The sequence below is a fragment of the Phyllostomus hastatus genome, unplaced genomic scaffold (assembly GCF_019186645.2).
Source record: "Phyllostomus hastatus isolate PE091 unplaced genomic scaffold, TTU_PhHast_1.1 phas_contig_148, whole genome shotgun sequence".
Taxonomy (NCBI): domain Eukaryota; kingdom Metazoa; phylum Chordata; class Mammalia; order Chiroptera; family Phyllostomidae; genus Phyllostomus; species Phyllostomus hastatus.
In genome coordinates this window covers 16,487,011-16,775,368 of record NW_025333607.1, presented here as the reverse complement: position 1 = coordinate 16,775,368, position 288,358 = coordinate 16,487,011, and the positions used below count along the sequence as shown (strand labels likewise).

The 288,358-nt window shown below is 44.3% G+C and overlaps 2 protein-coding genes across 5 annotated transcripts; one reads left to right on the top strand and one right to left on the bottom strand.

Moving 5' to 3' along the window:
- Positions 1-68,075: 68,075 nt before the first annotated feature.
- GPATCH2 (G-patch domain containing 2) lies at positions 68,076-188,427 on the bottom strand. 4 transcript variants are annotated; one of them, XM_045860511.1, is made up of 10 exons: positions 188,267-188,427; positions 179,293-180,009; positions 173,793-173,854; positions 169,846-170,028; positions 169,340-169,419; positions 109,581-109,645; positions 104,262-104,301; positions 97,913-97,977; positions 79,093-79,181; positions 68,076-69,106 (listed from the first exon to the last, which is right to left on the bottom strand). In XM_045860511.1, the coding sequence occupies exons 1-10, from the start codon at positions 188,320-188,322 to the stop codon at positions 68,877-68,879; spliced, it is 1,587 nt and encodes a 528-aa protein (XP_045716467.1). In that variant the 5' UTR covers positions 188,323-188,427; the 3' UTR covers positions 68,076-68,876. The 4 variants fall into 4 exon arrangements, with proteins under 4 accessions (XP_045716467.1, XP_045716475.1, XP_045716483.1 ...); XM_045860519.1 differs by lacking the exon at positions 79,093-79,181; XM_045860527.1 differs by lacking the exons at positions 68,076-69,106; positions 79,093-79,181 and adding an exon at positions 92,049-92,753.
- Positions 188,428-188,725: 298 nt separating this feature from the next.
- SPATA17 (spermatogenesis associated 17) lies at positions 188,726-273,904 on the top strand. Its single transcript, XM_045817746.1, has 11 exons — positions 188,726-188,793; positions 194,592-194,681; positions 195,800-195,881; positions 202,352-202,402; positions 210,672-210,775; positions 219,661-219,784; positions 240,392-240,595; positions 244,262-244,410; positions 249,881-250,016; positions 270,209-270,291; positions 273,786-273,904. Exons 1-10 carry the CDS (start codon positions 188,726-188,728, stop codon positions 270,287-270,289), a joined length of 1,089 nt encoding a protein of 362 aa, XP_045673702.1. The 3' UTR covers positions 270,290-270,291; positions 273,786-273,904.
- The last annotated feature ends 14,454 nt before the right edge of the window (positions 273,905-288,358 follow it).

Here is a 288,358-nt window from a genome sequence, read left to right as displayed (position 1 = left end):
TGCCACTCTTGGGCTTAATCTCTGGGCTCGTACAAAAAGGGAAATTGAAGATAATAATCAGTGCAGTTCTTTTGTCTGTTTTAACTCTTTAATAATCAATAAAACAAGGATTTCTGAAGAGTTCAGTGTTTTTCACCGCCTATCGTCCTGGTGAGTAGGTACATCCAGGAGTCTGGGCTCTGGGGTTCAATGAGGAGAAAATATGCATGGTTTCTGCTCTCGTGGGTTACACCAGTGTGTGGGAAGCATTTTTAAGTGAACGAAATGTGTAACTATGTACTATCCATTAATTGCTTTGGAGGAAGTTTTTCCAAAGCATTCCACTTTCTTAAGTAGCTTAAACTCGTCTCTGGCTCTTTGGGTCCTTGAAGTATGTGGCGAACAAAACTGCACCTTGTAGACTGAGCACAGCCTGGGTGACATTTAGGTGTCACTGACAACCACACGTAGGGACAGACGCCCAAGACCATGGAGACATGGCTGAGTCCCTGGGCGCTGTTTGTCATAGTGCCACTTAGACACTCTTCACAGCCTTCCGAGAACACAAGACAGGGTGGCTCAGCAGGAGGGGGCAGCAAAGAACAATGGAGCCGAGCCTGGAGAGGAACCCCAATTCTGCGGCAGCCAGACCGGATTTGGCCTGGGACAGCTAGAGATAACTGGGACCCGACTAGTGTGTGCTGCTCGGGCTACGAGCAGAGGACGGCGGGAGGACCCAGTCTCCTCTGAGCAGGAGACGTGGTCCCCTGGGTACTTCCTCCTGGCCAATGGGCTTTGGCAACTGAATGGCTCACCAGGGAGAGCTGGGTTTCACTGCGAGCAATTGTTTAAATCCAGGCTCAGAGAAGCTGAGCGCTTTGTCCTCTGCCAGACGGCACTTGGAGGAGACCGCTACAGGGGGGCGGAGAGGAGAGGGAGAGCCCACTGGACACTTCGGCTCTGTGAGCGTTTGTGGTTGCACCCCCCCACACACACACACAATATGCAGGTGACTGACCAGGTTCAGAACGGTGACTGCTGCCGGCCAGGCTTTATACTCTGCATTTCCCTCAAACGCTCTCTAGAAAGATTGTTATGTTTTCCTCACCACAACCCTAACATTATCCACATAGCTCATCTGTTTAAACACACACACACTCTTAAAAGACACAGCCTATCCAAGTAACTCATTCAAGGTCATCTAGCAAGTGAGTACCAGTGCCAGGGAGAGAACCAGAGAGTCCAACTCATTTTTTAAAAGATTTTGTTTGTTTTATTTTTAGACAGAGGGGAAGGGAGGGAGAAAGGCAGGGAGAGAAACATCAGCGTGTGGTTGCCTTTCACTCACACCCTGCCAGGGATCCAGCCCGCAGCCCAGGCATGTGCCCTGACTGGGAATCGAACCCATGGCTCTGTGGTTTGCAGGCTGGCTCTCAGTCCGCTGAGCCACCTCAGCTGGAGCTCCAACTTTCTTATTCTTTGTAATGGACCAAGCAAATTTCTTCTTTTATTCTTGCATTCTCAGGACTTACAAATTAACTTACAGCACATTTCTATCTTGGGGGAAAATATTCTTGGTCAATTCACAAACTGGAGAAATCACAGCAGGAAAAAAATTAGAAAGTCCGTGTGGAGAACAGGAGAAAAAGCCCTTGAATTTAATCCCCAGTCCACATTCTTGTCACAGGTAAGCTGTGGCACTTGCCCTTTCACGCCTGTCTCCGTGCCAAGCGCCAGAAGTGCAGGGTGTCTCTCTGGGCTGGCTTCAAGACAAAGAACTTGGAATTGAAACCGGGCGAGGGGACTTTGTGCTTGGGAGGAGGAGGAGGGAGTCCAGGCAGGACTTTGCATTGCAAGTAGCTCCCTGTTGCCAGCAAACCCCCCATCCCTCCCAAACCTGGCATAGCTGTGCTTCTCCAAAGTGGCTAACGTAAGAGCAGCGGGCCAAAGGCCCTTGACACGCAGTTCTGCTGGGCAGTGAGATTGACCAGTGGAAGTCGGAGGGAAGGAACAGCCAACTTACCTTGGTGCCGTGGTGCAAGAGTATTCTGTGAAGCATGCTTGCTCCAGTTTAGAGTTATATTTAGGGCTTGGGGGTTTGGTTCTGCCCTTGACCTCTCACTTGGACGTTTCCCCAGTGACAGTGCCCAGTGACCTCCTTGCCCAGGAATGTGAGTTCTCCTTGCACAGGGTGAGTCACTTTCTAAGCTTGGTCCTTCTGGTGTCTTTGCGGGCATTGTAGAGTGGAGTGTGTTACGGGATGTATATCATGTGAAGTTGAGTGCAACCAATATTGTGAATCACCTACTGTGTGCCAGATACTGCCTTATGTGTTAAACACTTAAAGACAGTCCTTACTATAGGAGTGCATTGTCTAATTTGGTAATCAGAGAGAAGAGGCATCTGTCCATCCCACCAGGAGAGGGTGGGGCCTGAGTTGAGTCTTGAGGGGAGAGTCCCCTGAGGCACGAGGAGGTGAGGGTGTTGGCAGCAGCCTGAACAAGGCGGGGAGGTGGATGATCGCGTCAGGGGTGCAGGTGAAGATTGCAGGACCATCGAACAGTGGGCTGAGATTTAGACAGCTCGCTGCATTAGCCTCAGTTTCTTCTTCTGCAAAATGAGGAGGCGGGCTCCAGGCCTGGCTTTTCCTGAGCCCATTTCCCACGCAGGGGACGAATTGGGAGGGAGATTTACGTGCGAGGCTCATCCAGGTCTTTGAGAGTCCAATGCCATTGTTTGTTTGCCTAAAGAGTGACACCATAGCTTCATGTGAAGATGCCGCCATCACTGTACACCAGAATGTATATCTCTGAATGCATCCAAATCTATGAGGAAAGATTTTTTCATTATTTTAAAATATTTTATTTATTTATTTATTTATTTACTTTTAGAGAGGGGAGGGAGGGAGGAAGAGACAGAGAGAGAAACATCAATGTGCGGTTGCTGGGGGTCATGGCCTGCAACCCAGGCATGTACCCTGACTGGGAATGGAACCTGCGACACTTTGGTTCGCAGCCCGCGCTCAATCCACTGAGCTACGCCAGCCAGGGCTAGATTTTTTTAAATTGTGGTAAAATATACATTTAAAAAAATGAACACTTGAACCATTTTTAAATGTGTAGTTAGTGGCATTAATTAAAGCACTTGCCTGTACAACCATCTCCACCGTCCACTACCAGAAATCTGCATCATCCCACACTGAAACTCTGAACCATTGAACAGTCACTTCCCCAGTCCCTCCCCGCCCCCCCCCCCACACCCTGCCCTCTGTAATCACTGGACCGTTTCACCTTTCACATAAGGAGTCCTAGGCTGCTTTGCCACAGCACACGATGAACTGAACCATCCAAGAGCACAGACAGCTCCTGACAGAGACCCAGCCATCAGCATTTTGGGGTTTGCCACAATGATCATTAACATGCCTTTTGAAGCAACATCAGGACGCTTTCCCATCAGCAGGGAGCATGGGACCCAGCAGGGAAGCTTGAGCTCCCCCTAGAGGCTAGAGCTCCTGTTGGACAAAAATACCAGGCAAAACGCCCGAACCTCCCAACCTCCGGTGGGTATTGGAAAAGAAGGCAGGGACAGGATTTGAGAGCCACTGGGGAGTTTCCAAGTACAACCTGTCTGTGCTTCTAAAATAGCACTCCCTCCCTGCCCCTCTCCCTCCCCCACACCGGACCGCGCTTCATAATCCTGCCAGCACTTAAATCCCTCTTGCTTCCCAGACTGTCCAGAGTAATTGATAATGCCGAGGCTTCAGTAAGCAAAGCGGTTCTTCAAGTCAGCTCGGAACTAATGTTTCAGCAAGGGGCCACTCTGTTCCCAGGGACGGCAGAAATCCAGTGAAACCCGGCAGGCAGCCCCTGACCACCTCCGGTCCCAGAGGCTTGCTCAGACCTTCTAGAAGGATGAACACCTCCCTTGTTTCCGCATTAATCCTTGTTTGCTGGCTGCGCGCCAGCCCAGGTAATCACATTCTCCCTTACCCCAAATCCCCCTGGCAGACTTAGTCCTTTTGTACCTCCTTGTGATTTTTTTTTTTTTAGTCTTTGTGGCGTTTTGCTTTTGACACATCATTTTTCTGGAGAGATTTTGCCTTGCAGTGAGAAGGCAGAGATAGGTAGCCCACTGGCACTGTGGAGTACCCACGGAAGAATCGTGGGACCAAGGAAAGGTGTCAGAGCAGGGCCCGAGAGCATGAGAGACCCCAGGAGACCCTCTGAGCCAGTCCCCCTGCCCCCCGCCACAGGCAGGGGCATAGTTAACCATTGGACTCAGGCAGCCAGAGCCCGCTTTCTCACTCCTTGGCAAGTGACTCTAACTTATCTTCATGGGAAACCCTCTTGCTTGGGTGGTGCTAACGTAACAATATGTGTCTCGTGTTTGATTGGCAAATGGTTTATTGTTTGGTTCCCCGGCGTTAGCATCTAGATGTTTTGTTGTTTTTTTTTCTTTTGGGAACGTCTTGGTTCTAGACATTTTTGGTTACTCGGATTTTTAAAAAACATCTCTAAAACATGCCAGCAATTTCATAGTAATTAAATTTTAAATATCCCCTACTCTTTAAGATGGGATCAGTTATGTGGCGCACTTCAACCCACAAAGCATTTATTGGATACCTGTGAAGTATTTATTGAATACAAGGTCTACCCAGCTGACCTTGAGGACGTCCGCTAACAAATTTTGTGCTTCGGTTTTCTCATTTGTAAGTTCAGCGTTATAAGAATAACTACTTCATCAGATTGTTGATTGCTGTGATGATTAAAATAAGTGTGCATGAAAAGTCATTATTATTCTAAAACATTAAATTAAGCTAACATACTTTGGAGTGAATCTAAAAGATAATGAAATACCCCCAAAATCTTTTAAAAGAAGACGAGATTATCAGGATAACTAAGCCACCGTGCCTGCCCGCCATGGGCTCCGGCCTAACGCAGGTGCCACATACCCTTCTTCACTGCTGCCGTCGTCACACAGACGCCCTCACCTGGCGTTTATAGCGGGAGGCTGACAAATACGGACCGATGCAATGAATGGGTCAAGGACATGAACCTGCAGAAGGGGCACTACCAGTGGGGGAAACTCAGGGCAGCTTCGCAAAGAGGTTTGCAGTTGATCTGGCTCGTGAAGGATACATATGGTCCTGACAGACGGGGGAGGAAGTGAAAGGCACCGAAGCCATTTACTGGGACGGGGTGTCCCCGTCTTTTTCCGATCAGAGCACACAAAGAAAATGATACTATTTATGAAAGACAGGAGCCAGAGGCTCTGCACCAGAACGTCAGCCCCGAGAGAACAGAGACCTTGCCCACCTGGATCAGCTCTGTATGGTCAACACCCGAAACAGTGCTTAGGCCCTTTTGGCTGAATGGGAGCAGAGGGGTAAACATGGACAAACACAGGTTGGTCGTCGAAGGCATGACCGAGGCCTGCAGAATGCAGGATTTGAAAGAAAATGTGGAAAGAGCCTGAAAGGAGAGGTCCATGGTAGATCTAGGAGACTGTTGAATGCTGTGCCACCTGGCCCGCATGCATTCGAGCGTGGACTCCGTCAGTGACTTTGAGTGGGGAGTTCTGGATGAGGAAGACAGTTCTGGGTGGGGCTGTGGAAAGGACAGAGTGAAAACCCACCAGGAGAAGAGAATCCAGAAGGTGGCCTTCTGCATTGTCCGAATGCCAGCCAATGGTGACTGAAGGAGGCCGGGGAATGCGAAAGGAGATGAGTTTGACACTTGACTTCAGAAATGTCAGCAGGGCATCACTGGATTGAAGGGGAAAAGGCAAGGGCCATTTTATCCCTAATTGGCTCTCTTACCTGAGACCGTGCACGTAACCCCTCTCTGCCTGTTTCCTCATCTGTGGAATGAAAGACGTGAACTAGTCCTTCAGTGGCATTCCTTTCTAATACTTTAGAATTCTCTAATCTTACCCAATTCCTAATGAATTAGCAAGGTCTCCCCTCCTCACCACCCCTTCCCCCCACCCCTGCCACCTTCCACCTCAGTTTGTGCTGGAATTTCCGCTTCTTGCTTTGGACTCCCTTAGTCTTTGGGGGGGGGGGACAACAACATGTGAACATTTCATTACATTATCGCATGTAAGTCCCAGGGCACCAGGTAGAGGAGCCTCGTCTTAACTGCGTAATATTCAACTGTTAATTTCCCCTCTGCATGTATCTCTTAATTGTTTGGTCTTCTAGGGAGATGGCTGACATAGATCCTTTTTTTTTGAGTGAGAATTGTTTATTCCTCTTGGTCAATACAGGCCTAGCCTATAGTAACTGATGAAACTATGAGAGATGAATGAATGAATGAATGAATGAGTGAGTGAGGTGATGATGAGGAGACATCTGTCCCTCAGATTACCTCTCATTGGCCACGGGGAAGTTACACTCTAATGCATTATGACAGGGGGCTGGTAACATCATGCTTCGTTTTTTCTTTCCTTGAGAACTCTTAAGAATCTAAATGAGTTTCTGATCCATTGTTCTCCTGCAGCTTTGAGACTCAGCCTTGCCCATCACAAGTAGTTACCTGCCTAAGCTCATCTGAATCAATTGTGCCATTTTTTTTGTCTTAGGATAAAAACACCTTACAGTTATGGTCACAGAAATTCCATCGGTGGTATCAACACGGATTTTCTAGGATAGAGACCTAGAGTAAATGAACAAGCTCCAACACATTTGCTAAGCTGAAAAGAATACACTGTTATTGTGTGGCAATTGGTAAAGAACTTATTAATTAAGGGTATAAGATAGAGAGAAGGCTCCCAGGAGGCAAGAAACCATTACAGAGACATTGTGGAACCAATCTAGCAGTTAATGGAATACTCAGCTATTCTTAAAAAAGAAGAAGAAAAAGAAGGAATCGCTTTTCAGAAGAATAGGTATCACCAAATTAGTGCTATTGCAGATGAGTGGGAAAGCTTGCCAAAAGGTAAAATCTGAAAACAAAACAAAACAAAACCTCAGAAACATTTGTTTTAATAAAATCCAGTCTTTCCACTATGCCGTCCCTAGACCCTAAACACATACCCATGCCGCCACCAAGTAAATTGAGATGGAAATCGAAATTAAACTAGTGTTGCAGATGAGAATTAATAGTACATTTGCTTTTGTTCTGAGATGGGACCATCAGAGGAAAATAAATAACTCATTTCCTATGCCTGTGAGCTGTTTGTTTAAGAAATAACTATCAAATTAACAAGAAATGTCAGCCTCTTCTCCATTTCCCTTCTTAAATGGTAAATGTTCCCCCTACAGACTTAGTCCTTGTATGAGAACGGTGTTATGTTTTAGAGAGGGATTTGCTGAGATGAGCCCAACTTTCAGGATTACCCGGGGATTTTTTTTCCCGTGGAGAGAGAGTGGAGCCCTTACATTCCTGTTCGATTAAGATGTGTATCTCCAGGACATCTCGATAGCTCCAGCCCTGTGAGCAGGTGGACCGGCCGAGCCAGTCCTCCGGCCACGCTGTCCTAACGCACACGGCCACAAGACCCTGAAAACTCAGTGTATCGGCCCCACGAGGTCTTTCATCATTGAGGCAAAACCAAACCTGAGAAATATTTTCTCAGAGGAACAGTATCTGTGTTGAGAGCATCAAATGAGAAATATCAGGGGTGCCAGCTTATGTTGGAATTCATACGTAACTTAGACAAATCTTCTCTGCATAAATGGCACATTATAAGTTAAAACTTGTGAATTATTTATTCCACAATATTGGGGGGGAGAGGAAACAATCATCTCAGGTTAAATTAATGAACCTGAGATGGTTACGTATAAGGAGCACTGGACACAAAATGCATAGGTTCGGGTTTGAGTATGTATATATACAAATTTAAACTCAAACGTATTACAAACAGGGGCTCAAAAAGTGCTTGTGATACGAAGGTTTGCCTTGTCTTGCTGCAGTTGGAATCCTGAGACCCCAACACGAAGAAGCACAAGCTGGCCTTCTGGAGGGGCCACGCAAAGGAAAACCTAGATACTTGGGCGGTTAGACCTGTAGGTGGGGCCATCCCTCAGCCCCTCTGCCTGCTGACTGCAGACATGAGTAAGCCCAAGAGGAAAGTCAGAACAATTCCCCAAATGGACCCATGGAACTGTGAGCTACCCAATGGTACTTGGGACAGTTTGTTACACAGCAAAAACTAACTGATGCACACATGATGCTTCCTACATTGCTTCCTTGTCATCTTTCCTTGCAGCTTCTCAGGTGCACTTCACTAGTGGATGGTCCATTCATCCCCATTTTGCAGAGAGGAAAAATCAATGCCAAGAGGCTTTTCTAGTATTAATGCTCTGACATACTTAATTCTTTAAATCCCATACATTAGAGATAAACCGTCCTTAGAGGCTTTTCAAGAGGGCAGCCACTAAGAATGTTTAGAGAGGAGTTAGGAAGTTAAGGACATGTAGACAGATCCTGAAAGCTAGACTCCAAACCAATAGGCATGTGCTTAAGTGGGATTTACAAAATTAATCACGCCACAATCCAGTCTTGTTTGTTGACCTCTTATTTCCTCGCCAGTAGCCATCATCTGAGCACAAAACATCTAGGCTGCCAAGGCTCAAGAGTACCCACCCAGCAACTATCACAATAATGATGGATAATGTTCATCCAGCTAAGCGTTAGGTACTCATCACATCCATGATCTCTGATGCCAAATAATCCTACTAGTAGGTATGATCTTCCTCATACACAAGAGGACTATGAGACCCAGAGAAGTTAAGAAACTAGCTCCAAACCACATAGCTAGTGAGCGGAGAACTGAAATCCAAACCAGGGCTGGCCTCTCTCTTGCCTACTGCGTGTCTCCTCTAGATGGTCTGTGGTACAGTTCCCGTTTCTTTTTGTGTATTAAGGATGCCGGTCATGAGGCCAAGTCCAAGGGTACCTGCAGGGACTGTTCCGCAGCAGAAAAGCAGAGTCTCTATCATGTATCAACACGTAAGTGATTTCACGTTCAAACAGCTCAAGTCTGTTACGCTTGGCATCCCCCTGGGAAACCTCCTGTTTGTCTGCAGCCTTTACTTCTCGTCCCAAGTTTTGAGGAGGCGAGTGGGAATCCATGAAGTCAGGAGCTAGACACATTTCTTCCTAACTTGGAGCCAGACCTCCCCCAACTTCTGAATTAAATTCCCGAAACCTCCCCAAGGAGACCATAGTATTTTAAAACATAAGAAGGGTCGGCCTTGAAACAACAAGCAGCCCGTGTAAATATGGGTATGTCCCCCATAAGAAAACAACGCACAGCACACTCAGTCTTGTTTGCGACATTTTCCGCATCTGAAAGTGGTGAACACGGGCACTTTGCTTTTAACATAATTGATAATCTATTACCTGCAGGTAACACCTGAGTGTCTCCCTTCCCCTCCGTAACAGGCTTGTAAAATTGTATGACCTTGTCCTCTCCGTTAGATGTTATTGGTCTGCTCCATACCCAGATGCCCTTACAATTCTGTGGCTTCAGAGTCTCACCTCGAGGACCCTGCCTCTCAGGCCCCTGAGTTTACACTTCTGTTCAGATGCGTTTGCATTCTCTCCTTGACACGGGTCCCCCGGCCTTCGCCCTCACGGCAGCCCCGAGCCTAGGACAGTGCCCGGTGCTCACGGGGCTTCAGAAGTGTTCGTGACATTGAACCACGCATTTCGGTCTCCCCACTCTACAAAATGCCCTTCTTTTCCCATAGAAGGAATTCTCTAAATATCTGTGAGTCACTCAGTTAACGGAGAAACCACGGGAATGACCAGACTCGGGAAGGTTGATCATGACTGTAGGCAGATGGATCCCCAACTCTGTGTTTGTTTATCTGTAGGGGGGCAGGGTCCCTCTTACCCACCAACTCCTCCCCACCGGTGCTCCAGGCCAGGCGTGCGACCCTGTTAAAATGAGCAGTTTCTCTTCCCTACAAAGGCAATTGCATAAGTATAATTCTGGTAACTTATATGCCAGCTGTGCTAAGAATTACAGTAACCGGTCTCCTCAGACTTTGCGAGAATTAATTAAGTGACCAAAGACCCCGAAAAAGCACACTTTTGCCTTTCTCCCGGCCCCCTGAGGACAGCAGCATTCCGTAGAAGCCAAACGGCAGAATCCCACTCAGGGTGTTCCCCCGTCCTGAATCCCCACAAAAAAAGGGGGGGGCAGCAGCTGGAACCGTCTCTTGGAAGATTGTCCCTACTGAGCTACATTCATGCATCTGGAAAACAATGCAGTATTTTTAAACACCCATTTCCCTTGAATTAGGACCAGTTCTGGCTTGGTCGCTCGGGCCTCTGCTTCGGCCCCTCTCTCTCGGAATCGAAATTATCTGAGTGTCTGTGCCCAGTGAGACGCGGCAGCACCAGGAGGAGAGAAGAGCAAGAGGAAGGGGATATGTCACATCTTGACTGCAGGGAGACGGTGCAAAACATCTCATCACAGCAGTGCCAGCGAACTTGAACCTGTCCAGAAAGATCCCACACTCTCCATGTTTAATTGCCCTTGATGGCTGCTGGCCGGTCATGCATGACGATGCATGCGCAGCTGGCTGCTTGCTGCCTGTGCTCATTGCTGTCAGCTTTCACTCCAGGTGATGAACACGGTCCTGGGTCCGGGGGAGGGCGTCTGAGCCAGAGCCAGGGGGCGGGGTGGGCGAAGGAATGCCCTCATGGACACACAGTGGTTTGTGCTCGAAGCAGCATAGTTAGACGGAGGCCTTTGGAATGAGAAACATGACCAGAATGAATCCCGTGCTTCCTCTTTCCAAACACGCAGCGTGTTTCCTTGAGAGGCGAAGGAAAGCAGGACACACCGTGCGAGTGGGTGGGACACCTGTGAGCCGAGGCCGGTTTGCTGGCAGCAGGAGAGTCTCCTGTTTGGTGGGTCGTATTTGCGTGCATGCGTGAGGCTGGGCGGAGAAATTTAAACTGCACTTGAATAGCAAAGGGCATTATGGTTTTTGGTGACTCGATGCATTTAAACCTCTTATTTCATTTGCACAAGAAGCAAAACTATGTTTCTATTGATTACAAAGACACAAAAAAACTCCCCTAAGCTCCTGGGGTAAAGATGGTTTATTAAGTCTAGTCTGGTGTTGATAATTTTAAAGAGTTCATCAATTTTTCTTGCAGACCGTTCATGTTTAGTTTGAGATGAGTCTAAAGTTCTCTGGAGGTGCAGACCCCCACATAGGCTGCTTGAAGGCTAGTGGAAACCAAAAGAGGGCGGGGTTAACTATGGTTGTATCAGACAAAATAGACTTGAAGCGAAAAGCTGTAACAAGAGACCCCAAAAAGGTCATTATGTAATGATAAAGGGATCCATTCATCGAAAGGATTAAGAATCGTAAATATATATGCACCTAACTTCAGAACACCTAAATATATTAAACAAATATTAACAGATCTAAACAGATAAATATGCACCAGGACAGTGATAGCTAGACTTCAGTCCTCTACTTTCGACGATGGACAGACCATCCAGACAGAAAGTCTGTGAGGAAGCATTGGACAGGAACTACTACGCTGCAGACCCAATAAGCCTGGCAGACGTGAGCACGACGCTGCAGCCCCCAGCAGCCAGCAGAACGTGCATTCTTCTCAGAGGCTCATGGAGCACTCTCCAGCACAGACCGTAAGTCACAAAACAGGTCTTAGCAAATGTAAGAAGCCCGAAACCATACCAAGTATCTTTTCTGACCACAGCAGTATGACACTAGAAATTGTTTGCAAAAAAAAGCTGAAAAATTCACAAATGGGTCAAAGAACAACTCAAAGGGGAAATTAAAAAAAAAACCCTTGAAACAAATAAAAATAGAAATACAACATGCCAAAAACTTATGGGATGTAACAAGAGGGAAATTTATAGTGATAAATACTTACAATAAGGAGAAAGAAAGATGTTAAATTAACAACATAACTTTGCACATCAATGAATTAGAAAAAGAAGAACAAACTAAGCCCAATATTAGCAAAAAAAAAAAAAGGAAATGAAGATCAGAGAAGAAAATGGAATAGAGATCAGGAAAAACATTAGGAAAAAAATCAGTAAATCCAAGATGTGTTTTTTGAAAAGATTAACAAAATTGGCAAAACTTTAGTTGCCCTAAGAAAATGAGGAGACTCAAATAAATAAAATTAAAAAATGAAGGAGGAAACATTACAGTTGATACCACACAAATGCCAAAGTATCATGAGAGACAACTATGAATAGTTTTAAATTAACATACATGAATTGATAAATGTGGTACCCTCACAACAGAATAAAAAATTAAAATCCTGTGATCAACTCAGTAGATGCAGATAAAACACTTGACAACATACAACATCTTTAGTCACAAAAACTCTCAAATTACGTATAGAAGGAATGTATTTCAACATAATAGAGGCTGTATATGATAAACTCATAGTTAATATATCCACATGTGAACAGCTGAAAGTTTTTCCACTAAGATCAGAAGCAAGACAAGAGTGCTCATTCTCATCGCTTCTATTCAACACAGTACTGGTAGTCCTAGCCAGAGCAATTAGGCAAAAATAAATAAATAAATAACACTCATATTGATGAAAAATTGAAGATACATAAAATGGAAAAAATATCCTTTGTTCACAGATTGGAAGAATTAATATTGTTAAAATGTCTATACTACCCAAAGCCATATATAGATTTAATATGATCCCTATCACAATTCCAACGGCATTTTTACAGATATATGAAATAAAATTTGTGTGGAACCACTAAAGACCCTGAATAGTTAAAGCAATCCTGAGAAAGAAGAACAAACCTGGAAGTATCACAATTCCTTATTTAAACTATAGTACAAAGCTATGGTCATTAAAACAGTATGGCATTGCCATAAAAGCAGGCAGACCAATGGAACGCTAGAAAGACCAGGTGTAAACCCTTCAATATATAGTCAGCTAATATTTGAAAAGGGAAAAGTCTTGTGCCAGTGCTCTCCACCCTGCAAGCTCTGCCCGCTTGTGAACGCCAGGAGTTGCCAATTCAAGAGCAATGTGCTGAGTGAAATAAGATAAAGGCAAATACTGTATGATGTCATTTATATGTGGAATCTAAAAAACAGACAAATAAAAATCCCACTAAACTCATAGAAAAAGAGACCAGATTCGTGGTTACACAGGCAGAGGGTGGAGAGTGGGGAACTGGAGGAAGGTGGTTAAAAGGCACGGACCTCTGGTGGTAAGATAAATAAGTACTGGATATGGAACACACAGCATGATGACCATAGTTAATGCTGCTGTATGATATCTGGGAAAGGGGTTAAGAGAGTAAATCCTGAGAATTCTCATCACAAGGAGCATTTTTTCTTTTTATTGTTTCTATATGAGTGATGGATGTTAACTAAACATATTTTGGTAATCATTTCACAACATATGTAAACCAAACCATCATGCCATATACCTTTAAATTATAGAGGGATATATGTCCATTTTTGCTCACATCTGAGTGGGGGTGGGAAATGGTGTGGGCACTTCGGGGTAAAAAAAAAGAATGTTTGGTTTGAAGATGGCTAGGAGGGTAAACACGTCGAGGACACTATCTGTTCCCAGAATTACTCACGTACAGTTTTTCCTAAATGAGATTTGTCCTGCTATTATTTACCCCATAGCTTTTAGTAACAAAAATCATTACCAGTAACGTTTTCATGAACATTTTAAAAGTTGCCAGCCCCGACCTGAGCCTGGATCTACTGGGAATCTGCATTCCTCCAGCTCTTTATTACTTACCCTTGTGGAGCTTTTATTTTTTATTAATAATGATAAATTAATTATAATAAATGTCAACTCATCTTGTTTACAGCACATATTAGCCTTGTAAATTATTCATCACTAGTATAATTAAAGGACTACTGTTTTCTTGTTCTTTCATCAAGTTGGCCTCTGCACGGCTCAGAGGGTGTTTCTCTAGCACACTTACTAATCTAGCAGCTTTGTCTGCTGTAAAAACACAGACTTAGATTGTTGCATGTGATTTGTTAAGGTGTTACACATGCACACAGTCTGGTCTCCGGCCTCTCTTTACCCCCTCCACGGCCCCCTCCAGCAAATGATGTTTAATTACTTACTTTAAAACACAACAACAGCCTTTGTCAGGAGTCTGATGAACTACACATGAAGAGTAACCCTCTCTTTTGGCCGCTGCTGGTCCAGAGCCACTTACTTGAACTATTTCTGCAAGTTATTTAGAGCACTGCCCTCCAGCCTAGAAGGAGAAGTACCAGTCTGTGTGCTCATCTGGTTTGGGGACAGAAATCTGACAGCTCTGTCAAAGGTGTAAATACATTGCTAGCGAGTAACAGACCCTGACAAGCTGGACTTCATCATGTCCTGCTGCCTTGGGTGAGCACGGGGCTGTGGTGGGAGTGGAGACGAGTCAGAACTGGACACGGACCTTTCTGCAAGGCAGAGGCGCCTGGGCATGGCCGCATCCTGAATAAGCACAAAGCGCTCCAAGGCTGTGTGTAATTCAGAAAGTCGGAGTTTTCATTCTCTGTGTGTGTAAATCATCAAAGGGATTCCAATGTCAGACGCTGTGCCAGCCTGACCAGATCGATGCACTCAGCCCTGCTTGAAATCAGGAGGCGTGTGCTTTCTGGGGAAACACGCTGTGTACAATGGAGGCTAAAACAAGGGAAAATGCTAAGCAGTGTAAAAGATCCTCTTTTCTAAGAGTCTGACACTGTGAGGATGCATTTCAAGACAGAAGCTGGTTAAGCCACAAATGGTGAGGTATTTTAGGAAAGATTAGCAAATTCCGGAGTTTTCCAGAAAAATTCCACGAGGAACATGTAGATGGAGTTGAACCTTTTTTTTAAAAAAAAAGTGTGGGATTTATACGTGCAGAAAGAAGGAAGAATTTTTAACAAATTGGAGAAGGAAAAATGGTGAAATCCTTTTGGTTCTGAGTCGACAGAAAAAGTGACTTAGGAGTATGATCATTTCTCCTGGTTAGCATCCAAGAGTCTAAAGGTTAAACAAATGTAAAGGCCACTATGGTCCTTTTCTGGAGTGAACAAATATGGGGAATCCTGGTGACCCAGAAGAGCAGACAAGTAAAGAAACTGAGGCTGGAGGCTGGCTTAGAGCAGGTGCCTGGGGGTGGGGATGCTGGGGGTCCTGGGTCAGGACCATGACCTACGTGTGCACTGCAACAACAGGAAGCCAGCTGTCTGTGTTCCTTTGTGTCTTGTTTTCTGCCTTGAAAAATCACTATCATGTCATATGTTTCCATTTATACTGCGTGTTAGCTGATGTGGCCATTCTGTGACATGGAGTTTGTATGTTCCAGCTTTCTGGTGTGCCAGCGTGGGAGAAAAGGGGAGAAGGTGCCGAGGACCAGAAAGGAGGTTTGGGTACGAGGTAGCGTGAGTCTGGAAAGGAGTCTGAGAAACCAGATTCAGCCCCTGGGTCCCTGTTACCTGCTGGCTGAAGGTCCTTGCAGTGCTGCATTCAGTGCAACTGGATGACCATCTGCCCCTGTAGAGCTGACAGGTCCTTGAAGTGCCGGTGCATCTGCCCTTCCACATTCAGGCCCCGCTTGGATGCTTCTGGTAACAAGGGGCTTACTTCCCCCACAGGGCAGACTAATCTCAGTATATGCTTTGGAATAGTAGAAATTGCTAGAAAATCCATTCTTAGATTAAAGGGAAATTTGCCTCCTTAGAGTTGTTCTCAACCCAAACTGAGCACCATTCTCCATAAAACACTTCAAACCTATGGATTACCAGGTACCATGTCCAGCCCCTGAGTCAGAACCAGTAGAGATGAAACCTAGGAATCCTCACCTTAAAAGCTCTACAGATGGGGGCAGCCAGGGCTAAGAACGGCTGTCATACAGCTTATTGTCGTTTCTAGTTCTGTCCTCTCTAGTTAACGGGAAGCAGAAGCTAATCCATCTTTTCATCAATAGTCCTTCAAATGTTTAGACACTCCCCTCCACTAACTTCTCCAAACCTCTCCCATTCTTACCGTCACCTTGACCACAGGCTGGGGACACCCCTTGCTTCATCGGGTCCTCATACGGTGCGACTTTCTGCACTCTTCACCGCTGTCATCACCCTTTGCTAAATGGATTCCATTTTCTCAACATTTTTGTGCCAATATGCATATAAAACGCAGATGCGGTTTGGCCAAAGGGACACTTATTTCCCTTGATCTGGACATTGCTTCCGTCCACGGGGCTTGTGTCTTGGCAGCATCTGGCTGCTCTTCAATGCTATTATCCGCCGGAGAGCTCGGGCCAACAAATCACCGCCAGGTTCTCACGCCAAGACCCCACCCATTTGCTACATTCGTGCCGTTGATCTTTGAATCATGTATACCTGTCAATTTTAATTCCGCTTAGGAATACTTTCCATCCCCATCTATCATCAACAAACTGCTTCCTTCGTATCAATGTTCGGGTCCAATATGAAAATAGAGCAGTCACCCTCGTCCACGGGGGCCACATTCCAAGGCCCCCGTGGGAGCCTGAGACTCTGGGTCACACCAATAGTTTTTATGCTTTCCAGTCCAAACCGATTCCTGAATCTGGTGACCATCCCTGAGTTGTGGGAGATGTCCCTTGTTTCAGGGGACCCCTTGCTGACGTCTTCATATAGACTCAGTGCATTCTGGGCAACACGCTGCCATCTGTTAGAACACATGTTCTGGTTATGGCTTCCACCCGCCAGTGTGATGCCTTTCTCATTGAAGTAAGCATCAACCACATGCTGTGGCTGTAACTTTCTCAGGTAGAGGTGCAACAGCGACACTTGCACAGTTTTCCCCACAATTTCACAGATGGAAGACTGGTTCTGACCCTGGGTCTTAGTAAGTTCACCATACAATTTTATTACTTTCATTGTTGAGTGGAGAACTTGGGCCTTTTTGCTTAAAGGAAGCCCTTCATGGCTTTTCTTGGGCGCGTCCAGATTGCCAGCACCACTACTCTTGCTCGATGGGACTGTTAGCAAGTCAAGTGAGGGTGACTTGGGCACAAGCACTGAGATACTGTGACAGTCAATTGGATAACAGATGTCCACCGAGTGACTAACGGGCGTGTGCAGCGTGGAGATGCTGGACGAGGGGTTGGTTCACGTCCCGGGTGGGACAGAGCAAGACAAGGTGAGATTTCATCATGCCACTTAGAACAGCGCACAATTTAAAACTTATGAAATGTTTCTATCTGGAATTTTCCTTTTAGTGTTTCCAGACTTTGGCTGACTGTAGGGGACTGAAACCCATGGGTGAGGGGGACTGCTGTTCTCTAGGAAAGATTGGAATTGTGGATGGTTATCAGTTGCTGTTAACATAGATATACCTAGTGCAAGCCGAGAGGGAGAGACAGAGAGACAGACAGACAGAGAGAGAGAGATGGAGAGAGAGGGGGGAGGGGGAGGAGGAGGGAGAGGGAGAGGGAAGGAGGAGGAGGAGGAAGTAGGAAGGCAGGGGTGGTCCTCGAACATTTGAGAAGCAGGCACAGTCCCACCTGCAAGACTGACATGAAACACGTGACTGCCACATCTCTGTTTCTCATCAGGCCATCCACGCATGTGCACTCACAGGTAGGAGACGCAAGAGAGCCAGTCCAGTGAGAATTCCACGGGCAGGCAGTTGTATGAATGACAAAAAAAGTCTTCAGGTGTCTACACACTGATTAGAGGGGTGCACCCTTTACAATAAGGACAGGGATATTTGGGAAGGTTTAGGGCCCCTGTAACCCGAGGCTGTGTTGGAACATGGATCCCGGAGGTGAGAAGGCAGTTCTTGGTTCTCAGAACCCCCTCGATCCCTAGGCATTCACAGCTCAACAGCACTGAAGGATCTTAGTGTCTCTGTAAAAGGAACCCCCCTTCCGAAATCATATGGCTTGTTAGGAAGGGGGGGTAGTCTAGTAAAGATAAGAGGAGACAGGAAAATAATTTGAATTTGATGTGGGGAAAAATGGGGTTGGAACTTGAATGGGAAATAAATATATTTACTTAAATGTTGCAATGAACAGGGAGAATCTAGGTGCCTACAAACAATTCACAGTGTTTTTGGTCACATTGAAGTTGGATTAAGGCCCATGAGCAAAATGGTTAAGCAGTTAATGTATTTTTAAAAGTATAATTTGCCTGCTTTATAAAGAATTCAGAAATCACCGATTTGTATTCTGGTGAATTCCAGATTTATGTCTCTACACTCGATTTGTTTCATGTGCCCCAGGCTTTTTTTTTAAGTGGTGCTCATTTATTGTGACAATTCCAAATGTACCAAAAAAAGTGGAAAAATACCCCCCATTGGTTTTTAAACTCTCCACCAGGCAGTCCCAGGTGGCTGTCAAAAGGAAAATCAGACTTACTATGTCGTACACAGAACCTTGGACTCTGTTCCAACTCCAGCATCATCCTACTCACCAGTGTTCTTTTTTTAACCTTCATCAACGATACGATCCAGTTTTTCAGGCATAAAATCTCGGGGTCCTTCTTGACCCCTCATTGTCCCTCTCGCTCGATGTCCAGTCTGAAAAATCCCATGTCCTCTCTCCGTCCTCACTGCTCACTCCGCAGCCTGAGCCAGGGGCCCTCTTACCTAACTGGTCCCCAGCCTTCTGCATCTGTTCCTGATGCTTCGTGGTTCATACGTGGGCGGAGTGGTCTTTTAAAAGGATAAGTAAGATCAGACCACTCCCCTGCTCCATGTAGCCCAAGGGCTGTTCTATCCACCCAGAATAAAATCCAGACCCCTCCCCGAGATCTCACCCCCCACCAGCCGCTACTCGCTCAACTGCGCACAGCCTCCCCGAGCTCCTGCCGTTCCTCAGAGTCAGCGCTCACCCTGGCGTGCCAGGGCCTTCGCGGGGGCGGTCTCGTCTGCCAGGAACACTCTTCCAGACACCGGCGAGGCTCACTCCCTCACTGCTGGCAAGGTTCTGCTCAGAGGTCGTTCCCACAGAAGTGACACCCTCTTTAAAATAACACATTCTCTCCAGCAACTCCTATTCTTGTTCCTGTTTTGAGCATTCGTCATAGTGTTATCATTGTCTGGCATTATGTGATTGGATAGATAGATAGATAGATAGATAGATAGATAGATAGATAGATAGATAGTAAAAAGAAAGAAAGAAAGAAAGAAAAAGAAAAGAGAAAGAATACATGCAGCTAGATGATAAAGATGGATAGAGGGGTGGATGGGTGGATGGATGGATGGACGGACAGATAGAGATTCAGAATAGATGCAGAACAGCTGCAGGAGAGAGGGCACGTGCGCCTGGGCGCGAGGGTTGCACCACACCCCCCAGGTGGCTCCGTCGTGCAGCCAAGCCTGAGAACCACAGGACTGGAGGGTGGGAGCCAAGGACACGAAGCAGGCCTTCCGCCGCTGGGGCAAAAGCGGGGTGTTGGCTCCACCGCGGGTCAGCTGGGTTTTGGAGATACTGAAGGGATCTCTCAGACTCCCTTTACCTCCAGCACAGTTTGGATAAATGTCCAAAAGCAGAGGAGGCTAAGTTCAGAAGCTGTTTCTCTCCCTCACGAAGCCTCTTTTCTGGAGGAAGAAGTGTGTGGTTGTGAGAGCCAGACACCTTAGCTTTGAGTCCCAGCCCCGCCACCTGGCAGGTGACGCTTCTCTGTGAGTCAGTGTTCTCATCTGTAAAAGCAGAAGCCCAACAACAGTCTTCCTTGTGGAATCGCTGAGGGATCGAGTGGATTCTGTGTAAAGGGGCTGAGCAGTGCCTGCTACAAGTCAAGGGTTCTGGAAGCGTTGGCGGCTATCTTGGCCGGAATGACTCCCAAGCAGAAAATGCACATGGAAAATTCCTTTGGCCCATGGGTTTTGAAAGTAGCTAGAGGGACCAAGACAGACCATTTTCTCGGGTATGCTGACTCCGCTCAAGAACAGAGTTGGTTAATGATTAGGCCCTATAAAATTTTCCATGTCATGTGCCTTTCCCCACCAGGCAAGGGAAAGTAATTAAGAATTATGGGAAGCAGATTCAGTGAGAGGAAAGGCATGCCTTCCCAGGGACCAGCTCCAAACCCTAACGAGGTTATTGGCACAGGTGTCTCCTGCAAATAAATTAATGGGGAGGCAGATCCAATCATTAATCTGTCATCCAAACTTGGTGTTTAGAGTCATTTGGGGAGATGGGGCTCCCTTTGCCCAACCTTGGCGGTGTCTGGAGCAAAGATGAGGAAGCAGGGTGATTTCATTAGGATAACAAGGCTGTTAAAGACCAATCTGGCTCTTTGGATGGTATTTATAAGGCATTTCAAAGAAATTGTGTTCTGACAGCTGCTGTCAGTCTCTTGCACGGGACCCGCGGTGATTTATTGATACAGCGGGGCAGCTGTGATTGTCCCTATATCTTTCTCTGAAAGTTTCCCACAAACTGGGAGTTTCTCTCGACTAGCTGCAAACTTTCCAAAGACAAACGCACCTTACTGCATGTGTGAGTTGTCCTGGCTGGAGGTTTCAATTGAAGAGAATACGATAAATTCTCAATTACACGGTGTCACATGCACTTCTATGAACGGCCTCCAGTCCTTGTGGGTAAAAGGTGGTGCGCAGACAGAATTCCATCCTCGATTGTCTGCATGCAGGCCCCCTCCCATCATTTCTCGGCCCGCTCCCTCCCGCTGGAGCTCTATCCAGGATGGAATGTGAATCCCCGGAATATAACGTTTTTTTTTTTTCAACAGAAGAATATATAATTATGACAAAGCCAGGGTTCCACAAAGTGTGCAACAGTGTCAAAACTGAAGATAAGTGGTTTTTAATCAATGCATTGGTTTTACCCATGCCATCATCTTCCTCGGTTTGGCTGATTGAGAATTGACTGTATGTGAGGGAAACAAGGGGGTGATTTCTCTTCCCTCTTGGGTGGCACAGAGGACGCAGTAGTACCTTGAGGGCTGCAGGGTGGCTGTGCAACGGGACCGCTGTTGGACAGAGCAGAGGGTGGGGGACGTGTTTGTGTCTCTGAGGAGCAGGCCTGTGGATTCACTTCCACGCGGTGAGAAGAACGGGGTTTCCGGAAACCGTTTCACGGGGTTTGATGGCGGTAACGTCTCAGGAGCCCCAACTTTCCCCGGGCTGGAATTGGGGCCACCCTCATTCATTTCACTATTTAGCTACAGCGACCCCTCACCTATCGCAGGACTTACGTTCCAGAGACCCCCGGTATAGGTGAACATCCACGAAGTAGCGGCGTTATATTTATTTTGTTATTTATATATAGTTTAAGGCTTTGTACACCCTTCCCACACTCCTATAAACCTTTCCCACTCTCTTATTAACCTTTCCCACACTCTTACAATCACTTCATGTGCTCTTAAACACTTTCTTCACTCTTAAACCTGTGTAAGTTTAACAACTTATAAAATTCTATACGGGTGCTCACCAGTGAAGTATACAGTCGTCCCTCACTGTCGCGGTTCACTTATTGCAGCCTCACTGTGTCACGGGTGAAAACCCACGACACAGTGACACAGTGAGGCTGCAATAAGTGAACCGCGATGTAGCGAGGGACGACTGTCACGGAGGCGCTGGGAGATACAGTGTCGCATGGTTACTGCTGAGTCAAGACAAGAAAAGTTAGTCCGTGTTAAGGCTTAAAGGTTTACATTCGATTGGTTACACTGTTGCCACGAGCTCTCTGGTGGTCCAGCTACGGTCAGCGCGGGGACGTGCGTGCCGTCGGGGGCAGGAAGGAGACCCTGATGAGGAAACGGAGAGGGTCGGTGTGGGGGTGTGGGGGCGTCTTTTGAAGTAATCATAGAGCCATCCTACCTTTCTTTTGGAAAAGGAGTGCCAGGATCAGTCAGGAATGGGTGGAGAGTTGGGGTGGGGGCGGGCAGAGGAACTGCATGAACTTCGCTGCACAGACCAGAGAGAACCTGGCAGACCTTGTGCGTCACAGCTTAGGACACAGGGTGGTCGGAAGGAGGGGGCGCTTGAAACTGGAGAGAAGTCAGTTTTGGCAGCTACATCACGCGCCAGTGTACACGGTGGGTAATCAGCTTTCACTGCACAAAAACACAGGCTGGAACCTAGCTTCAGTGAGCACACGTGTGCCCAGACCATACAGGTTAGTGCCGAAATCTAAGACGTTTGGGGGTAGACTGCATGTTTTTATCGGGGAAATGAGCCCTCTCCTTCACGAGCACCTCCTACTGCTTCAGTCCATTGCGTCACAGGATTGGCCGGACCCTGCTGTCCCTATCCTGGGCCAAGTTTTGTGCCCACACTTGCCAACGGCGAACGTCATTAGACCTGGAGAGTTCACATTCCCGTTTTGATTATCCAGAAGTTGTCTCCGAGACTTCTGATCACCTGAGTTTTGGTCCCTTGACGGGGCGTTATTATTTTCGTGTACCCCTCAAAGTTAAAAGGAGCCGAATGTCTGAGGCAGAGATTCCTCATCGTCACCAGCGATCTATGCTCAGCCTCACTCTCAAATGAATGGAACCTTTATTTTTGGTCAGACGTGTTGGTGCCTTCGGTAAAACCGCATTTCCCAGCCTCCCCTGGGATGAACGCCGCTCACCGTGACTCACCGTGACAGGAGGGGCAGCGCCCTGGGAGTCTCCGGGGAAGGGCCTCTCACTGCCCACGTGATTTGTAGGACCTCCTGCTTCAGCTGCACCTCTGTACCCCGTCCGGCCTTTCTTCCTGTGGGCATCCCGTCCACATTTCAGGTTATCGTTCTCGCCCTTGCAAAGGGCAGTCTTAGGGACAGAACAATGTCTTCATTTGTTTTTTTAAAAAATCCCTTGACTTAGTAAACATTTATATTTTACAAAAAAATAATAATTTTCTTATTAAAAAAGAAGGATAAAGCTCTATTTTATTAAAAATAAAGTTCGTCCCACTGCTTGCAGTGCGTCTGAGACGGGGGTTGTCCACAGGCCCCTGGGACGGGCTCGGAGGCCACACGTGGGGACGCTACGGTCGGTGCGGCTCCTGGAAGGAGGCTGAGGCCAGGTGACCGGGGCTGCCCTCTGGTCCCGGGCGGGCCGTCCCCGCATCGGTTTCCTAAGGCGGAGACGTGAACCACTTCATGCATCATTTTCGGAGTCTCCCTTAGCGTGGGTGAACCTAATTCTAACGGATACAAGGTTTAACTTGGCTGCTTCTTAAGTGGAACTCAGGAAAGATTAAAGAGAGATTTTTTTTTCTTTTACAAAAGGCCTGAAACTACAGGCAAAAATTAAGAACGAGGATTTACTCCAGACCTCGGTGCCGCACCCCATTCCTGCACCCCGTAATCTTCGTCAGTCAAGAGTGGCCTATGTTTTCTGTCTCCCCAGTGCGAGTGCTCAGTCCTGGGGGACCCCTCATCCTTGAATGCTAATCTTGTGGTTCTAATGCAGGCGGTTTGGGTAAGAAAACTGGCAGTGTATTTGAGATGTAAAGTGGAAGTTCCCATGGCTCTCCTGAAGAACAGTAAGACCCTTGAACACGCTTCCTTGGAATAGGAATGAACCAATAGGTGCCCGAAGTATATTTATCCTGTGTAACTAATGGCCCATTTATTTAAGAATGTGACCACACTTTCTGTTCATGTTTGACAAAGAACCAAAAGAGCTTTCTACTTGGCGTCAGAAGCTATAGGTGCTAATGTTGGCTCTCCGAATCACTATCTATAAAACCTCGGGACATCATTTATTCCCCTTAAGTTTATCCCCTGAGTTGAACAAATGATCACGAATCATAGTAATGCATAGTGCCGGTGTATTAAATAATAGAGATAGGAGTATTTACCCAAGTTCTGTCACACAGTAGTTGCTTTTTGAAGTTCAGTCAATCCAATTCCACTGGCGGTGCATTCGTGAGAGGCTGAAGACACGACTCGGGGCTCCGGTCCCATTTCCACACGCAGGAGGTGTCTTTGGCCTGTAAGTCTGTGGGGGCAATGGGGCCAACCGCCATTCCTCTTGAAAAACCAGCTTAAGGAGGAAAATCAATGATCATAAGCTGACCAAGGATACATAGCAGCTAATCTCTTAACACTTCAGGGTGTGAAACTGTCTGCCACCAAGAACGCTCCCATTTCCAGATAAGCTGCGGAACGAAATACGTTTTTATCAGAAGTTTGGCTGAGATTTTCCTGTAGCAAAATATCTCCAAGAAATGTCTGTGCTTACAAAAAACTTTATACGGGGAGGAAATAGAAACTGCCACCCGCGTCCCTTCACTTCCGACCCTGTCGTGTTTTGTGAGTGGCTTGGGGGTGATGTGTGACATTGGGGACGGCGAGGTGGCGCCACCAAGAACTGGGTTTTATGGACTCAGGAAGGATCCGAAGAACTGAAATCAGGGTAACGGGAGTCTGGGGTAGACACGGGGCAAGTGTGGTGGGGTAGGACACTACAGGAGTGTTCAATCCCTGCTACTCAATTCAGGGATATGCACAGAGGAGAGGGAGATAAAAAAAACAGTTTAGCATTAAAATTAATTTCCTATCCAAAGCACCTTTGGCTTCCTCAGACACCAGTGCTCCTGCATGACCCAGCTGATGCCACCACCGTGTCCCACTGTCTCCTCGGCGGGTGCCCTGGTCTGTCTCTGACCATGAGTGAAGGTTTGAGGTAATGAGGTTTAAAATGTTCACCGGTGAAGGGAGGAATATCTTTAAGGATTTGACAGTGAGCACAGGCAGTGATAGCCGTCTAAGCGGTCTTTGTCGCTCAAGGAAAGCTCCTTTGCTTAAAGGAAGTACTGGCGTTTCTATCTGCTGTATGTCCACCGCTGGGCAGAAAGGAAACCAACTGAGCACTAATTATATAATTTTATATATTATATACATTACTACTTATATAATACATGATCTCTCTCCATATATATATATATAGAGAGAGAGAGAGAGAGAATAGGTTAGGTATATTTATACTTATCTCCTTCGATCTTTAAGAATTCCATGAAACAGGTAATTTTATCCCAGTCTGATGAATTTTGTCAATGAAGATCAATGACATTAAAAATTATGAATAAAAATCACAGACCCAGTGAGCAACAGAGCCAGTAAGTAGTTGAGCGAAACCAGCTATGTCAGAGCCTCAAGGTTTTATTTGAACACTTCAGCGCCTTAGTCCTGGGAGGAAGACTCAGCAGCCAGAATGTGTGTGTTATACCTTTTCCCGAGACAGTACAGCTTGCCTTCTGGCATACCCGAGGGTGAGTCCTGTGTCCCCAACCTGGCGAGGCGGGGCTGTGCATTGGTGAAAGGCAGGGAGAGCAGCCGAATGACGTGGTTCTGGAGTACTAGCCGCGTGTTCTCACACAAGTAACTCTAACTCCCAGTTGCCTCGTCTCCGAAACACGCAAGGAATGTGGTCTGTGCCTCATCCGTCTGTCCTGGTGTCCTCGGCAGCCTTTGAGGCGGCCCGAGTGATCTCTGCCTCGAGGCCTTGGCCTTGGGGGGTGCCCCCTCCCCTTGAGTGTGGGCCGGACCTAGCGATTTCTCTCTGGCGCAGTTCTGAGACATCCCTTCTGAGATGAGGGCTTGGAGGCTGCTGCTCCGCGCTGAAGCCCTCTCGCTCCTTCTCCGACCAGTTGGCTGTCCCCAGGGAGCCGAGTGGCGTGCCGTGTGGGAGCTGCCCTGTGCAGGGCACCGTGCAGAGAGGAGCCGAGGTCCCCAGCCAACAGCCAGACAGCCTGCCGACGACCACGTGAGTTATCCCCAGAGCGGACATGCCCCACGTGGTCTCCTTGGGTGTCGCCTTGGGAGAGACCCCGGGCTAACATCTGGATTGCAGCCTCTTGAGAAATCCTGGGCAGGGCCATGCCACCCAGGAAGTGGTGTCAGGAGTCCTGCCCCCAAATGCTGGTCGACGAGCAGTGCTCGTTGTTGAAGGCCGTTCCATCGGGGATCATTTGTTACACAGCGATAGGTAACAAATACACCTGGAACTAAAAAAAAAGTATACAAAGCATCTGGCGTAATGTCACCACCCCCCCCCCCAAACTAACAGGTTTGATCGTTTGGAAAATCATGTCATGAAGGAGCTAGTGGAGGGGAAAGCAGATATGGGAGCTGTAGGGCGAACTTTTCCTGCATCGAGACTTGCCCATGGCTTCCCGCGACGTCAGGCAGCCGTGCCTTTCCTCTTGACAGCTCACTCCCCTGTGCCCCCGTCACTGGGGAGAGGAAGATCGACTCCACCGTAATTATAATAATAAATGGCAAAATTCACTTCAGCTTTGGCCGATCCTTCAGATGTCACGCCTGTCACTGGGCTTCTAGGTATTGATGTGACCGGAGTCTGCGATCAATGGGCAGATGATGAGACTATGAATGATCATAACCCCAGATGTCACCTTCCTCCCTTTAAATGCGCTCGGCGTCCTGTAGATAACCTGAAAGGTCACGTCGATCGGCGCCACGGGCTCTGTCTCGCGCTCCAAATGCTGTCAGGCAACCTGGCATCTCCGGAGCAGGAGGGACGTCGGCTGCAGCGGCAGCCTGACACTTCCTAACGGGTCGGGCACAGCGCTGCCCTGGCGAGTGTAAGGGCGGGCGGCGAGAGACAGACCAGCGCCGTCTGCCCGCCTCTCTGGGTCCCAAGGGCTGCAGTGCTCCTCCCCTCAGGTGAGGCCCGAGCTGACCGAGGGCATCCTCGGCAGGTACAGATCTGAGCTGACCCAGCAGTCCCTGGAGTCAAAGAGAGGGCAGTGCCCGCCATTAGTGCTTCCCGGCCTCGCAGCCACCCCACAACCGCCAAAAGCAAACGTCCGAGCTCAGGATCTCACGCGGTGTAACGGGGAAAAGTCTGAACCAGTGGAAAGTGTAAATTTGTAGCACGCTTTAGAAGGAATGCAGCTTGGGGTGCCTCAATACATACAGTAACTTCGCCTAATGGCCGAAGTCAAGTTCGCTCCCCCTGGCTCTAATGAGTGGATTAGCAGCACAAGCATTAGCATCATCATTTGCATAAAATTAATTTGTTAAAACGCTTTTTAAAAAGTGTTCAAAGTAGCTTAAAGATGCTCACTGACTATTTACACTGTTAGTTTGCTAAGTAAACCTTTCTTTTTTAAGTAGGCCAAACGTGAGTCATCAGTCCTGCAGAGGCCGAACTGTCACAAAACCCTAGGAGAGGGAAGTCTAGATTAACGTGTTTTCCTCATCCAAGGCTGGTGAACACTCGTCCGTGAGGTCGGCTCCCAGTAAACTGAACTCAGGGAGCTGGTTAAGCACTGGGGCAACAGGGGAAAGTGTATCAATTCCAAAACCGATTTAGCCTTCCCTTAGTTAAAAATGCCTGTTTTCCTAGGCTTGTTTCTAATTGAAAATTAAGCTTCATAATAATTGATTCCTCTTGAGGATATTATGAGTGAGAAGCCTGTAGAAGCCTGAAAATTTGACTGAAAAAAATACAAATATAAACCTAATCATATATATTCTTCAACTAATACAGAAGTTCTTTACCCATACTCTTAAAAATTATGATTGCATAAAATAATTTGCTGTTTAAGTGCTGATAGTGTTCTCCAAATTATTCCTTATATTAAATACATTATATTCCTTACATTACCTAAATGAATATATTAATAGGGTTTATAAAATGATACTTGCTAAGCTAACTCTATAATTCATGTGAAAGACAGAAAATATAAAAGAAAAAAACAAGATTTTTTTAAGTAGAATATTTTGGGAGTAAGGACAGCCGCTTCCGCTACCATATATTAGAACATTTTTTAAAAGCTTAGTGATTAAAATACCATGGCATTGGTTCAGAAAAAACGTACCAGTGGATCAATGAAACAGCGGAGAGAATTCAGAAACAGCAGTCCTAGAAATTTCTTACGTATGAACTGTGGAAATTTAGATCAATGTAGAAACACTGTATCAACAAATTGTATTGGGAGATTACGGTAACTATCCATTTTAAAAATAAAAGGTTACATGACTGCCTGACACAAAAATAAATTACAGATACATTAGAGAGCTAACCGTTAAAAATAAAAGTGATAGGAGTAAATAAAGAAGGGGAATCTACAGGCCGCATTCTTCAGCAACACGTGAAATGTATAAGCTGCAAAGGGAAAAATGGATAAATTTGACTAAATCAAAATTTATAACCTCTGTGTCAAAAGATATTATAGCCAAAGCTCGAAGCTGGGGAAACATTATTTACAATGTGTACAGACCAAAGAGCGATATTCAAAATATGTAACAAATTTCTATGAAGCCATAAAAACAAAAAACCGTCAGTAACACTTGCTCTAAGGATGGGAATGGGCAACTTAGAGAAAATTAAATTTTAAATATTCTCAGAGGAGGCTAAAGTGTATGTCGCTCGATCGTAGGAGTGAGTGAACTGAGAGATTTGAACCGAGTCTCAGCATGTCCACTGTTAACGCTGCCTAATCGGTGGCTGCGTCCAGCCCATCCTTCTGTCCCTGGCATTCCACGCTGGGGGTAGACCTTCTATGAGCACCCACTTCGGGGGACACATTAATCTGCCCCCCACACTTCCCCGTACACAGGCTGATGGCCGCCCGCTGCACAGGAGCTCCTGAGAGGCACTGGGCTACTGGGTCCCTGACCACGCAGCTGCCCCGCCGCCGGAGGCTTGTCAAGGGTCTGCTCCCCAGCCTGTGTTGTGCAAGTTGTACTGGGTGTTCTAAATGTGCATACATTAAGGCAGTATGAAAGCTAACATTTGTGACAAACAGAGGTCTTTCTAAGAAGTCAGTTGATTCTTTGGAAAACTTAGTGAAGACAAGTCACTAAAAATGTTGTAAAGTAACAGGGAGGAAGGATAACGTAAAGAGAATGGGTAATAGTACAAAAATTCAAGGTTTTCTGCACTCAGACTGCTGCACTGGTGTGTGTAAGTTTTTGTAGCATTTTAATGACGCAAACATAAACCTTGGGGAGTACATTTTGGGTGTGAGTTATGCAGGAAAAATAATGCCAAACAGTGGATTAATATACAAAGAAAGGTTTCAACATGGTAAAGTTCATTTGTTAGTACCCAATTATAAACGTTCACCATGTTCGAGATAGAAAGTTAGAAAAATAAGAGTTAATGTACATTGAATATCTTACCATCCAAAGGTTAAACCATAGTTGGCATTTTAGAGCATTTGTCATTATAGTTATGAATATTTATACCTTATACACAATATTATACAATATTATTTACATATCATTAAAATATATTGTTCATATTGTTAAAAGTTCACAAGATTGCAATTCTAATGGCTTCCTCAGTATTTTATTATGTACCTGTATTCTACTTTTCTTAACCTATTGAGGTCAGACATTTAGAAAATTTCTATTTTTTCATGTTAGCAATCATCATGAATAATAATTTAAAAAAATATCTCAGAGTATATCTTTAAGATTCTCTGAAGTGAAATTGAAACATCAATGGAAAAGAACTAAAATAAGATTTTTTTCTGATTATAAAAATATTTCAGATCCTTTTAGGAAATGTGGAAAAAGGTAGAAAAATATGAGAAAAGAGAACCCAGGCATAATATTTTAATTGGTGTATTTTCTAATGTTTATTGATTTATTTCAAATATCCAATAGAATATGATTAACTCTAGTCACCATGCTATCTACTACACCTCCAGGGCTTATTTATATCTTAACTGGAATTTTATATCTTTTGATTTAATAGTTTTAAAAATCATTTTAAACCAGAATTCTAATCAGATTATATACATCAATCTAGTCTTGGAGCCTGTTTTAAAATCTACATTGTAAGCATTTTTGCCTATCATTACATTTACTTAACAATATCTCTTTATGCATGTTAACATTTTAATGAGCATTTTGGGTTGGCTCCGTAGGGATAAAATAACCAACCAGAGATGATTGGTATTTTTATACATGCGGTTACATTATATTTCCAAAAGGGGGGACTATGCAGGGTAGGAAAAAGTAGGCTGACATTTGTTTGTATGGAAAAATTATACAGTCATTAATAAATAAGTAAATTAGGATTAACCGTGTTTTGTGTACCCACAGTTGTAACTGTCCTTTTGCTATACCCTGTCTACACTCCCCAGCAGCCAGTGCCTGACTGCACACCCATGAAGTGCAAACAGTCACCAGGCTACTGACCATGGCGAGAACTAGTCACGCTTGAAACTCTTTATTCCAGTGAGTGGAGTCTTTGGGGAACGGATCTTCCTGGGGTACGGCTGTACGACCGGAACCTCCTAGGAAACCGTTCTTCCGTATTTAAAGTCAGTTCATGTTGCCATTGTGTACAGGCTGGTTGGGAGAAAAATGCAAACAATCCCAGCCTCCTCCACAGAGGTATCTATCACTCCAGGCCATCTGTCACTGCAGGCCATCTCGGCTAAATCTCTGCCTGAGGTTTAAAGGCGCCAGTGGCTCATTGTCATACACCTGTAGGAGTCGGTGACGGCGTGCATATTGATTTATCCATTTTGGAATTCCTTCTCATTGATTTATTAGGCCTATACATCTTCCGCTGGCCAGCTTCTGTCTATAAAAGGTGACCGAAATAAGCATTTCTCTTGCATGTATTTTATAGCTCACTGACATTCATTTACTGACTCCCCTATTTGTCCAGTGTTAGTATCAATGCTAATGGGGGCTGCGGGCTGGCCTCTGCCTTTGTGCATTTGGGGACTTTCTAAGTGTAACCTAGGAAATAAAATAAAACAGTGTTATCAGACTTGTACCAGAATACAGAGCATGGTGAGCGAAACAGTTTCCATATCCCTTAAGAGAAAGGAGAAGGACAGGGGTACAAATGGGTTCACACAAGAAACAGAATACATTGCTCGACAGCATTTACCACAAAAACATTCCGAGTTGTTTCCACTGAAATAATGGGAATTCGGGGGTTGGGGATGGGGGCCGATGGGAAGTAAAGAGAGAGTAAGCCATTAGTAGTCATGGCAGAGACTCGCGGGAAAATCTAACCAGCGGCAGGACCCCGACCCTGCTTCGCTCAGGCACAGAAACCTGAGCAGCTGCCTCGAGGGGAGGGGAGGGAGGCTAAGGGGCCTCGGCTGCTATTTACTGGTCTTCAGTCTGTGCAGCCCGGGACGTGAATGCGAGAGGGACCCTTCGTCGGTTACCAGTGCGAGGCAGCCGAGCCCTTGAAAACCAAATTTAAATTTAGAATTTAGAAACTGTGTGACTTCGCGCAACTGATTCATTCTCCCTGCTCCCCAGTTTCCAAATTTCTTAAACGAGAAAAAGAATAACTGCTTCGGAACATGGAATGAAAACACCCAGACTGCTTCCACCCAAAAGCCCGACTACGTTTATTGGCTGGCCTGGAGGCGAACGCTCGGTCACTGGAACGCAGTGCACAGTGGCTGCAGAGAGGGGGCGCTGTGTCCCCGCTGCCCTGCCTCCATGATACCGCAGAGATTTTGTTGTTGTTGCCGGTTAGTGTGTGTTTTCCTCCTGGCTTTACCTAGGCTCGTGTCTGGAGAAATGGGTGGGAATACAACTTTGGTGTAATGCAAGCTGACATCCATGATGGGGACCCCTTCATGAGTTGGGCTGGAGAGAACCAAAAGGCCTTTTTGACCCTCTTGGGCTGTGACACCACCCAGTGGAGAACAGAGGAGCCAGAGCCTTTAGGGACAGTCCTGTGGCCACCGCCCACGTGGCCTCCAGGCCACCAGCTGGCAAAAATGTGTCTGTGTTCACTCCGAAGCCAGGTAGCCCCGTGTAACACAGCCCTTCAGCGCGATTCCCGGGGCTCGGCAGACTCTGCTCACCCTTCTCTCGGCTCCGGAGGCAAGAGTCGCTTAATGCTGAAGCGCGGGTGCTGCAGAAACGTACATAGGCTGGGGGGCATCTGAGGAAGCTCCCAGGTTCTCACGGAGGCTGGGTGCTCCGCAGCCACATCGGTCACAGCTGTAGTGTCAGAGTTCCTTCACAAGGGTGGGGTCCTGTGGAGCCTTTCCCAGCAGCCTGAGGCTGGAGTCTTTTTCAGAACGCCCTGGGCTCTCTCGGCTGCGTCCACATCTAAATAAGGGACAGAGAGCGGGGGCGGTGGGGGAGGGGGGCTTTCTCAGAGACACACCGGTGGGAGCCGGGGCCAGCCCCGTGTCCTTCGACGGTTCTCTCCCTGCAGGAAGAAAACAACAACGGGTTTCGCTCAGGATCACACTGCAGTGCTTTAAAAACGTTTAACGTGATTTTAAAAATCCAGATTCTCTCTTATTTCTACTGCATCCAATCAAACACTTAGCACTAGGACACATTGCACCAGGTAGGAGGGTTTGGGTAAAAGGCTCCTGCTCTGGCCACACCCCACCCTGGGGGAGGAGCCTCTGACGTCACCCAGAGATTATGGCCCTCCCTCTGGGCTGTTTCAGACACTGGAGAACCCAGCATTGGGCCCCCAAATGGTCTTGAGTCAACTTTTAGGACCTGCCTAGATCTGCCTGGGCTTCCTCTTAGGGTCTAGCCTCCCGAGGGTGATCTGTAACTCTGACGTAGTCACCCCTGGGCGCAAGGGGTGCTGTTTGTGCTGTCCCCACACAGGTTCCTGGGGCCCCTCCAGTGAGACTCTGAGCTGGGATGGGAAAAGGGCGACTGGCCACAGTCGGGGGCCCAGGGGCTGGGGTCAGCGCTCTCCCTGTTTCCGTGTTCTGGCTGAACTGCACGAAGCCCGAGAAAGCTACATCTGAAATTGCTCTCCCAAGTTGTTACAAAGGGACGCCCGTAAAAGTAAGAGAACACAATGCATTGTTTTAAACCCGTTTGAGACTGATTTATACGTTTTTTACTGATCGGTTCCTCAGTGTGGTGCGTGAGCACCCATGCGTGTCCTCACAGCTGGATCAGCAGACGTGAGGGGAGGGGTGTCAGGACAGGTCACGTGAGAAGTTAAAGATGGTACTGCACAGGAGAGCCACCCAGGGTGCCTGTGAACAGTCTGATTCCAGGCCAACCCCCTCCAGGTGTTCAGGTTCAGTCGGCCTGCGTTCGGGCTCAAGAAAGTGCATTTTTACCGAATGTGCAAGGGCTTTGATCGAGGTGGTTCAACGGTCACCACTTGGGGGGTCACAGAGCTGCGTGGTGGCAGCAGGGATTTCACTGACAACACACCCAAGAGAAACAGCTCAAGAGCAATTTTAAGTCATCATTTGAGCAGAGTAAAAACCTGACTTTGATACAAAAGCAAAAGCGAATTCTCTAACGGGGGGTTGTCCCAAACAAAGCAGCTCCCTCGGAGGTGAGACAGTTACCTTAAGCAGGCAGCTGTCGCCCATGACACTGATACTTTAAAAGTGCTTTTGGAGGTGGATTATGAGCCACATCAGAAAGCCAATCTTATTATTTCACGTCGCAGTTTGCATTTGACAAAAAAAACAGCATTACCCAGAAGGATGATGCATGTGGCTTAGCAGGTCTAGTCCCTGTGTTTTCCAAGTCAAATATGTAATAAAGGAAGATCTATTACATAAACACACCTGTTTATGTCAGCCTCCTTCTGAAACTGTACGACCGTGACAACGAAGGAAGGAAGCGGCGTAAACCTGCCAAGACAAAGAAAGTGAGAGAAGTTTCAGGAGAAAACAGGAGTCAGTGTTTTGAAAACTGGAGAACGGATGGAGCAGTGGCCATGGACTTGGCAGACCCATCCAAGGTGGAACTCGAGTCTGTCTTGAGGAGAGCTCAGAGGGGGGCTGGTTTTACCGAGAACCCCTCCTCGGGAACGAGGGGCACCCAGCGACTCAAAGAGCCCAGGGTGCTGGCTGGGGGAGACAGACAGGGGATTTGTCCAAAGTGTCTTTATGGAGCAACCGGACCCCCAGACGCTCCACCGGCCAGGCAGCAGCCCGGCCCCAACCCCAGAAGAAGGCATGAGGGTCGTTCTCTGAAGTCCTCGTCCGGAGAGACCCTGCGTTCTGGAACACGAGTCAAGGCAAGGGTGAAAGTCCTTCCTAAATGGGCCAACACATGAAAGGAGGCTGGACACTGAGACCCCAGCTCCCGTTTGCTTGATGGCAAAATGCAGATCTAAGGTCTGCCAGGTGGAAGACTGAGGAATATGAGCCATTCAAGGGAAAAGGCCGAAAAGGTCTGTAAGGGAGGACCCCCAGTGAAAGGGGCTGGTCCCCACGGCCGACAAGGCCACAAGGCTTCCAGTGAGCTTCCTAGGGATGCGTTCTGACCTAGGAACAGGTGGCTAAGGGCACCTGACGTATGAAGAAAATTTGCCAGGAAAGACAGAAACGAATAACAGGGGAAGTGGGGAGAAGAGAGACAGTGCAGAGGATAGATAAAAAGTGATAAAACATATGAAAACATTCTTCAAATTCTGTAGCTAATATCCTCAGAAAGGTCGGAGAGGATATTAAAACCACACACACACACACACACACACACACACACACACACAGACTGGAGCAGGATGCTATTAAAAGGAAAGAAAAACAACTCTCGGAAACATAGTTGGTCAATACCCTTTCCTCATCCGGCTCCAGAGACACTCGTCCCTTCTCCCTCATGGGTCACATGTTTGCGATCTCCTTTACTAGTTCTTTTTTTAGCTTCTCCGACCTGTCTCGTGTGTTACATCTCAGCCCTTGGCCCTCTTCCCCGTTCTGGCTTCGCTCACTCTCTCGGTGATGATCCCACGCTTCCCCAGAGGCCCGGGCCAGGCTGCCGGCCGCACATGGCTGGGCCAGGGAAGACTCGGGCAGGCCCTGGACCGGCACGGGGCGAACGCGATGAGACTAGAATAGAGGATCTGGTGACAGAAGGCAGCAATGAAGAGTGGAGCCACGGGGCCTGGCCGGGTAGCTCAGTGGGTTTGAGCATCCCCCCCCCCCGATGCGCCAAGGCCGCGAGTTCGATCCTCAGTCAGGGCACATACAAGAAGCAACCAATGAGTGCACTGATGAGTAGAACAACAGATCAGTGTTTCTCTCTCTCAAATCAATAAAAAGAAAAAAAGAGTGGAGCCATGGACTCAACATCATCTACCCTGTGGTGGGAGGCTATCATTTCACGTTAAAACTCAGCAATTCAGCTTTGTGTTTCATGTGGAGGTAATTTTAGGATGTACTGTGAATTTTCACAGAATTTTGAAAGATCCATTATTACACAATTCCAGTTTCAGCAATGTCTAAGCCACTGTGTTCCGGCTGCTGCTTAACTCACTTGAATTCTCTTTTTCGTTTCCTTTTTCTGCAATCCTTGCCTCCTGAAGCTGCTCAAGCATCGCACGTAGCACAGAGGCTAAGGCCCTGTGGACCCCCACTTTGCCCACCCATTCCCACCCAAGCCGGTGATTTGTAGGCACTAGCATGGCGTTGACAATGGACACGGGGCCTGAAGCAGTTAAAGCACGTCAGTGGTCAAGGCGGTGGAAATCGGTCCAAGCTCAGCTGGAGCATTTAGCTGTTTACCTGCTGGTTCCTCTTAGGCCTCTGTCAGCGTATAAATATTCATTTAAATACTACCAACAAGGACGGTAAACGGATTTAGGCATAAAACCTACTGTCCGCGGTGATTTATATCCCATGGGAGGAGAGCAGGACGGAGAGAGCCTGCTTGGCTGGGTGTACGGGACACAGCGAAACGGCTCCATCAGAACAGAGAGGTTCCAGCCCCCCGGCGGCTGCGCCGGCGTCTCCCTTCCCACTACGCAGCCGGCTGGCGTGGTTCCGTTTGCCTTCACCAGGGCCTTGCTCTGTGGAGGAAGGGTTCTGCCCATTGCACTGCTCATTGAACTTGTGCAGATTTATAGGCTCAAGGCCTGTGCTCCAGAGAGACTATTAGGACTTAAAAGATAATAGCGCCAGCGAGAAAATTAAAACGGCTTTCACCACTTATATTTCAGTAGTGCATAACTTCCACCCTTTCCACACCCCGGGATACACTGAGGATTTGTTTGAAAGGAGATCTGTCTTAAGAGTCTGCACAGGAGTGATTAAACACCAGGGGCCTCCAAGGCCACCTGACCGTGCGTGCAGCCCAGGACAGCGGTGGGCCCTCCCCTGTGAGCCCGAAAGGGACTTCTCCCTAAAACTGCTTTCTAGGGGAAAGGTGAACCACTTGACGCTTCCAGGTCACTGCTGTTGGGAGACATTTCTCCATGGGCCTCTCACCCCTCTGTACCTCCTGCAAGGCCCTCTCTGACTCAGCTCCAGTCGTCCCGTGTTGTCCGTGTAACCCACAGCCTTGGAAGGGAGAGAGAGGAGCAGAGGGCAGGTTCGAAGCTCGGAATGCTTCCCCCATAATGTAACCCACTGTGTGTACAGGTGCCGCCTGGCCATGTTCATCTTGCCTGGTGGGACCTGGGGTTCGGGGAACTGGTTGAATGCTGGTCCCCTGCCTGCCGCTTTTGCCGTAAGTCATGGAGTCCTTTGTCTCTGACTCCAGAGTCTCGTATCCTCTTCTAGTATCCGTGAGCAGGCTAACTTCTTAACATGCGAATGGGTAACATCTCAGACCGGCCGCAATTTGTAAGAGTCACCAGTAGTGTGGACTTAGAAAAACAATTTGTGTCATTTTTCAAAAGAAAAGATGAGAGCACCTACCTTAAGCCGTCGTGTGTCACTCTTCCCCCAGATTCCCATGCCCAGGAGAGCACGCCTTTCCACTGGCCACACCCGGCGTGGAGTTAGGACCATGATGGTTGTTGGGGACGGTTATTGAGGAAAAGCTTCTCTTCTTGAGTCTCTGGGGGTAAGAAACATCCTCGGCCTTCTGACAAAAAAAAAAAAAAAAGATAAACTAAATGATGAGGTGACCAATGAATGCCCCTTCCAGCTCTTCAGTTCACAAGTTTACTTCAATATTCAGAAATGCTGATGGTAAATAGAAACACCAGCAGGCTAGTATACATACAGGAATTTAGAAATATACGTACATGTACACAGTAGCGTATAACTCAAGAATACTTGTAGCCCAGTTTCCTGAAATGTATGTGCTTTCTAGCTAGCTAGGGCTGAGGTCTTTGACATCATCTTCTTTCTTTCTCTTTCTTTTTCTTTTTATTTATTTATTTATTTATTTATTTTGCTTACTTTTCAAGGCACGGTTAAAGTGCTGGAAGGTGGAGGAGCACGAAATAAAACGATCTGGGCTCCCCATCTAGCCGACTGTCCAGTGCCATGAAAGATGCCCACACCCCCGAGGCAAAGCAGCGAAGGAGGGAAAGGGTAGAAGGGCCAGGTGAGAGCTCAGCGTGTCCGTGGGTGGCCTCGGGACCTGAGGTGAGCGTGTCTGTAAGGAACATACTACTTGACAAATGTACTCCAGTGTCTGGTTAGCGTGGTAGGGTGAGGTCCCAGAGAGAGAAGTTCCTTCTTTGCACCCAGACGGCTAGAAAAGCAAATGGGTTTGTACCTGGTTAATTTTACATCTGTTGAAAGTCACCAAAAACCATGCATTTAACTCTTTTAGTTTCCAGCATGGATGCAATCTAAGTTTTTTAAAGCAGTCGCTGTCTTGGCTGTGTTATGAAAGTAAAACTTCACCCTTGCCTGTCACAGCCTAACTTTGTAGGCTTTGTCCTACGATCCGGTGGGGTCATTCAGATCCAATCTGTTCAGCCCATTGTCTAGTGGCTGGTTCCCTGGCCCCATTTAAAGAGCTGGAGGTCACCCCAAGGGGGCGATGAACCATTATGCCCATTCTCCCCTTGTCCCCGCATGAATAGGGTAAGCCTTCCCGTAACAAAAGAGAATGCCCCAATTTTCTCCCACCACCTCTTCAGAGATCATGATATTGTTCCTTCTGATCATTAAGGGGAGAGATAAGCTGAACGTGATTTCCTTTAAATAGACAAGGATGGGATTTCTGTTAAGGCTTGGTAGACTCTCAGAGCCCAGGATTTAAAGAAAAATGATGAGGTGACCTGAAGTTCTGCGTGGAGATCACGCCAAGGCTTTAAAATGATGGGGACTCACGTGGTGGCAGAAACCCCCGGACGAGGATATACACTCCTGAAGAGAACAGTGTGGCTGAACAAAGCTTTCATGATGGAATTAACATGAAACAAAGGCCCTCTGAGAAAGATCAGCCTGCAAAGAAATGAAGAATACATAAAACTTTGTTTAATTTATGGGATTTATATGCTGCTGACCAGTAAGTATAAAGTTCCATTCCCTGGGTCCTCACTATCACTCATGTATTACTTGTCAGTGAGTGCGATGCTCTCGGAACATAACAGCTCCGGTAATATTTCTGTTCCCACTGCAGCTTTACTGCACCCATGGAACTCCGTAATCTTTCAATTCCCTCACTGTTAACAGCTGCTGAAACATTATTGGTCCCAGCATAGCCAAGCTGCTCTGAAATTACATTTAGCAGAGTAGTTAATGCTAACAGTATCGTTCTTGACGCAACCGTGTTTGAAAAGAGCTTTACAACCCGCGTGACGGTCGTGCTGCCGGTCGGTTTGATTCCTTCCATACCTGCTTTGTGCCGCAGGCCCGCGGCCTGGAGCGTGCCGTTTGAGAAGGAGCATATTTTATATTTATTGTTCCGTAAACACCGTATTATATCCTGATTTTTTTTATTCCATAGCCTAAAATCACTTTTTCTAGTGTCTTTTTAATGAAATGAAATTCCACTGCAAGATATGATTATAAGCATTTAGAGATTTGAGGTAGGAAATTAATCACATCTTCTGTAAAATGAAGATATTTTATCACCGTGTTAAGATGCTTTGAGTGTTTTAAATCCAAATGATCCTATACATAAGCAAGATAAATAGGTTGCTTATGGCTTTTGTTAATGAGAATGTATTCATTCTGTGATGATGAAGTGGTTAACATTAAAAAAAAAAGCTTTTCCCTCAAAAAGTCTCTTTGTTATAACTCAAAGAATATAAAATTGCACCGACATTACTTTAAAATAAATACATCAATATATTTATTATCAATGTGTTTTATATTAATGTAATTATTTATATTAGTATTATAGGACATGCTGTTTAAACACGTATAAATGGGGGCATTTATCTGGTTGATTCAATGCTATGTAGTAAATAGCGTGGTAAATATGAAGGATTTTTCTTCCCCAAAGAATGTTCTCTCCAAAATTAAAATACTAAATTTTTATTGAATTTCACAGTTAAATACAACTGCATATGAATAATTGAATATTAGGCAAAATCAGATGAATTTATAAAGTTCCAAGCTTTTTGAGGACAGGAGACACATCTTACTGGCACGGTGTAAGGAGAGATCTTTAAACAAGTTAGCCAAATGTCTGAATGAGTGAAGAAAGACCGCTCAGAAATGCTCGCCCAGTTAACTTTAACAAACTCTCATATAATGTTCCTCCGAAGAACAACACGTTTGCCAAAGTGACACCATAAAACATAGCGCAAAGATAATAATTGTATAAAATTTATCACTGTATATATGTTGGCTCTCGAGTATGTCAGTATTTGTGTCACGTGTAACCGACAGTCTGTCTGTGTCAGAGGGAAGATTATATTCCTCACTGTTTCTGTGGGGTCTGTGCCAGGATGGAAGCGAGATGAAGTCTTTCCTGATAAAAAGGTGTTGGACTTCTCTGTTCCCTCCCCCCCCCCCCCCCCGCCAGAAACAATTACCAGAATCTTTCCTCGCTCCCCAAGCCAAAAGCAGTTACAACCAGGACTCAAAGTCCCGGGCCAGAAAATCTTGGCTTTGCACTACTGCCCTCTACTTGCTCGCTAGACGCTTTGCTCGGGTCCCCTGATCGCTCTTTAGTCAGTATGTCTTTGGCTGCATTTCTGGGTGTCCCCGTAGCCCTGGCCCGTGGTTTGCGTGTGGCCTGAGAAGGTGTCCCATCGTCAAGCAGCAGTGCCTTCCGAGCACCTGTGTGCACGGGGTGGCCCCGCGGCATCCTGACCAGCCCACTGCGCTCAGCCCGGATTCTCAGGTCTGGTTCTCCTTTGATCGTTGGCATCCCTCCCTGAAGCTGAAACACCCCCTTGCCAGCTTTTACCCTCACTGTTTCTTACATGCAGCTCCCCAAACTCAAACCTCTGTCCCTGCGTTGACTCCCCAAGGTTGCTGGGATGAAAATAATATTTCTTTTATGGTATCCAATAGCCTTTCGTGGCATATACACAAATTTACAATAAAAGATCTACATAGAAACCAAACCAAACCAAAAGTCTTAGGTTTTAAAAACACATTTATAAAGAAATTTACCAGGCAACATGGAATTTTATGTTATCATTGAGTGTTTACCTTAATTGTACTTATCCCCTAACCTTGTACAAGAATATGCATGGTGGGAATCTTCCATTCGAGCTCTAAGCAGTGCCTGATTAGTGAGCAGTGGTGAGTTATAAGTCGCCAGCTGGTTTTCCAACATTCAGCTGTGACGCTGACCTGACTTCGTATCTCCTTTGCCTCCTTCCCCTTCCTCATCATCGCGGTAACACGAGAAGCGTGCGGAATGATATTTATCAAGGCAAGGTGAAGTCTGTGGAAAATAGAAAAAGGAGACAGAAGGTTGTTTAAAACCACAATGTTGTGGGCGGGTGTGTGTGCGGGTGCGAGAGAGAGATTTCCCTCTGCTTCTTCTTCCTCCTCTTCATGATTTGTCATTCACGGTGCGTCACGGGTGACTTAAAGAGACATGGTAGAAACCATGAGAATTGCCTTCAGCTAGTATCTCCTTCTTTGAAATGCCTTCCCAGCTTGTAGACCCTATGAGGGGCTTAGGCTGCTCTCTCTACCCCAAGTGATTCCTCCCTCCAGCTTCAGCTGATGGGGGCAGAACGTAGATACTGACCCAAAGAGAACGAACATCTAGCTTAGGCTGTGCCAGTAGGACTTCACTGTTTGTTTCCTTTTTCACTCCCCTTTTTGCCCTCTGTCCAACTAAGACACACAGACACTGGAACTAACATGCCTTGTAGAGCTGAGGTCACCATTTGAGCCCCGACAAACCAGAAGACGGTGGGCTAAGGATGCAAAACCAGCACTTTGTGTGAGACATCAGTAAGGGAAATAAAGGCTGTGGGTTCAGATAGAAGGGTCGTCTAGCCTTCTAGGTGGGGAATCAGGATGAACAAAAGTTGGAAACCACTTGTCAAAACCGTCCTTCAGGCTGGGAAATGTTATTGCTGTTTTACCCAGGAGGAAATTCGGGCAGGCTATCAGAGATGAAGAGATTCCCCTTGGCTGACATCTCGTGTTGGTCGAGACAGAGTATAAACAAAACCGGGGGAACGCCCAGGAGGTCCCCGGCTAGCACCTGCAGGGACTGGGCTTCGTGCCCAGAGCTCTCGCGGGAAGGCCTCCTCCTGAGACCCACTCCGCGGGCTCTGAGCACAGCTCTGTGTCCTGGCTGTTTTCCCGCACGGACTCTCTGGCTCCCAGATCGCTCCAAACTCTGATATGAAATTAAAGGAATGGAAGAAATTATCCTCAATGCAATGGAGTCACTACACAAGGTATTTGTGCGCATATCAGACTGTGCAGAAATTTTGAGATACGGAGGGATGTCCATCGCGACAAAACCAATAACTAGATCTTGAACATGACAAATCTCTTCCTTTTTTAAAAGATTTTTTTAATATATTTATTTTTAGAGAGGGAAGGGAGGGAGAGAGAGAGAAACATCAATGTGTGGTTGCTGGGGTTCATGGCCTGCAACCCAGGCATGTACCCTGACTGGGAATCGAACCTGCGACACTTGGGTTCGCAGCCCGCGCACAATCCACTGAGCTACGCCAGCCAGGGCACAAATCTCTTCTATGAACAGCCTCTTAGTTATATCACTAGCAATGCTTGGCCTTCGCTCGAATTTTCTCACGCTCTTCACCCCTCCTCGGACCTTCGCCCTTTTTTGATCACTCTTTTTGCTCCTTCCTGTGCAAAGTGACTTGGCTGTTTTCAGCTCCTCCCCCCAACACTTGGAAAATGTTCCAGCACTAATGCCTTTCATCCTTCTTTCTCTGTTGCTTCCTCTTTAGCATGTTCCTTCAGTCCTTCCCTTAGAGAAGGAACTGGGTCATGGGGGGAAAAACAACAGGGAGATGAAGGAGTTTTTCCAGCCTAATCACACTGATCAAGTGTGGCAAGGCAGTTATTTTAATCTGATAATAATTCGAGAGTCACTTGTGGATTTGAGTTATTCACGTTATCTCAAAGTGAGAATTATCTTTACTCATTTGAAGTTTACTACATTTGCTCAGGTCTATTTGACTGTTTAAAATTAATCATTTAGTGAAATTGCCTTGGGACAAAATACAGAATCCAAACATTCATTAATGAACTAATACAAATACAGTTTAGACAAAAATAGCATAGGGATAAAATACTGTGTGAAATAAGTTCTGGCAGTGAAGGTGATATTGAATAAAGAGGGAGAATTCCTGATGTTCAGAGTCACGGTAACATTGGTCAGAAGTAGTGTCTCCGTGTGTACCCCTTACGTCTTTCTGCAGACACTTGGTGTGGGTTTTTCAGTGTATTTTCCAAATCAAGATCTTCAATGCAATGAACAAAAAGGTCCAATTTTAAGAATACTGATCACTGATTTAAATAAAAGTTCCCCAGGAGAAGGAAAGTTGGCAATTATCACTCCTACTTCTATTCCATTATTCCATTATTTTTTTAAAGATTTTATTTATTTATTTTTAGAGAGGGGAGGGAGAGAGAGAGAGAGAGACACCAACGTGCAGTTGCTGGGGGTTCTGGCCTGCAACCCAGGAATGTACCCTGACTGGGAATCGAACCTGGGACACTTTGGTTCCCAGCCCGTGCTCAATCCACTGAGCTATGCCAGCCAGGGCTAATTATTCCATTATTATGTCATTCCCATTACTGATCGAATACTCAATTGCATGCTTTTTTATTCAAAAGATATTTGAGTACCTATTCAAAGAAGAAAGGAAGGAAGGAAAGAGGGAGAGGAGGAAGGAAGGAAGACAAAGTTGAAGAGAATATCTTCCTTGCCTTTAAGATTCCCTGTCTGGTTGGCAAATGATCTAGTCTTCCTTCAGTAGCTAAATCTGCTTGACTCCTTGTCCCTGTGTTGCTGTCACCTTTGCAGTGAAGGAAACCAGCAGCTCTTCTTAAGGACGTTGGAATAGCTCTGCCTTTAGCCAGAGGAGATTTAGAAGGGCCTGCCAGCGGCTCAAGGGCAACACATCCAGTGGTGGCTGTGACTTGCCGCTCTGCGGTGTTGGAGCCCCGCCCAGCCCCGGCCCTGATGGCAGGATCGCCTGCTCTGGCCGCCAGCCCCCCCACAGGCTGTTTGCATCTGTCGATCGCCTGTTCTTGCGTTTTCCTGGTTCTGGCTTCGGCGTGGCTGGGCTGCCTTCCTCACACACCTCCCTTTCCCTGTCTGTCTCTGGAATTTTCCAGATCAGCACCCTGACCGGAGTCTCTCTGGCCTGTGGGTACGTAAGGCCAGGCCTTCCTTTAGTTAGGAAGATTGCAGACAGTCCTGCAAATCACCCGGGCTGGTCACTGGTGCAGCTGCGTGGACATCACGTGTTACTGAGAGGTGACCGATTCCCTACGAGGGCAGGAATGTGAGGGACCCAGTGCCGGTCTGTGTATCCCAGGGCGCGCTCTGCCTGCCCCGAATCCCGGTCCGCACCCGGGCGTCCCACCGCTCCCGTACGAGCGGAGGAGGGCGGCAGAGAGAAAAATGGATGGCACTTGGAAAAGAACCATCTGACAAAGCCGAGGACCACTTGCTTCTCCAGAGCAGCTTGCATCTCCCTGCCTGGGCTGCCAAGGGAAGGGTGTGATTAATGAAGAGATGTCAGAGAGATAATTCTTCCTAGCCAGGAAGAGTGGCAAACAGGTTTTTTTCTTTTTTACAATTATTAGAGGTTGAGTGGAAGGAAAACAAGAAAAAGGGGCTTGTCGTGGTTTTGAAGGTGCCAGGAAAAGACAGCGGTGCCACCGCCAACTAAAGCCTGGATCCCACCCCACCTGTGCCCTCCAGGACCGACGCCTTCGCGCTCGCCGCGCTGCTTGCTGCGAGCTACCTCCCTTGTTATAAATAGCAGCACAGATGTTGACAGAAAAATGCTCCCTTAATTACCATACAAACTGCTTTACTTGAGTGAACCATTTAAAGCAGCCTCCAAAGGAAGTTCACTCAAGCAATTCCGCAGATTACAGCTAATGAACAATATCTCCTCGCACCTATTTAGTGCTCATTAAAATGTAAGAGCCTTTCATTTTAAACAGACGCACAATAAATAATTCCTTTCTCCCTCTCTGTCTCTGGGTAAGAGCAGGGAGGAGAGGGAGCAGAGGGACCCCGGCGGGTCCAGGGTGGGGGCAGGAAGGGATTCAAGGAGCAGAGAACGGGGGTGGGCAAAGGGAGACCCACTGGAGAGCCGAGGGCTCATCAGTGTCCCAGGAAGCCACGGCTTGTCGGGCGGGAGGATGTCTGTGTTTGGAGCTCAACATCGAGAGCCCAGGACCCACTCATGCAGGAGAGCCAGCCAGCCATGAGCCAGGACAGCGGGCACTAAACCTACCTCGGGCAGCCGGCACGGGGAAGCACAGAGGGGCCAAGTCAGGAGAGACTGGGGCTGGGTAGCGCTCCCCCCCCCCCCAGACTCATAAAGTGCTGGTCCTGTGTGTCTTTAGACTGTTCCGTGTTTACTTTTGTCTTCATTTATTTTCAGGGCTGAGGTTAGAAGATGAATATCGGAGAAATCTTGAGAGGCTACTTGTTGCAAGGGGGAAACAGAGAGAATATAGGATGTTTTCTTGTTCCTGTAGGGTCCTAGTACTTGGATCAAGTAACACAGCACAAAAGATGGAGGCATTCTTTTTGTTGTTGTTGTTGTTGTTATAATTTAAAAAAAATATGTGTATTGACTTTAGAGAGGTGGGGAAAGAGAAATATCAATGTGGGAGAGAAACATTAATTGTTTGCCTCCCATACGTACCCCAACTGAGGATCAAACCTGCAACCTAGGTATGTGCCCTGACCGGGTATCGAACCTCCAACCTTTTGGTGTAGGGGATGACACTCTAACCACCTGAGCCACGCTGGCCGGGCTGGAAGCATTCTTTGTGTGGATGAGGGGGCTGGAAGGGGAGGATGGTGGCAAATAGGTGGATTTCGAGAGGACCATATTCGTTCCTTTGAAAACAGAGAGCAAAGGAAAGGGGACCAGGGAGTTGGCGAAACATAAGCTTTGAACGGATTTAAGAAACCTCTGCTGTACACTCAAAGTACTTTCCCTTTTAACAGAGCTGTTCATTCCAGAGACTGGTGGGATTTCCAAGGGATGAAACACATCAGTGGGGGTGCATATATAGGTAGGGAGAAGCCCAAGAGGAGACTGTCACCAAATCGACAGACACACATGACATCTACAGGACTACTGTCAGCTTGCTGGATCACGTGTATAACGTAATGTTGGCCTAATGGCCAGCAGTGATCAAGACATTTCTTTCTTTCCTCTTTCTCTTTTACTTTTTCTTTCCTTTTTCTCCCTTCCCTCCCTTCCTTCCTCCCTCTCTTCCTTCCTCCCTCTCTTCCTTCCTTCCTTTTCAAATCATGGACAAGGGATCTTGATTCTCTTAAGGAACCCTGTCTTTCCAGCCAGAGTTGACAGGATACCTTTCTCCTTGCAAAGGATGACAGAAACCCACCATCTTTGGTTCAACACGGCCCTCATGTATCACACAGGTCTCAAACGGCAGATGCCACGCCATGTGCGGAGCACACAGAAATGAATAAAAGGTGTCCCTGCACGGAACCCACAGACGTGTGCAGAAAGTTGCATAATGGTGACGTGATCCACAGAGCCATTATGCCGCTGTCGTACGGATGGAGACTGCCGGCGGTGCTGAGACAGGTGGAAGGTGGAGGAGAGGGTACGTGACAACTTGGCGTCCTGTGGTGCCGCTGGCAACACGGCTGTGGTCCCGTTCCAGAGCTCCACGAGGGCTTGTCGGTCCTGGGCACCGTTTTACTCACGAGAGCTACGTGTCCATTGGGCAGGGGCCGACAGGCACATGGGCGTGTGTGCGTGGGGGGCCAGGCCCCTGACGGAAGACCACACCGGGAAAGAGGAGGGGCGTCTGTACCTGTCCTTCATGAAGGTTATCCGAAAACGGTCTTCGGCACCCATTTCCTTTGCCTTTCTATGCCTGCCCATTTAGTGCTGTATTCAGAGAGATTAATTAGTGTGTAGCGAAAATGTATTAGGTAATCTGTCCGTCAGTCAAACATCACCAGTCTCGGGACAGAAGGACGAGCACCCAGAAATCTTTTACAGTGGGGGAGGGGGGGAGTCTACGTCATTCGTGTACACAAACCTAGGCACCGCCTCGAAACCTGAGAGTGTATAGAGGAGTTAATGTGGATTTTATTAAAGTTGACAAGAGTTATTTAGCCCTCCTGAATATTTATGGTTTATTTTCTATTAGGACACATTCACTTCCAAAGGATGAATCAATTTTTCATGTTTTTCTGCACTACTGAGTTACACAGAGAACATTTTCACTTTCCTTCTCATTCAGAGCCATAAAAATGTGGGAAACATATCGTAATAAAGTACAATACTTGCTTAAAGCTATGTTACAGCTTAAAACAAAGTAAAACGAGGGGATAATAATATTTCTGGGAACCCAAGATATTTCCTCAGTTAGGAGTACATTCACATTATGCTACTCTTAAAAAAAAAAACAGAAATGGAATTTCCTACATGCCAGACCATTCTATATATTTTTTCTTCACATGGATATATAATTAATTTAATTAACTAGAAGTTTTATCACGATAGTACTTCCTTGATAAATCCTTTAAAGAATTTTAGGAAAACACCCTGTATTTTGCCATGTGTAATATGTACTTTTTGCGCACAATTTGGAGGGAAATACAGGGATGCACGTTATATGTGGGTATAGTGATTACGTACCCATTATACCCATGGGTATAATGATGTGTATAATGATCCCGTGTACAATGTGCACAAAGAAGTGGGGGCACAGTAAGCGCGGGAGCACATTGTGCATGCCCAATACAGTGAGTACTGCACATTTCTGTCTGTAAATGAGAATCAGAATGTCAATGTAGTCTGTGTTGTCGATAGAGAACAGAAGATTAGAACTGCTTGGGGGCTTTTTCGTTGACATTGTTAGCTGTTTTCCTCTACCTCTTACTCTACCAATTCTATTATTAATAGATTTCATTTTCCTAACAAACACCAATGCAGCAAAAAGGTGTAATCATTAGTGAGAACCCAGTAGATACTAAATATTATTATTGACTTAACTTTTTTACTGACAACACATCTTTAATGTAAGATAATTTTTTAAAATGTAATTTATGAACTGCAGTGATGTGTTGCTGACGACCCTGCTTTGGGACTATGGATGCTTTTAATGCTAACATGTCATAGGGCGTTTCAGCATCTCTGTCTCTAACTTCAGACGTCATTTTGCCTCTTTGAGATAGTGCGCACATGTGTGCGTCCTATCTCAACAGATTGTCTGAAATAGTGCCCAGAATATTTCCGCAGAAGAAGGAGCTCCTAGACTGATCGTGGGGACAGAAAAACAGTGGATCTGTGATAATCAAAAAGACAAAACAGTCCACGGAACATTCTACACTGAAGTCCTCATCCAGATTGGCTCCGTCTCTCTTTCTCCAGAGCAGTAAAGTGAACTATGGGTAGAAAAGGAAAAGACAACAGGAGATTGTGCATGTGTGTGTGTGTTTATATTAATATATTTACATTGATTGATGCAAATCAGTAATCTATAGCCAGAATTTTAAGTTTTCCAAGTAAGGACCAACTCATGGTAAATAGCATCATATCACAAACTCTGGGATATAGCCTCAGTCACTTGTAAATTCCTCCAAGTGCCTACGTTTACAGAGCAAATGTATTTCGTCGATTTACAAAGGCCACAGGAATGTGGACGGGGTTGGGCCGGGGGGCCGTAGACGGAGTCTCCGACAGCCTTCACCTTCAGCCTGAAGTGGATCTGCAGGGAGAGGCAGCCTCTGTTTGTCACAAACTCAGTGGCTCTGGGGACATTTGTTAGAGGTCACCTGAAAGTCAGCCTTGCCTGAAAAGTACTCCCCATGTCTCAAAAACAAAACCAACAAAACAAAAACCCTCATCCCATATCTTGCTCAAACGGTTCTTTTTCCCTTCAAACACCACCCCTCTAGTTTCCTGTTTCTCATCTCTGCCCTCCCCTCTGCCTGGCGGATTTTCTGAGGAGCGGTTTGCAGCCACTTCGAGTTACAGTTGCAGGCCTGTGACACGCAGTGACAGTACTCCAGGCCGTCTGTGGCATGCCGAAGGAAGCCCGAGAAGCAAAAATGGAGCGGCCCTCTGACCGTCTCCTCCGCCCAGCCCGTCCTGCAAGAGCGCGCGAGGCGTCTCGCCGAGCCCCGAATGCAGGGTCCACGGGCGCGCGGGGCCTCGCCCGGCCAGCGCTAGATGGATGACCCCGGCGGCCAGCGAGCGCGCGCATCCTGCCTGAATATGAACAACAGATTTGTCAGCGGGTGACAGGCTGCCGGCCGGCTCCCAGCTGCCTGTCCGCTGCTGTCACATCAGCGCCTTGTCCGAGGAGTCAGCAAAGAGGCCATCGGCTTCCTCCAGTCGCGGCAGGCAGGCTGCCAGTTAAAAACAAGTATTGGCTTCAGGCTGCGGTGCCAGAATGCATTGAAAAGATGCAATTTCAAGCCCCGTGTGCTCCTCTGGCAACAGATCGCAGGCCTTGGAAGTTCAGCCCCCACCCCATTAGGCTTGTAAAACAAAGACGGTCACTCGAAAGGAGATCTCTGCTGGCAAAACCCTGTAAAGTAGCCACCATAAACCTCTCAGCGGGACTTGGTTGTGAAAGGAGAAACGTGCTTCACTTGCGCACCGTCAGGGAGAGACTCCGAAAGTGGGCTCCACGCTCTTCCCATTGCGGTGGCTGCAAAGGCAGTTAAAAATGTGGCAGTGAAATGCACCATAGCTCACCACGCCTTCACGGTCAGTGATGAGGACTGAGAGTTGTCCCGTTGACGAGCTGGACCCTGTTGGTATGGCTGAAAATCAATCATGAAATATTGAGCAATGTAGAAATTGTACGAATATATTTTTCAGACTTTGTTGTAGTCACTGTAAAGACTATTCAGAATCCATTTTTTTTCCTGTAGTTCTAAAAAATATAGAAATAGGTTAGAAAACGTAGAGATAAAGCTACCAAGAGACCGTACGCCCTCTTGTTACATGTCTAAGGGAATGAATGAAGGGCACCACGTTACGGAGAGGTAGGCGGGAGGAGCGGCGAACTTCAGACGAACATTACCTGTAGGCTCGGACGCTGTGGATGTGTGGTTCCGAAGTCAGAGCATCACACAGCGCTTTGAACTGTTCACTTCGGTCCTCCTGTGGCCGTGTCTGATGAGCGGGGTCTAAAACATGAGACCCCCCGAAAGATTTACACCGGGGTCCTCAGTGGCTCTTCTGGAGCTGGCAGGTCTGTCAAATCATGGAGCAGCAGTATGTGAGGGTCCCCAAGAACAGTTCTGTGCAGCGCTTAGGGAGCGCTGTTAGAATTTGTTGGACCAATAATTATCATCGTTTCATTCACGTCCACTGCAACATAAAGTACTGGCTACCAGGCCTTCTAGCATTCTTGCCCAGGTCTCAATGTGTCGATTCCACTGGCCTTGCATTCTAGCGTTGCTGGGGACCCAGCCCCCGCCTCCACACCATCTATTTGCATCTGTTCAGCCACTGGACAGCCAGGAGATGCCAACACCCTTACCAAACACAGTCTTGGATTGGCTGAGAAAATTTATGTTTACCCCCCAAAACCCTGAAAAGGTAGTAACAGCACTATGTTAGGAAGCAGTCATAAAAATTGGAGTAGAAGTGCTGTACATATTTTTTTGCTGCTGGAGCTTAACAGCCTAAATATCTAGTCAGAAATGGCTAGTTACATAAGTTCTACATCTAATCAGAGGCAGGCTCAGTGGCTGCCAACAAAGGTACTGTAGGAGACACAAGGAAATGTTCCTAGTGTTCTCAAGTGAAAAAAAAGCAGTTTACAAAACTGCATGTGGATTTTTGGTGATTTAAAAATATATATACAGTTAGATGATAGATAGAGGTATAAATATAGATCTGGGTGGAGGCCTGGAAGGATATATAAACTATACTGTAAAAAAAAGGATGTAAAAAGTAGGATAAAGGAAATCTTTGTGGTCTTCTCTGTACTTTTCTGTATTTCTGAGATTTTTCTCCACGATAATGGGGTGTCTTTTCTGATAGAGGAAACATGCTTTGAAAATAAAAAACCGTCAGCAGTAAAGATGTGCATTTAAATGAAAGAATGTTGGCACTTGGTTAATTGTTACTTTGACAACTTCTCTGTTAGATGTCTGTGAAAGGCGTAGTGCACTGCCATGCAACACAACAACGTGACACCTCGCCGACTGCGCACCACCAGGTGCATGTTGTTAAGACGGGTTCTTTGGTGCCATTTCAATCCTCCATTTTTTTTTCTTGAAGCCATCGAACTAATTTGAATTTTCCAAAACTGGAATGAATTTTCTTTTCAGAGCTGTGTTTTGGGTTACAAAAGTTAATGTCTTTTGTGTCACGCTCAGTCTAGTTGTGCCCACCCATGATACCAGAGGCCACCCGTTTTTTCCCCCGGTACCCCCGATCATTCAGACATACACACAGATAGAAGGGCCGTCTTTATAAAACCGAGATGAGCTTCTAGTATGAATAGCATCCTGCACAAGAGTGTCATTTGCTCCACACACCATGCACAGCTTTCTGACCTCCTAAGGTAGACCCTGTCATTATTCCCATTTTGCAGAATTCATGCACTGGACCAGGGCACTATAGTTAAAGCATTCACTCGAGTCTGGCTTTCCCTTCACGCTGCTTTCTGTCCTCACCCTCAGCGGCCCTTGGTTGCTTATTCCTAGGTGAAGTGCTGTGTCGGCGCGTCCAGGGGGCAGGTGTGGGTCTGCTTGGAGCCGTGCATGACATTCGCCTTGAGAGCTCTGTGTCCGTGGGCAGGGCTTTGAGAGAGGCCGACCTCCGCCTCTGCGGAGTGGGCAGGTGGGTGGGAGCTTCTGTCTCAGGCGGAGGGCTGCGGTATCTCAGGCTCCGCTCCGGGAACCCGGCATAGGAAAGTGGGTCGCTTCCTCTAGGTCAGACGCAGGCACGCTGCTGTTCAGGCGGTAGGGGCAATAGGTCAGTTGTTCAAAACGCAGTTTTTATTCGACTTATCCTGCCTGTTGGCGGCAGCTCACCCCTGCTCCTGATGTTCCTCGACTCAGGCCTCGGCGCTTGCCCTCTGCACCCCAGGAAGATCATACTTTTCCCGACAATTTGCGGTTTCTTCTGCAGATCTGTCTCTCGGATCCTGTTCTCATTCAGCACAGCGGGCGGCTCTCCAAGGTGCGGGTCCAGTGAGGGCCTCCTTTCTTGTTCTTTCTGCACTGTTAGAATTTTCATTATTCTTTTGTTAATATGTTTTTGTGTTCATTTTAATGGGGTCGGGGGCACGTGTGTGTGCTGGTCTACCGTCTCGAGCTGAAGGCCAGGAACCGAGCCTGTCCTGACCAGCCCCGGGTCCCCAGTGCATGGCCCTGCCTTTGACCTTCCCAAACACTGAACAAGCGTGTGCTGAGTTATTAATGTGCTGCTAATTTGTGCGTTATAATCCCGGGACTCCTTTTATTGGCCAGGGAGGGGATAAAATGGCACACAAATATTTTTAAATAGTTGCTTAACAATATTTTAAAAGGCTCTCTGAACCTGTATTCCCATTAATATCTCCCAAAGGCACCTTCATTTCTGAAGGTCTTTGTCTTTTTTCTAAGCCGATCTTGCCTTCCACGGGCATCATTATGCAACCAGTGGACCGATTTAGAAAATCCAGTCTTCTTGGATTTCTACCTCACTGTCCTTGCTCATTTTTCCTATGTCACCAAGGCCTGCCCAGTCATGCCCCTGAATACCTCTTAATATGCTCCCCATCCTTGCTCCGACATTATCTCTGACTTCGTTTAGGCACACACTGTTTTCAGATTGTGCAATAATAACAGCTCTGTGGAAAGTAGGAGACTCTGGTGTCCGCTGCTGCTTTCTCCAGTATCTGACTTAGAGACTGGCGGACTGGAGGCCTGTATATGTTTATTGAATGAATGCATAGTCTCCCACACATGCTCACTCCGTCTCCCACTCAGTCCATCCTCCAGCCCATTGCCAGGTGTATTCTAAAACAAGAGTGTGGTGGTGTGTAATGGCCTAGTGGTTACGAGTGTAGGTACTGGCCTGCTGAGCTTAAATCGCAGGCCTACCCCTTATTCTAAGGTTCTGTGCCTCCACTTTCCCATCTGTAAAATAGACACCATGCGGCACTAATCTTACGGAGTTGTTATGAGGCATTGTCATGCAGACGGATCACATTATAATCCACGCTTTGTAAACATTAGTCATCCCCATCGTCATGCTCATCAGCGTCATCAGCCTGTGGTCTCTCTGCTGGGAAACCTTCATCGCTCCCTCTCCCTGCCATCTCCAACTAGAGTGTGAGACCTTGTCTTCTTAGGACGGAAGACATGCTCTTCTCTGTCGGGCCCCACTTTGCCCCCTGTCATTCCTGCCCACACCACCTCATTCCCCTCCTACCCCAAATCTTACCTTCTTAAAGATAGGCCGTGCTCTCTCCGCTCCGTGCTGGCTTTTCCTTGGGTTATCCTCTTCTCTGTTGCTATGGCCCCACTCATTCTTTACGACCCAGCCTGCGAATCTCCCCTGAAGAACAGGGGGCCGTCCCGCCTGTGTGCTCAGGGAATGCTCTGGACAAGCCTGTCTTACGCTTGGGGTCAGATTCCATCACGATGATTTGTTTGTGTACCTGGTTCTCCTATTATCATTTGAGATGGTCTAAGGCAAGGAATGCCGTTTATTTAGTTTTGTGGTTTTGCTTCTCCTACAGCTCCTGGCATTACGGCCGGCCCGTGGTGGTGGGCAAGAAATGTTTCTTGAATGTCAGCATCAAAATAACAGATGCTATCACAGAGGTGATAAAAACCAATGACAGTAACATTTTGAATTGTTTGCTATCCACAATAATGTCTCTTCTGAAGAAAAAATAATTGTTTTTTGTTTATACCACATCTTCTTTTGCGATGTCATCTTAATTTAGGGTTATCCTATTTGCTATAACCTCATTGGTATTAAGTTCCGGCTGATTGGTAGGAATGAACCCTGCAACACACATTAAAAATAAAAAGTTGAAATTGTCATGTATATTTCTAATGTATTTACATTCAGAGTAGGGTTTAACAAACTTAAAAAGCTTATTTTAAAATAGCAACCTCACTCTTTCATGCTTGTATTTTCATGATTCAGTCGTTAAGATGAAATAAATACTTTATGAAATTCAGAGCAGTGGATAGAGTATAAAGCTCTTTATAGATACAACATAAAATAATATGAAAGGAAAGAGAAATGTGTTAATTATACAATATTAGCTAGGATTTCAGGGGCAGATTATATGCTACTTCAGTGTTACCTTGGTACCTTTGTGCGTATTCTACTTGGATCAAGAAAAACAAGCATCAGAAACTTTGCTGTTTTTAACACCCTAGCTTTTATGAAGGTATTGTGTAAGCTGATATGAAGCCTATTTAAGTATATTTAAGATCTCTCATTTGGAGTTAAGTGGAGGAAGAAAAGGCAGAATTGTCTTCGCAGATGTTGGGAAGGAATTCATTGCCTGCAATCACCATTTGATACCCGGCGCTGACTGTTTGAACAAGTGCTTTCTCTCAGCAATAGATCAAAGACTTGGCACTAACAATCATCTCTTAGGATGCGAATGAGAAAAGCTAGGATATTAAAACAATGGAAACATTAACATAAAAAATCAGCCATTATACCAAAGAACAGCAAAGGGAATTGAGAAACTGTTTGAATTTTTTTATGGTGGATGTTAGCACAGTCTACAGTGGGGAGTATTGTGTAAAAAAAAAAGCTAGAATACAGCTTGAGCTGTAAATATTTACCCATTTTGATGTGACATGTGGTATTGTTGGTGTTGCCGTGACTACCATTGGAAATGAAAGAATGGGAAATTTTGCCGTTTAAAATCTCGACACTCAAAACAACAATTTTCTTAATACCAGGTGTCCCATATTCTCAACAAACGAGGTGAGTTTTTAGATTTTGAACAAACCGTATATACACGTTTGCCTTTATTTAGACTCTGTTCCCTCCACGTACATCAACCTCCATCTCCAGGTCTGGAAGCCTTACTTTTCTTTAAGAATCAGCAGAAAAATCTAACCCATTTTAATTACCTCTGTAAGCAGGCATCTTTAATTTTTGAACATCTATATCTTCACATGAATTATTTGGGAACTTGGCGTGAACTCTTCTGTACAGTTCCACAGGATTTCAATTTTTAAAATGCTTTTATGGGATGCTCTTTCTTTGATCTTTATTATTACCCACTGGGAAATTGGGGACCAGAAGAAAAGAGAAAACCGAGGCTTTCTCAGCCTCGCTGTGCCCGAAACAAGCCAGCACGTGCCGAGGCCGGGATCTGACCACGCACCGCCGCATCTCAGATCTGACTCCCTCACCTTTTCTTCGGAGGCCGAACACCCCGTGAGAGCAGGAAGGAAACCAAGTAAACAGACGGCTCTCAGAATTTTCAAGTACTGTCCGGTTTTACTCTGGTACCGAGCCCCCAAAACACTCCCCACCCCACAATTTTATGAACGTACTGAATGTTATCAGTCATTGTTTCCATGACACCTGTATTCAAATCCTGCCATGATTAATCAATATTCTATAAAAGTGACCACCGTAGCCTCGGGAAATAGGTTGCCAAATCATCAAGGCACCTGGGAATCGAGTGAACAGCAAAGCACGCTGGTTGACAAAATGCAGCGAGGGCTAGTTGCCAAGTGAGGTCAGCGTGGATACAAAGAGCACCGTTCCCCCCATGCTTTGGTTATGTGGGAATTCTTCCACTGCAAGGGAAATCTGAAACAATTCTGTACCTATTCTGGCAGAGGATGTGAACCCAGTGGGCTATTCCCTGGGGGGCGTCAGCATGGTCTCTGGTTTTGAAATTTCCTCCTTTCTCGAAACGCCCTTCCTCGGCTACGGGCAAGCATGACACAGACGTGGTTTGATCCCTCTCTTTACATTAATTCTTTTTTTTTAACAGAGATAAGCCTTTCCGTTCCCAGCTTTGGTACCCTATTATTAAAGTGGTCTTTTGGTGACCAGCAGCTTCTTTTCAGCATTTATGAGGATTTGGCTATTATTTCTATTTATTTACTTTATTTCAGTGGTGGGGAGTCCAGACTTCAGCTGCAGCTCGGGGTGCATCCGACCATATTTTGCAGGATGATTATGCATGAGGCCAACCCACACCTTGGCTCTGATACCAGCTTGACGGGCCTCCTCATGTCTCCAAGCCTGTGGAAAGCCGCATCCCTGGTACCTCCCAGAGCGGGGGTATGTAGCAGGAGAGACTAAGGCTTCGGGCTAAATTGCCAAATCCTATATTTGTACACCAGCAGGCAATAAGTGAAGAAGCTTAAGCATCGCATTCCTACGGCCCGAAGCCTGCGGACCCTGCAATCAAACACCAGAGACCGTATTCCGGAACAATTGGATCTGATGACAGCTTATGGGAAGCGTCAGTTTCTCGGAGGAGGCTTGCCAATAGCACAAAGTGGAAAAAACAGGATCTCGTCGTAATTTCTGCTCGATGAGCCACAATTTTGCAGATGATAGCTGAGCTCTTATTCAGATTTCAGAAACCCCTTTGTGGAGTCAGGGACCATTCATTCCCACTGGGCCCGGGACGGGGGCAGTCTCGGAGGGCAGCCGGCAGCCTCCAGCAGAGAGCGGGTGGCCCCAGGTCGACTCAGCCCACGCCGGAGCCTGCCCAGCAAGCAGCCTCCCCCAGCCACCCCGACAACTGGAAGATTGAGTTAAGCATGAGGTCCACGCGGCGGCCGGGGCTAATGGCTCACCTCCTATTTGGGTGTTAAAGTCGGGATTTATCATCCTGCCGGAAGATTGTAGAGACACCTCGGAGTCAATCCTTTATTTCTAAATCAGGACGGCGCCGTTGCCAGCAGGCCTGACACCAGGTAAACGTTCGTAAAATGCCAGCTGGCCTCGCGACGGAATTATACTCAGTGGAGGGAAAGCGATTTCATGTTCTCTCGTCACCTCTGGCAGACAATTTGTTTACGGATTTCTGTGAACTTTCCCTCTTAGTTAAGAAAATCAGCCGGAGGCAGCCCTGTGTGAAATATTGACACTCATTTCTACCCGTATTCCAGTAATTTCCTTTATATACAATTGTCAGACAGCTATTTTGATGTTAGCGTTCTCCAAAATTTGAGGCAATTTCAAACATTCCTGACTTTTGTGTAGAGCCTTTGGGCCCAGAAATTTTCTTCTCTTGTTCATGCATTTATTCAGTCGCTGAGTTGAATTTCAATGATGGGCCCGCTATGGTTGCATAGGGTATAACCAAAAGTGGGCACGTACCTTTTGTACTGATTAAATACTATTTTTACTCTGTATTCACAAAGGTATAAAAGAAGTTTAAAAATATATAAGGCTCAGATTGGTAGAAAGAGCTGAGATTTAACTTGATTCTAAAAGGACACAGATTACTGGGGAACCCTTTTAGCCACACAAGGGGAAGGGCCACAGACAAGGAAATGGAGATGGGAAGAGTCAGTACGTGCACATTGGACAGAACAGAGAGTCACTCGATTAAGTGATGAGCAGCAAGAGATGCCAGAAACATACCAAGAAAATACCACTGGAGATATTTGTGTGAGTGGGTATCTCATCTCAGCCCCCTTCCTTGAGTAACACTCATGGTGTCTGTAAGAGGCTGTCAGTAGAGTTCCGCACGGGGGTTCACTTTGATGGTGTTTGCCTGCCTGGATTCACCCCGAAAAAGAACAATTCCTTCCGATTGATGTTACCTGCCATGGGCAGAGAGAGGCAGCGAATATAGCACCCATGATTCGCCACATATATTGGCATTTGATTATGTTCAATGTAACATTTTGGACAAAGGGTTTTTTTTATCTGCAACTTAAAAAAATCAGATGTAAGTGAGGCTGGTATTCACCAATATGTTCCATTACAATATGTCAGTTGTTTATTGCTGGCCTCCATTTAGATGAATTGGGTACCCACCCTCATTGACCAGTGCCTGTACCTATCTTGTTATGAAATATTTAAATATCAATCCTGAATATGTGTCAGATGTCTCCAAAAAGATTCTAAGTCCTTTGTGGGCAGTGAGTACACTCTGAAATTCTTATCAAGTCTCACAGTGACCAGCCCGGTGATACGCATGGGGCTGATGCCTGTTAAGTACTCAGCAAGGGGCCTTTGGTTTGATGAGGGGAGGTAGACACATTCTGCATGGGCAGAACAGGACTGTCATGGTCTCATTTTGCTCTGTGACGAGCAGTGTACCTAGCTCGGGAGCTGTGATGTACCTAGGTTATTTTCACAGCTGCAAAGGTCAGATTAAAGAACAGACCCAGAAAGGGCTGCAACAAAACCCTCGGCTACTCATTAGCAAAAGAATGGGCAGACTGGGCGTGCCCAGTGTGAAGGGGCCCAAACCCTCCCGGCCCAACCTGCTGCCCGGGGGGCTTGGAGGTGCGGAGAGGTCAGACTCGCGCGTGTGGTAGAACATGTCTGCCCGCCACCCCAGACACGGGCTGGACTCTTTCCTTCAGCAGATTCACGAAGGGCTTCAGTGAGTTCATGCTGAGATTTAATAACAGCCCTACTTTGGTTAGTCTCATGTTTTCCATGAGAAGAGAAACCTTTCTGTTTATCTTTGACTCAAACGTTACTTTCTTCTAAATCTTTTTTAAACCAATCCATATGTTTCCTGTTCTAGAACTATAGGGTAATTCTTTTTTTCGAAATTTTTTTAAAGATTTTATTTTTTTTTTAGAGAGGGAAGGGAGGGAGAAAGAGAGAGAGAGATAAACATCAATGTGCGGTTGCTGGGGACCGTGGCCTGCAACCCAGGCATGTGCCCTGACTGGGAATCGAACCTGCGACACTTTGGTTCGCAGCCCGTGCTCAATCCACTGAGCTACGCCAGCCAGGAACTACAGGGTAATTCTTGAGATAATTCTGTTCCTTTTGTGTGTTTGGGGATTATTAAACCCTTTCTGTGGTCATTCCACAGCAAATCCACATCACTCGTTGTCTGTATCTTTCCCAGAGTCAGTCTCGCAGCTTTCAATCATTTGTTTTGATTTTTTTCTGAACCTGATCCAATTCTTCACACTGTGTGTGGAGTTAAGGTCACAACCCTGGACCTCAGTTTTTTAAAAGAAAAAGAAAACCAACAACAAAATGATTACTTTTTTCTTCACTGTTCTGGGAAACCATGCCTGAGCTCTTGCTCGAGGTCGCATTGTCAAGTTTGTGTGATCCTGTGTCTACCATCAGGAGCCTGATACCATGAAACACATACCAGGGGGTCCTGCCAACTGTCAGTTCGATGCACCCCATAAAATTTGAGTTCGTGGTAATTAAAGCATAGGGTTGGGCCTGTGCACTGGAAATGATAGTGAATTAACAGCAGAAACATGTTACAAGGAGATACAGTGCTTAGGAAAACTATAAATTTCAAAACTCTTGATATTATACCGATTTTGTTTGCATACAAACACTGATTTGAATATTAGTCTAAATAAAATTGTATTCAACAGTAAATTAAATTGTTAGTAATTTACCTGTAAACAATAATGCTATATGCCCATAGTATTAAGTAATTTAGACTTTCTGCTGGTTTAGAATAAGTTTTTCCCCAATTAGTCTGCATTACCAAAGCTAAGTGTTACCTCATCTTTTTAACAGAAAAGTTAAAAGTAAAAACCTTTGTGCAGTTCATGAGGAAATTACGTGTGAGATCCCTAGCACAGAGGAAGCACTCAGAAACATCCATTCTTTTCCTGTCCAGCTGCTTCTTTTCATAAAGCTGTGTACAGAAACCTGAGCAGTCGGGGGAGGGGGCTGAACGGGCAAGAGGCAGACCAAACTCAAATCCAGGTCTCCCCAGCCCTAGCCCAGGGCCCCGTCTGCTGTAACTCATTGCCTCCGGGTCCCAAATGTATTATAAAAGGAAAGCAAACCGTTAGAACTAAAGCTGCTCTTTGCTCTCTGCAGTTTTCTTCCTTCTTGTGGCTGTGGAAGGGCACAGGGACTCTGCGTGGGGGGCTGGGGGCAGGCGGGGAGCTGGGTGGGTGAACAGGGCCTCGGCTGATCCTGGGGAAACCAGCCCAGCAGGGGCCGCTTGCCAGGCGACCCACCGCGGAACTCAGGAGCCCGAGACCGATGGGCACTCGGCTCTGGGAAGGGCTGGAAGGAAGGAAGTGACTTCTGATCTTATTTCACAGATTTACCATGCTCACCTCCACTCTGTGATGCATAAGGACTGCTGAACAGCTCAAGGAGAAACATCGAGTTGTATACGCATGCACATACTCAAAATGCGAAGTAACTGACATTCAGAATTCTCCAGTCTTAGGAGAATCCCTTGGAGTAATGGGCTTCCTCTATAGACAGGGATCACTGGGTTAGAACCTGAGAGATTTGGGCTTTGTTTAAGAAGAGAGTGAGGTCAAGTCATTTAAAATACCCAGTTGTCACACTGTAGAACTTTGTTAAAATACAACACGGTGTAATGAATAGCTCCTTTCAAACTATAAACTCTTCGATGATTGCCCAGAGAAAATTCAGCTGGTCAAGTTATGATAGTACCACTCAGTGTTTTATAATATATTTAAATACTAGCCAGCACCCAGCAGGACATTAGTACTGCATGGAAATGACAGAGAGCTGAAGTTAACTTGTACCAAAGAGGAACATTAATTATGATGCAAAGGGCTGTTTTATGGGACTGAAAACAGGCCTCAGAAAAGACTTCTAATCATGGCGGAGCGGCGCTCAGGTTTCCTCTATGAGTCCGGACAGGCTGGTATTTTAGCTGCCTGTCTGCTAACACGAAAATCTAAATACTGGACAATTAACTGTCATTATGATTTTAGCTTTGCTTTATCCGAGTCTGTGATGGGTATTTAATAAATACTGGCTCAAACACGTCAGCTTTTACTTTTCCCCTGTTAAATGTTCAGTGGTCTGTGGATAAGCACCTGAGAGCAAGCGGCCACCTAAGGGGGCTGTGCTCCTCCACGGCACGGGAAAGGCTCGGTGTCGTGGGACAGGGCGTCATGCTCTCCTGCAGAAAAGCGCTGCTTTCTTGTGACACAAGGCCAGAGGAGCTGCTGCTAAGGATCCCCTGGTCCCGAGTAAGGAGAACAGCTGGCAGCCTTCAGCGGGGCTCCAGGGCCATAGGAGACCCAGGCATTTTCTTCCACAGCCTCCTGTTCATTCTCTGCCCCACCCACAACATCCTGTTCATACGGACTGTCTCTGCTTCCCAGTCCAGCTCGAGAGACAGGGCACACCAAAGTGGGAATGAAATCTCTTCGTTCTGATTCCAGATTCCGGAGGGTTGTCTCGGGGAGACGGGGCAGGGTGGTGGCAGGCGACCCCCTAGGGCCCAGCGGGGAAGGCTGGGCTTGGACGTGGGCTGGCGTCTGGAGACTCCCTCGGGCCTTCTTCCAGGACAGTCTTTCCCACCTGCACGCTCATCTGCAGAGGCCGCTTAGAGAGTGGAGTTTGAGAACCTCATTTCCTCAAGGGCTCCCTGGTGGGTCTCAGGCACTCTCAAATTTGGTGGCTACTGTTCCAGAATAGAGTCTCGGAAAGATTCTGTGAGAAGACAGAATTTCAGCCTCGTGTGCAAGCCGCCTCCTGAGGACTTTGTCAAAGCACTGGCATTAGTCCCGGGCAAATGTCACTCTCACTGGGCTCCCTGCCACCCCTTCCACAGAGATCAGCAGCTGTGGGTGGGGCCAAACACCGTGGTGGGTGTGGCCAAAGATTCCTGAATGGTTTTCAGTCAGGTAGTAAGAAATGACTGAGGGCAGGTGGTTGAATTCTGTCTTGTATTGTTTACATGGGTTTTGGTTGAATGGATTCTTAAAAACCTAATTTTTAGAGTCATAGCAGAAGTTTATTATTAAGGCTCTGTCCACCAGTGGCTGTGATATTAGGAAGATTTTCTTAATATCACTGTCTTTATTAAGAACTGTTAGCAAAGTACTATAAATGTGTAAATGTCTCTCTCTGACCTTGTCCCAACCAGAACAGTAAAAAAAAAATAAGAGCAATTTATCACTTCGTTAGAAACAGGAAAAGTCACCTAATTTAAAACACCTACAATGTGCCAGTCACTCTGCTAGGGTGCTTTATGTGCATCATTGCATTTAAGCCTCATAAGTCGACGATCATTATTTCTGACTTTAGCAAAGCAGCCCGGAACTTACAAGACAACCCCCAAACCATACAGAGGATGTCGGGGTGGGGCACTCAGTCCCGCCCGGGAGAACCCCAGGGCCTGTGCCACAGGATGCCAACATCCGGGGTGGTGGCCGCGGTGAAAAATGAACCTCCTTTTTCCCTAGTGGGACCCTGCGGTTCTTCAGGGAGCAGCTCCAGCCCCACCCATTCCTGTGGCTTTCCCTGACGTTCCTTGGATTTCCCCTCTCTGCACCAATCATTTCATACTTATGAACATGCTTTATCATTTTTCCATATCTTAGCATTTCTAAAATTGGATTGCATTTGACATAAGTGGATTATAGTCTTTCTTTCTTAATGGTACATAAAATTAAGGTGTCTCTTAAAATAGTTGGCATCTTCGATTCAGTGAAATACGGTAAATGCTGCTTTGATACTTAGCCGTCTGATGAGTCACAGTAAGACTGTGTAGAGGTAGTATCTGATGAGTCGCAGTAAGGCTGTGTAGAGGTAGTATGGTTATGGCATCGACAACGACGGCAGGGACCGCTAATGCTCACGGATACCCATGTGCTCCTCTGCTGTCTGCAGCTTCCATGAAATCCAGTTGGGCTCACGTGACCTGTGCTGGCCAATGGATCCTGAGCAGAAGTGACACGTGACACCCCTGGGCCAAGGCAGGTAAGCACTGGTGCACCCCTTCCCTTCTCCCCGGCCACGGCAGAGTCGGGTGTACCAACAGGTATCGCATCCGCACTGGCTGAGCAGATTCACAGGGATGTTCGCTCACCTGATGAGTGGACTGTGGAGGCTCTTTCTGCTGGCTTCCTCCTAAGCAAAGACCCATTACTTCCCACACCTGATGCCACGGAGCGGTCCCGGGTGGGAGCTGGGCCCCTCCTTCCTCTTCATCGCTGTGCTCGTGGTTACCTGTGCGCTTCACCAGACTCCACAGGCAGTGTTCTTCACACCAGCGGGAACAAGGGATGGGGGTAGCAATGTTAGAGAGAAGAACAAACGCAAGAGAAAGCATTTGATTTCTAGTATCTGGATGTTTGGTGAGACTGCAGAAGTGACCGGGGACATAAGCGACAAAACCCAGGGCTGTTCCTCCAAGCTGGAATGATTTCGCCTACCGAGGGGGCCCCCCCCCCCGCTTGCATTCCAAAAAGCGTTCAGGACGGACTGATTCCAGAACCGGACAGCCCTCTGGCTTCCCCCAACGTTCTACTTCTTTTCAGGTTGCCATTCTGAATTTGCTTTGGGTTTTGTCTCGGGAAAATCCTGTTTGTGAACATGCCTTACGGTATCTCCCTGGCTTTCCGGGATCTGAAAAAGTGAAGAGAAAGACTATTTGCTTTTGGGTAATCAGATTCTCTGAAATTTAATCCTATATCCTATTTATGGCTGTGCTAGCCATTCAAAATTAAAATGAACCTTTCATCCCTGTGTATCATAAATGGGCATTTATCAGGATTATACGATTTTGCAATCCATCGGAATACGGAACCAGAATTTGTTTTCTTTCCGTTTCACTATGTAATTACCAGGCAACAATAACAAAAGTGACATGTTTGAAGAACAGATAAAATGCTGTAAATTGGCCAGTAATGGTGATATTTCCTCATCTTCTGAAAAACCCATTTATTCTCTCTCACAACAAATCAAGGCATTGTCAGCCGCACTCATCTTGCGGCCAGAGGGCCTCCGCCAATTTCTGGCCCCGAGGAAGTCCTGAATGCAGATGAGTGCCCCCGGCGGACGCTTGCCACGCGGGCAGCGGGCAGCGAGGCCTCGCCCGCCTCAAGTTCTGAATCATCCGTAACGGGGCCAAGCCCTCCCAGGCACTGAGCAGAGAGAGCTGACATGCTGGACAAACTGTTAATTTTTTCCTGAAGACGCTGCTCTGTCGCACATCTGTCACCGAGGTGCAGACAATTACTCACCGAGCTGGGTGAGGGAGGGGGAGTCTGCTCGTTTCCAGCCGCGCGCGCGCACCTGTGTGTGTGTGTGTGTGTGTGTGTGTGTGTGTGTGTGTTGTTGCGGGACCTGGCGGAGGAGGACCATGCAGGCCCGTTTCCCGAGTGCTCCGCGATGCGCCCCTCCCCCCGCCCCGCCCCCCCAGTTTGGGAAGGCTTTCCTGCGTCATGACATGAGGTCGTGTGGACGCGGAGGCGTGGAGGGGAGTGTGCAGTGGTTCGGGAAAAGGAGAGGCGTCTGAAAATGCCGGAGGTCAAAAGCCGCGCCTTCCGGGACGCGCGCGGCTATGCTTCGTGCCGAGGACCCGCAGACGCTGCAGACGCTGTATCTGGGATGTTCTGATTTCACACCTTATACAGCTGCTCCCAAATGCTTCGCATCCATCTGAAAAATTATTCTCCGAATCCCGTGCCTCACACATACAACCTGGGGCAGGTACTGTCTCCCTAGTGAATGAGAGCCATCACCAAAGACCTTGAGAACAACAGGTTAGCCTTGCAGCCTCCTAACAGGACCTGAACGCTTTTCCCCTAAACTCCTTGGCCCATCATAGCTGTGGAATTCTGGCATTTGAAGAAAGTCACCTCAGTAAGGGGTGTAAGATCTGTTTGCCTTTGGAGGGCATATTCTAAAGTGTGTAATGAGTGAGTATACAATGTCTCATCCTTTCTGCTTGTATTAAAGAATGCTGTCTTCAGGAAGACATGATCGTTTCTTTGAAATGCAATAGGAAGCAGAAAACAGGTAGACGGTAGTCTTGGGTGTCGTCTTTACTTAGGATGCTGGCGCAATATTAGTCCCGTCTCCACCATTGAATAGTCGCAAAATCAAGTAGTAGACACACATGGAAAATGCCAGTAACTTATCTTGAAAATTCAAAGTAAAAAAAAAAAAAACAGCCTAACATAGGCTTCAGTTGTTACCGAACTTCACCTTGAAGAACTCAGGGGTACACACAGGAACTCTGATAATGCAACAGGAAGTGGGAGAAGGATCTGAACTGCCGGTCAGAGGGAGGAGCGGCCCTAACGCACAGATGACACTGGAGGGGGCCCCCGCCCATCACACTCCTGGCACCGGCCGCCCTGACTCGCTGGAGACAAATCTGGGTCTCCTTCCAACGTCAGGTGCGCGAAGTAATGAGTCTTCGCTTCGTGGGAACCCGGCAGAAGGCGCCTTCACGGTCCACTTGTCAGTCGAGTATACGTTACTGTGAGCCTGTTAAATAAATGAGTGTTTAACACCTAGTGGATTCAAAAGAAACCCACTTACTTGAACAAGATCTGCTTAGGTTCTAGGGAGAAAAGATAAAATTTTATCAACACAATGAGATGCTTCTTAGAGCAAACAAACACCATGCTTTGATGAGTATTATAAAATATTTAAAATCTCCAGGCATGTATATGAGAAACGTAATTTCCCAGAAGGAGATAGAGGGTCTGTGGGGTTTCGAGTGGCCAGAGAGAGACCTGTATTTGCTACTGTAGAATCCTAGGATCTCTGAGTGGAAAGAGACCTTAAGGCCGTTGGTCTGGCCCAGGTTCAGAGAAAACAAAAACAGGGAAAAGTGGTAGAAAGGTCAACGAAAAACTGAGAATCAATGTGAGTCAATACTTTCTTTAGCAATTTTTTCTCTAAAATGTTTTGGAAACTGCACTTCCCAGGGCTTAAAGATGAACAATGAATTTAAAAGCACCATTAAATGTTTATTGCAAATAAGTAGCAATTTTAAAATAATTTTAAATTATTTTCAACTTTATTTTGTATTAGTTTTAGAGGAAAACATTGAAAGCACAAAGACAATACTTGCTTATAAATAACATCCTTAAACATTAAGTTTATTCTTTCTTTCTTTGTTGTATCACTAATATAGTTTTCTACCAAAAAAATAATACAACAAAAGCAGTCAAAATATTCCTTGCTAAACAACTTCATCTTACAGTACTAGTTTAGATCACTTTCTGTTTTAAAGAAAGGCAAAATACAGGAGGAAATGGTTTTAAAGAGCATGTCACAAGTGATTTTTCTCTTTTATGAAATATCGCTCAAAATGAAAATATATTGAGAAGCAATTGTCAGTTCAGTTATGAGAACACCAATTCACAAGGTTGAAATAGATGATAAAATGCAGTATTTTGCAATTATGTACGTCTATTGCATACTTATGTGCCTTGTAAACACACCTATATTTATACGTTGTTTATCTTTAACCTTAGTGTCTTAACTTCTCTTTGATAACCACAGTTCAAGTAATAAAAAACATCTATGTATTCAAAAGCCGAGACCAATTAATTGGTAAATATTAGTTAGCAGTGGATTTTCTTTTAAAAGAATAGCATATATTTTAACAATAAAAGCAAACAAATCTAAGGGAAACATAGTCTTAAAAACCATATTTAAGGAGAAGAAGAAACAAGGGAAGAAAAGGAAGGAAGGAAGGAGGGAGGAAGGGAGGAAGGACGGACAACCCCAGCACACGGGGGTCAATTTCAAGTGTAAGAAGTGTATAAAGACAAAAAGTCGATTTGCTAATTCATGCTCAGCCTCTCTTGGCTATTGCCCAGGATGGATAATTTGGATAGTATGGAAGAGACTTATGGACTCTTTTAAAATTTTTAGCACAACAATTAACTTGATATGAGATTTTAGATGCTGTGGAATGGAAGAATGGTTTTATGAAGGAGCAAAGTCTTACCTTTTTAAGGAGATGTGAATGATACATTCTTAATTATCAATTGCTTTGGATGCTTTGGGTTCTGTGGGCATAGTAACTAGTAAAAATTACCTATAACTATATAGAACACATAAATAAATTAGTGGATTTCATATCTTGAGATATTTAATTTGCATTAAAAATTCCAATTTTAAATTGTGCTCGCTTTTGCAATGAAGATCCGGTGGCCATGGAAGATCAGGGCTGTGCTGATTTCTCTTAAGGACTGGGTGGGGCGGGGTGGGGATGGGTGTGCCCCTTGCGTGTGTCTGTGCCCAGCACAGGGGAGCCTGGTGCTGGCCCTTCTCCACTTGGAGTATCGATTCAATTCACTCATTAAGTCCTCTGTGAGCCACGTAGAGGACTCTAGATGTAGAGGTCTAGACCTTTCTGCTATTAGCGGAAACTCTGCAGTTGCATTCTTACGGGGGTGGGGCGCCTGAGGACCAAACCCAAGTGCAGCGAGCATCTTAGCGGTGTTGATTCAGAAGATCGGTGCCCAGCAGCCGTCTAGGACAAGGATGAACAGCATTCGCGGGCGCTGCAATCCTTAGTGAAGGAGTCCGCCCGCGCCAGCTGGGGTCTCCTCTGCTCTTTTCCCTAGCGATGTTAGAGCCTGGCGAAGGGAAAACCAGCCGAGGTCTCAGGAGCTGGGGGTCAGTCTCAAAACCACCTCATTGTGTGTGCCAGCAGTGGCGCCAAATTTGGCTCTTCAACATTCTAGGGTTTTAGTAGATCTTCAGAATTTAAGGAAAGAAAATTCTCCTTTTGAACAGACCCTAGAACACTATAAACTACCATAAAGAAGTTTTAAACTGCTATACAGACCGTGTTTCTCAGCTTTTCCTTCTCCCACCAAAAGACTATTTAACAGAAACCAACTTTTTAATGGCAAATTTCTAAGTAATCTTACTTAGGACAGATTAATTGGACAGAGTTTCTCTGTCCAATAAGAACGCTTCAAAAGATTAACCAACCTGGTAATATATAGTTCCTTTAATCAACCTGTTCTCTTACCACAATACCCCCGAGAAGGAAGATAATGCTTAAAAGAAACATACACATCTGGCAAATGATTAAGGCTCTCAAAGATCAGGCCTCCTTTCCTCTCCCTGACTGGCCGTGCTTTCTTTAGGGGACCATCTGCGCAAGCCCCTCTTTCTTCTTTAAACAATTCTTGGGGACTTACAAATTCTCAAGAACCTGTTAGAGCAGAGCACAGCGGAATGTCAGGGCAGTGAAACTACTCTGTATAACGATGCATCTAGAATGGTGCATACATGTCATTACATGTTTGTCCAAATCCATAGCCTGTACAGCACTGAGAGTGAGCCATAACGTAAACTGTGGGCTCCGGGTGGTAGTGATATGTCCGCGTAGACTTGTCAGGTGGAACCCATCCCACTCTGGTGGGGGATGTTGATCACAGGAGAGGCTGTGCGTGTGTGTGCGGCCGAGGGGTCCAGGAGAAATCTCCGGATTTCTCCAGAGAAATCCCTTAATTTCCCTTAAGGAAATGTGAATCCCTTAATTCTGTGGTGAACCTCAAACTGCTCCAAAAAACCCCAAAAAGACAAAGAATCACCATAATGGTGGTTCACATGTGTTATCTTGGCCTTTAGTCAACCAATAAGTCATTACAAATAGAATATTATTATCAGTCCTTAATAATGAAGGCGATATCAAGTCAACCGCTTCTGAACTAAGAGGATTCAGAATCTCTGACATCACGAGGCGGATGGTTCAGAAAGGGCAGCACGAGATGCATGGGAAGAGTGACTTGCTGTGCGTGGTTCGAAGTAACTGCTAAGACGTTCGAAAGGGCAGGTCAGTCACGTTCGCCTTTGTTCGCCTCGTAAATGGGTTGGATCATTGCCAGAAAACCGCATTCTTGGGAGAGCCATTTAAATCTTCAGATACATCGATTCAGTATTCTGACTTACACCAAGAGTTAAATGTAAAATCAGTTTTACTGCAGTCGAGTTGGTCTTAAAAAACAAATATCAGCATTTGGGAAGAGAGAGGTAGAAGTCAGTCTGGATTAATAGAATTTATAGTTGAGTCACGATGAATTAAAAAAATACGTTTTTCTTGGCAATAATTAGTTTATGTTCTCAATGAGGTAAAATGTATAAAATGTGCACTAAAGTAACGTTGAGGGCACTCTGGTGATAACAATGATGAGGTTTATTTTTTGTCAAAATGTCAGAAGGAAACATTGCCTGTGGTTGGTCAACTGTGAACTTCACACTACGTTGTCTGAGGTTAGAAGATTAATGGGTGCCTCTCCCCGTTGGAGAATCTACACATACACACACACACACACACACACACACACACACACACAAGCCAAACTCAACCAATATAAAACCGACAAGCCTTGCAATCAAAGATCCGCTTAGGGCTTCACTGAAGCAACGATGGATTTTTTTGAGCCACCCTCCACAAGGATGACATGAAACACGCAACCTTTCCCACCTGCCCCCTGGGAGGCTCGGGAGTGTGCTTGCATTTGTCCCCAGTACGGGGCGCGTGCACGCACACGCACACACACACACGTGTCCATGAATCAAGCTAAAGGCATTAGACATTATTGACATACAAGATCAAAATAAATAAGAGACATGAGTTGTTCTTTCTATCTCGAACAGCCGAAAGTTGACGAGAAGGTATAAGAGGGAAAGGCTTGTCCGTTAGCACCGTGGACTGTGATGAAATCGCATTTCTATCTCTGTGGGACTGGCTGTAGTTAGGAAGCGAGGGTGGCAAGTCCGAGGCCATGTACAGAGATGTCTGCGTCAGGAACAGCAGCTGTGTTGTCTTTTTAGAACAACGGGATGGAGAGACAGCGGATAAAAATTGGGGACCGTTTCTCCTTGGCCTTCCTTAGGCAGATTTCCCGGAGGCGGGGATGGCGGGGGTGGCGGCTGCGGGGTTGCTTTTCGGGAGGGGAAATCCCAGTCCTAATCCCTTCGGCCTCTGCACGGCTCGGACGGGCTCCGCCAGCCCCTTGCCGTCGCGTCCGAGGCCGGAGCCCGGGGTCCATCCCATGCTCTGGAGCATCCGGTTCCCGATGTTGTTTTCGGAGATGGGCTGGGCGTGTTCCCCCACAAACCCTGAAATTGTGAAATGACAGAACACATTAGTACTGGCACAGGTGACGAGGCGCTTGGGCTAGGAAAGCCAGGTTCTCTTCAAGCTTTTCTTTCAACAAGGTACCCAGGAGGGGAGTGGCTTGTCATAGCTGAAAGATCAGCGGGAAAAGAGCTGGGTTAGAGTTTCAGCTCTACCACTTAGCGGCTGGTTAGGTTGCCACCCCCCCCGCCCCCCCAACCCAGCAAGTACTAAGGACTTATTAAGTGGATAGAGAAAAGTGAAGCTTGGCTGTGACCTTGACAATACTCCCAATCCTGTTCATACTGCTGTTTTTAACGAGCTTTACATTTTACTTTTCAACTGCGGTTTACATTCAGTACTATTTTGTGTGCAGGAGTGTCTAACCCACAGCCCGTAGGCCGCATGTAGCCCGGGATGGCTGTGAATGCGGCCCAACACGGAATCATAAATTTACTTAAGACGTGAGATTCTTTTTTGTGATTACGTGTCTCAGTGTATTTAACGTGCGGTCCAAGACAACTCTTCTTCTTCCATGGGGGCCCAGAGGTGCCAAAAGATGGATGCCCTGCAACGTGGTGGTTAGACAATCACATCCTTTTTTTATTTAAATATTTTTTAAAGATTTTATTTATTTATTTTTAGAGAGGGAAGGGAGGAAGAGAGAGAGAGAGAGAAACATCAGTGTGCGGTTGCTGGGGGCCATGGCCTGCAACCCAGGCATGTGCCCTGACTGGGAATCGAACCTGCGATGCTTTGGTTCACAGCCTGCACTCAATCCACTGAGCTACACCCGCCAGCGCTAGACAATCACATACTTTATAAAGTGCCCCCCCCCGATATTTCCAGCACCCCCCAGGTACCACCGGCACAGACTCACGGACACAGAGAGCACACTGGTGGCTGCCATGAGGGGCAGGGGTTGGAGGGCTGGGTGCAAAGGGGAAGGGATTAAGAAGTGCAGATGGGCATATAAAAATGTAAAAACTGACCCTTTTATTTACCAAAAATAAATAAAAGCCTTGTGTCAAAATGCTTCCTTAATATACTAACAAAAGAAGACATTAAATTTTTATTTTGAAATGATGATTATGGTGGTGACCAAGGTAGACCTCCAAGGTGCCTGATTTCCTACCGAACAGCCACTGATCAGCTGCTGCGTTAGGTCAAACAGGGCACTAGCATCCAGCCCTGCATCCCTGATTCTGTAGTGATTGCTACGGATTGATTGATTTCCATCTCTAAGCTAAAATCAGGTCAGAGTTCTGATGCTACTCTAGGCTCCAGTTCTGTTTAATCGTATTTATGATACACACGCTTGCAGAAGTTCAGATTTAAAAGTTAATATTTAGGAAAAATACAAGACCCATTTAAAACATTCCTGCAAAAACTGCCGAAGTGTGGTAACCGTTCGTTCTAAAGTGCACAGCAAATGATAATTGATTTGCTATCACGATTTTAAAAGGTTGATACTTCAGGTATGATGGCCCAGGAGTGTTGTGTTTTTATACAGGCAGAAAAGAATCCAACCTCTCTGTTTTTTTTTTAATGCTGGTTTCACTTCTCTTAATGGAAATAAAATGAAGCGTTATCTTGTACTTACAAAATAGAAACAAAATAGGAGAAAGATTAAATTTCTTAAACGCTAAATCCACATAGAAACGCTAAATCCACATAGAAACACTGATTGATGAAAAAGCAAAACAAAACAAGAAAAGCAATGGCTTTTGGATACAACCTTAAAAGGAAAACAACAAATACTTCATTTTTCATGGAAAAAGACTCTCCAATAAAATGTTGGTCTCTTATCCTTTTCCTTCTCCCTCTCTCTCTCTCTCGCTCTCTCTCTCTCTCTTTTATGAGATAAAGACACAGGAGGGAACCACCTCGGTCAGCACCTCGCACCCCAGCCACAATTTCCTCGTCTCCTGCTCCCGGCAGCGCTAAACCCTCTCGGTCCTCTCCGAGGAGGCTCCCCTCCCGCTCAGGCAATTCCAGCACTAACCTTCCGCAGGCCCCTGCTCCCGGTGGCCCTCTCTCCACTCGGGACCCCTTACCTCGACGGTTAGAGCTGAGCCGGCCCTTCCTCTCAAACCTTCCAGAAACTGTTGTGGATGGCAATTCACTTGCGTAATTGGCTCAAGAGATGAAAATCTCGCATGGGCCTCTCTTCACTCCTAATCTGTCCAGCTGACTGCGAGCCTAATTGGCAGCGTGTTGAGTAATTTGGCTGCTCAAGTGTTGTATTGATGTTGGATGAACAGCCCCTGCAAGGGGAGGTGAGTCCCCGCTCCGTGCTCCTGCGGTCCGGGCTCCTCCTCCGTATTCCCACCCCCTCCCCCCAGCACCCGCAGCTGAGGGGCGGGACTATTGCTATTGTTGGCGGTGCCATTAAACTTGCGGTAATACTGTCCTCTGTCCTCAGTAACTAATTTAGCAACAGGGCTTTTGCTTACTGTTTAAAAAAAGAAGAAACAGCAATAAGCACAGAAAGTGGTACATGTCACTACTCTTTGTCAAATATATATTTTTATTATTTCATTATTGTAGGGCTTGACTATATTAATAATATAGTCCTTCTACAAACCATTCTGTATTTTATAAGCAGTATTGCAGGTGTCTTTCTTGTGAATTTTGTTCATTAAAATCAGTTCAAATCGTTAATTGCTTATAAATTCAAGGCACTTTTTAAATAAGGAAAATTTAATGTAAAACTAGTTGTTTTTTCTGAAGTGATAGAAATTCGGTACAGAATGAAAGACGTGATCTGTATAGCTGTGTTTGGAGAAGGGAACAGTTTTATGAACAAATGTTTTGGTTATTTAGAAATACATTTCTTATGGAATGACTACATAACAAAAGTAAGGTCTTCAAGAAGCTAAAACACACATCTGCACATGGGACTGTGTTGGTTCTGGAGGCATGCAGGCGTGCTTGCTTGCTGTACTGTGGCCGGGCTGGTTCGGGTCTGTCTGCCGTGGACGCGCAGGGCAGCAATGGGCCTAATTGGATTGTATGTGAATTATAATAGCAACTTCCCTGCACTTGCATGAGAACAATCTCCAGCATACACAACATTGAAAGACTTGGTTACCCTAGAACATAAATTACCTGTGGCTCTTAGAGATTACCTGTGTTTCCAACACCCGTATTTCTTTCTCTTTTCCTTTTCAGACTGAAATGGTATTGACTCCACTCTCTCTATATGTGTGTGTATATATGACTCCACTATATATATACGTTATTGACTCCACTATACATACATGACTCCCCTTTATACCATTATATGTATATATACGACTCCCCTTTACACCACTATGTATATACGACTCCCCTTTACACCACCATGCATATACGACTCCCCTTTACACCACCATGCATATACGACTTCCCTTTACACCACCATGCATATACGACTCCCCTTTAGAGATGAATTTAGGCATCTGAGTCTACATGTTACCATTTCACTGACTGACCGTTGAACCTCAAATATATCACCCAAATTTTTTACTATGTCACTTCTTCTGGCCGCGTTTCCCCCAAATGACTGAGACGTTATTCTCTTCACAAATTTCAGTCTTGCGTGAAAGCTGCCAGGCCGAACTGGAATAGCAAGTCGGGCTGAAGAGAGGATTTCAGCTCTCCTGAAACACCACAGGGTTCATTTGGGTACGAATCCGCCTACTCGAGCTTTCTTTGGCTGGTATTTAAATGACAACTTATGTTGTAGTTGTACTTAGTGTAAACAGCATATCCTCAGTTTCGTTTCTTTTATTCATGATGATAATCCCTAAATCTAACTGATTCATTTATTCCGTTTACGTTTATTGTGATGACTGATCTATCGCGGTTTATTTTTATTGTGTTCCTTAATGATAACATAAGAAAATGCTATTTCATTTTGCTTTTTCTTTGCTTTTTCTATGTGTTTTTGTTTCCTTTTTTGTTCCCATCTGACTCATATACATCCAAATGAGTCCTCTTCATCACCATTATTTTTATTTATTCAGTATTAGTGTAGCCTCATGCACGCCTATAACTTCTTTGATCCCAATTCCCTCTCGCTATTCTTCTTTATGTATTCCGGTTATTTCTCTCTCTGAGGTATTAAATGTAGTCCTAATCGGCCTTGACCTAACAGTGTCTTTATTTCATCCCCACGTGTGGACACAGTTTAACTGGATATAAAACGCTGGGTCGAGTCTGCTGTTGTCCCCCAGCCCTCACCTGGAAGTGTCACCCCCCCTTGCGGAGTGCACTCCTGCTCCTCAGGCTGCTGCGGGCGGAACCTCACCCTTCGCCAGGTTGTGTCTTCTCTCCCTGGCGGCTCTTGAGCTCCTCTCTTTGCAGTTCTGAAGTTTCATTACATGTGTGTCCAGGTGTGACTTTATTTATGTTCACTATTTCTTGATAAAAGAAAAAAAACTGTAGTTTTTGAATAGGAAAGTTCCTATTTTTCTTCAGTTATGAAAACTGCCGATATCATTGAATTCTGTCAATATTCTCCTAAATCTTATACCCCCTTGTTCTTTGTACTCCTTCCGGAGTTTTGTTAGACAAATGTTGAACTTCTTTCTCCTTCAAGTCCCCCACCTATTCTTCCATATTTTTCATATTTTCATCCCTCTGTGCTCTTTCTAGTTTGTTTCTTTTTTTTTTAAGATTTTATTTATTTATTTTTAGAGAGGGAAGGGAGGTAGATAGAGAGAGAGAAACATCAATGTGCAGTTGCTGGGGGTTATGGCCTGCAACCCAGGCATGTCCCCTGGCTGGGAATCGAACCTGTGACACTTTGGTTCGCAGCCCACGCTCAATCCACTGAGCTACGCCAGCCAGGGTCTAGTTTGTTTCTTAATATTCCTCTTAAAAGTCACATTTTTCCCCAGTTGTGTCTAATCTGCTGTTTAACCCATCCAGTGAGTTTATAATTATCAAGGTTTTTTCATAATAAAAATAATCTCAAATTTCGATCTTTTCATTTTGCGATTACTCCTATTTGGTTTTTAATGTGTGTTTTGTTTTAGAATAACTGATTCTTTTAGTTTTGGTTTATGAGATCCTCTTCAGTAGATTTCATTTGCGGTGATTCTGGAAGCTTGGGGTCAAAGCCATGCACACTTGAAGTGGTTTTGCATTTGTTTCAAAGACCAACTTTTATGTCAATATTTTGGCTTGGTGGAATTTTTAAACTAGCAACTCACATGAGGGCAGGCTCTTGGTTATACAGCTTCTGCTTTCTACTCGGAGCCCAGGTGGCAACCAGATGCTCTATTTTCTGCACCTGTGGGTGAGTTTTGTTTCTCACCCGCCCTGTTCTGAGGACCCAGTTTTTCGGAGGTTCTCACTTGATGGGGTCAGCTCCCCGGCTTGGCTCCCTTCCCGTGGGGACACTAACCCTCACGCCTCAGGGTGTCTGAGACTGACCACTCCGGATGTGGGGGGTGCTGCTTAGGACTCTCTTTGGCCTTGAACATTTTCCTTCCTGCGTTCTCAGCTCTGCTTCTAAAAAGACGGCTTTCCGTCCTACCCAGCATGCACAGGTATTATGTAGTGTGAGGATGTTCTCATCATTTAGGTTTGCTTTTGGCAGGAACAGCAATTATTTCCCATTTAATGTGTGTGTTTACTCTTTCATTAAGTGCTTCCTGTACCAAGTGGTAGCAGCGAGCTATTTAAGACTCTACTAAATATCTGAACGGCAGTTTGCTGATTCATGTAACGAGAGGCCCAGATATAGCTTGGTTTCCAAATGAATGACAACAGTCACCCCCAAAGTCTGCCTGTTTTAAAATTCTGGAAGAGATAAAATAATGTACAGTGGTCACAGAGATCCAGTGATAAAAAAAAATAAAGGTATAATTATTGGTGAGAGAAATTTGGACAACTGAAGACATATAGCATCTCGAAAAGTAGCTTGGTTACAGCAAACATTACCTTATTATGTTCCATGTGACTTTTAATTAAAAGCTCACTGTTTAAAAATCTTCTCCCATTATCATAATTCACAACCTGCCTTTAGTGCTTTAAGTATTCTTAGAGATTCTGTTAGTATTAAAATTGCAGTGGAATGCAGGAGAGAAAGTTGAAAAGTCGTAAGAGCTGTAATGCAGTCTCTTGCCAAGAACTTGCATACCCATGTGAACACGGTTCCCTTGGAGTAATATCTATGCTGAGATATTAAACTTCAGTAGGTGTCTTTCAGTATAATTTAAAATGTAGAGCAAAAAGGTTGACTCCTATAGTGAGTATTTTCCCTATGATATTATTTCACTAGAAAGCAAAGAGTTTTAGCACATACTAATTTTGGAGAACAATGAGTTTGGTAGTGTATAGCGGACACAATGTTGTTGTTTTTTTTTAATGTAATAGCCACAACATCAATCCCTATTCAAATCTTGTGATTATCCTTCCTCGAGAAGCTATGACTTCTGCCAAAAACACAGGCCACACCAACGCTGCTGACTGCCTTTTTAAAATGTGTTAATATCCCTCCTATTTTGTTCACTGCTCTTCTTCACCTTTACAGATGACATTTTTCAAACAATAAAGTGCATTCTGCTGGCGCACCTTCTGGCTTCAGCAGTTCTCAATTTTCCAACAGCAAACCTACATCCCTCGCTACGGAGACACCCACTGTCCCTGGCCGTGTGACTTCGAATGAGGCAGGGAACAAGCCGTCCATTTAAAAATCAATACCTAACCTTATCAATATTCATTTTACATTGTCAATACAAAACACAAAGGTGAGAGAGCAGTAAATAAGCTAAAGCACTGAAATAAATTCAGTGTTCCTGCCATGATTCATAAATGTTCAAGTGGTAACACGGCGGGCTAACCCACAACCTTGTAAAGTGGCTTGACTCAGGGCTTCGTGCCACTGCTAAAATGGGGTGAGTGCAATTTTCAGCGTGTTAGCAGGTAAAGATGATCGAATCTTGGGTTATTAATTTCATAGGGGACTTCAAGTATTTTTAAAAATAATATGGATTATGCATACAACATATGACTTTATCTTCAGGGTCTTAAGTGATTGTATAAACCCAATTTAAAATTAGAAAGTGAAAGTGCCTGTTTATAATTTTCTGACAATTCTTTTGTTAAATCTTTTCTTAACCTGCTGTTTGAATGCATACCAGTTCTCATAGAAATCAGAGGAGATCATCAAACAATATTCAAGCTGTCAGCCTTTCAACACATTCCATATTTTAAATGAGAGTTATCTTCGCCTGAATTTTTCCTACTTAGATTGAATATTGACTTAAAGGCTGAAGGAACTGTGAAAATACATCTCAATTCAGTGTATTTTTTGGGAGGTCTACAAAGGGACCATAAAAAGGTGAAAAAATTCTCCTTAATTCTATATGCTAACTCAACTTTGGAAGCTTACAAGTGTAACTGACTCTTTATTATGTGATTGACTATATTCCAGCATTTGAAAATTATAATTTCAGAGACAAGATGATCTAGGATTCACAACCTCATTATCAAAGTGTATTTATGCAAAAGCATTTCTTGAATTTGAATAATAATCCTCATCTTAGGGTTGATTCATTAGTATTAGAAGATATTCTTTTAAAAGCTGAGGTCTTTTAAATAACCTCATTCCCTTCCTCTTTGAGAGGAACAGTTATGCATGGATTTAAAAAATGTACTGGAAATGAGGAACATAACTCTCCTACTCCACTATTTTTTGAGTAATTACAAAAATGCATTAAATTTCTATGAATTTTATTCCTTGAAGTAAAAAAATATCTAGTGAGATAATCAAAATCCCGAATCTTTAAGAAAATTGCAGAAAATTGCAGCAGATTAGAGATAACAATACCTGGACTCTGCTGGGGTGCGTTCCTGAATGTTTTAGGCTATGGCTTAATGTTTATACCTACACTCCCTAGAAATGATTTCCTCTGGGGCTGTGGCGTTGTAACAGCAGAACCACCTCGTAGAAATAATTGTATTACCCTCCTGGACGCCGCTGCACGCTCCTCGGCTGTCCGGGCGTGGGGAGCGTGCGCAGAGCTGGCCCCTGCGTTTGCTCTGCCCGACTGCAGGCGCGGAAGTGCTTCAGGCACATTCCTAAGACCACGTTGTTTCTGCCTCTAACGTCGGAACGGTTGAGAGATAAGAGAATTCAGGGGCCCATTCAGCTGGAACAAGGACACGGACGAACCCTACACCTGCCTTATGAAAGATGTAAATTGAAGAACTTAATGGCATGCATTTGATCTAAAAGTGGCTACGTGTTCCCGTATAAAGAGATCTATTAGAGGGATTCTAAGTAATGTTCTGTATCTCTGCGCAGCAATATTTAGATCAATCTTCTATGAAACTTAAGATCTACAACAGTGTGTTCTAGTGAACATAAACAATGGCTCTTTATACACACATTCTTACAAAAAGGCCATCAGTAAGTTGTTGTGGGTTAGGGTTCATGCAGACGTAGGTTTGAATCCTTCCTCTGCCATTCAATACTACGGAGATAAGAAGATCCCAACTCTCCTCTGAATTTTAACTTTGTGGTGTAAAGTGATGATAATAATAATAACTAGCTCATAAAGTTGTTGCAAAGATAAAATAATAAAGTTTCTGGTACATAGCAGGTACCCAGCGAGTGGTAAATAGTATTCTCTACGGAAAGAAACACATTCTGCACACAGGTGTTTCTAACTTCCAGTTTCTGAAAATTCAATCCAGCTAGGAGGTCAGATATCAAGTAACACTCCTACTTTCATGATGTAGCCCTTTATATAGGTGAAGAAACTGGATTATGAGTGCTCTGATTGTAAACGATTCTTCAATTTTTGAGTGCTGAACTATGGAATAGGTCCCCTAAATAGAGAACTTAAGCTTCGTATCTTCAATTTCCTTTGAATTCCCCATGTCAAGATGATGCATATGTGTGTATGTCTGCGTATAACTTATTTTTCCCTTCTCACTGCTCACTCTCCTGTGATGTGAGTCTTATTTTCCTCTTCCATAATTAACCATGGAAAAGCAACTTTTCCTTCAGAGGTGCCCCCAGTGAAGAGAATGCATATAGAACTGAACGGTCAAGGACCCCATGAAAGAGGCCACGGCTGTTACTCTTTGTGACGGACCAAATACACGCACTGAAAACATGTTCTCCTAGTCATTTCGCTGCATCCCAAATCCATCTGATGGTTGTTTATTCCTTTGTGGGCATCTCTGTGTTACACCCACTTGGCTCTCCCCATCCCTGGTTTCCCCACCTCCGCCTCCCTTCCCCGTGCTCCTCCGTGACCTCTCACAATGCACGCGAATCTTATCCATCTCCTTCACAACCGAGCTTGAGTCTGTGCCCTTCTAGGAGGGCTTTCTGTCCCTTCTGGTCCAGCGACTTCTCCCTGTCAGCACTTGTGGTTTCCCCGATGCTACCCTCATTAGAATAGCATGCTCTTCCCCAGTGACTGGTTTCTGAGGTGGAAACGCTGAGAGGTTTTTCGTCCTAATGCTCCCATCGTCCAAATAAGGGAGGATGATTCTAAGATTGCTGCAGAAGCTGGGACCTTCCTGGCCAGCTTTCCATCCGCTACAACAGGAGGCCTGCATTTTGAGGCTGATCCTGAACTTGGGTGTTCATTATTATCAATCTCTTCTGGGGTTATCTGCATTTCCATCAATATATTCCTCTCTGCCCACTCCCCACCCCCGCCGCTGCCCTCCCCCGCACACAAATCTGTACATTTCTTGCGGCCAAAAGCACAGCCTTGAAGTTCCTGTGCTCTGTAATACCTCTCACAGAGTCTTGCATCGGGGCAGGTATGGAGCAAATATTCTACTGATTGGCTGCCTGAAAAATCTACGGAAGGAACGTGCAAGCCATCCTGACACCGAATGCAAATGACTGAACGGTTGCTTGTAACGGTGCCTCTTCTTCGGTGCAAGTGATGAAGAATCATCTGTATTTTACTCTTGATGGTTTCTCAACGTCACATTTGGGCTCTGCCCCGAGCCCGTTCCCTTTTACCTGCTGCTGGAGGTCCGGGCAAAGGCGCTGCTTTCCTCCTCCGTTTGATGTCCCCCGTGCACAAGGACCCTAAATGCAGGCTTGTTTGCCTACGAGTAATTATCAGGAAAAAACAAAGTATTAGCAGAGGAGGAAAAGAATGATACATAAATGCACAGCTTGTATAATCTGAACCTAAATCAAAACGTTCTCAACAAAGATGGAGCAGCATCGTGAAACCACCAATCTTGTTTATATCGAAGCATAATTACGTTTGTTGACAAGCGTTCAGCGGCTAAATGCGCCATCATAAATTGTTACTGGAATGAATAATATAAAAGGAATGCTTTTTAATTTTCAAAACTGGCAATCTTTCTGGCTCAACATAAAATCAAGCACTGTTGCTTCTGACAGGAAAATAGCTAAGATTAATTATCTAAAGAGATCACAATATTGTTGCTAGGTTATCAATTGGTTACTAATGCTTTGCTGTCAGAGCAACATTTATTACCGGAAAAGTATGATCAATTTCTTTTAGGATATTATGCGGCAGTGAGTTCTCTTAAAACATTTTAAATAGGAAGAAGGAAACAGTGATGTTCTCTCTTATAATTCATATGATTAGAATTCTTCAGTTAATTATCAGTTAGGTGAAGAAATGTAATTTGAATGAATGCACCAGTGCCGGCCTGCTGCTACTGAACAGGCTAATGTGATATTGGGTTATATTTGTAAAGACATGGTATGTGGGAGCCTTCTGCTATTCGTGGAACTGGTTAGAGTTAGATTATTCTGTCTCATCATAGGTTCTTAAATTAGGGAGTCTGGGAAAAATAAGGAATGGCCCACTGGAAATCAGGATAAAGTAACACCCGCATGGTAAGGATTTAAAAGTCTCCAAATGGGTCAAGCTATGGAAGGACTGCTCACACCCAGGACCTCGGCGCCGGACGTGGGGCGGAGACCGTGTCTGGTGGTCATGAAGCTGCAGCACGTGTCTCATGTTCACGGGAACACAGGCCCTTTTTGTATCTCATAGAGGTATGTGGCAGTGCCCTCGAGTTTTATAGGGCCCCACTGGAAAACATCCATATTATCAGAGAAAAATTCAAAAGGAAAAATTCATTCATCCAGGTATGTGTTTATACGGATGCACTCAGATGTTTAACTGTTATGGAAAACTGGAGCTATGGACTGCAATTACTTTAAGTATAAGTTGTATTTATAAGGCACAAACTAAAGTATAATTAGTGATCAGATAATTCAAGGGGTATTGACAACCAAAGATATACTGTGAAAACCTGTCAGTATAGGTTAAGAGCAAACGGGCATTTGTCTAGTTTTCTCTTCCCTTGTATTGCATGCATAGTGTTTTCCTGTTACAGAATAAATGTTTATGATTATTTATTTTTAAATTCATTCCATCACTAACTTTGCCGAAATATATATATCACATACATATTATATATATATCACATATATATGTCAAAACAGTCATTAACATGCAAAACTGTTAACATTTTTATTGGATTTTGTGGTGTAGTCTTGGCTCACAGTCCAAGGAAAAATCAATGGTTATGATCGCATCTACTTTTAAAATTAAAAATGGATATTAAAAATAAAGTTGAAATAAAATCAGAGAAGACACACCCCTTTTATCCAAAATTCATGTACTTGCTTCTTCAGCAAGAATGTATTAGTAGCTCCTACTGACTTCGCAGGAGGCCCCACGATGGCGGTAAACATGCAGAGAGCAGGAAAGAGACGACAGAAGAGGCAGAGAAAACGAAAGGTTCACATCCCGCCGTTGGAAGGGTGTGGCGTGCGAGCGGGGAGCTAGAGTCGTACGTGTGTGTGTGAAGCACATAGGGACACAGGTGGCTGTGGGAGGCACAAGCCACTTCATTAACTATTACGAGAGATTTTATTTTTTCGGTCTTTATAACAATTCTAAATATGTTGCACTGAATGCCACTTGTTTCCTTTGGTCGGGGAAAAAAATTCGTGCTTCCGTAGAAGACGGTATTTAGAACCCACCCTTCCAGTCACGGGAGCTTTCGCACGGCTCTCAGCTACAGACGAGGGAAAGCAAGGGGAAACCACTCTTGTCCACGGAAAGGCAGACGCATTGTCCCCAGGAAGGGGGGCCGCCCTTTCTCCTGCAGAAAAGCCGGTGCTGCCTTCATTCGCTCATTACCTTCAGTATTTCTGACTCCACGGAAATCCGAGCTGGACTTCTCCTTGGAGGCCCTTACAACATCTGCCGGGTTCCCTCGTTAATTAACGAGTTAAATTAAACCTCAGACACACGTTCCTTTTACGTCTGCCTATGTTAAGAGTCAGGACTTGACCTTTTTGTACAAAAGCGTCCTTCAAAATGCAGATCCCCCTGGAAGCCTCCCCCTGGCAGAAGAGGGGGATTGAGTGTCCCTTCTGCAGAGCCCATATACCAGGCGGGGTCAGAGGTGAGCCCCGGCTACAGGGCAGGGACGGCGACATTCTCAAAGTGGGAGTAACGTCCGGATCGGAACCCTGAAGCGTGGCCCTTCCGGTACGGAGCTGTGACAACCGACCTGGGGACTGTCTCCTCTCCGACCCTTCTGGTCACACACAGTATGTGTCCTTAGAGCTTGAGCCGCTGCTGGCCAGTTTCCTGCGCTCACTGCTGAAGGCATTTCTAGATGACAGGGTCCCTTGCGTTAAGAGGAATGTGAATAGCTCAGCATGTCTGGAGAGAAGTGTTTACAGAAGGGCTGCAGTTGACCCTTGAACATGTGGGTGGTAGGGGTACTGACCCCTCCAGAGTCAAAAATCCGTGCGTAATTTTTGACTCCCCAGACCTGTGGCTACTAATAGACTGGGAGCCTTATCAATAACATCAGCAGTCTGTCAACACATATTTTGTGTGATGCATATCACACACTGTGTCCTCACAATAAAGTAAGCGAGAGGAAAGAGAATGTTACCAAAATCCTAAGGAAGAGAAAGTACATGAACTGTGTCTACTGGGGGGAAAAGCCCATGTATGAGTGGGCCCACATAGTTCAGACGGTGTTGTCCGAGGGTCACTGCAGAGTGTCACAGGAGGATAGCGTGGGAGATGGGTCCTGGGCCATACATGCCACGGATGCCCCCCAAAGGGGCCTGGATTCTGTGGCTGAGGGGACTCACTGGAGGCCAGTGAGTGGGGGAGAAAGCTGGCCTAACTCCTGGGATGCTGGCAGAGTCGAGGCTGACGGGAGGGAAGGGAACCAGGTCCGCGCCGGTCCAGACACGTGTCCTCCCAGCATCCCCCTCTCAGTGCAGGAACGAAAGAGGGACACCGAGCTGCTCAGTGGAACTGCCCCACATCCGTGTGTCCCACCGGGGTGGAGGGGAGGCAGTCGGTGACAGGTCATAGGTCTGGATGATTTAAGCCAATGAAAAACTGAGCCCGGTTTTATTACTTTCAGATACATGTAAGGCTCCAACGAAGCTCAGAAATTTAGTCCAGAGTGTCCTTCTTAAGACATGCATTTTGCCCTGGCTGGCCGTAGCTCAGTGGATTGAGCACAGGCTGAGAACCAAAGCATCACAGGTTCGATTCCCAGTCAGGGCACATGCCTGGGTTGCAGGCCACGGCCCCCAGCAACCACACATTGATGTTTCTTTCTCTTTCTCCCTCCCTTCCCTCTCTAAAAATAAATAAGTAAAATCTTAAAAAAAGGCATGCATTTTAAAAAATAACTAGAAAAAATATTTGAGTGTCTGATACATAGTAGCTCATTGGGACTATTAATACTACTAGTTGTATGAAATGGAAGTCTTCTAATTGCTTTAAAAATCACTCTCCCAAGTCAATAGCCTCTAAAGGTGTATTTTTTTATATGACTTGGTATTTATTAGGAAGTACTATTTACAAACTCCAGGAATACCTCCCTCTTCTAAACCTTTTTCTCATCTGCTGGACTAAAAATTTCTTCTGGGCATCTCTACACAACAAATGGAACATATCATTTTTATTGGATTCCTCTCCCCTGTCCTCCACAAAGCGACATAAGGGGAAAGAGACAAAAGTTCAAGGAGAGTAAAGTTTAAAGTTAATACAGTCAGTTCGTTGCGCCCGAAGACCGGCACCGTGAGAAACACAGTTGTGCTTCAGCAGATCCGTCAAGGACCCACTAACTGCTGCGGCGCATCGAGAGCCCTGGATTGTCGACCAGTCAGATTACCACCTTGAGGCTCGTCTCCCCCTCCACTCCCTCCCCTGCCGCCGTTTCCTCAGCCAGCTGCGATGGAGCTGCTACAGATAACACGAAGTAAGGTCCACTGTGTTAGTTAGTTGTCCCTCTTCATGTAAAACATAGCGGTTATTTTTTTAATTTAAAATCAATGAACATCTCAAAGGCAGCCCTCTTGCTTCGGTCTTAATGAGTCATTTGTCTTTGCAAAGCGCAACACCTGGGTTCTCATTCAAGGTGAGAGTGGGCAATTTTTGTTTGTTTGTTTGCTTATTTTTCCCCTGGGTGCTTGGGAGGTTGACAACATTGTCGTATGAGCAGAGCCAACATTATTCAAGAACAATGCTGAGATCCTTCTGTGAGGTGCTGCAGGGAAATCAGCGCCCACCTCGACCAGTGCGCTTGTGTTCGCTCGCAGTGCAGACGAGGGCAGGCAAACCCAAGCCTGGTAGCTTTGTACCTGCTGACACCTTGAATTTGAGGGGTCGACTCGGACAGGTATTTCAGGGAAAAGGATGCAGAAATAATGCTGTTTCAGTGTTAACGTGCACTGGCACTGAGTTATGATTTGAAACGTGGTTTCCCATGTACTAATTCTGAAAATATCCCTATGAAATATTAGAAAAGCTGAGCTTACAGAAAAAAACAAACCTTTTTTCCCTTGAGAAACGGACTTCACTCATCTATCCCATCATTCATGGAGACAGTGTGGTGGTAGGAAACTGGACATTTTAACCCAAGGGGGAAAACGTAAAAAATAAAAAATTAAAAAAAAACCCTCAAAAATCAGAAGGCAGGAAGAAAAAGCCCGAGCGGGAATACCTCGCCTGCGAACTTGGCTTTGATGTGGGCTGACATGGACTGAGGCCGGCGTGTCAAACACAATAACACGCGAGCGAAGACAATGGGAGCGTGTCTCTCCGTTCTGCGCATTGACCAACAGGCTCCCCAGCGGACCGGGCGCAGGGAGAGCTGCCCCCTGGACACGGCGTGCTGCCGAGCGGCCGGCGACAGGCCGCGCAGGACCGCCACGCAGATGTGGCTGCGGGCCCCGGCGCTTGGCAGGACCACTCACTGTCAGTGAGAGGAAGACACGCCTGGACAGGGCCCCAGCTGCACAGAGGTGACGCGGGTCTGCGGTGTCACCGGGAGACGTGTCGGGGCTGGAAAACCCAGGCCTGTGTCAGCGTCCTCGGCCGGGCCCACAGGACCCTCTCCTCCCCCGTACTCGGTCCCCTAGGTCTCGCTGTGAAAGAAAACAGGCGCAGTAAGCTCGTTCCCTCCTGTGCCAAAACGCACGTTAGGTGTCAAGGACCCTCACGTATACATACTCCTTAATTCCTGGGATCGCAGCAAATCCTCGTTTTTAATGGCATTATCTTTCCCAGCCCGTTCTTGTGGGTGAAAATCCTTTGCATTTGGGGCTGTCCGTCATGCACACCAACCAGCTCCTGGCTTGGGAGCCTTTTCTCCCCGTGGTTTTGGTCATTTGACCGACCACCCTGCCCCCAGCCCATGCGTGGCTCTGTGAGACTTCCCGACTTGACCACGATATAACCCACTGCACTCACGTCAGAACGTGCGTCCCGTGGCTGGGCTCCTGCTTTATTCTGGATTTGTCCTGTCTCGTCATACACCTTCTGTGGGGTGGCATTTTGTGGGGTTTCTTCTTCACGTCTCTCGTTGTCACGGGACTTGATTTTTACAGTGAGCGTGCAACAGAGGAGAGATACAGGTTTTCACTAGCTGGGTGGGCAGCGAGCAAACAGTGAAGTCACCACATGGAAGTGGTCGGGGCAGCTGGAGGGGTTTCTCTGTCCAGGGCATCCTCTACCACTTCGCCCCGCAGAGGCCGTGGTGGAAGTTCGAGCTGTAGGTTCCGTGGGTCTGAGTTTTTTAAAGAAACTATTAGTTCCCAATGCCCTGTAAATGCGCTAACACCAGAGCAGTGTATTCGACCTACTTCAGGAAATGTCCTTTCCATGTTTCCTGACCCGGCCCGTCTCTGAGGGTCTGCTCTTTCTCCCCTCCACGTTTCTCAGTGCACACAAACCCGCATGTTTTCTCTTCCTTCAGCCCTCCCAAGGGCTCTTGCTCTGCGTTTCCCATCGCTCTGCGTGCGTCTCTGTTGTCACGCGCATCACATGGGGTGCCTCACGCTGTGTGTTCAGACTAGAGGGGCTTGATAAGTACCGACTGCAGACAACTCCAGGCCCCGAGACACGTCGAAGCCGCAGAGCCTGGCTTCGCGTCTGCCGTATGTTGGGAGCGCCAGAAACATGTATTGAACTCAAGTGGAACAACTGTTCCTTTGGTGATCAATCACGCATTTTTTGTAACACTTCTACTTTCTTGAGCTGTTATGTAAGTCCACTCAGAAACGTTCCGTCAGCAACAAACAAGACGTGACTGTGAATCAGGAATTCTAACTGACGCCCAATGACACACAGGAAGAGTAAGACAGCTCCCTCCCTCCAGGGCCGGCGTGGAAGGAAGGAGGCACACGAGGCTGAGAAATGGCTGCACCATGTCACAGAGCCACCTGGCTGGAGGAGCAGACCGTCTTTTGGGGGGAATGAGGAAAATTCATTTCTCCTGCGTTCAAATTGGGATATCGTCTCTCCAAGCAGAAGCGAAGATATTTGAGGCATCTTGGAGTATCACACCATGCACTGAGGACACAGTAGGCGCTTAGTACACTGGTACTGATTTGATTTCCTTGATTCCTAGCTATCGGCACACATTTGTGGTTATATCTGTATATCACTGATGTTTAGTCTAACAATAAGCTTACTCTAATTTCCTTAAAAATGATCAAATAAATCTAGTGTTGACTCTTTGGATAAAAAAATTACTCAAAATGAACATGATTCTTTTGGATAGCTCCAGTAAATGCAAGAAGATTTGTGTGTACATTTAAAAATTGGGATGTTGATCCTGATGACATCTTGCATCTTACATAAAAAATAAAACCCATCCAGTCAGACTGTAGATCCAGATAAAATCTCACATGCCTTCTGTCATAATGGAATAAGAAATGTCCTAGACTGGTGTGGTTGCATTTATAATATCTGCTCATAAGATTATGCCACAGTATTCTTAACTCCTTTGAGTGGAGCTCACACATTCCTCATTTTAATACCCACTTCATCCATTGCAGCATAAAAATTTTAGTGTTTGTTGGACTGACTTTCTAGTGCAATCTCCTGTTTGATATTTCCAACCCTAAATCAAGATTCAAATTCAGTTCTGATGTAGCATTTGGAGTAGAGGTGGTTATTTTCTTTGTTTCACCAGCTTCAGGGAGAGGCGGAGTTAAAAGGGCAGCAGAGAATATGTATTTTTTAATTACTGTTTTGCGTATATGTCGCTTTCTTGAGTCTTGGAGTTGACCATCTGAATTACTAGGAACATCCAAGCTTACTGAGTGCCAACTGTCTATGAGGTATTATGCTAAATATTTTGTCCTACTTTATTTTGTTTAATCCCCACAATAACCCCTTATAGTTCTGAGGAAGCTCAGGTCCAGAGAAACTGTTAATTGTCAAAAAATAAATCACATAAACAGAAAATGAAGTTACTGTATTTAAACCAAGTAATGCTTGCCTCAAAAGAATCACATTTTCTCTCTTCTGCACTACATCATTCAACTTAGTTTATTATACTCCATGTAACAAATGTCTTCTGAAAGTAAGAGGTATGCCGTGAAACAGGACTGAGAGATAAGGAAGATGCGGTTTTCATTTCCGAGGGGGTAAAGCCTGCCTGCCGACCACATTGAGGGTCCACGATTCCACCTTGATACACAAAGCGTGTGGGGGCTGCAGGCCCCCAGGGTGAGCACGCGTGGAGGAGGCACCAATGCCCTGCAGCACACATGTGACGTGGCATGTCGGGGCTGTCAGCAGTTCAGAATGACGGGACCTGGGGCACACAGAGGTGTGGCAGGAGATGACGCCTCCTTACGTGCATCCCATCAAGTTTTAATATTGAATGATTCCGTCCATTTGCAATAGTTTCAAATTCTCCAGAAAGCAAAGAATGAAGCCGTCTGCTTCACCGAATGAACCAGTTTGATAGCTGAACTCGTGGAAGCAGGCCTGTCCCCAGTTCTTTGCGGACACGGTTCTGGGTTTTGCTGCGGCTGCTGTGGGGAAGTCCCTGTTTCGGTGAGGGGATGGGAGCAAACGCAGACCCCCCTCCAAGGCAGCTCTCGGAGTTGAAAGGCTTTGCTCATCGACAGAGTCCGCAGGTGACTTTGCAGACTGAGTGGGCAACACGGGCTCGAGACTGAGCTCAGCTGTGACTTTCTGCAAAGCGTCCCGCGGCTGTCCTTATCGAGAGGTGACTTATTGTCCAGTCATAACTCTATGTGCCATCATTCTACAAAGTACATTTGCTGAGCAAGGCTATTTATATCTCCATATTGAGGAGGCAGTTAACACAGGATATTTTTTAATCGTGGGCCAGAATGTCTAAAAGTTGTGAAAGGTGGAAGGAGTCATTTCCACTGTGGAATATGCCTGACAGCACTACCATTCTATGTAAACTGACTTGAATTTAGGTTAAATTATTGTTGGTTGATGGAATTCAATTGGGAATCTGTGACCCAGTTGAAATGTCGCCTCCTTAAGGAAGCCCTCCCTGATTGCTATTGCCAGAATAATCTCACACTCACCATGTTTTCTACCTTAAACTATAGGTCCTCATGAGCATGAACTAATACTCTAGCTACAGTGTATATTCCTTGAAGACTGTGGGGCCCACATCTGATTTATTTTTTTAAGTAAATTCCCCTTAGCATTTACAAACCTTGCCAATTCGGGTGCTTATTAAATAGGTGTTGAATGAAACTTGTCAAGGTGTGCCAGGGTTTTAATACTAATTTGTTTTTATGGTAGTCTTTTAATGGAAGGTCCAATTTCTATAGTAAGTAAATGATTACTTACGGAAATAGAAAAGCACAAAACATACACAGGCCACACCTTGGGCCTCAGGTGATAAACGTCTATAAAATCAAGCTTGTGCGCCTAAGCCAGCAGGCGCCTTAGCTCTCTTGCTGCAGAATTTTGTGTTTTACTCAGTGTTACTTTGTGAAAAGAACACTTTCTGTTTCCTCCCTTTCCATGAGAGTTTTTTGGCAGATAAATGAACGTTATGTCCATAAAACTTTTACAGACTTGTTTGCAAATGCTGACGAGGCTTGGGAGAGAAGCCGCAACAGCCAGGTGAGCCACGCGGGGGCTGCGGTGACTGACGGACACCGCCCTCAGGGACCAGGTCCCACGCGCCCGAGACACTGGCAGGGCTGGAGGGCGCCCGCTTGCGTTCAGGAATGATCTTGCTGTCAGGATCGTTGAACCAAATGCCCTGTATCGCTTTTGCTAACTCGGGTCTGTTACTGCCAGTATTTGGACCGTCTGTGGCCTTCAGATGTCTGTGGAGAAACACCCTAGAAAAAAATCATCTCAAATATAAACGGAGCCTTTCCTTGTATCATTTATATAATGCTTTTTTCTTTTAAAGGAAAACATGGGTATTCCTTTAAAAAAAAATTCAGAAACTAAATGCCAAACAGTCAAACAGCAATCACACAGCCCATAATGGCTAATATATCCCAAAAGGAGACATGGAAGTGAGAGGGGTGGACAGTAACACCTCGGGAAGGGTCTAATCAAGATGCAGCCGAACTGGAAGCGAATCGGTTCTCCAGATCTAAACGCTAATCACAAGGAACACAGCAGACAGAGGAACGTGTTAAGTGACGGTGTGTGGAGAAAATCGGCGACATTCCTGAGGGTGGTGGAAACTTTGGGGGACAAATCTGGCTCCTTCCCCCACCGACTTTCAAGGAAAACCAAGGTGGGGGGTGAGGGGGAGGGTGGAGAACTTATAAACCAAAGGGAACTTAAGAGATACATATACCAATCAATTACAACAGGAAGATTTCATTTGGATCCCAGTTCAAATAATTTATAAAATATTTAAAAATAATCAGGAATGTGAATATCCTATACATACATGTACACACACGAACATATGTATACATATATCCATTAAGAAATTACTGCTTTTTTAAAAGATGTGATAATAGCACTGTGGCTTTTTAAAAAATAAGAGGCTGCTATTTTTTTTTACAGAAATGTACTGATGTATTGCAGTTGAAATAACATCATAGATGGACTTCGCGGTTAGAGGAAGGAGAGGGTAGGGGTACATATGAAACAACACCGGCCACACATTGCTAATGATCTCAGCCGGCTGTAGATACATTGGTCTACATTTTTCTCTGTGTGTGCACGATGAAAACTTTAACAATAAAGTGATTGTTAAAATCTGCAGTCATCATCCTGCCCTCACAAGTGAAAAGGCATCTTTTCAACTCATGAGACTGCCAATGTAAAGTCATTACAGGTTTTTTCAAATCTTGCTGAGACTCTCCATACTTTTTAAATGATCAAAATTGAAATTAAGTTATCCATGAAATCTGTGTCTTCTGGTCTGCGTCTACCCCTGGACTATAACCCGATATACAAAGATTACAGAAATCCCTATCGGAGGTTTATTGTCCTTAGAGAGGATAATGCATAGTTTTTATTCCATCTTTCTAATTAGTAATTTAAGCATATGTTCAGCATTTAACTCTAAATGTTTGCCTTTTCCCCAAGCTCGGAGACAGCTGTCCAAGATGTGAATGCCAGAAAACATTTAAATATCAACATCTGTTGAATTATGTTAATTTAGTGTAATATAATTGAGTATGAGTTAGAATTGATCAGAAGTATATGAAATAAACAAAGGTAAATTCCCAACAATATCTTGGTATGCAAACAAATCACTATGGAGTGATGGAAAAATATTTCCAACGAGAAAGGACGAGGAAAAAATTCTGATCGTGAAGCAACTGATTTTTTTAGAAACATAGTTCTAACTCTCTGGGACATTATTTTGTGATTTTCAGTTTATTTTAATAATGTCTCATAATTGAAAGGTAGTAAAAATTAGCTACAACAAGTAAGAGTTAAAAGCTTAGCATGTGAATATTTTCGGTCAGTTATTAACGTTAACATTGAAACATTCTAATTACACTTCTGTAAGCATTCAACTCTTCAGGTTCAAGGACGACTCGTGTTCGATCACGAGCAGTTACCACCAAATCTGATCTGCTCCCCAGACAGGACGCACTGTTTTAAACTGAAAGTGTTTACAATGTGGCAGATGAACTTCACTTGATTTATTCTGGGGACCGTAAGGTACAAATTATCAAGTAGCAGCTGTTGCTTATTGTGTTGCTGATTCAAAAATATTAATTTTTACAGCGGCCCCTTCACTAACAGATGAGGAATGCTGGTGGTTTGGGGGCAGTATTCTGGCACGGACACACCGCGGATGGGCGCATCCCCACGCGTCCCCGTAATGAAGCGGTGACCCAGGCAGCAGGAGGGCCCCACGCTGTTGTGCTGTGGCCCTGCAGGTGCACCTGCGCTGGGTCCTCGGGGAGCCATCTCTGGGAGTGAAGGTCACTTCTGTGCCCATGCCCGTTTAATCACAGGACCAATTTGGAGTGTGCCAACTGTGAAACAGACACCTGTCCTCCAGGAAATGGACATCAGACGACAAATCCACGGCAGCCACAGGTCACCGCAACAGCCTTTGAGTGCTGTTTGTCATTGCGAGTGCCTGTGGCCAGGGCGAGCTGCAGTCCTAGGGGTGACAGGCTGTGCAGACTCGCGGTCATTTGAAAATGCCTTGCCCCTCGGCCAGATTTCAGGAAAGAGTGTTTCACTGGGGAGCCCTCGACGGCCTTTTATTTACCCCTCACGGGACACGCTGCTTGTCTCCCAATGGCAGAGCCCTGTTCCTCCATATGGCGTATTCACATCCGACCGGAGAGCAACCTTGCAAAGTTCGAATGGGCTAGTAACTAATTTTACTGGGTATCATCACAATTTAAAGTAACAGTATAATCATTTTAGTTTAAAATTCTGGCCAGGAAGGTTAGAATTTCAGGGCGCCTGCAGGACAAGGCGGGCGGAGAACTGGCAGCTGGAGGACGGTGCCCTTTTAATGCAGTAATTTGGTCACATGGAGTGAAATGGGTTAATTAAATGCCTTAGAAACATCTTATGCTGTATATGTGGTATGTTTCCAATTATTCTAGTCTAAGTACCTCTATATCTAGAAGCTATTCACATTTTTAAAGAATTAGAACACATATGCAATTAAATATGTTCCAATTTTTAAAAATATGGAATGTATACATTTTAATTAAAGGGAATATGTGACTTTCTATTCATTCATTCATGCATACAAATGAATCAAAATAATTTAAAAGATGCTTTTCTGTCTGAAGGATTGGATACACTTTTATAAAACAATGAAATGCTAATTTTAGGTCTGGAAAGAAACAGTGAGAAAGTACTAGGAATTTTATTTTGAAAATTAGTACTTAAAAGCAGATTCAAGCAATTATTTTGGACATATAAAATATATAAATATAACAAGTTAATGATACAACTTGCTTTAAAATATGGTGTTGAATCATCAGTTTTAGTATGACAAAGGAGGACTTGTCTAAAAATTCTAAATTCATTAACATGGGGTAGTTAACTTCTCATCTGAAGTAAATAAAATAACCCATCAATTACTTCTGTTGGTACATTTAATTTTGTTAATACATGTCTGTGAAAAGCAACGCTAAACGAATTCGTCGATGTCATTAACCAGCCCACTAATGAACACTTATCCTATCCCACTTTATTAACAGCTGCTCAAAAATGTAGTAATTAATAGTTCCATTTATTGTTGGCAAAGCTGCAACATGACAAATAGTTTTGTATCGGTTGCAAATTAGGTCTCCTTCCCAAATAACAGATGACACCGTGGGGAAAACTGAGCAAACTCGAACCCTCGAACATCTTTGGATCTTCAGAAGCTCGGATGAGGAACAGCTGTAATTCGGTCTGCTCCAGCCGCAGCAAGATGCAGGGGTCTCCCGCATCACAGCGCACTGAGCGTGCTCGGCGTCCACGGAAATGGAGATGTCCTTTCTAACCTGATGGATGAAGGCGTGTGTGTGTGTGTGTGTGTGTGTGTGTGTGTGTGATATTTGTTTTGATGCTCTGATTAAGTCTATTGTCATTTTTTAAATTTTACAAGACCTTTTAATACTAATCAGGCAATATGACAGCAAAAAGAGAAGTTTCTTTGTGAGACATTACAGCACGCAGGTCCGGGAGTTAGCCCACACTACGTAGATAAATGTAATGCTTGTAAGAACCAAATAAAATGAATGAATACATTTCTAAAACACATTTTAAAATACCAAGTAGAATTTAATAATAATGTCAACAAAGTGCTTTTACTTGATTTCAAGTTATATGTCAGGTACTCAGGTGATGCAGCTTCTGTGCTTCACAACAGTTAGTGACAAAAATCGTGTAAGGAAGGGAGCAGGGCAAACTAGGAAAAAAAAAGAAAGAAAAACAAATGTAAAAGGGAGGCCCTGGCATGGTCTAAATAATTCCGTATAGTTGCCGTAAACCATCAGTCTTTCCGTGTGGAGTCTTGGGACAATAAAGAGTAACCATTAGAATGTGTGAAGAACATGGCATCACCCGGTATCGGGCATCGCTTACGACGCGGTTCCGCTGACTTTCCCTTCGGGAAGGCCACGTCGGCCGTTCCGGTGCTGAGCAAAGGCTACGGCATGAGAAACACTGTGAAATTATTTAACTGGAGTTTCAAATGAGGTGAAGGCAGAGGGGAAGATCTTTCTAATCTTGGGAAACATAAAATTGCATTTGAATACTGAAAATAAAAAAAAAAAAAAACAACAACTAGGATACCAAGTCTAGAATCGAAGAGAAAGATATGGGTTGAAGAAGTCAGTCTTGATGTCACTCGTGTTTCTGTAAAACACTCAGGGGCACTGCCCTGAGGTTTGGCTGAGTGTATGTGCATGTGTTTTGTGTGTGCATTTGTGTGTGTGTGATCATTTTCCTCCAGCTAATAATCTACTGTGCACCATGCTCACTCAGAAACCACGCCTGTTCATTGTTAGGTATTGACACTGACAGATCATAGGTAGATAATAGGTAGATAACAGACAATAGGAACTTGAGCAGACAACCAAACCCAACTGACTGATCAGACAGAAGGACCAGAGGGGAGCGGTCAGGACAGCGGCTGCGTGGAGGGGTGGAGGGCAGGAAACCAGCGCCTTCGAGGGCTGCAATGCCGAGCCGTAGGAGGGCACGTGGGAAGCGTATGGTGGACGAGGATGCCAGGATGGGGAACGCCCACGTCACCCGGCGTCCGGCGCACCTGCTCCGTGATGAGGGCTCCCACAGGGGACAAAGGCACAATGGCAGGCTACACGGAAGATGTTTAAGACGGATCGCTGGAATGAATCGGGTCAAATCATACCTCTGCTGCTAAGTGTTTGTTTAAATTCGTTTACATTACACCTATGTTAAGGACCGGTCAAAAGTGTGGTCATGGGACCAACAGAGTCTCCTCTGCCTGAGAAGAATGGGAATGTTAACTGTGTCTACAACAGACATATGAACAAATAAGTGTGGTGATGTTTGAGTTACGGACCTACTTGCACACACATGAGTGACGAGCCCGAGCAGCCCTGCAGGCGATGGGGACGGACACGGGGTGCGAAGGGTCAGACGCCAGGGACGGGGCCCAGAGGGACGCTGCCCTTGGAGCAGGGGGGAGAGCACAGGAAACCTTGAAAGCTGGAGCGCGTTAGCGACAGGGTAGAACTCCCTGAGAGAGCGCTGCTTAAAGGAGACCTTAATAGGCTGTCACCCCTTTGGTGCTGTGGGTCACAGGGTAGTCTGAGAGCTGGAAAAGGGCCATCGTTGACGTAAACAGCCCAGATGAACAGTGCAGAGGGCGTGGAAGAGAAGAAGAAGAAGGGAGACAGGCCACAGCTTGGGCACCCAGAAAACTACCAAGTTGCATGATCGTTGGTGGCGCTGGTAACTATGTCCCTAAACCCTCTATGAGGCCCTGAGCGTTCCCCCGAGGAGCTGGGGGTGAGGTGCCCCACACGGCACCGGTGGAGCTGCCCCTGCAGGGCCGGGCCACGTCAGAGGGGGCCCACCCAGGAGCATGGGTGGGCCTCCTGCAACCGCAGACCTCCCCTTGCAGTCACCAGCAGCGGACTTAAGTATTCACCTGGACCTCAGAGTAGGTAGGTCTATGTTTCATATTTTAAGAAACCCCCAAGTTAGTTTCCAGAGTGTGAGTACTATTTGACTTCCACATAATTATTCTATTTCCTCTACATTGTGAACCCTTGTGCATTTTTCAGCCGTGCTAGAAGTTGCGTGTGGTCCCTTACTCTGGGGTTTCACTTTGCATTTTCCTAGAGTGAAGATATTTGACATCATTTCCTGTGTGCGTTTGCCACCCACATACCTTCTCTGGCCAGGTGTCTCCGAGTGCTTGCGTTTTAATTGAATTCATTTCTTATTATTGTGTTTTTAGAGTTCTTTACATATTCTAGACATGAGTCTCTTATCAGACGTATGATCTACAAGTATTTTCTTCCCGCCTGCAACTTGTCTTTTCATTCTCTGAACAGTGTCTTTCAAAGAGCCTATGTTTTTGACTTTGATTAAGTCCAATTTGCCAGCTTGTTCTCTCCTGGACTGTGGTGTGGGGTTCTACCCAAAAGTCTTTGCCCCCAAGGGCACAAAGATTTTATCTCATGTTTTCTAGAAGTGTTATGTTTTCAGGTTTTGTGTTAAGTTTGATCTATGGTGTGAGGTATGGGTCCAAGTTCTCTTTCTTTTTCTTTTTCTTTTTTTGCATATGGATATCCAGGTCTTCTGGTGCCGTTTGTGGAAAATGCTGTTGTTTTTCTCCACCGAGCCGTCTTCGCACCTGCACGACACTCGGCGGTCTGTGTTTGCGGGCGTGTGTCTCTGGCTGGGTGTTCTGCTCCACGGGCCTGGGTCTCCAGGTCTGCGCCAGTGCCTCCCTTTCTGCAGCTTCGTGGTAAGTCTTGAAATCAGAGTGTTCCCCTGCCAACTCTCTTCCTTCCTTTTTAAGTTTGGCCATTCCAAGTCCTTTGCATTTCCATATGAACTTTCGAATGAGCTTGTCTTGTCGCTGTCTATGAAACAGACTGAGAAGATTTTTGTTGGGATTTTTGTATCACGTCTACGGACAGATTCTGGGAGAACTGACGTCTTAGGAACACTGAGTCCCCTGACGCAGGAACACGGCGTCTCTCTCCGGTTATGCAGGTCTTCTTGAATTTCCCCTCAGCCTTGTTTTCATACGTCCCCAAACACTGATGAAATGCACAGGGATAAATCTGACGAAATATGTGTAAGGCTGATAGGATAAAACCTATAAAACACTGCTGAGAAAAATTAAAAACCGCCGAAGTATTTGGTGGTTAATCACGTTCTATGTCTTGCCTCGCATTGTTAATATATTTCTGTATCCCATTTAGTTAATATTCATCATGCTAATTTAACACTTTTCTGACTTGCTTATTCTAACACGTCTGCTTCTGTTGGGATCAGCAAGCCAATGTATCGCTTTTTCCCTTGAAAAGGCGGTTCTCACGGGTCTGCTTCTCTGTCCTCCCAGGCATGGCTTCGGGGAAAGGCCCGTCTCCTGCAGCAGCCCCAAGTCACCTGGTGACCAGGGTCGAATGACTCTCACCGAGGAAGGGAAGCCGCAGTCATCACACCCGACCAGACAAAACAGCTCCTCTGGTAAGCAAACTGCTCGCCCCCTCACCCCCAGAGGGTGAGAATGCAACTCTGCAGGTCTGTGGGGCTGGAGTGAGGACGTGAGGACCTGGGACCAGGTCCCTTCAGGTCTCCCTGCCCCTCCTCGCGCACACAGAGCACTGGCGGCCCCTTCGCAGACGCTGCCCTTTCTTTCTGGGCTCTCGGATGGCCCATGGCTGGTGAGCTGCAGCGCCGCCCGGTGCGCGCTGCGTGTTCCGCTTGGTGCCCGCCCGTCCGGGGAATCTTTTTTCTTTTAACTTTTTCTTTTTAATTTTAATTGTTGTTCAGGTACAGTTTTCTGTCTTTTCCTCCCACCCCAGCCCACCCCCCCAGGCCTCCCCACCTCCCCCCCATTTCCACTCCGCCCTAGTTTTTGTCCATGTGTCCTTTATACTTGTCCCTGTAAACCCTTCCTCTTTTCCCTGAAATTCCCTCCCCTCGCCCCTCCGGTCACTGTCAGCCTGTCCTCTGTTTCCGTGTCCGTCCGGGGAATCTTTAGCCAGCATCTCTTCAAATGTCGGGGTTCCCAGCCCTTCTATACACTCCAGCAAGGGCTCTGATTGAACGTACCTCAGGTCTGTTCTGTGTGTCTTAGCCACTCCCATTTCTCCAACTCCTTGAATTGTTTTAATGCTGCATTCTAGCCTGGTTCTTCAGCTCTATCTCCACGTCACCAATTCTCTTGAAGGACCCTATTTCTCATTTCTAACAATTATATTTTTATTCAAATGTGCCTCATCAATTCTAATAGTGATCTGATCTATAAACATTTCACCTACAGTTATTTAAACCTAAATAAATGTTATACAGAGCACATATAATTTTATGTAATTATACGTGTACTTGTATATATAATTACATGTAATTGCATATAGGCACACACACACAGTGGTATATATAGTTAGGTCATTCTTGGTACTTTCTAATTTCAGGGTCTGACCTTGGGGGTAAATATATTGGTTTACCCCTAAGATACTGGTTTCCGTTAACTCCCACTGATGGTCAGCTTCTGTGTGTGCAGTGAGACATCAGCTACATGCGCAGAACTGACACTTGCTTCCGCAGGCACCCCATGGGCTCTCGGTTGGGGTCCATTTCTGGAACGTGGTCCCTGGGGGCTATGACGTCTGTGGCTGGGTGCTGACACAGGGGCTGGCACGCCGGCGATGGCGGGCCGTGGGACGAAGGGACACAAGGGTGGCTGGGGAGTCAGTTGTCTTGTTAAAAACTGAGCAAGTGTAAACCTCAGGGTGGTGGGTTAGAACAATGTTATGGTAGCCGTCTTCACAGAATTCACAGAATTAAGTCTTCACAATCACCACATGTTGACTTTGAAAATATATCATCTAAAACAATATACCAGGGCAAATTCTTTGCATAAAGAAAAAAAAAAAACGAACATCAACTCAGAAAATAAGCAAGAACCTAGGAGCATTTTTTAAAGAGTCTATTTTCTATATGCTCATTTATATATAAGAATAAATAAATATGTTGCTCTCTCATGCTGTCTTAGTACCATTTAAATTGGGGGGGGGATTAAGTCTGCTTTTTTAAATGACAAAATACAATAATTAGTCTAAACCCTGATTAGTTAGGGGAAACAGACCTTTTCTTTCAGAAATTTATTCATTGTTGCTCATCAGGCTTTACAAACTCACAGAAAATGGTATCTTCCTATGACTAGTAACCCTACAATATAGTCTAAACAACACAAAGAGTATTTTCAGTCAGCTCATCAGAGCCAAAGGCCGCCGGACTGCAGCGCCCGCACTCCCACGGCCGCGGAACACAGCGGCACGGACGGACAGACGGACGGACGGATGGGGGGATTGGCAGCGACTCTGAACGGCTTACCTGCCGGCCGTCTTGCCCGAGCAGCTCTTCTTGGGGCCCCTCTCAGCTCGGTTCTCCCGCAGGAGCTGCCGTCATCCGGAGCGTTCAGAGAGGGTTGCAGAGACAAAAACAGGTCCGTGGCGTTACTCTGAGAGCAGAAAAGCGTCCTTCCCGCAGCGACCGCCCGTTCAAAGGGACTCTGTTCGCTCACTGCCCGGCTTTCTCTCCCTCCTCATTTCCCACGGAACAAGGACAGCTCCCTTTGCTGGAGCTGCCACCGAAACTCGTGTGGACGTGTGTGGGGGAGAGGGGGCCCCTGGGGCTTCCCTGGCCGCCTGGGACCGGAGGTCGGGCACTCCTCCGCTCTGATCCTGGCTCTGGGGAGCGGCCCTGGTGACGGGCACAGGACCCCTGGCCAGTGGCCTCTGCCACTGCGTTCGGTGAGAATTTCTCCAGGCTTTGTCACCTACGCTGCTGGCATGAAAGACATAGTGTTGTTTCCTCTGCATTTATTGGCCTCACAAAGAAATACACTTAAAACATTCTTTCAAAGAAATTGTTAGCTTCCAATAGATCACTAGCAGAAACACATATCCGACTGCCTTCTCAGAGTGCCTCACCATCTGCTACCCTTCACACTCACCTCACCTGTTTGAAAAGGAACAAAAAGAAGTCAAAACTATTCTTTACTGTTTGTTCACTCAAACTAGCTTATTTCTTGCAGCAAGTGATTGGACACAGACGAGGCTACAAGGAAGCTGTATTCTGTATTAGAAATCAACCCAAAGGAAAACAGAAATGTTAGCACTGGGAGGGCAGGGGGGATCTGGGTTCTAATCCCTGCTGTGCCCGTAACAAACACGTGGGCAGGTCTTTATGACGGATCCACCATCCACAAGCTGTGTAACCTTCAGCCGAGCCCTTCCCTTCCCAAGTCCCAGTGCCCGTCTGTGGAATGGAGACACAGTCACATCTACCCGCAAGGCTGCTGTGTAAAGCAAGGTAACCCACGTGAGACGCTTAGCACTACGACCAGAACGCTGGACGTGCAGAGGAAATGGTGCGAATGCCACGATTATGATTATCATTAGGAGCCCGTCTGTCCGCGGTTAGAGTCTGACCAGTATCGAAGACCTTTAATGAAGTCACCGCTTAGAACTGGTCAATGGCCTCCCTCAGAACCCAGGATGGGCCACGTGCAGCCATCTTTGAGAAGGAGCAGGCCGTAAGTAGGTCCCCAGGGGTGTCTTCGGGAAATAAGTACGTATTCCATCTCTCTCAAGCAGCTGTTCTTCCCGGCCCCACGGCCACCGCCCTGGCCCAGACGCTCTCTGTCACCTGTGCACGCCGCCCGCACGCCTCCCGTCTGGCCCCAGCCTGGCCCCCTCTCCAGCAGCTGCCAGCCATTCCAGAAGCAGACGGACCCCACGGCCTTGTGCAAGAAGACACCTGTGGCCCTTCGCACACAGTCTGGTCACATTCCTGAACTCACGGTTTATTGTACCTCCTTCTACCGCACCCTCACTCTTTTACCCGTAGACTGTGTATCCCAGCCACACCGAACGTTTCGGTTTGGGTTGTGGGTCACGTTCCTGCTCGTCATCGGCCCTTTGCTTCAGTTATTCGGTCTGCCTGCACACCCAAGGGCCAGCGCAGTGCCTAGGGTTTTTTGTTGTTGTTGCTGCTCAATACACATATGTGGGATGAATAAATAGATCAGATAGAGTGATAAGGAGTGAGATCTAGTATCCGATGTATAGCTGAAGCCACATCTCGTTATTACCACTTAGAGAAGGTAGCAACCAATTATCTTAAGTCCATTAATCTGAAAGTGTTTCCGTTTAGAAACACTTCGTACCGTGAAAACTTAATTGTTTCTGAAAGTTAAAAAAAAATTAGTTATTTTGACATGTCTAAGTCTAGCGCCTTTTAAAAACACAGATGTACAAACCAACCTTTGTGACACAGATAGCTAGGGGAGATGCAACCTCCGTCTCCACCTTAAATTAACGGTGGTAGTTAACTACCTTTCCTAATTCAAAGACAAAAGGCAGACCCTGGAACCCTATACCTGACATTTGAGTTAAGGTGGTTCAAACCAAGAACTCAAACTCCCCACACCATGTCTGGAGATAAGAATCCTGTAGTTCCGTTTTCTCCAGAGTAACTGTAACGACAAGGTAACCATGAGGCTGTACCCATGGGGTCTGGCCCACAGGGAGGCCGCCACCGGGGCGAACTTAAATGAACTTAAATGAAACAGTGTGTTCTCTGAACTCCGGCAGTGGGGCCCCTTGCACTAAAGTCACGTGGGGATTTCTTGTCTCCCACACGTGTACGGTTTGGATGGGCTTCGTGTGTGAAAAGAAACCAATAGTGTGATTGTTTAATACAATGCACCTGTAGTAGAGAGCCATCACAACACTATCTCACTTTAACAATCAAATTATAAATCTGGGTATGACTTGCAAATTCACACGCAAGCTCAGACTAAAAAAATATAGAGATTCAGATCTTTGGGTCATGAATTCACAAGTTCATACGGGAACCTACATCCGTAAAGGGGCAAAGATGAAAAAATTAATCCAGAGTATTACCAGAATTTAAAAAAGAACACATATTTGTATTTGAAAGATCCCCAACATGTTTCTGCTGTGCCCCAAAGGACAGAAAATGGGGGGCAAGGAGGACAGGTCAGGAACTCACGATAAAAGCCAAGAAGCCTTGAGCTTCCCTCTAGGTAAGCAAGTGCATGCGGTGCCTTAGGCTTTGAGGGACTTTTCGTCCTTCCTCCGGATAATTTTGTTGTGCCCTTGAACTCCCATCCATGTCACAAGTGCGGTCGCTTGCCAGGGTCCTGACTCCACAATGTCAACTCTGACTGAAAATAGGGTTTCTGAGCACGGCGCGAAGTACTGCTTACCTCCCGACTTTCAGATTGCTGGACTTGGGCCACACGGAGACACAAGCCCCTTATTAGTGACCTGCAGGTGTATGTTAAACAATGACTCACATAAGAATCACATTAAAATTCATAAACACGAAACCTAGTTCCCTGCGAGGTTTGCAGAAAGGAACACCATTTCAAAAGTTGCTGAATCAAACCAGGAGAAGCGTTCCGTGAGGAGAATGGGTCATAGAAGGGGCGAGGGTTTTCTGTGGTTACGCAGGATAATTTCACAAGATTATTGTAAGTGTCAAATCCCTAACCGGAGAGGAAGACGCAAAGAGGAGAACCCTCATTCCACAGCCGTCTTCTCGTTCCCACCTGACCCTCAGAAGGCGTTCAGGCTCAGGGCTGTGTATGCTGGCAGCCACTCCTCAGGCAACTCCCCCAGTGTCTACAGAATAATGTCAAGTCTCGTCCTACTCAGCATCTCAGCGTCCTCAGTCTCAAAAAGGAGAACTGAGCAAGATCTGAACTACGATCTGTGACTCATTCAGAGACTTGTGAACTGAGTCAGGATGTCAAAGCACAAGATGTTCGAGGCAGCAGAGTCTCAGCAGAGAAAAGGGGCTTCACGAACGCAGCTGCCTCTGCCTCCGACCTCAGCTTCCGGACTGACGTGGGTGGCGTCCCTCTGTGGCCTCAGCAGTGTTCATGGCGCCCTCGCTGTGGCCTTCTCTAGCACCTGTCGTCACGCTTGCCCTAGATTAGAATCAGCTTAGGGGAAAAGCTACTTTTTCAAAAAAATTCTTTTTACAAATCTCTCTTTTCGTAATCCCTCTTTTTGTGTAAGACGGGAGAAGGCAGTGGGAAGTGGGATTTCTGAATCAGCGGAGTTAGCATCCTGAGCACCTCTTAGTTGGCAAGAAACAAACAAAGGGTGATCACCCAGGCGGACAGTCCTTCAGTCCACAGCGCATCAAAGGGTTTTACACTCCACGGTCTTGCATTTCATCGCGTGTGCCTAGGTTTAGCCCAGAGTCGACTATGCCATAGTTTTTCCCGGTCTAAGTGGAACTGAGACGATGCCTACCTTCACAGCGTGAGTCATCTGTGTGTGTAGTTGTACACACACACACACACACACACAGGTTCAGTCTACCCTCGTTTGCAGATCACATATCAGCAAATTCGTCTCTCTGCTGGACTTTGTGATGCCGAAATCAGTACCTGTGGCACTCGTGCGTTCGCAGATGTGTGCGGAGAGGCAAGTATCTGAGTCCCTCTGGCGCACGCTCCCAGCCGAGGTCTGCCAGGCTGAGGCGCTGTCTGCCTTTAGCTCTCTCACTGTGAACAGGTGTCCCCTTCGAAGGGCTACCTAGTGCTGCATTTTTGGGGTGTTGTTGCAGTTTTGTGTTCTTGTTGGCAACTTCACTGTGTAAAAGGCCCCCCAAGTGCAGTGCCGGAGTGCTGTCTCATGTTCCTAAGGGCAAGAAGGCTGTGGTGGTTCCTTCCAGCCCAAGTTCTGGTGCTGTTGGCCAGGAGGTCAGTGTTCTAGAACCAATGAGATGTAACAAACGAGGTGTCTTGAATGGCATCAGGCTACACATTGGCCAGCTAATGACTCTGTTGCGAGCAGGGGCGCTCAGGAAGCTAACCTCGTGTGTCCTCAGGAGCCATGGTTCAGCATTTGCCGCTGTGGTTAGTGTTCACGTGGACCAGATAGAACGTAGCTACCTCGAAGGCCAAGACTCCACTGCCTTTACTCATTGACAGCCTATGTAGGCAAGATCAGAGTCTAAAGTTGAGTATCCAAGTTTGAGCAAAAGGCTGATCCAAAAATTGATCAAAAAGATTTTAAAAATTCAAAGAAAAGGAATTGGTTTATTTTCCTATCTATATGTATTAGCTATCAGTTAATTTTCACCTGCAGAAATAACGGTTGGGGGGAAGCAACCAGCTATACTACAATCTAAAACATGAATGTATAATGTCATTTGAGTATTTCTCACATTCTGAAAGGTAGAGAATAAGCTTTAAAAATTGCATTTTGGGATAACGTATATCCTCCCGCAACTTACTACTAGGAGTGGCATCTTTTGTGAGCACTGTACTCAAAGGAGCCCAAAGCGACTGGGAAAGCTGAGAGTCTAATAATATTTTCAGAAATAGAAGACGAACACATCAGAGACACCGTTCAGCGAATTTCCACATCTTTAGAGAAAGCGGCGCACACTCTATCATGATGTGAGAAGTGGCCTTGAGACGGCAGATCGCTCTCCTGAAAAAAGGCACATTTACCAAAAAAACCCCTTACCACGGAATTCACAAGATGTTTTTCTCCAAGTAGGCTCCCGTGTGTTAAGGGATACGGCGCAGTTTCTATCGAAGGAAACTCTGGCACCTCCCTCGCCTGAGGACAAGGGGCTGCGGCTCACGCTGCCCAGCGTGGGAGGGAGAACGTGGCCCCGACAGTAACGTCCCTGATGACCGTTGCCCCGCCTGCGCCCCTCTGCACCCAGCTCCCTCTGCACCCAACTCCCTCCACTTCCCGACCCCCGTGACTCACCAGCCCCTCAGGAGAAAGGGTCTCCCTGCATTTGGGGGTTATCGTCCCCATGCATTTCTAACATATCCTATTTCTGACCCACTTGAAAAATAACTTTTATAATCAATAACGAAGAAAAAGCCTAGCAAGGATGCCAAGCCTGAGATTTGTATGTGTCATACATTTAAGCCCTAAATTGCCCAGCGCGCTGCAGGGAAAGGACTAGGGTGTCAGGGGACAAAGGAAGTGCACTACTCTCTCTACAAACTTGATGCAAAGTGGACGGAAATGGATGTCAGGTTCTTGCCAAGCCAGCTAATCGCTCTGCTGCCATGGGCTCTGATAACAAGTAAAAAACACATCTAGAAATATAACATCCCTGGCTAGCGTAGCTCAGTGCATTGAGCGCGGGCTGCGAACCAAAGCATCGCAGGTTCGATTCCCAGTCAGGGTACGTGCCTGGGTTGCAGGCCACGGCCCCCGGCAACCGCACATTGATGTCTCTCTCTCTCTCTCTCCCCCTTCCCTCTCTAAAAATAAATAAAATCTTAAAAAAAAAGAAATATAACATCAACCTGTAAGAAACTATTGCCACGTCCTAAACTTCAAAGATAAAAATATTCTCTTGCTGGCTGACCTCACGTTTCACACAAATTCATTATTTAAACACACGGACTATTCAGTGCCCTGACTTCACAAAAGCGACACAGAAATGAACTCCAGAGTCTCTTCCCGAGACATGTGTGGGGGAGGAAGGTGGCAGGGGAACCCGGGGCGCTCACTGAGGGTCGGGCATTTGGTCGGTGTATGGGACCTTTTTCTATAAACCAGACTTTGTATCTTTTCTCGTGACGCCGCCCCCCCTGCCCTGAGGGGAGACGGTTCAGAATCCGAAGCAGACTGAGGAGAGTCCTCTGCATCAGGAGGCCCCTTACCTGGCCGTGCTCCGTCCTCGCCCCGGGGCCGAACCAGTGGCTGCGGAGGAAAGAGGGGAGGCGTTAGTTAGCCGGCGTGGACCTCTCCCGTGACCGGTCTGCGTGCGCTCTAGGAAACGTGGCTGCCGCCCGCCACGGAGCCTTAAATATGCTTTATTTTAATGGATATTTCATGTAATTCTAGACTTACAGCAATTTTGACAGAAATGTAAGAGTGCTCACAACCCAGTAATTTTCAATTTAATAAGCAAACTCAGTTAGAATTAAATTTCCATTTAATTATGTTAACATAAACTGCTGGGACTGGATTCATTTTATGAATCAATTCTGGTTATAAAATCTACAAATGCTATCATTCAGTACAACTTAATTATGGCATCATTACAACAAATTATGATCTTTTGATTGTTGGGAGTCTTAAAAAACATTGAAAATACCAGAATCTCATATCCACTGGCTGTGTTCCACAGAGCTCTCTCGCTGTGAATCCGGGAGCTTCAGCGGAACACACCTCGAACCCGTTCACAGCAGTTAACACACCCCCACCCGGCACCGTGCTAATGTTCACACGTAGATTGGCTCATTGAAACTTGACCACCTTCTGGCTGTCAAGTTCAGTTCGCCCCCTGATTCAGATGCAGCTTGGGTGTGTCTGGGAACAAAGCTTGGCGTACATAAAGTAAGATGAATCCCACCTCCCTTGCAGTATCAGGGGGCTGAAGCCAGACTAAGACTCTGACACGTAATTGTTGTTTCCGTGTTAGTTTTCTTCCCCCGTTGTATGCAGTGAACATAGTAGTAATCTGAACGGTCACTCAGTGGCTTTGTATCCCTAAACGTCATCAGAGACGCCGACACTCGTAGTTAATGTTTTTAGGACTGCCCAGCAGGCATGGCATGCCACCAAATACGAAAGAGATGCTTAAGACACCGTTTCTTCAATTGACTTTTGGACGAGGGCAGTGCGCGACCCTAGAAAGCTCAGACTGGCTGTGCAATGGGGATGAAGCAGTAAGCTCACTGGTCAGAGTGGTGCTTATGAAAATCCTCTGAAAAATAAAATGCGCTGTCCAGATAAAGCGCCCTCGTCGTCATCTTGAAATGCAGTTGAATAATCGTTCTGTATGTCACATCAGTATTTGGTGACAACGTCTTCTCTAAGAAGGGACTGTTATCACCCTTTTTCTACAACCAAAAATTAAGACACATGTAAGCTAAATGACTCACCCAGGGAAGCAGGGAAAATCAGAGGAGGCACTGATCCAATGTATCTCACTTACCTCAACATAAAGTTAAAGCCACTTTTCCTATAAAGCCATTTATGCTACATTTCAAAGTGTGAAAGTATTCCCAGTGCACATAACCTTTAATCCAGGCAAATCTTGCTTTAAGCAAACTCAATATTTGCACAAAAGATAAAATAAAAGGATGAATATTTGCTTTATAAAGGAATTCATCATAGGATTTTAAGCAGTTACCCATGTGCATTAAAAATAAATTTTAATGTATATACAATCTCTCAGGTAAATATCCTATACCTTAAAATGAAACAAACACAATATAAATATCAATTTTAAAATTAATTAATATATCATATTTATTCAATTAGAAAATAAGTATCTCAGAAGTGATTGGAGAAAAGTATGAAGAAATTCTGAAACGATTTAGGGTCAGTACATAAAAGGAAGTGGAGTGAATAAAAAGTAACCTCATCTGATGCTTTAAATACGTTTTAATAATAAGTAGTGATATATTAATTTTATTTTCCACATTTTAATGTATGTATTTTCAGAAAGTCAAGCTTAACATTACATTTTCTCAGAAATTACCTACTGATTTCTCTGTTTTAGGAAGTGCTATACATTCTAAGAAACTTAGAGAAAAGTAAGACAGAGTTTCTAAGGGGGAATATCAAAGGTGTGGAGAATTGCTGGTGGAAATGTGGGGCAAAATACCAAAGACTCCTTAAAAGGAGGCCGTGGCAGATACTGGTGCTGCCTGCTCAGACCCCCGCGACCACCACGGCCCGACTTCTCTGGTCAGTGAGCAAAACTGCTAATTGTTGAAAACATCATTTATAGGGGTTTCTGTGAGCGCATGTTCATGTACCTGAAGCAGTAATGAAAACATCCTCCTCATATACTCTCGTGTAGACATCTAAAACTTTTCACTAGACATTTAAACATGTAGCCCTGGCTGGCGTAGCTCAGTGGACTGAGCTCGGGCTGTGAACCAAAGTGTCGCAGGTTCGATTCCCAGTCAGGGCACATGCCTGGGTTGCAGGCCACGGCCCCCAGCAACCGCACATTGATGTTTCTCTCTCTCTCTTTCTCCCTCCCTTCCCTCTCTAAAAAAATAAATAAATAAAATCTTTTAAAAATACTAAAAGAAAAGTTTAAACATGTGCAGAACTTTAGTTTTCTATCAATTATAGACACTGATTTTAAAACCATACACCACCTTTTAAAATACATACATACAAATCCAAATAGCACTGTGATTAAATATTAAAAAACATGACAAGCACTTCTTTAAAAGTGAAAAATTTTACATGTTTTTTTTTTCTCCTTGAGCTCCTTGCGTTTCTAATTGTCTGCCTCACGGTTTATCCTAATGTAACAGACTTTCACGTTCAAGGCTTTCAGTGTCCACCCCACCATATTGCTCCACAACCAAAATGTCTGCATGTACATATCTGTCTATGCACAACCCCCCACACACAATTTTCTTACATTTCTTTTTTTTAAACATGATGAGATTTTGTGTGTGTGCAATTACTTGTTGCAGTGTATTTTTAAAGCAAATATTTCTTTATTTTATTTTATTTTACTTTATTTATTTATTTTTAGAGAGGGAAGGGAGGGAGAAAGAGAGAGAGAGAGAAACATCAATGTGCGGTTGCTGAGGGCCGTGGCCTGCAACCCAGGTGTGTAGCCAGACTGGGAATTGAACCTGCGACACTTGGGTTCGCAGCCCGTGCTCAATCCACTGAGCTACGCCAGCCAAGGCTGATTTTCTTACATTTCTATGACTATAAAACTAGAGCTGAAGAGTTACCTGGAAAAGTTTACCAGCCAATGCTGAAAACAACTGTCAGTTGATAACAATCAGTGATTTCAAATCTGAAACTGTTATCGTTAGTGTTCAATTAAACCAGCAGAATCAACACATTTTGAAAATACTAACCATAAAAATAAGATTTTATTAGAATGGCATCATGAGTAACTTTTCCCCCCAAATTAGTTCACATGCCCCTTGACGACTATTACCTTCAGCATCAATTCTATTCATACTTTGTGTTTTCATTGACCTGAGCGCTCGGAAACCTTGTTCAAAGAAACTGGCAAATGAATTTGCTTAGGGCAGTCCCTTGGTTACTGAACTCCTCCAGAGTTGTTCTGCTACTTGCACCTCGCACCTTCTGATAAGCAGGCGGTTTGTAACTGGTTCTGGATCAGAAATTGGACTTTGATGGATACCGGTAGGAGGGGGTGCTGGAGCCCAGCGGCAGGCCACCATGGGCAGTGAGGTGGAGGCTGTGTTCGGGGAGCAGACGCCAACCGGATAGCGGGACCCCAGGCATTGTTGGGAGGGAGAGAGAGAGGCTGGGGTGAGCTGGTGACTGGAGCCCGGTGTGGAGGGTGTCGGATGACACGTGGAGGCGGTTTCTCCAGCATTGGCAAGAGGCAATGCTGGGTTTTAAGCAGGGGAATCAAGGGGTCAGAACTGAACTTGAGCGATGTTCAGTACCACATACTGAAATGGAGGGAACAGAGACAGAAAGACACGCAAGACTCAACTTCAAACATAACGGAGCTTGAATTAAACTCACGGAGCGGGGAGTGGGCAAGGTGGGTCAGCAGCAGGAGCTACGGAAAAAACAGAACTTGCAGCGTGCAGGACGTGGGGTCCTCACGGGAGCCCACTCCCAGGTGTGGAGGGAACGGTGATAATGCGCATTGGGGGAGCGGAGGAAACTCTAAAGCCAGTGACATCTGAGTGCCCCCGTCCCGAGAGTCTTATTTGAGGGGATCACTGGGGAGACTAGTGTCGGGGGGTGTCAGGAGAGCAGAGTGGGGGTTGTACTGGCTAAGTTGGGAAGCGACAGTCAGCTGACTTCATCCGTTGTGTCCCATGTTAAAGCCACGCTGCCCTGTCTCTCTCACTGGGTCACTGCTCAGGCACTGCGGGCCTGGGGTCACGGGGGGACAGCGAGACGCAGCCCTGGTCTGCCCTGGGAGCTCTGACGATCACGGCCACGTGCAGTCTGTGGTCTAGACACAACTGTGAACCTGCCTGCTACAGTTCTTGTTTCATGTCAGAACAGACAATTAAGAAGAAAATATGCAAGCCGTTCGGCTGCCATTCTGAGGTAATAAATGCCTTACTCTGCTTTTTCCCCTTCTGTTCAAGGAACAATACAGAGGAGGTCTTATAGAATAATAAAAATGCAGGAAATAAGCTAATAAAGTGAATATCCATATAAAACAATAGGTGTATAAATAGCATTTTATATTATATAAATTATACTTATGTCAATCTATATAAAACAAGCTATATCTGAACTATAATTTTTGTTTTATAATTGTTAAGAAATGAATTTTAAGAGTAGGATCTAATGGACCCTAATATGATTGCTTGCCAGAAAAAAATTCATTCAGTAATTCAAGTCTTTCAACACTTTATGGCCTTTGGCAAGTTCAACCAACTTCGCAGGAGACACATGGTATTGAGCCCAAATATGTAATGTGCCTAAGCTTTTCCAAACAAAGATGTATTTGGAAATAGTGTTAGCACCTAGAAATTTACCCAAGAATCCATCAAAGTCAAAGCTCAACGCCTTGATTTTTGGAATTACGTCGTAAATCAGCTTCCCCCTCGTGTGTCGCTGAATGGAAACACACGACCGGCCCCTCCCAGCTTACGTGGGTCAGGAGCAGACAGCAGAGGAGTCATGGGGAAAAGCCCCTTACTGCTCGTTGTCGTGATTTAGAAAGAGCTGGGGAGGAAGGACGGGAGAACGGTGAGGAGCTGGATGCTGCTTAATGTAATAAAATTCAAAGGTTTAAAAATAACACATGAATTTCCAGTTATACCGCAAACAAAAGAGCGACAGCATTTAACAACCTTTATTTCAGTTTCTGCCGTGGGGGACTCCTGGAAATGGTTCCTGTAAGACAGTCGCTGGCCTATGATATTTACTCTTCCTCAGGCTGGATACAGATGCAACCACCTTTACTGGCAACAGCGACCGATTCCCCAAAGGCAGGGCATGGACAAAAGTCCGACAAGCTAAACTGGAAGTCGGCGCGTACTCACTCGTGGTAGCAATCTGGAGAGAAGTGGACCATCCTCTTGTGGCTGACGGGGCCCGGGGCGGTTCCCTGGAGGGAGGGCGAAAACAAAAAAAAAAAAATGAGCCAGAGATGAGCTTCCCGAACGAGAGCGAATCACAGAGACATCTCCATTGGAGGACACCCACTCTGACATGGAGACTGCAATACTGAATCTCAAAATCCGAGCACAATTTCAGGGAGCAAATGATATTTCCAAGGCCGATGTGTTTGTAATCCATTCCCAGCGATAGACAATATGCATTATAATGTACACATTTATTTTTTTAATGTATTTTATTGATTATGCTATTACGGTTGTCCCATTTCCCCCCTTTACTCCCCTCCACCCTGCACACCGCCTCCCACCGGCATACAGACACTGAAGGAAGTGAGGACACGGGACCTTCCTACGGTTTTCCCATAAAGCCAGGAACTGTAATTTCACCTAAAAGCACAATATTTTATTTCTGTATTTCTAAATAAAAATGACAAACCCGATAACAAATTAAAGTCTCAAAAGCATGTTCCGAAGGCAGCCTACTCCCGGTACGAAAGGATGCACTACTCCGCCGTCTGCTTGGAGAGCACACGGGCAGCACCACGCGAAACGAAGGCAGGGTAACCACCGACCAGACGCACACGGGCCACAAGAGGTCCTGCCAGGCTCTCGTGCTGAAAACACAGTCCTTCTACAATCGCAGAAGTGCCGTCCAGGGTGCAGAGTTTTGAAAAGGCGCCAAGAGTCAGAAGGGCACCGGAGGCGGGCAACTAACGTTTCAAAGATGCGTTTCTCCTCGTCTCACCTGGGCACCAGGATGCCAGCGCACTGTCGGGCACTCCAAGGAATGCGAACACCGCCCGTGTGCCCGGGCGGGGACACGGATAGTAACCCCGTGGTCTGAGCAGCACAGGTCCACCTGTGGCCCCGCTCCAGGACGGCCCCCGGCCCCCGCCCGCAGACACGGCTCCCACGCCTGTCCAGTGGGCGTCCCCGGGACGCGGTAATCCATTTTCCCCGCGGCGGCTCCGAGCAGAGCCGGCTGTGCCCATGTCACGCTTTGTTAGAGGTTCGTGATCACATTATCTTGGGGTGGACCTGACACTTTTATTCAGTTTACAGTCTGCTCTGTGTTCAGGCAACTTATTTCCTCTGCCAGGGCTGCTGACAACCTTTTCCACACTATATTAATCTTGTTTACTGACTTTATCTTGGGACAAATATCAGAAAACTGAACTTTTTATCTCGGAGAAAGAATAAACAACGTGTTGACAGAAGCAGAAGCTATTTTCGGGGCTAAAATTGCTTGTTTACCTGAAGCTATACTTATGGAAAAATGTTTAAAGTCTTGCTCTGGCTTGAAATACGTAATCTGAAATTGAATAAATGAAGAAATTTCACATACGCCCACGTGATAAATTGCCTGATGAAAACAATGCAGCCAAATACAATAAAACAGGATTTGTAACTAATTTATACCACAATACAAATGTAAGCTTTCAATCTAGTCAGAAATAATCATAGTAGGTATTTCTCAGACATCATGTACATAGATAAAGGATAAGCTCGATTCAATTGCTGCAAATAACTCACCAAAGGTTTACAGTTGCAAATGGAGATATTTAAATGACTTTGCATGATTTACGTGGAACATGGCCCTTTTTAAAAAGAATAGAAGCAAACATCCTTTCCTGCTGTTTCAAGCCAACTTTTGTTTGACTTTTAGAGATACATAACCAGATACGATTTAGAATTTTTTTTGAAAAAGATGAAGTTAAGCACGAAGGTCTCAGGGTCAGTGTCACCGGTCTGCCTCAGGAGGAGGACAGTGTTTTGACAGGAGAGCCCTTCGCCACTCCAGTGGCAGACACCCCGACAGACAGTCTGACCGAGTGACCTCAGAACAGCGCTCCGCTTGTGGGAAGGGGCACTAGACTGGGGGTCCCGTGGATTTCCAACCTGAAAACGCGTACTTATTGTGAATGCTTATTAGTAGCTACCTCACAGGACTGGAAAGTGTCTGGAAACATTCGTGCAGAAAGAGGTCTTTCTACAAATTTTACAATTCAGGGTCTGATAATAATCTTTATAAAAATACAGTGAAGCGATTTTAAACATCAGCTCAAACTGTTAATGTCGAGTAAACCATCAAGGATGGTAGTTATAAATGCCCCCCAAAATATGCCTTCCAGTTATCCCAGAAGTGTTTTAGAAAGAAATCACAAAGAAAACAAACTCCGATCCCTTTGAACACACAGTAAAATGTTCGCCTGGTAAAGTTTATGGGTTGGAAAACGTAGCTTCTGTTCCACAGGAGCAGATAGGGAGCTGGCAGGCTGTTCTTGGCGAGAAACCCATCTCCACGATCTAATTCCATGATCTGTTGTGGGTTAGAACACTGGAGGCGACGGCCATTTCTGCCATTAGCCAATATTTACTGATGATGATCTTGGGCATCACACTATATGCCCTGAATTCTTAGGATTCACTTATTAATGCGACTACATCAGTAGTGACTACAATGCTAACAAAGTAGGGATATCTCCTTTCATGGCCTATGTTTATTCCACAAATTATTAAATAAGAAAAAACATACCCAAAGCTAGGGAGGAATGGGAGGTCCCTGGGTAACATAATGTTTAGGTCGACTTCCGGCCTTTTTAGGTGATGAAATGAGCTATAATGTTGAAAGTCCACAGGAGGCTAAGTTTTTGCTGCTGCTACTCACAATGAGGTCACCAACCTCAGAAAATGGGAACGTTAGAAGTGAGAGAGACAAATGTAATGACAGCAGTATGAGTGCCATCAACATTCCTAAGGTCGGCAAGCACCAATACATGGGACACCCAGCTAAACGATACTAATGATAAAATATCTATTTTTCCAATTTTGTTAGATCCGCGAAGAGCAATTTGTTATTCTGTCTATCACTAATTTGCTGATGCCGATTTTAGCCATTTTCCTCCAAAGAGAAACAGAACAGCTGCCCTAATAATACGGCATTTTCACTTTGTTGTCACCGGACCCCCTGCGTCCCAATCCAAATCAGGCGCGGTTGTCTGAAACACAGCGGTCCCCTGGGACTAGCAAAGAGGCCGTTCAGGATGGATGACCGCTGCTCATACTCTCACTGAGGACGCAGCCTCGTGGGAGCCGACGGAGGGCGTCTCCGCGGAAGGGCACCGAGCCGCCCTCCTTCCCGAGAGGACAGTCCTTTCCTCTGACCTTGGCTCCCGTTCCCAGCTACATTTCATTCTGCTCCAGGGTCTGCGCTGACAAACCCGCGGGGCGGCGGGCTGCCACTCACAAGGAGGCCTTTCAGTGCCGCGAGGCCTGGCCCGTCAGACCTGCCAGGGCTGCGGGCGGGAGGCAGGCCTGGCCACGCACTCCCCGCCAGGTTGTCAGGGCCCAGAGGTCTCCTGCTTCGGAAGGTCCATTATTAATTTGACTCCCTTTCTTTGAAGAGCGAAACAAGCCTTCATCGTTTAGTGGGACTTGCAGTGAAGGCCCCCCCCACCCCCCAGTACCTCCAACAAACGTGCCAGTCGAATGCATGTGACAGGTATTAAGGAAAACAGCTCCACAAAAATGGGCTGGAAAAGAGGACTTTGAACCCTGGGGGTGGGAAGTGAGGGGAGGAGGGCAAGGAGGTGGAAGAAAACTTAAAGCTGCTGGTCCGTACAGTCATCTTCATTAAACAACAAGCATCCGAAAATGACACCGTGAATGTTTAGCAGTAATGGATTTCATGAATAGCTGCTAAAATGAATGAATGAAATATGTACCTTTTAACCCTACACAGGAGAAGCAAGAAATCCCCACAAGTATTTCAAATGAGAGAACCCGAGTTTTATAAATTGGCGAGAAAGTTCTGTTACAAGACAGTCGGGAGAATGAATAAAATATTTCCTGTGTCATCTATTCTCACATATAATATTACAGGATGGTCACAATTCACAAAAGGCACAATCTATATGGGGAAGGAAAACGTCGAAGAAAATAACATTAGAGTTACTTCTAAAGCAACATACAAAAAAGTAAAAAAAAATTACTTTAGAATTACTTTTAAGGCAAATGCAAAGAAAATGACAATTCGGGTCGCATAGAGGGGTGCCATTTATCAGATTAAAGGGAAACAGAGCGGCTACCTGATTGGAGAGGAAGAAGGGGACAAAAATCATCCCCAAGAAGGGAGTCGCCTGCAATTTCCCTCTCCCTGCTCCCATCCATCATCCCCCACCGGCCGCATCCGACTGTCTCTACATAGCTATTGTGCACGTGTCTGTGTCCTCGGCCCAGAGCCGTCCGCAGCTCTGCGCCGGATGTAGAATTAAACCCAATGAGAAAGGCGTCCCAGGCACTCTCTGATTGGATCCTCCCTGGCCAGTGCAACCCCCTCTCTAGCTCCTCAGGCAGTAACGGCTCATTGCGCTGAACCGAAAACGGCTCCATTTGATACAACTACTGTGTGTATAGGAAGACGTTTAAATTGACTGTCTTGTACGTGGTACATGGGAAGCGGGGTAATTGCAGTTACACTGTTACCGTGAACCCATCTTTTTGATGCCACAACCGTTTTAAGTTAAGGAACCTGATTTCAATGTTTGTTTGTTTTTTTAAAGAATAAAAATGTCAGCAAGTCATGCATGTGGTAATTCGTATCTTAACTTCATTTGTCCAGATGTCTATTAAAGTAAAATGTGGACTTGTACAGTGCGTTAAGGGGCATCTTCCTCACTGGCTCTAAGAAGCTGAAAGGTAACAGGTGCGTGCAGAAGGCTGGCGTGGGCCTGGGAAGACTCGGACGCCAGGAAAAGCTCACCACGGCCCTTACTGACTGGAGTCTTAGCTTCAGACAGTGTCCTCCTGGGAGGAACATTCTGGAAGGAAGACAATCCATTTCTGAGAACAATGGAATTTCCTGATGTTTCAAAACGTGTCCTATTCAATTCCTACAGTTGTACACTGTAAACTGGTTTTTCAACTAAGAAAATGCCTCAGCGTTTGAAATCTTATAGAATCTAATCCTAGCATTACAAAAAGGGATGCCGTTTTCATCACCTTTCCCATTTTTTAATATATCCATATTGACCAACAATCTTGCTCTTTTCAGCCGAGCTCATGCTGGCAAGACTTTGAGGGGAACCCCCGCTCATGAGGACCTCTGCAGCAGCATCGAGTCAGGTTATCAAGTGAGAACTTCACGTTACCAAGTGACAGAGCGTAGTGGATGTAACTCAGTGGGTGAACCTCATGATGTTTTTTACCCACGTGCCAAGGTTAAGCATTCCAAACTGTCTCTATTTTTATGAAGCAATCTTTAATCCTCCCTGGAGGGGTGGAAGCATAAATGCACCAACAATGAAGAGTGTGATAATGGCCACCCAAGACCATCAAGAATTCATATAACTAGTGGAAACATCATTGTCATGAGTGAGAATGACGCTGCTGCACTTGATAGCCCTCACCTACAGATAAGGTGTTTTCACAGGCGAGCTGGCCGACGGGAATGGGTTCTGTCCTCAAGTACGTGAAAAGTGAGACCCACCGGGCTGAGGGCACAGGCCGCAGGTCACGACGGCGCACCAGAGCTGCACTGGGACCTCGGCTGTGCTGTTCACAGCCTCCTACTCCTCCCCCGACAGGGGACTCCGCCAAAGACAATACCCCGAGACAAACGTTGTCTGTGTTCGGGGACTGGCTCGAAGCATCCTGGTCTACCGGTTCCCTCTGCAAGTTTCAGTTGCCCACGGTCAGCCGTGGTCCAAAAATATTACAGGAAAATTCCAGAAATAAACAGCTCACACGTTTTAGCCTGAGCCTCAGTGTGAGTAGCGTGAAGAAGCCTCGAGCCCACCTGCCCAGGTGGATGCGGGCTACCTGCCCACTGTCAGATGGACTGTCGGGGGTTCTGAGTGCTTGGGTGCATGTCACCCTCACAGCAGCCACGTCACAACGCCCACGTTGTTCTCCCTTCAACTCCTCACTAGGCACTGTGTCGTCACACGTTATCACGAGAAACAGGGTGACTGCAGGACAGCAGACCCAGGACAGAGTGTGTGAGAGAGGGCGCATTCACACAGGTTTTGTTACAGTGTGTTGGTATCGCTGTTCCTACCTTATTACTAGTTACTCTTGTCGACCTCTCACTGTGCCTCGTTTGCAAACTCAACTTTGCAGTAGGTGCGTGTGTGTATACGGTCTGGTACTCCCTGCAGTGCAGGGCGTCCACGGGGAGTCTCAGGACACAGGCCCTGTGGATGAGGGAGGGGGACTCTTTTATGTTCTTGGAAAAGCTCCACCCTAGAATCATGCATCCAAGGACGCCATGGTCCCCACTTGTAACTTTAGGCTGGCCCTTGGGCGATCTGAAGTCGAGTGAGCCCGGTGGCTCAGACGGGTGTCAGCACGCGTCAGGGACAGACTAATGAGAATGACAAATGGCACCGCGGCGAGCCATTACCGCCGAGGCAGTAAAACACTGGAAAACCGGGCGAGAGAGGAGCGCACATTTTCATAATGAGAATATGTGAGGGACCGTGGACAACTGGAGGACTTGGACTGGTTTTTCTTTCAAAAACAGACCTCGGTGTGAATGTGAGCTTGCACCTTGAAACCAGACAGGTTTTATAAAGAGCCAAAAAAAAAAAAATCAGAAGGAGTCAAGCGCGGAGGGCACAAAGCCTTCCTTTCAGCCGGGGATTAGCCTTCCCCATAGGACGCGCCCACGGCCACGGGGAGATGCCGGCCTTCGGGCTGCCAGCGTCCCGTGCGGTGGTGACGAAGACAGACTTCGGCGATCTGGAAGTAACCTGAGCACACTGTCACCTAACAGGAGCACCTGCGTTTCTCTGGAAGTACTGTCAAAATGCAAATCAGGCTACAGCGGTGAAGGGTTAGAAACGTGTGTCCACACATGTAACATTAGCAATTAGGTTTTAACTCTAAAACTAAACAACGCGATTGTTTTAAATCTTCATTTTAAACCACCGTTTCCCTAGTTAAAATAAGTCAGCAGGAAGAATTAAGGATTTAGAATCGCTGGCCTATTAGAATAAGGATACTTCTAATAAGGGAATAAATTCTCATTTCTGGAAGACACTGATAATAATCTAAATACTTCTGTAGAAAAGAATAATCTACTCAATGAAGAAAACAATACAGCAACACCTGTTTTGTTTTGCAATGCCATGCGATGTAATTATTTCTGAGTAAGACACTCAGTGTTAACCGGCTCGGGGTGACGGCCACTGTGACTGCAGACAGGCCGTGCTGCCGGCCGCCCAGTGTCAGCAGCGAGCCGTGAGTGGCCTCTGCTGGCTGACCGCAGGCTTCCCGAGCCACCAGCTTTCGGTGCCGGCAGAGCTGCGGGCTGCGGGCTTCGGGACAGTGAGCGTGTGCCCCCCCCACCTCCGTGCCCACATAAAAACCCGTGGTGCCTGAAGACCCGCCTTCTGTGAGAGCGAATGCCAAAGCCACACACACGCCGTGTCTGCAGCAGTGTCGGGAGCTCTGTCATCCCGCCCCACTGCAGCCCACCCCACTGTATACTCAGAGCCCCTCTCTGCTCGAAGACTCTTGTCTCTGGGCCGCGATAGAGCAAACCTGGACTACGTCAGTCAGGTCACATCTACACGTAAAGATAAAGATTTCCTTGAGGTTCAGGACACACACATACACAAACTTTTTCTCAATGTGAAGTGTGCATTTACATTTGGCAAGATGACGTTTGCCGGGAAATACAGAGACTAAATCAAAAGTCTTTTAAAGAATGGGTGACTTTAAAAAAGACATTAATGAATAATGGTTTATGAAGATACTGTCCTGGAAACATAATACAGCAGAGCGATTTCAAGATTCCTGTGACTATTGCACCTGTGTTTGGGTAGGAGTAATTTTATATTCCAAACTTAAAACAGCAATTAAGAAGTTGAAATGTTAGTAGTATTAGGTGATGTTAATTCAGTGATCATAACAGAGAAGAGGAAAGATTACTTCTACCCAAACACAGGTTTCCATTTCTGCTCAGGAGCTTTTTCTTAACCAAAAATCTCATGTGTGATAGAATTTGTATTTTTTTAATCTAAGCATAAAATGAAATGATTCACTTTATACACTGTCCAACCTATCCACTTAAAATATCTCCCATTAAAAGTGATCAAATATGCCTACCGATGTCAAAAGGTGCCTTACATTTATTTTTAAAAGTTATTGTTCTCGCACGTGACCACTTCCAGTAGATTTCAGCCCTCCTTTCAGCATTCCACCCCATTATCTTGCCGGCTCGAAACTGCTCGCAGGGCCGGCTGGCTGACACGGGAGATAACCCTCCGTCTCATCAGACACTGCTGGGACGTGACCCGCTGACCCTCAGGGAGCCCTTATTATCAGCCTGAAATATACAGCACATAACGTGGCCACTGTCAAGGAATCTGTTTATAAAAATCCTTTGACCTCTCGGGACGTTCAAGACGGTTTTAAAAGCAAGGTTCAACTTTTTAAAGGAATTTCAGGTCATTAAACATTCTAGTAAGGGTTCTGGAGCCTTCCCTCCAATTCCTCACAATTCTGCAGAAGTTAAAAAAAAAGGCGTCACATACATACAAAACAGAATCTAGAAAACATTTTCTTCTTGGAGCTTAGCTTATTCAGAGTCTAGTATATTAAGGATGAAACTTAGAAAAGAGTACAAGAGTTCTCATTCCTAATGAGATTTTCAACATACTAAAAAGCTTGGTGCGTGTTGGTTTTTTTTGTTTGTTTGGTAGCCACAGAGGTCAGGGGTAACGTGGCAGTAAGGATAATTATGATCTTCAGCAAATCCCTCCCCCTAGTTGCTTTGGGGCTCCTACACCAGAGCCTGGGGGAGGCAGGCACAGTTCACGTACAGCATGCAGAGGTGGCCCCATGGCCACCCATTCCTGTGGATCACAGGAAGGAAAACTTGTGCAGGAGTGCAGGAGTCATGGCTGGGGAGGAGGCGAGGCTTTAGGAGGGACCCCACATTTGAGCTGGCACCCAGCCCCGCTGTGCCCGGCCCTGGAGTGAAGGTGCTGCGTTTGGGGAGGGAGGGGGCTACGCAGACAGCCTGAGGGGCTCTGACTGGTTCCCTGTGGGCTGTGTGTGTTTACGGCTGATCCAGGATTCTCTGGGACCTAACGGGGAGCCGTGGGAGGGCACAGTCTTGGGATGCACAGGGGTGCAGAGACGTGGAGGTCAGAGGCAAACGACTGGAATCCATGGGCTTCAATAATGGGCACCAGGAAAATGCCTTCGAAGGCCAAACGGACCCAGACTCACATCAATGAACATGGAACCAAGGCTGAGACCAGGCCGCATGGCCAGAGATCCACACAGACCAAGCACCAGCAAGGACAGTAGGCTGGTGCGTGGGTCTAAGGTCGTCCCTGTCATCCTCAGGGCACACGAGCCCCTGCTGTCACCTTGGAGAGAAGCAGACGGGACGTGGGGAGGAAAGCATCGAGACTGAGTGATTGTTACAAGCAGGCCAGTTGCCCGGAGAGACACTTTACACTGAAATGGCTAACTGGCCAAGGTTCTGGCTCTGCATCCCATGCGCTTCTCCCCGACACTGGGAAAGGTCAGAAGTATCAAGTGCAGGAAATAAGGAAGCCAGGTTTCTTTTGCCTCCCGACATTTACAAACTGACATCGACCCTTTAGAAGACACTCACAAATAGAAGAGTTACCCTTACAGTGGAAATAGATGAGAGTCTTTCTCTTTGACCCACAACTAAGAAGTACAGCACTAAGTACTTGACTAGGTTAAGCTTTCCCACTGTTTTACAGCAAAATTCCACACAATGTGTATTCTGTTTTCAACCTGCAGGTTGTAAAGTCAATTGTGACAAAGACAGAATTGTTACAGTGAGGTTAGGAAGCACGGCAACGTGGAATCCTAGCAGTAATTCTCGCCAGTCAGTGCGGGGCCCACAGATGAGTCACGCTGTCCACCAGGTCTAACAAAATAAGCTAGAACCCAGGAGGTTCCTTGGTTTTCTCCTGTGTGACGTTACTCGTAGGAGCAGAACAGCCTAGTGATTAGAAGTGCGGGTTTTGCAGCTGAATTGCCTGGGTCCAAGTCCTGATTTGTCTACATTTCACTTCTACGACAGACTCAACTTCCTTGTCTATAAAACAAGGACAAAAGTAATCCTATTTTATAGTCACCACGAGAATTAAACGAGAGCCTCTGTCACGTATGTAGGTCCGTGTCTATTGACTATCGTCCGTTGTAGTCATTGCCTTAAAGTCTAATGCCAGATACAGTCTCAACAATAGGACGGCACCATCAATATTACAGGAGGTGCGAGCGAGGATACGGGGTTCTGGTGGGGCTGGTGGAATTCAGGAACAGGGAGGAAATGCCGGCGGAGGAACGGTACTGTCTACCGTCGGAGAGGCTTATTCCTGGGGCCGCCGTCCCTCTGTTCAGCGAGTGACCGGACGTGGTCTCGGTCAGGGTGGGCGAAAACCAGACGAGCAGTTGTCTCTCAGGACCGTATTAGAAGTGCAGACACATAGTTAATATTCAAAACACACCGAATTACAAAAAAGAGTTACTTTACACATTAAGCTGAAACTACACAGAGGCCAGTCGAAATCACAAAACTTAACTCGGTAATTTCCACAAAGACATTATTAGTGACTACATAGGCGGCTGCTTTTCTGATGCTTTTCAATTAGTGTAAAGGTCACGAGTTTAAATAAAATAGAGTTAAGTATCTTATCTAAGCAAATGGCCTCTAAATTGAATGTTTTACAGCTGATTTGCCAATTCTAAGAGCCTAAAAGAAACTTGAATTAGCAGACCACTCAAATACATGGTATTGAAGCAATAAAGAGAATGCACCTCTTCCCACGTCCAACCACACACACACACACACACACACACCACACACACACACACACACTGTGGCTTCCTTTGATTTTACACAGTAACAATGGAAACCTCCAAGGCTTCCACAACCACACACAACAGAGGCGCTCTCTCCACTCCAGATTCCTCTGTTTCTCTTCCGTCACGTCACAGGCTGCCTCCTGACACGGTGGCACTTGTCTCCTCTATGAGAACATGAGCTTCCCCAAAGCCGTGGCTACTGTCCAACTCACTGTTGGGTCACCAGCCGAACTTGGTGTATCACCAACCGACCTTGGTATATTACCAACCGACCTTGGTGTATTTGCCCGCACTGAGCCACACCTTGAGTTAGTCAAAAGCAGTCTTGCTCACTACAGCTGATTATCATTTTACCATAGTCATGAAACAACTCAGTATATACCCCAATTAACTCCCAAACCAGCTACATGCTATATTCTTTCAAAAGTCTGGATGTGTTGTTGTTTTAGAACTCATGTTGCCATTCGCATAGTAAAACCATTCTAATAACAGTTTCATAAAATTCAATAGTACAAAGAATAAAACTTGGACATATTGCAGAGAATAAACTGAGTGGATGAATATAATTTACTAGGTGTTTTGCATTAAGAGTGGCTCACAATTTTTCAAGTATAGAAAATAAGAGAGATGCTCTGCTATCTTTGATGAATCAATCCCTCACTTTCACCCAAGGTGGTCAAAAGTAATAGGTATAAAAGGAGTACAAGAAAATGCTGAGTTAGCTTTCTGGAGGAGCACACTGTTAAAAGAATTCAGGAGAGAAAGGACGCTGACGAGTGAGAGCGTGCACTCTGAGATTACGGCAGGGTGTCACGTGTTCTTAAAATTCATTCTGGAAGAAGCCACCCACGAAGCGCTGGTAGGGCCCAAGCGTCAGCGTAACCAGGAGACCAGAGAGCACCAGCCGCTCTAGAATTACCCGGGAAGCGTTAACCGGTGCTCCGCGGCCCCGGGGTCTGGAACGAGGTCGTCCAGCAGGGTCGGCCGCAGAACACCGACGCGCTGTGCTCCACCCAACTCCGGGGCACTGGGTGCACAGCCCCAGCACCAAGCAGCACCCCGCACTGCTTCCAGCCACTTCCTCTGTTTACTACACTGTTTAGATCTGTGCAGGAAAAATTCAGGAGATCTACAGAAGATACAAGATCACAACTGGTACCTTCTGAAGCCACCATCGCCTGGACTAAGTGACAATCTGTTGTTTCCTTCAAGTCTCACCCTTTCAGTTCTCATCCAGTGCCCGTGGGGAGCCCGGATGTCACAGGACCACGCCAGTGGTTAGGGTACAGCGCTCACTGTTCAGATTCTTGCGTTGCCACTTTCTAGCTCTCCAGGTTACTGTACATCCATTGCCTTATGAGTACATGGAAGGGCAGGGCAGAACGGTGAGCCCTGTTTCACAGGTCTACGAGAACCACACTGGTCAGGACGTGTCGAAGGCTGGGAAGGCTGCCAAGCATACAGTAAGAGCGCAATAAATGCTAGCTGTTGTCAGCAGAAGCGCATCTATGTTCTACAGCCCCAAGCTGCTTTACCGACAAGATTGACGTTTCACTTCAGACCTGGCTCTTAGGGCTCTTCATTCCACTGTTGCTGGTGTGGAGTTTCCCTCCCCTGACTTAGTCCAAAGGGAAAAATAACTTCTGCTGTGTTAGACTATTACCTCATTGCCAAGTATCCATCTCCTCGACTTGAGTGGGTGGGTTCTTGACATTGAGGTGACACTGTTTTCTTCTTAGGTTAATGTACATAATTAAGTCAAAGCCGAAAAGAAAAGACTGTTCAAAAATGCGTCTCATGTATCTACAGAAGTGCCTACAGTGCTTGTTGACTGAACGAACGGACACGTGACTCCGGTTTGGGGTGGGTGGTCCGTGTCCTGCGAACTGGCGTGAAACACCCCTGAGAAAGGTAGGAGCAGCCAGCCACACACTCGAGCAACAGACTCACTTCCTTGCCTCTGCCGATTTCAGGTCTCCACATCCTTTATTCCTTATGTCTCGACCCGCCTTTCTTTCATCTCCAAGTCACTTTACTTTTCACTTTCGGGCCTTTGCACGGTTTAATGCGGACCCTGTAGGACTTTCTGGGCGTGTGGCTCGTCACCACGAATCCTCAAATAGCAACAGTTGGCACAATTTCAAACCCACACACGCATCAACACGCAGGACAAACTGTCTGGGCTCCGGAGCAAAGCAGACAGAATTCAAGTACACAGAAAATTTGGTAATTCCTAACAATGATGCATTAGTATTAAAAAAAAACCCTGCCAAATATTATAGCTAAGGCAAAGTCACTTACTTCTCTCTTCCAATTTAAACTACCGCAGCTTCCCAGAGCAATATTCTCTGCCCTTCTAGGATATCCCGATGCTACTCAGAAATACTAAAATGCAAGGAGTGAAAGAATCACCATTACAGTAAATTGAAGCCCAACTCACACACCCACGATGGTAGGACAAAAGACTCAAATTCACCAAAGTATTCAATACAACCAAACCAGGTAGGACTTCAGTGCCCGTTTAAACTAAGTAAGAAAAAAATTTAAAAAAAAAGGAAATACAACTCCCCTACTCAACGATGTGGGTTATTCCAGGAAGTTCAGCTGACAGTGATACAGGAATTCCACCCTACGGCATCTCCCGGGTCACTCCAGTAATGTTGCTGTGCGGTATGGAGTTTATTTGGGGGGCAGAATTCATTGTAACAGCTCTCCAATACTTAGGCCTTGTGCTCACAGAATCGTTAACGGCGTGAAGGGTCACTTAGTTTCTTCAGTTTTACTTGACTGGGTGTATGGGGGAAATAATAGGCTCCCTTACACATTCCCGTTTGTAGCCCACGCCTGTCTCAGGACACACCTGCCGCAAACGTCCAGGGGCCACTCCAGTTGTTTCCAGTCTGCCCACTGAAACTTGGCAGACGGTATTCCCCTGGGCTCTCCACTCAGAGCGGGACCCGGGTTGGAGGGTTAGTCACCACAAGGGGCAGAAGGGCTGACCCCTAAGTGTTAAGATGGGCGTAGACCCTAACCCACAAGGGATGCTTTTTTACAGGCAGGCTCCTCTAGGTCCATTTCATGTCCACCATCTCTCCACCTTGCGGTGCTGGACCCTAACTTCCCCGCGTTGTTAGGAAGGCTCTGCTCTCAAAACAGTGTGGATGCTCAGGGGTAGATGCATGCCGATGCCTCGCGCCGACTGCCATGGACCCTTGCGTTATCAAATCCCTTTCTAGAACCCTCTGCCAACCTGAGGGCAGATGAGAAGCTCCATCAGTGTGGGTGAGAGACACGATTTGGGGGGTAGAGGTGGCGCGAGAGTGTACAGTTAGAATTTTTGTGGGGTGAAACCGACTACTTCAAAGGGTGAAAATGAAAGCTGTAACTCTACGTAGGAAAATATTACTCCAAACAGCTTTTTTTCTTAGTAATTCGGGGGGCGGGGTGGACATCATGGACAAGTTGGAGTTCAAGTATAACATAAAGGCGAATTTCATTTCAGAATGAGAAGCACTTCAACATTCCTCCAAACTGGAGATTCTAGGTTGAAAACAGTGATTTTTCTCAATAAAAGAAGGACCCTTAATTTTAAATCAAAGAACGGTTTATACATATATATATATACTTTTAAATATATATATAGATAGATATTTTTAAACAGTCTATATCTGCTCAGCCGAACACCTGGGAGCCGCAAGGTGGGAGCAGACGGACCACCCTAGGTTGGCGAAGGGCGGTGCCCACGTGGGCCCCCGGGCGCGCCTGTGCGGCAGGGCGGCCTTCAGCTCCTCGCGTCCTACAAACAATCTTCAGGCCCAGGCTCCGTAAATGAATCGGGCCTCAGCACTCCCCATCAGGGCTGCCCACCCCCTCGGTAGCAGACCCATGATGAATGGACTTATTTTCCCAAATCAAACACTCGAATTTAAATTCAGATGAGTTAATGCAAAGGTCAACATTGTAATCAGTTCTTTTGATCTTTATAGAATTTCTGGAGTAATACATAATAAATCTGAAACAAGGCAATTTGCAGCTCTGTATGTGTGGCTGGCAATAAAAATCCTAACGATCAGAGCCTTTATGTACTTAGGGAACGTTTTATAGTAATGGCCATGGTAGGAGCCGCAGTGCATAGGAAACCGTGGCACTGGGTAGGCCTGAAAGATTTGATTTCTTGATTGTTTCTACAATTTACTTAGAAATGTATTTTTATATAAAAACTAAATGAATACGCATCTGTGCCAACTGTATTTTTGAAATAGCCACTACTTTCATTATAATCACCCAGTTTTGGTTCATGTGTTGAACATAAAAATAGCTTAGGATAAATATCAGCGTATCAGAGACAAACTAAAGTTTTTCAGTATTTAAAGTAAAATGACATTCCTTTGGGTTTCTATTTTTTTTAATTATTTATTTATTTATTTAGAGAGGGAAGGGAAGGAGAGAGAGACAGAGAGAGAGAAACATCAATGTGCGGTTGCTGGGGGCGGTGGCCTGCAACCCAGGCATGTGCCCTGACTGGGAATTGAACCTGCGACACTTTGGTTCGCAGCCCGTGCTCAATCCACTGAGCTACGCCAGCCAGGGCGGGTTTCTATTTTTAATAAAAAAAGTTTCTGGAGGTTAAACTATTTAAAAATCATTGATCGTTTCCTTCAACTTTATGACTGACAAGGACAGAAAAGTTGATTATGGCATGATCACAAAGGGGTTCCAGAGTTCTTTAAAATGACATTTAAGGAAAAAAGGGAAAGGGAAAGGAGGGAAGGCGAGAGGGAAGCAAGGTGGGGGAGAAGAACAACAGGAGGAAAAACAGATCAATGAAAGTTAGCAGCCGGCCCTGCAGCGAAGCCCGCTCTGCGGCAGGCTGCCTGGTGCCGCTGGGTGGCCGGGAGAGCTCCCGGCTGTCCCCTTCCTTTCCCAAGGAAGCACCCAGGAAGGTGCATCACTGCCCTAACGTGTCAGCGCCCCTGGTTTTTCCACAAGACACTCCGTGACTGTGGGTGGGATCAAGTGGGTTTTTATACTGATAGCGTTGATGAAGAATAGCTTATCAATTTTTTTTCAAAAATGTAGATGATTTTTTAAAAAGGGACACAGCCGTGATTGCTCCTCTCTCAATGGTAACACAGTATGCGACCTGTGTTTCACTGGTGTGCACGGTGCTTGCACGATCGTGCTCGCTGCCCTCTCCTCGGTCTGGTTCCGGCTTCTGAGAACACTCGGAACCACTCCGGGAGCAAACGGGTTTCAGCAAGCACTCTGATGTAACGTCCAGGAGAAGCCCTCCATGAAATGAATGGGAGGAATACGCATTCAGATTTCTAGCAGTGAGGGATCTTGCATCTACAACTTCTGAAGTCATCGTTGCTAGGATTATGTAGCTAGAGGCGAGAAGAAGCAAAAAAAAAAACAAAAACAAAGCCTCTGAGTGTCATCTAGAATCTCTGCTTCCACAGCCTCTCCCTTCAGACCTACCCCGGGGGTAGTTACCCCAAAATATACCCTTCTTGTCGTTCTAACAATGAAGATGTACTAGGACCTCCTACAAAGATTCACTGTAACTCGGTTTTTTGGAGGGTTTGCACAGGGTTTGGCCTCAAAGCTAGATGCGTCAGAACAATTCTGAGACAAATCCACCCATCTGTAGCTTCCAAAACAAGTTCCTTGACGGGCAAATTTGAATCAGGTTCTTTAACTCCTTTTGCACCACCGCTGTACTGCTAGGGCCTCCATCCTTCCAAGGGTTGCTCTTTTCAGACAAAGAGAAGGAAAACATAACTCGGGCTGAAAACCCTTGTCAATTTCTTCTGAACTGTGACTTTATTTCCCTGATAAACCTACGCTGCTTCATCAACTGCAGATTCCACTCAACGCATGGAGATTCCGCAGGAGGAAGTGCCCGGGGCCCCTGAGCCGCCTAGGACGCGTCAGCGGCGCCCTTGTTCCTTCCCCCGCAGCCTCAAGCCTAGCGTACAGATGTCCTGTCATCACGGTTAAAAGTACAGTCTTGTGAGTCACTGGGGGTCTGACAAGTCAAGTCTCTCAAAGCCTGATATGAAAAGTCCTTGATGTGAAGAAAAGGATCTTTTCATTTTTTTTTAGCAAGTTCTTCAATGTAGCCTATATTTTAAAAAAAGCAGACAAAATCATAAACTTTAAGCTTCCACACACTGTTCAACCTCATTAGTACCCTAAAAATTGACCATAGTTAAAAGCATAGCCCTGGCCAGTGGGGCTCAGTTGGTTGGAGCAATGTCCCATAGACCAAGAGGTCGCAGGTTCAATTCCCAGTCTGGGCACATACCCAGGTTGTGGGTTCGATCCCTGGTCTGGGTGCACACTAGAGGCAACCAATTGATGTTTCACTCTCATATCAATGTCTCAATCTCTCTCTGTTTCTCCCCTCCTTCCCTTCTCCCCCATCTCTTCCTCTCCCTAGAAGCAATGAAAAAATGTCCTCATATTAGGGTAAAAATAAATAAATAAATAAGAGCTCATATATAGGAAAAAGTCCAACCTTTTTCTTAACTCACACGAATATTTATTTATCACTACTACATGGGCTGAGTAAATCATTACATTGCCCAAGAACCTCGTCTGCAAGTTCACAACACAGACCTTTCAGGGACATGGTGCCGCAGAAGGTGAGTGCACCCAAGTCCAACCTGAAGTAAGTGTTAACACCTCTCGCGTGAATTACACTGTAGACACTCCAGCTGGGCCGAATGGGGTTTCCCATACGAAGACCAAATCTCCCTCTTTCCTCCCAGCATGCTCTGTGATCCAACTATGTCCTTCATGCTCAAAAATGATGTAACACCCATGAAGGTCTAATTGACGGGCACACACAAGCATTGGTCTCTGTACACGACCGCTTGTTCTTTCTCTCTCTATATATATGAGCTTTGTCTAATAGCACCTAAACACCTTCTTTGCAAAACACTTATCTTTGGCTTAGTCTCACCGGGTCTCCCTGGCTCGGAGTTCAATTACCCTGAGCACCTATTGTGGACAAGGCGCCATGCGAGATTTATTTTGGTTAATCTCAATTAATGACCAAATGATAATTGGTAACTCAGATAAATACTTCAAGGTATTTTTCCAATTTGATACGAATGCATGTTTCCCTTCAGGCTATGGGCTCTCCCGCCCGTTTTTCTTGCTTCAAATATTAGCCAAAGGACGTGTGGGCTGTCAGTCACACCTAGAGTTTGGGAAACGAAGATGGTGAATGCTGCTTTGGGATGAAAACGCTCCAGAAGCATTTACGATATCCAGGATCCCACGAGAAGTCTATCTGATTTGATATCTTCCTTTTCCATCTCTGACCTAATGATACCAGTGAGTGGTTCCACCGCATCTGAGCTACAGCTCACGCAACCTCGTTCAAAGGGAGCTTGTGAAATGCTTACGGCCACAGGTGGTTCATTCACTAATCTGTTCATTCATTCTCCATTCAGTCAGCATTTACTGGTCACTCCCATTCCTGTGGAAGACAGATCTACTCAGAGCTTCGTATGGAATTAACAAAGAGCCAACTGAGATAATTCATTAAGGAACAGAATATATACAAACCACGAGGGTTTCTTAATCAGCGAGTGAATCTAGAAACTAACCTGTCCTATGCAAATTCACAGGAGTTAGAAAACAGGAAAAGCTTAATGACTGAAAGTGTTTGCGGCACTTAGGTACACAGGTTAGTTGGGTGCAAAAATCATGCGTTACTTGGATGCCAACTGCTTCAAATGATGTGCAAACAAAATCGAACCTCATTTCCTCCTGACTACTTATTTAATAGGAGAGCTCTGTAAGGAGACAGATAATACCTATCTCTTCCCCAGGTTCAGCTGCCCGGCTTCTGAAATACCAACCTCATGCGTGTTCCATTCTTCTCTCCCTGAATACTACACATGCTCCTATCTTACCCCCAGAACATGAGCCTCACAGGCACATGGTTGAGTGGCAAAGCCTTGGTTCTGTGGCCAAGACAAGGACCCACCATTTGAGCCATGACACTGGGTAGGTTTCAATCTCTCCAAGCCTCAGGTTCCTCAGTGATCAAGAATATGTAGTTTTATAGGCCAGCATGAGGAGTGAAGACATACATAAATACCTAGCAAAAGACCTACCATAGACTAGGTGCTCGATAAAAGGCAGCAACAACAATAACTCCTATTATTCATTGATTCACCACGTATGTATGGACACCTGCTCAGTGCTGGATAGTGGTGTGACCGCAGGGGCATAGCCGTGATAAATTAGAGAGTCACAGCCCTCAGAGTTGCCATTCCCATGAAGAAACACCAACTATCCTCCCGTAAAAAAAATAAAGCCATCTAAGATAGTGTTAAAGGCAAACTGATTGTTATCATCATTAATTGTGATTTTTTTTTTTAGTGAAGGATACTCATCTGCAACTGAAGGTCAAATTTTCTTGTTACCTTCTTGATTAAAAACTAAAAAAGACTGAACAAAAATCTACCAATAAATAAAAAAGGTTTAATAGCTTGCTTCAGAAACGGAAACTCAAACAGCAAAATTTATTTCCAAAACTAAAGTAGCTGACTTTGAACTAGAAATAAAGGAATTTTAGTCAAAAATGACTGTCTGCTTTATGTAATCTTAATGCACAAATATTTTCAGGATAAGCACTAAAAAGTCTGGGATAATGAACTGTATTTTTATAGTTGTGTGTTATACTAGTATAATTATTTAAGTATATGTAGGGATGCAAGGAAGGCACGTGATCATTGATAGACCCCTACATGACTAGTTGAGCGTGGCTGCCCAGCATATGACCATAGATTTCATGGAGAATTTTTGCTGACATGGAAAGATAACGTTTCACACACATACATTATACTATAAATCTCTACAAAGTTCACACTTGGAAACAATATTTTATTTTAATCAAACTCATTCTAGAACCCCCAACTTCTTAAGACAATAAAACAGGAAATTCTCATTCGTGGTGAGTAAGAGAGAGACACACCTGGCCCAGTCAGGAGTATGAATCAGGTCAGGCCAGACACGGAAAACGAATTCTAACCAGTCAACAGCGTCTTTGCTCTCCGGAGGTGGCCAGGGCTCTCTGCTTGGCACCAGTGTCACCAAACAGGAAATGCAGGGTGTCGTGAATGGGTTTGTTTCACTCTGTGTCAGTTAAGGGAAGAGTCTGACGAGACCAGGGTTCCTGGAAGCATTAGCATCACGTGGGAACTTGCTAGAACTGAAAATTCCCAGGCCCTAACCCAGACCCTCTGAATGAGACCTGGGGGGTGGGGGAGCAGACAGTGGCCAGCAATGGGTCATTTAAGAAGCCCTGCAGGTAATTTTGACGCACAGAGAACTTCGTACCCTTGCTCTAGGTTGATGTATTCAAACACCCAGGACTGCTGTTCTTTTCTATCTGAACCTTGAAAACGGTGCCCCGGAAGTTCCCTTTGCCTACTCCACTAGCAATCTGGACCGTAAACTAAGACACAGAAATACACATGCTGCATCTGAACAACACTGTCTAACACTTCTTGAAAATGTTGTGTCAGAAATCATGTAACAGTTTACATTCATTAACACAGTAAAAGGCTATAAGAGAAGTACTATTATTAACCCACTTTACAAGGGGAAAACTAGGATTTAGTTAGGAGTTACGCAACTTGTATAGGGTGAAATGGAGAGTAAGTAAAATAACTTGAATGCTTGAAGATTACTCAGTAACTCCAATCATTTAATATCATCCAATTTCATGTAAATCATTTAATTTTCAGTCATCATAGTCTTGGATGCCATTAGTAATATTTCTCAGCATTAAATGCCAAGAGCTTTATTAACAGAGTCACATAAATTGTTTAGTAACATCTCATTCTAACATAAGTCATATTTCTAGATGTGAAATACCTAGAGAAAATGCTGACACACTAATAGCTCAACCTAATGTATATGAATAAAACTTCATATATATGTATGCGCTACTGAAACAACCTCAATGAGCAATCAGTTTTTACATGTGCAGAGGAGACGCTTCAAGAAATTGCTATTCATTAGGTTCTTAAGCAGGTTCGTATGACATATCCACACACATATGGATGCTATTCGACATGGAATTACGCCATGGCATTTAATAGCATGTCTGGCTGCAGGTGTATGCGGCCTCTAATGCAGATTCTGCGCCGGCTTACCTGCTCCGGAGGCAGGGGAGGCCGCGAGGGAGCCTGGGGAGGGCGCGGGGAAGAGCGAGCGAGCGAGCGCCGAGGATTTCGGCAGGACGGGGCGGAGGTGCAGACGCTCCCGTGCCGCCATCCATTACGTGAGGACGGACGGGCAGGCCGCGGAGGGGTTCCAAAAACAGGCTGACGCGGCCCGGGGTCCGAAAACAAATGGCCTTGATTCCAATGTGGGAGAACAGTGTTCTTGACGTGTATTTCCACGTGGCCACGACCGGGGGATGCTAGGTCCGCAGAGAGGAGACTCTGTGTGCTCGGGCTTTGGAACTGGACGCTGTTATTCCATCAGGACACGAAAATGCAAAGAAGTCTGCGTGGGTCCGGGGCCTCGAGGCTGAGGGATTCTTCGGGAAAGAAAGACAAGTGCTGGTCGAGGGACTGGAATAGACGGAAACCTCAGACGTCTCACCTTTAGACACCTCAGGAGTCAAAGTGAACTTGGACGATGTAATTACTGGTTTAGCTAAAAATATGTATTGGCGTAATGATAACGAAAAAAGAACCATAAATCAAAGCAAAAATGAGCAAAGGGTTCCACTGTCTATTGTTAATGAGTTCGTTTTTTTTGAATGACAACACCAAGTCTGAGACGTTCAGAAAGAGTTATGTGGTCTTTTTCCTGAAAAGATGGAAAATAAATAGAAAAGAGGTAATAAAAACACACTTAGAGAATGTTTGTAATCTTTATTAAAGATGTCTGTGGTTAATAGAGGAGGAAATTGATCACCTATCAGCTAGTAAATTTTTATTTTAAAAACATCATAATCACAATAAAGACAACATATAAAATATATAATCATATGACCATCATAAATGAAGGTTCTGACTTTTTAAAAAAAATCTGATATGCTTCTAAGAGGGAGAACAATCATTGCAAGAATTACATCGTGTTGATTAATCTTATCATAGCCATTCAAGTGAACATGGCTTTATTTTAAATCACACCGTTTTTAGTTAATTTTGACAGAAATGTCACACATTGTTTTTATCAAGAATGTATGTGTGTGTGTCAACAATAGTAAAGTGTTCAGGGAATTTAGGTAATACCTTACAAATAATTTTAAAGTTCCCACAATTTTCTGTATTGTCTTATGACAGCTTCAAAATGAATAATTTATATTGTGCTAATGAAAATATACGTTACTCAACATAATCTCATATGATTCAAGGTACAGATTTCAGCTGTGATTCAGGTTGTATTAATAAAATTAGGTGCTCATCTGAGAAGTCACTTGTCAGCAACAGGAAATAACATTAGCTCCGTTTTATAAACAGAGCTGCATTTTTGTGTGGCTGAGAGGTAACCAAGAAGAGCCTTCAGAGGGGGCGAAAATGTTACACTGCACTACCAAGGGAGAACCACGCCGTGGAAAGCCATATTGTCCCACAGCATGAAGTGATCAGATACCTGCCTACGATGATGGACAGCTCTGGCCCGGTGCGCGGGCAAAAAAAATCCCATTTACTCTCGTCCAGATGGGACCGACTGGACGCTTCAGCGCAAACAACTCATCCTTCTTCGGACCTTCTTGTCCAGCTCTTGAGCTGGCTTGGGCTGATAATGATGGATATCGAGGCCACAGTGAAGTGGGGGACAACAGAAGCCTTGTTATAGCTGCCAGTCTTCCCGTCTTGTCATTATTACACCTTGAAGATTTATTTGGGTTTATTGTTGTGCGCAGGGTCTAGCCATTTGCAATTCATCACTTCCTACGGAAAGTTCAAGATGGTGGCCGGAGCTATAATTGCCACCTCCACCTGCTTCTGGAAATTATGAGGTCCCTAGCGAGGGCAGCCCCGTCTCCGCCGAGCCCCAAAAGTCACAGCAGCCTCTGGTGTGAGGCTCGGGCCCTGCGTCCACTTGAGCATCTCTGAGATCTCACTCACGGTGCTGCGCTGGCTGGCAGCTGATGAAATTGGCTCTGCAGCGCAGCTGTTCTATGGCAAACGCGGGAAGGTTAGGACGACAGGAGAGAAAGGATGAAACTATTACAGCCGCCACAGTCTGAGCATTACTGTTATTATTGCAGAAGCTATGGGTACTGTGTTTGATTCAGAAACATATAAACCCATTAACAAGGCTCGCTTCTTTTATCTCATCAGATACAATCTCCTTATCTTTGGATAAGTCAAACTAGCCACCCTGCAAATCTGTTTGGGAAGCAGGTGGAATATAAATCCTACAAAAAGAAAAAGAAAAAGAAAAAGAAAAAGAAGCCACCACAGTCCTTTGGCAGAACTGATAGAATAGTTATACCAAAGGTAGAGACATCATTTTGTTTCTATTCCAGACATTTAAAAAAAATCCTCCTATATTTGGGGTCTGCATGTCATTACCAGCATATTAAGTAAGTCTGACTCAGAAAATTTCAATAATAAAAAGCATTCTTTTAAAAAAATTTAGTCCCTTCTCTTACATTTCTCAGTTTCATCCTTTAAGCTATAAACATTTTTTCTTTTCCATCTAAAGTAGTTAGAAGAAAACTTGAGAGCTTTTGCCTGTACTACTGAGCATTCAGGGTTTTATAGCCAGCTACAAAGAGTAGGAGCTTATACGATTTCCACTCAGCTAAGATGTATGATTCACTCATCACTGTACTTAGTGTACAGATGGCCTGAAAATTTATAATACCTGATCTTCTCCTACTCGGTATTATGCCATTGCTTGGTTTCTGCATCCCCGCTGTTAATGGATTTCTAAAACCAAGATTTACTGAGATAGGTGTCTCTTTTGTTTCAGGTCCTCTTTTCAAAAGTCAACGTGGCAAGTCAGGCAGGAAAAAGGTAAGCTAGCCTCAGAACAGAATCTAATCTCAAACCCCAGCTCTTTATAAAGCTTGTCTGTGTCTTGTCTCGTTCCCCCGTGTCTCGTGATACTCAGCGATTCCATTCGATAAGGTCAGGGAAGAATCAAAGTTCTAAGTGGGAAGTTTCTGTCTGCAGACCCTTCCCGAGTGGGTTCACGTGCATGTGGTTTCACGTACACGCCGCCTGCCACGCCGGCCAGGGCCAGCTTGGGGGGACACGGGTCCCGCTCTGTGGCTGCTCATGTGTTCGGGTACGAAGGTTTGGGTGGGACCGTGCATTTTTACTGTCAGAGGCGTCGCCCCATTTCCAGTCCCACCTCGATGCACCGCAGGAACCCTGTGCGGTAGGGACTGGCAATGCCCACGGGACTTCTCAGTGGGATCGTCTCTCCTCAAACCTAAGGAATGTACTTCAACACCACGCTTGCCAGAGGGCTGCCGGAAACTGGGGGCTGAGCGCCCTTCCCCGCCTCTGGTGAGACGTTCAGAAGTAAAGAAGGGCAGGAGCTACTAAGTGTCTGTCGCGACAGCCGACAGGGAGAGCTCCTGCCGACCTGAGGGGGCCAGTTCACAGGCTGAGTGAGACATTGCTACCAGGGTAACAGCGAACAGGACAAAGAATGAGGGATGTATGTTCCCATCCACCCCCACTTAGGGAATCGGTATGGTTCGAAAGAGAGTCGCGCAATTTCCAAAGCAGATCTGGCCAACACAAGTCTATTTTGGTTATGGGGCAGGTGAGGGCACTCAGCAACAGAGGGGTGCCTGGGATTCTGACCTCACACATGCTTTTAACTTACACGTGCACTGCACCTTCCCGGTCACTGAGCTCGTACACCATCCCACAGCCATCGGGTGGGGGAGGGGTTAATATTGCACCATTTCATAGGGGGAGAGGCTGGGGCTCTGAGAGTGAAGGGAGTTTCCCAAGTCCCAGAACTGGCTAAGGGGCGGAGCTGGGTTTGTTGGTCCCAAATCCAGGGACCAGACCCTTTACTTTGTACTAACCCACAGACAGATTGAAACGCAGCTCAACGTGGAAGTCATCTGGACTGCCCTTTGGTTCCGAATCCTGATGACATTTTTGAGATTATGTAATGAATGAATTTACATCTCTCTATTTTCCACAAGAAAGTGTATCTCTTTTTTCTAAGAACATGAAGCTAAACTATTAGTGGGCCAGAAACAAAAACACTGAAGAAAATAACAACATGCATTTGTTTTGCCCCTTTTTTATTAAACATGGTGAGATATAGTTTACAGAGTTAAGACTGTGAGAAAACACAGGAGCAGTTTAAAGAACAAGGACCGGGGCCAAGAGCCAAAAGGCTGACCGGTTTCAGATGCCCCCGCCCCACGGCCGGAGACATTTATATACCTTCCCTCTGCTCTTCTCCTCCTGCAGCAACCAACCCTGAATTCTGATTTAATCTTTTTCTTTTTAATTCAGTAGTTTCGCCACCAGATTACACATCCGTAAACAATACTGTTTAGTTTTGCCAATCTTTGAACTTTGTATAAATGGAATCTCCCTCTCTCTCTCTCTCTCTCTCTCACACACACACACCATACCATATATATAGTAATCAAAATATATATACATATGTGTGTGTGTATATTTGCAACTTGCTTTTTTCTTCCCATACTGTATTTGGAGGTTCATTAACATGGACACAAAAATTAAGTAGCCAGAGTCACTTAATTTTTACTACCAATACACTGTTCCACTCAACGAACATTCTGTGGTGTATCTGTTCTCCTGCTAATGCACAGTTAGGGGTCGGGGAGGGTTCTGCCCGGCATTTCCCTCTTACAAAGATTTTTTCCATGAGCGTCTTCGAACACGACCCCTAGCACAAAGGTGCACAAGTTTCTCTGATCACACAGCTTGGAGACAACCGCCAGCCCCCCAGACGTGCCACTGCGGGCCACCGCCCTTTCCCAGAACAGTCAGAGCGACGCATGCTCCGCAGCAACTTTTCAGGAACCCCGTCGTCCCCGCCCTGCTGAGAATTTGCGTCGTGATGTCAGGTTCTGCCACGCTGATGAGTGACAAAGCCTATGTCGTCGTGGTCTCAGGGAGCGTTCCCGCATTTCTCATCAAGCTGAACACAGTTCGGGCTGACGGCCATTTCCATTCCCTCTTGTATAAAATATCTGTTCTCCTCCTTTGCCCATCTGTCTATCAGCTGTTGGTGTTTCACTTACTGAGTCGTGTTCGGAGGTGTTTTAGATCCTCAACTTGGACGGTGACCTGCGTCCCTAACAGCTTCCCCCAGTCTGTGGCCAGGGGCGCACACGTAGGTTTTTGCTCTCTTTTACAAGCGCCCCGTCCTTTCGCTGTGATGTGGTTGACTTTCTCAAGCTTTTCCTTCATGCTTCACGCCTCTGTCGTCCTGAACAAATCTGAGGTCTCGCAGTTGTGCTCTGCGATTTGTTCTGAGAAGGCCACAGCTCTGCCTTTAGATTTCTGTGGTCAATCCACTGGGGGTCGATTTGGGGGGGTCCCCCACCCCCATCCCCCACCCCGTATGGATAACTCACTGTCCCTCCATCCCTGGTTGAAAAGCCCATCCTCCCCCACCGACCTACAGTATCACCTCTGTCATGTGTCAAGTGACATTATCTGTGTGGTTTTGTCTTGGACTCCACATTTGGTTTCATGTGTTTATTTTTCCATTCCTGCATGAAGACCCAACTGCCCATTAATGCACCTTTCATATGATATTATTTTGAATTCCTAAACGTGTTCAGTACACGATACTCATACTGTAAAACAGGCAGAAAACAGACTTTACTACCATGGCACAGGTCAGTAAGCTGAGGACACGAGTAAATCTGGGAAGCGCTTCTGAGTCACAGTCCACCTCTTACAGTTCGCAGACGGGTGACTTTCCACCCCCCTGACTTTTTCAGAGCATTTCCATGCTATCTCATTAATCTCGAACTGAAAGTGATACTAAGTATACAGAATGGCTCTACATTATTGTGGGAAAAGCATAGGCTTTGGCGTCACACAAAGTGATCAGAAACTGGGTTCTATTAAGATGGGGTACATGCATAATCTTGGATGTGTGTTATCTGCCTTTCTGAGGCTGCAGTCACGTCACACGTGCGGTGCCGATAACCGCTGTCTCCAGAGGGTTTCTGAAGCAGGGTTAGCACTGACGTGCAGTGAGCGTTGAATAAAGTATATAGACTCTAACAGTGCAAACGCATGAACTCAGGTATCTTCCACTAACAGGGCTGAGCCAATGATAACATTAAATAGCAGTGGAATCAGACATCAAATGTGTAAACTTCATTATCTGCTGCTATACCTAAGTGTACTTCAGAGCCCCCGTGTGGACTTCAGAAGCCAATAACCAACCCAAAAAGTGTAGCAGCCTCCCGGCCACTCGACTCCTGCTCTTTCGCATCTATGTTTAAACTCCCTGTGTAGAATTCCCATGCCCCACCCCATCAAACTCAGAGAAGCTGGGAATCACTGCGAAAAGAAAATGGAAGACCACGGTCAGTCAAACCCAAACGAAAGCCTCAGAGTCGCCCCTGACACCTCCTCCTTCTCAGCCCGTCCAGGCATGTTGGGTGGGAATCAAATCCTGTTCGGCAAACCCACTACATCTCTCTGGAGCAAGTGTCCCCCCCCTCAGCCTCCAGTGCTGCACGGGGCCCCAGCGATGCACACAGCAACGCGTGTGGTCGTAGTAACCTACAGCACAGGTGGCACACACAAGGCCTGCGGGCCGAACCCGGCCCTCCCGCTTGTGTTATCCGGCCCGGCACCTTGTTTCTACCCGGCGGCAGTGCTGAGCTCTCTAGCTAAGGAGTAGCTACACGTATACAGTCCTAAAATTACATTCGGCCCTTTGAAGGCAACCACGAGGCTGATGTGGCCCCTGGTGAAAATGAGTGTGACACCCTTGATCTACACAGATCATTTAAAACCACGCCAACGCTTCCTGAACGTTCCAGTGGAATCCTGTGAAAACAATGCAGCTGTTTCGTGCTGAGAAAACGGAGCATGAAGGGCTTCAGCAACAGGTCTAAGCTCCGAGCACTAGACCTAGAACTTGAACCAGATGAGCAAACAACCCCTTTCCACACCTACGCTATGCCACGGGGCGTGCATTGTTGTTCCAGCTGGTAAACTTACATCCCATGCCTGCTAGAAATCCTTTACCAGGGGTTAAGAAATGATCTAATTCTAGACATATTTGGAATGTCGACTCTTCAATGGCTCCTCGGTGCCTACGGCACAAAAAGCCGAACCCCTTTTCCCGATGCCCCGCTGAGCACCGGCCTCTCTGCCGCCCCTGAGCCGTACATCTCACGGTCACCCACTCTCTCTGCTCCTCTCTCCGGCCTTCGCCGAGCACCGTACCTACTGCTATCTCTCCACAGAACACACACACAAACTGGACTACAGGGATGGGGGGAAAGGAGGGGAAAACAACTGGCAACCAGGCAGAGTGGAAACAAGAGGGCGTGCGGTCCCCAGGGGGCCCCGGGTGCAGCCGGACCGCGCGGGAGAGGGAAGCAGCGAGGCCAAGAGACAGCCAGCCAGCGCCGCCCGACAGTTTAGGAAGGAGCCGGAAACAGAGCTTGGCCGAACCGAGAAACTGGGCAGCAAGCAGGAGCCCCAGCGCCCGGGAGAGCCAGAGAGCTGTGAAGCTGTGAGCACACACTCGAGAGAGACGGAGAGACGGACCGACAGACGGACACGAAAATCCAGAGACGGAGAGGGCATGGTGTGTGCGTGGCTCCCTCTGCCTCCTCCCGCTCTCCCTCTGGTTCCTGGTCAGCCCACTGGTCCTCAGGGCTCGGCTCAGGGGCCTTCTGCTGCAGCCCCCACCCCCACACTGAGAGCGTGTGCCGTGGGCCCACCTCTCTCCTCCTGCCCCCCACGGGGTCCGGTCCTCACCTCCTCCTGGCACTTAGGGCACGGTTTGGGAGGTCTCTGACTTTCCTCATCATTCCCCTGCCGATGCCTGGGGGGTATTTCCCCTCTGAGTCATCAGGGCCTTGCACAGAGTGGGGCTCAGTCAACACTGATGGAAGGAAAAACCCGTTTCCCAACTTCTCCGACAAACACTTTCCAAATTGTACACAGAAACATGCTGCTCCAGTCTCTCTCGCGCGTGCGTGCACACACACACACACACACTCCTTAACATATTTTTCTTTAATCACGAATCAGTGCTATCCAATAAAACATTAAGTGCACATATAAAACTCAGCTTTCTGAGGCACGGCTTTTGTGCGTGCCTTCTTTAGAGCAGTTTCTCAGCCCGGCACTGCTGTCACGTGCGGACGACCCTTCTCTGCTGGGGGCGCCGCCCTGCGCACTGCGGGCTGCGGGCAGCATCCCCCGCCTCTCCTTGCTCGTGCCCGAGGCCGCCCCCACCCGGCGCTGACAACCTCGGCTGGCTGCTCTCTGCGCATGGTCTCTCCCCCCCTCTGTTTAGGACAGTCCCATTCTAAGGCGGACACCGCCTGTGGTGTGAGTTGACAGGGTAGGAAGAGCAAAGCTCAATCAATCCAAAGCTCCTGTCAAAATGCAAGAGACTACCACTGCTTTGAAAAGGAAGTTTTAAACGTGTAACTGTGTGTGACGATGATGGATGCTAACTAGACTCGCTGTGATACTCATGTTGCAACATATACATAGATCATATCCTTGTAAAACTAATCTGTCTCAATATAAAAAAGGTAAGTTTTGATAAGACGAGTAATGCCACTCACTTTGCAAAAAGAATACCATGCGCACATCATTCACACCTTTTGTGGAACACTGCCGTTTCCCGTCATTTCTGCGGTACACTTGGTTTTTCCCTCGCGGGCAGAATCCAACCAGACCTTGAAGTCACACCTTGGGGTGGGGTGGACGACAGCTTCTGCTGCGGAACTCAGTGAGACAATCGCAGACGGCCCAGCTCCGCTGCCGGGAGCGCAGGTGGCGATGGAACTGAGAACAGGTTTGCCTGAAAGCACGCACAGCCTTCGCTGCGCTGAGTTAAATTTGGGGAGTAAAAAATGAAAAAATGCGTAGCGCTTCCAGGGGCCAGGAGATTTATGGCGGTGCTGGTCGCTGCGGGCAGGGGAGGCATGTGGTTCTGATGCGCCGCGTGCAAGCCCGCCAGACTCGGCCGAAGCTCCTTCTCTTACTTCTTCCCTGCAGATGGTGGTCCCGGGGCTCTCTTCAAATTTGGGTCTGTGCCAGCTTCATTTTCAAAGCTGGATCTTTGCGTTTTGGTTTTTACTTCCTCTTCTCCAAAGGCCTTTCCCCCACTTTCTTCTGAGATGACGGGCGCTGTCTGGACGGTCAGCGGGGGTCTGAGCAGCGCACCTGCAGACCGCGCCCCTGTCCACCAGGCTGTCACCATTACTCTCTTCCCCTGACGAGTGCAGGCGGTACAGCAGAGGGACAGGGTGGGGACAGCTCACAGCCTCCCCTCTTTTGCAGGGTATGTCTAGGTATCTGCTTCGCTTTTCAGCTGAGCCAACTGATCTTTCCTGGGCAATGCCAGTTTACGTTTCTTGCAGCAGGTGTATTGGAATTCGCCCCCTGCAATAACACCCCTCCTGTCTCAGGCATGCCCGGTTCCTACCTCCCTGAGCTCGCACTTGCTCTCTCTCCCACCAGGGGTCAGGGCACCTGACCTGAAAAGTGCCCCAGTGTTCGGGGAGGAAGGAGGCAAACACCTCTGACAAGGGGCACCCAAGGATGCCTCCTTCTTGCTTCGAGACGCATTTTTTACTGACTTCATAAGCAGGGGCAAACAGAGACCCAGTATGTGCCACGGAATGGAGCATATTATTTTATAACTTTTCAGGTGACGGAAATGTCCCTAACAAACTCTTGCTTAAAATCTAAGGCTGAATGACTTACTGTGATGGGTGGCAGGCTGGGCACCACTCCCTGACTCCTTCACTAGGCGTAAGGCCACTCACGGAGTCAAGGGCTCCATGCAGCACCCTTAGGACACCACTAGGACAGGAAACTCTGGTGGAGAAAACGTAAGGCCCGGTCTTGACAACGTTAAGGTTAAATAACAGAGGCGAGAGTAACCACGTAACACAAGCGTCAGAAGGTCGGCGTGTGAACGGCAGGTTGGCGTGTGCTAGCTGTCCGGTCTGAAGCAAGTGGTGTGGCTCCCTGAGTCCCCGTGTTCTCATTAGTGAACTGGAGGCAGGCGTGTGTGCCCAAACCACAGCACTGGGTCAGTATCAAACGAGTCCTTATTAGCAGTGTGACCCCGAATACGTTACTTAATCTCATTATGTATCGGTTTCTTCGTCTGTTAAAAATGGATAATATCCACCTCCCGTGGTTATTCTAAAGATTACCTGAGATACTTAGCATAGAAAAAAAACAAAGGTGAGCTATTTGAAATCATAAAAGTATTACAAAATATTTGGTAACACGCTCATTGTCTCCCCTTGTGCGCCTTTTGTGCAATTGCTGTTCTGACAAGGATCCTGGAGGAGTAGCTGAGTTGCTGGGGTTTTCCGCTGAGTTCCCGCCCACCCTGCGATTCCCAAGGGTCCCCACTGGTCTGACTTCATGGCCAAAGTGAAGCTGCCCCACAAGTAGGGAAACCCCCCTCCGACTACCCGTGGTGAGCCCCTGCACCCTGAATTCCTGTCCAGAATTTCACACTGAACCAGGAGAGGAGTGGCCAGCAGGGCAACACCTGGCCCACGCGTTTGCACTACAAGTGTACCGCCACTGTGAATCGGCCTTGTCCCTGAGATAATGAATTTTGCCTAGTGTAGATTCAGATTCAGCCACAGCCACGCCAACTGGTTCCATCATTCGATCCTTTAGATTTTTAGTAAGTAGAAAATTTCACTGTAGAAAAGGCTGCCTCCTCGTGACTGAGCCACAATTCATGAGACTGGATCTAAGCTAAGCGGACATCTTTGCCTCCGTGAAGGAGGAGTGTAGGGGAATAAAGGACATTCTCAGGCCCCGTCCACACCCTCTGAGTCAGACTCTCTGGGAGGCAGGGGCCCGGGACAATTGGGTCTTACCAGGCCTATCAGATGACTCTGATGATTGATCCTCAAAGTTTAAGAATCACTGAGCTAATCAATACCTGAGACTCTCTAATACCAGACCCCCAAAACTTGTGGGTGAGACTTAGACTTAACCCATGTCACACCTGCTTCCTTGTATCGCCTGGAAAATAAAGCCATACGTCTTTCACCATAAAAACAATTACCATGGACGTGAGCGAGAAAAGACGGGCTAACAGTGAGTACAACCCTCGGTGTCTAAAAGAAAGAAATCAGAATTTAAATTCAGTTGACTTCAATGAACAAAGTACTTTTTTCCTATCATTTGAACTTCTGACATTTTACTTTTAATACCTAAAAAATCCCAGAGATAAAGGAAAAGAAATAAACTTTACCTGAACATAACTATAATGTTCCACAAAACAAGAAGTAAGCTAGTATTGCTGTCTCCTTTCACTACTGTGTATAAGCGGGTCGGAAGATTGAACAGAAAGTGTTAAAGTATAGAAGACAAAGATAATGTATTCCAAAATAATTTATAGATTACAAAAAGAATATTGCAAATTACTCAAACAGTTCAAAAAGTTTCTTTAATCCCTTCGAGCCTGACAAGAACCCTCACTTAAAAAAAAAAAGGGTAACATTATTTGCAGATTGAGCAAGAGGACCCGATGATGGTGACGGCCATATATAATCAGTTGTCACCTTGCAGCTCAATTAGCCCTCGTGTAAAAACGAGGCTTGTAAGGAGAAATGAGGTTTTGACATTATCTCTGCCAGCAAGATAATTACACAGCCTTCATTTAACAGTAGGGCAACACTACTGTAGCAACAAATTAACTCAGCTCCATTTGCAATTCATGGTGTGTTTTCTCATTTACTACCATTTGTCTTAGCCCAAGTGAACGTTTCCATTAGTTTTCCCTCGCTCGGCAAACACTCGGTTTGACGCCGCACCTTACATCACTGAGTCAAGGCTCCCCCCGCCCCTGCCCCCGCCCCCCCCCGGCAGCTCTCCGAAAGCATATTCAAAATGTCCCAATTTTCCACGTCAGCTGCAACTTTTCTCTGGCTTGTGGCTGAATAACGCAGCAGGTGTGCCTGCGATGAACCATCAAGGACATGCCATCCCCTAGTGCGTCCCGTCGATCTCAGAGGACACGTCTCTTCTCGTAAAGAAAAAATCGAGAAAGAGACAAACATAAGCCAAGCCCTAGCCTGGGTGCACAGTCGCACGTTAGGTTACTAGTCTGTGTGCAAATGCCATTTCTCGGGAAAGACGCACATGAAAAGATGCGCTGGCTGTGAGTGTCGAGTGTTTGTTCCTAATGACCTAAACAGACAAGCCTGCAGTCGCGTTTATGTGCCTTTCCACATTTTACATCAAAACTTCGTTTTTAGCTTGGATTTAAAAGCTACTCCATACCCCTAAAACTAGGGGGATGCTTGAAGGGAATGTGAAAAGAAAGAGCAGGTGAGCACAGGGTCAGGGGCACAGACAGTAGGACCCGGTGGGCGGGCTCCTGCACGGCTTTGAATGGGTGTGTCGTTAAGTTTTATGTTCGGCTCTACATATGCCCGTGTGTAATGTCTGGGAGTAACTGACGAAACGCATTTATTTAGATACTACTACTAAGTTGTTATAAGTAAGATGCTTGGATTTAAGTTATTGAAGAATACCTATGGCCTTCCAAAAAGCAATTCTATTAAAGGATGGGGGGAAATAAATAGAAAGCTAGAAAGAAAGAGAAAAAGAAAAACCTAATTTCCGAGACCAGGATTATATAAGAGAATGAACATAAGCTCTGGAACCAGACCTATTTGGTTCAAACTTTGGGTCTGGAATGTAGCCAGTTATGTTATTTTAAACAAATTATTTAATCTCTTTAGGATTCACTCTCGTCAGTAAATGTATGGGTAACAATCTTTACCTTAAAAAGGTGTTTTGAGCAATAAATGAGATTAAAAGATACCACTCAGAGCAGGTACTGGAAAGGGCTACGGGTCCCTTCCTGCCGCCCACACTTGCCCAGAGGCCACTTCCACTCCACACGCGCCCCCAAACACTGCAGCCCAAGGCAGGGAGGAGAGGACACCCCCTGCTTATACATTAGTTCAAATCCCCAAGCTCATGCAAACATTCAGCGATATTTTAAATATAACCCTGGAACCGCAGCCTCCTTGTACCTAGGAAATGCCAGGAGACTTACAAACCAATCACCAACACAGCGATGACAAGCGGGGTAGAACTCTGCATCACTTCGTAAACATAGGGTTCATCTGGAGCTAGCAGAAGAACAATAGTCCCTGGGAGCTGGCACAGACTCGCTAAGGGTCAGTTCTGCCAGACAAGTGGCATTTACTTTTATTGTCAAGGTTACCAGCCTGAAGGGAAGACGGTAGAAATGCGGTATATTGAGAGCGTCAAAGGGTGTCTCACTAAAGTCTCTACAGAATTGTTGGCAACGAGGAGAGTAAACTGTGGCTGGCTGAGACTTCAGTTAGATGGAATTACAAAAAGCAAAGCAACCTTCGGCAAAAAACACTGATTAGCAAATTTAAATAAATTCACAAAGAAATTTCCAATGGCAGGCATCCTTGGCTCCTTCAGTGTAATCAATATTATCAAAGTATTGGAATGATGAAAGAGAAAGCATGCTTTTTAAATTTAACGGCATGAGACCACTTTCGGGGACAGACTCAAAATTCAAAAGGAAGTGTTAACATTTGAAATTCAGCCTTCAACTGAAGAGAAGTTACTTCTGGGTTCCATATTTGAAGGACATTAGCTTATAAGCACCTTTAAAGAGCAATCAGAAAAGCGAGGGTTTTTTGCAAAATGTGAAAAGCAACTAGGAAGAAATGAGGTGATTTAGTATGAAAATCATGCAAAACTGTCCAAGTATTCGTGCGACTATCATGTAGCAATTCTTAATTCCTTTCACTTCCCTAACATCTTTACACCTCTCTTACAGGTGGAAAAAAAAGAGGCTTAGAAAGATACACAGATAGCTAGAAGAACTAGCACTTAAATTTAAGTCGGGTGAGCAAGAGGAATCTGATTTACTCTGTGTAATCCAGAGGGTAGAACTACAACCAATTATACTGTAATGTTAGATTTCAGGTCATCAGAAAGAATATGTAAAAAACAACAACTTAAAACCCTATAGTGGGAGTTTCAGAATTTCCAGAAGCCTGGACGCACAGCCCACACGCAGTGTTATTGAGAACAACTTCAGTCTGTGAACGTGCGTTACGTGGTTCCAGACTTCACGGGCACCTCATCTTTGCTGGGCTCTTCTGCCAGGGGCCCCATAATCCCTTAGTCTGCATGACAACCCTAGCGGAAAAGCAGACTCTCATTCACACTAAAATAACTTGCCCAAGGTCTCCGAGCACATAAATTAAAAAAACCAGAATTCAACCACAGGCCTTCCTGGTTCTTTCTTCTACAGCCTTCTCACTAAGGCTGCACGTTAAAAACCACCCAAATGGTGTTTGAAAGTATCCATGACTGGGTGACACTTCCAGAGGTTCCAATTTCATTGGCCTGAGACGAGGCCAGATGGTAAGACCCGGGTAGGACTTGCCCCAAAACCTGGGTATGATCCTGGCCACACTAGAGAGAAAAGTGATTTTTCTGGGGGAGGGGAGGGGCAGCAGCGAAGGTGTTCAAGCATCTCCATCAAAACAGACTTGAAATGCCGTTCTGTACCTACTTGAGATATCTTAAAACAAAGTCACGCGTCCCGAGACCCAAAACATAAGAAGGGTGGGAAGGAAGGCAGTTCTGGCACCGGCGTTCGAGACCCGCCCCCCTGAACTATGCTTTTTAAACAAATAAAATGACACTTTAAAAGTCAAATGCTGCACAAGACGACGTGTCCCCTGCACAGGTGGCAGATCTGTTATCATCCCCATCGTATTGAAAGCTTATCCGACAGATGCCCTCGGTGCCCTCCGAGAGCGCTTTGTGCGCGCAGAATTAACCCCACCAGCCCCGTGTCGCCGGCTGCTCCAGTGCACGGCATTCGAAGAGGGGCTTTGTCGTGGTCAGATGAGAAGAGATGCATGAGAAGCGTTAAAATAATTGTGGTCACTTGGGAGAAAAAAAAATCAGCAAAATACAGTGCCAGCGTTTTATGTAGGCTTTTCCTGACAAATAACTTCTACAGTTTCCAGCTCTTTAATTAAAAGAGATGTTCTTTAAAACTGGGAAGAAATGGTAAGTTGAATGTCATCCCCTTCCTCCTAGAATGAATGACCTCTGATAAGAATCTAAACCATTCAAACCCAGACACACATAAAATGTGATTTTTTTTTTAATTCAAAAAACATGAACTTTGGCGTGGCCGAAGAAAAGCAAGAACTATTTTCTCAATTTAATGAAACAGGAAAAAAAAAAGAAAAGAAAAAAACAGAGCTGACAGGCAGATGACTTGTCTAAATAAACTTTACAGGCTAGACATTAAGAAAAGAAGTGTCATTTTGTATTATAAGAGCCCAAGGTGACTGCTTATGTTTTGAACTGCTAGTTAATTCTAGCCGGAGCACAAATCTGTCTTCTCTCTTCTAATTAATTCTCAGTGTCAGAACTGCTAGATGTCCTTTTCAGGATCAACCTATCCCGGCTGTTAATTATATTACAGAAATACGTTCAAATACTTGAGCAGCCCGCTTCTAATGCTCTCAGGACAAGGCATCGGTAAGGCTCAACAAATGACTTCACTAAATATGTTTACTTAATTATTTTGCAGAGAACATGGGAATGATTTGCTTTTTGCAGAAATGACACGTAAAAAGATGACATTTCAAAGAAAAAAGCAAAACATGTATAGTCTCAACACGAAACAAGATAAGAACCACGGCATGACATACACACTAAAATGTCTCTTAGCGTGTTTCCCAAGAGCTCAGAAAATGGACAAAGAAGAGAAATACAGTGACCACGAAGAAATCTGTTGAAAGGTGGTGTGCCTTTTTAACATTTTTATACATGCAGTTACAATGGTCTTATGTTCCCAGGGGGTCCCCACACTCCCCCAAGCCCCACCCCAGGCCTTGCCCCAGAAGCTGCCGAGGAAATCCGGCCCGAAACCCAGAAATCCATCCCAGCTGCAGGGACAGCCTGGAGCTGAGGAGCTGACCAGGGACCCCCCAGAGCTCTGAGACTGTCTGAGTCCGGGATGTGCCCTTCTCCTGATGATGCCCACGATGTGGAGTGACATCCAGGGACTGCGTCTGGCCTCCGGATGGTTTATCTGCCCGTAGAGGGCTGGCTTGTAATTCATCCAAGTGAGGCAAAATGGTAATGGGGGTAATCATAGACTTCAACAGAGAGAAGGGGGGAAACCCCAATATTTCTGAGCAGCTATAACCGGCCGTATGTCATGTACGTTCAACCTCTCTTCTCCCATAAGCCCTTTCAGGCAAACATGATTGCCATTTGCAAAAGGAGGACCAGAGGGGCAGAAAGGCTGAGAAAATTGTCCCAGGTCACTCGGTCAAGGAGTGACAGGTACAACCAGGATTTGAGTCTGGGTCTACTAAAGTCTCCCGAGAGAATGCTTACCTAGTAAACTGTAAGGAAAAGCACAATTCCAGATACAGCCAAAGATAAGGAAAATATAAAACTCAGTCCCATAGGCTCATGCTTGAAATGTAAAAGATCACTTTTCTCCCTTTAATTCCTGACAAATTTATGTAAGGTTTGGAATCTTGTATTTCTGTGTTTTTTCTAGGACCGAGGACTGACTTAGGCCTATGATTACCTTTGCAATGGTAACATTTGTAAGTTTAAGGGGGAGGGGGAAAGCTTTTAGTCTTCTTGATTCTTACAAATGAGGAAACAAGGACATAACTTGCTTAAAGGTCTTGTCCAAAGTCACAGCGCTAGATTTCTGCAAAGCCAGTATTAGGCCTCTGATCTTACCCACGATCCACTGTTCTTTCCATGACAAAATGCTGGGGTCCCGTGACCCCAACTGAGTCTGGAAAAGGTTGTAGCTGAAAGTTCTCAAAAGTACATGAAAATCCTTTCAAAAATGAACACATTCGATTGTTACCTTAAATAGGAAACCAATTACATGGATTTGTATCCATTTTGCTTTAAAAAAAAAAGAATCAAATGGCATTAAGAAAGAGACAAAAACTAGGCAAGCTTATTTAAGCAAAATAAAATTTGGATCTGTTGGTCAAAATTCCAGGTGGCTCACATTTAAAACATGTCTGATGTAAAAGATCAATACATCAGGCATGAGAAAACTGTTACTGATTCTTTATGTGCCTTCAATTTGATTGCTTCAGCCTCCAAACAAATAAATGGAGGGACCAGAAACCTATTAGTATGATAATAAAGCTTTGCCCCTGGACATGTACAATCTCTGTGCTTGGGGGATAACAAACAAACAAACAAACAAACAATGAGTGTTAACATCTTCTCTGCATCTCAACAGAAGATAATTTGAACTCATTATAAAATGTGCAATTTCAGAGAATTTTAGAATGATCCGATTGCCTTTTGGCTTCTTTAAGTCTCTCCAGAAACCCTTTTCTATATACAAAAGCTAACAGCTTCTATCTTTTAACTCATTGCCCCCATTTTAGTCTATGTTTTTATTCAATGTTCCGATTTTTTAAAAAATCCAAATGAAATTAGTTTCAGGTTATTATTTTCTATAACTAAAACACAGTGAGTACAGTGGGTTCTTTTATATAGAGAAAGTAGTATGGTTGATAGAAGTATGTCTATTAATCAAGCAGAGCTAAGGAAATATATAAAAGACAAATCTGTACACAGGCAAACCCATATACATACATACACACATTCATGTACACACTTCAACATCTGAAACGCTTTCGCCTGCATTATATATCTCCCATCCCCCCAAGTCAAAGTAGTTTAATAATTTTAAAGGGCATTTTCTTGTTATGAATACATATTGCTCCTGTCACAAGTAATGAAATCCAATTGGAACAGTGGTGACAAAACTGGCTGGTAATAACTCTATGATCTATTTAAAGTGAACGCATACTTTCCCTGAACTTAGGACTACGAAATCATTCAGGTTTCATTACCCCAAATTACATAAAATACCGAATGCAAAAAAAGAAATAAAATAATAAAATAAAATGGGTACGAGTTTTCTGGTTGTTGTCCCACCTGCGTGACTTGAAGCAGAAAGACATGCACGCAGCCACGCGGATGCGGGTTCTCAGATTCTTATCTGTTCCACGTACTCAGCTGTAGCCAGGCACGTAATTCAGAGGCAGGACTCTCCCCCTTGGAACTAAACGAGTTCTGCTATAATGGAGAGTCGAGACGTGAAAAAATTGCTTACAATTGCACCTGCAGGTGACGAGGAGCGCTAAGTCTGAATTAAGATGTTGGCTAGGAGGTTTCCAATAGGACCTTGACGTGATGGTTGACCTACTCATGACACGCTCGCACCGGCGCGGATTTGGAATTCTATTAGTATTACCAGAGGGAAAAAAGTCAAGGAGTCATCAAGAAAACAAATCTATATCTTCTACTCCATCAGCCAATTACTGTTGTTAAAGTGGAATTAGATGGACATCGACGGCGCGGAGGGGAGAAGGGTGAAGTGGCTGGCTGAATGCGCCGCAAGCAGCGGTGGCCCCAGCTGGTCGTCTCAGCCCTGTCTGGTGTGAAGCTGCACAAAGTTTCTAAAAATTCTACAACAGAAATGTGCGAAGATCAACTGTGGCTGGCATCATGCTTGAGAAATACAAATTATATTTGCGAATTGGATGATGCACAAATATTTTTCCAGGAGGGACTATTTTTTTACCAGTATATATTCAACAGCTTAGCAAAGATGTCATAGAAACCGGCACCTGTCTATAAATAAAGGGCCCCTGGAAGATGAAATAAAAGATGTTTTTTTCAAAGTTACTATTTTAGGGCAGAGAATCCCCCTAATTGCATTTTTGAAAATGATATCTTTTCTTAAAAAGTGAAAATAATAAAACTCAACTGGTCGTGAAACGAAAACACTTCTCTTGCATGAGGAGGAAGTACAATGAAATAGGGGCATGACCTTTGACTTCACAGAGACCTAGTTTCAAGGCTCGGCTCTGCCATTCCCTATGGCTCCGTGACCTTGAGGAAATTACTTAACCTCTGTCTTAATTTCCCAGTCTGTAAAAATGAGATACAACACCCACCTCACGTGGTGCGTGTGTTGAGCAAACGAGAGTGCTTGTGGGAGAAACTGAGCAGAGTATTCCATTGTTAGCATCTGCCATTGTAAAATATCAGTGCTATATTCCTATTGAAATGAGGCAGTTATTTTGCCTACAGATAAATGCCAGTTTTGTTACACAGTGATTTGGAGGTGCTGAGTGGTCAAAGTCAAGGACTCCACAAAAGTACCAGTTATCATGCTCAAGTATTATATAAAAGCTAGTTTTACTTTCTACTACAACCCTCCCTCTTCCCAGAAAAAATGATTACAAAGCATCAGGCAGATTTGATTTAACGGTGGGAAGATTGCCAGCCAACACACAACACCATCAAGGAACCAAAAATAATTTTGGTGTTTAACATGGAAATATTTCCTTCACAGCTTTAGTTCATTCAGTCCTGGTTAAAGTGTCTGGTACCATTTTTTGCCATTTTCTTCTCGTATCAAAATTTTTATCCATTTACACTTTGTTTGTGTACGGTCACCTTCTTACCTCACAGTTTGCCTATTTTGATATTAAATATCTTCACTTTAGCCTCTGTCTTTTAAAGTGAACTTTAGGTGGTATATAACAGACATGAGTACATTTATGCCAGTCCAACACGTGCACATGAAGTTATAATCTAATGAGTGTATCAATGAACTGGGTTTAGCACCACCTGGTGCTACTAATGTCTGTATTCTCAGTGTGTGAATATAGACATCCACCCTCTGTACGTGATAACTGATATTCTGGGAAAGTCAAAATTTGCAAGTTTATCTAGAATATCAAAAAGCAAATGCTTTATTCACATGCACACTTTAAAATTATGCTGACTTATGCCTAAAGCTTTTAAACCCTCATGGAATTTTTTTATTTCCAATTAACTTAACTTGCTTCCCAGTCTGATTTTATAAAAGGAATAAGTTCTCCTTAATTTAAAATTTATCATGAAAACAATATATAAAGGAATATGACTTCATTCTGTGATTCAAATAAAATTCAGACAATAACATATTTTATAATAATGTAAGAAAACTAAAAATACATTGTTTTGAAAAACAGTAGCAAAGGATGCCAAGAATGAGATAGGTAATGACAAGTTCTTTTAAAATGGCAATTCATTCAAGAGAAAAATCACAAACACTGAGAGGTATGAAAATGTGTTATTGACAGTTTTGTGCTATTTTTAAAGTAGAATTCTAATCAGCAACAGAAAAGCAGAGAGATGCCCAAACGCAGACAAGAAAATACCTCGAGCAAATCGAATAAATTCAACTTGCCCCACCAGATCTTTTCAACTTAGTGAAAAATTCACTTGACTTCATATTGACACAGGGATGTGTAAATCAATACAATCAGAATGAAAGATATATTTTAATTTAAAAATGCTCAGGCTGCAGCAGTAAATCTATGCACCGAGGCCCATAAAAATCATCCAGAGCTCGAATGTTCAGGAATAATATTGGAGCTAACCAACATCTAAAGGTGAATGTCAAATACTGAGTTTTCATCATTAAAATTTTTAATTTCTGTGGCACAGGTAAGGCAATCTTTACAACATTTACTGAGATATAGTTTTAAGTACCAGATATGCTGAATTTCATTGAGAATCCATCAAAGCCTGCAGCCGGGGCACCACCTACCTGCTGTTTATAAAAAGTCCCGTTTTTATATACAACTAGCAAGCAGTTGTGATCTTTCCAAATGCGATGAGAAAAATACAAGAAATAAAAGTACCTCCTAATCTCAGGGCCTCTTTGTCCAAGTAAAAGCTTTCACTGTGCCATCCAATAAGGTAGCCATTGGCCCCATGTAGGTATGAAATTCAAAGGTGTTCAAAATATAAAATAAAGCCCTGGCTGGTATAGCTCAGTGGTTTGAGGGCAGGCTGCAAACCAAAGGGTTGACAGTTTGATTCCCAGTCAGGGCACATGCCTGGGTTGCAGGCTGGGTCCCCAGTAGGGGGCGTGTGAGAGGCAACCACACATTAATGTTTCTCTCCCTCTCTTTCTCCTTCCCTTCCTCCCTCTCTAAAAAAAATAAATAAATAAAATCTTAAAAAAGCATAAAAAATGTAAAATACCAAAACGATTTACAGTATAAAAAAGTGCAACATATCTCAATCATTTTTGCTACAATAATTTTACTATTACATACACATTTTCAAGGTATAAACCAGACATAACCACGTGTTTCATTTAGAAATGTATTCCACAAGAAAGCCAGATTTCCCCAGGCAAGCACAAGAATATAGTTTATCTCCTTAAATATATTTATTACATGTGTATAAGTTTAATTAAGTAAATCATGCCATAAATCTAAACAATCCTGAATTGAAATAAACTGGATTGTCCCCACTCCCCTGTCTTCCACATACTGCCTATAAGACATTATATAAAAATGATTGAAAAAAACAATGATCATAACTCTGATCATACAAATTTGAAAGCTTTACCCATATAGGGAAATGTTATACTTCTAAAAAAAATTCTGCAGCAAACAAAAAAGTGTTAGGAAGCGTATATTATCACAGCCAAATTTTCCTAATGATCTAAACATCCCAGCAAAGAGATCTTCTTAGATCCTGCTATCCTTCCTTTACATTTGGGGTCTAACTTTCCTTTGGTGATCTCTATCCTTTTACTCTTCTCACCCTTCCCCATTATAACCCCTGCCCCAGCTCTCCTCTCCAGCTTTGTGCTACTGAAAAAAATGATCCGGAGACCACCACCAGCAGCGTGACCCTGGGACTCGTTAGCAATGCAAACTCTCAAGCCCCACCCAAGAACTCGGAATCAGAAGAGAATCCATTACTTTATAATTGAACATACACTCTAAAAGAGAGTCTAAGAAAATATGGAAAAAACTTAAAGGGAAGTTTTTTTTAAAAAACAAATTTGTCCCAAGCAACGTGCTGAGCAATGGTTTTTCCCTGTCTCCAGGATAACTCCTCATAGAAAAGGCACCCTGTCCTTATTAGATGTTCTAGGGAAGTGAAATAAGGTCCAAAGATTATGCTTTTCTGTCCTGATGTAAGCACTGTACCATTCAGGTCATAAATGTCAAATTAACAAAGCTTTCATTTATTTGCATTCAGTTATCCTAATAGTCAGGTTTACATTAGCAAGTACTACAGTGAGGTTTGTATCTGACTTAGTTTTGCAAAATGGCATATTGGTGGTTGTCACTCTATTGGTCATCACGTGACACCAGCTCTCCATACAGTAAATGCACAGGTCATTTCACGGTAAATATGAGAAAACTACAAAGAAAGGTATAGACACATTAGAAGCCTTTGGGTGTCTGTTTTTCTACTTTAACACCAGTATTACTTCCTTTGAAATATACAAAAATTAATTATACCTACATGTAAGTTTCAAAGGGGGCTTCTAACACATTAAATATGACGTAGTTAAGTCTTTAAAGATGAGAAAATAAACAACAACGTTTTCCAGATTGCAGGGAAAAGAATCACTAACTCAAGCTCTAGGGGGTTTTCTGTAGCCAACTGTCAAGGGTAAGAAAAGGGAAAGTAACTGAATGGGAAAGGCACTAACTATCCTCACTGCTCCATTCCACCTGCCAGAGCTCACCAGCGCAGAGGACAGAAAGTTAACACCTTTACGGTAAAATGCCTGAGTTCTCAACTAGCTCCAATAATGCTTCTGCGGCCAACACTGTTTGAAAAGGAGTTAAGACAAAACCATGCATAGCACAGACCCAGCAAGTTTTCACTAGCGGAAAGTATGGCACATAGAATGCCTACATTTACATCTCCTGCTTTCTGATCTGGAAGACACCTTAAAATGCACGCATCCCATTTCCTAAGCTTAGGCTTGGACAGGGACGATGACAGCCATGGGCAGTGGGGGGGGGGGGGCAGCAGTAGTTGTCTTTTAAACAGGGTTGTTGTTTTCTCCCTTTCCTTGTTGGCCACCATAGTGCCTTGCAATGTTCTGAACTCGAGTACCTGCAGCCCAGGGAACGCCCCCTCCAACTCACAGCCGCATCCCAACACCATGGCACGTCACACAAACATATTTTGTCTGTCTGGCCCCCGAAGGCATGTGAGCCTTGGGCTCCCGGAATAAATGAGTAATAACAGCTCCTTTACAGTTCACGAAGTCCTATTACATACCTTATTTCATCGTATCTTTTATTATCCCTATTTTAGGGATGAGGAAACGGAAGCTCGGAAACTGATTCCTCCAAGGTCACACGGCCAGTAAATCACGGCTTCGTGAGAAGTTGTTCTGATTTTCTAGCTCTGCGCTTTTTGCTCGCACTACGGCCAGAAGCGGCTACCATGTGGTCCTGTGCGGAGGGGAGGGCAGGGCGTGAGGCCTCTGAGGGAGGCCAGCGAGGCGGCCGTCCAGCAGGGAGGTTTCAGAAAGGGCTTTACCTAAGGTGCACCCTGATCGGTGGGCGAGATCCACAAACCCAAAGTGTCATGTTTCAAAAGGCAAAAATCTTGGGAGCGTGGGGACAGATGCTAGAAGTGTCAGGCACCCTTGGGGCCATCCACCAGGGGAATGGGGACAAGCAGGTGGAAAGCCAAGTGGAAGTGCCACGGGAAAAGGCCTAGAGCAGCAAGAAAAGGAGTTTCCATGTTGTCAGCCGGGTGAATGCATGAGCCAGTGGGAGTGAGAAGTCAAGTGCGTGCCAGGAGTCACATGTGAACTTGAGGACGGTTGATGATGGTGTGAAAGAGAGTCGAGAAAGACAACAGACTGAGCGAGGAGCCTGGGTCAGTCAGGTCAATGGCCAAGAGCATGGGCTAGAGAATTGGGGGGGAAATATGTAGATTCCTAACTGACCTCCTTAAAAACACCCATCGTGATTGAAAATAGTGAAATTTACCTGGCAACCCCTCACACTCCTGTAAAAACATGAACAAAAATCCAGTCTCTGGGATGAGTTCAACATCCAACTCGAAAGATCAGCAAGAGGCAGGTGGGGAGAACAGCAGAGAAAGCTGGACCAGGAATCCGCAGACTGACCCCGGCTCTGCCTCTGACCAGTTATGCCAGTTACTTAACCTGTCAGAACCCTAACTTCCTCCTTGGAAAGGTGGGTGGGCAGGCCTGCCGTCCTCCACAACACTGCACACGACCCTGCACAGGTGACAACTGGGATATTTTAGTGACTATGAAAAAGTCTTCCTACCTGACAGTCATAGTGAAAAACCCTCAACAGTTGAGCAGTAAGATGACTTATCAGTAAATAATGCTTTATAAACCGGAGGAATACTGCTGAAATGTTTTATTGGTATTTAAAAGAAAGGCAGAAGCATTCAGTTTATCTTCTTTATTTAAAAGAGCATAGTTTGATTCATTGTCATATTTAATGTTTTTTATTTAAAAGAGCATAATTTGGTTCACTGTAATATTTAACGTTATAGGAAAATCAAAATAGAAAATACACATAAGTCAGAGATTAAAGTTTTTACAGCTAGCTGAATTTATCCAAAATTAGGATTTGTTAATACAGAGCTTAATTTGGTAAGTACAAATGAGAAATACACATTATATTCAAGAATCCATCGATCAAAAAATTAGTACGTTCAATTTCAAAAAAAGAGGCACTCTTTTTAGATGAACAAGGAAGACCCGAATTCATGTCTGAACTTTGCCTTAGAAAACATCTGTATTCTTCACCTTGCAGTTGGCCCAATTCATGAGTTCTACCCTGGCTGTTCTGGCCGCACAGATTACCCATTTTAACTGCTAAACTAATCATCCGGCCTCATGTATTAGCAGCAACACGAATCTGCCTGTGAGTTTCAGGTCTGACTCAAATGACTGTCACTTTCATCTCTAATAGTATCCATTCTGAAAATCAGTGTTATTTGATGTAATACAAAGAGTGCAGACTTAAAACTAAGTCTTACAACATGTTGACTGCAAACCCATGCTTGTCAAACTTGTAGGGAATTACACTGATGGTCGCTTTTATTCTTAAATTTTATATGAAAGCACAGTTGAGGTAGAAATGAAAAAAATACCAATTTGACTTCACTCTGGAATAAGAAAGGTATACAATAAAAGTGACTTCAGTAAAGAGTCGTTCCTTATCATATAATATTTGAAAAATGTAATTTAAGTCTAATGATAGTATTAAGAATAAAGAAAAAAGAAATGGTTATGTATCATGTATTAAATTAAAAAAATAATGACTACATTCCAAATAACAATGTGTGCGAAAAACCAACTTATTTCACACTTAGGATACCCTTAAAAAGAACAATCTGAAAATGTATAGAGAGCGATATTAGTAAGAGGAAGATGTTTGTGGAGGACACAGCATAGAGTTGATTATTTGTGCTTCCTTTCAATGCCACTTCTGGGTTAGTACTATCAATAGAAAAATAAAAGCAGGATCCCCATATAATCAGTATATGACCCTAACTCAAATGGGTATTTACTCTTCTTTGTGATAAATATGTGAAATGATGGCACTATCCCATGTCCCCAACCCTTCTTGTATCAAAAATGGACCTATGGCAATAATCACCCAACAACCACCCAGGCGCAATCTGGCCCTTACTCAAGAAGGTACACACTGAAAAGTCTTTTAATCTCCTTCTGAAAAGAATTTACTGGATTGCACTTAAGTTCAAGTTCAAGGGTATTAAAATGCACAAAGGAGAGTGACAAAGGTGCTAGGTTATAGATTTTAACTTCTTAACTAGAAAACTGACTCAAAATAGATTTTCTAATTTACAATGAATCAAAAGAGAAAACATTAGACCATAGCAAAAGTGGCACAAATGTATCAAAAACCAAATGAATAAACATTTGAGGAGATTTATTATTAGAAATTGCAATAAATTTTGGAAAGATGAATTGATTTTAGTTAAAAGGTATAACTGACAATTTATTGGGCGGGAAGATGCATTATTTTCCAATTGTTATCCATCTACAGTAAAACTGATTTGTGTCCCATTGTATTTTATGGAAAAGGAGAGTGCAACTTTCAGTGATTTAGATTAAATGTAGTAATCATAACCAGGCACTGTGAACTATATATCTACTATTAAAGAAGATTTTTGACATTTAATTCTGTAGCAATATTTTGGCTCTGTACCACTCTTCCTAAATCCAATTCCTGCTACAGTTGGCAGATTTCTCCCTTTTAATTTTATGAGGCTTAAAGTAGCATTTAACCACCCATGCGGTAAATAATGCGGGATTAGAAATATTTAGTGTTTTGTTTCCCTTTCAAGAGTGGTAATCCATCAAATCCAAAAATGTTCTCTAAAATTTTTCTATATTTTTGGCAATCTCTAATATATGATATCATAAAAACTATAAAATTAAATAAAATGCATTATAGAGCCGGAATAGACCCCCTTTTCTAAAGAACTGTGTTACCCTGAAAGAGCAGGTAAAAATTCCTTTGAATCAGGAACAGGTGATCCTTATTGAAAAACAAACCAATGTAAATTTAAAAACATGGACTTAAACATGATACTTAATTAGAATCTTTAATTTTATTCCCCCAGGGAACAAATAGTAGTAAATGTCCAAATAATTTCTAAGCAATTTAACTATGTAATATCCATCTAAACCACATACTACTATAAGACAAAAAATCAGAATTATATAGGAAAACAATTATTAAACATATGAATGTGGTAGGTACTTGGCTAAGTGCTCCATCAAAGTAAAAATAAGATTTAAGTGTAGTACCTCATGTGATGAACACTTGCTCTCAAAACAAATTTAACTTATAATTTTTTCATAAAGTGGGGTACAAGACAAAATGAACTGATTAACCTACAGAAGTTAATATTTGTAACTATAATTTAGAATAATTACAAAACATTTTGCTATTTACATGTAAGCTTAAGAATAATTAAAAACCATAATTAAAAAGTACATTGTTATTAAATCAAAGTAACTACCAGAACACTGACTTCAAACAAAATAAATTCCAATTTTTTAAATTTTAATGTATATAAAATGTTCACCTTAGTTATTAATGAATCCGAATTATTACAATAATCAGACTATAACTGCATGTGGTACTCTGAGATATATCAGTGTAATAAAGTAACCTGTCAGATGAGTAATTATCTATATATTTAATCTATATATAAAACAAATGGCCCAGAAATGAGTAAAGTCTGTAACTCACCGATGACCCAGTGATGCCTCATATTCATCGTTAGAACATTTAATTTCTTCACACATATTCATATCTTAGTGAGCTTTTAACAAAGTTTATGGATACACTTGTTGAGAAAATAAGTGTATGTGTTCAGAGCATCTAAATGACATCAAGGTTAACTACCAGGAGTAAAATGACCCAAACTGTGTGTGTGTGTGTGTGTGTGTGTGTGTGTGTGTGCGTGCAAAGGCCCTTTCCCTGCTTTGCCCTGCGGAGCTGGGAGTCACATGCTGGCGGAAACAGGGGCCAGGACACGCCCCTGCCAGCACCTCTAACAGGCATTCCGATGGAAAGGAAAGGCAGTCCAATAACAAACGTAGGGTATACTGTACAATAATGAGCAAATAATGTGTTCGTAACATATGCAACACGCACAATAACTTTTTGAAGAAACAGGATGACTCTGAGATTATGGTCAACCAAGGAATGAGTCAGATTAAGGTGTTTTTCCTAAAAACAGTCAATGCCAAAGGCTGAGCACATACCCATGTTCTAAGCTGTGTGAAGAAATAGGATGAGAAAACAGTTAACAAATATTTAATGTTAGCAAGTATTTTTAAAGGTGAATGCTAAATTTTTATCATGGATTAAATCTTTCAATGCAATCTGCAGAAAATTAAAAGGGGTGAAATAAGAATTCAACAATAAAAAATCCTGAATCTTTCCTCAAACTGAGAACTCAATATTTTGAAATGGACTTTTTTTTGCCACCCCCCCCCAAAATGGACAACTTTTTAAGTTGACAAGAAATGTAAATTTCAAGTATCATGGCATTTTCAAAAGTTAACATTTCAGAAAGGCAAAACTACTGTGGCTCCAGTTAAAAATGCAGAAGAATATAATTTCTGAAAAGTTCCACTTATAAAAGGATCATGGTTCAGAAGACTTGGCTCTGATCCTTCTTAAAAAAGCTACTACTTTGAAAATCTCTGTGAATTCATAAAATAGTAATTACAGTAATACTTTTAGCACAGACGGATGGAGACTGTAAAGATTCTCTTTACAAAACACTAAATGCTAATAAAATATTTACCACCACCATTACTAACCTTTTTGGATACAAAGAAAACCTAACTGATAGGTAACAGAAAAAAACATCAGCAAGGCCTAAAAAGTTAAATCAAGAGGTAGCAAAGTGCAGGAGAGAAAACACATGTTGAGTTGGACCTGGAAAACTGACAGGAGGGATGGACAGCTGTTTACACCATGAAAACTACTGCACTGAACCAGAAAACATGCCCAATGTATTAGCTTTAACTCGATCTACCAAATAGAACAACGGTTTGCCCAATATACCCGTTAAGCTGACCACACTGCCTTACTGAGATGTAATATTCTGGAGGGCCATTAGATCTATCCAATTTTCGACTATCTGAAGATCAAGTGGAAATGTAATTTTTACTCTTGAAGGGGAGGCCGTGTAGCTTGGTGGTGAAGTCCTTAAGGAGTGGGCCCCAGGGCCAGAGTTGAAATCCTGACACCAAATACTAGCTAGGTATGACCTTGAACGAGTTGTTTAAGCCATTTGTCCATTTCCAAGTTTATAACAGGGAGACAAGAATAATAATACTGACCTGCGTAGGCTTCCTTTGAATGTTAAATGAATTAACATACATAAAGAGATTAGAACGCCACCTGGCAAACAATAAGAACTCAATAAATGTTAGCTAATATGATCAATAGTAATCAAAGACGCTTGTCCTTTAATACTAGTTACATAAAAGCTGATATGAGAAATAAATTATTTAATAATAAACCATAATAAAATACTATGCAGCCAAACAAATGAGTGAATGTTTGCAGCCTCTCGGACACCTTTGAGGAGCAGACACCAGGGTGCCGAGTAACACGTGCGGTATTTGCACAAATGAGAACAAAACAAGAAAGAGAACGGCACTGGTTTGGACTGCCCAGTGAACAGAGCCCTGGCTCATACGCATCTCAGCTCCGGCCCAAAGCCTCGTTTTAATGGCAATAGAAGAACAGCACTCAGAAGTTATTATATGGTAATGTTGAACCAGCGAGGGGTCTTGCCTGTGGGCCACATAATGTGCCTTTACGGAAATTGAGGGAACGCAGCGAGCGCCTGAGCACCGAGGGCTCCCGGTCCTCAGCTTCGTGGGCTGGTGCGCTCACACACGCTCCCACCCCCGCCCCACCCCATGTGCCTGGAGGCAGGCGATGGCTCACTAGATTTTGCAAAGGGAAACCCCTATGGATAGCACATTTAAGGATCTCCCAACCACTAGGCATCCAATCAGCGTTTTAGTGTTCTCCCAAATGCAATCTTACCTGCTCCCACATCGTGAAATACTTAAGGAACAAATTAAAAACGAGGAGGAACGTGGATACTGATATCGGTAGGAAAGGATGGTACCTAAGGTTGCCCTGGCGACACAATAGTGATGGAGAACCGCCTAAGAATCAGAGTGATGCCCAGGAAATCCCTATGAACATTTTAAAAATCACTGAGCACATGCCGTGTGCTAGGAGCTGGAGCTCCTGTCCCTGAGTGCCACGTGGGCTTGGGGACACAATATACACAGAAGCAGAGGGATAACCATGTCACCCAGAAAGGCTCCTCATCCGTGAGGGCAAGAAAGGCTGAGACAGTAAGTTCAATGCCACTCCAAGACGTGTGTAGAGCTGGGGAAGGTTCTGAAGAAAAGGTGCGGGGCTTGAACCCTTCCATGAAGGGGATGATCTAGCAGTAGGAGGAGGGGTGCGCGCTGCTGTGACTAAGGCTGAAGGCAGGGGGCGCTGCAGGAGGGGTGGGGGGTGGAGGACATCGCGCCACCTGGAAGGGAGCCGGTGCTGGAGGGTCTAGGTGAGCGGTGAAGGCGGAAAGGCGCAAACCTGCACTTTACCGTCAACGTAATGAAAACTAATTGTTGGCCTGTTTTAAAAGTGTGTGCTTGCAGTGACATGTAGTAAGGATTACAGGAAAGCCACACAGAAGAGAGACCAGGGCGGAGACCATTGCCCTATCAGAACGCGAGGGCAGCGACAGATGAAACCGAAAGGCGCGGCGAAGATGACAGACACGGGGAGAAAGGAGACCCAGAGCGGAGGGGAGGAGGGAGGCCCCACGGAGCTGAAACGTGAACTGAGCGGTGAAAATCCACTCAGGGTCCGCGCTTCCCTCAGCAGACGCTGGGTCTCTTTCTCCCTCGCTTTCCCAGTGACCGTTTCACTCACCAAAGTGAAAGGCCCTGCAGGACAGAGGCACCTCTTACTCGTGTTGTGTTCCCAGCCCGTCCCACAGGGAAGACGCCGGAAGCCTCATCACACTGTGTGCGCAACCGAACCCCGAAATCTCTGGCTGAAAACACAATTTAGCGAGACCTCAAGTTTCTGAGTCAAATGTGACCCTTAACTCCTCCATCCACCTACCAAAGGATGTACCGGGCTCCTTTAAAATCTCTTTGTGCACCCCAAAACTGGAAGAGTCTATCCAAAGCTATGTAAATGACATAGAAGGAGAAGAAATCTAAGTAACACTGTTTAGTTTTAAAAGACTATTTCTACACTATTCGCTTCAAGATGTACACAAATCTGAAAGACCTCCTCAAGGGCTAATGCATGCTAGTAAAGAGTCCTGCAATAACAACACCGCAACTTAAAGGTAAACACACCTGCAAGTTCAGGAACACTGCAGTGGCGAACTGTCTGTCGCCAATGATCAGGGTTAAGTGTGAAGTTCTAAGAAAAAGATGCTACGTCAATAGCACAGGTCATCACTCCTTTGGCATATAAAGAAATTTTCGGACTTCTAACATATCCCCCCGGTAGGTATCGGTCCATGTTTCAGACAATTGTGACTGAACAACAAAAACCTGACAAGTCTTACTGGCCTACAATATTTATAATACCCGTTGGCAGGGGTCCCTGGTCGCTCACTCAGAACGCCCCTGCCCGGACGACAGGCCACAGCTACCTGGCCCGCACTCGCTGACGCTGCCCCAGCACAGGGGGCCCGGCTCATGCACGACCTCGCCAACCTCACCGTGCGTTCTCAGCAGTTCAAGCTGACCTTCAGCGGGGGGATTCGCAGGTGACTTCCACACAGAAAGCACTTGCTGAATATTATTTGGAAGTGTTCCACCCACCATTGGTTTTGAACTTTTCTGATATGAGGTTTCTGACACATCTGAAGGCAAATTAGAAAACGGAGTTTTATAGACCGTCAGAGTAATTCTATCAGCGACATAAAAGGCAGAAAACCAGAGCGGAATCTTCGAAGAGAGGGAAACGCTGGCAACATTTCCGTTTCCTCCCTCTCAGCGGGGAAAGAAGAAAGGGAAAGCAAGGGGGCCTCTAGCAATGTTGCCAGCCTTGAAAGCACAGCAAGGAAAAGGGGTCTTCAGTCCACGTGGAGCCAACTGCTTACCGATCGACCATCTTAACTTATTTTTTTAAGATTTTATTTATTTATTTTTAGAGAGGGAAGGGGGAGAGAGAGAGAGAGAGACATCAATGTGCGGTTGCCGGGGGTCATGGCCTGCAACCCGGGCATGTACCCTGACTGGGAATCGAACCTGCGACACTTTGGTTTGCAGCCCGTGCTCAATCCACTGAGCTACACCAGCCAGGGCAACTTATTTTTTAAAAAAAGAACATTTTTAACATATTTCAAAGGTTTATTAGCATACAAAAAAGTTTTAAAATAATAAGCATACTCTTTATTACAAGTAGTTTTAGAAACCTCAAATGTTTACAAATACAACGTTCTTAAAAGAGATTCATCGAAAAGTCCATAGAGCATTTCCTCAAAAAAAAGGAAGACTAAAAAAAAGGCTTTTTTCACCAATAAAGTGAATGACCTAAAATTTTGCATTCAAATACCAAGGTGAATAAAAATAAAAAAAAGAAAGCATGACATTTCACGCCTTTTTAAAAAATATAAGAGACTTGTCCTGTGTGATATTTAAGTTGCCATGAAAGCAGGACTATTACAATATTATAACATTAACTTTAGAACATAACTTATGATTAAATGTAAAGGGGAAAATGGAAACAGTCTATGAATATTTGGCACCTGCAAATTTCCTTTTATTTCAAAAAAAATTTTAAAAACACCAGTATTAATACTGTACTTTGCAAACCAAACTAACATTCTTTTGCAAACCCAACTAGTGACATTTAAAAGCGGTGGTCAGCCTGGTCAGGAGTTGGCAGAGATGGCTTGAACCTATTCCGACTTCTTGGGTGAATGAATGTGTCTCCAGAGCACGGAGGAAAAGGCACAACAGGGGCCGAGGCTGAAAACTATTCTAGCCTGTGAATCCCATTCCCTCCGATCACCTTCCTGTCCTGTAACTCCCTCTGCAGTACCCTGTGTCATTCTCTCCGCGGACACTTTTATTCACCCCTTCCCCTTCCCCTTCCCCTTCCCCAAGTCTAGTTTTACTCACTAAAATACAAGCTCCAGGGAACCTTGTCCGTCTGGGTCACCACAGTAACCCCCAAGCCCAGGAGAGCATCTGGCACATGGATTCCATAAATATTAGTTGAAGATATGGATGCTCCCCAAAAGTGGATCAGAAAGTCAGGTCCAGGAAAGTACAGGGGTTCGGTCTACTGTGGATTCCACCTACTGGGGGAATGGGTAGAGAGCTTAGACTCCTGATACACACAGTCAGTCTTCACTTCATGTTGTCAGTAGGTTCATGGAAACTGCAACTTTCACCACTCTTACCATAGGCTAACTGATATATAAACCAGAGTTACATTCCTAAGGCATATTTCTGTATATTAATTAGCCTATGGTAAAAACAGAATAAGCATTCAAATACTTGTGTGAATAAATGAACATATTACATATATTTGTACTATTTAAACTTGTGTATATATATTCCACTTTTAATAAAGTATAATTCAGTAAGACTAAATATCAATATAAACATCAATAACATTTTTAATGAAACACAGTGAAAAACAGTTAGATTCATATTTTCAAATATCAACCATGGAGTTAAGTATATATATTATGAACTATAAAGGTGTGCATGAGAACAAAATAGAGAATTTTAAATAAGAGACACTATTAAAATGTCTTTTGTAAAGAAATATTTATTATAATTCTAATAAGCAGTACTTTTCTATGATACAGAACCCACTTTATCTCAAATGAGTCCTAGAAAAGAATATCAGCTTCTAGAATGAAATCAGGATCTCAGACTGCCTTCAAGGTAAAAAAAACTAAACTGCATGTAACATAAACAGTAACAGAATAGAATATATATGATATATATTTAGAGTGTAAGCAATTCTAAATATATATTCTTCCTATAGTCTTCAATGTATCAAAATGCTTTAAGAATACAAACAAATACCAATTCACAGAGATTGTAATGAAGCATTTAGTTATTGAATTCTATTGCAAAATATTAGATAACTAGCTAGCACATGCTCCAATACCATTGAGGACATATGCTGTATTTTTATAAACCATCTTAGATGTATTTTCTGCTATAAAATTTTTCCCCTACCTTGGAATAGTCTAGGAGAAAAGTCTATCTAGTTCCCTTATTTACACCAAGTCCATTTAAAATGGCCCTTCAGTTGTAAAAGGCTATAAATCAGACTAAATAATTCCTACTTGAGAATCCCAAAAAACAATAAGATACAGGTTGAACACGACATACAAAGTGAATCATTACAGTATTATTATCATTATCGATCCACCACTCAGGAAATCTGGCCTTCCCTGACTTCAGAGAAAAAGAAAAAAAATATACAAAATCCCTTTTCTCTTCAAGAATGAACTCACTCAAGATTCTGAACAGATGCAAGCTGCTGTATTGTTGAATATGAACCGTATGCTTCCTTTACAGTAAGACAATTTAAAGGTGGATGTTCACTTACTTTTTTCAGACATCTCCACTTGATAAACATGTATAAATAAGTCAGGTTCACTTTTTCTTGTTTTGACAAAATCACCACCACCTTCCCCACCCCCTCATCCTTTTCTTCATTCCAGCCATATGAAAAACTAGAAATAATTATACAATTGGAGTCTTTTAGATAGACTCCAATAACTCTTACATAATATTTATGTTGGATTTCAGCTCCTGTATTTCAAATAGACCCATTCGGTTCCTGATCTTTCAACGGACCTCTATATGAATGCCACCTTAGATAAAAGTGATACCCATTGAAAGAGCACCAGTTAAAAAATGACAACAGTAAAAATAATCTCCATGGAAAGCAAGGATTAATCAGGATGTTCGGAAATAGGTCGTCCTGGCTAGCTGAAATGCTATGCTTAGGTCAGGCTGACCAGAGTCACTTTGCAAGTGTGGTGTATCTCCACGTTGGTTCTGGGATGGGTCACTATTCTGAAGGTTATTGTTCTGAATTGCACTGGAGCACAGATTCTGGATGATGGCCCCAGGATACGCCTTGGACTTATCATTTGCTTAATTCCCCTAAAAGAGGTGAAGATTAAAGGCTGATTGTCTGGGCTTGAGAAACTGCTGCTTTATTCAGAGGGAAAGACAGCACCAGTTAATACCTCTCAATGTAAACACTCAGGACTCTGTCTGCATTAACCCTTTGTGCATGTGGACAAAGTGATTCTTGAAAATCAGGTAACTCTGGACCCAAACCTCCTAAATAGTATGGGATTTTCTACAAATGAATAACTTAATCATTGGGGGTAGGAGGGAAGAAGTGTTCAGAACAGTTTCTTAGTTTGAAATTAAGTTTTAAGATTTAATGCAGTAACTGTAAATCTAAAAAATAATTCCAAATTATTCTTCACAGACCATAGTAAAGGCAACAGCCAGCTGAAAAATAAACGAGGTATAAAAGAAATCAAAAAGGCTGTAACATAGAGCACTTTAAATATTGAGGCATATTATATATAAATTATGTACCGAGAAGTTTTAAAGTCTGAAGTTCTGCATTTTGACCCATGATATAAATGTGTTATCTCAATTGTGAGATTCTGTGTTCAATCTATCTAATAACAACAGTAACTATCATTTATTTAATCTACACTACATGACAGAGATGGTGCTGCACCCACTATGGAAACGTAATCTCATGAAATCCTGATAACACTTCTGCACAGTAATTCTTGTTTCCGTTTATAAGAGAAAGATAAAATAAGGTTCAAACTGTAACGACAAGTAAAAAGAAGAACCACAGCGGAGATTCCCCAAGGCCTGACTCCACAACCTGTAAGTGTCCTACAAAAGCAAACAGAGTCGATGCCCATGCCTACTGCCATGTCCCACCCTCACAAGCTGGCCTACTGGCTGTAATTCGTCTGTCGCCCCGGTATCAGCACCTGCTGCGTCCCGAGGTCGTTCACAGATGGACTCGAGCAGAGCAGTGAAAACTCGGGGCCACTAATGCACAGCTGCGTTCCCTACGGGTGTCAAAAGCGGCACCGCTCTGAGGCTGTAAACAAGTGACTTCTTCCTGGTTTTAGTGTCCCTTCACTCACCCTTCTGTGCTTTCTGTGTGTGACCCACTGTTTTAAATGCCCCCGGCCACAGAGCTGCAGTCCTGCCTGCTGTCCCCAGCTCACGAAGGCCGTGACGGGCCTCAGGGAGGAAATACGTGTGTCGGACGTGCTTTGTTCAAGCACCAGTCAGAGGGTGTGGGCCATGGATTCCATGGTAGTGACTCAACAGTATAAACTAAAGCAGGGGTCTTTAAAACACAAGCACACATAAGACAGGGCTATGTAACGATCGGCTGATGAAAAGTTCGGGATCGGAGGCTCACAGGAACCTAACCCCGTTTTTCCCTTAGGAGCAAATTCACTGTTTGCTAACTCAGTGTCTGAAGAACCCAACTATGGCGAAGAGTGAAAATTCCACTAGAAAACTCTGCCCCCTCCCCCAATGTTTGCATTAACGTTTCAGTAAAAGATTCTCCTCCTGTCACTTCCTTCAAAGACCATCATCATATCTGTGCGGTCATCACTCAGCTGTGTCAACCAAAAAAAAAACCTTTTTGGTCACCATTCTTTTTTATAGGTTGCATCTACTTGTGTTTCCCTGAAAACTAATCTCTCTTCAAGGCAATGTGGTCTTCCCACGTGAAAAACCTAAGGAATTCAATTTCAGTTCTTATTACCGGATGTCATGGGGACTGTTTAATGACGGTTGTTTTCGTGAGATTATGAATTTTTAAAATGAGACTGTTGGAAATAATATGGACAACACGAACAGCAACAAAAATGAAAGTGTGGCAGAGGAATTTTAGAATATCAGAACAAACTGGAACTCTTACCTTTCTTGCCCAAGTCAGATATTTTATTGAAAAAAAAAATTACAGTACTTAAAAATCCAAACAAGGACAATTCAGGGTGGAGAAAAAGAAACCTGAAAAAGCCCATTGTCTTCAGTAAAACTCTGAATACAAAAAAACATAGACTCGGAAAACAGTTTATGGCCCAATGCACTGGTTTCATGATAAACACACACACAGAGTATATCTCCATCAAGTGCAACTTAATCACCTTTTTACAATTTAGAGAGGAAAGGCAGCTTTTTACTATGGTTAAGCCATGTATCATCAAAACCATGAAGCTAGCCTATCAGTTGTAATAGCTTCTATAAAATACCACAGCGAGATTGCAATAAGCCTAGAAAATGGGCTACAAATCCCCGCTCTGCTCAAGCAAGCAATGAACCAAAAATAAAAATAGGTAAAACTGAACCAAGAACTAGACAGCATACATCTAGATTCATGATTGGTAAGGCAAAGTTCATAGGCCAAGGTCTTAAAGTGACTTGTTCAGATCCAAAAGACAGTCATTATACAAAATAAAAGCATTTGTGTAATTCGGGGGGGGGGGGGGAATCATGAATTTTCACCACAAAAGACATAGCACAGAAAAGCTTACTTACAATTACGAAACACCACATTATTGTATCTCTAAAATATCACTTTAAATGTGCAAAGGTAAAGAGACTCAAAGTTGCACGTCGCCATTTTTAATCTCTCCAGTTTAGACAAGCAATCTGAAAGATGTCACGCACTCCCACTTAACATCTTTGCTGAGATCTGTCAGATTGTGATCACTCTGCAGAAAGGAAATGCCAACTTTAAGTTTCTCTCCCAAGCCTCCTATTTAAGTCAGCCATTAGATGACCAGTTAACAATCCATACAATAATATAAAAATACATGTGTCAAATCACAGTTTTCATCCATTATTGGAACGTAATAAAAATATTGATCATTTTAATGTCACCATTCTGCAAAACTCCAATGGCCTGCACGCAGTCTAGTGTCTGAATTACACTACCGGCGGGAACGCGGGGTTTCCCTCTGCTCGGGGAAAGCGAGCTCCTGCCAGTGTTCATTCCCGACTCGGTGACACACACGCTCTGTCACTCCAAGAATGAGCACACAGCTCTCACTTTTACACATGACAATGTGATTCAGCGTCATACAGTATTTGTTGCAGTATCAGTTTTCACATGAGTTCCATAAGCTCTAAACCAGAGCGATCATTTTGATTGGTTTCAGGTATCATCTGACAGAGCACATGATTTAAAGGTAATAGTAACTGGTTCCACTAGCACAGGCTGGTGACCTCGGTGGCTAGTTTAAAACGAGGATGATGTTTGCAGTACAATGAACACTACAGAATAAAATACAATGAGTTTGCAATACAGAGCAGATTATCCCAGTAGGAAGCAAACAAACAAAATACAATCTCTAGCAAAAATCATCAACCTTCCCTACTACTCATCTTAGCCCTTGTTAAAATACCCTGAGTAAAATGCAAATATTATAAATAATGCTGGTTATATAAGATTGCTCTAAAAATGAACCATAAATGCTAATTAATGCATTGCATTTTTTTTTACAACAGATAATGTAAAAATTACTTCTTAACCAGTCACAATATAAACATTAAGAATACTTATGTGGTACCTGGACGGTTTTGATTTGCTAGCTTTTGTTAGCAGTTTGGCAAAGCAAGTGATACATAAATGGTTTCAATGTAAAAAAAAAAATCATCAAAGAGAAGAGTATATAAAATGTACAGTAGTTTCTACCACCCTGGGCCGACCTAGGTCCCTAGAAGGCCTCCCCCACCAGGTCCCCGTCTGCCTAGAGGAAGAAGGCCAGTCCTCCAGCAAAGACAGCCCCGTCTTTCTCTCAGTTCAGTGACATTCCTCCGGGGGGAGAGGACGGGAGCCAGGTTCCCTCGAGTGCCATTCCCCAGATGTTCAAAACGCAACTAATTTATTAGCATTAGAAGATTTGGTTTATAGGGGAATCTCACGGGTCCAGTTTGGAGCCTACAAAAAAATGGATCGTTTTTAAGGATCACATTAGAATAGGAATCAGGGGTGAGGATGTGGCTTTTTATTGCATGGAAATGGATATGTAACCAAACATGACAAAGATCAAGCAGAAAAGCATGCCTACCATTGAAGTGGGGGTCCCTCCAGATTTTTTAATATTCTTGGGAGGCATCCCATGGAGGCGACTGAGTCTAGCTTGGAAACCTGGAAAATCAAAAGTACCCGGTTTAGGAGATTCTGCGATCACTGGAGTGGAGAATAAGACCCTATCAATTACAGCTTCAGAAAGGAAGTGGGAGGAGGGAAAACCTGTGGGACAGCAGTGGGGAAAAGGAGAAGCGCATCCTTATTAATAAAAGATCAGACTCAATGACAGGTAGGGTTCTAATGGGGTCAGCGCACAGCCATTGATTATTTAAGTATCAGGGATTTTCCTTCCTCTGGATCCCCCTCTCCGTCACCACGGGCCTAGCGGGAATGTGAATAAACCTTTCTAATAATTTGAAAGCACAGCAAGTGTCCATTTAGGCTCTTTCATTTCCATTTTAGCGGGTCCTCCCTCAAGGAACCTGACCCCTCCTAGACTGACCACTAGTCCCCTGTGCCCACCAGTCAGGACGTGCTACTGACCTCTTCTCCCGGGATGCGACATAAGGGGGAAAGAGCCAGTTAAGATACTTTCAAAGACGGGGTCCGGTAAGTTCTTGTCGAGCTCGGCCGGGTCCTCCTTCTCCCACCAGGGCACGACTCCTGCGATGCCGCACGCACCGCCCGACTCCTTTTCGTAAAACCAGTCACTCTGCTCGTCGTCGCCTGTGCAGACACAAGAACGCCCCCCAGAGAGTCGGCGTGACCACCCCAGTGAACACCGTTGTCGGGGGCAGGTTTCAAGCCTACAGGGCAGCAATGGAATCTGGATTTCAGATCAGCGATTCATTTTTAACACGAAGACAGGATGGGACAAAAGGAGGTTTGCAGTTTGTGTGGAAAACAATACAATAATTAATACGTGATAATAGTAGGATAAGCCCTGTGTTTCAGGTACTAAAAACTGCAAACCTCCTTTTGCCCCATCCTGTATATAGTACTTAGAATTTTTAGCCCTGGCTAGTGTGGCTCAGGGGACTGAGTGCTGGCCTGCAAACCAAAGGGTTGTTGGTTCAGTTCCCAGTCAGGGCACATGCCTGGGTTGCAGGCCAGGTCCCCAGTAGGGGGCGCATGAGAGGCAACCACACACTAATGTTTCTGTCCCTCCCTCCCTGCCCCTCTGACAATGAATAAAAAATAATTAAAAATAAATAAATAAATAAATAAAAATTATTTTTAGTCTATGTCCAAATACTACGTGGGACATAATTAAACAAAAAAATAATTTGTTATTTATCTAAAATTAAAATTTAACCGGGGACCCTGTATTTTATCTGGCAATCATATATATAACCTATTAAAGAAAAAAACAAAACAAAACCCTTTTTATTCTATCCCACAGCTTCACTTAAGAAATGTTTGGGTTTTGTTTGTTTTATTTTTAGAGAGGGGGCGGGAGGGAGGAAGGGAGAGAAACATCAGTTAGTTGCCTCTCATACCCATCCCAAGTAACCCGGGCTAGGGAACCTGCAACCCAAGCCTGTGCTCAGACCCGGGATCGAACTGCAGGAATTTTGGTTTGCGGGACAACACCCAACCAATGGGCTACCACGGTGAGGGCAAGAAATACTTTTTTTTAACACTACAACAAGAACTGCCATCAATGAAACCATAAAATGCTAGGTTTTAATAAACTGGTTAATCTTTTGGCAAAAACTGTAGGGGGAATCCATTTAAGTTACTACACTTTCCACATTAAGGAAAAACAAGCCTTAATCTCCTACTGGGAATTAAAAGGTGTTAACACTGTAGACCGTGTTCTTTGCAGCTGATAATGGTGCATATTAGCTTAATTTCATGATTTCTATGGAGTGCAAAAGGGGAAACAATCATGAACAGATGTGACTAAACAAAATTAATCTGATTAAGTTCATTAAGAAATGGTTGTGAGAAAGTTGATCTGAAATGAAAAGTGACAATGGCGCAGAGTTTACAGGGAGGCCGCCCTGGACCGGGTGCGGAGTCTGCACAAGGGAACCGCCCACGGCCGTCTGAGCACCTGCGGGACAGCAGCGCGGAGGGACGGGCCGCACTGCGAGATCCAGCGTGGGCGCGACTCTGCTGGGTGCCAGCGGTGTTTTGTGGTTTAAAAAGGGAATAATAAAGAAAGGGATAAACAGAAACACAGGAGGCAGGTGTTTTTTAATAATAAGAGAAAAACAGCATCTCGAATAGGATCTGATATTCATTAGGCCTTCTTTGTGATTCTTAGAATCTAACTACGAATTCTCGTTTCGGAGAGGGTCACCACCACCTCCACAAACTTTTTCACTTTGGAAAAACAGAGCGCCGATTTCCAAACTCTCCATCACAATTACTGTAAAATGCAAACTTAAAATAAATCTTCGGCTTTGACTGAAAATGATTTTATGGAAAGTAGCTATATTTCAAATTATGAGGCAGCAAAAAATGTAAAAGCAGTTGGAACACTGGAATCACCAATTTATTTCAATGGAGGATCTAATAAAAATTAGTTTTTAAGAAAAGCACATAAGTATCAGTTCTTTTACTAATTTTTTTGTTTTCTTTAAAAAAAATTTTAGCCCTGGCTGGCATAGCTCAGTGGATTGAGTACAGGCTGTGAACCAAAGTGTCGCAGGTTCGATTCCCAGTCAGGGTACATGCCTGGGTTGCAGGCCACGGCCCCCAGCAACCACACATTGATGTTTCTCTCTTTCTCCCTCCCTTCCCTCTCTAAAAATAAATAAATAAAATCTTTTAAAAAAACTTTTTTAAAAATTTAAATAAAATGACCCGAGTTCCAAGTGTTTATATAACTCTACAATACACCATCTCTATGTTGCCTCACGCACTCACCACCCAAAGTCAAGTCTCCTTCCACACCCTGGCTGATTTTTATATTAAAACTACACTGATTAGACATAAGTGTGCGAAAAGAAAGGGAGTCCCCTAAAACTGACTACCCTAGATCTTAATTCCAATTAAGACAGCATTGTTATAGAAAAATAATATTATTTTACTTTTCATGTGATACACAACCTTATTCTTTTTTTTTTAAGATTTTATTTATTAATTTTTAGAGAGTGGAAGGGAGGGAGATAGAGAGAGAAACATCAATGTGCGGTTGCTGGGGGTCATGGCCTGCAACCCATGCATGTACCCTGACTGGGAATCGAACCTGCGACACTTTGGTTCGCAGCCCGAGCTCAATCCACTGAGCTACACCAGCCAGGGCTCACAACCTTATTCTTAATAGGGAAGTCAATTAGCTAAAGATTGAGAACTTGGGCTCTTACATCAGACAGACCAGTTAGAATTCTGGTATTTTCCTGCATTGGGATGTTAACGTCAACTCTGTTAGAGTAGGTTTCACTATCATTAAGAAAACAGAAATCTCACAGGGATGTTTTAAGAATTAAATAAGAACTTAGAGTAATTTAGTGCAAAAAAAAAGCACTTAGTAATGTAAAACATAATAAACTTGCAATGAATGTTAGCATATTTTTCTGAGGTACTCAATGTTTTTCAAAGATTGATAGGCTTAACAAATTGTTGCTTTTTAAAGTTTTTTTTTCACTTATAACTTTGGGGAGACATGTATTTTAACAAGAATTTAGGTATATCTTAGCTCTAAGGTTCTACCATATTTCAGCAAAGTGTCAAGTTTGAAAAGTGTATGGCCTTTAAAAAAAAAAAGGTATGCACCTATTTATCCAGGACAAAAGGCTCATCAGTAAGCCACACATGATCACTTAATAATAATTGAAAACAATAAACTTTGTTGTTTCCCTTAGAATTTATTAATTCCCTCTAAAGATTCTTGAGAAAGGAAGTGAACATTTATGATTAAGTATTTGCATGTAGGCCTACTTCCCCCTTTTAGTTTTTCATATCTCCTTCCACAACAGGTGGTTTCAAAATAACGCCATGCTAAGGTATGAAAAACCTCAGGAAATTTCAAAGATAAGAAAGCTCTAAGTTGCGAAACATTACTGTTTAATAGTTTATAATACTGAACTTCCAAAAACTGTCTACTCACAAACTGGATAGGATGGCTGAATGTCACAACTAAATGAAAATGACAAATGACTTGCAAATCCAACCTTACAGACGCTTAAACAGAATTAGATACTTTCAAAATTATGCAGAGATGGAGAACCAGTGTCTTGGGAACTCGCTAAAGAATCAAAACTGAGAAGACTGAGGTGCATGTAAAGCTTTCTCAAGGAAGGTAATCCTTCTGAACATTATTAACTCCACACACTGGCTTTTGGAGGTAATCAATTACTCCAGGTCATGAAGACGCAGTGCTTTCCCAGCACGTCAGGAAACTGAACCCCAGCCCACTAAGAAGTGTGTGTAAGGTAAATGGATTGCAGTCATCAACATAGGAAATCATCAGGAATGAGCACAACTTAACAATGCAGACGTTTTCCCAGACAGAGAGAGAAAACATGACATGTCAGTACCTTGCCTGCCTTCGTCATTGGTGAACAACCCCGCATCCGTGCTGCTGAGGCTGCTGGAATCGCTGCAATGAGGGAAAAGGAGAGAAAAAGATCAAAAGAACGATTGATCTCTCGGTCATAAAATTTTAAAGAGACGCGGCAGCTCTGGGATGGGACTGAAGCCTGACAACGATCTGAAAGAAAACAAGATGATTTTTTTTAATCCAACTGCAAATACCCTGCTTCCATTCGCTCCAGAGCACATTCTTTTTGGCGCAGACAACCACGGGAACCTAATGGGACCCTGACAGTCAGCCAGATGTGGCTGCCACGAGGTGCGGACATAACGGATGCATTTTATGATCCGCTTTCATCGAATGCTCACCGCTCCTTGCTCCTGCCATGCCCACCGGCTGGAGCTGGGAGCACCACCACTCAACTAGACGGGAAAGGCTCCGTCAAGAGCAGACTGAGACTTCCTGCCTTCAGTGCGCGGGACACAAGGGCCTGGGATGCAATTCCTCTCCATGAGCATGTTTGCAAATATTCTGGGAAAGACATTACTGAAGGGTTCCCAACAACTCTGTTCCTTGGCAAGGAAGAAAAAAAATAAGTTCGTTAAATCCAAAGTTAAGGTCCCTCTGAGCAAAAGCTGAGCGAAAAAGAATGTTACCAATACGAAGGAGGGGTTGTGAGAAAAATCACAGGTTCGCATCACTTCCCCTGAAGTTCGAGATTGTGATACAGAGTCAAAGCTAGCCTACAGATTGAAGCAAACAGTAGGTATTCACATGACAGGAGTAAACTGTCACTGTCCATTCTAGCAGAAGCGATGCTTATGTGATAATAGGGTTAGTTAAAAAGCCACAAGAACAAGTGCTGTAATAAGAGGTTTGGCCTGTAAAAAATACTGATGTTCTTGAAAGTTTCTCATGTATTCTCCTTTCACGGCAATTCTTAATTTATCATCAGAAGATTGCCCCAGCTGATTTTTTTATATCATAATACATTTTCCATTAACATGCAGAACTCTGTCACCTAGCTTATTTTTTTAAAATGCATCTCAATCTGTTTTAAATAGTTAAATCGAGTTTAGGATTAAAATTATAGATGACATCTAAATCCATCTACTTTTCTCTGAATATAAAACATTGCAGTGTTTCTTTGATTTTTTTTTTTAAATCAACAAAAACTGTAGGAATTTGGGAGATACATTTCCCAGGGAATTCTGAATTAGTACCTTTTCCTCTTTCTCCAAATGAAGAGAATGTGTGAAGCTCTCTACAGTACCCAAGTACTAATGAACGAAAATAATACTTGCTAAGAGCACCAAACGCATCGTTCCCTATTTACACACACGTCACACACACTCTTCTCTGCACAGTGATGTTAGAGTAGTTTTTAAAGACACATCACGGACTCGATCTTTTTGCCACTTGGCTGCGCAGACTCCACAGGACTTTGTTCTTGTCAGAGACCAGAGGCGCCCTCCCGTCCGCCCCGCCAGCGGAACTCGAGTGTGGGGAGGGCCTTGGCCTGCAAACCCGGGGTCGAAATTCTTTCTCCAAAGCCCTTCAGTCAGAATGCATTTAAAATTCAGCATTCTTCCCATTTTAGAAAGGTATGTACTAAAATGCCCAAGGAGGGGTCTAAGGTGGCGGTCCATAATCAAACACATCAATACAGTCGTTCAATTCAGTGAATGAATGTCCACGTTAAATAGAGGTCAAATCAGGCCTGGCCACAAATAAATTAGCTTCATGGCTTTTGGAATTCAGATTTATGGACAAAGGACTGTGAACCTGTCTATTTATTTATTTATTTATTTATTTATTTATTTATTTTTGGTAAATGTTCTTCTGCTCTTTCTGAGTTCAGATTTGCCCCCTCTAGTATGTTCCACGTAACAACCAGGCTCCTTTTCAAAATGTAACTTGTAGACTAACAATCCTCTGATATCCTGAACAGGATCCTGGAAGAGAACAAGGTTATTGAATAGAAACAAAGGGAATTCTACTAAAATGCTGATTTCCCTTAATCATGTGTCCACGTTGGCTCATTACTTCTGACACAGGAGCCCGATGTTACTAACAGGGGAAACCGGGGGTGCGGTACATGGGAGCCATGCCCAGGCACTCGGCTCTGTCTCTGCAAACTTCTCTGCAAATCTGAGTACTCTTCATAGACTTCTGGTGAAAATCTACAATGACTCCTCCACACTGGTTGGGTTCCATTTAGATTTCAAGGCTCTCTACGGGTGGGGCCTCACCTGAATTCTTTCCATCCCCATCCCCGGTCATCTCACCCTTTTCCTCCCAGGGGTATCCCCATCTCCCCTCTCATCTCTCTCTGCCTTGTCCCCTCTTCTTAAAGACACCAGGAAATCAGAATCCCCTAAGACCAGCTCTTAGTACTTAAGGATCCTTGTCTTCCTTGGAGATATTTTTACATGTGTTTTAAACCCGGGGTCCCCAACCCCCGGGGCGCTGCGGAGGCCTGGATGAGGGCCTGTTAGGAACCGGAGGGCCTGTTAGGAACCAGAGGGCCACACAGCAGGAGGTGAACTTGACCATGACAGGCTTGAATCACCCGGAAACCATCTCCGCCACCCAGTTCCGTGGAAAAACTGTCTTCCATGAAAACAAAAAGGTTGGTGCCAAAAAGGATGGGGACCGCTGTTTTAAATGGCACAGTTTCATTTCACCTTGTAACATCTAGCTAGAACGTTCCACACATCATGTGCTCAGTACGTCAGGACACAAACTTGGAGGAAAGGGAGACTTTGCATTGTCAGCATCTGATGGCCTTACGGCCTGTCCGCTGGGGCGCATCTTCTCACATTTCTTGGGGTGACTTCTGTAATGCAGTACTCAGAGATACTCCAGAAGGCTTGTTGAACTAGTGCGTGCACACTATTCCCAACCTCCTGTCCCCCAGCTGTTCCCTGTATTTTCTCTTCTTCAAACCTGGACCTCCTCTGGGAGTCCACTTTCTCCATCATCCTCGCGGGTGAACTCCCACCGGCTCTCCCAGCGGCCCCTCTGCTGCCACGGCCAGAACCCCCGCCCACCTGAGGACGCACTGGAGATCAGCTGAAAACTGGACAGAACACTGTCCTCAGGATCACATCTGCTATCTGGACAACATGTGAATCTAATTGACAACATGCAAATCCAACTGAGTTTCTTCACGGACTTGCCATTACGTGTGAGATGAAACGCAAACCACTTTCCACAGCACAGGAGGCTGTCAGGACCTGCTCATTGGCTGGTCTCAACCCCACTTCGGTTCCAGCAGTGAACTCCGCGTACTTTCCCAAACACCAGCTTCATAGTCTACACCCGTGCACAGAGACTCCCCTGCCCAGGAACGCTAAGTCCCCCTCCAGGGTCCGTCGGGCTTAGTGCTGCATTAACTCATGGCTCCTGGCGGAGGCCTCCCCACCATCCCTTCCTCTGAGCACACTGCGGTCTCCGCGTTTGCTGTCGGGTGCTTCAGAAGACGGGGCTGCAGAGAACAGCTCTGTCCTAGCATTAGTCTTGGTACCATGGGAAGAGTAAACAGTTACTCAAGGTTCGTTTGATCAAACACAGACTGAAGTAGTTCAATTCTCATTTCTACATGGGCTCCAAGGAAATATGTAGCTTTTAATAGTAGAACAGCTTTGGGAGTACTCTCAAAAAACTGAACTCGGACAAATACCTTAAATATTTAGCAGTCTTCCCATAAAAGGACTATGTGCCTAACTTTTAAGTAACAAGAAAACCAGTCTCATAGGTTAAATTTTAAAGTAAGAGAAAAAATTTGCTTTAGTTTGTTCAAGAGTCAAAACATCCACTATGAAAACCTGGACCTGGTCTGTGGATGGCTGGGCATCCCGAGCATATCTGGGGCATTCAAATACTTTCTACAATGAAGAGAAATAAGGAGTTCCATCTCATTTCTCTCCCAGGGTAGAAGTCTGTCAATAAAAGGCAGACATCAATAAAAGGAGGGGCCTGGACAATCAATCCGGAAAGCAGGCGATCTATGAATAATCCAGAATCGGGTACTTATCTCCACCGCCACACGTCCTCCCTCCCAGAGTGAGCGAGATAATGACTCCTATGCCCAGCTGAGCGGCCCCTGGCCACAGGGGCCCAATACCAGCACACACCGATCATCCTGGTATTAAAACGACAACTTCTGTGGAAGAAAAGCAGATACTGTAAACTTTCCAGAGCCCCCCTGAAACATCTGTGATTTTCACCTCTTTAGAAAAAATGCATAAAAAGTAAACCATCTCTAAGAAGAGGTCTATTCTGTAAAATTTTGCCAGGAGGTCCTACTCATATCTGCAATCATAATCACATTTATAAGAAAAACCAAAATGTGTCAATACTTTATATATATATATACACACACACACATATATCACACACATAGATATGTATGTGTGTGTATCTATATATTTGATATGCAGGGCCCAGCAGAAGTAAGGCCTGCTTGAGTATGGTTGGTAGGGCTATAATACGGGTATAATAATTTATAGTTTTAATTTGAACATTTCACCTAAAGTGTCATATGGAGTGCTTGAGTGTGATACTGTTATGTTACAGAATGACATGCTTATAATTTTGGAATAAAAGAGGGGCATTATTTGTGCTAGGGCCCTGTACCTACACACGTATGTAAATAGGTCACAATCCACACGATTAAAATGTCAGCCCTACAAATAAAAATCACACACTCTTTCCCAGACCATTTTCGAGGAATGTTTTTTTCTGCATTGCTGTTCTGCATGTGGTTTGAAGAACACCTAAAAGGGTGAACAGTGTCGATACTTTCTCATTTCCTACAAGTGGTTCTTGGACCTGTCTGAAAGGAAAAGGAGCATTTACCTTTTGGCGCCACTACAATGGGGCGGAGAATCGTTGCAGGGGACTCGCTTTCCTAAAGGGACAGAGCAGACCGAGGGCTCAAGGGCCCGGCTTCCCCCGTTTGTCTCAGGACAAGGTCAGGTGGTCCGGACTGGACACTGGGTTCTACAGCCCCTAAGCGATCAGAATTCCTAGCAAGCTACGGACTGGAAATGTCGAGTCACACGGACGCTGAAGTGGCATCAACATCTGATTCTCAGTAATCGAATAAACTGATAAATTGTGAAACCAAAACAGAACCAAGTACGAAAACTCCGTATTAAACAAATAATTATAAACACAGTTCTAAGAGTTACGATGAGTTATTATTCGAACACGCGTCCTTTCTCAAGGAAAAATCTATTTCTTTTTCTCTTTGTAGCTGAAAATTAAGTCATTATTACACAATCAAAAGACTTCGTGTGAATCAAATAAGCAATTTTCCTTTGTGTGAAACATCATAAATTATCAGGAAATACGACCATGGTTACACAGGAATACCACTGCCATGATTATAATTCTTAATTATTTCAAAGCTGGATTAGTTAAAATACAAAACACATGCCACCACCAAACTATCGGCACTTATCTTTACATTTATTAGTAGGAAATGGAAAAGTCACCTTTCGCTCATGAGCTCGTCGGAGACTTTCTGCTCTTCGTACTCCATTTTGTCCTTACTGGTCTGGCTCATCTCCTCGCCTTCCAAAACCACTCCTTCGTCTTGGATTTTGGGGCCTTGCCTGACGATTCTCAGTTTCCGCTTCTTGACTTTGCTCCTGGTGAACTCTGGGTACTGGTACGCTCTGTCGTGGCCCATGTCCTGGTCCCTGCAGCCGTCCGGGGGCTGCGTCATGCTGCGCTTGCTGGAGAAGTCGTGCGGCAGGTCCACGGCCATGCGCTTGACCTTCCGCCTGCGGCGCAGGGCCCGGTTGCCCAGGCCGTCCAGCGCCAGGTCGGGCTCGTGCCACAGAGGCCTCTTGCCCCGCACGTTGTTGTTTGAGTTTGACGACGGCCTGCGCTTGGCCACCAGCATCTGGTCGTCGGAGTCACTGTGATCCTTCTTACTGCTGCTGTGATTCTCTCTGTAGTCCTTGCTCGCCTCCTCCAAGCTGGAGTCGGAGCCCTCGCTCAGGCAGGGGCCGGCCTCCCACGGGTGGTGCACGTTGTAGGACCTCCGTTTCCGCCCTCGCCTCTTCCTCGCCTGGCGCTTCAGCGGGCAGGACAGGCTGCGAGCGTGGTCTCCGGCCTCGGCGAAGCCGCCGCGGGCCTGCTCCGAGCTCTCCTCCAGCGCGGAGACCAGGTCGTGAACCAGCTCCTCCATGGTCCGGCTGAAGTGCCTGCGTGTTGGAGAGAGAAAAACAGTTAAAGCACACGGTCGGCCTTGGCCACGTTAACCTAGCTTCTTCCAGCACACAGACAATCCACTCTAAGTCTAAGTAAAACCAGCAGTCATGACACAAGTGTTTAAAAGCTGTTGAACTTCCCTATCCAGGATATTCGAGCTTCAAACGTTCTGATCATTTTAAGCTCCTTTGTCTTAGAGAGGTTCATTTATTAAACATAGGAATCAGGTCAAGACACTATCAGCAATGGGAGGTCTCAGAAATTTTATATTTTTACTGTGTAATTATGGAAAAGTTATTTCTGCCTAAAAAAATCCCCAAAAAAACTGTCCTTTAGCCTCCTCCTGCCATTTCCCTAGAGCCCGTCTTCCTAGATGAGACAGAGAGAGAACTTTCTCAATCCCCCAACCCACTTCTGAGAAGAAAGAACATACACCCCTCTACTTACTGGGGCCCCGCAGGTCACACCAGGACATGCCAGGTGGCCCGAGGCTGACCAGCCCTCTCGGGATTTGTGATGTACGGGAGAAGAGTTTAATCGAACGCAGGGCACAGATTTACACCACACGCTTGTCATAACCCGGCGACTCAGAAACCACGTTCAAGTTCAGACTTGAACTTGGTCTACAACGGCCCACCGTTTCTCTCCCAGCTCATCTGAAACAGTCACTGGGCCTTCTTGTTTGTGTTCTTGTATGAATTTGTTACTGAATGCATTGGGGCGACACTGGTTAATGAAAGCGTATGGGTTCCGGGTGTGCAATTCTAAAATATGTCATCTGGACAGTGTGTTGTGTGTTCACCAAAAAGCTCTTGGCTTTTTTCAAAAAAATAAACAGAAACCACGGAAGTAGGAAAAGTGTCCACGAGTCAGTCGACAAGGACGAACACCTGTACTCCTTGGGAACTTTGATAAATTGTGCTGGTCCTTCCCAACCAAACCCAGCTCGCAGAGATTCGAAATCAGCTGATGTGCTAGAGGGGTCGGGATTCTGACTGCCTTTTGTGAACATTACAGGTGATTCACATATGCACGCTGCCCGGGAAAGTTCCGAGCAATCGCTCCTCCAGCCGACTGCCAGACGCACTTAGGGGTGACAATACTCGGATCGTAGAGGACTGTGAAATCTCTCGGGTCCACAGCAGGGGCTGGCACGCTTTTCCACAGAGGGCCAACGAGGAAGCTTGTTGCGCTCTGCAGGTCCCTGGGTCCCTGTCGAGGCCACTCAACTGTCCCATCTCTGGGGGGCGGGGTGAATGCCTCAGGAAATACGTAAATGGACGGGCACGGCTGCATTCTAATGACATTTTATTTATGAAAACAAAGCCCAGTGACAGCAAGCCACAGTCGGCTGACCCCTGCTTCACCTGTCCTCAATTGTCTATCATTTCAGGCACTTGCAAGTTCCCTATGGCAACTTCCAGCTTTGTTTTTTCATTTTAATGGTAGCCTGGACACAAATGCGTTGTGGTCAACTGGATTTACCGTGTATAAGGCAACGCACCTGTAGCAGCCTCTCACCCTTGAGTGTTGACTATGCACCAGGCCCACGTCTAAGTGGTGCGTATGCACTGCCTGATTTCTTTCCCACACAATGACCCTGTGTGCTGGTAGATGAAGTGCACAGGGGCAGAGGCTAAGGGCCCCTTCCCCAAAGAGGCACATCTAGGAAGCGGTAGAAACAGATTCAGACTCCGGCAGTCTGGTCCCAGTCTGGTCCCAGAGCCCGGGTGACGGCCCAACTATAGCCGGAAACCCAATCCAGCCAGCAGTTTTGCTGATGATCGAGCCAGCTGGGGGTGGTGGACTTTAACTGCTGAGACAGACTGGGTATGCGTATCTGTACAGCCAAATGACTCGCACTTGGGTGTTATATCCCTTTGACCGGGGGAAAAGGGACAAGAGGCCTGCACCAAGAGCAGGCACAGGGCAGTGTGGGCCGTGGAAGGGGGCGGAGTTCAAGTTCAAAGAAGCAATGCTGTCATGGTCCGGCAGTGCGTACGCCGTGAGCAATCAGCACAAGATGCTGTCTTTCCATGACCGCAGTCTGCGTTTTCCAGGTCTGTCTCTTTTGACTTTTGAAATAGCTTATAGGGACACATTTATGAATCACTACACACACACACACACACTTTTTTTAATGGACTCTGGAGGGCCACGGATATGTCTTGTTTCCTTTCTCAAGGTCAGAACAGGGCATTAAAGAACCGAATGGGTCTTTCCCTCATTACCTCCGTGTTGGCCATTACCTTTTTGTTTCCCCTTTATTACATTCAATATTTTATTCTTTTCCTTAAACACTATTTTTCTTTGGAAGAAATGTACTCTGAAAGACCTGCTATCTTTGAATATAATGCTGCACCTTTAAAAAAATTACTGAAAGCCCATTTAACAAGTATTATGATGAGGATTCTTTGTCCAAAAGAAGACAGCCTCCCCTGGTTCTGGAGTAACGAACGGCATCTCTGGCCTCACAGAATTCAAGTCGTTGTGAGAGACCATCACATGATCAGTAGCTCATTTATTTCCTTTGCCCGCAGTCACACTGAAGACCACTGCATTGTAACACTTTACCCTCCAGATATTTTCTCAAATAAGGCCTTTCCCATTGAAGGGGACACCCGGAAACTTCCCTATCTGTTTATTAAGTATCCATAGGTTAAAAGTTTGTAAATAGTAGAATTCAGTATATTACCACTTTGCTAATTTGAAAGTTTTCTATTCACATTTGTAAACCAAATTCTTTGTTTGAAATCCATTCCTCTTCATTGGAAAATGAAATATTTTGGGAATAGTTTGTAATGATCATGATGTCTAATGTAACATTTCATTAGTAGTTGTTTTAAGATGGTACAAATAAACAAAATTATAGTCCCACTACCTCTATAAAGTTGGACTTTGTCAAGGGAAGTTAAGTAGATAAGCATTTTGTTTTTCTCAGGTGGTATTAAATTATGCTGAGCAATTAAGATGGACATTCAACCCAAACTTTGATGTGCTGAGTGTAGGTAAAAATTTTTGGTCAAAGGTCAACTTTGTCCCTCTGCCAGCCAATGCTAAACATCCCTAACATTCCAAGTGTGACTACTTGGGCTGGTTTAGAAACTCCTTGACCTAACTATTTAAACCATCCATTAGCAGTAACTTTTCCTCTCCTTTTGAAAAAGATAGCATCAGCCTGAGGGCATCTCTGTTATTCTGAAACATGTAGATAATTACTGACATTACATTAATATTAGGCAACAAATATGGAATAAGATTCTCCGGGGGGCGGGGGGTGGGGGAAGGCTGAGAGGGAACTCTAGAGAACATGAGTGCTGCATGGGACCTTGGGCAAATTCCTTATTTTCTGGTTTTTATTTTTTAGGTATATTTTATTGATTATGCCATCACAGTTCCATTTTTCTCCTTTATCACCCTCCACCCTGCACCCCTCTCCCACCAGTATTTTCCCTTTAGTTCATGTCCATGGAGCCTACATATAAGTTTTGTGGCTTCTCCATTTCCTATACCCCCCCTGTCTATTTTCTACCTACCATTTATGCTTCTTATCCCTGTACCTTTTCCCCCCTTCTCCCCTCCCCCTCTCCACTGATGACCCTCCATGTGATCTCCATTTCTGTGATTCTGTTCCTGTTCTAGTTGTTTGCTTAGTTTGTTTTTTAGGTTCGGTTGATAGTTGTGAGTTTGTTATCATTTTATTGTTCATATTTTTGATCTTCTTTTTCTTAGGTAAGTCCCTTTAACATTTCATATAATAAGGGCTTGGTGATGATGAATTCCTTTAATTTGACCTTTTCTGGGAAGCACTTTATCTGCCCTCCCATTCTAAATGATAGCTTTGCTGGATAGAGTAACCTTGGATTGTAGGTCCTTGCCTTTCAGGACTTTGAATTCATTATGAAAATGGGTATAATTTCTAACTTGAAGGGATTCTTGAGGATGAGACTGGGGCATTATTGTGTGACAGCGGTTATTTCAGCTTCCAACAGGGATGATGGCTAGAGGTCATCGCTAAATAAGAGACACTGGTCATGGAAATATCAAATCCGTCTGCTTAAAATGTACAACCACAGCATGAATGCTGGAGGTATGTATCATAATAAAATCCAAGACCCTCCGCCTCTCTCAGGTCTTGGCCCACTGCATGGTGGGGAACGTGGCAACAACAGGCACGTGCAAACGTCTTGAATACAATTTCAAGAAGTTCAGGGACTTCTTGAAGACTCCAAAGATCTTCAAGACCTTTAAAAAAATCCCACGTTAAAAAGCAATTAATGCTTTGTATCTAGATCTGCTTCTTTCTTACTAATATGCAGATATAAGAAAAAAGGAAATCACTCTTCCGAGTTCAGAGGCAAGCAGTTCCCCCGCACGAAGCCCCGCCCCTCGCTCACAGGAAGCCAGAGTCCCAGCAGCGCGCACTCCGTGGAGGTGCTGCTGGCAGCTGCCACTGTGGCTTCTGTCACCACGGTGCACTGGGAAGCCTTGTTTTCCTCCTCACCCTAGCAACTCGGTGAGCAACAAACCACAAGCGGCTTTAAAAGAAAAAAAAAAAGTCTCATTCTACTTTCCAAATAGGGATCTAATAAGGCAAATTTACTGATTATTTAAATTTGAAGAGCACACTTTTGATTTGTCGTTACTTCATTTAATGACTGCAAGAGACACTCGCTTCCTTCCTTATACGCTAACTGCTCTCAAGACATAAGCTATTGAATAAAAAACTGCCTGAATGAAATAACACCAAAGTCTAAAACAAACAAAAAAAAAAAACCCACTACAATCTAAAAGATAATTCACAGCAATTCCTGTTAACATGCATATATTAAAGCACCCAGGCAGCTTCTATATGTAGGCAATTAGTCTTATTCATTGCTTATTCATGGTAACTGCTTAATATGTATTGAATATATAATATATTCTGAAGTCCTAGACTAGCAATGAGAAGGAAGACAATTGAATATTAATTGCAAGCACCTAGCACAATGCATGACACATCACAGATGTTTAAAAAAAATCTGTTGGATAAACAAATTAATGAAGGACTAAATAAATGAACAAATAGCCAAGGAAAAATATGATGACTGAAAATGTAGACAATCCAGATTTCAAAATCTCTGTCATACTGACAAGTTAGACACTCTAAGTTTTCAGTTAAGCGAATGTGTCAGTTAAGGGCACATTATGAAAGATGGTTTAAAAGGTGTACAGCTTGCCGTAGATGAGGATGCTAAGAAGCTCTACCTGGATTAAGGAGTTATACGTCCAAAATCATAGTGCCCATTGCTCTGATTCCTAATTGTTGAAACAGAAACTCATCTCAGACAAATGTGACAATGTGAATCTAAGTTTAAGACAACAACAACAAAAAAGAGCTGTTATTAAAAAATCCACATTTTCCACTATGCAGTATTCCAGACCTAAAAAAAAAAACTCAAAATACCAAGTAGGAATGAAACTATAGGAACAAAGGTCCAGAATCAACACAGGTATTTTTAGTTCAATCTTTAAAAATACTTCTTCCAAAACTCCAGAAATTGAATTTAAACATAAATTATTAAGTGTAAAAATAAAGTGTATCTAAATAGTAAATATTGTTTGTTCACCATATAAAACAAATTTTAAAAGGTTAACATTAGATGTATCAAGTTAGATATATTTTGGATCCTAATTTTGAAAATGTATGTATATGATGAGTCAGGAGGTGGCAGACACTCTCTGCTTTCATGTTTTTTTAATAAAAACATATGAATCACTTACAAAATTAACATGAACAAAAATATATATTCATTTCCTGACACACAAAGAAATCAGGATCCTTACTGTTTAACTGTATAAAACTTTTCTTCCTTAGGCTTCTTTACTATAAAACATAGTATCAGTTCTATTTTGCAAAATGTTGAGAAAAAGATAAACCATCTACATTTCCCCAATTGCTGCTTTGACATTAGAGAGTAAGTTGTAGCTAAGATGAGAGTTAAGATACATCAGGAATTCCAGGTCAGTTAACAAATCCAGGTGTATACTGTCCAGTTTACCTATTCCTTAAGATATATGTTATTCAGATATCATAGGCAGTATACAAGGAAGGTTAAGAATTTTTGTAAAATATACTGGAGTCATACTGCAAATATGACACTTGGGCCAGTTACTTAACGATATTTGCCCCCTCACCATTCTACAGTTAAAAAACAAACAAACAAACAAAAAAAAACCCAAAACCCTATCTCAATAGAGTTTGCAAGAGATGATAGGTATGTAAAACCTGCCACTAAGTAACAACTTGGTAGTAGCTTGTCACTTGGTAGTAGTTTCCCCAGGCTCACTGGGATTTCCACTGGGGTGAAACATACAAGCAAAGTATTGTAAATGTCCTATCAATGAATGAAAAATTTCCATTAAGAAACACTGAATGACAGGATAGTTGTGGAGATAAACTAGAAAATAAGGGTTCCAGTCATTTGGAACACATTCATTCTGCAAAATCAGGCATGATTTTAAGAATTTCATTCAAAGACACAGATTCAGGCGTGGACACATATCTCAGTTGGTTAGAATGGGGTCCTGATACACCAAGGTTGTGGAACAACAAATCGATGTCTCTCTCTCTCTCCCTTCTTCTCACCCCCTAAAAATCAACTTAAAAAACTGCTTTAGTGCTAGACACTATTTTATACTCGGGTGTCATAAGGGTGAGTCATATGCTGCCAGTGAAAGCTTGATATGCTCTTTAAAGGAGAGCTGTGTTATAAAGAGGTACCTTACCATGATTTCAGTGGGAGAGTTGAAAGAGTCATATTTTCTAAAAAATTGTATAGTCTCCTATCCTACAAATCAGTATCAACACAACCAGAACAAACCCATCTACACAGTCCATTTTGCCTCCCTCCCTTAATAAGATATGAAATAGGGAAACATTAAGATAGGTACCCTGGAGAGGGAACTCCAGGGTGATGGAAATCTCTCATGTCTTGCTTGGTATAGTGGTTACATGGTATATTTACTGATAAAACAAAAAATACTAAACACTTTAGAGATATATGTTTTATTATATACTAATCACATCACCACAATAAAATTGTACTCCCTGCTTTGATGAATGGAAAATGTATTAGAAGGAACATAACCAATCTACAATCATTATCAAATGAACTACAGAGTTTTACCACTTTCAAAACATTTCAAACAAGATACTCTTTTAACTTTCCAGCGATAGGTGATGCAAAATAAATTCTTTGAGGTCACAGACTCCTAGAATTCCCCGTGTTCTCATTTGCTACAGCATCTAGGAATGGACGTACATTTTTTAGCCACATTTCACTTGTGGTTCAACATTTACGTTTGAGAACTGTCAGCGGAAAATCTGCTCTGAGAATTAACTGTCAGTGGAAAATCTGCATGTTTGTTTCATTGCTTGTCTTGTGTACGGTTGGAAGAAATGAGGCTAGGAGGAAATAGGACAGACACTGGAGTTTTCCACTGGAAATCCATCACCCAGCTCCCAGATCTAGGACTAAAATATGCATGGCCATTTGGGACAAGTCACTTAAGTATTCTGAGCCTGTAATAATCTATCACAGGGCTGTCAGGAGGATAAAGTGGAAGCACTTTGAAAAGTCAAAGCAATATATTATTCTCAAGTGCCATTGGTTGATGTGTCACTGTGGACTAGTCAAACCCCAGACTTAATCCTGGCATTTACATGTCCTTAGGAAACTCCCATACCGATCTCCTTTGAACTACAATGAAACGTTCATTATAGTTCAGAACAGAAATGGGTAGGTTACACCCACTCTAAAAAAGAAAAAAAAAAAAAGGGTGGAGCGGGTTGGGAAGGTGAGGTCGCTTCCACTGCCAAACTTCCAGAACTCTAGAGCTCTGGGAGTTGATCTTCCAAGACACCTGGTACGATCTAGGCGGTTTCAAAGGGGCAACACGGGACTCGGAGGCCTTCTTCCCGTTCCTAATCTTGTCAACAATCTCGAGGAAGTGAACTGCCCCGGCAGGACCGAAAGCTTGGCTCCTAAAATCCCGCGGAGTGTTCGACAAGCGATCAGCCAGCGTTCACTGTATTCCTTCGCAGGTCTTTGGCACACACCTGAGATCGCGAGCATCCCAGGCACGCGTGGGAGCCAGGCCCGTGTTCAGGTCGTCCGCCACCTCTCCCTCCCCCTGCCAGGCCAGGTACAGCGGCCTCCGGCCAGCACCCCGGTCCTGCTCGCCCATCCCCAGGGCCGCCAGCCTCACCAGCTGTTCCCGGCGGCGGGAGCTCCGATCGGTTGGCGCCCGGCGGCCCCGAACATTAACGACACCCGGGAGCCTGGCCTCGAGGCTCAGGCCCGAGGACAGACTCCAACCACCACCGCACCAGCGACTTGCACCGAGCAGTTCAGCATTTTGAGCTGAACTTCCGGAAGCGGACGCGAGGCGGAAACCGGACGTCGGGAGCAACCACCCGTCCTCCGACCCCTCCCGTCTGCGTGCCTCGCCTTCGGTCCCCTGTTTTCACGCGCAGAGGCAAATAAACTAAACTTGGTCTCCTACTCAAAATTGATTAATTTTTAATAGCTTGTAAACTAAAATAGGGTGTGAAAACGTGGGATAGACGAAAAGTCGGACCCCCCCCCCGGTACCTGCCTTTTGGTTTGGCCCGGTTGCCTTGGAGACCGGTAGTAACAGCAGTGGGACAGCAGAGGCGGGGAGGCGATGGCCACGCTGGCCAGGCTGCAGGCTCGGTCCGCGGCTTTAGCGCATCAGTACTACTTTAGGAACAGGTAAGTCACCAGCGCGGGGGTTGTGCAGAGCCCTGGCTTGACTTGAGGCAGTTGTTCCTCAGCAGGAGTCTCCTAATAACAACTCTCCTTACCCAATAATGACAAATCTCCCCGTTCATTTGTGGCTGCAAACAAGCACAAGTTTAAAAGTAGTATTAGCATACAGGGGGTTTTATACATTGTGAGGGGAGGGGCCTATCAGCCTGAGATGATTTAAGCAATAGCCCAGCGTAGATAAAATTGTGAAATGAAGTGCTTTTCTTCGACGTCATCACTCCACAATTTGCCCAAAGGTTTAGTAGCCTGATGGGGGTCACCTAGTGTGTCCACCGTCAACCTGAGAATTCGTGCCTCCACTATTTCACCAGCACCACTGAACTCTGTTCTGTGACTCAACTGTGTCCGTGAATTGACAGTGTCTAACCCTTTCGGGATAATTAGCATCAGGATATTAATTAGTAGAAAGCTAAGGAAGGTACTAGCTTTCTTGGCCCCCGCCCCACACCCGAACTTCTCTCTCAGGATGAGGCTCATTTTAACCGTGGCCTGCTGGAAGCCCCGCCCCGGGAGGTTTTCCGACTCAAGAGAAATGCTGAAACAGTGAAGCCGACAGTGGTAGAAGGTAGTGGCACCGCCGACCAGTGGAAAATAAGTCAGTAAGACAAGATCTTCCCCAGCCGTTCTTATTCTGGCATTTACCTCACCTACTACATTCTTAGCGTGAGCTGCAGGTACCGCTCTTACAGCACTTAGTCACAGTTCCGTTGTGCATTCTGCTGTGAGATAACAGCGCTGGTCCCTCTTAACCCACAAGCGGAGAGGCATCTCGTGGCCATCATCATTTCGGTCTCCCACGTCTGTCCTCGTTTCTGACCCATGCTAGCTGCCCAATAATTATTTCTCTAATAAGCGAATCTTTCGATCACTCCTCCGTCCTGGTTTAAGTAAACATGTGAAAAATAGCTAAAGACAAAAATTATCGGTTTATTACCTGTAATTATTTTCTGTGACTTTATTTAATGACTGCCAGAGTCACTCAATGGAGGAAAATGAGATTTAGAAAGTAAGTTGCGTGCCAAACCCAGGTCTCGTGCAGTCTGATGCCTGGCAGTCCCAAGCGTATGTTTGGAGTGGAAGGACTCCAGATCGGCAAGTCTCTGCCTGGACGTACGTTCAGTCGCTGCGTATGCCAGCCTCATCCTGCAATCCATTCTCCCCATAAACTTAGTCAATTTGTCTCCGACTCCAGTGTAAGCAACAGTTCCTGATGGCATTTTTGGTCTAATTAGACAAGTCATCTAATGGGGACCGTCATCTCCGTCTTGTTTGCCTGAATAAATGACAGCTTAGTGGATAGAAATGAGTCCCATCCTCTGGTTCTAATTAACTGCTGATTTTTTTCTGTTACTCCTGGTACTCAATTCTGACTAGCAAAAGTTAGGCTTCCGCCAGGTATTCATGGGTGATTTTTGTCCATACACTGTGTTCTTTGTAATCACTCCCCATTTTTTGAAGCAGGTCATTTGAAGCCATGTATGTATGCATCCTTTCCACCCAGGGAAGGGGGCTCTGCCCCTCCCGTGCTGAACCCCCACCTGCGCACCAATTTGGATCCCCTTCCCATCGGGCTTGGGTTCCGCTTCCCCATGCTGGCTGCACTTCCCTGCGGGACCTCTGCTAACCTTTTCTGGGCACCCTAGGCCAGGCCTTCTCCCCATGGGAGCACTCTTTCTGTGACATTCTCCCCACAGGCAGTCCCCACAGGTGGAGGCCCACCTTGGCCACCACAGGTTCGGTCGCCCACACTGAGCACTGCGGCCCCTCCCCACACCCCCCGCCCAGCACCGATTTCCTGCTGTCCTTGCCCACGTGCCACTTTCTTCAGGACTTCATTGTTCGGGAAATACAGTGAAGAGAAGTGAAAAGGAAAGAGTAGAAAAAACAAATAATAAACCATTTTAAAAATACACTGTAAATGTATTTGTAGCTCATTATCCATTGAGCTGTGAATAATAATAATAATAATAATAATAATAATAATAATAATAATTGTTGTGTGGGTCACTGGCCAGCAGTGATCACGGAATGCTATGGATGGCTCGACGATAAACACGCGAGAAAAAACATGCACAGAGACAGACCAGTTTCTGTGGGGAAGTAGGGATGAAATGGCCACCCCCCCCAGTGGGGAGCGCCCCGATTTACCATCCATACCTGCTTTTATTGGGCTCATTTTGCATAATAATTCAGGTAAAGTACAGTACTCATTAGGGGGAAGTAAGGAACTATAGAAAACAAGGAACTCTGCTGGTCTATTTTGAGTCGGGGTAAAAGAGCTGTAAGACTTTGAGGAACAAACTAACTTCCTCCTTGGACCCCTTTCATTCAACTGAGAGCATCCTAAACAAAGAAGGTTTCACAGTAATTTACATATTCTTTCTTAGGCCTGATCACCTGGGGAATCCGCCCTTTCCAGCACAGGGCTGCACCACCCTGTCATTGTTTCAGGCTTAGGTGGAGCACGGGAAGCAATGCAAACAAGAGATAAGGAGATTTTCTCCCAAAGGATGAGAACTCAGGCTGTGTCAAAGCCGAGGAGCGAGGGTCCATCACCCCCTTTTGCTGCAGCCCCCCAAGTCCTTCTTTTGGGGGGCCTCCCAAAGTGATCGTGCCTGTCTTAGGTTGTTCCCCCCTTGGGGAATCTTACCCGTCTTTGGCTAACCGACCAAGCTTTTTGGGGTTCAGTTATGAATAAAGCAGCATTCCTGCCAGGGAGATAAGCTTTTGTCTCCTAGCTGGCTAACGGTTCCAAGGGTGTTCCCTTAGCCTTAGCCTAGGCGGGGGTTTCAGCTTCTGATACCAGTCAAGGGTGGTTCCCAACAAATAATAATAATAATAATAATGTGGGTTGTTAATGAAAACAAAACATGGCTTCTAACTTCCAAAATGGAGTCCAGTTCCTCATCATCAAGCACTGCCCTTTTATCCTGCACACGGGTGATAATCAGAACATGAAATACCGATTGCGTGTCGTTTCTGCCTTTAAGGAGGTTGGTGTCCTTGAGACCTATTGGTGAAATGATACTCTGATCATAGTAATTCCACACATCAATGTATCTCATCATACGGGGCAGCTAACATTGGAATTTTGTTCCTGGTGCCCAAAACAGTTACGAGATATGATAATGAGAAGGAAGAACTATTGGGGTTTTAATCTAGTATTTATTCAGTAGCTAATACACCTAGGTCAGCAAAACTACAGTACGTTGATGTGTAAAATGCATCACTTCTGCATATTAGTGAAAAGATATTTAACCACCCATTATTTTCATTTTCTGTATATTGTCAGTTAATTTAGGGCCACTAATGACATACATGAATACAGCGTTATTCAGGGTTATAGTACTTCTTTCTAGTTGAAGATGATGTGACTGGAAACTTCCAGCTTTTTCCTGATGTTTTATTACATTCCTGGTAATACTTTGGGTCTTTCATCATTAATAATTCATTGAGTATTCATTGTAATAATACTGATCATAATAAATTTATTTCAAATTCGTGTAGATGTCATATTTTATTCACTGCTATAGGATTTTCATTGTAATTTGGAACTAATTAATATACCATTAAAATAAAGTGTTACCCACATTTTTCATTTTAAACATAAAATGTCTAGCAGTTCATGACATAGTGTAGGGGTATTCAGCATCCCAGCGGGAACTCAGGTATCTGTAAATTTCATTTTTAAGCGGCTGAAAAAAAGGGGCAACAGATAAATGTGTGTAGAAGTCAAATTTCAGCCCATAAGTTAAAACTTAGCAGTAAGTTAACTATGAATTATTTTTTAGTGTTTCCCTTTAAAATGTATAGTTCTGATAAGTATAGTGCAATAGGCATGCTTGTATTTTATACATTATTATTTGTAACTTCAAGGTGGGACAGTTGAATTTTGCTCTTGATGATGTATTACGTTAGCATTATCACCAGCAGAGATCAGAAAACATAAACTCGAAGCAGATAATTCCATTACTTATCTTTTGCATGTCTAAGGACAATTCTAAGTAAAGGGTAAGTTCAAGGTATACATTAGTTCAAAAGAAGCATCAGTTGTATCTGTATACATTATTCGTATTTTTCTTCCTTCTTTGTAAAAGGTAGTCAGTTGATTATTGGTGGGGAAAAAGAGGCAGGCGTGCTCAGTAATTTAAATGGAGTCAATTAAGGACAACGGATCCAATGTAATATTAACTGTCAATGGTAAAAATGGGTTAAATAACCATAAGAAGTCATTTTACCCCATTACCCTGACTTCCACTTCTCCTCGGCCTTGTTGAATGAAAGTAGATATTCTTTCTTCATCTTCTTCATCCTCTCCTTGGAATCGCTGGCTCTGCTGGCTCTGCAGCAAGTGTGTCGCTGTATCTTTTCTATTTTCGCCATGAAGGACGATCTGTTTCCTGCACTATCGCATCTTACTACCGGCCAGGACGGTGTTTTACAGAAGCATCGACCGACTGCCTCTCACGCCACCGCCCCTCGGGACGCTGACGTCGTCGCCACGTCTCCTTCGTGGCATCGGCCGCCGCTCAGTCACGGGCTCCCATCTGCTGGTTTCCCACTAGCGTCTGGGACGCTGCAGAGTCCTGCTCTCCCACCGTTGGGCCTTCTCGTCCCCAAATGCGGCCACTTCTAATAAAGTCATTTGCACAAATTCGGGCTTTTCTGTGTATGCATTCACGTATACATACAGTTAAAATTCTTTTACAAATATAGACAATTATAATACTGTACTATAATATCTTTTTTCCACATCAGACCATGTTATGTCTCTCTGTTTGAAAACATGTTGACCCCCTTAATTTTTTGTAAAAATGCGAAGTCAGGGTAGGCTCCCTGGAGGAAAGGACTTGAAGCTCTTCTGTCTCCCACATGGAATACTCATAAGATGAGTCCAGAGCCCTGGTCAGCAGCCTCAGTTGGTTGGAGCACCCTCCCGCACACCAAAAGGTTGTGGGTTTGACCCCGGTCAGGGCACATACCTAGGTTGCAGTTTCAGTCCCTGGTCGGGGCACATACATGAGGCAACCGCTTGATGTTTCTCTCCCTTCCTCCTTTAACAGAAATAGACTTTCTGAGAATTGTATCTACAATTGGCACTCTGTGATAGATTTATTTTCCTTTGAGGCAATTCATTGAACTGATTCATTGAATGAAATATGTAAAGTTTTTTTTTAAATTTATTTATTTATATTTAGAGAGGGAAGGGAGAGAGATAAGAGAGAGAAACATCAATGCGGTTGCTGGGGGTCATGGCCTGCAACCCAGGCATGTACCCTGTTTGGGAATTGAACCTGTGACACTTTGGTTTGCAGCCTGCGCTCAATCCACTGAGCTACGCGAGCCAGAGTGAAATATGTAAGAATTTTAATGTCGCGTGATATAGTGGTATTTAAATAGTAAATTGAAATTATATGTTTTTCAAAACATGAAAATCTAGCACAGTACTGTTTTATTTCTTTATAACGTCACTGGGAAATTAATTAGTTGCAAAATAAGCGATTATAAAAATAAAAAAAAGTAAAGCTGTTGAAAGCACGTGGCCCCTCAGAGAAAGGTTAATTTTTGAAACATAGCTCATGGTTTCTCAATGCTTTTTTCTATTTAGTACTTTAATTTTATTTAAAATGACATCTGCACTATAATGATCATTTTGGAAGAAATTAAAGATCAACTTCAACAGATTGGTTTGCTTAAGAATTATATTAGTCACTAATGAAAAGCTTTCGTTTTTTTTTAAGTGTTGTGGATGTGTTCCGGAAGAAGGAGAATGACGCGGCAGTTAAAATCCAGAGCTGGTTCCGAGGGTGCCGAGTCCGGGCGCATATCAGGTACCCTGGCTTTGTCGCGGGGCATGCAGATACTCGTGAATATATGCCCCTTTCAAAATGTAGCCTGGGCGCTGCAGGCTCATTTCCAGTGATCTCTTGTGTCACTTGGAATGAAGTGAATACATGATAATGACACCCTTTTTAACATGTAACCTTTTTTGGTCATCTTGTCTTACATGTCAAAAAGCTAAATTATATTGACCATTTCTCAACTTTTAACAATTCTCAATATTATAAACCTGCTTGATAAAATTCTTCTCTTCAGATTCCATAGGAGGTGACAGGTAACTGGACTTGTACTTATAGCAATTAATTCATTGACTGGTGGGGGAAAAAAAAGGAAGCTATTCTAATTTTTTACAACAATTTGGTAGCTAAACATAGATGATACCAGAATGATACTATTGCTATTGCAAAGAGATCGAAGTTGATTCTTAACAGTTCCACTGTTTAGTCAGTGCTCAAATTTTCCTTCAGTTTTCCTTTGGTTCTAACAAAGTATTTCCCTAGATAAGGTGGAGGAGGAATATGCCTCATCGGTAATAATTCAGAATGTGGGCTGTGGATTGTACTACATATGGCCTTATATTATTAGCGATAAGGAACCAGACATGCAAATTAAAGTGGGAAGTTTTCTCCTTCATTCACAATAAACTAGGAACATGGCAGCGAAGAGTCTTTTTGAATTCTGCAGGCTAGGTAATATAAGGAAAGGACAAGGAGGGGAACTATTTTTTGTCCTCAAGAATGATTTCGAAATTCTCATAATGATTCACATCAATAGTGCCTGGCTTATTTCTGAACATGCCACAGTGACCTGTCTTAGACTCTTAACATCAAAAAGTATGTTAGAGAGTAAGTATTGAAAAATAATTGAAAATTTTTTAAAAGTTTAATCAAAAGCCCCAAGGAAAGACTGAATAGTTATGTATGCCTTTTCCCTGCTTCTAGGATTTACAAATTACACCCCACAATGATAACTCCCTACTTTTTGAAAGTACACATCAATTTGTCTTTGAAGTTTATATTTTGAATTGCAGGAAGGTATACTGTAAGCGAGTTTTCAGAAATATTTTTGTCTCAATGAAAGTGTACTAATAAGCGTATTTTTCACTCAGGTATTTAAACAGAATAGCAACCACTGTTCAGAAATGGTGGCGAGGCTACTTAGGAAGACAGCACTGTCAACTCATTGTAGAGGTAAATATTATAAAATTTGTATGTGTTAGCATCAAAATGATTCCACATGCCATAACTTATTCACTTCAGCCGTATTTATAGGTAATTTTAAAGTTACTTATGGATAAGTATATAAGGACAAAACTGGATTTATTTTTAGTATGAGATCTCTGTGGAGGGGCCTTTTCTGATTTTTCCATGCAGAACCAATGACTTATTTCTTTGCACCCAAACTGCACCAGAGGTTTTATTTTTGTTAAAATACCTTTCACAGGGTATGCATTTATACATACTCGGTTGTTGATGATTTTCTCTACTTCCTGGATGGTGAGCAGACACTGTAGCCTGTGCATTTTTGGACCACCAACGTTTAGGCTAATCCCCGGCCAATCCCACAGCACAGTCAATAATCATGAGTGAAACTGAAGTGCCCCAAATTACTTGTACAAAACCTAAAAATGTGACAGTTTTCCTCTGTGCTATTTCCCATCCTCTATTAGTGATGGTTGGAATGTTTTGAAGATTTGCCTTAAGAAATACAGCATACCACAACTATATATAACCACTGATAGACTTGCAGAAGTATATAGTAGCATGGCTACTAATAGCTTCGTTGAGTTTTAGGAAATTAAGAAAGAAAAGGTAATTTTCTTGATACAACATGGAAAGGCTTCTAATCAGTGGACCACTTCATTAATCTTCTGAGTTGTTTCTATGTTCTGATAGTTTGAATTTGTTCTTCATCTATTCTTGATTAGTTGCACCAAAGTGAAATTAAAATGTATAGAGAGGATAAGGAAAAATAGACGTATGTAATTAATTGATAAGAGTCCACCTTGAGAGAGACAATTTTTAAAACATATTACTACAGTACAGGGACTACTTAGAGGAAGATTCTAGTATCTGAGATTTAATTAAATAACTAGAGCCTTCAAACAACAATGCTGGCAAATGTGCTCCCCTTGATAGGTTCCTTTATCCGGGTCAATGGTGCAGCCGATTAACCGGAAACCTAAGCCCGAGAATCAGTCATCTTAGACTAGCCACCACCCCCCTCTCCCTAACCTCTGTGTCCTACGGGTCATGAAATCCTTCCCACTTTTCCCCACAAGAGTCTCTGGGTTCCAATCCGAACTTCAGCATTTCGCTCCCGCGCCTGTTGCCATGCTCCTGGCCATAGCCCACAGCATCAAGTTCACGCTCTCCGGCGTGACGCGTCCGTTCCTTCGTGGTCTCACACTGCTTCTTACCTGACCTGACTTCTCCTCCCTGCACCCGTGCAAACACGCTTCGGACACGTTAAGCCGTTGGCCATCGCCACAATTTGCAGGATTCCTGCAGATTCTGTGTACTCTGCCCCCGGAACGTCCTTCCCCCCTCTGACAGGCTGCCGGTTGGTCTGAATCCCTGGTTACCACTCAAGACTTTCCTTAACTCTGAGCCTACCTTGATCTCCTGAAGCCGAACAGGATAGGAGGCGTGTCTTAGGAACGCTGGGTTCCTTTCGGCATCCATCCGCAAGGGTGCAGCGTGTTCTTTATTTCCCTCCCTCATCTGAATGGCTGAGACTGTCCTCTCTGTTTCTGTATCTCGGACACTTCACAGCGAACATTGCACAGACAGCCCACAGACATTTTTGCTACCTGGATCAAGGAACGATCCACAGGGGCGTAAGTTGGAAGACTTTTGCTACGGTCAACAGGGCTGGTGATGGGTAGCAACGTGTGTTAAAAGTATTCACCTCCCCTTTCTCATGAGACAATGATCCATCCCCCCTCCGAGCTCAGCCAGATATTGTGGACAGTGGGACAGGTGTTACCCCCAAAGGGAGGCTGGAAGTGGCTTTTTCTCTCTTCCTTTCCTGAGCTAAGATGAAGAGACCAGCGGAGCCTGGCAACAAGGGGACTCGGCCCACTGTAATGTGAGGGAGGCAGAAACTTTTTTGTTTTGCAAGCCACGGAGGTGGCTGCATCTTTATCTCAGCAAAGCTGATTAGTGGTTACAACGACGACGACAGGGCGACGACAGCGTGGGTGGAGATAACACTCGGAAGGGCAAGCTCGGTGAAGCCTGCAGGAAGACGTGGTGAGCTCCGAGTCTGCGGTGATGCTAGGACACCTCCGTGTGGTGGTATCTAGTAAGGAGATTTCGCTCTCTCTGCAGAGTGGCTGGAACGCCGTCGTGGGCATCCCACAGCTGCCTGTGAAAGGGCACTATTGAAGGGAGCTTAGACGAAGAGTCAGAGCTGGAGACGGAGGTTCTGCAGCCATCATCACAAGAGGACAGGATTTGCTCCCCGATGGAAAAAGTAGCTGAGCAGCAAGGCAGAGGGCCAGGGGTGGAGGCTTTGAAATGCTCGCGGTAGGACTCAGGCAGAAGAAAGGGAGGTACAGGGAGATGATAAATAGAAAGGCAGAGACACCGTTATCACAGGAAGCAGAGGAGAACACTGTTGGTCAAGGAGTTGTCGACAGTCTCAGATGTGGCAGAATCAAATGGCAAGTGGACTGGGAAGAAACAGAAGTCCTGGGATCTCTCTAGGTAGGTTCTGTGTTTTTAGACAGCCTCCCTTTAAATTCCACTACACCCAAATATTTCCGTCCAGCGTTTACGTGGCTCTCACAGTGGCACCAACCAGCTTAGCCAGCCCTGACGTGGCTCACCATCTCCAGGACGGTGCCCCCGTTGACCCCCCGGGGAACAGCAGTATCCCAGGCTTTTGTGACCTGACTCTCTCTCGCTTCCTGGATGACTATGGCTTCTGCTTCTTCTTGAAATGTCCACCCTCCACTCCAGGCCTTCCTGCCGACTGTCCGCCGCTGTGTCTGGTGACATCGCCCAAATGCGCCCATCGATTCACAGCCTCGCACATCTGTCCCTCTTGGGAAGGATGGGCTCTGCTTCTTCCTTTTCATCAACAGAGGATGCGTGGTCACCTGGTGTGTGTGCTCACGCACACCTGTTCCACACCTGTGAACGCTGGCTCCGTCGTTTTACCGCTTCCTGCTCTTCCCCTCGGACCCCGCCGGGGTCCTGCCGTTTCGGGGTCCTTCTTGTTTCCAGCTGTGTAATGTTCTACGCAGCCTGTCCCTTCTGCTCCTGGCTTTACTTCATGAATGGTGACGTGGAAACAGTCATTCCTGCAGGTGACAGTGCCCTACACGTGTGGAAATACCTCTTCCTCTCCTTTCTTGGAGCACTGGCACTTCTGAGTGTTACCTGAAGGAATTAATCAGTACAACCTGTACAGGACAGCTGTCTATGTCTTCTCCTTTTATGTTTCCTTCTCTTTTCTATAAGTTACTGTAATATGGTTTGCATTATGTTTAAGATAAAATACACTGTTTTTTAATCACCACACTCTGAGAGCAGCTAAGTATAAACATTACCCTAATGTACATGATTAATTCTATGTGCATCATTGTGAAGTAAATATATATAACCATAGTCCCAAACTGCTTGATGGTATTTTTTTTAATTGAGATCATTCAGTGAATAACATATGCATGGCAACCCCATTGACAGAATGTCATTAAAATTTTTTAAGGCATTAGGAGCCTTATGGTAGAGACATTTTATTTATAAAGAATTGTTATTTTAAAAGATTCGTTTTCAAATTACAAAAATAATTCACTTTATTGCTAAAAATCAAGGCTTACAATATTTACACTCTGCTTACCATTTTGCTGCTGCTTAGGAAGATTTTCATTTGTTAGTGTTTGGAGGAGTGATAATGGAAAAGAATGTTATTGACTTTAAATGGGACAAAGGCTGTCATCCCCTATCCCATTCTATTGTATGTTGTCAGGATAAATGCCGGCGGAGTTTTTACTGATTTGTAAAAATAAATAAATTGTTGGTCACTATTTTTAAAGCGGATGAGATCGACATGCTTGCCTCTGTGTCTCTTAACTAGATTAGTAAGTGTTTCTTCCTTAGATGAGCAAATGCCCAACTCTTTTTATAATTTTTATAGGACTTCCAAATCAGCTATAAGTTAATAAGTCAACATTTATCACCCATTAGTGTCAAAGCCCAAAACTGAAACATAATGTATTTTTTCCCCCTTCAGGGTCTTCCTTTTAAAATAAACACCAAAGTTTGAATAACTTCAAACTCTAATTTACTAGTATTAATTTAAAACTACATTAACAGATTTTCATTGTAATTATGGCATGATTATATTAATAATCACCTGCTTTTAAATATTATGTTAACAGTAACTGTGAGAAATAAGGCCCTTGGCTTTTAATTTCTTGGTGGAAAAATAAAGGTCGCGTTAAAAGTCAGCTGTCGGTAACGGCCAGATCGGTACCGGGTGCCCACGAACAAGGCCAGCCAAGCATGCGCACAAAACACTCGTGACGATTTGACAACGACGCATATTAATGATTCTGCTCCAGCTCACCAGAGGAGGACGACCCCGACGTGGGGAGTAGCAGGGGCTCGGGCTCATCAGCCCCGCGGTCCCCACGGTCCCCGCGTGCACTGTCTCTGAGGGTTCCCTTGTCCTCACTTCACTACACGTGTTTTCTCTGCCCGCCCGAGGTGGCAAATAAGGCCAGTTGATCTGGTCAAGGTTATAGAGCCCTATTACTCCAAAAGGTCTCACACAGGGGTTTGTTTGTTTGTTTCTTTGTTTGTTTGATACTTTCAAAAGCAGCTGGGCTGGAGAGTTGAGGAGAGGAGTAACGTCAGCCAGTTCCTGGCTTACGTGGGGCTGCTCCACTGGCATCGCTGTGCCCCTCCGCCCTGTGACTGCGACGTCCAGAGTGCCGAGGCTTAGGGACAGGTGTATCTCTTTCCTCATTCAGAATAAAACTCAACCTCGGAGACATGTTGGATTCTATTTAGGGTTAGGGTGATCATCCCTCCCGTGACCAGCATCACTGGGTCCCAGGCCCCCTTATTTCATTGCACTCTTCGCAGCAGCCCCGGGAAGCATGCAATGTCCGTTGTGGAAGGGTGGAAGTCCAGCCTGGGAGACCTTCAGGGGCTGTGCAAAGCCGCCCGGCTGCTGAGCGCGGCATCAGGGCCTGAGCCCAGCTCTGCGGCCTGAAAGCTCACGCACCTCACGGACGCTGACTGAGTGGCAATATGATAAAAATAAGAAATATCTTTTTCTGAACCCCAATTTTTTAAAATCTACAACTTACCAATGTGCTTCTTCTGTATAAAAATATCTAATGTGTGTGCCTGCCTTGATGTGACTTGAACAAAATAGGAGTTTAAAGTAAATATTTCTGAATTCACCTCCAGCGCCAAGAATTATGCCTTGATTGTTATAACAAAGAAAGGGAATTTAAAATGAAGTAACACCGTTGTGTTCATTTGTAAATAACATATTGCAGCCAACTGTTTCTTAATTGCTCAGACTGTTGACAAATAATCCGGCCCTGCTGCTCAGCACAGACAGTTTGCTTTGGATCAGAGCAGGCCACTCAAACAATACTAATTGCAGTGAAATTCTTTTATATAAGTCCCTGTTTGCTGCAGGGGAGAAGACCCCTGTATAGGAGGTCAGGGCCCTCATCTCTGATTTTGCCTGAACTCCTATGACCTGGGCTCAAGTTGTAATAGTCAAATGAGTTTTGATTGAATAAAAAGAGATCAAGTTGTATGTGGGGTTGAAAAAAAATATATGTATTTCATCCCTTTACTGTTTATTGTCCTGTCATGAATGTTGTTCATTTTACATTTTTAATTCAAAGATGGGACAGCTATGAAAGCTTCACTTAAAACAATATTTCACTGAAATAAGTTATGGCCCCACAGGGCAATTTGCTGCAGCAGAGTTCTGCGTATTAATAGGCACATGTGTCTCTCCTGGAAAGCGACCAAGACTTCAGGACGTCTTCCCTGTGTCAGGGGATTTGCTGTAACATGATGTCATTGTATTTATGATTTTACGGCGTTAAAATGAATGTTAAAAGAAACAAAATTCCCGAGGATTGCTCGGGAGGCTGCTCAGTCTGTAACATTCTGTACAGATGGTTGGAAGGCACAATTTTGCCCCATCGCTGCGTACAGATCCTTGAACGATTTCGACTGAAGACAGCATTTCTTTGAATTTTTCATTAAACCAGACGTCTTGAAATATGAATTCCTTTTATGTTTCTGTGAGTTTTGGCTAACAGAACCCCAGTGAATAAATCATACAATACTGCATGTCACCAGCACTTGTGAATATTTCTGCTTTGTTATTCTACTCTCAGCAGAGCGCCATTGACTGCCCAACTCAGCGGAGAGCATTTTACGGTCGTGTATCTCCATTAGCTCCTAGTTTGACTGCCATGGATTTTTCTGGTTAAGCCTGCATTATGTATTAGGAAGCCTATCTCTTCAATACAAAGTTTGATTTCATTTTTCTAAGCCCAGAGCTCTTATTATGTATTATGTATCAAGATTCTTATCTTTTATATGTAAAAATAGGCTGCACTGTCTTTGTGGAACTGAAATGTATGCCATCTTTTTTTTTTCTCGATCCACAGATAGCATATTGTGCTATGAAGATGAATATCTACAATGCAATGGCTGTCAGGGTAAATATTTCTTCACTTGTTAAACAAATGAAAAGTCAATTGTGCCTGGAATTCGCTTTTAATAAAATGAGCAAACCAGAATAATGCAAATTTGATTGATATGCTAATGGTAAAGAGAGAAAAGAGTACATAGTTAAAAAGTTAGCTGTACTAAATAATCTTGGCAGTATTAGAAATTAGAGTAAAATGTAAAACATGTAATTATCAATGCTTATGTTTTAGAATGTTAAATATCTCTGAGCCAAAGCTGGGGAAAGACTGTAAATATTAATGAAGCAGTGTATTAGTTCCCATGTCATAGAGAAGATTGTGATAAATAGAGGAACACCATTCTGGAATAGAAGATTCCAGCCCAATACAAATCAATTAGACATCATTCACATGATTTAACAGTAATAAAGTCAGTTTCCAGCTTAGAAGTTTTATTTCTATCATTTCTATGTTCATTTTTATGTGTTATTCTCCTCATGGAAGGCTGAACTTCGTGACTATAGGGCTGGCTTGTTTATGCACAGATTTGGGGAACGGGCATGGCAGAAATACTTTTTTTCTCATCTCAGACAATATGGTAATAGCTTCAATTGCAAAACTATTATAAATGGAGAAGGTGCTTAAGCAAATTTCATTAGTGCCCTGAAAATCTACATTTCCTTATTATATGTTCTTTCACTAATCTGCTGGTTCTGCTCATCGTGGATTTCACGTGGGGTGAAAGGGCCTTCTGGAAGACCCGCGAGGCCCCATGGCGGGTGAATCAACATTGTTATGGTTGCATTCACTGCGTCGAAGGGTGTTTCCTCTGTGGGTGTGAGTGCGGTGGGGCCCTGGCTCAGGGGTGGTCTTCTGTGTCTCTCTGCCCACCTGCATGCTCCGTAGTCTAGAGGGAAGAGAATCAAGAGGAACAGGTAGATCTCGCTTCTTTTCCCGAGCCCCAGGCACAGACTCCAGCTGCAGTAGGCCACTGGCCTTTCCTAGTGACACAGTCATATAGAAGGACAATTTGGTTTTTCTCTTTCATGTCCAGACGGCTGCAGTCGGGGAGTTCAGGAGATTTTGATTCATGAGGTCAGAAGACTTAGCCTCTGAGCCTAAAACACTATTAGATGCTTACCTCTTGTCAGCTGTGTCTGCAAAGTCAAAAGCAGTACATAACTGGGCCCCTAAAGCAGTTGATGACCAAGGACTTACATAATCTTCCTGAATCACCAGAGGAAGCACAGGCACAGAGAGCAGGGTTGGAAAAGTGCATTCTTTCATTTATTATTTAGCCCTGAGTCTTCCCTTTGAATTCTGATCTACTTGAATCATTAATATTCCTTTTCCTTAGACTAAGAAACTCTAAGACATCCACATCAATGCAAGCCACTTGGAAGGCAGAGTTTTTGACTTACTCCAACATCCTAATAAAGCTACATTTCCTAACAGCATTCCCCAAGGTCAACTTATCTTTGAGTAATGTCAAGGCCAAAGTTGAAATTAACCTGAGACATATGACCCTGGACAACAGCACAGTTTCAAAGATCCCCCTACCCTTTCCTGTTCTGGAAATAGCTTAATGCAAAAAGAACAAAGGAAAATAACATCAAGTGTACTAACACTTGCACCATAGGGGGGCCCAGTAGGAGAAAAAAGGAGAGACAAAAGGAGGGAAAACCTATTTGAAGGAATAGTGGCTGAAAACTGCCCTCACCTGGCAAAGGAAACAACAGACGTGCAAGTCGAGGAAGCAGAGAGGCTCACAGGAAGCCTCACACACACAAACATATGTGCACACACAGGAATATCACTCAGCCATGAAAAGGAACAAAATCCTGGCATTTGTGATGACTTGAATAGACCCAGAGGCTATTATACTAAATGAAATAAGTCAGAGAAAGACAAATACCAAAGCACTTTGTTTATATGTGGAATCTACCAAACTAAAATCAGCAAACAAAACAGACTCGGATACAGAAAAACCGATAGCTGCCGGAAGGGTGGGGGAATGGGCAAAAAGGTGAAGGGGGTTAAAAGATACAAACTTACAGAGTTATAACGTAGGTCAGGGTGGGGGGTCGAGTACAGCAGAGGCAGTACAACCAATGACGCCACCGTGACTTTGTATGGTGCTGGGCGGGTACTGGACTTTTTGTGGTGAGTATGTTGTAAGGTATAGAAATGCCAGATCGCTATGCTGCCCACCTGAAACTCATATAATGTTACATATCAACAGTACTTTCATGTAAAACGAGCTGTACAGTCCAGAATGAAAATAAAAGCTTCTTCCCCACCTAACTTGGGTGAAAGGCGCCGACACTCCCCTTGTTTACCTACGGCAGGGCCAGACCCAGCCCTCCCCCACCCAAGGCTCCATTGCTCCCCTCACACATGATTAGCAGAACTGCCTGCCCCCGTAGATCGACTGGAAAACCGTGCTCATTAACCAAACTCTGCTTAAGCTTGTCTCCTTCCGCCAGGTCCTGCAGTGCAGCCAGCGTGGAGCGTTTCCCGAACGCCTCCGCCTGAGAGCAGGCCGCCTTCGGGGTCAGACCTGGAGCTCTTACTGTCTATTATGCTGCCTTTCCTTCCACTTCCCCGCACGGGTCCTTTCTAGCTCTTCTTATATCTTCCTGTAAGAGAAGAAATATTTGGGTCTCATTCTTGTAATTCCTGACATGCTAGCAGATGCTGTGGTCACAGCGTCCTCCCCACCGCGGCCGTCCACCTGCAGCCGCGGCCGCCGTCCTCCCTTGCGGGAGCCCTTCCAAACAAAGCCTCTCCTGGCCACGCGGGGTCTGTCACTTCCCTGACACATCCCCGGAGAGAAGGATGGGGGTCGGAATGATCCACTGCGGACGTCCAGACATGTCCGTGAGGCTTCATGCAGTACGTAAATGCCGCTCTGGGAAATGTGTCACAGAAACGCTTCTCCAGCGAAGATGTTCAAAGACTTCCCGCAGAGGCCCGAAGGAGTTAACCTGGCAACAGACCCTGTGTTCCTTTGCGAGGAGTCAGGAGTGAGGCTCACGTGCGTGGAGGCCAGAGTGCCCGCCTCACAGTGGTTAAGGCTTGGCATGGGGTTGATCCCAGAGACCGGAACTGAAGTCCTTTGGAAGTGGACCTGGATAGATTTCTTTGGAAGTGGATTTTTGCAGGACGGTGCTCTGAAAATCTTGCTCTCCGAAGAGACTGGTGTGTGGTCCACATACCTGCGTGGTGCGCGCATTAGTAGGTCACAAACATAGTTGGATACCAGCAGCCGAAAGTCTCTTGCTCCAATCTGCAGCTTCGCGGTTCCAGTTCAGAAGCGTCCAAGCAACTCTGGTCACAGTAACTACCCTTTGACTGATCTCAGCATGGGTGGTTGTGAGTGCTGGAGAGGAAGAATTTCCAAGACGAGCAGAAGAAATCTGTATAGCCAATAACGTTCAGGCAGATATATGTGGACCCAGGTCATAAGTAGGACCTTCACGTGCAATAGGAAAGAAACAGACTCCTGTTTTAATTCACTTCGTAGACTGAGCCACGTGCATATTATGTTTTGACCACTGACTCCTCACCTGACAAATAAATTACATGTAATCTTCAAGGAGGGTAGGGGAACATTTCCAAAAGAGAGAACTTTTTGAAAGTTTATTTTTAGCCTGTCCATTTCTAAATAGATGTCATTTTTATAATGAATACATTACAGGTTGTGATTTTTAATGTCATAGATATTCATATTCTGACTTGCTGCGTTTACTTTTTAAAGGGTCACCTTTTCTCTAAAGACTTTACGATCCCCCTACCCATGAGGGATTGATCGTTCCCTCTTTTTATGTCCCTATTTTACCATCGACATGCTTCTGTTATAGACCTGTAACATTTTATTATCCTTCCTAATTTACATGCCTGTATCCACCCCACACACACTCTGTAAGTCTCTTGGGGCCTGGGTCCTATCTTCCTAGTCTTGGTATCTACTTTCTTGGCTTAGAGTAGGTGGTTAAATAGATGTCCCCAAATAAATCAATACATGGTGTCTCTCTCTTCTTAGAGCTCTGGATCTGTGTAGAAAAATGATGAATCTCTAAAAATTAACCCAACTTTTAACATCAATTATCCATTTTCTTTTGTTTCCCACTTGTTTCTCAAATATTTTTAAAAATGTGAGAAATGATTACATGGTGGCTTTAATTAAAAATGTTAAGTCCGCCCTGGCTGGCATAGCTCAGTGGATTGAGCGCGGGCTGTGAACCAAAGTGTCACAGGTTCGATTCCTAGTCAGGGCACATGCCTGGGTTGCAGGCCATGACTCCCAGCAACCGCACATTGACGTTTCTCTCTCTCTCTATCTCCTTCCCTTCCCTCTCTAAAAATAAATAAATAAAATATTTTAAAAAATGTTAATTCCATCAGATATATAAGGCTCCATCTCAGCCTCCTAAATTATTTATAATCCTATTTTTTATATTTATCATGCTATGAAGGATTTGTGTTTAGAATAATGACTCCAAGATTAGATAAAGATAAATAGGTAAAATCACTCATGAAAAAAAATATTGTCAGTCTCTTATATACTGGGCGATATGTTAGGTTCTAGGAATACAAAATGTGCAAAATGAATAAGACACAGTCTCATTCATGCAGAAAAAGATATGTTGAAATATTAGCTTCCGAAATAGAAGGGAAAGGACCATCTGGACAACCATGAATGTTTGCCTGGTAATGGCCAGAGACTGAAATGTTCTATCACCACGCAAAATAGTCTCTCTTCCTCCCTCCTACTCCTTCTAGTACCAAATCATTGCAAAGCAGTTAGCTAGGTTTGTAGAAAAACAAAGTGGGGAGTCAGGTAGAGTGAAGACACAGAAGATTAAAGAGAAGAGTCTGCAAATGGAATAATTATCCAGATATCTTCTACTAGCCGCAAATAGCTGGTTAAGATACACACACACACACACACACACACACACACACAGTGACACCTAGTATGAAAACTTGGAGATTACTATTTTTTAGCCATCTTATCTTTGGAAACTTAGGAAACCCACTTTCCTGTGTTCACTGTATGGTCTTCAGGAGTTGAGCATTCTAATTTTTTTTTAGAAAAGTATAATTTTGAATAAGAGTTCTACTCACATGCTGTCACACACATTTAGAGCAGCCTCACTAGGCAGTTACCAGTGAATTTGTCGCCCATGTCTTCATTTTGATTTTAGGTGAGAAGGCGTTATTTTTCTCTCTTCTGATAACATGAAGGTTATTACGAATTTTGAAGAATAGAAGCAAACCCAGTGGCGGAAGATCTTTTTCCATGAGCGGATAACTTTGACAAATCAAGGTTTTGCCATTTGTTTTAGTGCCTAAAATAAACATTATTTATAAGACCACTTACATTTTGATGTTACTTAATGAGGAATATGCATCATTGATTTGACTAGCGTAAGAGGTCATTTGGAAGTTGCCCGTTAACAAGCTGTAATCTGCTGAGCACACAATGACTTTGTTTAATATTATCCATTCAGAGCTGATCAATGACAATAATTGTTTTATACCAATCACTCCTGAAAGTTGCTAATTACTTTGAAGGGCACGAATACCAGCCCTTTTTCTTTCTTTCTTTCTTTTTTTTTTTTTTTGGAAGTTGCAACCTCTTCACCTTAAAATTAAGAAGAAACGTGGTTGGCAAAAGTCACCCTGCCTCTTAAAAGCACTTTTATTAAAAATTAAAGGTTTATTCAGTAGAACTGGGAGATCAACAGGAAATTTAGGCAAAATGCAAGATGTCTGGGCATCGCAGTAACGGAGAGCTGGGATTGTATCCAGATTACGCCAGTTACTTTTAGCCGGCTCCGTGTTCTTTCCCAAGTTGCCGAACCTCGGATTCTTCATCTTTAAGGTGGAGCTCCTGGCCCGGCCACAGGGCTCTCCCGGGAAAACCTGTGCCGCAGTGAGCAGGACACCTGGCCCGTTCAGGGAGCGCAGTCCATTCTAGATCCTTCTCTCCCCCGGACGGCAGCGCCTTCGCCCACTAGAAGGCTCAGTTTCTTCCAGCTCTCTGCACTCACCTCTGACAAAGCCACTTAGGGATTGATTGATTATACTTTAATGTGGGCAAGTTTTAATTCGTTAACCACCACTCACTTATTACGTGCTTTAGTGCCCAATTGTGAATACAAAGATTTGTCCTGGAAAGGAGTTTTATCCTGCCTTTGGGGAGATGCCTGGGCAGTTAGGGCAGGGAGAGGACTCCCAGAGCGCACCCCCACTGCCAGCTCCCTGGGCGTGGGGAGGAGCCCGTCCCACCGGCTTCTGTCCGTGGCGCCCTCGCTGGTGGCGCAGATTTCTCAGCCAGCTCCAGTTTCTGTCCTCTCGGTGTTCTTGGCTGTGGGGCGAGCTCACCGCAAACCGCTGCTTCTCCGCACCCCAGCACGCCTCTTCTGTGTTTCCCGCTCCGTCATCTTTTTGAGAATGTAATGTTATTTTTTTAAGGATTTTATTTATTATTATTTATTTTTAGGGAGGGAAGGGAGAGAGAGAGAAACATCAATGTGCGGTTGCTGGGGGCTATGGCCTGCAACCCAGGAATGTACCCTAGCTGGGAATCGAACCTGGGACACTTTGGTTCCCAGCCCGCGCTCAATCCACTGAGCTATGCCAGCCAGGACTTAAGAATGTAATGTTATTTTTGAGTGATAGGTAGCCTCTCCTTTGGCATTACGTGGTAGCCTGAAACTTCACCACACATCCCGAGTCACCACGATGTCTGAGAGTGGATTTTTCTGTCGGTACTTTTGTTCACGAGTGTTCTCTTTAACACAACTGTGACTGCGCGTGCAGTAAGCGTGTGTGAAACATTTGAGGCTGCCAGGTCAGCTATATAACCTTAGGCAGCGGTTTAACCTGAGTGTCAATCTCCTCTTCTTTTACGTGAGGCTAATAATAATCTCTACCTCAGAATAATCCTACAATGATTAAATTAGGCGAATCAGGAAAATGTTCACTTATTTGCATTTATGATTTATATATGTGTACATATTCCAAATGATTATTAATTTTTCATCAGTAAAGAGGTTTGTATTAATTCCTCTCTTAGTTTCTTAGTTGTAATATGATTTTGGTTAAATTAGAAGGAGATTATTTCTAAATTGAGTATATAATTTAAAAATTAATTCTTCTTTATTTAAAGAATTCATTTCTAAAATAAGATTATTTGAAAAATATTTGGAAAGCTATCTACAATGTTGTTACATTAGCTTGCTATTCTACTTAATTTTACTTTCTAGAATTAGTGTCTCTAATTTAATTGTTCTTACAAGCTGTTTGCATATCTTAAATTATTTTTCATCATATTAAAACATTCCTTTAAAAATTTTCCCATTTAGTTTTTATCCATGTGTCCTTATACTCGTTCCTGTAAAAACTACAGGTGGAAATGGGAGGGAGAAGGGGAGGGTTGGGTGGGTGGGTTGGGATGGGAGTAAAAGATAGAAAATTGTACTGCAACAACAATTTAAATAAAATTTTTAAAAATGCATTAAAAAGATCATACTAAATGATCAAGTCAGATTCATCTCAGGGATGCAAGGATGAAAAAAATTTTCCCATTTAATATCTCAGACTGTAAAATGTCTTTTAAATGGCCATATTTTAAAACAAAAATAGATGATCAGAATTTAAGTAAAACATTTTTTCTTGTTTATTCCTCTTAGCAGTTTTCCAATCTATAAGTAAAATGATACAAGTATTTATCTTACAGGAATGTTCTAAAGATTAAATTCATAAATACAGGCAAACCTTTAGAATAGTGCCTCTCACCTAATAAGAACTCAATAAATGTTAGCTATTGTCATTGTTAAAGTATTAAAGTAGCATGATGAAGATACAAGACATTTTGTTTAAAAATTGACAGCACTGAGTTTAAAAAGCCCTTTTTAAAAATTTATTTCAGTGTGACCAAATACAAGCTTCAAGTCCGTTGGTCATGTGAATATCAAAAACCTGTTCAGTCAGGAAGTGGTACAGCAAATGTTTAATCTTTCAATAGTTAATTTTACATTTAGTATTTGTGAAACAATTGTAAATGTTTTGAAATAAATTATATTCTATAAGGTTGTTTTGTTATTATATATTTTCTGATATTAAATCTAGGACTTCAACCTCCATGTGTAATCTATAGTTAGATTAGTAGAAAAGCCTTAAATCTGATATGAATTATCACCCATCATTATTTTTATTTTGAAGAACTATTAATGGTTTCACGAAAAACGTTGACTGACACATTGTATCTTTTCGTTGACTGCCACAGATCCAGAGGTGCTGGCGAGGCTATCGGATCCGGAAACACTGCTTCGATTATGTCTGCTTGAAGGAGTACCTGAGAGCTGTCTCAAAGACCAATGACTCAGTTATGTGAGTGGTGTCATCCCTGGTCTACTAGTGAGAATGTTAGAGAAGTTACTCAGTAGATGTTGATCATTACCATCATGAGAAATAATTTCTCATATAGCTCAGTGGATTGAGTGGGGGCTGCGAACCAAAGCAGTGCAGGTTCAATTCCCAGTCAGGGCACATGCCTGGGTTGCAGGCCACGGCCCCCAGCAACCGCACATTGATGTTTCTCTCTCTCTCTCTCTCTTTCTCCCTCCCTTCCCTCTCTAAAAATAAATAAATAAAATCTTAAAGAAAAGAAATAATTTCTCAAACTCAGTGATATTTTAGGCAGAAATTCATTGATAAGATAGAGATAGAATTCTATTTGACTTAAAATGTATTGTTATATATTTGAATATCTTGTCCTCTTGATTATAAATTAGGTTATATTGTGCCTTGGTTCTGTGGAAAATAGTTTAGCTCAGTAAAATCAATTCAGTTAGAGTGACTTTATCTATAAAATGGTTCTGTTAGATGTGAAGCCTTAAGTATCAGCCTCAGATGTACTTTGAGAAACAGGTTCAGTAGCACGAACTGGCATCTGAAACAAAATGTCACAGAACATAATACAATGCACAGCTTGACTGCTAGGTGTTATCCCCTTGAACTCACACAGAAGCTCGTTCTACATTGCCCGCACACAGTGAGCACTTACTGTATACAAAGTGTTGTGCTAAGGCCTCTATTCTCATCATCGCCTTTGATGTTCACAACCTGTGCAGTCGGCATTATTACCTTGTCCACAATCCAAACGGAAACATTTCAGTTCTGCTTTATTATGTTTAGGACTTCCCTCTAAGCAATAATTTCCACCAGACCCTTAACTGAGGTAGAAATAGTTGTATAGATGTCTGATAAGGAATGAATAGTTATTTTAAAGTGAGGCTAAGCATAGAACATAGACAATGTACTATTTCTAATTAATTATTCGGTCAAATTCAGTGAAACTCATTCAGAGTCAATATTAAGAGTAATCTCTATATTATATTAATTTTCTTTAATGAAACCCATTCATTTGCTTTTGAAAGGTGTTATAATCCTACCCACTAAGACCATTTATTTTTACTGAGCAAATAATCATAAGTTAAAGACTGGTGCATTTTCCATTTTGGTCCATGAAAAATATTTGAACCCTGAACAAGCGGCTGTGTTGCAGACTCCTCCGGCAGGTCAGTTGTCAGGCGCCTCCATCAGTGGGCTGTGGCGTCATGCCGTTTATTTGTATCATTTGAACACAAAGTAACTTCCCAGGGTGTCGGCGGCGAGTCTGCACGGCAAGGCAGGACAGCAGACGAGTTGCAGCCCCATGAAGCTCTAACACGTCATTGGCTGTCAGGTCAGCCTTGTTATGCTGTCCATCCTCATTTAACTATCCCACAAGATCTCTTAATGCAGTTAAGCCCCAAGTTCACTGCAATAATTCTGTGGCAAGAGTTTGTGCAATGTAACAATTCATCACTTGTCAGGAAGGCACTTTTAGTTTATACATTTAATAAGGGCACCCTCGAGCTTGGTTAATTAGAAGTGAACAGTTTGCATATTGACTAAATGCAGAGTGTCATTGCCACCACGGCCTATTGCCTGCATGAATTATTTCTCTATCTGCAATAAACAGCTGGGTAATTATTACCGCCATAATCAGATAAATTCCTTCTGTAAGGCTTTTCTTACATGGCAATTCTTTGAACTCATCCAAAGCTGAGCAAAATTTATGAACTCCAGCAGCGAGGCCACTTTTTCATACTCTGCTGTCCCTGTTCCCCATTTCAAGGACGTAAGTGGAGCACCATAGATATTGTGTAAACAGGGACAATACCTATGATTGCCTAAAGATAATGTTGCACAAACCCCACTTAAAAAATATAATATTCTGATCTCAGCCAACCAAACGATAGTGGTTTGGCTTCCTCCTAATTGTAGCCAAATGATGGGCTCTTTCAGTAAGGGCTCCCTATGCTGTAAAGAAAATGACATTTTACTTTTCCAGAACCAAATTAGTCTGTAATGTTAACTATACACGTGAATATTTTCTGTGGTATCATTTTATATGTGAAGATGCAACAGTTACAGCAATTAATTTGGTAGTATTTAGGTAACATAGCAGAGTGTCTAACTTAAAATATAGTTATATTCTTTGCTTTGAAAACAGTATATAACTTATCCATAATTAGAAATTAATGGCGTAATCCAAATACTGTATTTTTCGGACCATAAGACACACCTAGGTTTTAGAGGAGGAAAATAGGGAAAAACATGCAAAGCAAAAATGTGGTAAAGTATTTAATAACATAAATAACATAATATTTCACCAATGTAAATGTAAACAGAACTCAACAGCAGCATTAACAACTATTATTCCTCCCAAATTTGGGGGGCAAAAAGTATGTCTTACAGTCTAAAGAATACGGTAATCACTTTCAATATGGAATGATATGAACAATGTGATCAGAGCCGTTTCACATACTCTATGTATTTTTAATAAGAATGCATTATCTTCAATAATTTGCTATTTTCAAAATAAAATTTAAGGCAAGGCCTATAAAAAGGAAAAAGAGCTCCATTCCCAAGATAGAATTAATAAAAGGAAAAAGCTTATGATACTGAGTATAATTTATTTACATAGGTATTAATCATTTTCAAGTTTAACTCTCAACACGGTGAATTTCAAGCAGGAAAACGCAGGGCAGTAACTAATGGTGTGATTGACATATAGTTAGTTAAGGATGCCCCCGTGTGAGGATGGAGAAGCCCTAACGGTATATCCCCAAGGAACAGCTTTTCCCAGCACTAATTCTAAAAGAATTTCCACCTGTGAGTCTTTACCAGGAAACACTAATGAAAAGAGCAGTGACTTATGTAACTTTTTTTAAAAAAAAAAACAGCAAAAAGCTTATCTGAACTTTATGTCTATCTTTTTTCTTTTTGTGGAGATGTTTGAGTGGGGGAGGAAATGCCAGAGTATAGCATCGGATTGTTACTCATTTGAAAAGAAGGGACAAAAGTACGTTGGCTGGTGGACTCAGCCCTGTGCTTGTCCGGTTCGATGGAATGAATGGGTGGGTAGCTCTTGTCTCTCACGTGGCACAGCTGATCTTCCGACAGGAGGAGGAGGGAGAGAGTTCCTTCCCACTTGTCTTCCCTTTTAATTCTGTGATATGGACTGGTAATGTATTTGTATTTAGCATTGCTGATTGAGAGCAGATTTATATAGTGGAAATCAGATTCAGGAACTCGAGAGATTAATGATATACAGAGGTTTCGGTCACACTGGGAAACATGTGTAGGTTCCTGTGCAAGTGCATCGAGAAAATGTAACTATTGCTGAAAAGCCACTTGCCGTGCTCTCCGGGAGGGTTTTGCCCTCACCTTCTCCGGCCTCGTGGGAGCACATGACGCTGTGGATAACTTTCCAGTCTCGTCTCTCCTGTCACGGGAATTATGTGACGCCACTCTGCCTGGTTTCATTTTAACAGTTTCTTCCCCACATGCTTTGTGGACTCGCCTTCATTCACCAGGTCACTTCCATTGTCACTCCAGATGCCCTGGACCGTCTCAGCCATTCCCGTAGCTTCTGCTGCCTCTTGTATTCTGGCGATGCATAAATCTGAATATTCTCCGGCTGAGAATTTTCGTCTGATTGTTAACCGTAACCATCCATTCATAGGCCTGCTGACGTGGCCCCTTGGGCATCCGCAGACGCCCCGAGCTGAGCATGTTTGCATACAAAATAATTATCCTCCCAAACCTATCATTTCTTTTCCTAGCTCTCTGTTCTCTGTCCTCATCGGTCTATTCTTCCTACTGCTGCCTACCACATTCTTCTAAAATGCAAATCCGATGGATGGAATGTGTTATATTTCCTTCCTTTCATGGGTTCCCTAGTAGGAGATGATGTAGGGGTTCTTAGAAACCTATAAAATATAAATGCTGGGGTGGTCTTTCAGAGTAGCTTCTTAGCATTAGACTTAAGCAAACTGAAAATGAACATTTGCGTTATTCTGGGGGAACCGTCCAGCCCCGTTCCACTGCACTGAGTCCCATCTGTCCCTCCAGAGAGCCTGCCCACGTGCAGCCCAGCTCCAAGGCCGCCGCGTCCATGAGGCCTCTTCTGAGCCCTCCAATCAGAATCATTTTATTAAATAGTTATAATACTTAAAAACCCGGATCTTTGAGGAAAAATGCTAACATGTGTCTTAGTCAAAATACTATTGCAGAAGGAGAATTGCTAGTCTTTACATATATCTGAAAAAGCAGAAATCGAGTGATAAAGTGGAAATGCAGGCAGAGGTATCACACTACAAAAGCAATGAATTAATAAAACATTACTTACTTTAAAAAATACTTTTTATTGCCACTTTGCAGTGCTTTCCAGCTTTTTACTTGCCATTTTCTTTCTGATCTCTCCATGTCCTCTCTCTGGAGCGTGGAGAAAGAAAGCCCCTCCAGCCTAGTTTGCTTCTCTCTCTCTCTCTGTTCTTTGCGTGGCGATTTTGTGGCCTTTTCTTATCCTGACCAACAAGGAATGTGATGAGGTTCTGTTTGGCATTCATATGGAAGTCGTTCCTGGGACCGATTATAAAACGACTCTTCGATAAGCAGTTTTCTAAAACTCATTAGATAGTTTTCTTGAAATTACATGTGATGTGCTGCTTTGAAATACGTTCGTGTCATCCCGTGGCACGGTATCGCTGTGTGACAGCGCCAGGATCGGTTCGGAGATGCCCTTGGTCCTTGTTCAGTGGATCGCGTGCAAAGGCAGCGGCGATCCTTCCTGCTTTCAAGTGAAGTTAACACTTTTGAAATGAGAGACGGCAGTGTGTGGTTGGTGGTGAGCAAACACACAGTCAATGAGATCTTGCGATTCTTTTCGTCTGAAATGGGAACTTGAGCTACTCAGCTCCGAACTCTACCCCAAACCAAACTTCAGGAGCTTGGCCCTCACCCACCCACAGCCAAATCACAGTGAAGACTGCAGGAGAGCCCGTTCTGAGTTCCCCTCGCCGTCTGCAAAGCCTCCTCCTCTCACAAAGAACAGGAGCCTCATTAATAATACCTGCCCCTCGCCAACCTCAGCAGAGTGTTGTGAGGACGAATTAATGTCTGTGAAGCCCTCGGAGCTCCTGGAAATAATGCACAATGTAAATACATGTCATTATTATGCCTATTATTGTGCTTAGCTCGAGGCCGCTCTCAATTATTTGACATCGTGTAGGTTACATGAAAGTTTGCTTCCATTTAGAGAAACTATCCAGAACAGTCAAAGGAAAATAATTGTACAGTGAAATATGTGCATATTTCCAGAAGGAATACTGTACAAAAGAATTCCTTTCAAGAAGGTTTATTCAAAAGAGCAAGAAGAAGAAAAAAAAATTGATTTTCATGAATGATCTTTGAATGGAGTCTTATTGCTTTTTTTTAAAATCATGCAAAGTAGGCAAATGAAATAATGGCACAATTGGATGGTCCCCTTTTATGATCAGAGTGCAGTCATGGTATTGTAATTTTACAGCATCCACCATTAGCATCTTCTTTCACTTTCTTCCCTTCTCAGAATACCTAGTCTATAGAGGACAAATTTGCCAGCATTACCCTTAGAAAGTCCGTTCACCCTTGCTCAGCAAGCCTTTCTCTACTCTCGTGCATTTTCCCTGCTTTACTCTTTACTGTTGATGGGTCACGTCTACCAAAGACGGGCGGGGGGGGAGGGGACCGTCCAGTCCCGTTCCACTGCACTCGGTCACAGCTCTCTCTCCAGAGAGTCTGCCCACGTGCAGCCCAACTCCAAGGCCATCGCGTCCATGAGGCCTCTTCTGACCCCTCCAATCAGAAGCGAGCTCTCTGAGCTGAAGCACGCCTATGCACTTCTCTGTTGACTTTTTCTATCAGTGGTCTAGTGATTAGCTATTTCATTTGCAAGTGACATGAAGATGGGGACTGGGCTTTGCACATCTTTATTTCTTTTAATATTTTAAACGTACTTGAGACTGCCTGACTGAATTAACAAATAACTATCCGTTTCCTCGTGATAGTTACTCTTCAGGCAGCTTAGACGTTTTAAAGAGAAATTCAAAATGCAACACGCAAATTTTCAGGAGTAACCGAAAAGGAGGATGTGTTTGCACGGCTCTCTCCCATCTCCTGGGTCCCGCCGACCAACGTGTGTCCCGGGCCCCACGCCTCTCGGGAAGCCAGAGTCCACATGGTGCATTGTGGGGTTCCATCCCCAAGGCGCACCCTGGTCGGGAGAGAGAAGGGAGGAGATCATGGAGAGAACTAGAGGAAGTGTACGAGATCCGTAATCCTGTTGAATAGATCAAGCGAAGAGCGTGGTACCTGGCTTAGAGTAAAACTCAAAAACAGCTAACACATGTCACCGATGCACCAACCCTACTCTGAACACTTTACATAGATTAATTCACTTCATTCTCACAATAGCTTGATGAAAGAAGATGTATCAGGCAACAACAGCTTGGTGCGGAGTGAGAGAATCTGCAAACCTAAGGAGTCTGAGTCCCTTTCTGCCACTAATTGTTATTGAGTTGGTCACTTCCATCGCCCTTTGTGTTTCCGTATTGTTAAAATATGGTAATCAGTAACACCTATCCCATACACTCCGCGGGATTGTTGGTTGGTTCTTTTTTTTTTTTTTTTGAGAATAGAAAGGATACATCTGAAATGAAAAAAAAAATCTGACATTATCTGGAAAATTTTGAAGTATTTTAAAAGTACTGGATTCAAAAACCCCTGCATGAGAAAATAGATAATTTGTATAATTTTGCAGAAACCCCCAGTTAGAATGGTTTTCATCATTTACTCTTTCATGGGATCTCCATTTGTATTATGTCCTTGACACGGAGCCGTCGCTCCACCCCTGTTGATATCACAAGAGCCTGTATATCAAGGATAAATAATTTATTCAACTCTCCCGACTTGGTCGTTGAACAAAGACTCTTTGACATACACATAACTCTGGCGTTCAGTGTATCTGCACACTCGCGAATACGGCGATAACTCAATTAGCAATGCAAGGCTGATTCTTTTTAATAATTGTATGAAAATATTCAATTTATTACTTCGTGTTCTGAGAGTACCCCAGTTAGTTTTTCTACTGCCCTGTCCACCATCCTGGGTTTATTTTCAGGTCTCCTCAGCTCCTGCTGGGCTTCCTCTGCGTTTTCTTCACGTGCGAGAAGCCGACACCCTTTCGCACCTCCCTCAGTTCCAGCTTCCCTCGCCCAGCTCCCCAAGTGCGCACTGTTTGTACTTTACGTTCCCGTATCCTGAAGATGAACTGTTCCTTCTCCTTGCCATAATTTACAGTTTTGATTTTGTGTCAAGTCCCGTGTACTTCTTTGTACCTCGCTTGTTCACGTGTGTGTTCATCAGACGGGGCCGTTTTTCTTTCTTGGGTTGGACCTCATACTCATTAAATCATTCATAAAGCACAAACTCCTTTTGTAGATAGATTTTTAAAATTTTTTTCTGATCGCTCAGAAAATCGCTGTCCTTATCTTTGGAGGGACATAAATTGTATGCATGCATATCTGAGTAATTACCCTGGCAGTGGTAATTTATTGCTTATTTTAAATTACCTTAAGGACTTATAAGAGGAACTATAGAAGAAATACTTATTTTTTCCATAATATGAAAAGCAAAGTTGAAAATCCATAATCTGTTCCACTTTTTATGTAACATATGATTGTTATTTTTCCTGGTAAAAACTCTCATTTATTCATAAGGGACTGCCTTGAAATTTGTACGTTAAGGACAAAGAAAGGTCAGCAGTCCCTCCAACTCCTGGTTCTTTGTCAAAAATGGACACAGTTAATGAGGTTTGTTTGGTACAGAGCAAATTCTCAGACACAGATAGAGATCCTTTCAATGGAAACAAATTTGTTTGGCTTTACCAGGATACTTAGTGATTAATAACAGCCTCACCACGATGCAGGCCAGACAGGTCTGAGTGCCTGCCTGCCCACACAGTCTGAGTGTGCAGCCAACCTGGCTCTGTGGGCTCAGGAACCGCCCCCCCGCCCCAACACTCTGCATGAAGTAGAATAGGCCGTTTTCTGACTCCTTTTTCATATTAATAAGCAATTTTCAAGAGAAGGGTGGCAAAGTGAGGGCCACGCCACTCCAAGTAATTCATTTATTTTGCAATTTAATCTTATGTTGAAAAAAATTGCTCGGCTGCAGTAGTACGGCGTGGTGATTTTTAAACGTCAGTGTGTTTCAGAAGTAACCTTGTAGGAAGTATTGGATTAGCAGTGTTTAACGGGAAACTGAAACAAAAATGGTTCTAGACAGTGAGGTAGAAATGAGAATTTTTTTCTTCTTTTTGGAATTTCCCCCTCTACTTTCTCTGATATGTTTGAGGTAAAGACTCAGATGATTCACTTAAAATGGATTAAGCATATGTATAAAAGCCACTTTTAAAATTAGCCCATTAGTTAGTATGCAAAGTAAATGATTAGACATTTATGAATAGAAAAACAAAATCCACAGGAAATCAGAAGATCAAATGTTTTCTTGAGATATGTAAGCAGGTCCAAAATAGTTAATCTCCAACCAAAGAAGTTAATAGACTAATTCACTTATTTTGCATTTGATACAGTTTCTCAGTTATTGGATTACTTATAAGGTATATTTGATTTTAAAAATTTAACCACTGAAAAATCACTTTAAATGCTTGTTAAAGATTGCAAGGGTCCCCTTAGAATGTGCAGCCAAGAGAGATCACACCATTGATTTCGATGAGTGTGGATGCTGGTTGCCCCTCCAAAACTTGATTGCCATTAGCGAAAGAATGAAAACATAAGCAGGTTGTCAGTATCAGGAGTAATCGCAGCTGGCTTTTGGTGCAGGGAGGCTCTGGAGGAGTTCGCGGAGATCAAAGAAAGAGAAGAGAGGGAGGCTGCCCTGCAAAGGGAGAAGAAGAAAAAAGATTACCAAGCCCGAAAGATGCATTACCTCCTCAGCACGAAGCAGGTGGGTCTACCTGTGCCTGACAGCTCCCGTAAGCCACTGGGGCCCCGGCCTGACAGAGATAAACTAGCAGCCTGGATGGGACATGACTTGTTGAAAGATATCGCAAAGACACGACTTGGAGTTCAATTCCGTGTTGCTGCGCAGGCGCACGCAGGCACCCCGACTCCTCTGAGACAGGGGCCTCTGAGAGTCCGCTGCCCCGCGCTGGCCGGAGGGTCCGAGTCAGCAGCCTGCTCTCCCACGGTGTTAACCCAACACGGAGGGCGCAGCCTGGCCCTCCAGACCGGTTCTGGGGAGCTCCTTGCTGTGTTGCGAATTGATCAAGAACTAACATGTTACAAAGCCGAGATAGCTTTCTGGATCCTTTGCACCCTTTGCAAATTCTGGTGCAAGCCTTCGGGTACAGCTTTGAACAAGAGTCCCTCAGCAATTCCATCTTCACACAGGAAAATAAATGTGGAATTTGGAATATTTAGAAATTTGTTTCCTTAGTTGGTAAAAATTTCAGGGCTTAGGATCCTGTTATGTCTGCTAAGAAAAAAACACACTGTGTGTAGAATATTCTGCTCACAGATATAGTTCTAAAAAAGCACGAATTGACCTTTAGGAAGATATAGCAATTTCCAGGTTTTTATTTTTTCTTCCAGACTTTCCTTCAGTCCGGTCTCATAATTCTAGCAACAGTCACATATTTCAATGTGTTCAGTTATGGGCAAGTCGAGTCCCTGGAGAGGATGGTGAGGTCTGACATGCAGTGTCATCCTTAGAGGCATCCAGGTCCAAAAGCACGTGAAGTGCCAGCTGGCCACGGCCGTTTGCACCCGGACCTCCTCATCTCTAGCCTCTGTCGGGCTGTCTGAGCAAAACTTTTCAATAACGATGACGGTCACAGTATTTACTTAGGTATCTATAGCTCGGTTACCTTCGTGTAACAGGCAAGGAAACTGAAACTCCAATTATTTCAAAATAATTTAGAAAGAAAAAGTCACAGTATTTCTACTTTTCATGATAAAATCCATGACAATGTAAATATTTTAGCTGTATGATTAGTGAGCTACATTTTTTAAACATAGAACTGCAAATCAGGAATTCTCTTTAGCAAAAGTTTTTTCAAATTCATGCACTAGTGATTTCAACTTTGATGGAACCCTTTAAACCTGATAATAATTCTTAGGTAGATTTGTTTCTTTTGATAACCCTGACCTCTCTTTATATTGGGTTGGCCAAAAAGTCTGTTTAGTTTTTTCCATGAGATAAAAGACAAATTTTTTCATTTTCACTGCTAACTTTATTGATTTGGATATTTTGAGTATGTCAGCTGTCTCCTGGTCTTGGCGTCTAGTGGGTAGAGGCCAGGGGTGCTGCCACACACCTTCCAATGACTAAGACAGCCCCACAGCAAGGAATTATTTGGCCAAAATGTCAATAGTACCAAGAAACTTTGTAAACTTGACATGTTCAATCAGTCACAGCTCCTTCTCCATACACTGCACAAATCTTTTTTGTGTATTTCAGTTGCATCTTTACCTCTCTTGAAATAATAAACATAATACTCCAAAAATGTTACATATTTTCTTCCACCTTCAATATTAAAATGGCTGCACAAAAATTCACCAGTTTTTTTGATAAGCTTTTTAATGCACACTGATATGACAGCTGTCACAATACAGTCTAACAAAATTGTTTTGAATGAAGTTAAAGGCAATTAAGCACTACTAGGGCCATCATACAGAAAAATCTAAATGAAATTTTTGGCCAACCCAATCCTGGGAATCTTTCTTAATCTGAGTTCTAATTTTGTTCTATTTATTTACGATGGGTAGTATAGTAGAGAAAACAATTTTTTAAATTTTGAAGTCCAATTTAACTGAAACATTTGTTAATTCTGTTTTACCCAGGGTTATCTAGGCAGTGACTATGTAATGGAATAACTTAGAAAGTTCATAAAGCGTTAGTTGTTTTGCCAATACAAATAATACAATAGGAAATGCCCATGGAGTGATTGCCATGTGCCAAAGACTATGGCAGAGACTTTACATGCATTATTTTTAAACTATTTTGATTTCCTTTTAGTTTTAAAATCAAGTGCCTGACCTAATGAATTATTTCGCAAGTGACCACATGGCTCATGGATCTTAATGAATTTTCATATAATATGGCCAGTGCATTTCAGGTGTGTCTGTGTTAACAAATACACACCGCCAGTGCTGTCTAATGTTCTTCTCCTGGTTTCTGCGGAGCGGGTAGGATCAGCGTGTGCAGACTGCAGCTGGGGGACCTCTGGCCTCCAGAGCCGCCTGGCACCCAGCCATGGCATCCTCTCTCCCCCTCGCCTTTCTGCTCCCTCTCTCACATCAATCAATACAAAATTGTTTTTCAAAAAAGAAGTATATCAGGATAAGGAATCTTTAAACCCGCTTAAAACAATAATTCTAATAGCACGTTAGCAAGGAGAGAAACGCTTTCTCTTGGTGATATCAATAATTTAGAAATGATTTTAACGTAGTTTGTAGAAAACTAATTAGTAAACTAATTGTAGTAAACTTTCATAGTTCTAATACAATTTAACTTAAAGATGTAGACATAATACATTAATTTAGACAAATAGTGCTTCAAAAAAGGTGAACATTTTTGTAAGCAAAAATTGTACTTATATATTCAGACCTAGAAAATAAACAAAATCATTCATTATTTAACATGTTAATACTTTTAGAGCAATTATGCTGATATACTGACATATTCATGCTGATAGCATATTTTTCTAGTCCATTTTAAGCTCACTTTTAATACAAATCCAATGCATATCTCAAAGACTCTAAAATATATTACTAATTTTTGCTGATATTAATTATCTTTATGCAAGCAAAATGTTAGCACAAATACAAGTTACATAACTAAATAACTAATATAACAATGAGTGAATTAATAGACCCCTCAGGGTTTTATTAATTAAAAAGTCCAAGTCATATTAAAACACTTTTTGTATATGTTTATTTCAATCAGAAAGCTGAACATGGTAACTTATTTGCATAAATAATCAATCACGATTTCTAGTAGTAATAAGGTTAATTTGTTGCTACAGACATAATAGGATTAGTCAATTGTATTTCCCAGAAAATGCTATTTGTTATGCGCCCCATCACCTGTGAAACAGGATTGGGTTTAGCGCCCTTATTACGTGAACACATCAAAAAGTCTTTGTCCCTGTAAAAGTTGTATGAAAAGAAAGCTAATTTCAGTTGATTTGAGTAAGTAAAATGCATGCATTGCCTTCATTTGCGAATTTAATTTATCTTTCTGCAAAGATTGATTATGTAATAAAGTTATTTATTTTGATTCAGTAACCAGTCAGACTGAATCTAACACACATCGGACGTACTTCCTTTGAAGAAAATCTCATTTGCAGGTTTGTGTTATTCCAAATCAGCGGACTCTCATTCTGCTGTCCTTGTGCTCGGGTAATAAATTATGTTGTCTGCTCCCCCTACTGGTCGGCGTGAGCAAAGGCCTGCTGCCGGCCTCATTAAAACGTGCAGCCTCTGAAGTGTTGCCAGGGTTTTCAAAGGTCCTCCCGGACCTGTCGGCGGGGAAGTGACAGGCACAAAGGTGAAGCCCAAGATCTAAATCAGAAATCGCTAATATTTAGAAACATAGGCTGTGACATACAGTTACACACATGACAAATGTCCTGATTAGTGAAAATAATACCGTTTTTAATTGTAATCTATTAATAACAAAATAATGCAAAATATATTAACTCAGTGTAACTATGCATATTTTATTTTACGTATGGCATTTCATAGTTTACCCATATTCAAGTAAACACTGAAATGAAAATCTATAAATTTAATTACACTTTCATACATATTTTGTGGAAATAACTTTCATGTTATCCCTTATATGATAATAGATATTCAATACTTCCCTTTAATGAGCAGTAGAAATTTTTTTAATATTTTATTTATTTATTTTTAGAAAGGAAAGTGGGGGAGAAAGAGAGAGAGAGAGAAACATTAATGTGCGGTTGCCTGGGGTCATGGCCTGCAACCCAGGCATGTACCCTGGCTGGGAATCGAACCTGCGACACTTTGGTTCGCAGCCCGCACTCAATCCACTGAGCTACGCCAGCCAGGGCTTAGAAATTTTTATATGGGCTCTGATAAAACAATTTTTATTACTTATGATTCTTTAAAAGGTTAATGTTGATTAAACTTTATTTTTAATTATTTTTTGAGAGAAACAGGTAGTTTCAGCTACTGTTTTTACAAATTCACATAACATCTGCACATAGAAGGAGAATAGCTTAAACATAAAAGGTACACTCGATAGGCCCAAAACTAATTGGCCGTCCCTTGGTATGGACAACATGTTTATAAGACAATTCGCATAAGGTGAAAAAAGGCGAAAGTTGAGAACACGGCAATTCTGCCGGAGCACTGATTGCTTTCGCCGCTGTTGTCTGAGTGCTGGAAGCGGAGTGACTCTGCCACTGCGCGTGTTCAGTACACAAGTGCTCCCAGAAGAATGGCGGCCTTTCGGTGTGCACCTCCTCTGGGTGTGCGCACGCGCGTGTGTGATATGTGTCACCGTGCACGTGGTGCACCTGGAAAGCATCTCTGGAGGGCCTTCCCAGAAGCCAGGTCCTTCGGCGGTGGTCCGAAGGAGCGGGGCCCACCCATGATGGTAAAACATGCCTTGTAACAGCTCGCTGCAGTGCAGTTTAGGCCTCTTGGTCCTCAGCACTTAAAACCACATCTTTAACGTCAAAACATTGATTTTATTCCTTCCCAGTTTGTTGGCTGGACCATGGACCCTCTCTCTCTCTCTCTCTCTCTCTCTCTCTCTCTGTCTCTGTCTCTCTCTCTCTCCCCCTCTCCGTGACATACATACAAAGAGTTTATGCCTTGAGGCTCCTGGCTGTCAAGGTACCTGTATGTCCACTGTGTTGAATATTGTATTTGTGATCTTGTTCTGATGCAGCCTGATTGGGGGCTTTCACGTGGTTCCTTGCTTCAGCCTTCTGGCTTCTCCCCTCTGCTCTGTCTTACACCTTTTGACTCATTTCCTAGCCCTTCCAACACCCCTATTGTCTGAAGAACCCAAGTCCAGCGTTTTCAGCATAAGCATTCAAAAACGCTCCTGGCCCCACCCTTCCTGCTTGGCTTACCCTCCTTTGCACCCCAATATGAGCGTCACGACACAGTCTCACTTCGTAGACTAGAGATATTCACATAAGGTGTTCTGTATAAACCTGAGGCAGGCGACTTCTGGATTCAGAAGCACCCCTTTTGTCCTCCACGGCAAAGAGGCAGCGTCTCACAGAGGGTCCACCAAACACTTGGGCTTTGCCATTGTTTTGCCATTTAAGTTGCATTCCTTTTCCCCTGTTAAATTCAAGTCCTTTCTGGAAGGAGACAGCTGTTCGGTTTCCTCTTAGACTAGCTTGGTGCAAATGAGTAGCTATGACGAGGTTACGGAAAGAGCAGGAAAGGAACACGCACCCAGAGCTCGGAGACTCTGCCTAGATACCAAGACCCAGACGGGCACACGGCTGGTGATACAGGAATCGAGGGATGCCACGGAGCATGTGACTCCGGGGAGATCTGGGGAGGGAAGCGGGTATTGATGGTACTGAAAAGAAAATTAGGAGAACATGCAAGAGAAATGTGCCAAGTCTGTCCTTTTGCTTAGGGTCACTGCTACTCAATGTCACCTGTCACGTCTATCACTCACCTCTTCTTTGTTTCCTACCGCACGCAGCATTCTCAACAACTCCTAATTCCTGCGTGACCGACCCCTTAGTAACGGCAGACTTCTGCAGGGGTTGACGACATCTGACGCTAAGGCGGAATTATGGGAGCACAGAGTGGGAGATGGGTTCCTGTGTCGCGTATGCATGAGGATCTTCGACTGGGGTTTGCTGACTTCTCACAAGTTTGTGTGAATGTTCTCGGGGGGGGGGGTGTAAACAGTAGGAGCTCACGCTGATGCAGGGCTCCCCTCCGCAGGGCGCCAGGGGAGCTGGGACTCTCCAGAGGTGGCTGTTCCAGCCCTTTCTGGAAGGGGAAGCGACTTGTTCGAGGTCGCATCACCGGTTTAAATAAACTCTGTGATGTCGGGGCACCCTCAGTGCAGTCGAGCCACAGCAGAGATCGGAGTTAGTGGTCTGCATCTGTGTTCCACGACAGATTCACCTAAACAAACTCTACTTGGAAGGAACTTCATCCCGGGTTCATGGCTACCCGGTTATCTTTTCCGAAAACCTAAAAATACCAGCACTCCGATTATGCCCCGCTCCTTGAGTTAGCCTCTTCTTACCCTTTCTCTGAAATGGGTTAGCAATTACAAGAAACATTGACTCAGCATGGGTTCATGTACAAAAGTAGAGAAAAACTAAGGCCTGACTATAAAAGAGTGAAGCAGGCTAGTCCATAACAGATTTCCGTGATTGCCTCCCGTAATTCAAAGCACCTGTATTATATTAGTCTGCGCGGTGTAGTCAAAAGGAGCAACCAGCTTCCTGGGGGCCAAAATGTTGTTGTTTGGTACTCACTCTTCCTCTGGACACTTGGCTGATTTATTCTTTCCAGAAGGGTCTATAGTGAATGAAGATCACCGCCTGTGATCTTTGGATGCATAGTGTAAGAGGCAGGTCCCCAAATATGGCCCTTGATTCTCGGTCCCAAAAGAACATCCAAATCGCAAAATCATCGCATAACTTGTCACTATGGGCAGTCTCTACTCAGAAAAGGCCAAGGACTGAACCAGCATGGAGAATGAATTAGCTATTGCCTTTTACATTTCACTTCTCCCCTCTTTAACGTCATAGTTTTCATTTCCCTGCAATACGTGGAGCTGGCGCAGTCCTGATCCGTTGCCAGGACTCTTGGAAGAGACAGGGTGGCGTGGTTTAAAAACTGCCTTGGTGTGTCCCCAGTTGAGTCCCTTTCTGAGGGCCATCAGTTAACCACCACGCATCTGAGAAATAGAGGCAAAAAATGCCGATAGAAGCAAAAATTAAAGTAAAATTAATTGAGAGCCCACTTTGGTAGAAAAGTGCCTTAGCTACTTTTCTTACATATATATTTTCTTTTCAATATGTTACATTTTAAAAGTTATTTTTTTAAATGTTCTTGAACCAAAACAGACTAGAAACCTCTCCTAAATGGATGACTTGGGGCAGATTCATGTTTTGTGGGGCCTGAAGCTTATACAATTTGGGGATCTGATTTTTTTTAGAAGAAAGCATACAAAGTTACAAAATGAAGAAGATGAAAAATTTCATAAGAAGCAAAAAGTCCTTTCAAACTTATTACAACTTTAACATCTGACAATACGACAACTCCAAATCTAAAAATACAGCGATAGTCTATAAGCTGCATGACAGCTCTGTAGTGCTTGTTCTCCATATTTGGGCTTCATACTCTTGGATGGCTTCTGTATTTGCAGTAATTCTGTTGTGTTTTCTAGAAGGAGAGGAGAAAGTTTGCTCATTCTTTTCTCTAGGACTATTGACCTACATTTTTCATTGCTGTAAAAAAGTTGAACAATACATTTCTGTTTGCATATGCTGCATTAGTGAGTCTATTTTTGAAAAGGGAGATCTATTTTTCACAGGATCATTGAGAATCCAATTCTCCATTTATAATTCACACTTGCGAATTTTGGAGTAAGTTTCCATAGTCTCGCTTCTGGCTGTGTGCCTTTCAAACCCCTCATGTCTGTCCCTCCCCACCAGCGTGCAAGGCCAGAGCCCTGGAGGGTCTCGTAGCAGTGCCTCCTCTGGCCCTGCACCTGGTCCCGTGGCGCCCCGTGGGTCTGTGCACAGGGTGCAGGAATATTCTCGGAATTTACTCTCACATTGGGATTGCTGACAAATGTTAACTCTGCTTGCTTTCTCTTTATGGGACAGTTTGGAGGGAGCCGAGAAGGGTTTTATCTCATGAATATTTTCCTGCTTGGTGGCTGAAACCATACCCTTACCTTTCTATTTATTTGAAATTAGGCAGCACATATGACATAATTAGCCCTTAATGCCGCGTGTGAACTAGCTTCTCGGTCCTTTCAACCATCGGGGGGTGAGCGGCTGGAGTCTCAGCTGCCGGCCGCTCTCCCAGGAAGGCGAGCGAGCCCCACGGGCTCTTCCGGAGAGGCTGCGAGGCAGCGTGATGGTCTTGCTCAGGAAAGGGGCAGGAAGGGAGGAATGGGCTGACCCTGGTCATCGATGAAGCGTTTTTATCTTTGAGCAATCAGCTGAGATCCTGATGCAACAGAAACCCTGTTCCGCACCGAGCTACCTAGTGTTCTGTGCTTATTTTATTTGAGATGAAGGGATGATATCTGTAAGAATGAAGATGTCTTTGACATCTCACTCTGGGTCTAACTAGTAATGCGTCTTTTACTTAATGCACAGTCGTGCCAGCGAAAGAACTGGGCTTGTCCCAAATGGCAAAACAGAAACTGCCGATCGGTGTGTTCCACACCATCTGAGATGTCAAAGGCAGAAGTGCGGCACGGCATTTGTCAACGCTCTATTATCAAACAGTCAGCGGGGAAACCTGGCTGAGAAGTCACTGAATATAGCTCCTTTTTCCCTGCGCGAGTTCAGAAGAAGTTGAAACAATGACAGAAGACTTAGGCAGATGGAGAGCGGAGGTATCAGTTTTATTTGCAGTGAAATCCAGATTGGAAATTCACATCTGAAGCAAGAACGCGCTTGCTTCCACTCAATTCCACGATTAAAGCTACGTCACAGTCTCAGGCAAAGCAGGACGGCCAGGTCTGTCCTTGTCGGTCCTAAAGCGTTCCCCAGGCAGAAACCGCTCAGTACGCAAAGGCCCAGAAGACGTGGGAGAGCATGTGAGGAGCTTCAAGGGAGAGGCCGAACCAGGCAGGGAGAGACCTTAACCTCGAAGTCAGGAATAAAATAAGCGTAGGATCACATGTGAGTATACGTTTGTAGAGAAGGTTGGAGGTAGAAATAATTAACGTCCGAGGACCTCCTCATGCTGGTTGATCTTGTGAAATAATCCTGGGGAGAACTGGAGAAGGAGGGTGTTCAGTGGCCCTGCAGCCCGGCTCGTCTGACATCCGCAGAGTGTCGTGCCTCCAGTCTGCCTGGTTATGTGACTGATTCCGGCAGTGATCAGCAACTGGAGCTGGGAGGCGGGCAGAGTAAGAATAGTAACAGCAGCTACCATTTATTGCTTGCTTACTGGGAGCCAGGTATTATTCCCACTGCCTTACGTGAGCTGCCTCTCCTAATGCCCATGTACACCACCCTGCAAGTGGGCTGTTATTATCCCCAACTTGGGGAAGAGGCACAAAGAGGTTAAGCAGGAAGCCCAAGGTCAGTGTGAGTACGTGGCGGTCTAGTTTCAGAGCCACCTTCGCCAGGACTATGCGATACTGCGTTTTACAAAGTTCGCATTCATGGGGAACTAACTTGCGGTAGGCACTCACCATTCAAAGTGCGTTAGCTGGGTGAAATCTTTCTCAGCCTGTTGAGGCGGTGCCATCATTTCAGAGGAAACCATGATACAATGTGGTGAGGTTATGCAGGTTAAGGCCATAGCAGTGCTAAGAGGTGGAGGCGGGAATTCAGATTTAACTCATTCACCACTGAGCCGTGCTGCACGGTTCAATGGGTTCTGGTCTGGGGCATGGCCGGGTGCATAAGGCGGAGTGGTGGCTGTTAGGGGTGTGAGTCATAAAGATAATCAAACAAGTGACAGCAAGAAGGAGGTGAGAGATGAGAAAAAACGTGAGGGATTGGTCAACTTGAGATCTCTAGGAAATGGATCTCATGGTTAGCAAGGATAAGAACGTGAGAAAATGAATGGACTAGAAAGTTGTGGTAAGGGGGTAAGAGATTAGTATGTAAGGTTATTGAATTACTCACACAGAGCAGTTCTGGGCAATAGGGGTGTGGCTAACCCAGTGTAAAGATAAAGGTCTGTGATGATGGATTGGGGCACTGTGACCCTACACTGTTGGGACGGATCGCCCGTCCATGAAATCACCTGAAATTACCCCAGAATGCACAGTGGCAAGGAAGACTAGACTAAGTGCCAGAGGCTGTCATGAACATGGGGGAGGGGCAGCGAGTGTGTGTGACAGCCATAAAGAGGGACGAGAGACCAGATGTCCTGATGGCAAGAAGGCAGACGCGTCCTGGCTTGGAAGTGACCCTGGAGAACGGAAATAACACAGGGCCGTCCCTGGTCACTGATCCAGGGCGTGCTGAGACGCTGCACTCAGTAGGGCTGCAGATGAAGTGCTGTTCTAGAGGAGAAGGAAGCTTCGATTGATGATGATGATGATGATGATGATGATGATGACGGTGATGATGATGATGATGATGATGACAGGCAGAAGATGTGTTTTTCAAAAAGGGGGGGGGCATAGGGAATTTGCTGGGCACAGCAAAGCAATCGGGGAGTCGAGGGTGAGGAAACCGAAGGCTGCACGGCAGAGCCGTGATGAGTTGGTTACAAGATTATTTGGCCACAAGCAATTTGACCAAAGAGCGAGCGGATGTTGGCTCTGTCCAACCAGCACCTCTTTCGGGGGAACTGGAGTACCTGTGCCTGGGCCTCGTCTCGGTCACATCAAGAAAGTGAGTTTGGACTGAAAAGTACAAGGAAGCACTACTTCCTCAAATTCTTAAAAATGAAAACAATAAAAACAAATAAAGTGAAACACATAAAATCGGAAACAACCCAACAGAACACCCGAAGAGCCAGATGCTAGACTCTGAGTCGTTTTAAACCAACTCAGTTTTTTGATCGAGATATTTCACTGACCAACTTTTTACAAAAATTGCTTTACCTCCAATATTCTGGCCAAATCACGTTACCACTAGAGGAGCCGACGGTCTCAGCAGCGACGAGAGATGAGGGGGTTGTGAAGCACAGTGGGACTCCCTGGGCTCCCTGCCCTCGGGGAGGTCAGAGCAGAATGGAAACATCAAAAAAGAGCCTAGAAAAGATTTTTAAAAAAAATTTTTTGAAGGGTAACATCCAGAAAAGCGCGAAAACCCTGATCCCCCAGCTCGGTTATCACGCAGCGGTAGGTGTAATCTGGACCTGTAGGTCCTCATAATAGTTTCCGTACAAGAAGCCACAGGTCTGCACAACAGGACTGTGGGAAGCACGGGGGTCTGCCCCGACGGGTGGTCTTGTCTTCAGCTCTGGACTCGAGACTGCGGCCCACTGGAGGGAGGCGGCGTGGCACGGTGCTGCCCCACGAGGCGGGCCATCCCGCACTGTGATGAAACCTGAAGTGGTTTTCTCCTGTTCGAAAAACAGAATTCTTCTTCAAAGACTCTCGGGAAATCAGTTGGTTGCAGAGCCCCGCGGAACGCTGGGCATCAGGGTTGACAAATGCTCCCTGCTGTTGGTACATTTTCGTCCACAAAAGAAAATTTTCCTTCAGTTGCCCGCTCCTGTGATGCTAAGTATTTTTTCTTGTCGCCATTAATTGTCCTGGAAGTCATCTCTTAAACCCAACTATGAAATCATTTTCCAAACACACGTCTGTGGAGGCAGCCAAGCAAGAGAGAGAGCTAGGTTTCCAGAGGGGAGGGAAAGGCGTGTACTGGAAGGTTTTTAGGGGGATGGGAGTCATAGAAACATGTCTCACTGTTTTCCTTCTGTTTTTTGGGGCCGGGGGGGGGGAGTGCAGGAGCCATATGCAGGATCAGCCAGGTCGGGATGTGGGAACTGTGGGGTAGAGGAGTCACAATGGGGAGTTTTCCGATCACTGCGGGTGGATTGGGGTTCGTAACTACTGCTCTACTGAAAACAGCTCTGAATCTCCTAACTAGAAATCTAGGGGACCGCTGGGACCGTGGTACACTGTCCATCGCACCTGGGGTCCAGGTACCTCCCGGGCCTGGGTGGTCCTCTGGTCATTTCTTCTCAGGCCTCTTCAGTAATTCTTGTGCATCCCATTTCCTCTGATTCCCTGTGGGGTATTTAGGGTCCAAGTCATTTACAGCTGCTGTTTCTTTCACATTTGCTGTTGTTTTCTGGGAATGCCCCCCACCCCCACCTTACACACCAGACAGATTCTTTCTCTCCCTTCATGACACTGCCCGGACGCCAGGCGTCCAGCTGCACAGGGCAGTCTGTTCACGGTGAGGCTGGGCATCCACGTCAGCCTTTGTTTCAGGATCGCACAATTCTTTACACGTTATCAAGGCTCCATGTCCAATGGACAAGCAGCAATCAGAGCCACATCTGGAGAGACTGCCGAGGTGGCAGGTGGCGGATGAGGTCCGTGAGACTCTCTCCATTGGTGGCCCAGGCCTGGGAAAGTGGCCTAAGTGAGAAAAACAAAGCTCTATCTCTTTCCATCCTGTTCTGTTGGATGTCACTACAACAGTGACCTGACATTTGCAAGACAGAGATACAGGGATGGTTTAGTGGGGGAGATCTCCCAGAGAGTCTCCGATGTGCAATATTTCTCAGAAAAATCTCCCAAAATGCAATATGGTTAAACGGAAATCCTGAGTGAAAATTGAAAAACAAACAGATATTCTTTCCATCCCGAGATTTTCTGAGTCCTCCTGGTATTGCCACATTCTGGCGGACTCCAGCCAGCCCCCTACTTTCTCTTTCTCCCCTCACGTGCGGGGGAGCTGTGTCGTGATGTCTGCCACAGGAACAGACCCCGCTCCTGCCGAGGTCACCTGTCACCTTCTAATTACCATCCAGGGCTGCGTTCCCGGGCCCCACGCTGCCCCACCTCTCCCTGGCTCCTGACACCGCTGACCTCCCCCGTGAAGCTGTCTTCCCCACGTCCCTTGTCCCCTCCCTCGCTGTTTGCTCTCTGAGTGTCCTTCATGGGCTTTTTGTTTCCACTGATTTCCGATGCCGGCGTGCTCGCTGCTGCTGCTGCAGCTCGTGGATGCTGTGGGGTGTTTTGTTTCGTTTTGTTTTACGTTTGGGAGGTTTGTGGCCGCCACCAGCACGAAGATTATGACTTACTGAAGGCTCAGGTGATGGTGAGCATTTTCTGGCAAGACAATGTTTTATAATTAGGGTATGTCCATTGTGTTTACATTGATAATGCTATTGCACACTTAATAGACTATGGCATAAACATGACCTTTATATTCACGGGGAACCCAAGGCATTCCTGTGACTCACTCGATTGCAATGTTTGCCTCACTGTGGTGGTCCAGGACTGAGCCTGAGATATCTCTGAGGTCTGCCTGTATATACACACTCCTAAGAATTTTCCCTGTCTTCCTCCATTCTCTCCCTCACTGACCCACCCATTGGCACACCTCCTGCTATTTTTATTAGAAAACACAATCATTGCTAGCCCTGACCTCTTCCCTAAGTGCCAGACCCACTCTTACAACTGGGCACTGGACGCTTCAACCTGAAAGGTTTGTGGGAAGCTCAGTTTTCGTAACGCCCAGACAGTAACATTCCTACTTAACTGCTCCTCTTCCTCCCTTCTCTGCCGGCCGCCAAACTCAGCCTTCTCTGTGACTCCACAGTCTCTCACACTCTTTTTTTCTTGATGCCCCCACCATCGCTGGCTTCTGCTTGGGGGTCTGTGGAGCGTTCTCAGTCCATGTCCTGCTTCCGTTTCCGCTGCCCACTCTCCTTAGGCTGCAGAAGCAATCTCCGCCTTCTTTCCCCCCTTCTGGCCCTGACATCGCTGATTCAGAGGAGCGTGGACTGGTGGTCTCCTCGGAGCCAGGGACCCGGATGGACAAGAAGCCCGGGTTCTCAACTCTTGCTGTATCTCAGCTTTGAAAACCAAAACTGAACTTGTGCCCAGACACGTGCCTCAACGATGCTGGCTGGGTTGGTCCAGGCCAGAGGCTGGGCGGCAGCATTTGTTACATCCTGCACCGGACCCTCCCCCGCGGCCGGAGGGGGCGGGCGCCTCAATGCGCAGCGGGAGCGACCACTGTCCTCACTCCGAGGGAGCTTCCATTCACACCGGGGAGACAGACACTTAAAAGCAAATAGTCACATGTATACAACTAAAAGTTCCACGTGCCCGAGAACATGAACAGGGGACTTTGAGAGAGAGCATAGGGCCGCAGAAGGACCGTCTAAAGGAGTGGGATTTGACGTGAAGTCTTCAGAATGACTCTAATTTGGCCAGGCGAATAGGCAGCTGGAAAAAACACTTTTGGTTTTTCCATGTGCCCGCACCTCTATACGTCTCCTCATCTAGACCTGTCTTTTTCGGGCGTTTTCTGTGAGTGGAATGCGACGGTGTGTTCCCGCATCTAACTTCTTTCACGCGGTGCATTGTTCTTGGGTCCTCCCGCGCCAGAGCGCGCACCTGCGTCATTGCTCTCCGCTGTTCGGTAGCGATCCACTCTACGGACAACCCCATTCAGTCCGTTTACTGCGCTGTTGACAAACAAACAGTTGGGCTGGCTCCAATCTTCAGCATCTGCAAATAACGCTGCCATAAACGTTTGCATGCACATTTTTGTGTGGACCTATATTTTCATCTCTTTCATGTCGATTCCCAGGAATGGCATTGTTATGTTATTTCCTGAGCGCGTGTTTAATTTTTTTTTAACTAGGCTTTAATTTTTTTTTTTTTTTTTTTAGCCATTTTCAGGTTAACAGCAAATCTGAGCGGAGGTTGCCATCTACTCTCTACCGCATATGCACCATTAGCTCCCGAAGTCGGTAGTTCATGCTAGAACTCCCTCTGGGTGGCGCACTTGACTTCTCTCCCATCTTGCTGGCAAGGTTTCTGGGGTGGGGGGGGCGGGGGACAGTGGGCTGTAATTCTTACCCTGGCTCCTCTGCAGGTGAGGCGTGCATCACCTCCACTATTTAAAGGTGTGTTTTTTAATCTTTGAATTTTTAAAGTTTGAATGTGATATGCCTAGTTGTCATTGTTTCTGTTTTTCCTTTTTTCTTTTGTGTGCCCCGAGCTTGGAGGATTTGGTAGCCGATGTTAATTTGGGAGAGGCCTCGCTCACCATGACTCTGTGTATTTCTCTCTTCCTTCCCGCTCCTGGCCTTCCCATCCCATCTGTGGTTTGCCTTTTTCGTAGTTGCCTCTTCGTTCTGGGACCTTCTGTTACGTTTTCATCAGACTTTCTGCTCTTTGCCTGTCCACTTTGTAAGTTTCTCTTGGCGCACCCTCCGGTTCAGAACCTCCTTCCTCGGCCCGTCTCTGTCTCCGTCTCCGTGGAAATCCAGCAAAGGCGTCCTGCACGTCGGTTCCACTGTTTCTCACCCCCGGCGCTCCCCTCCGACTCCCGCTCGGAACTGCCCATCTGTTCTCGCCTGCAGTCTACTTTATCTATCTTTAGGTCCCTCCGCCTATTATTAGTCATGGCTGTCTTAAATTCCCGGTTTGGTCGTTCGTTCCAGTGCCCCTGCCATGTCCGAGTGTGGTTCTGATGTTCTGTCTCTTCAAGGTGTTTTTCACCTGTGTTTCTATGGAGTCGGCTTCTGTGGGCTCCGTGCAACAGCAGGGCCAGCCTCAGAAGTTCTCCTTCACCTGAGTTCACCTCCAGTTAAATGCACCCCTGCAGCCTTCCAAGGTTCGGCCCCAGCTGAGCTCCACAAGCTCCTCTGGCTTTGGCCTCAGGCTTAAACCGGTCAGCCGGGTGTTCACCGAACAGCAGCCGCAGGCTATTCCCCTTTATACCTCTTTGTCCTCACCCTTCCCGTAGCCTGGAATGCCCTTCCCCTTTTTTCATTGCCAGAATTCTACCTATCTTTAGTGCAAATTCAGATACTTTCCCCGGGCTTTTCTAAAGGATACATTCCTTCCCCACATCCTTGGGCGTCTGCCTCTTTTACAATGGTAGTTACAGGACATTTGCTACAGGCTGGTCATGTCACTGTTGGTCACAAAATCCCTCTCCTACTGCCACCCTCCCCCCACCCCACCGCTGAGAAGGCTGTGGTGGGCCGACCACCCTTCACTCTTCTCGTCGCCCACCCACCGCAGGTCCAGCAAAGCGTTTCTAAGTTCGCAGATGCGCAGTGGTGTTGAATTTAATTAGTGTGTGGAGAACGGGATCTTACTTCCATGCCTTCGTTTTAATCGACATTGCACGGGGATACTTTAATATATGATAATGGTGGTTAAACTATCCAAATGTTTTCTGAAAATCACTCATTAACCTAAAGAAGCCAGCTACACCTGGGGTCTACATATAATGTGACCCCTCTAGAATTTGACCCTAACCATTAAAAAAAAATCCTATTTCTGAACTGAAGTAAAAGAAGAGAAAAAGCATTTGTAGCTAGTAATAGTTGTTTTTTTTTAATTTTAAATCTTGCTTGTCACAGATGAGTCCTAGACCGAATGCCGTTCTGCGAACCCCTGAGGCTCCCGTGCACCCGTGCACCCTGCATCCCTGGGAGCGGGGTGAGCGCGGTGAGCGCGGCTATTGTCCGAAACGCCCGCGGAAGCATCGCCGCTTCCTGAGAAATGGCCGTGTTCCCCGTTAGTCCTCAGCAAGAGTAATTGGATGTAGAATATCTTACTAAACGCTGGACTGTGACAGTGTGTTAACACTCTGACTGGCTCCTAACAGCAGGGCAATTATTTGCTGAGTGGGGTTTTTATAAATCCCCCGGCACGACGGTGTCCCGATAATTATGATGAAGTGCACTGGTCAGTGTGGACTCAGCAGTCCCCATCCCGGCGAATATCCCATTCATACTTCTCCGGCCCACTTTTCCTCTCCCGGGCGGTGATGAGAGATCCTTACTACCCGTCTGTGGTTGCTGGGTGCCTCATTCCTTCCAGGCACTGTTTAATGCACACCCAGGACCCGTGCATACTGGAGACAGCCCTGATTTGAGAACTGCGTCTCTCTCTCACAGCAACCACAAATTCTGAATCATGGAGCAAGACAATGATTTAATTTCGTTCCATTTTGGTGGCAATCAGCGACTCCTGTTTGCTGTGTAATTGCCATTTGCGGAGGTAAAAGTTGAACTCTCCCAGAATAAGCAGTGACTTTAAAATCAGGAGAAATTGTTATTTCTCGTATGGTAAAATATGAAACGGAAACGCTACTAAATGCGCTTCGGGAATTACAGGCGTACACAATCTCGTCTCAAGATTTTTTATTTCACAGAAACTTGTTTGAAAAGTAAACCTCAATAACAAAGAGAAGGGGAAAAAAAATTAGACATAGCTTCCCCCAGGCAATTACACAATAAAGGTCAGTGCAAGAAAGGAAAATGACCATAAAAACATTCTCTGTGAAATAAAACATTAGCTGCTCCAAACACAAAGTGTACATCCATTTGTCTTCCAATCAGTTGCATTTTCAAAGCACTTTCCTGTATAAATACTTAACTATAAGAATAAAAACTGGGAAGAAAAGAGCCCACTGATAGATTGTTAGAAACATGGAATAGTTTGATAGATTGTTAGAAATACGGAATAGTTCAAAATATTAATGTAACGCTAAGGGTGACTGGGTGACAAATGGTACATGTGTGCGCTGCTCAGCCCGCCGTAATTAATATTCTGGGTCATGCTTAAGTTCCCATGATGGAGGGTCCAAAGGGGGGAATTCAAGAAAAATATATATCTATTATATAACTCATTGCCTTTCTTCCCCCCTTTTGACGAGTCAGAATCATAGCCTTTAAAAAAAATATCGGTGCTTTCACACCTCATTTGCCGTATTCACCGCTGGGCCACCAGTCAGCAGCCCGGCCGATGCAAGGAGGTCAGCAGGAAGCTATTAGCAAAGTCCTCTCCCGAGATTCCCTGGGTCTTATTGAGTTGAATGTTAGCATGACAGTACTGCAAATAACTCAGTTGTAGGCTCTTTTTTTTTCAACAGTTAGCACAGATTTCCCCATAGTGTTGGTCACTCTAGGAAATTATTGCGAAGAATGAAGTCCCACAAGCTGGCTTGGCGGCAGCCCTCCGACGTGGTGAAAAATGTGAAAACTGCAAAATGTGTCACAGTCCCTTAGGATTAACGTGGTCTTTTGTGACCCGTAGTAATATTTTTAAAAATCAACAACAAGCCATTATTCACGAGTGGCTCACAAATTATGAAATATAGCCACTGAGACGATAGTAAGTGAAGGTTGTTTTAGTTACTTAAATAATACTAATTAAGCGGATACTGTCTCAATCTCAGTAAATGGGGTGTTTGCTTGCTCAATTCTAAATAAATAGGAATTGTGGGAGGACTGGGCTGTGTTCAGTGACGTTGTTAGCAAAGGCATTACATTAATATCTGAAATATTGACACCTTGCAGATTTTAAATGATGCACTTTGAATTCAATTAAAATATATTTTCTGTCTATATTTGATTTAAATTGCAAAGAGAATACACATGAGGAGGTCTCCATATAGGTTGCAAAATATAATTTAAGGAAGCTATCATGTCCGCGGCCCCATTTGCATTTCCCATCTAGCCTGTGTGTACACGCGCATGCAGATGCGGGTGGGGGTCACAGGCGGTTTCTGGGGGGGCCGGGGAAAGAGCCGGTGGCAGTTACGCAGGCAGAGGGATCTCTTAAAGCGCATGTCATAGTCTAGTTCTATGTATCTTATTGTTTTCATCTGTAAGGTTGTGGGCATGATACGCTAAACAGAATGGCATTTTCCTGTATCTCTATCATAGACTTACCTAGATTTACATTTAATGTCCGAATAGTCTCTCAATGTAACATATATGGTTTTTCCCCTCATTACAATGGATACGTTCTCATCATAGGAAATCGCCCTAAAAATCATCTTGAAAATTGCCATCCCCTTAAAAGTTACTGTCTACTGAAAGCTATTTTGAATAAATATGTGTGTATGTGTGTGTATATATATATTTTCTTCAATTGAGGTCCTTTAACTGTATTATAAACATACACATGCATATATATACATACATATACATACATTTATCCAAATATGCACACTCATGTATATCCATGCACACACATGTATGTGTATATATATATTCGTGTGTATGTATTTTTTTATTTCATTAAGATCCTTTAACTATCCGTGTATGTACCCGCCTTGGCCTGTATTCAGTATTTCAGTGAGGGGATGCCAACATGACTTTACACCATAGGGAAAGTTGAGTTGGAGGAGGCTCAAAGGTATCTGTGATAAGTTAGTTCTACATCACAATGTGCTTGAAAGTGAACTAAAGCTGATGTGTTAAGAACAATAAAAAGGGTATAATTTATAACTTCTTTGAAGGAAGTCAATAGGATTTTGAAATAAACCTCAAACATTTTACTAAGAGTATTTATGTGGCTTTGGAAAACAATAGTGAATTAGAGGCTTCGTGAGCCCTTTCGAGTGTTGCACCGTTAACGTAGATAAGCATTTAGCATCGTTTTCAGTGTCTTCTGCGCACTGGGGACGCGGCACCACCTGGCCCAGAGAGTCCCACTGCTCCAGCTGCTCGCTCGGGGAGGGCGGACACTCACGCACACAAACGACCACAGGACCGGACACCGAATCTGGCCTGAGTGGGTGGCGTTAGGCAGAGGTTGGCACTCACTGCAGAGTTAGGCTGGAAAGAGACATTTTTTTAGGATACTTTTCCCAAGACGACTATCCCGATTAACCTGAATATTTTGAAACTGCTGATTCCATGAGGGAAATATAGCAAGCAGAAATATTTATGGATATGAGAGTGGCATAAGAGAAAAGCACATTTTTAGGAAAAACAGATAGCTTCAGTGGGTATGTTGTTTACATTAGAGTGTCCACAAAGCAACCAAACAGGTCGTCGTCCTACCCGCGGCCGTGTGACTTTCCTTTATGCATATGAACGTGTGTATATGAGAAGAATATTGAAATGCGCTTCTGCATTCCAACGCCACTGACTTTTCAGAAAATGGACATCTGCTCCCCTTGAATCTATTTGTCACTCATACATCTAATGAACCTCTACCGCATAGCAGGGGCTGTGCCGAGTGAGTCTTGACCGTTCTGATGCAGTGTGACAAGGTCAATGATCAACAGCAAGGGTAACATGACACTACAGAAGTACAGCACTGAACCACATGAGTTCCGAATCTTGAACACACACACACACACACACACACACACCCCTATGTGTCCACTTTGATTATTATCTTAAAGTGAAGAACTTAAAATAACGACTGTTATGTAATGTTATGGAGTGAACAATCATTCAAAAACCAGATGTTTATGGACTGCACACTCGTACCCGGAACCGGTTCAAGCACAGGGAGTCTCGGTCTGTGTGCGTGAGTGTGTGGCGACAGATGTGGGCACGTGTGCACACCCGTAGTTAATGGTCAGAATGCAGAGTAAGTGGTGCAATGTCCTCCTGTTCTCTTTTTCATAATAACAGTTGCAGAAAATATACCCTGGGTGTCAGACAGAATCTGTGGCTCAGCAGTTTTTCCCATGTTTCGTCCCCAACCGTGAGTGACTCCGAGACAGCTGGTCTGGAATGGAGACAAAGCATGTGCATTTTTTAATCCTTTTCCGATAAATCTGATACTCACCTCCAGTTCGGAGCTCAAGGTGTCGTTTAAAGTAGTCCTTAAACATTGCAAAATTCTATGGCACGACTTGGTCTTCCCTTCACTGCCGGTGGAAATTAAAGACGAAACCCAAGATTCTGTTTTCTGCAGATTCCAGGTATCTACAACTCACCGTTCCGGGAGGAGCCGGACCCCTGGGAGCTGCGGCTTCAGCAGGCGAAGCCTTTGGTGCGCAAGCGGCCACGAGGGCAGCTGCAGCGGCCCACCAGTCTGACCAGCTGGCTGGCGTGCACCAGCGCCCGGTCCTTCCCTCGCTCCGACGTCCTGCCGCCCATCAACAGGAAGCAGTGCCAGGTACGCCCGGGCCCTCGACAAGAATCCTGTCCACGACTGTGTTCTCACCGGTTTTTAAACTTTTTGTTACTTTGTCTGTGTGGCCAAAAGAGAAAATTATATTTTTGTAAAATCTAACTTTAAGTAATAAGTATAAAGTATGATATGTAAACCAAGGAAGTATTTTGAATTATTTCTCTGGTACTGAATTTTAGTGTTTTGAATATAATGTTAATGCATAAGATCTTGGGCTGGGATCTAGCCCTTTTTAGGTAAAAATATTGTTATAACAATACTTGTTATATCCCGCTGTTGCTAGAAAGATCTTATGTATTATAAAATACACCTACTGTAATCTACCATCTGATGATCCATGTCTTTCCATACAATTGTAAACATGATTGAAAAATATAAGTGGAGCCCTGGCTGGTGTAGCTCAGTGGATTGAGCGTGGGCTGTGAACCAAAGCATCGCAGGTTCGATTCCCAGTCAGGGCACATGCCTGGGTTGCAGGCCATGGCCCCCAGCAACCGCACATTGATGTTTCTCTCTCTCTCTTTCTCCCTCCCTTCCCTCTCTAAAAATAAATAAATATTTTAAAAAATAAATAAATTGAAAATAAAAAAAGAAAAATATAAGTGGGAGAATCAGAGAGGGCCTGAAGCCATGCAGGACTCCAGTGGACACAGACCCGGGGTCTCCAGCGAGGGTCGGAGCAGAGCAGGGTTGGCAGGCGACTTCCCGGAGCTGTCGTGCGGAGCGAAATGTATCGGGTGACAATTGTACTGTCCCGAAAGCCCCAGACAGCAGTAGTTCTGTCATCCCCACCAACATTTACACTGGAGCAGACAAGTGCCACCAGGCAGCGCCAGCCCTGATCGGGGTTTATTTTGGTTCACACCACCAAGCCCCCAGAGCTCCTACCCTTGAGTCCTCTGCCCGGGCTTGCTGGTGTTTGTGTCTTTCTGTGTAATTAACTCCTGCAAAACCTGGTGGCAGAGGCCGACATGCACTTCTTACCTCAGAGTTTCCGCGGGTCAGCATGGTAGGTAGAGCATGGGTGACGGCCTCTGACTCAGGGTCTCTTGGGGAGTTTCAGTCAACGCGACAGGGCTGCTGCGATGTCACGTGAAAGAGGAGGGTGGGGAGGTCCATGTCCAAGGTCACTCCTCTGGTTGGTGGTTCCTGTCTCAGCCCCTCCTCCTGTGAGCTTCTCTGCAGAGCCGAGAGCTGTCAGAACAGAAGCCACAGCCTTTGTATGACCTACCACCACCACGGGCGACTCCCGGTTCCCTCTCCCATATTCTCTTGGTCAGAAGTGGTTAAGTCCAGCCCACGCGAGGACATGGATATGCAGGAGTGGGGTCTCTTTCGTGGCCCAGCCATTCCATCAACCGTGCAATAAGACATTCTCTGCCATAAAAACAGGCACTGCTGCATGCAATTATCTGTGGTGTGTTGTGTTTCCATTCTCTGTAGCTGGGTCCTTAATTCCCTTTACTTGTGTATTTTTGGTCTCTAAACACTACTAACAGATAATTAATACTATTAGCTGACAATGTATCCTATATTATGGAAAGAGCTGTAAAAAATAAGTGAAAATCTATGAAGGTGATTTTCCCCCTGGACCACTTCCTCTTTTTCTTCATCCCTGCTTCATTTGATAAGAAAATCTATTTATATCAATATTCTTAATTACCTTTACACTAATCTAGTTATCTAAAAAAAACCCATAGAAGCTAAAAATTCTAATTTCTGAAATGCAGTGGCAAGCAGGGTGGACTTGAGCAAGAGGGCAAAGAGACATCATGGGAAATACTTCCTTTGTTTTGGGACATATCCTCAGGGTACGGTTGTCTTATTCTTTTCAAATATGTCTTATACCAGCATCGAATAAAGGCATTGAAATATATTTATACAGAAATAGAAAGTGAATTTGATGAGTAACAATTTTTACCATTTGAGTTATGTATATTTCTATTAATGCAAGTCATGGATGTATATAATACCATTGAGTGAACAATTCATTTATTAGTTATTCTACAAAGAAAATAATTCTAGAATCTCCACTGTATGGGCATTAAGTATCCGATGGTTGCTAGGTATCAGATATAACATAGTACATTTTAATATTTAAAAATCCATATTTTATGCTGTATTCACTGAGATAGGTATTGGTCCTACATGGAAGTCATAAAGCAATTCTGCATGCGACTCCTTAGGACATATGAAAAGTGTATGATATGAATAAGATGTGGGTATATAAATGTATCTGAGTTGGGAACCAGGACAGAGACCATGTATATTGGTTATTACATTACAATGCTGTATATACTATGGTACAGAATATATATACACATTCATATAGTATGTATATATACATTTACATATAATATATGTAAATATATATTAATAGTTATATGTAATAAATGAAATATATAATAAAATATAGAGAGATATAGAGCAAATGAGAATGTGTATACACACACACACATACACATCTTAATAGTGAACTTGGAATCATGTTACTGTATCTTTAAAAAGTAAAGTTCCAATAAAAATTCATTAACTCCTTTCAAATATAGCAATCCTCCTGTCCAGCTGTGGAAAGTACTCGATGATACTTATTTGCCATTTGTGTTATTTACGGTCCATGACTTTTATGGTAACTGGTTCCTATTATTGGTTTCTATTAATGTAAAACATAAGTGAACAGAAATGAGGCGTGAATCATTTCTTTTTATTAGCCCACAGTCTTCACTCAGGGCTGGCGGCACCTCCAGCTGTGTCTTGTTAGTGATAACCTATCTAAAGAAGGATAAGGAATGTGATTAGAAATCTTCATTTATTCTATATCTCTCCTCTCCTGTACTATAGTGGTGAAAAAAGGAAGCAATGTGTAATTAATGGCAGAGCAAAATCTTGAGCCACCTCTGATTCGTATTGTGCCTTATTTGATACTAATGAGTTAGATAACCAGTGGATTCTAGTCACTAGTATAAGTAACTACTAATTTAAAGGTAGGCTGTGTCATACATCACGGTTCACGGTTGTAGCTTCTGGATTTTTCCATATTTTTGTGTGGATAAATGGTTGCTATTTTATCAAAGTTATTGAGCGATAAAATACGGAATTTTAAATAAAGAACACAGTTAAAAATACAGCCTTCTATGTTTGGGGGGAACAGCAGATTTGAATAAGATTTGGCATTCACCTAAAAGGTTTATTTTAATGAAAAAGCACTTGCTATCCTTTGTCTATTTATAGAAATACTCTTTGAAAGCTATGCTCACAATTGCTCCTAATATTTTTACTTTAAAAGGCAGATAATTCTTTTAAAATTATATTAGAAGAAACGTGCAACGTGCTCTTTAAAATTTGAAAGCAGAACCACCCATAACTACCAGTTGGCCAGTCCTACCACAAAGACTCCTTTGATGTGAGGAACTTTCTGCTTAATCTGAAGCATTTTTCATATAATTACTTGTACTCGTGTGAACATTTCTTGAAGGTGTGATATCATGTATTTATATCATGTATTTTCTAACTCAGAGAAGAACAAACTGTTCCTTAAGAAATAATTCAGTAAACTTGCTGATGTTCCCGCGGAAATATTCCGTAGCCTGGGTCATCAATAACACGGTGAAGGAGCCCTCCGTAACGAAACGATGTTCCCTGTCTTGCCAGGGTCCCTTCCGAGACATCGCTGAGGTGCTGGAACAGCGCTACAAGCCCCTGGAGCCGACGCTGCGGGTGGCTGAGCCGGTCAACGGGGTGAAAGAGGCCAGGGCGGAATTCAGGAGACAGGAGGAGGCGAGGAACGTCCAGGACAAAATGTGAGTTCTCAGCTTCCCAAGTAGCTGTGCCCCGTTCGGGGCCTTCAGTTAGCTAACACTTTCTATTTCTAATATCGTCAAAAATCTTTTATTTGTGAGAAGAGGTGAAGTCGCCTTTGAACTATTCAGAAGAAATGATTTTCAGCATGCAAGTGGTTTAGACGGGACAGGATGGATGATGACGTTGATATGACACCAGTGGAACTGGATCAGGGGCCCCCCCTACTCCGGGGTGACCGCATCTTAACTCATCTGCAATGACCGTATTTCCAGTGAGGTCACAGTCTTGAACATGTTCTTTCACACCAGCACAGGAAGGGGGCAATTCTGTTTTACACAGAGAACGTGGGTGATGGAGGGTCTTTGCAGAAGTCCCTTTACAGCTTTGTTTGTTCTTGATTCCAAAAAAGTTCAGCCTCCTTTCTCATGCCTTCTTGAAGAGCACGATTTTTTCACTCTTATGTATACCTGTATGAAGCCAGGATATTACATAAGCAATTCGTAAATAAATGCCAAGTAATGTTTACATGAGAAGCTCTGCCATTTACTGATTCTGCAAAGGGTGCCTGGCAGGAACACAGCCCCAGGGACTGAGCCCCGAGGAAAAGGGAATCTGTTCTCACGGATCTCCCCATCTTCTGGCTTCCAGCTGAGACCAAACCAGGGAACCGAATGAGATTCCAAGTCTTAATTGCTACGGGCAAGCTCTGGAAAATGGTCAAGCGTGCGTTGAGGCCTTAGAGTGCCGTGACTTTTTTTTGTTATTTTAATGTAGAGTTTGCTCTGGATTTTTGATAGAGAAAAGAAAAGGTAAAAGAAGGTTGATCTTATGAAAATAAAAATAATAATAATAATAATGGCAGGCAAAGTTCACAGAACACTGAGAAGACCAGTTTGGCAGAAACTCATTTTTATGGGAGAAGCAGTAGAAAGAAAAATTGTGCAGGGCTTCAAGGCCAAGGATTTGGAGGGCTTATCAGCAGATAGTGGGGAATTGTTTAGGCTTTTGAGTAGGAGGATGTTATAAAAGATAGGAATTTGTTGGTCACGAGATGGATGCATTTCAGAAGGAAGGCGCTGGAGGAAAGGGAGCCCGCGAGGAGACCATCGCACGGATTTTGGCGGGAGGTAGTGGGATGGACCTGAGATGGTGGCAGGGTTCACTGTCTACGCTTTCTCCTTACTTTCTTCTTTCTGCAATGTCTCATTTCTTACCATAATCTCTCTTGTCGCTTCTGTTGGAAAGACTTCAACCACCACCTCTATGCCAATGGTCCCCACCCCAAGTCTCTAAGACCTCACTTCTACCCCGCGCCCAGATTTGTGTTTCCAACTGCCGTCTTTGTTTGCATCTGCATCGGATGTCCCGGACTCAGAGTGTCCCACACTGACCTGTGCTTCCTGTCTATAGAGTGTGAATCTCAGGCCAAACAATCCGCCCGGGCCTCGCCATCTCTCTGGGAGCTCTCCCGGTCTCCTTCTCCAGCGCTGGACCGGCCTCCAATCCTGCCCTTCCTGCCTGTTGAGTGTCTCTTTGAGTCAGCCGCTGCTTCTCTGTCTACCGCTGCTCTAACTTAGGCACTTAGATCCTCTGCCTTCAATTGCTACAGAAGTCTGTTGGCTCTGCCCATCTTCCACCCCTTCAGCACTTTGCCATAGCAGCACCAGGAAGGTTAAGCAAGGAGTTATTCAGCCAAAGACTCCTTAAAGGCTTTGCATCAAGGGTGCATCATAAACCCTGATTCCTGGTACAAGCCACAAGCCACCCAGGGTGTGAGGTGGGCTTCTGTGTGCAGTTCATCTCTTGCCATGTTCAAGGGAGTCCACGCTCCAGAGCGACAAGGTGTTTCCATCACCTTAGAGTCCGTGTTTCTTTTCTGTGGTCACTGTAGGAGGGGCCAGACTTCACTTCCCACTCCTCAGGATGCTTGGCTGCGCCCGAAAATTAAATTGCCACAAGACAGGTTAACAGGAGGAAAACACACCCTTTATTGAAGTTTTATGAGACACAGGGGTCCCCAGAAGGAAATGAACACCCCAAGGAGTGGCAAACCCTAGGGCTTCTATATTAGGTTGAGCAAGAAGAAGCAATTGTGGAAAAGTAACAAAAATACATGAGGAAACCAAAGGAAGATAAAAGTTATTTAACAAGGTCTGTTTTATAAAGCATTCCCCTGCAATGGGGAAGGCATCTGTCATAGGGACTCTTAGCTCCTGACTTCAGGGAGAAGAAAGACGTCAGATCCCTTCCCTTTTTGTATTGTTGTTCAGTTACAGTGGTCCGCATTCCCCCCCATTACTCTCCCCGTCCCCACCCACCCCACCTCCCACATTCAGCCCCCCCCCCACGCGTTGTCTCTGTCCACGGGTCCTTCCTACATGCTCCTTGACGACCCTTCCCCTTAGATCCCTCCCCTCATACCTGTTGTTTCAGGTAGCTTTGCCGAAGTGGCATTATTTGAGGCGTGTATTCTGCGCCAAATAATTTGGAGCAGGTGAAATGAAAGATGTCCTATAAACGTTCAGTAGCAAAGCAGTAATAAAAACTCAATTTTTAAAAAGATTTTATTTATTTATTTTTAGAAAGAGGGGAAGAAAGGGAATAAAAGAGGAAGAGAAACATGTGTGGTTGCCTCTTGCACACCCCCTACTGGGTACCTGGCCCACAACCCAGGCAAGTGCCCTGACTGGGAATTGAACCAGCCACCCTTTGGTTGGCAGGCCGGCACTCAGTCCACTGAGCCACACCAGCCAGGGCATAACTCAAACTTTTTCAGCTCCTCATTTGATAGTGTGGATGAGAAACGTTCAATAGCATGAATCTTATGTGTCTGCCTTCACTTCCCTTGAATTTGCCTTCTAGCTCAGACAGAAGCCTTGGTAAATAGTAGGTGGCTCATTTTTAAGCCTTTTAAATATTTTTCTAATTAAGTATCATTTCAAGAACAGGACCATAGATAGGAAAAGTTAAGAAGAGAGATCCTCAGGAACAGGTTTTTTAAAGGGCATTTGAAAGAATGTGGCGTACAGACATGAGATGTGGTTCTGCTTATCGCTACAGAATAGCGACCGGGACATTTAACCCATCTCAAAACTTTTTTGACTTTGGTGATTTTTCCGACACTTCAGGCCTCTGCAATTTGCATATGTTCTGAACCATTACTGTATTATGATAAATAGGGATTATCATATATTTTCAGAGAGTGTTTTCTTAACAATTCAACTTTTATTTGTAACTCTTCCATTTATTTTAATTACTAGCACAGTGTGCAACATTTATTAATCAGCAGAGCCTTTTTAAGTTAAAATACTAGATTAGCTAACCCCATTAACACGGAGCACTCCAAACAAGCAGTAATGGGAGAGGCAGTGGCCGCGGAAATCGCATTTTCCACGTGGAGCTCCAGGGCATGGCGCGGCGTGATTACCCTCCTTTGATCTGCTCTTCCTTCGCCTTTCCCAGCTAATTTCCAGTGGAAATTTACAAAGTGCTGCCTTCATTTTTTCCAGCTTAATTTTTCTAATGAAGTTCTGGTGCTTTATAACACTGGGGATACAGATAATAAGCTTGTGTATAATTAAGAAGTTCTAGCATTTGTCTATAAAGGAGACGTTTTATTCCTTTGGCTGTGTGCAGTGAAGACTCTCCAAGACTGTGCTCCCTTTTTGTCCACTGTTTCCTTGAAAATATGTGTGTGTGTGTGTGTGTGTGTGTGTGTGTGTGTTTAAATAAATCACAGGATGCTGGGATTTCGTTATTATAGACCTCTAAGTCTAAAGAAGTTTAACATTTATAATATTGACAAAATGGACAATTTGGAATACTTCTAGTGATATGCCTGAGAATATTATATATGCTCTTATTGCATGCAATCTGACACGTTGTAAGAAAGACACATTTGGCCTTTTTAGTTAGATTTGGTCAGTTTCTAAGCACACTTCCTAATGCGATACCCAATACAGGCTAACTACAGGTTTGCCAATTGACTTTTAATCCATTTGTAAAGCATGTGGATTTTATGTTGTTGAGAAAAACAGTTGTTTTGTGCCATGCTTATATTGGTGTGGCATTTATACATCCCGGTTTGTGCTGTTTTAATTTGGGGTTCAAAAGGCGGGGGTCCGAAGAGCCTCGAGAGCTGAACAGAAGTGTGCCAGGCAGAGCGAGCAGAGCGGCAGAGAGCAGGTGGTCCGCACAAGGTCATGTCTGCTGCGGAAGCGCGCAGCTCGCGGGGCTCGCAGTTCGCTGTCCGGGGCACCCTGAGGAGCTTAGCGCATAGGTTTGGCTCCGCAAGCTGTGGGGCAGCAGTGAGATGGCAGGTGGAGGTGCAGGCAGAGAATGAAGGGCCCTGTGCACCGTGAGAAAGGATTTGCACGTGACCATGGGGAGACCGTGTGGACGCATCACCCTGTGCTTGTGTATAAGAACAGGTCACTTGGAAATGCCCGCTGAGCAGCTGTGTCCACGGTGAAGGGTCAGGGGTCACTGGGGACGGAGAGCAGTCCGGAGACTGCTGCCCTGGCCCGGTTCAGGGGTAAACAGACCTGTCGGAGAACAAGGACCGAGCCGAGGGCTCTGCTGAGAGACCCAAACCACTGATCAGGTCACACCCAAAGCGGACGGCAGTGTCGGGTGCTCTGTGGGAGCTCGCACGGCTCTTCCACAGCTGGAGCTTTCACGCCCATACAGCAGTGCTGACCAGTGTGATGGCGACGGCGCTGAGAGCCTCCTCCACGAGCTCCTTCCCCGTTTACACCCACTTTCAGCATCCCCGCCACCTACTGGACCCCTGCGCTCTCTGTCCTCACATACGCTCATCTCAATGTATGGGAAGCCGTTCACTCCTACCACAGCTCTGTGTGAACGTGAAGTCTCAGCGAGATCGAGCATCTTGCGTGAGGGAACACAGCCACCAGGGCAAAGCTGAGGAGCCAGTGCAGGTCGGCTCACTCGGAAGCCCCTCCGTGCGTAGCCAGTCCCCAGTGTGCCCCCCACCCCTGGGGCGCATTAAGATCTGCAGACAACCCATTTCAATGGGAATCGCCCGGCCTGGCCATCCTTTTTGTTCTTGGGATACCATTTTATTATTTTTCAGTAGTTTATTTTTTATTGTATTTTTTCCATTTGGGATTTTAAAATCAAGGACATTTGTTCTTGCATGATGAATTTGGAATTATTTGGTATCATTCATTCATAAACTAATTATTGAACTTTTTCTGTATTCACAAAAGAATTGAGACTCAAGGATTCTTTGACGACTTTTAGCATCTCCACTCACAGAATAAGACATGAAGGTCCACAGAAGTTAGTGACAGTGACAGGCAGTGACAAAGGCTGGCGTGTGACACAGGTCCTCCAACCCCAGGCCGCACATTATTTCTACTAGACTTGACTACTTCTCCAAAGTGTTGTTTTTTAATCAGATGTCCCCAGAAACCAAATTCGTAATATCACCTTAATGCCTTCCAGGTTTTTGCCTTTCACCTCCTACCACAAGAAGGAAAAGTACATCCCGTCTGTGCATTTATCGAGCAAGTGTGGCTCCAGTGCTTACGGGTGTCAGAGTTTCAGAGACGAAAATCCTGAAAAATGGATCTGCGGCAAGGTGAGTTAGTGCAACACGCACGAAAGCAGTATCTCTTATCAAAGGCTGAAATTAGACACCGATGACAGCAAGTATAAATATTCTTACTACGATGAATACCGTCGTGGCTACAAAATGCGATGTTGTGGACAGACGGTGCGGCTGACCTAGGTCACTAAGAGATTAATCAATCTCTGATGGCAGTCAGGTGAAATTGATTAATGTATCAACTACTTAAAAATAGTTTGCTCTATTTTTAAGGCTATTCATATGACGAACATTATACAAAGATTACAGTGTCAGGAAGTTGACAGCAAATAATACTATTTTCTACTGAAAGTATGAAAATCATAATGAAAAATAACGTGTATTATTTTTCTTGAAAGTATGTAAGTCAATAATAAGATAATGTATATATTACATAACTTATTCATATTTCTTTAATCTGTTTATGAAATGCCCAAGTTAAGTTGTTCGATTCTTCCTCTGAGTTAAATGGTCAAACGTCTTAAATGTGGGTATCTACTTTGTATTTATAAATTCCTCTTGTGCTGATTTCAATATTTAAGATAGAAATGAAACTTAATAAGGGGAATATACTAGTCACTATTAACTTAATTCACTTTGGTACATCTAAAACAGTTGGGCAATTAAAGTCTCAGTATAGAAAATATTTTTTTGGTTGTCAAAACATTTACATACGTCCATATTAACCAAAGCAGAAATGATAGTCTAAGCCTTTTATCTTAATTGGAATTAGTTTCCATGTTCACTCTAGACAACTGACTTTAATGGGACAATTTATGTTTTCCCTTATTTGCAAAATTCCATAGGAGACTATTAAGACAGTCCGTGTGAACAGAGCCTCACCTCACCTGCCTTATTATAAGTGAATTACACCAGCAAAACAGCCTTTTTTTTTTAATGTGCATTTTGGTCCTAAACAATATTTGATAAGCTGCTCAGCATAAAAATATCTCGCACTCCAAAGAATTAATTTAGAGAACCTAAGCATATTGCACAGAACATAAAGTCGACCTTTCCCGTCCACGACTTTCGGAACGGAGTGGGATGCGGAACAGATCAGAGGCTTAATGTGGCGCGTCACTGTCTGCAGAAACCTGGGTGGGGCTGTGGCGGCCTGGCCGGCGCACCCGGTGATTGAATCTGCTGTCACCGGGATCCCGGCTTAACGACCGTGATTAAGATTATCATAATTGATGTGCCTGAGCAGTGTGTGGGAGTCACTAGGGCTGAAGGCACAGCGGAGAAGCAGCCCCAGTTAGGGGCAATTTTACTCTTCTGCATTGATTGGGGTAAAAGCTGCCTTCCTCTTTCAGCAGACCAGCTCCCTACAATTTTCCGAATCTTTCACTTTGCATTGACTGATGATTGTACCCTTGCTGAGGAACATCCCCTCACGGTTGTTTGTTTTGTGTTGTTTCATTCCATTAGTAAATGTAAACAATTCAATAATTAGGTGTAATTGAGGGAAAATATTTTGCTTATGAGGATGGCCTGCAATAATCAAATATTCAGTTAAAGGGCTCTTTTTCTTTTTCTTTCTTACAATATATCAGGGACTGAAATCATTCAATTTTCTCCCTTTTATTACCCTCGCGTCAGACTTCTTGGAGGCAGTAGGCTTCTAGAAGCATATAAGTTTATATAATTTATATTATAAATCTATAGGTGCATTTGTATTTGCATGGAATATTTATATTTACTCTGTCTAGTTTATTATGCTCTTCAGAAAATTGGACAGAGGCAAATATAGTTATATTGTTTATTGAAATAATACCTAACCTATAGAATATTTTAGATGTGTAATGTTGAGATGCGTATGTTTACACGACTTTTGCTTTTTTATCATTGTCTTGTTTCCGATAGATTTATTACATTTTTAGATTTATTTAGATTTATTACATTGCATAGTAGTTTTTGATTATAGTTTTAAAAGTGACTTCAAGAGTTTCTGCTTTTAAGTTTAACTTATGAATGAAATAAATATGTGCAATGATGTGTCCACAATTTTCAGTAGATTACATCGGACCATACGTATTAACAGCCTTCAATTTGCATTTGAGTCTAAAATATTACATTTGAGTTTTCAGCCAGGGCTGAAAGTGAAATTTCTGAGTCAGGGCTTTCAAGGTTACTTTTAGGTGTCAAGTTGACTAGGATATGGTATCAGAATTAATGGTAGTTTATTGTAGAAGCCTGGCCGTAAATTTGAAGAGATGCAACTTAATACTAGAAGTGTTCCCTGGCTGGCGTAGCTCAGTGGATTGAGCGCGGGCTGTGAACCAAAGCATCGCAGGTTCGATTCCCAGCCAGGGCATATGCCTGGGTTGCAGGCCACGGCCCCCAGCAACCGCACATTCATGTTTCTCTCTCTCTCTCTATCTCCCTCCCTTCCCTCTCTAAAAATAAATAAATAAAATCTTTAAAAAAAGAGAAGTGTTAAGAATACAAGCACAAGATGAGGCAAATGTAGGTTAATGGTTGTTCGTATGGAAAATAACACATTAATAAATAGATAATAACACAAAAATAAACTCTGCTTTGCATACTCATAACTGCAAACCCACTGTCGCCCTGCCCTGTCACATGAAAACTTGAATCAGCTGTGATGGAGTGAGAAAGGAGGAAGTTCCCTGATCCCTCCTCTGTCTCACATGGGCAAACCGGGTTTGTGGTGTGACACTATGCACTGAGATTGGGAAAAGAAGAGGGTCAGAATGTGGGGGGCAATTGTAGGGAAGAGCTCCTGAGTCCAGTTTGGACATGTCTGAGTGTGAGATGGCTTTGATTCACATGAGCAGAGGAGTCAAATTGGCAGCTGAATATTCAGATCTGTTGCCTGGAACAGCAGTCCTGACCAGAGTATATTTGGTTCATAAAGAATTTGGTGCCTTGGAATTCTAAATAATACTCACTGAAACCATGACAGTGAATGAACTACCCATGAGTGAAAACATAGACTAGGAAGAGAGGGGAGACTAGGAAGAGAGGGGAGCTAGAATTTTTGAAGAAGGCTAACACTTCATGACCACTTGGAATAGGATGAGCCCATAAAATAGATGGATACACGGGAGAAAACCAAGAGAATGTGCTCATTGGAGAAGCTGGGGAAAGATAATGCAACACAGAGAAGGGGGTGATGAGCCATGGCAAACGACGCTGCAAAGGTAAATGAGATGAGGTCTGCGAAGGTCCCTGCGATGGAGCAAGATGAAAGTCATTGGTCACTTAGCGAGAGCTGATTCAGTGACAACATGGGCGACTGAGCCAGACTGGAGTAGATGGAAGAGAAGTAGATGGAAGAAAGAGAAGAAAGAGGAGAAGGGAATGTATCGAGTGTAGATAAGAATTTGAATAAGTTTGGCTGTGGTCAGGAGAAGAGGGGTTGAGAGGGCAATGCCCGTAGGGAGATATAGGACAAGGTTGATTATTTTGAATGGAAGAAGTTTTTGTTTGTTTGCCCTTCTTCTTGTCTTAAAATGTTTCATTGTGGGTTTTTATCCCATGGGACTTCATATATGGGAAGCCTCTGAAATCTGATCTAAAGTGCATGTTTTCACAGAAGGGTTTTGGTTTGACATCCAAACATACGTATATGAGTACGTAGTTAGGAGCTTGTAGGAAATACTTTTTTAATTTAACTTATTTATATTTTTACTCTTCTCCACTCAAGCTGCCCCCGAGAATGGGATGGGTGCATATGTTCAGGTCTCTATAGTCGAATCCCTTACTTGTTCTAGTTCACTTGCTGAGAACGTTACTTTTCAGGAGTGCTGGTGTTTCAACCCCCGTTACAGTTGCGGGTGTTTACTCATTGACCACGTGCATCTCACACCCAGGCACCGGGCTCCAGAGCTACGTTCTCGGGGTGCTATATTTTAATCACTTACAATGATATCCTAAATCTCCCGTACTCCCTGTACCTACCATTTAAAATTCATTGTCAGCCCCATTTTCAGGTAGTGACATTATAATAAAAGTGATTTAGAAAGTAATCATATGTCACATTAATAAATTGACCAAGTTCAAGGTCATCAAAAGATTAATTACTTTATTTATTTAAATTTATTTTCATACTACAGTTTACTTTAATATTATAAAAATTAAATATGAACATTTAAATGTTAAACATCTAACTTGTATTACTTTTAGCAAAAATATGGAAAAGCTTGCCATCAAATTTTAATTGATATACAGCACTTTATATCCCTTTGTACCATTCCATTGAATTTCTATCAGAATATAAAAACAGTCCTTTAAAAATTATTTTTGGTAAATTTCTAAGTTGGTACTTAAAACTTTTTAAGACTCTATCAAAAAGGCAAAGACAACCATAAAAAATAAGGGACGAGTCAGCACTTCTCTGCGTTTGGCATTGCCTCCTTACTTCCTGTCAGTCCCATGACGTGCTCCGAGAAGTACCCATAATCCCACTCGTCTGTGCACACCTGGGGCTGGCTTCCTGCTTGAGAACTCATCTGAAGAAATTGTCCCACTGTGAAAATTAGCATTGTGGGTCTTAACATACTTAAATGGATATCTTCCAAATTATGCCTAAATGCAATATCTTCTCTTAAAGACATTCTTTAGAGTTATTTAACTAAACATTGATGTTCATCTTACTAAGATGCTAGAAGCCCTATTACCAGATGGATTTTGAGAAGCTACAATTTGTAATTTCTGTTATATAAATGGCAAATTTATAATCATGTTAATAACTCTGGATTGATTTACAAGTTACTTTTCATGTGGCTGCTACAAGATTATAAACTGTAAGGAAAATTTTAAAAGCTTCTAGCATGTTAAAAGTTTAACAAATATGAAGTATCATAACTAAACACTGATATCTTGATCTAGGCAGCAACTGACTTTATGGACATTGATTAAACACTATAAAGGTACAAAAGTAGTCAAAATATTTCACAGCGTTGGCTGTGAGGATACAAATATTGACCTTACTTTCTTATTAAATCTATTCCAAGAGCTATTTGCAATGAGTTTGCTCACCACAATCAGAATATGTAATAAAATCTAATTTTCCTCCTCTGTAATTCCTCAGTTGAAAAATGTGGTCCCTTGATGATGATCTAGGGCTTTGAAGAATAAATGGATTTTAAAGAGAAAATTAGACGGTACTTATTAGGCTGTCTAACTAGCAATGCATTGTCATTTGTCTGCTGTATTACAGATCTCTTGCTTCACCTACCTTCTTCATCTGATCATATAACTTGCCTGCAAGCAGCATTGGAGGTAAAAAAAAAAAAAAAAGGTTGCTGTGTTACTCCTTCGATTGATTTCCTTGCTTATTCCAGAGACAGCTCACGCTGATTACACTCACCACAGAACTCATCTCCTCCCTGACACCTAGGATCTCCTTTCTATCCACAGAGCCACTCCCTCACGCCAAATACTGGGAGGCAGACTGGTGTCCTCCCCACTTTCCTTTGGAAAGCTAATACGACCCCCTCTCCCAAGTGAAGTTATGTATGGCTGGCACATGTAGTGTTTAAAAAAATTAAAAGCCAATATAAAAATTACATCCTAGTCCAAAATTAAATTTTCTTAGGGTACATAAAATAGAATTTCTGCGTATTCAGTGTTTTATTATTTTAGCGATATATTCTTTCTGAGTATGTTTCATTATGAATCTCATGATGTGTCGTTGGAGGACGAGTCTCAAAGCATGTCTGCTAAATTTCCTCATAGCTCGCCAACATGATGCCACGTGTCAGGATGGCATTCACTGTAGCAGTGATGGAAGAACAGATAGCATCTGCCATTTCCTTTTTTCCTTCACTTTCATGTCGTTGTACCGTTTAAGAAAATCACTTTCATTTTATTGGTCAGCATCTTCCGTAGGAGTTCATTCAATTGTTAAAACCTAGACACCATTAAAAGAAGGTGAAGGCATTTTAAAAGGAATAAGTGGAATTTGAAACTATTCCTGTTTGGAGCTGAGGCTTTGCTTACTTTTTCTCCCTGTGATGTTTGAGGCACGGCATATTGTTTTCCTAATTGAATGCAGAAATCATTTGTCATTTTCATGTTGACATTTAATATACATAAATAATGTCCAAAGGGTAGAAGCAATCTAATCTGCAAGTATGAACATACTTTGTAGTTCTAATAGCATAATTAAGAAAGTGCAAAATAGGATATATAAAATGTACGCTCAGTTTGGAAAGTAAGTTTTCATATTCAGGGCTAGAATGACCTAAGTTTCAAAGTATAGGAAAAAATCTAAAGATAGCCTACAAAAATAAAAGATGATAGGATACATTAGATGTATTTTTAGCTAACATATATATTTATTTCTTTCTGCCCCCAAATAGTACTGATAAAATTTTTCATGCTTTAACTTTCTCTCATCTTACTGATCTGTAATAGATGTAAATGCTGATAATAAAAACAAAAGGCCTGAAGTTGCATGATTTTTATCGATTGGGAGTTGTCCAAATACCAGATGTTAAGTATTTGGTAGTCTGTGAAGAAGCATCTCAGAATATAGCTCATGTATTAATATAAAGTTGTCACTTAGTGGCATTAAAATAGTCATTGATTTTTGATGACATGCTAATATGAAGTCCACTTTCAAGAAAGCTTCTTTCTACTACAGGGTACGACATAGCTTAAATACTGGCTCAGTAAAGTCTATTATTCCAAAACAAAGAAAAGAAAGTTCTTTTTGAGCTTTTCTTCTTTCCAATATGTATTTTTAAATTTCTGGTAAATAAATTTGTGTCACTTTTATCATTATTCTATACCATGACCACCTAGGAGGACAGCATATTTGTTTTTATTTGTAAACTTTATCCTCCAAAAGCTAGTTGCTTTTAGACCACATTAACTGAAGTACATCTGCCCACTGCTTGTACTGAAGGTTCGTCTATCCTTGCCCCGCTGAGCTCACCAGTCCCTTTCTGCCCGAGGATGAACTCACTCCCACACACAGGAAAGCGTTGCTGGAGGAAGTGGAAAGCGGAAATGTACATTGACATTTGCATACCAAAGTGATGTCTGCACGGCGCTTGTTTTCTCCGTGGGAGTACAGCTAATGAAAGCAACGTAAGACAACAGCTCCATGACAAGTGCATGTTGCAGGGCTGAGGGCTTGGACTTTTGGACGGAGACCTGTCCGCCCTGCGGACTCACGGGGTCCCTGGTGTAAGTCAGGTCGCCACCTTTCTCCCACTTAGCCCTGGGGTCCTGTGTGCCTTTGCCAACCTCATTTCTTGTACTTATTTTCCGTGGGAAATTTGATTTAAAATGCAGAGCGGCAAAGTGGGTTTTCAGTTCAGATCAGGAGACTACTGTTTTTCTTCAGAAATAATGTTAACACTTCCAATTACTAACTTGATACCTTTTTGACATCTGACTCCTCGGAGAATCTAGTTGACAATATGGATCGTCTCTGCAGAAAAAAATAGGGCGAATATACAAATGCAAAACAACATTTGCATGTCACCAGTTTTATTTTATTGGAAAATAATTTCCTTCAGAGGTGAATTTCACAATCTTTTCAAATTTTTTACAATTATTACTCTGAAGTGTTTGCTTTATAAAAATGTAGAAATGAATTCAAACTCTGCAAGTAAATGAATTAAATGTATAAAACTAAACTTCAATGAAAGCACTACCAGAGTTGCAAATGTTGGGATAGCCTTTTAACACAGCAGTGCACCTGCCTTTGGCATTGATCTGACTACAACTATTTGTTCTAGTGGCAGCAAATGTGAAAAATATCAAGTTACCCAGATATGTAGTGTCAAATGGAATTAGAACCTCAATGGCTTGTTTTGTCAGATAGCAAAGGTTGGAGGAAGGGAATATAAAAGCTCTCTACAAATCTCCAGATTGAACTCATATCATTTTATTTCTTTGTCCCCAAACCACGGTGGTTATGTGTTTTGGAGTCTGCATTAATGATACAGTCTGTGACAGCAGAGACTTGTAAATCCACCTATCGTATTCAGGACATGGAAGCAGGAGCAAACTGCAGCAGGGATTTCTGCCTCTACAGAAATACACAAACTGTCATTTTCCACTTCAGCCCGCAAAAGCACTTCCTCCAGAATTAGAGAGTTGGTTTAATTATCTTCCTCTAATCGTATTTTCCAGAATAAGAGCCTGTTCAAAAGGATTCCTGACTTTTCAACAGCATGCATAATATAGTTATAGTGCATTGAATAATAACAATAAAATGCTAAAGTAATCCACTCTGTGAAGGAACTCCTTATTGTATTGTTATAACCGTGGTATACACTTTCTCTCAAGTATTTTGAAACTTCTGCTGAAAGTTGACTCCTTATCTTCAGGATTTTCATTTCATATTCTGCCCTCATTTTCTCGCAAGAATTTTCTGCAAAGGCTCTGGCCCCGAGTCTGACCACTACACAGGAGTACGCACTTCTCCATTCAGGGGTCTGGGGCAGCATCTCTGGCAGGAATTCACGCTAATTTAGAAAGAAACGATCGAGATGGTACGTGAAACTCTTTCCACCAAACAGCAGCACCAGATGTGTTCCCAAAGATTGCAGACACTCTACCTAGTTGTGAAGTTCTGAGACTTTCCTTCCAATGGAAGTTATGCTCAACAAAAAACTGAAACATTTAGAGGGCAGGAAAACAACATACACTGTTTCCAAAAGGGGCTCAAAAATAGGAGCGTCTCTATCACGACATTAGCAGGAACAAACCAGACCAAACCCATGAGCTGGCCCCTTGCTCTCTGTTCCGTCCTGGGGTATACGCTGGAGGGAAATGTTTGTTCCGCCATTTACTCAATAACAGGCTAGAAAATGCCAAGTACTGGGGACAGAATAAAGGGTTTCTTCCATTTTATTCTTCTGTTCTAAGTCACAGGTCAACCTCCACATTTATTTTCATAGCACATGACTTCCCCCGTAGGGTATGTGGCTTCTTCTATTTGCATTATGAGATATTTCCAGGCACAGGTCCTTGAAGAGGGCAAACCAGACTTTGATGCATTTCCAGCCTTCTCAAATCAGCCACTTCTGCTGACAAAGAGCCACATTCTCCCCAGTACTTCCACAAAGGACCGAAGTTCTCCAGCTGCATTTGCTTTATGTCTTCACCGGTGAAATCTTTATTGCTCAAGAAGTTATTTATTTCATAATATACATCTCGAGGTTTTCCTTCTTTGTATTACAGTATTAAGATGAATGCTTCAACACAAGTTTGAATATTATGTAGAACTACTTTGTGTCTCTCGTCCACTGCTTAATAATCAAATCAAGGATGAATGGTGGAGATGGAGAATTAGGGAGAAAAAATCTCACCCAATGAGAAATGATCTCTGTAGTATTTTTGAATGGCAAATGACAGACTCAAGGGAGAGCAGATTCTGTGCCTTTTGTATGGCTGTTTAGACCTACTAAATACAGATGTTTCAGTTCTGTGCATAGTTCTTGAAGTTTTAGGAAAAAGCAATTTGATGAGAAGATCAAAAACAGCAACGTGGCCCAGGTCACCACAGACTTACCAGAGGATTACCTGTGGTCAGTATGCCAAGTTAATTATGTGTGTATCTTCGGCATTTGTAATATTAAACTTACTCACTAACTGTGCCTCCCAGTTACTAAGCAGTCAGAACGGGCCGTACCCCTGGGCTTCCGGCTGGGATGTACACTACCCATCTGGCTGCCCGAACGTGGGGGATGGTGAGGAGGGTGCTTAGGGCAGCGGTTGTTGACCGAGAGAGATGGAAATAATGAAGGCATTTCCAGGTGTTCGTAACCGACGTGGCCATGCGGATGCGTGCTGGCTCCATGTCAGCGAGGATCGATCCGCGTGGACCTTCTTTCCGTCACACTCACGCACGCCACAGTGGTGCCGCGTCCCCGGCCTTATGTGCCGCTGGTTTCAGCCTCCGTGCTGCGCACGGCCTGCTGAGTTCGCAAATCTTATTATCTTCACCGATTGTTGGGATTCTTACAGTTATTTCCATTTCACCAGCATCCCATTTATTAAGAGAGAAGGACTCCGGCCCTTGGTCGCAGCGGGTTGATTCGGTTGCTAGTGCATCAGTTCACACGTGTCCGCTTGCGCTGGGTGCCAGCCACAGAATTCCAGGATTGCTCTGTCCACCCAGGGGCAGAAAACGGCTCCCGAGGAAGCAAGCTCGGTGCTCTCTGGATGTGTGTGTGTGTGTGTGTGTGTGTGTGTGTGGTTCTGTGCGACAGTCGTGTAGCCGCTGAGCTGTGGCTTCTCTCGGCTGAGATGGGCTGGGTGAGGTGCCCGCTGGACTCCGAAGACTTCGCACAAAAAAATAAAGGAACACGGTCATACTTTTTATTCGTGACACACTACACGGACAATAAACGACCCTTACTGGGTCAAAATAGTTAATAAGCTTACAATTACTTTCTCCTGTTTCTCGTTACTGTTTCCAATACGACTGCTAGAAAATTAAAATCTCATGTGGGCCCACATTGTACTGTTCCCATTGGCCCGCGCAGCTCTCGATGACCCGTGGCCCCGTTGTCTGAGAACGAAAGGACTTGACTTTGACGGCACCCACGGAATATTGCCCTCCGGAAGCTCAGACAAGCACTTTCCTCTGATGTTCATGTTTGTTGACGTTAAAGTATTTTTCTAATACATAGTGAATTCGAAGATACCACCGGATTCTTCAGCTATGGCTCCTCCCTCCACACACCACTAAATTACTCCTTCCTATTTACTCATTCCAGGTCAATTCAAGAAAAAAAAATGTTTAACATACTAAAGTTTTGGCTTAACAATAATCTTAATGCAAAATAAACAACAATAAAGCCACGGGTATTAAAAGTTGAGAGAGTTGTGAAATTTTTAATGACACTGTCTGTAGGTATTTACTATTGATTTTGCATAAGCTTAGCCTTTAGCCAAAGGCCTAAAAGAAATCTCTCTTGTTCTGAGAAAACTAAGTAAAAGTCCCTTTTCTATCACCCCCTTTGATTAGATTTCGTGAATTTATATTGTGGGAAATCAAAGCATAGCCCCGTAATCCAGGCTCAAGACTGCATTGCTATATTTATAAATACAGGTGAAATTCACGTAGCTCCATAGATGGGCTAAAACACGTGTTCGTGCAATGTCCATCAACATGTGTGAAAGCTGCCACAATCACGGAGATACACGAAACCGCTCTCCTGCTCATGTTCGTAGTTAAAGGAGGAAGCTACGACCTGAGGCGCTGCCCAGGAACCAAACTTGCCGGTGTTTTCGAAGCCGTTTGAAGATTCTGATACAAATAAACAGGCGTGAGTCTTGGGCCCCGGAGACAGGAAGAGAAACCCACCCCGAGAGTTCTGGGCATCAAAAGCGACGCTGTGCTGCAGCGTGGGGCTGCTGAACCGCGTGGTGCTGGGGCGCCCACGTCTTCCTCGGGATGCGCGGAGGATCGCGCGCACAGCCCGAGAGAGAGACGGTCCCTGCCCGGCCTCCCGTCAGCAGTAATTAATCTTTTCGTTCGCAGAGGCTGGAAAAGCCTCTCGCCGGCCTCTTCTCAAGTCTGAGGGCCCTTGTTTTTTTCGATGTTTGCATTCGGAGGAAAATTGTCCCCACCAGTTCTAACAAATTGAAACACCGGGCTAATTATGGCAGCTAATGAAGTGTGCGGAATGGTCACAGCTTGTCGTGAAACTGTTCCTTCGGTTTGGATTAGAGTTTCATCAATCACTTTTTTAAACTGATCCAGAATTGCTCCTGCCCGGTCCTTGGCATTTGTAATGCTGTTTCTGTACTTGGTTTTTCCCCTAAAGCTTAAGCTGTTTTTTTTTTTTTTTTTTTTTGAAATACTACAGTCTCAGGGCAGGACTTGCAACCTCCAGTTTATTTTTTTTAAAAGTATTACTATTAGTGATATCAGCTGATCAAGTGGTAGAAAGCTAATAAAAGGACCGCCCAAATGAAACACGATGCACTGTTTCAATCCTGCTAAAGGCAGCGGCAAAGCCTACCCTTGTATAACAGCGTTCTATTTCAAATGCAGGTACGACGCAACATAGGGTAGCCACGGCTGGCGCGTGGTGACTGAAATCCCAGCTAGGTTTCTGTGAAATAAATACAGAGACAGTACTTGATTGTGTTAGAGGAAGGCAGCTCTCCATTTATCGTTCAACATCGTTTTATAAAACGCTACATTTTGCATTGAGCCAAACATCCGGAAATAGTAAGGCCAGAGTTCTGCATGTTCCCCATTAAGGCTTTTTACCTCATCTCAAAAAGGGGCTATGTCATTGTGCAGGCCGGACTGCAATTTCTCAGTAAGTCTTATTTCCGAGGGCAAGAGTTCATCCGCGGCTATCGAGCACCCAGCCACAGCGCGCAGAGCAGCGCCTCGGTTTCTCAGACAATTCAGTGGAATGGGCGTTCGGTCCCACTTGCCTGGCCTGTGCCCTCTGACGTCAGAACAAGCCCGGTTCACTTGCCCTGGGTTCCTGGTTCCCCAGCGCTAAGACCTGGGGGAAGAGAGGAACGTGTGCCCCCCTAGGCTGCCGACGCCTCTGGGTGATGGCCGTTCCTAGGGCGTGGGGGCCCTGCGTGCGCGGTCCCTGCAGAACGCCTAGTCTCAGCGTGGCTTCTGCAGCGCAACCATTCCGTGTTTTCCACCCGTTATCCCGAACTCTCCAGAAGAGGTAGGAATTTCTCTTGAAAAAATAATGACCGAAAAGTAAAGCCAACCTGAATGCTGGTGAGAAAGTAAAGAGTAAGGAAGGAGGTGGCCGTAACTCTGTGCGGGGTGCCTACGGGCGGTGTTGGGACGGTGCCGGACCCACTGGGGGTAGCACGCGGTCAGTGATGCGAATGTCCAACCACTCCGCTGCGCCCCTGAAACTAACACAATACTGAATGCCATCTGTAATCGAAAAATAAAAAGAAGTTTAAGTAAGGAAGGAGGAATTTCAGAGCAAGTTACTCACCCTGAGGATCTTCCGCTAGTTGAAAACTTCGGAAGACCTGCTGGTGTAACCAAGCACCAGGTCCATTTGTGAGAAGGAACCCAGTTCCGCCCACGAAGATGTAGATGTTACGAATTGTTACTTGCAATCTTCCTCCCACGTTTGAAGCCAACTCTCCCATGGGCTGTCGATGGTAGAGATGAGAGAGTGTTTTTCCTAGGGCTCTAAATATAAGAATTTCTTGGAAGAGAATATTCTTCCTGTACACTAATTAACTAGCCCCCGTGATGGATAAGAGCTTAATGGAACATTGCGTGAGGTTAATATCCACTAAATCACATTAACAGTTTTGAAAATTTGGATAAGCCCTGACCGTGTAGTTGGAGAGCAGACAAAACTAATTGAAATACCTTTGTCATTAATTTCCAAGCTCTTGGAAACTAATGGGTTTCTAAAAATATCATTAATGATGACTAACACCTGTATTATAATCTGTATTAGCTAAACATGTGTCAACATAAGAGATATAGAAAGTATTACACATTAATATCCTAAACTACATTGCTAAATAATGTTTGCATAAAAGAATCTACAACTCATAATTATTTCAGTCTAGCATATTAATATTTCATTTGGGATAAAGTAGAGTTTTAATGTGGCTTTTCAACATGAAATGATTCCTCTTTTTCTTTCCTTAAGTGAAGATCTACTTGTCAAAATTTTACTTAGTAACATTGAATGAAATTGAGACCATTCTGGCTATTATCTGATAAAAAGAAACTGAATTACCTATGCAAGGTTTTTATTTGTTTAGAACACTTTTAATCGATCAAGTTTACTTCAGAGATGTTCTCTGTTAATCATTTTTATTAACCTTCAAATTGCAAACAGATATAAGGAATGCTACTACACAGTAAATACTTTTACTCTGTGTGTGTCAGAGACAAATCCGAACTGCTTAGAACTTCCTACTTTTATACTAGTTTTATTCTTTCTTGAATTGAATTTGTTTTATATTCCTTATAAAAAAGAGCTTATTAAATAGAATAGTAAATGAAGCAACATTATAGGAGTGGTTAACCTACTTAACAGGTCAAAGTTTCACAAGTATTTTTAAGTATTAATTACTTAATGTAATTCATTTACTAAGCATATAACATTTTCATGGTTTAGTTTCAAAGTACAATTCAAAAAGAGATATCAACTAATTATATTATACATTGGTGATGGTAAGACATACTTGTTTTTTACTTTGTTTCTGTTAAATTCTTATCTGTAGAACAAAAGGGGTGTAAGTTAAGACTATATACACAGTTGATTTTAACTTTATTCAAGAGTTATTTTTTCCTTTATTGTGTGACTGTGCCTAACAGAATTTCAAAGACCATAATAATTTTACTTCTCTAATTTTTATATCTTCTTAATCTTTAAATAAGTTTATATGTTCAAAAATAATGAATAATGTATTAAACATTGATTGAGATTAAATTGTATACATCCATCTTCTTGAATTTAACAACCTTTAATTTATAAAGTTTATATAAACTAGGAGTTATATTTAAATGTTCTGCGATAAATTGTGCTCTTAGTGGCAACAACAAATAAACATTTCTTAATATTTTGAATACTAAAGTATTTTACCTACACGTTTTTGAGTTCAGACTCAGTAAAGTTCAAGGGCATCCATGTATGAAATAACTTGTGAGAAAATCCCCATTGCTTTCTTAATTTGATTTAGTTGGGAAAAGGACATGAGTTCAGAGAAATAGATCATCATGTTTAGTAATTTTGGTTCAAATATAGACATTAAGTACTGTACCTCGACTAGTAAATGTATATGTAATTTTCTCAAAGCTTGTAAAGGGAGTTGGCATTATAAAATACATTAATTTTTGTTGACTATCTTACCTGCATTTTTAGATGTTTTAGTATGTAGATTTGCTTATGGGGTACATTGTTTAGACATGTAAAATGTCAAAAAGGAAATGAAAATGGAAAAAAATTCACAAACGAGAAATGACATATTTAGGTATTTTATAGAAGTGTTAAAAATGAGCCATCAGTTACTGGGAGGAATGCAGTGAATAAAAGTGTCCAGGTAGAAAGGAAACTTACCCTTTGCGACTGCACGGATGGACCTGGAGAGCGTGATGCTCAGGGAAGTCAGCCCGTCGAGAAAGACAAGTACCGTATGACGTCACTTATACGTGGACTCTACTAAACAGACTGACCTAACAAGCAAAACTACGTTGCTGAATAATGTTTGCATAAAACAATCTACAACTCATAAGTATTTCAGTCTAGCGTATTCATATTACATTCAGGATAAAGTAGAGTTTTAATGTGGCTTTTCATAGACTCAGATAAAGAGCAGGAAGACAGTTAAGTGGGGGGAGGATAAGGGGTGGAGGGATTGAGCAAAAAGGAAAAAGAACTCATGGACTCGGACAATAGTGTGATGATGGCGGGGGGATCATCATACTGTTGATGTATATATAAGGGAACTAAATAGTAATGGAGAAAATACAATAAAAAGAAATTAATCGTTTACAGAAAAAGAAAGGAAACTTAAATCTAAGAGGAATAGCAAACACTGTGGTGCACTAATCGTTTCTTTTTTACTTACTTTTTATCAAGTAAAACACACGCATAGCTAAAGTAGGTTCGTGGATTGGCAATGCTAAGTGCGCACTCGGGAGCCACCTCTCCCTTCTCTCAGATAAGGCCCTGCTGTGCAGGGACCCCGTGGTCTCTCATCTTCTGGTTCAGCTCCGCAGCTGCGCGTGCTGGGCTTTGGCAGGAAGAGCAGGATAGGACGGCATCGGGTCTGCCGCGGTACCCTCAGCTGGCTCGCCGCACAAATTGGGGCGCGGACTCGCCTCCGTCTCTTGGTTTTACTGAACATGTGGTTCCATAGATGTTTATAACCCTCTCTGTGTCGGGGGTAGACATTTCTGAGAGGATAAGGCAGGGAGTTACTTGCTCTGCCGTCCTAAAACTAGAAGTCTTCCCAATGAATAGTTTTCAAATACAGGTCTATGCACAATAACTTTTCTAAAGAGGGTTTTGAAATAATAATGGTATTTCAAAAAAAAAAACAACATAACATCCAGAGCATTTTATCCATTCTCAAGTCTATCTGACGGTGGCTGATGGTGGCAGATGGTGGCTCCGGTAAGCACCGAAGGCTGGAACCCTACCCCCAGGAGCCAGATCCTCCAGTGGGGAGTTGGTACCTGTAAGGGAATCACTGATACAGAGCAGAACTGGACCGGGCTGGGAGAAGGGAAACTTGGGTACCAGAGGCATCAGGGCAGAGAGGCATCCTGCACATCTGGAGAGAGAAGCAGGTCCAGGAGGAGGCAGCTTTCTTACGTGAGACATCATGTTTGGGAAGGATTCGCACCTAGGAGGAACTTAATACATTTTTGCTGAGAGTAATTACTCCTGTTCAGCTTTGGTGCTTTGACATTTTTCTTTCCACTTCTGTTCACAGTTAATATTCTTTTCCTCAGTTCAGTGTATCAGCAGCAATCAGTTTCACTTATTCTTGTGTTAGTTTTCCTGAGCAGAATGAACAAAATCATTTCTACAGAGGAAATTCACCATTCAATGACAGTTACTGATATATCCTATAATTACAAAAAAAAAAAAACCCTTCCTGTGAGGATTCCATCATGTTAATGATGCATGTATATTATTAAGAATTATAAACATTGAGTAATAAAGCTTCAAGTTCACACGTTCCCAGATGTTATTTTGAGGCTACTAGATTAGCAATTTTTCAAAAACATAAGCAGTAATTAGAAATCTTTCATAATTCCTTTCAGAAACAGCGTTTGATTTTAATTCTTTCACCTAAAAAAAAACTTGTAAGAAAACACTTGTCAGAACTATTGACATTCTTATAGCTTGACAAAAATTAAGCATAATTAAAATGAAATATTTGTTGCATAAATTAAACTGCAATTAATATGTTTTCTGCCAGCACTTGAAGGATACGATTAAAATGGTGTCGTTAGCAGGCTCCCTGCTGCGAGACTAATTTCTTGATTTTTATACCAAACATTATCATACATATTTTCACAGCGAAGAAATAAACCAACAAGTAGAAAACAGCGTTTGATGAAAATGATAGACTACAGGGGAAACACAGACTTTCAGGAAGGCAGCCGATATTACTGTTTATTATAAGGTCTGATGACTAGTCCATTCCAAGGGTAAGATTCACCCTTTCAAAGCCATTAAAATACGTAGAAAATTGTCCTTCACTTTAGTTAGCTATGCCTTTTAAATCATCCAGGGTTTCGCTCCAGGATCTTTGCTTCTTCAGGCGGTAATTAGAAAGAGAACAAGACCTGGAATGTCAAGGCCTCCCTTCCAGCCAACCAAGAAATGATAATACACCCCGTCACAAAACTTTAGACGTAGACGGTTGGGAGAAGAGTGGAGGACACGTGGGTTGCGTCAGTGCCTCTGTTAGAGGAAGCTCGCTCTTTCTCCCAGGATCCTTCAGTTGCTGAAAGCAAGCCCAGCCTGCACAAGGCTGGTCTCTGCTGTCTGAACGAGAAAAGCCTCGCGGCTGCCGCTCGCCCAGAGCAATGCCACAGGTGGTGGACCTTTTTTCTGGCTCATCATGTTTTGACGTTAGATACCGTTTGTGGTACCAGTGAAAGAACAGACAACCACTGTTAACACTCCTCTTTCTTTCTCCAAATGTCTCTCTCGGGCCATGCTGCTTAAAGGGTGCAAAATCCCTGGTAGGAATGAGAGATTATGGGGTAGACCTCATCACTCGCTGAACCTCCTCCTCCTCGGCCGGGGTGGTGTCCCTGCACGTGTGTGGTGACCATGACATCAGGGTGTGACGGTGCCTGTTGAAGAGGTGGGATGAATGGAGCTCTACTCACGGACAGCAAGGCCACTGTGGCCCACCCATGCTCCCTGCAGAGGAGGGATGATGCTTCTTGCTTGATGCTTCCCTGTGTCCTTAAGGCAAGAGCCAAATGCACTAACAGGTTCCAGTTGTAGGAAGAGGTTTGCCTCCAAATTTTTCAGAGCAGATAAATCAATCATTTAGGGGGTAAATTTGTGGGGTTTTACTACTTGAAGTGGCATGAGAGGTTCAATGATAAAGCTGTTGACTGTAGTTACGGTTGTAGTTTGCATGGTGACAACCCCTCCTGAGTTAAGTCAGTGCCCACATCACGTCACAGCAGCCCCTCCTGACCACCTGGTTGGAAATTGCAAGCCTTTTCCCCGATTCCTCAGCCCTTCCCCTCTACCCTGCCTTATTCTTCTTCATAACACTTACTATTGTTGGACATTCATTTGCTTCTTGTCTGTCTCTGCTCACTGGTAATTTAACTTCCATGAAGACAGTTTTTGCCTAAATTATTTATTGCTGTATCCCAAAACAGTGCTTGGCATAAGCAGGCACTCAATTGATACTTTCAGGAAGGAAGGGAGGGAGGAGGGGAGGGAGGGAGGGAGAGAGGAAGGAAGATTAAAACCCAATTCTTTAAAATGCAGAAAGAAATTAAACATGATAATTCCCAATGATAACATGAAAATTTAGGTTTAGTATAGGGTTATGAGAATTCTATTTATTAAAGCTTCATGTATACTTTATCTTCTTTTAGAGAAACCTATGTTTCATAAAGTGAAAATTTCTAGTCATTATCTGTACCTAGTCAGTGTTCACGAAGAGCTATTTACTACCCGCCCTGCAAAGAGTAGCAAACAGTATCTTGAATCTGTCAGTTCATCTCATGTACCCATGTTCTCACTCGTTCGTCCGTCTGTTCTGTGTTGCTTGTGCCCTAAGAGGCGGTGCCTGCTCTAATCTGGCAGAATGTCCAAGCTTATGCAGCAGAAGGGCGCGATCTCTCTCGACCCTGCTGTGGGTGCGCCGCTGACTCGCGTGTTCGCAGTAGTCCATCTTCTGTGTCGTCACTACGAGCACGGACTGAGTGCCTGCTGAGCACCGCTCCTAGGGGAACTGTAGGCTTGGGTTCCTGCAAACTGCTGGTCTGCTGATCAACACATAACATCGTTTTGTACATGTTGGTGTTTGAAGACCCTTTATTTAATACGTGTCATTGGTTACCATGGAACTTGTTGTTGACAGCACGTTAACTCCTGCCCAGAGGAAGCCTGTCTAACACGTGCACGTTCTTTAGGAGGCATGTGGGGGCCTCCTTCTGTTTGAGACACAGGCAGACAGCACTTCAGTGCTGTGCTCGGGGCCCGAGTTAAACAGTGAAACTGCCAACTCGGAGAACTCAAGTGTGAAAAATGTTAGGTATCTCGGCTAGCTAGGGCCGAGAAAGCAGGCCTTACAGGCTGGAAATGTGTGTGTCAGGTGACCCAATTTTTTGCCACTGTCCTCATATCTATAAATGACCGTGCAAGCTCTGTGAGTATTGATTTGGAGATGCAAGTACATTGGAGCAAGTAGGTGAACTTGCACATGGGAAATCTGAGTAATGAGGGTCACTGGTAACATCTCTATGTCTAGATCTGTTCCTTCGATATTTCTCTGTGTCTAGTCCCCCTTTTATTACGGCAACAAGACCTAAACACCGCACTACGATGAGTCTACTGTCTGGCCTGCTACTTCCCATCCACGCCTTTGCAGCCAAGGCTGTGAGGATGGAGGAGGAGCAGGAACTGAGTAAGAGAAAGACAGACGAATCTAGTCAGAAGAAAGATATATAAAAATGTAAAGAAAATCAATAGAAAGTCGTGTATAACTTTAGAATTTAGATGCACCCACACTGAATAAAAATGGGACTATGTATACCGAAGCCTTAAATAACCAGACACACACCGCAGCTACCACCCCAGAGTAATCTCACACGGAGGGGCCAGTGGCCCAGGAAACGTGCTTGTCGTCACTTTGATTGGGGCGTGAAAGCTGCATTCCAGCTCCAAGAGCCTCACAAAGACTCCTAAGCTGCCCCAAGGAGGGCATATAACCCAAGTGGATTATTTCTGTTTGTCTGGACCGGCTCGCAGCAGACCGGAGGGCTCTGGTATCAGAGGCTCTGGCTGGATTCAGAATTACCCTCCTCAGCGTTCTGTCTGCATGAGGTTATTTTTCAGAAAAGCAGCCCCCAGCCCCTCATTTAAAAAGTGGCACCGCAGGCCGGTCGTGCGGGAGTTTCTCCCGAGCTCATCAGCAGCCCCCCCTCCCCCCGAAGGCACAGCGGCCTGTCTCCCGGGTGGGAGGCCAATTGTACACGAAGATGATTACCACGTCTTTGCTCTTTTCCCTTCTAGGATTTCCAAACCGTCTTACCATCATTTGATCTCTTCTCCACGTATGGAAAATCGTATTCAAAAGCTGGACAAATTTTATAAAGGTATGCATTTTTGCTAAGTACTTCACAAAGTATTTTAGGTAACAAAAACATCAAATGGGATTGACTTGACTTATTTTAAAAGCCGTGTTACAATATCAACGCATCACAAAACCAGACGCTTCTTTCCCTCTAGTCTAGTTGAGAGTCACGGGTTTTGTTTTTCAAATCTCCTAAATGGACTCAAGGATATGTTAAGTAGAACTAACAAAAATCCGAAGTACCTTGTCTTCACGTTAATTCATATAAGAAATCAATAGTTTACACAATGCAATGAAAAAATATTGATGGTGTCTAAAAGCTAAAACATTTCTCAATACTGCATTGATACAGGTAGGTTACAATACTATTTTCAAAAGAGGTATTATTTGAAGTCCCAGGTGTCTCTATGGAATTCCAAATACACAGTGCCTGGGGTCTCTGATCACCAAAGTTTACAGTATAGAGAAGAAAAAAAGACCTACGTTAAAATTCAAAACCACAGAATAAGCTCTCACTGAGTTCTGGATGTAATTGCAAAGGTGTTTAAAAGTAGAGGCGTGGTTCCAATCCGAGTGAGACTTCGGGGAAGTACTCCGGCATTTTCAGCCAGATCAGAGGAGGGGTGGGATGGGAACGGCCGGCCGGAAGACTGCGGCTGAGGAAAGGGGGCAGAAATGAGGAATCAGGCCCGTGAGGATCGTATCCCTCCACCCCCAGAGCCAAGGGCGCGCTCTGGGGGCTGGGAAGGCGGAAGAGGGTGAAGCAGCGTCTGTTCCTTAGATTCAGCCTCAGCGTCTCCTGTCCCTCGCCTGTGACTCTGAATACATGGGTGCCAAAGTCACTGTGTTGAATGCAGACCCCACTGTCTACCTTCCAGCGACTGCAAAGGAGTGCAGGGAGGGAAACGTGAAACATCCCTACATGCCGCCAAGTGGAATTGCGGTTTCAGAGGTTTATGAAGTATCGGTACCCACTGGGTACCACGGAGCGGTATTTCTCACTCCGAATGCAACCGTCTGAGTAAAATCCTTCCTATTTGTGTGTGACTTCGATTTTTAATTCAAAGGTATATTCTGTTTGTAATGCAGAATATATTGAAAACAAATTATACTCCATAATACAAGATGAGGCAAATGTAGGTTTACTGTTGTCCATATTGAAAATAATATAATTAATATTATTAATTATATAGAGTTTAATTACACAGAGTAATCTCTGTGTTTTACATATTCACAACTGTAACCCCATTTTGCCCCACCCTGTGTATGCTGAGTTAAATAAATAATGAGACATAGATCCTTAATTTGAAAAAAAAATAATGTATTTCTAAGGAGAGAAGGCAAGGACCTGTGTAGTTTAATTCCATTCAAATATCTGTACATGTGTGTACACACACACGTTATATAGTGTGTTCGCTTTTATAAAAAACACTTGCATGAACTTCTGTGTTACGTATGTATACATACATTTGCACATTGCAAAAATTTGAGTGGTAGTTATCACTGGGTAGTAAGATTATAAAAACCTTTCTGGGAGATATGTCTTTGTATCCTTATTTTTTGAAATTTTTACGTAATCAGACAAAAGCAGAGTGATAAAACAAAATACCCCAACAGGAATTACTTGCTCTTCTCTACCAATTATGAAAACAGCTTGACTTTATTCTAGTCAATCATAATAATTTACAGACAATTATCTTCTTTTCCAAAGACAAAATAATCACTTGCTAAATTATTTATAAGGAAGACAAGGATGAGTAACAAATGTTTCGCATTACTTTTAATTAAAAAGAGTGCCCCGTGAGCAAACACAAATCCGGGATGGAAATTTTTTTTTTTTTTTAATGCTCAGTAACTCTGCTTTTGGATTTTAACTATTTTTGCGAACTGAAAACATTATCAAAATGTCACGCCCTCGTCTCGGAAAGGAAGCGATGGTCTCGTGTTTAATTTTGGTAAGTGAAGGGTGGCAGCGTTCGCTGAAGCTCTCCTGTTAAGATTGCATCTCACCAAATGTGACAAAGTGCCTCCGCTCTTCGGAAGGAAGGCCAGGACGGGTCCAGGAGCACCGCCGTGTTGACGGAAGCTTCCGCGGGCATTTTTAGAGCTATCTGTTTGATTGCTTCGGCTTCGCGGCAGTCCATCACTTGACGATAATTCACCCACGCCGCGTTTTCCCATCAGTCTGATTAGAAACAGTGACGCCTTTATCAGATTAATCTTTCTTCCCTTCCGCGTGTCCCTGTTTAGGATAAACAGAGCCCGCATCTACCCATTTGATTAATCCACTAAGGTTCCAGCTGCTGAAAGTGCTCGGAATGGATTCGATTTTAAACACACACATATTTTAAAATCTGCCCTCTGACTAGGACAGCCGGACTCCTTTTCATTGTTTAAATGTTTCTGCATAACTCGTCACTTGTGTAGCCTTGGCCGGTTTCCCATCGGCAGCTAGGCCTGAATCACAGTGCAGTGCGTCCTGTCTCGCTGCTTTGCCATCTCTCGCTCCCTTCATGCTTCCAGACAGGCTCCTTCAAGCGGGGCGGGGGAGGGGAATTAGCAGGGGCGGGGAGGCCACGGGTTAGTCCGCATGGGTGTGAGCTCTCCTGCCTTCTGTGCTGTTCAATTTTCCCAAATCCTTCTTTGCAGTGGGCTTTGGTCCAGGTTCTCTTTCTGCTGAAACGTGGTGCAATTTTGAGTACAGATGAGATGCGTTTTGATTATATCATTTGTTTTGCGTGAACAGTAATGTACTTTCTTCCTTCTTCATAAGAGTTTGGTATATGGACGGCTGGAATAGCTGAGGGGAAGATTAAAATGAGAAAGTAAGTTCCGTTAGCACTTGAATTGGGAGAGGGATGAAATTCCATCGTCTTTTTTTTAGGGGAAACAAGGTCTCGGCGACTGCGTGAGGGAAGAAGAGGGATCTCAGGAAAGAGTCGCAGTCAGGCAAAGGAGCCGACATACATGTGCTCGCAGGGGGTTGCATTTCTAACCCAACAAGAAAACTTGTTCAGCGTGGCAGCGAGGCTGGCGCTATGTGAATTTATAATTCTTTCAATCTGGTGCGAGTGAATTGGCAGGAGACCAACCAGGCAAACAGCAGAAACCACAGGTCAAGCTACCTGTCCTTAGTACCTTTCTCTCGGTGAAACTGCCGGCTGCATGAAGAGGACCTAACGGCCCCGGGGCCTGGGGAAAGATGCCCGGTCCCAGTGTCTCTCCCGGACTCAGGCCACTGGCTGGACACCGTGTGTCCATGCACCCGCACACGCGTCGTTCATCAGGACCCGCAGGGGTGTGGACAGCTCAGGGATGGGTTGGGTGGGGGAGGGGTGGTTCCGGTAGGGCCAGAACAGGGGTCAGATGGGGCGCGCCCCCCCCAAGACTTTCTTCTGAGCTAACTCTAAAGGAGGCTGGTTTGAGAACTCTCTGTTCTTGGGCTGTTTTTCTTTTCTCATTTTAGTGTCTGGTCTTTCGAAAATATCTTCTCTCACTTTACTGTTTTGTTTTTAGAAAATAAAAGAAGACAAAATGTAAAAATGAGGTTAAGGTGTGAAGTGATTATGGAGTAGAAGACCCCTGCCTGGCTGAGCAACCAAGATACCAGTGTCTCAGCCTCTGAAGCCCCTCCCCTCCCTCTCTCTGCCTCTCCTCCTTCCCTCTCTCTCCTCTCTCTCTGCTCTCTCTGCTCTCTCCTCTCTCTCTCCTCTCTCTCTCTCCCTCCTCTCCCCTCTCCTCTCTCCCTCCCTCTCTCTACTCTCTTCCCTCTCTCCTCTCTCTCCCCCCCCACTCTCTCCACTCCCCTCCTCTCCCCTCTCCTGTCTCTCCACTCTCCTCCTCTCCCCTCTCCTCTCTCTCCCTCTCTCTGCTCTCTCCTCTCTCTCCCCTCTCCTCCCTCCCTCCCTCCCTCTCTCTACTCTCTTCCCTCTCTCCTCTCTCTCTCCCCCTCCCTCTCTCCTCTCTCCCCCTCCCCCTCTCTCCTCTGTTCAAAGAAGAAATGGGCACAATCTGTGGTTCATTCAAAAACTCTACAGTTCTAAAAGGAAAATACACATGAAGATCCTATAGAAAATACACTTAAACCATACTTCTTATGATTCAATAAACTATAATATTTTACGGACGGCTAGTTTCATATCGTGTGTGAGTAGTGGATTTTTTTTACCTCTGAGAACAGCTGTCACCACCGCGGCCCCCGGCGACCTAAAGTGCATACAAACGGTTCCCCCAAAGTGGCTCCATTCTGACCCCACCATCCTAGTCGCGCACGGTGAGGCCAGTGCTGGGTACAAAGCTGAGGACAGCCAGCGCATAGGCATGGATGGTTTGAAGTACGAATGGTGCGGAGCTTTGTCCCAAGAGCAGCAGCAACTCATCAGACCAACTGGAACCCCCCTCGGGACACTGAACTGGAGACACCCAGACGTGGGCCAGTGGGTGCGGGAGCAGGAACACGGGCGCTCTCAAGTGGGGAAGACGGGCCCAGGGCTCTGCTGCAGGGCGCGGGGAGGTGGCCCGGTGGCCAGGCTGGCACCTCGCTCAGTGTGTTCGCTTAGAAGTGGTTTCGGAAGGAAAAACAAGCCTGTGACGGATTTGACTGGGCAGTTCTAGAGCGTGCCCGTTGCGTGACAGTGAGCGATTTCCAGGGGTTTTGTTGATGCTGGGTAAATATTTGATAATTCTGACCTTAGCATAAACTTGTAAGACAATGATCTGGAATTACAGTCTGAACACAGCCCACTGCAAAGCTACAGGCCCGGTTCTGTGATTCCATCTATAGTCATGCCCTTGTCAATCTGAACTAGAACATCTAAAAAACTGTTTGACGTGCCCTGACCAGTGTGGCTCAGCTGGTTGGGCATCATTCTGCAAAGCGACAGGTCACCAGTTCGATTCCCAGTCAGGGCACAGGCCTGAGTTGCAGGTTCTGCCCCCGGCTGGGGCACGTGTGGAAAGGCAACTGATGGATGTTTCTCTCCCTGTCTTCCTCCCTCCCTTCCCTGCTCTCTGCAAATAAATAAATAAAGTCCTTCTAAAAACTGTCTGATATAATGAGTTCTTATGCAAGGGGTTGTAATTTGTGAAGCTATATATGAAAAGGGTTGATTTTTAAAACATCTTTAATGCTCCTTTTTTAAAAAACAGTTGACATTCCTTTAGAGCCAAATTTGGTAGAAATGGTGGGAGTGGTGGTAAGTATGGGTTTATAGAAAAGTCCAATAAAGAAGCAAATGCTTTTCTAAATAAGACAACGTTTATTGCAAATAGGAACTTTCTGGCATTTGGGGTAAGGGACACAGAACACAAAAGTGTTATACTGAGTATTACATAAAATAACAGAAGAGGATAGAGGACTATTTTATATCATAAAGTGTAAGAAGTTAGTGGGAACAGCTGGGTCCAGAACAGAGCAGACCCCTTTGAAGCATCATGTGCTGACTGCAGCACACCTGACAATTCGACCCTCAAACTCCATTTACTCTGGAAACAAGGAATGGAAGGAAAGACCGAGGCGACATTTGCGGGGCATGGGGAGCATGTAACCTGGCCTCTGATTCTAATGCTTCCTAACTCTACTAAGCCTAGTGTCTCTCTTCCTAAGTCATTGTTATTTTTTTTATAGAGGCTGCAATACCTTATAGCAAAGCAATCTATGATTCTTATTCTTTTACAATAATAATCTCAGGACAGTAGAATCTTACCCTAATGCTTCTGCAGTGCTCTCAATATTTTAAAGCAGCTTTCGCTATGCGTTCAGAAGTTACTGCCGAGGCTCAGTGCACAGGAGTTACGCGTCCCCAGAAATTCCAAAGCAAGAGGAATGGTGAGCGGCACCTGACTTCTTTGCTCTGCTCTTTTTCTTTTGTTTTGGATAAATGAGTTTTGTCCAACTCTCAGCCGAGTAAAATATCCATTGAATAAAGGTTAAAGTGCCAAAAACGTCTCAAGAAATAAAAGCTACTGAATAGCAGGTACCTGACATACCGCCTGTAAAGGCACCTTGCTCATTTGAACGCGCACCACGGTGGAATGTTACTTTAACGAGTCTCACTGACTTATGTCGCATATGACTCTGCATACAGACGTTGGCGTGCGCTATGTTGGTGGATCCTGAAGTTAGGTTATGACCACTGCTCCTTCGGTGAAATGATCTTTTATATCTGTAAATATTTGAGTCATTATCCTGGCTTCAGCACTATATCATTTTGGTTGTAAAGTCAAGGTTGTATTCTTATCTCAGGGGCATTATCAGTCTTGTTATCAATTGTGCCCCCTTTTTGCTTTGGTCCCTCTCCCAACCCTATATGCTGTCTATTCTATATGCTGTTCTTCCATCCCATTTTTTCTCCTTTTAATGTTGCCCTGATTTACCTTTCCTGTAATGTTTTCCATTATAAAATGGCTCAAACCCTTTTAGGCACAAAGTGAGATATTAACAACATCACAAAATTGTATGTGCAATTTGTCTAAGATCCTAGTGATGCCCGAAAAGCAGTAGAAGTTTGTGCCTCTTAATCTGTCCACCTGTTTCGCCCATTCCCCCACTCCCATCAGTCCGTTCTGTCGGAAACTGTCTGTCTGTTCATTTGTTTTGTATTTTAGATTCCACATGTACAGTGTTTGCCTTTCTCTGACTTACTTCACTCAGTATAATGCCCTCTAGGTCCATTCAGGTTGTTGCAAGTGGCAAGATTTTATTTTTTATGGCTGAGTCATATATATATATATATATATATATATATATATATATATATATATATCCTCTTCTTCAAACATTATTTGCCTGGTATAGTTCATAATTATTCTAATTAATGTTTCTAGAGTCATGTGAGTTTGGAATTTACTTCCCCCATATTCAGATGAGGCAACTAAGACAAGTAACTCAACCAATGTCCTATGGCAAATAGCAAAATTGGGGTTGGACTCGGGTCTAGCGAGTCTTCAGCTCAGGGGATTAGTGGTCGCATTCCAATGACGCCCCGGGGGTCCTGGTCTTGTTAGTGGTCCTCGGGGCCCTCACCTTTGTCTCCTTGGCTAGAAACAGCATTCTGGGAACCAAGAAGCTACCAATTCCATCCTTTTAGTGACTGATTCCACCCTTTGGCTCAGATCAGTGTGGCGATGTCTTTTGCTGTATTTTCTAAGGCCCAGCAGACCTAGCCTGTTTCTGTGTGCCCCTCTTAGACGGGAAGAAAAAAAATTTTTTCATCGTAGTGAATTATTTCATTCTCGCGAGGCAGAGCAAAAGAAAGACAGCAAGAAAGGAAACATGAAATCTCATTTCAGGGTAAAGAAAACAATTATTTCAAATAGTATATCATTGTGCTTAAGCGAACGTGTCTGTGCATAATGGCAATGCAGACTGTGATTAAAACATTTGAAGAATCCCAGCAGACATTACATCTAGACGTGCTGTTCCCGTATGTTCTCTACCACCCTCTGTCGAGCCACTGGCTTATTATCCCAACATATCCCTCCTTTTAAAGAAAAAGAAGTAGAACTAAAGAGAGCGGTGCAGCAGCAAGAAGAGACAAAAAGTGAGAATAACGTATTGGTAAAGGAAACTGCAGTCTAACCAGCGCCTCCCCACCTCCACTGCCACCCTTCCAGATAAATCTCCCTGCTCCTCTTGAGCTGACAAATAAAAAAATCCAGCCACAAGATGTATGAGTGCGCTCCTCCTGACGAGCATCGCCATCCATCTGTGCTGCGTCCCACGTGCCGGCGCGGAGCCGGGCGAGAGGCAGAATTAAAGACTTCAGGAGGCCCGCCGCTTAATCAAGAAGGCTTTTCTCTTCCCGCTTGCACAGCTTTCATCTCTGCCTCGTGTGATTTTTCTCCTCGTCTCCTTCACTCGGTGGCAAACATGCGGATGGCTGATGGGACAAGAACTGATCATAGACCTAACCTTCCAGGGCAACCAATTGGCTTCAAATGGATGGCACGCGGGCTCTTGATAAGTTTCTTTTTGGTGAGGACTGTTAGTTCCAGTATATCCACAGCCGCACGTTAGGATCCTGACTTCCGGGATTTTGAAAAGGGATGTGCCAATTTCGATTTGTTTTTATTTCCAATTAAAAGTGTCTTTTAATGGGCATTCACGGGGAGAAGACACGGCTTCAAACTGGGATGGAATTTTCTGTGGAAATATTAAATATGTTTACCTGAAATAAGTAGATGTTTTTCTTCATGCTTATTTCAATACAAAGAACCCTACTTTGGAAGGTAGTGATTGTCATTGTTTGAGGTTGGGTGGCATGTTGTAGGATTCCCACGCAATCATTTATCCTGACTTCCCACACCTACTGGAATCCGTTCTAAGATATCCATACTCCCTGCTTGGGCACTTCTAAGTCCTGGGGATAACTGTCCCTCTCGAGAGAATATGTCCCTTTGGATTTTTCCGATTAGTTAAAAGTTCTTCATCGTATAGACTCTGTGATTTCACTTACTGGTACGAATTTGGTGCCTTAAAGTAAGTTGATTGATTCCCTTTCCCATAGGACCATTCTTCAAGCGTTGGACTAAGACACGGTGGCTCACCTGAGAGTTCTTTCGTCTGTTAAATATCCTTCAGTTCCTGACCCTCATCATCCACCTGTGTCTACCACTCTCTCTCCACAGCAGGCATGGCTAATCGCCGTCCCCATTTCTCCCAGCCTGAGCTCAGAATCCCTGTCCTGGGCTCTCCACGCAGGTGCTCCGCCACCTGAACTGAACTGCGAGTTGAAACACACTTACCACCCTTGACATTTTTCATTCGATATGATAAAGCTCAGTGGCAATGGGGAACGGATTTAAGCTCTTTCATAATCTGAGCATGCTTCAGCGCGGGGACTGGTCCGAGGTTGACGTCAGTGTTTCCTGTACTTCAAATTAAATTAAGGAATTATATAGGATGCCAACTCCAACCTTGACCGTGCAGATTTCATTAAAAAGAACTGTTTCTGAGCAGATCATTGGGACCCAAATACCCATTTCTGGCAAGACCCTCGGCGCTAGATGATTTAGAGAACAGGCAATAAAAGTGAATGATTGAATGGTATCTGTAAATAGTAGGTCGGAACTCTGATTTGGCTTGGTTTAAGAAATGATTAATTAGCTTTTTACTCAAGTTCACGTATTTCACAACTTCTTGGACAGCAAGACATACCGAAAGCCCCTGGCAGGGTTCATTTAGGAGTGCCCTTTCCTTGTAAAAGACCTACAGGAGATTTTAGAAGAAAATAGCGTATAGAAGTTCAATTCCCTTTTATGCTCCTCATCCTCTCCTGCCCAGGGAACTGCAGAGTGTCCTTTCTGGGTTGCCCGAGACCATGCGCCCTCACGGCCCAGCCTCAGGGGGGCCGCCCACGGCCCACACCTCTCCATCTGACAGCCGCAGGAAACCACTGAGGTTTATGAATGAATGCTCATCCGTACAATTTTGGGTCTCTTTGCCTGCAAGTTTTTGTAAGGTAGTTAGTGCCTACATATAGTGCCCATCTGAGATAAATAAGTATCAAACGTGTTAGGTCTGATTATTTTTTAATCGTTACGTTGCTTTCTGACAATAACAGACCACTTTAATTTCCTCCCACTTGACCTATATATTCTATATGCTGGTGGCACAGATTGAATCAACATCAGATATCACTGCTTGTGGCTAGAGTTTAATGTAATAACAGTTTGCTTAGAATTGCAGCCCAAATGCCTTTGTTTAATAAGAATGGGAAAACTCTTACTTAAATGAATCTTTTGGTGAAAATAATTTAAAAAATGAATGCTAGGGAGGTGGTTGGGTGGAAATAGAAGACGGTGATGGTGAAAGGGTAAGAACCAGGGGAAGAGACTGGGCAACTTAGAGAATTTTCCTACCATGTAAATCTTGGACAAGGGCCCGGTTTTGGAGGAACATGATTTGGTCTGAGATCTATTTACTTAAAGTGACTGTGTGATATTTAAGTAAAAGGCTCTCACAGAATGTGAAATTAAGAAGCAGTTCTGCTGGTGAAAAGTCAGGACAACAAACAGAAATGCAGGCATCCATCAGGATGTAGGTTATGTCTGAATCAGTGACAGGTGATTAGTTCACTGGAGTGGTTAAACGTGAGCAGAGAGTCTGGGGATTCAGCATCGGAGGGGAGGATGCAAAGGGAACAGAGGTGGGAAGAGAGCAGAAGTGTTTCTGACTGCCCCAGAAGCGTAAGGAAGAGATAGTTTGAAGAGGCAGTGGCCATCAGCTCCAAATGCTGCCCAGGGCGATGATGTCAAAGACTTAGAAAAAGTTCAGTTGAACCAATTGTCCTTATCACTATTTCTTACAGTTGCTCTGGGTTTCATTTGGTAAGGAAAACATTCTCACTGATGTTTGTAATGTGCTGCTCTTCCTGGTGACAGTTCTACCAGACCATCACTGGGACATGAACTCAGAGGTACTTTCTGTTGAATGAATGTGATAGGTTTCATCATCTCTGTCTCCTATTGGTTGGCATGTTTTAGCTACTTAGCTACAGGTAGGATGGAGTTCTGGCTACAGAATGAGGTCTGTTCCCGTGCACCACCACACTGACTGTATAACAATAAAGTGTATGACTTTCGGATCATTGATAGATACACCACCACCGACTGAGCTAACTAGTCCAGACATTCGGTCCACGTTGCCTTGTATATTGTCTGAGTGATTCACCACTTACATAGATAAACAGGTTATTTCATTTGGATAAATACAGGTATGGGTAGAAAGGATATAGTTTCTTTTAACAGTTGGTTGCTACCAAAGAGGAAGAAAGGAAAGGCAAATATGTGAGACGCGAATTCTTCCAAGTGCCCAGGTGAAACTTTTGTTTGTTGCTTATGATCCATCTCGTGGAAATCGTAGTCGTGTCTGAAATAAAAGGCCCGATAAACTCTTTTCACTTTTCTACCTACCATCTTGGCTCTTCAGCCTTGCACTTGACTTTCTGCTCATCACACGGAGATCAGCTCAACTCCCCCAAACAGATGGTGTTCCCGTTACTGTCAACTTATCCACCGCCGTTCTGCAGTTGGCAAGGCCAGATGGATTAACATCCTGAAATGAAACTTTTCACCGAATTCTTCTAAGTAAACAGACGTTTTATTAATATGGACTTCCAGGCATGGAACAATACACTGAGATGACTGATTAGAGAATCTAATTAGAGGCAACAGTGTGGAAGAATTGAAAAGCAGCGGGCTTAGTCTGCAAATAAGCAACGCGTTTCTATCCTGTGCTGTTTGAGTAACAGAACTGAACCAAGAATATGTTTTAGAGTGGCTGGCCAGATGAACATCCCTTGCTCGTGACTCGCATTGGTCCTCAGACACCTTGATAAATCCAGCAGAAATAGTTTATAACCTCCTGGGTCTTAGGAGCATTTTGTACTTTGAGAAAGAAAGTTGAGGCACCACTCAAATTCCTAACATCTCTTACATCCATTGATGTTCTTTCACCCAAAATTCACTTAACCAAAACAAATCTAACCATGTGCCTTGTTCTGTAAGAATCCGAGGTGCTCATTGAGGGCCTCTCCCTAAAGGAATTAGGAAGGAAGTATATCATCCCTATACAGCAAACTATAAAACCAGCACAAATATAGAGAAATATTCGAAGCTGCAGGTGGGCCCCAGCTTGGCTATTGAAGTCACAATTTAAATATTATTTTATCACAGAGACCTTCCCTGATCACCAAACCTAATATCTCTGCCCCTAAAGCAAAAATGATTCAATCCTGTGTTTTTTCTTCATAGTTCTTGCTGCTCCCTGGTGCTCATTTGGTTAGTGAATATCTTCTCCCCAGAAAGTGTGCTTCCTAAGATGCATTGCTAATGAAGCCTCAGCACCTCAAACAATATCTGGCACACAGTGGGAACTCATAAATGTATGTTGAATGAATGAGTGAGTGAATGAATGAATGAATGAATACAGTGGAAGTAGATGATCCCTTGACCAGTATACCTTCACTATCATGAGGTTTAGTGGATTCATGTGTCTGAAAGAAGGTCAATCATTGGTTCAGTTTAGATGAACACAGGGCACTGAGGCAAAGGCTTGTGATAAGTGCCCATCCGGGAACTATCCAGAAGAGAGATCACTTAGTCACTGTACCTCTCACGCTCTTACTATGAATGAAAGCAACCACGTAAGCTTTGCTGTGGCTCTTAGACCTCTATCTCTCCATCGTTCCTCCTTCTAGTTCCTGCCTCCTCCTCCTCTGCTTCCCTTCCTCCCAGGCAACACTCAAAATATAGAGCCTGATCTCCTGGGTTTTGTGTGACTCTGCCACTTATAAGTGATCTTGGGCAAGTGGCTCAATCTCTCTGGTCTACTTTACACAAATACAAAATGAGGACAATAATGGCCCCTAGGTATGTTTTGAATACTGAATGAGCAATTAGTCTGCATCATTTAGAGAAGTGCCTGGCTGCCTGAGATATTGTAAGCACTCAGTAAATGCTAACTATTATCATCACTGTATCGGCTGTTGATTTCTGCTTCTGGCTTATACTAGGCACTCGGATATTTTATTTTCTGCAGTTGAGGCTGTGGTTCCCAAGGCCTGTCACCTTTTGCATTGGTCACTTCATAAGTCTGCAACTGAGTTTCCCATTGTTCCCTATCTTGTATAAGAGTATTCTATACATAGTTTTCTTCTTTGTAGTTTCAGGAGGTGCCCTCTGGTTCTAGCACGTGGTGAACAATCCTAATCAACCCCATCCATGCATGTATTTATTTCTGACTCATATGTAATCTCTCCACTGCCCTCCTCCTTTTCACTTTAGTTGGCACAGAAGCAGCTCCTGATCATTTTCTTTGCCTAACTCTTTGCTGAGACATGTGTGGTGAGCAGAATTCTAAGATAACCCGCCCCCCCAAACTCCCTGCTCCCCTGTTGTCCAGACCATGCACAACCCTGAGAGTTGAATTAGGTGAGTTTGGCAATGTTGCGTGGCACAGTATGCAGATTATCCAGATCGGCCTGATGCAATCACGGGAGCCTGTTCAAACAGAGCTCAGTCTGGCTGGTCACAGAGGTGAGTCAGAGTCAAAGCATGAGAAGAGCTGGATGGATTGTCACTGCCTTGAAGACAGAGAGAACCATATGGCAAGGAGTGTGGGTGGCCTCTTGGAGCCGAGAGAGGCTTGAGACTGAAAGCCAGCAAGGAAATCGGGGCCCCGAGTCCTACGACCGCAAGGAGCTATGTCTTGCCAACAGTAAGAAGGAGCTTGGAAGCGGAACCTCCCGAAGAAAACTCAAACCAGCCAAGACCTTGATCTTCCTGAGATTCCCTGAGCAGAGAACACAGACTCCTGTGCCAGACGCCTAGCCTGCAGAACCGAGAGCTACTGAGCGGGCGTCGTTCTGAGCCCCTAAATGTGGCTGATTTGTTACGCAGTAAAGGAAAACGAATACCAAGTGTTTCCCCTGAGGTATGCCTATAAGTCTGTATTGATTATTACACAGGCAGCCAAATCATGATTACCTACCAGGAATACCCTCAGCCTAAACGAGCATCAATCCAGGTTATGGAGAGAAAGGAAACTAGCTATCAGATTGGGCTCTCAGACAGTAAAGGAATCGACTTCAAAGTCATTTACATCCTTTTAGATGGCAGGGCACCTACACTTCAAATTACTTCTGGGATTTTAAACATGTAATATACACACTATAATTTCTTGAATAACATGATGTAAACACAACCATGTAGTCTGTTTAGAGTAATAAATTAGGGAGTATGTCCAAAAGCTGGCATTAATTTCTCCCCATAAAATAAGTCACTGAAAAAAGGCTGTAGATAGTTAAAAGAATATCTGATCAAATGAGCTATTTATTCACATAGCCATTTATAAATAAACAATATATAAAGCCATGGAAGAAGATTTCAGATTAACCCAAGGTTTGGAAGGAGTCATCCATCTCTCTCTTCTTGGAGATATAGCGGCATTTCCACGTGTTTTATAAGGTCTCTAAGGCACAAGTCTTATAAACTCACTAGCAAGATGCTTTGGGGGAATGTGACCATATCATTTCTGCTATTTCTACTTCTTCAGACCTTTATTACTGATGTCAGGGACATCTGAAGATTTTTCCCCGATGTCTAGTCTGTCATGTTTGGGCCTGAAGAGGGTAAATCTAGACACCTTAATTTCACCCTATAGTTTCACCCTCCAGCCACAGATGCTGCCCCAGGAGGGCAGAAGATGGGCCAGCGCAGTGCAAATTACTTTACAGGGTGTCTAGGTGACCGCGGTTAAACGAGAAGGGAGAAGGAAATGAGCTCACTTTCCCAAAGCTTTCTGTACTCCCTGACGTGATGCTGTCCGAGGAGGTGTGGCCGGTGAAGTCATTCTGGCTTTGGTGCCATGTCCGTGAAAGCCATGGACTGGAAGCAGCTCTCTGAATAAAGCCGTATAGTAATACACCCATAAATCTGACCTATCACTGAGAGTAACATTTCTAATGGCAGTCTTGGAGAGGGGAAGAAATGACTAATTACATGGCTACTTTTTATTCCATAGGACAAAAGAATCAAATAAAAGCAGTTATGCAAACCCTAATTCCTTTGCCATAAATTACTTTGCAATGACTCAGAGGGACGAGAATATTATTAGTCAGGGTCTAGTCAGGATACAAAACCACAGAGTAATTTGAATGGAGAACATTTAATATAGAGAGTTAGGGACTCTAGCCTAAGATGGAGCACCAAGGGATTGGCTGGAGAGGTGCAGAGAGACCTGTAGGAGCAGCAGAGAGAAGGGGCCGCCGCCGGCCCGGGGCTGCTGTCCAGCATGGGGCAGAGCTCCTGGCTGCCAGGACTGCCGGAGGGCATAGCCCTGGCACACTGGGTGTCAGGGCAGTCGCTGGGGTGCTGTACCAGCAGAAGCTACCGCAAATTTACTCTGTGGGGTGCCGGGGAAAGTTCTTCATGGGAAGTGTCTCTCTGTGGCCACTCTGCCGCAATGTGGGACAACACACGAGTGTGCCAACCAGGGAAGCTCACCGAGCCTTGGTGTCCAGAGTTTTTATTGGGAGTCAGTTCCATAGATGTGATTGACCCAGCCCCCCACCCACACCATGTGGCTGATGTTAGTCTCCACCCACTAGAGGTCAACCAGACACTACGGGCCTAAGTCCTGCCATAAGTGACAGTGTTGGCACAGACTCTCTCGTGGCCCAAGGCCCCCAGGGACACAGAGACAATCTTACCTGGCAAGACATTCCAAAGGCTCACAGGTTACCTCTCAATCTGGCAACCAAACCTTTCTTTGAGACAACCATGAGTTAGCCTTTTACTGTGCACCATTTGACCTCGGTCTTTGCCTAGTTGTCTTCATTTACAAACTAAGGTCAAGGCAAGATGGACCAAGATAACCACTAGCTCTAAAACGCTAGGACACTGATGTAGATTTTTAGCTAAGCAACACAGAAGTAGAGTAAGCTTTAAAAACCATTGTAATCCAGCAAATGGTTTCAGAAGTACCAGCGTGCAACGCAAGGCGTGCAAAACAAGGACACATTTTTGTGTATTCCTTACAGTGAGGCCACCGTTCTCTTTGTCTTTGCATTCAGCTTGCAGAGACAACTGGTGGGCATTTTTCCATCGAGGAAACCCACTCCCACCAACTCCGGCCCTTCCACTCTGCTTGGGATCCCCCGCACCAAATCCCTGGAAAGTAAGAGCCTCTCGGGAGACTTTGAAGATTAGTTCAGGCTAATTGCTGTCAGATAAGTAGTGTCTAGCAGCTGTTTGAAATAAGAAAGACACAAAAGAGAAGATGGGTTCTTTTCAGGCAAGAAGAATTTAGATTCAACTTAAGGACAGTTTGCTAACTAAGGAGAACATGGAAAACAAATATAGTTATGAAAGTTTATGGAGTTTCTTCTTATAAACGGGGGGGGAACAGAAAGTGTCTCCCTTTATTTGGGGGGGGGCAGTTTTAATTTAGAACTGACTTCATAAGGTTTCCTTTGTTGTTGTTGAAACACTCCCAATCCCAGAAGCTAACCCATATCAAAAATAAACTCAGCAAATCAGGCTACAGAAGCAGCGTGCCGTGTTTGAGTAGACAGGGTGCATTGATGGCACCCCCATTTCGGGTGAAAGTGCATGAATTTTGGAGTATTGTACTGAGGTCGTTCATGGTGGCAATAGTCAAAAAGAGCAGAAACTTTATTTCAGGTGCAGTGCAGGAAATGTGACTCTTGTTAAAAGAAAGCAAATGCCTTAGAACAGGACTTCTCTCCCCAGGGAGGTGCACCGTCCGTGATGGCTGTGCATCCGTTCAGCAGCCCGCACTTTTCCCGCAGTTCTTCAGAGACCAATGTCAGAGCAGATCTACCGCCTCATCAGCATGTATGAATATGCATTATTTGTTAGCTACCAATATACCACAAGAAAGCTCTATTCCAAACAATGTTGACATGCACTCGGGCTCATGACTTCTTCCAGACACCAAACATTTTGGGCAGCCAGATGGTAGCCTGATCTTAAGGCTGGAAAAAAATTGATGGGCTTTCACATCCATGTCCCTTTTTGCCTGGGCGTTGGTAGACAACTTTGAGGCAGATTTCACTGGGAACAAAGACTCTGGGTGGGAAAAACGAAACAAAGTGTCTCCACATCCTGACATTGGAAGCGGCGGCCGGTCTACTGTTCTAATTACTTCCCATCCACCTCCAGTGGAAGTGAAATCCTCATGTTTAGCGTTGAAGACATTTATTATAGGACCATTTTCTGCAAAGGCTTGTAGAGTTTGAACTAAGCAGTCTTATCCTCAGCCCCAGTAAAATTGCTCTAGGAGAGATGATGCATTTATTGCATTCAGTAAGTATTTATTGACTGCTTACTATGCTAGGCAGTGTTCTGTAAGCTGGGATTACAGGAGATATGAAAGTCACCCAAGTCCCTGAGCTCACAGAACTTGGTTATGACAGCGTTAGCTCAGTTATCTCCCTCACACTCATTTTAGCGGGGGAGAGACAACAGAGAATAAGAACGATGTGCAGTGAGTTAGAGGAGACTAAACGGTAAGAAGAGACTTCAGCGGAAAGGTGGCAGTTTGCCATAGAGTGGCCAGGAAAGGGCTGCCTGAGAATGTGGGGGCCCGGAGCCTGCCATCTGAGGCCTCACTGTGAGGCAACTGATTCAGGGACGGGTAGGTCCCGAGCTTATCTCATCGTCCATGGACATGAGCTCAACCGGGAATGGGGTGGGGTGGTGCCTCAGACCTTGGCCCCATGTGCCGGCATCAGCCAGGAGGTCCGCCAAAGGCACAAGTGTCTGTGTTGAGCTGAGTTACGATGGTGTCCTGGGGGCGGGGCGTTGGAGGAGCTCCTGGGAGAAGAGAAGGCTAATGTCATCGCACCACATTGGAGAGCTTCTCTGGAATAAATAACTTTCTCGGGACAAACAGTGCCCTTTCCATGGAAGACATTAGCTGAGACTTTTCCAAAGGCAGCAAAGCAAGGGCCTAGAAGCCAGTTCCCCTTCCTCATCCTCCCGGTCCATTACTGTCTCTGCATTGCCCTCACTGTCTCCACTCAGCCCCATCCAGGCCTTGGGGACTGAGCTGAACCCCTCTCGGGCCAGCCCCCCGCATCCTGGGGCGGGGTGGGGGACAGAAGTACAGGGCAGTGCCCGAGCAGCTAAGCCAGAAAATAATAACACAAACAACTCTCTGTCACGTGCTTTCAATTTTCATCCTGTAAAGCCTAAAAGGGCCACACCACCTGCTCCTTTTACAGCAAATGTGGCCCTATGTCACAGGCTGGCACTAGCTGGGCACCACTCCGGTTCCCTGGTGCTGGGAGGCACAGCCAGCTGTGTGACCGAGACCCTGCAAATCACCCCATAAGGTTTTCTTTATTGGTATCTTCTGCTTAATTAAGGGACATGCCGTGCTCCATCCATCAGCTCTGTGTGTTCCAGTCGTCCCTCATCTCTCCGTTCCTAGTAGAAGTAGTTCTGGTGCTTTAGGAAAATGAAAGGATCAGGGACACACTGGCCCCCAAAGCCCAGGGGATAACATCTGGCACAGTGCCCCTGCCTCGGGAACCCTTGAGGCAGGAGACAGTGGCTAGTGA

Bases quoted from the DNA above. Each gene is read 5' to 3' on its own strand.
- GPATCH2 (XM_045860511.1), bottom strand. From the start codon at position 188,322: ATGTTCGGGGCCGCCGGGCGCCAACCGATCGGAGCTCCCGCCGCCGGG. The intron at 170,029-173,792 runs GTACTGACATGT...GTGTCTGCACAG, and splicing joins CAATGACGAAGGCAGGCAAG to GCGACGACGAGCAGAGTGAC. The intron at 69,107-79,092 runs GTAAAAGGGAAC...TCACAATTTCAG, and splicing joins GCCCGGACCTCCAGCAGCAG to GGTTTGTGGGGGAACACGCC.
- SPATA17 (XM_045817746.1), top strand. From the start codon at position 188,726: ATGGCCACGCTGGCCAGGCTGCAGGCTCGGTCCGCGGCTTTAGCGCAT. The intron at 195,882-202,351 runs GTAAATATTATA...CTCGATCCACAG, and splicing joins ACTGTCAACTCATTGTAGAG to ATAGCATATTGTGCTATGAA. The intron at 202,403-210,671 runs GTAAATATTTCT...TGACTGCCACAG, and splicing joins ACAATGCAATGGCTGTCAGG to ATCCAGAGGTGCTGGCGAGG.